At 37.8% G+C, this 210,950-nt stretch overlaps 1 protein-coding gene, 1 long non-coding RNA gene and 1 pseudogene across 12 annotated transcripts; 2 read left to right on the top strand and 1 right to left on the bottom strand.

Moving 5' to 3' along the window:
- Positions 1 to 38,821: 38,821 nt before the first annotated feature.
- Positions 38,822 to 106,390, bottom strand: SLC38A11 (solute carrier family 38 member 11). Of its 10 annotated transcripts, none has more exons than XM_073807629.1 (14): positions 106,160 to 106,384; positions 105,560 to 105,677; positions 103,730 to 103,804; positions 97,394 to 97,555; positions 96,484 to 96,549; positions 92,949 to 93,055; positions 90,871 to 90,950; positions 69,945 to 70,015; positions 68,764 to 68,925; positions 65,623 to 65,735; positions 62,083 to 62,214; positions 53,638 to 53,927; positions 41,521 to 41,598; positions 39,361 to 39,971 (listed from the first exon to the last, which is right to left on the bottom strand). In XM_073807629.1, exons 1-14 carry the CDS (start codon positions 106,196 to 106,198, stop codon positions 39,929 to 39,931), a joined length of 1,536 nt encoding a protein of 511 aa, XP_073663730.1. In that variant the 5' UTR covers positions 106,199 to 106,384; the 3' UTR covers positions 39,361 to 39,928. The 10 variants fall into 10 exon arrangements, with proteins under 10 accessions (XP_073663738.1, XP_073663737.1, XP_073663730.1 ...); XM_073807632.1 differs by having other exon boundaries at positions 97,394 to 97,420; positions 106,160 to 106,383; XM_073807630.1 differs by having other exon boundaries at positions 39,362 to 39,971; positions 97,421 to 97,555; positions 106,160 to 106,383.
- On the top strand, positions 44,403 to 46,216 carry LOC141279184 (NADH dehydrogenase [ubiquinone] 1 beta subcomplex subunit 1 pseudogene; annotated as a pseudogene).
- LOC141279185 (uncharacterized) lies at positions 106,312 to 202,159 on the top strand. 2 transcript variants are annotated; one of them, XR_012333105.1, is made up of 4 exons: positions 106,312 to 106,725; positions 109,790 to 109,876; positions 132,181 to 132,360; positions 196,489 to 196,586. It is a non-coding gene; the product is annotated as an uncharacterized lncRNA (long non-coding RNA). The 2 variants fall into 2 exon arrangements; XR_012333104.1 differs by lacking the exon at positions 196,489 to 196,586 and adding an exon at positions 200,413 to 202,159 and having other exon boundaries at positions 106,315 to 106,725.
- Positions 202,160 to 210,950: the final 8,791 nt, after the last annotated feature.

Genomic DNA, 210,950 nt, shown 5'->3' with positions numbered 1-210,950 from the left:
ATGGACAGACATCAGTATTTATTCCTTCCTGTGCGTAATATATGCCTTTCAGTGTATCTCTACATATGAAAAGAAAAAACAAGTAGCTTATTTGGATTACAATATCAGAACCATATATGAAAAAGTTGCTTTTTAATATTTTACTTAATATTAATCAAATCAGTTCATTTAAATCCATCTGGATTTTAATCTAAACACAGTTTAAACAATTTCATGAATCAGTTATGCCTCTGAATGACTAGCTTTTACAGTTGCTCACACAGACAATAATGTAAACATTGAGTAATAGTGAAACTACTTAAAGTCTGTAGCTTTCAATCACCAGATGAAGATTAAACTTTAGTTTCAGCCTTAATTTATGGCATGCTAGTAATTTTATTAACTCCATTAGTCTAATCTGACCATAAAACCCTAGCATAACATTTCATAACTGCTGAAGGCTTTTGGAGTGTTTACCCATTTTTTTCTGTCCTCTTTCTGGTTTTAGGTGTAGGGGAGGATTATACTCTCCACCCCACTGAAATTAGGTATCATGATGTAAATTTGCTTTAGTAAGTAAATGTGAGCAGACATGAAATGTTTCATTTCCTGGTAGAATCACTTAAGAGCCAGTGCTGGATTTTCTATGCTCTCTTCCCTTGCTGCTGCAATCATGGAAGTTTATATTAAGATGGAGGTGGCACAGGACTGAAGGATCCTGGCATGCTGTACAATCCTGAGCACAGCTGTCCTGGAGAGCCCAGAACCTACAACAGAATCTGCATAAAGCAAGAAATAAACTTGTGTTGGGGTAAGCTTCTAAAATATTGCAGTGATTTGTTGTCCAGCATTACTTAGCCTACCTTAGATATAATTATATTTGACAACTTTCAGAATCCCTAATAGGCTAGGCTTGATGTTCTCATACGGAAGACACTAAACTATCCCCCCTGTAGTCTGCTGGTTACATAGTTCATTAGCAAAGTTAATGTAATCAAAGTTGCTATAAATCTTTGTACGTGATAGTGGAAAACTATCCCCCCCCCCGACATCCGTCCTTCCCTCTCCTTGTGATGACCTATTGCAAAATTGTCCAAGTTTCCAAGATGCTGCTCAATTTCTCTCTATTCGGAAATCTCCCTTGCCCACTCCATCAAATCATTTTTAATTCATGTGCTTAAGTGTTATATCCTCTGGAAGACTTTCTGGACTGCACATGGAGAATTAGCCCTTCCCTTTCTTAGCCCCCTTTAGATTCTGCCAGGTGGGACCAGGCCCCATGACACTTTGTTTCAGTTACTCATTTACACAAGCAAAGAGTTGGAGTGCTTAAGGGGCCACATTTTATCCTTTGTGTCCTGCAAGGACAGCGCAGAATACAGGAAGCTCTCCGCATATATATGTGGAATGAATTACGGAGTAAGGGAATCCTTAAGGATTCCACTCCTAGGGTACTTGTAAGAGGTGAGTGGGACCTCAAGTCGCAGAAAGACTTTTCAATTCAGAGGGACCAGTAGACCATTGTAAACAGAACAGATAAAAGTTGAGTTTGTTCTAGTAGGGAGAGAAGACTTATTTTCCACAAGGTAACCTGATGGAGTTAGTTTCAAAATCACTACTGTCTATAAAGTAAAAATATAAATTACACTTTTCATGGCTCTATGTTTGGATTTATAATTGTATTATCAAGTTATACCTTTTATTTTTATAATCAAACATTCTAGAGATTAAAAGTACAGAAATAGTGCTTTCTGGTCAATTTCAATGAGCTTTAAACTCATCAGATTTTATACTTTGAAACTTGGACAATCATTGAACTTTTTTTCATAACAGACTTTTCAAGTAGATTATATATTTATGAATTAAATTTTATTTCAATAAAGGGAATATTTATTGAATGTCTGCAATACGAAGCATTGTGCTAGGGAAACAAAAGATGGCAAAGATATTGCCTCTGCCCTGGAGGGGCTCACAGACCACTGGGATCATCAGTAATATTTTTGTGGCACTCAACCAAATGAAAGTTAAAGGAAACTGGTCAATAACCTGTAGGAGTCTCTACTTCTCTCCCAAAGGATAAAGTTAAATGTATTTTCAGTCCTACTTATCAAAAGAAGAAATGCCTGAGTTTAATATGCTATGTCTCTTATAAATGGCACTATATTTCTATATCATCATATACATTTCTAGGCAAAGGCTCTCTTATTAACATGCATACTTTCCAGGATAAAGGTAAGGCCTGGAGAAACGTGCACAGGCATGCAGATGTGTAAAATATTTAGTACAATGGGCATGCAAGAGGGCCAAGTTTTCAGTGCCCATCCAAGTTCTAAGCTGCAGATTCAGATATGTCAGCACCAAGTTGCCTAAAACCCACTTTCTCCTTCCCTCTTTTTTTTTTTTTTTTTGCGGTACGCGGGCCTCTCACTGTTGTGGCCTCTCCCGTTGCAGAGCACAGGCTCCGGACGTGCAGGCTAAGCGGCCATGGCTCACGGGCCCAGCCACTCCGCGGCATGTGGGATCTTCCCAGACCGGGCCACAAACCCGTGTCCCCTGCATCGGCAGGCGGGCTCTCAACCACTGCGCCAGCAGGGAAGCCCTCCTTCCCTCTTTAAGATGTCCTTTTGTCAAAGTGAATTTCTATTACTAGATTATGTAATCTGTTACTGGTTGGCAGTAAATTTCTTACTCATTGGAAGAGGATAAGCCTTTTTATGTCATTAAAGTATCAGTGCCGTTAAAAATACCCTCGTGGGGCTTCCCTGGTGGCGCAGTGGTTGAGAATCTGCCTGCCAATGCAGACGACCTGGGTTCGAGCCCTGTTCTGGGAAGATCCCACATGCCACGGAGCAACTGGGCCCGTGAGCCACGACTACTGAGCCTGCGTGTCTGGAGCCTGTGCTCCGCAACAAGAGAGGCCACGACAGTGAGAGGCCCGCGCACCGCAATGAAGAGTAGCCCCCACTCGCCAAAACTAGAGAAAGCCCTCGCACAGAAACGAAGACCCAACACAGCCAAAAATATAAATAAATAAATAAATAAAATTGAACTATCAATTCCCAGATGGCTGTCATTGATGTTTCTCTTTATTCTCCTTTCACTTCTCCTGTGAGAAACAAGAACATTTATAAAAAAAAAAAAAAAAACCCTCGTGATTTAAAATTTAAACACCATTCAAATAATGGATATTTCCTCTCTTTGAAAAAAAAGGCTAAGGAGGAAAAATCAATTCAAATATGTATCTATTTGACATAATACAATTAACAAACTCTTGGTGTTTAGCATTTTAATATTGTCCATTAAATTATCACTGTAACTGGGAACTACGTCTCTCCTTTTATAAGTCTTGAGCTTGGTAAACTTAATTGCTTGTCAGTTTCCATGTATCAAAATGTACAATTTTGAGCCAGGCAGCCACTGACTCTGGCTTTCCAGGCATAAAATCTAACAAGTCTCAGCACATTTCCTTCTGGCAAGGCTTGCCACCCCCTCGCCTGCCTTTTCTCTTGGGAGGCTGAGCATGTGTGTGATTAGCTAAGTACCACAGTGGTTAAGAGCTCAGCCTCTGGAGCCAGGCAGATTTGAGTTCACATCCCTGGCTTGGCTACTTAGTATCTGGGTGACATGAGGAGAGTTTCTGTTCCTGGTAAAGAAAAAAACACCAGTGCAGATAAAATCAGTGTCCAGGGAGGGTAATGGAGATCCTTTTCTTAAGAATGTTACAAATGGGAGCCACCTGTGTCTTGGTTAAGGCTCCGTTTATGAAGCAGAATTCTTCCTGCTCCAAGCTGAGAGTTCTGGCTTTTTGTGCTTTTGATGATCTTGATCACGTGACTCAGCTAGGGCATCTTCAATTTCCTTATCACTATAACGAGTCTATAAATATTCCATGGTCTTTGAGCTCTTTTTGTCTTTATGCTGAGTAATCAAGTTCACTGTGTCAAAAACTATTGAATTTTTATATGTGGATGATTAATAACAAGACTTCGCATTGTAACACCTGAAAAACGCTTTCCTTTACTGACTCTACCTTGAGCCTTTCAGGAGCTTGCAGAGTCAGTCCTATCCCTACTTTACAGTTCTGAGAACTGAAGCAAGTGACTTGCCCGAAGCTGCAATACTAGTGAAGTAGCAAAACTAGGATCAAAAATTACTTCTTCTGGTTTCTATTTTTAAATTTTTTAGTGACACTAAAGCTACCTTGCTGCAAGGATAGCACTTAAAAAAAATGTTATACCACAGCAAATTAATGTTATTATGTAAACAACATGTTGAACATCTTTTCCCATCTCTGAACTCTAGGTCAGCTTTGAAGGTACTGGCTACCTAAACCTGCCTTGTCCCAAAGGACCCATTTTAGTCTGGGGAGACTTTGAGGTTGTGGATGTTTCCAGTTTCATCCAAGGAATATGAAGGTCTGGGGCGAAAACACAAAAATTCAAGGATGATCAGAAATTCAGATGCATTCTGGAGTGAGCTACGCTTGACCAAACAAAGAACAAAGTTGCTACAAAATCTAGTTATTAATAATCCATGTTCTCCTGTCGGATCACAGAACCACTCAAGACACTCTGAAAACTGTACAAAACGGGAGTAAGTTGAAATAGATCCCTCCGTGTTCTTATCAAAAGCCATCCTGTGAAAGATTTTCAGCTAAATTAATTATATTATGTATTTTCCTCCACTTACAAGAAAAAAAAATCTATCTGGGAACATGAAAGGCAGCCAGACAAGGAAAATAAATCACAAAATGTATATTTAGGATACTGATATTATGATAGAAAACACTCACTACCAAAGTCCATCTCGTGTATAGAGATTATCACACATATCAGGTATGTTTTTTTAAATTTCTTTGAACATTAATTATTGGCTATTTTAGCTATTTCACCCTGGTGACTGAAATAGAAGTGGAAAGATGATAGGAAAGCAGAAAAGGATGGAGTTATAAACTGTATGTATGTGAGTGTGTCAACTTTGAGTCTTTTTTTTAAGCTTATTTAGTAAATGGAAAAAATACCTATTTCATTAACAGACTTAGCAGAATGTCTAGCATATAGAGGGCACGCAGAAGCAGCTCTAGCCATACTAGTCTAAGTCTGCAATTTAAAAAGGTACTAGAAGGAGCTTTGCAAATCACTGTTGACTGAAATAAAAAATTTTCTCCTGGGCTTATAGTATTATCAGACATCACAAGACAAGTAGGTAGAAGATAAGACTACTTGAATAAAGTGATTTTCTTATTCGGTATGTTTTTATATGATGACATATTTACAGGGATAATAATATATATTTTCTAGATCTTTACAATTTTTTGTTGTAATAAATAAAGTGGATGACTTTGGTCAGAAAGGAACAAATATTCTCATACAGAGATCTAGGAATGTTCTAAGTAAAAAAAGAGTTATTTTTGGAATGAAAAAACGTAAAAGTGGGTTAAGATATTCTTTCTGAGGATGCTAATGTACAAATCATTTTTAACATCTTAATTCTCTGATACATAGGAACTATTTATTATAATCAGTGGCCTTTTCTTTGGAATATTACTAAAACATAGTTTTACATCTGGCAAATGTAAGTCTACTTTTCTCTCTATATATTTTGATTTAAATTAAGTGTTGCCTCAATAGCTCTGGGCATGATTCTTAAGCATGTTATAAATTTTGCAATCTGTTAATGCATAGAACAAGATGAGCTATTGCTAACACTACTATTTCAACACCTAAGAGCTTCCTTCCAATTCTTTCTGAAATATCTCACCTTTTTTTTTTTCCCTAACGTTAGAGGAGGTTAAGGAATTTACAAGTTGGTAGAACATGGTAATGGTAGTTTTGGAATACGATCCTTCCATTTAAACTTTAAAGTCAAGTCAATTCAGTGAAGCTAGTAATTTTATAATTATCATAGTTTTATTAGTGGGAGTTCATAATCCCATATCTGAAGAAAAATTTAGAAAATAATTTTGTAATTTTTAGCTTGTCCGTCAGTAAGATGGTGATAAATTAGTATGATATTCTATGTTACAAGGTTTGAATTATGAATAAATATTTTTTAAAAGTCTAACTGTAATAGATAGGGATCATACAATGTTAAATCTGAGAAAGACTTTAGAGATTGTCCACTCAAGCCACCCATTACATTTATTAGAAAACTGAGATATAAATAGGGCTGTCAGATTTTGCAGGATGCCCAGTTAAATTTGAATTTCAGATAAACAATAGATAATTTTTGGCATAAGTATGTCCTATGCAATATTTAATTATACTAAATAATTATTTGTTGTCCATTTGAAATTCCAATTTAACTGGGTATCCTGTGTTTTATCCAGCAACTGTACCCACAGAAGTGTCATAATTCTTTTCTTTTTTTTCTTTTTTTTGGCCATGCCACACAGCATTCAGGATCTTAGTTCCCTGACCAAGGATTAAACCTGTGCCCCGTGCAGTGGAGTCCTAACCACTGGACCACCAGGGAATTCTATAATTCTTTTCAAAGGGTATACAGTTAACTATACACTGATGAAGGATTAGAATCTGAACAATTAAGGGGTTTACAGAAAACTCTTACAAAGGATTAAGTTCTATAGTAGAATGTTTTAGAAAAGCAAAATAACCTTATGTCATAACCATAATTTTATAGGAAACTGAAAACAATCGAATCATTTAAAATGGAAACCTTCTAATCTATTGACTCTATCAAGTTCTAAATTGCTTTATTCTCTTAGAATTTGAAAAGTGCTTACATTTAAAAATCAGAGTTTCTTTTTTTTAATTTTCCCTAAGACAAGAGTAGCTCAACTGGTCCTCACTGTTAACCAGAACTGAATACCACTTATTCCTCTAAGCATGCTTTCTGAATTTGTCTAGTCAATGATTAAAGTAAATTTTAAGTGTCATGAAAGTTATGAAAAACTAAGAATTAGAATAATTTAGTATCTTATAGCTCTAGTCTGATCTAAACTTGACGTTTTAGATTGTTATCCCTTATTTTATAATACATTTTTATCATCACAAGCTACCTTTATTCATTTTTGCGGGTAATTTATAACAAATCCAAGACTTAAATAGCACTGACATGCTGTATATTAACCAGCGTCAGCTACAGAGAGGTAGACAGGAGTGTCGCATGGGGGCTTCCTGGAAACTGAGGCAGGACTCTTGAGTTGCCTTATGTAGTGAGGGCATGTGCCCCAAAGTTCTTACTTAGGCTTCTCCATTTCTCCTTGAGTAAATTTATCCTTTTCATATAGATCTCTAATCATCTCACATAAGTTTTCAAAATTATCAACATAAAGTTGATAATATCCTATTTGTTTAGTCTTGAAAAAAAACTGTAGTTAAGTTGCATTTTTTTCATTCCAGATGTGTTTATTTGTCTTCCCTCTTTTATTCTTGTTAATCTTGACAGAGGTATGTCAGTTTTATAAGACTTCTAAAATAATCAACTTTTGGCTTTGTTGATCCCCATTGCATATTTACTTCCAATTTTTTTTTTCCAAAATTTTTAAATGTAATGCATGGCTCTGTGAAGTGGTTCCTGGGAAAAGGTCAAATTGGGGTTAGAAGTCACTTTATCAGGCATGTTATAGAGATGATACCTGCCCTGAGTGGGAAGTTGGACCAATGTTTTAGATACCCTCCAAATGTAAGAATCTTTGTTTTTGAGAGCTGTGTTATTTAGCAAGAGTAGCAGTTGTAGCTAACTCCAAATTATAATTCTTTTAAATAAAAGTATTCCTTAGAAATATGAAATAAGAAAACATGGTAAAAAAATAAAAGATTTTATAGAGAACAAACTAGTGGTTACTGGTGGGGAGGGGGGAGGGGCAGGGGCAATATAAGAGTAGGGGAGTAAGAGGTAAAAACTATTATGTATAAAATAAGCTACAAGAATATATTGTAGAACATGGGGAATATAGCCAGTATTTTATAATAACTCTAAATGGAGTATAATCTTTAAAAATTGTGAATCACTATATTGTACACCTGTAATTACATAACATTGTACAGCAACTATACTTAAAAAAATAATAAATAAAAATAACTGGTCCTAAAATTCTACAAAAGTTTTTATTAAGAATGCACACTACAACACATGGTACCTTTTAGCAAGCCATAAAGAAAGAAAATCTCGTGCTAATATTATAATAATAATACATTTGATATTTGTTATACTTATTTATAAGGTGGTAAAGAGCTCTATATATTTTAAAGATATAATTAATTCTTGCAACATGCTTATAAGGCAAAGAGAAGGCATAATTATTCTTGTTTTAAAGATGAAAAAATGCAGCTCAAGTTTATTGTAGGATTACCTTGCGGCCACAGAAATTAGTGGAAGAGTAGTGCTTGAGTCTCCACATTTCAGTAAAGAACACAGAACATTAATGTATCTTAATACCAGGAACTATTTTTAAATTACTTGTGGAATATAACATTCTTTTCAGTTATTTTAACATTAGATTAAGGTTATTGTAATTAATAATAATAATATTAGAATCATTGTAAAAATGATAAAATAGAGTAAAAAATGCATTGGAATGTCTTTCAAATTTCTTTTATAAAAGTAATCAGTCATCGGACTCCCCTGGTGGAGCAGTGGTTAAGAATCCGCCTGCTGGGCTTCCCTGGTGGCGCAGTGGTTGAGAGTCCGCCTGCCGATGCAGGCGACACGGGTTCGTGGCCCAGTCTGGGAAGATCCCGCATGCCGCGGAGCGGCTGGGCCCGTGAGCCATGGCCGCTGAGCCTGCGCGTCCAGAGCCTATGCTCCGCAATGGGAGAGACCACAATAGTAAGAGGCCCGCGTAACGCAAAAAAAAAAAAAATTGAATCTGCCTGCCAATGCAGGGCACACAGGTCCGCTCCCTGGTCCGGGAAGATCCCACATGCCAGCCCATGAGCCACAACTACTGAGCCTGTGCTCTACAGCCTGCAAGCCACAACTACTGAGCCCTCGTACCACAACTACTGAAGCCCGTGTGCCCAAAGCCAGTGCTCTGCAACAAGAGAAGCCACTGCAATGAGAAGCATATGCACTGCAACAAAGAGTAGCCCCTGCTCGCTGCAGCTAGAGAAAGTCCGCGCACAGCAATGAAGACCCAACGCAGCCAAAAATAAATAAATACATAAATTTATTTTTTAAAAACAAGTAATCAGTCATACCAGGATGGCATTATCCAAAAGTACTATTTTATAATAAAAGTATAATATACAGATACAGTGTTTTAAACCTTAAAATAGATCTCAAAATCAACTAGATATTTTCAAATCCTTGAAGAAAGGATTCTTCTTTAGAAAAGAATTCATCAAAATGCTGTTCACTTTTGTCATATAGTCTACATAAGTAGATAGCACATTTAGATGAACAATATTTTTCTATAATTATTTTAACTCGTTTACTAAAGCTATCTTTATCGGGTAAAAGCTTCTAGGAGATGATATTAAGTATATAGTACTTCTGGGGGATTTGGTTACTAAATGTGGATAGATTGAGAAGCTGTTAAAACAACAGCTGTATAGTGAATGGGAATATTTGCAGAGTCTGGTAATTATTTTTTTGTTATTTATAATATATACTTATTTAGTATTATAAATTTTGTTTAATTTATACATTTCATGTTATTTATACCTTTAAGTATTATAGTAGTAGTATACATTTACTATTTAGCATTATACATTTACTGTTTACTTACATTTATTTATACTTATTTATTTACATTTACTATTTAGGTATTTAATAAAACTATATTAATGAAAATTAATATCCAGACCTAAACAAAATATACTATGTGGTATTTGATAAAAGCCTACTATAGTGATTTACATCAATAAATAATATCAAGATTCACATATAATCTTGACAAAAATCCTAAAGGATTTCCTTTAGTCTTATCCCCATTTTGACTCTCCAAGAGGTTAAGATTCCATGCCCAAACTCCCAGTTTAAGGGGCAGAGCCAATATTTAAATATAAATTCAAAATGTTTAATTTATCATTGGCTGCTAATTATGTTAATAAAATCCTGCTCAAAGCAGAGGTTAAAGAAGTATATAGATAAAGCAAAATTATGGAGTTCAATAATTGTGACATTTCTAGGATCTGATCTTTATTAATGGCAGAGAATTTTTTACTGGCTGAGCTGCATAATCATTTGTTTTACATGTTACAAATATTGATTCCTAGCCTTCTGATCCTCTCCCACCCTGCCCTTCCAGCCCAACTATAAAATATACCTCAAAATATGAGAACCTTTGAGGTGAGCCAGTAATAAAAAAGAAAAAAAAAAAAACACCTTTTGTTGCCCTTCATTTGTCTCTACTGAGACAAGAATCAGGGGGTATATTGAGTACTTGTGAGATTCCTGACTATACATAGAAATTCTTAAGGATGTCAGTATCCCCAGTGCTTAGCCCAGAGTTTGGTGTGCATCAGGTCCATCATACATTTACTGAATTGATAAAGTGAAAAAATAATAATAATAAAACCAGGTTCCTGCCTTCTAGCAGCTTGCTCCCTTTCCTGGGTGTGGATACACATATACACATGAAGCCACAGCAGTACACAAATATATCCCTGTATGCAAACAGGTGACTCAGAAAGCAAGTGCTTCAGAAGTTCTGAGTTGGAAGAAACCTGTGGAAGGCTTTGTTAAAGAGAGAAACTGGATAGATGTAAATTTGGATAGATAAAATATAGATGCAAAAGTATTCCTCACTGTGGAAGCAGCTTGGCCTCATGTGTGGCAACTGGAATAAACTCCCAATTTGAGGGACTTCCCTGGCGGTCCAGCAGTTAAGACTCCGTGCTTCTAATGCAGGTGGGTGCGGGTTCGATGCCTGGTCGGCGAAATAAGATCCCACATGCCGCGCGGAGTGGCAAAAAAAACACCTCTCAATTTGAGAGACAATATGGACCCCATCTAGAAGGCATTTGCTGTTAGAAAACTAAAGAACAGAGAACAGAGTGTTGTCAAAACTAAGAACTTTCAATTCAATGGTAGGTTGTGTATATCACATAAAAGGCCAACTTCCTTTGATAAGTGATAATTTTAAAAATGTGTAACTGAGCGAATATTCAGGAGACAGTCTGAAGAGTTTTATACATAACCAAGAGAGGACAAAGGGAAATTGCTGGCTTCCCAAAGAAGGCTTTTGGGGAGAGAGTAAAATGATGTTGTCCTTTTTATCTGTGTCCACTAATGTTTAGAAGTGGTGAGACAAAATTCAAAATTTTGTCATTTCTAATGAGTTTTCATTGCTATGAAAGTCTTGGTTGAAATGAAAAGAAAGTACTCTTTTTTTTTTTTTTTTTTGCGGTACGCGGGGCTCTAGCTGTTGTGGCCTCTCCCGTTGCGGAGCACAGGCTCCGGACGCACAGGCTCAGCGGCCATGGCTCACAGGCCCAGCCGCTCTGCGGCATGTGGGAACTTCGCGGACCGGGGCACGAACCCGTGTCCCCTGCATCGGTAGGCGGACTCTCAACCAATGTGCCACCAGGGAAGCCCAGAAAGTACTTTTTAAAGTGCCTTAAAATAGAAATTGATGTGCTCCATAGTGTTTTTGAACCTCACACTCTCTGGGTCTTTCCTCATCTCAATGTCTCTGCGAGTGATAACATTTGCCGTTTTATTTCTCATCTCTGGATCGCCATTGACCGCTACCTAAGCGAACTACTCCATAAGATGACCCTCAGAAGGCACAAATTCACATTTTCTTTACCACAAGATATTAAAAACTAGCCATGTAGACTCTGCAAAGATTTTCTCTCTTGAAATTGAAATGAACTTGAGGTTAAGACAGGCATCAGCCTGCCTATATTAGTTTCTGACTCAGGTTATACAATGATTCCCAGGGGGAAAAGTTTAAGGAAAGAAAGCAAACCCATTTTCACAAAAATCTTTACTTCGTGGCTAGCACTGTCTTATATTTGAAAACCTGGAAAAAATAATGGAGAATTTTCACTTAAGACATTTCTATTTAACTAATTTTGTAAGTCACAGCTGTGATTCTATTAAAGAACACAGACTTGTCCTCCTTGGCCAGCTCTGTGCTCAAGAATTGTGGCTGCCCTCAGAGAACTCTGGTTCGGCACTTGAAAGAGTTGCTTGTAGAAACACACAGCTCTGATGCAACCCTGAACAATACGAATGCATAATGAATTGTAATAGATAGTGCCAGCCAGCACTGGGGAGGACAGAACTCTAAAAAGATTATTTAAATCTTCCAAGTTGGCTTCTTTGCAGTCACTTTTTAATCAGTCTTTTGGATTTCTTCAAACAAACAATCTCAAGTAGTGTATCTTCTACAGAGACGCCAAGAAAACAATAGCAACTAATTACCATATAGTTGACTTTCCAGATTCCAGACACTGTATTAAGCACTTAGTAGACATTATTTAAGAGTCTTAAAAACACAGTGTGGTTAATATTATTACCTTCTTTTTACTGATGAGAAAATTCATAATTATCATTGCAAAAAAGCACTTCACAATATTATAGTATAATAAGGACGAGCCCCTAGTATCTTTTTCACAAATGTAATGTGGGTAGCACAGCACTATAATAGGCTCTTATGAGATGATGCTATTGATTTTCTATATAAATAGTAATATTGACTCAGAGCATTTCACATCCAAGAGAAGAAGGCCATGGCCCATGACAGACAAATAAAGGACAGGTCCTTCAGTAGTCTTTTTCATCTCTGTCTCACACTCATTCAAACGTATTTTTATCAAATATCCATGATTGCCTTTACATAAGATATTTAAATAAAGGAAGCATTTTCAAAAAAAAAGGAAATGAATGACATTTGTTCTTTTCCACCTTCTTTTTAAATTAAATATGTAATTGAACTTCTATTGTGTAATTCTGGGCTTAGAGCCCTCAGGTAAATTTCTAGCTGTCTAGTTTTTACTGGACATACCCCACACTTTTACCGTAGGGTAAGTTTAAAGATTGTCAAAGAAAAATATCTGAGAGGTCTTATTTGCATTGATTTATTACTCAAACTGTTGATCTTTATTAGAGAAAGGCCTAGTCTTTTTAAACTACCATGTAAGATAGGGGTTTATTGGACTTCTATTACCAAGATTTGTCTCTTTCATTCACTGGTCTCAATACTGGACCCGTACAATTATAGGAAATTATGTCCTTTTATTTTGTAGTTATATTCATAGATTTCTCCCTAACACAAACAAAAAGCCATGTAGATACCTTCTTTTTTAGTTTTAAGTTTTATTTTTCTTTTAATTGTTATTTTCATTAACGAAATGAGTAATATTAATCATTCTTCTCGTTAAAAAAAGTAACATTCACTCAAGAAAAAAATGCATAAACGACTATACTTGTACAATCATTTTATAAACATATGAGACAGGAGTTTTCCTTCTTTGAGAGAGATTATAATAACTTTTCTCTACGTTGTACTGCAGCACATGAGGTATTTATCTACTATCTACTTTAGAGAACAAAGTTGTATAACTATTGTTTTATATTTACTGTTGTATACTTAGTAAATGAGCAAAAGTGTCTAGCTCCCAAGATTAGTCATAAAACTAAGAATAAAATTAAGTTAGTGATAAATTCAGGTAGACGCTTCTGACTAAAGTTTAATACCCTGTACTTCTGCCAACTGAAATATTTCCCTCCACCAAAAGATTCTTGCTGGATGCAGGGTCCACGTTAAAATGGATCACAGTCATGCCACTGCTGATTTGTACCTGCCAATTTATGATTACTGGTATTTAACATAATTACGAATAATCATGATTCAGAATATGAAAAGTCACGCAAGGAAAATAGTGGCCAATTGTGATATGTAACCAAGACAACCAGTCTTGTTTGCCTTCTGGTTATAAAAATGTTTACTCCATAAATGACTCTCATACAACCAAAAGCTAACCCTTGGATAACTTTAACTGTAGTTTGGGATAATACTCTCCCCATCACAATTATCAACATTGTTTAGTTATTAACTTACTTCTTGCGGGAATAAAACTGGAGATTCCATTCGGCCAAAACCAGGCAACTAACTTATACCATATATGTTTATGATATATTTACATATAGACTACATATGGCATATAAGCATATACCTGCAACTTTTAGGTCCTTTATCCTGGTTTAAACTCAATTTTTAATTCTATCTTGTAACAACAAGAACAACAAACAGCATGAGAAGGTGACTTACAGTCGGATAACTGCTATCTCTTAGGACTGGTGACTATGTAACTGTGCTGTTACATATAAAGATGAAGTAATCAACAAACAATGAAGCAAAAACAGTCACTGGAAAATTATCTTTCAGATTAGATGGCTTAAAGCTCCTTGTGTATCTCAGGATCTTTGTAATGTTAATTATTGCACATTTATATAAAAATAGGTATAAAATATGCTGCAGCTTGCTTTTTGAGCACATGCCTCATATGCCCAGATCTTAAGCTTTCTTCCACTGAGTTGACAAACACAACACCTAGCATTAAGGCTAAGCCAACAGGATAAGAGATCCTTGAAGAAATAGGCTGTGACTAAATTGAAGTGCTTGCAGGGAGGAAGGGCAAGTAGAAAATAGTTTTTCCAGTCTAAGGGAATGGGTAAGAAAAACTGACAGAGCCAGAGGGGACAAGGTCAGATCTGTGCGTCCTCACCTCCCCTCGTCAAAGGTGGAAAGTCCAGAAAAAGGAATGTATTAGAAACACTCAGATAAGTGTAAGATAACCTGGAAACACAAAAGTGTGTGGCCTGGGGCTTCCCTGGTGGCGCAGTGGTTGGGAGTCTGCCTGCCAATGCAGGGGTCACGGGTTTGAGCCCTGGGGAAGATCCCGCATGCCGCAGAGCAACTAGCCCCGTGAGCCACAATTACTGAGCCTGCGCGTCTGGAGCGTGTGCTCCGCAACAAGAGAGGCCGCAGTAGTGAGAGGCCCGCGCACCACGATGAGGAGTGGCCCCCACTTGCCACAACTAGAGAAAGCCCTCGCACAGAAACGAAGACCCAACACAGCAAAAATAAATAAATAAATAAGGCAAAATTCCTAAAAAAAGTGTGTGGCCTGCATCCTGAGGCCTCTGGTAGGAGCCAGCTTGTTGACATACAAATATGGTGCAACGGTGAAAAGGATGGGTGAAGAGGATTGGTGAGGTAAGTAAGATCAACATGGCACTCCTGTCATGCCCTCTTCCTTGGCTAGGAGCTCTTAGAAGGTGTTGAGAGATCCAGGGGGCTGATATAGGCTGGCCTGGAGCCTGGACCGAGCGCTAGTGTGTGAGGATGCCTCAAATGCAATAAGCATCCCGTTGCATCATAGTGGTAACAAGCACAGGAATCATTCTGACCCAGTAGGATCCAGAAGACTGCACATGTATGGATCACCGGCACCACTATCCCTTTCCTTCACAAGTTCGCATAAGCCCCTACATGCCCAGAAGCCACACTGTAGAGACAGAAGTCTAAAAAGCTGAACATTTACTTGAAAGGGACTGAATCATTTAAAGTGATACATGGGGCAGCATGGTGACTTCATCACCTCTTGCCGTGCCGCTCACAGGTGGGAGCTCATGAGGATTAGAATGACTCAGCCATCCTTGTACTGAGCACACAGAAGCATCGAATAGAATATGCTTATTCTTCACAGGGCACTAAAAGGGATGATCAGCCACTGCTTGCTTCAGTCTGGAGAGAGAAAAGAAAAGAGTGGGGAAGTTGGTACCCAACCTTCTGATTCTGTGTAGTTGTTTCCACGCTCACCCTCTTTTAACTGTCCTCTTTCAACTTGACATGGTTTGGCTGACTGTAAGTTAGCAGAGGTTTGGCTGACGAAGCAAGGGTGGCTCTCTTTGATGTCTTTGGTTGTTAAAGTTTTTTTAGTTAAGAAACAGTCCAGCAGCTGCTGGCTTCTTACCAAAAAACCAAACCACAAAACCAAATGCCATTTTTCAACAACTTATGAATCATTCCTTTTACCTTTTCATTCTAACCTCTGTCTGAAGCTAGTTTTTCTTCTCTTATATTGCTTTTCCCTTTAAAAAAAAATATGGCACCTATAAAAACTTGCCTGGGCAAAAGGAGAGAGGGAGATGTATTACAATTAGTTCTAATTAACCAGGACCCTTCTTGCAGAAAAATCGGTAAAGAAATAGATGATATGTACAATACTATAATCCATTAAGACTTAATTGATATTTATAGACCAGTAGACCCAACAAATGCAGAATACACATTTCAAGTGCATGTGGTATATTCACCAGTATAAAGCATTTGCTGAGCTATGAAGCAAACCTCAGTATATTTAAAAGATTTGCAATCATACAGAGTATAGTCTCTAACTGCAATGAAGTCAAACTAGAAATTAGTGACAAGATATTGAGAGAAAATCTTAAGTACTTGGAAATGAACACACTTCCAAATAGTTCAAAGGTGAAAAATCACTAGGGAAATTAGAAAATGATTCAAACTTTATGTTAATGAAAATACGTCATATGAATATTTGTTGAATGCTGCTAACATAGTGCTTATGGGAAATTAACATTGTTACCTACTGTTGCATAACTAAGGGTGACTACCATCAGGTTTTTCAAAGGTTAGCCACTTTCTCTAATTTAGAGAAAAATGTCAGTGGAAATGTAGGCAAATCTTGAGAATGTACCTAATGTGCGTGTAAAAGGGATTTTTAAAGTAAACACTAGGATCAAATGTGTTGTAACAACATTTGGGGATACATTTTCTTCAGTGTTTATGTATCTCTGAAATGTTGCTGTAAATCAATGAAAAATGTGGTATTATACCCAGATGTTTGTTTTTGGTGAGCATTTAATGGAATTCATTAATGCATAAAGCAAAGTTAAATTTACGATATACAGATGAAAAAATTTACCTATTTATATAGCACCTAGTTTACTGATATTGTTTGGTAGAAACATCCCCATAGAGCTAGTGCTTTTTACATTCTAAATATTCACAGCACAAATTGAAACAGTGAAACTATTGTGCAGATGGAAATTCATTTGTTTAGACACTGGACTGAACTGAAGGGGAAACTAGATAGGTTTTTCTGGGTGTAATAATTAGTAAACGTCAGTAATTTTTATAAATACACAGTGGCTTTTTAGGGCTTTTAGGGTACCTAGGATGTTTTTCTTTGTGCTTTCTGATATATGAGTTCACAGATTATTAGTATCATTTGTTAAGCAGAGAGGGGATTTGGACATGTGCACAGTGCTTTTTATGCAGCTTCATTAGCTAAATTACAGCCAGAATGTCCTTTTTCAATATTTAACATTGATATTTTCCTCCTCTATAAACCCAGGTCAAACCTTACCTCTTTCAGGCAGGCTTCATTAAAATCCACTCCTGATTCCCAAACATAGGAGCTCTTACCTTCCTGTTAGCTGCCTAGTCTCTTAGTTTATTATGGGTAGTCCTGTCTTTATTTGTACTTCCCATATTCCTTTCTGATATATATGTCCTTGATGTGAGGCACTCAAAATACCTATCATGGTGATTTGTACTTAGTAAGTGCTAACAATACTTGTGAATAAATAACAAATAAAATAATATGTATGACTAACCTTTACTGACTTTTCCCTATAAGAAAAAGATCCAAGGAATGGAGGTAACAGACTTCCTATAGTTTGTTCTTATCAACCCTAAAGAGAGGTTGAGTTTTGCGGCTGCAGTGTTCCATGAGAGCATCCTCTGACCCCATGATTCCTTGATGCCAGCTTGAGAAGTACGCTTAGAGTTCAACTAATACATACGTGGTATAGTGGAGGGCTCACCAAAATGCAAGGAAGAATGGTTTTCACATTTTTAAATAATTGAAAAATATCAAAAGAAAAATAGTATTGTGTGATGTGTGAAAATTATATATAATTAAGATTTTGATGTCCTTAAAGGGTTTTTGGAACAGATCCACACTTACTTGTTTGCATATTGTTTATGGCTGCGTTCATGGGAAACGAAGTCAAATAGTTGCTATAACAGAAACTGTATGATTCACAAAGCCAAAAATATTCACTATCTGGCTCTTTTCAGAAAAGTTTGCCAAGCCCTGGTATAGTGAATTATCATGTCAATATGGCACATCAAGTTTTCTCTTTAACATTTATATTGTGTGAATCTGATAAAAAAAAAAACAACAAATATCATAGGCAGAATGGTTTGGAATATACTTTTCTGGGGAAAGACAGTGAACATATCCAATGCTGCATGTATTTTACAAGGCTATAGATTCTACCTCGCATGGATCACTTTGTTTCATGACCTCTGACTTCACAGTGAATTTTGGATAGCAGTCATAAAAATACAGGATATAAAACTGTAGGTGGATTTGTGTAATTTCATCAGTACTGTTTGAGTATTAATTTACTGTTGACTATGCTACTGAGAGTAATTAATAAACAAAGATGAAAGCAAAGATGACATATTTTGAAGCACCTCTTACTTTGTAAGCTCTCAATAAAGAGCAATTCAACCATTTTAAAAGCCCTTAAAAATAATACAACAGTATTTGTTCTACCCTAATGTAGGGCATTTTGTGCTCTGTGGATGATGTGGAGGGATAATACAATTGTGAATTAAAAATGGGAGACACAGACAAGAAGAGAACGAGGACTACAAAATAGGAGTTTGAGGGGCAACATTTTTTCCTTTTAACAACAAAGAAGCAGAAATTGTTATTACTTGGTTGGCTTTTCAAAATAAAATAATGATTTGGGGTGATTGTAATAGTAAGAACTCAAAGAAAATGGAGTGTAGCTAAACCTTTAACAGCATTTTTTCTTTTGAAGTCTTTTGTGGGGTTGCAGAAAAGAGGCTGGAGGAGGGAAGCTGTGAATTGGGAAGGAGGTTGATGTTCAAACCCAGCATCTTCCATGAGGTTAAGAAAGGTTTAAGAACAATGTGAAACATATAAAAAATCGCTCACACTAATATTTTTTAATAAGTTCGACTACTCTGAAAATATCATTTAGATAAGGATAGATAAGGAGTACTGAGTGTGAAATTATGAAATAGCAATTTATTTGTAACACTTGGAATTGTCAATGCCCACACTGTCCATAATATATTCCTTCTCTTAGGAGAAACATTGATCAAATCCATCTGAGATCGTTATAAATTACACCCCAATAAAGGATTTTACTCTTTTTTATTCAGATGTTGTTAGTTATTATAATAAATTATCTTGAAGCATTCAGTCATATTATCAACATGTGGCTTCTCCTTTCCTCTCTTCCTTCTTTGAAGGCCTTCTCTAAACTATAGGCTAGAACAAAGGAAAGTCTCAGAACCTTGTGAAAAGGATTATGTGGTCGGCAGAATCCTAAAATGCTACCTTTCCCAATCAACCCTCAAGTTTTCCCTCTTAATCCTCAGGACTATGAATGTGATGAGCTATTAGGTCTGTGATTATGTTATGTTACACGACAAACGGGACTTTACAGAGGTAATTAAGGATAGTAATCAGTTGACCTACAATAGGGAGACTATCTAGTTTGGTCTAACTGGATCACAGGTGCTCTTTAAAAGCAGAAAGTTTTCTCCAGCTGATAGAAGAAAGGAAAGCCAGGAATAGTTGAAGTGTGAGAAGGATTCAACTCACTGTTGCTGCTTTGAAGATGGAGAGGACTAGGTGAAAGGGAATACAGAGAGCCTTCAAGAGCAGAGGCTGGCTGGCTGTCAGCCAACAAGACCTCTGACCTACAGTTGCACAGAACTACATTCTGTCAACAATCTAAATGAGTTTGGAAATGGGATTCTTCTCCAATGCTTCCAGTTAAGAGCAAGTTCCAGCCAAAACCTTGATCTCAGAATTATGAGATCCTGAGCATGGAACCAAATTGAGTCCACCAGGACTCGACCTACAGAATGGTAAGATAACAAGTGGAAGGTTTAAGCTGCTATGTTTGTGCTAATTTATTATACAGCAATAGAAAATGAATACAGATTGTACATGTACTCTTAACTGTTGATATTTCAAGATATAGACTTATGGGTGTAGGATATGGACCTTAAACGGTCACCACTTAGACAACTGTCAGATGGTACTAAAAGACTCAGGATTTTCAATACTCTTTTTAGTTCTGAAGAGGACAACTGCATGAAAGCAGACTGTGACCTAATATCTAAGATTCAAATAGGAGGGAAATCTTATTGTTATTATTTTTAGTGTTCTTTCTTTCTGACTGAGTATATGAGGAAACCTTTTTTCTTTTTCTCGATCTCTCCCTAGTTCTTAATTTAGCAGACTATGCTTTTGCAAATTGAAATAAAACATTCTTTAAATGGTAAATTCTCCCTAAGGCTTTGGAATTCAGGAACACACACTTTCCTGAGTCTTTTAGCGTTTATTATGGGAATGATTGCTAATCGTACTAGTTCAATAAAAATCTGTTCTTATTTTTACCAGGACATAATTGGATAAATTGATTGTGCAACCCAGACAATACCTGGAAGTGTCATATATGAGAGTAAATCTCATTTCTCCAGGTCTGACAAGCCCACAAGGAAAGAACAAAGGTGAAACCAATACCCATAAAACAATCCCAGAAGATTGGTCTGATATGCATTCTAGAGTTTACAGGCTGTAAATAATGTCACTCCTTGGTAGGCCAAAGATCCCACTGTATTTTAGGGACCTTGAGGAGAGATGAATTTACCCAAATTTATAGCTCTTACAGGTGCACTTCGTTGAGATGAATTTCTTGGTTTTGCTTTCTTAGTCTCAAATAAAATAGTCAATATGAACAATGTAAAAACTATATCTGGAATAATATTAATAGATATATTATTCCAGATAATATAATCTGAAAATACAATCTGAGATTCTTTATGAAATTTTTACAAAAATTAATTTTCTGACCTGAGTAATTTTTCAATGCTATTTGGCTCTAGATTAGCTGACCACAGCAAGCAGACTTATCTAGTTAATTAACACCTCCTGCTATACCCACATGTCAAGATAAAATGAGACCAGCCTCCTTTTGTTTCCAGGAATAATCTTTGGGAATTACTTGTTTTGTGTTTTTTTGTTTGTATATTTGTGAGTTCAAGTGGATTGGAAAATATTTTGTGCCCACTAAAAAGAATAAGTTTTTAAGATCCTGCATGGTAAATTTTGGTATTTCTGCCCCTGGAACCAGATTTAACATTTTGTTTTCTTGATTAATGAGCTAAATAAATCTTTTCCACATGTTTATTGTGTACAGAAAAATGTTGCCTGCCATTCTAGTAAAAAATCAATATTGCCCACTGCAGCCACCCCCTGATGGTGAGCCCTGGGAGGCGAATTCAGGATGGAGGAAAACAGAATACTGTTCCTAGAGGGTTAAGATGCATACCTAAGGAATAATTTCAATGAGCGCAGACTCTTTCTTCTTCCCATACATAGAAAAGCACTAAAATCATTAACTTGAGATGTTTGTCTTTTGTGATTAGCAGTAATCTTTTGGTGTTTGACTACATGGGTTTTTGTTTGTTTGTTTTGTTTCACTTTTGTTTTTGTTTTTCCCAGCAAAAGCTCCTATATATCCTACCTCTTCCCTTACCTCTTTGGAGCAATTCCTCAGAGCTCTCTGAAAGGCTGTCTCCCAGGCTATGGTCCTCAATAATGTCCCCTAATAAAACTTAACTTGCAAATTTTAGGTGGTGCATTTTTCTTGAGTTAACTTTGTATTGCAGTCATGTTTTCAACTTCTTGAAAATGATACGTTATCAAAAATATAATTTAATCCACTTCAGTTTGCACGCTTAACTTTTTATAATCTAAGTTTGATTGATAATTTTTAACTTTGAGATTTTACTACAACATAAAGATTGTTTAACTTTTCTTTTAAAACCATTAGCTTTTAAAATTTTAAAGGAAACATGCTATAATTTGATGCTTAACTTGCTCTTGGTCTTGGAAATTTCTATAATGTTAAATGAGAGGAAAAGATTATATTTCTCTAAATCAACTGGTTAATTTAGGTTATCACTCTGTTTCAGCATAAAAATCACCAGATCTATTTCTTGCTAATTTGTCATTGTCTTACTTGTCTTAAATTTACAACAGTATTTTCCAACCAGTGAATTCATCGATAGCTTTGACATCAACATTCCCTTAGTCAATTTTACACTGAAGAAACCTGAGAGAGCATGCTTTTTGAGTATAATATGCTACTTGCTTAGGAGCAACTGAAATTGGGTGAGAGCTGGTACTAAAGAAGAGCAAATATCAATGGCTGAGTGTAGAATGTGGTCAGTAGGAGCAATAGGTAGTGATATTAGTGAAAAGAAATTTATTTTTAAATTATTTTTCATGGGAAAAAGGAGCTAATTATTTTTAGTAAATTGCACATGGAAAAAGAACATGAAATATGTATATATTTTGCTTTCCCTTTGGATTTCTTATAGAATGTCTTTAATTTTTATGTGCACAATGAAACCAGTTACAGTATTTTAAACGACTTGAACGTGGATCAAATTATATTTTGTCAAATAATATTGAAATTATTCTTGCCTGCCTTATTCTGGAGAGAGATTTTATAAGATGGATAGAATAGTTGATCTTGGTTAGTCAATAAGTCTTCATGACCATCAATTTTCCCCAGTAAGTCTTAGACACCAATCTATAATTTAAGTAATTACTATGGTATTAGCTTAATTGCTCAGCCAGGAAACTCTTTCTAACCAGTTACTGACAAACAAAAAACAACAACAGGATATAACTCATTTTCATTTCAAAAATAGCAATTAAATTCAGCAAATGACAGGTTAAATTTCTTTATTACATGATCAATGCAAAAGCTGAGATCCTGTTACCGATGGCATTGAACTAGTCTTTCCCAGATGAACATAGAATTAAAAGAAGAAACTGCCATTAAATAAAAACAAGATATTTTACATCGTTTTCCAAGAAAATATTTTAATTCATAAATATTACATGTATTAAGGGATAACCTGGGAATTCCCTGGTAGTCCAGTGGTTAGGACTTGGCGCTTTCACTGCCATGGGCCCAGGTTCGATCCCTGGTCCGGGAACTAAGATCCCACAAGCTGCGTGGAATGGCCAGAAAAAATAAAATAGAAGAGATATCCTGATTTGTACTTTTTACCTGCAGTCACAGGACTGTATATTTGGTTGGTGTTCCATTTGGAAACAATTTAGGATATCAGTTCCTAAGCTGGGTGTTGGTTGGCCACACGAAGAATATACAGGAAAGTATATGCTGAATTTCACTGAAACCATAGAAGAAGAAAGTAGACTAAACTATGTGTATAGTTTTTATACATATATATTTTTATATTTGATACACTCCAGATCATGTTGAAAGCCAACATTTACGTAATTATAAAAGCTTATTTTTCTTGTCTACATAACTTTTCTCAGAAGTGTAGACCCTAAGACCCTGGACGGAGCTGAAATTCTATCCTGTCCCTATAATGATCCGTGTGAAGTCACATGTGAAGAATTGATTAATTAGGTTGGTTTCAGATCAACCACAGTATTTTATTTTTTTTATTTTTATTTTTTGCGGTACGCAGGCCTCTCACTGTTGTGGCCTCTCCCATTGCAGAGCATAGGCTCAGCAGCCATGGCTCACGGGCCAGCCGCTCCGCGGCATGTGGGATCTTCCTAGACTGGGGCACGAACCCGTGTCCCCTGCATCGGCAGGCGGACCCTCAACTACTGCGCCACCGGGAAGCCCGACCACAGTATTTTAATTCCTGGTTAGGGATGATGTATCTGCTTTAGTTGTAGGGTAAAAAATTCATTATTATACAGATGTGCAAAAAAAAAAAGTGTGGGCTTTTATTTATCTATAACTGATAAGCATTCTTGGACGCTTTACACAAAGTATCCCAAGGGATAGATCACACAGTCAACCAGAGTGGTGGCCAACTTCCTGCATCCATTAATTGATTCTTCCACCATTCTTTTATTCCACCCAACCCCTACCTCCCACCCCACTGCCCCCTCCCGTCTCTAAATCCTATCCACTGAGATCATACTCCTAAATTAACCACTTATGCTTAATTAACCATTGGTCACAGGCTTTGCTTTAAGGAGAATTCAAGTGAAGAATTTTTTTTTTTTCCTATCTTCTACCACTTCAGCTGTCCAAAAGGAGTTGATATATCCCAAGCATCCAGAAGACTTCCTGGCATCTGACAGGTTCTCAACAAATATGTGTTGAAATGAACTGAATATAATTTGGTTCTCTAATTTCTAAGTCAGGTATGGAGTAGGAATTTGGAACTTCAATGCCAAAACACAACTATCAAAATGATACATAACCTCATAGGTCATTGAACTACGCCATACGGGAGTTCAAACAGGAATAAAATAAAGAGTAGGGTTAAAGAGTTTGCATTCAGGAGGCATACTGCTTGGGTTGTGTATCACTTTGCTGCATGTATAAACTTGGAAAGTTCTTGAACTTCTCTGTGCTGCAATTTCTTCATTGTAAAAAGGGGATAATAGTAATCTCTAATTCAAAGAGATGTGAGGAGCAAATGAGTTAACGTATATAGAACATACATGGCATATAGTAATATGTTTGAATATATAGAACATACATGTTTACCATTATTATTTTTGTTATTGTTATTATTAATTTCCACCACACATATTATGGAGACCCAGCACCAAATTAAAACAAGTGGACATTGCCAGATTTTAAAGAAATCTAGCCAAAACCAACCATTTTCTTATATCTCACTTTTTTGGTTCCAATTAATATTTACTCTAATAAACATTTAAACAATATAGAAATACATAAAGTTCCATGATATATTCCATTGCCACAGCCCAGCTGGTTTCATTTTATTCAAGCATAAGTTCATTTGTTTGCTAATAATATCAGCCCAATTTATAAATGAATTAACCAATTCATGACAGATACTAAAATTTCATCATATACTACCTTATACTTGGGCCCCAATGCCAGATGCAGACAACAGCAACGTATTTTGCTACTCTGAAGCTTATGGACACATCAAACTAATTTTCAGGATCCTGAAATTTCATCATTTGTGAAGTGGAGATTGCCATGCCTACCCCACCATGTTTGGGGGAGAATCAGATGTCACAGTGTTCATGAAGGGGCCTAGCACAGCCTCTGGCATGTAGTTGAAAATCAATAGCACTAACTGAAATCAGTGCTCATTGGAATAACACTAACTGGAATCTCATCCCTATCCCCACTTCTCTGAGTTTGGTGCTATAATTTTTCTTAAGAATTCAAACACAAATTTTAGCCCTACACATGTCTCATTAGTACCTGGCAACTGGAACACTTTCATGAAAATAAATGTTCTGGAGATGTGTATTAGAGATTGACACTTTCATGAAAATAAATGTTCTGGAGATGTATGTTAGAGATGGAAACCTTTTCATTAGCCATAACAGCACCAGTTACAGAGTTATTTCAGCTGCATTCAGTTGGTAATTTAATTTAGTAGGTCATAATGAGAATTACTAAAAGCAACCAAACCTGCGTTCTTTGAATTCTTTTAACTTGGCATTATGTGCTGAGCAAATGGGCTTATTAAGCAAGCTGCTTGTAAGGCATGATACCTTGGTTCATACACTAACCTGTGATTTACAAAGTTTAAACTTATAAGACATAAGTGCTGAGTGTTATTTTTAAGATAATAAAGATAAGGTAATGAATGGAACATTAAACTTTGTGTTAAAAAATTAATCTCTAACTGGATGACCTTGACTTAACACTTCTTTACTTTTTAAGTCTATAAAATATTTGGTTATGGCAAAGTAGAAGGAGATTATAGTAGGAGATATCTTCTCCTATTTCCTTCACTGGTATTTATGCCCAAAAACTCTACAAGGAAGGTTCTATATACATTCAAGACATTGTTCCTTTAGCAGTTGGGAACCTCAGAGTGAGATTCAAAGACTAGGAGAGTACTTCCATGAATCTGGAGGAGGAAAGAAGACTGCTTAGTTTTATTGCAGACGGCTGCCAACTTCAGGATGTGCCAAAGTCTTTTTCTATTACAAGGTGACTTATGAAAATCATATAATACCCAGTTTAGCACTTCTGCTTTTAGGTTAAGTGCCATAAGCTCATGGGATCTGTAACCTCACAAAATCAAAAAGATGAGGAAAACATGATTTTTAATCAGTCAGTCCTCTAACGTGAATGTATTTACGACCACTTTGGCTCCTGAAACTATTTCGTCCTAATCACACACTACAAGTGAGATGATTTAGGATAATAAAAATTGTGCCTTTTTACATCAGTACTAATTAAGTGCCTGAGGCAGAGCAGGTACTAAATTAAATACTGTAGTAAATTCCCATGGAGTTTTATTTAGGGAGAAATGATTATTACTAAAGTAAACCAAAATACTGGAAGAAACACATATGATGTCATTTTTCAAAGAGGTTTCTGAAGCTTAAAATGAAGTAATATTTTACTTGAAATAATACTGAATAATTAATGAAAAGGATTGAGTGTATAAAAGCTTGCACTAAAATCATTTTCAGACCAACTCTTCAAAAATAGGATTCTCGAATCTAATTATCCCTTTCTGCAAATTTAAGAATGTACTTAGATGATTTGAGGCTACATACAATGTTAAAATCTACATAACCAAAAATCCCAGAAATGGAGATGAAAGCACACTATAATTCTAAACTGTTTGGGATTATCATTTTTCAAAGGTATTTCCTGCCCAGTTTTAAATGTCTGGTGCTAAAAATGATAAGCAAACACTTCTGTCAATAGACCGCTTGTGTTCCTTACTCTGTTCTTCTCAAAGTGACAAAGTGCCTTGATTCCAGCAGTGATTCCCCAGTCTGCTTTCTCCTTGGGTTTCCATTGTGACCGTTAACTGCTGAAACCGAGCCCAGAACCGAGGATCACAGGATCTGAACGTTGCAAGTGATACCAAAGAGGTAAATTAACTCATCCCTCTGCCTTTAGGAAGGACAAACTGTGTCCAAATATTTCCAGAGGAATAATTTTACATCCTAATGAGAGTGAAAAACTAACGAGTGGGAATTCTTTAGCAACTCGTTTGCATACTTTTGGACTGTTTCTATGCTAATGCAGTTGCAACAGCAAGGAAGCATTCTAAAGACACATGGGTGTTGCTCCCCTCACCGCCAGATGAGCGCATGACTAGGATTAGGCATCTAACTGTTACAGATGCATTAATTTGCCTGAGAAAATTCTTTTTGCAGATTAAACAACTGCATAGAATATAACCATTTTTACACATCTTACTTTTACATGGGTAAACATTTCGACTCAGTATTTTTTCATCTCTCCCCTCCCTTTAACTTCCCTCGCCATTGTTTTGCTTTTTAAATTTGGTCCTCTTTCTCCCTGGCCTGCTCTTTACCCTCCAGCCTGGGTAATGACACCACTAAGCTTGAAGTTTAGCTCATTACCATGGCACCATCTTTTTCTGACCTTTTATATTCCATTGGATGCCAAATTCTGTAATTTTAATGCTTTAAAAATGACTCCTGAGTCAGTCTTTTCCATTCTGTTACTACTACCTTATTTTAGGCTTCTATTATGTTTTGCTCGGATATAAATTAACTCCCCTGTTCTTCTCCTTGCTTTGATTTCTCTCCAGCTCCCAAGTATATCTCATGCACTGCTGTCAGAGTGGTCAGCATAAAGCACAGCTTGGACTTAATCTTGCACTGAAACCAATCTTGCATTGAAACTTTCAATAGTTCCTCAAAACCTTCCCAAGCATCCAAACTCCTTGACTTGACTCTTACACCCCTCTTCCCATATTATGATCCAGTTTCCACCTTTCTAGCTTTACTGGCTACTTTTTCTCTTTCACATGAATGACAGTCTTCCTAAACTATACAAAAATTCCTAAACACACTCTAAATTTTCTACACATTTTCCCTAATTCCATGTTTTTGCAGTCTTGCTTCTTATTCTTCCAATATTTACCTGTGGAAATCCGACACCTCCTTAAATTCCCAATCAACCAAGAAACTAACGAACCAACGAACAAAGCAATTATAAAAGCAGCTCCATGTTACCCTGTGCTCCTACCACATCAGGACCATACTGAACATCCTAAATACCTAAACTCTAGTTCCCACTCAAATACCTGCTAGAGGGCTTCCCTGGTGGCGTAGTGGTTGAGAGTCCGCCTGCCGATGCAGGGGACACGGGTTCGTGCCCTGGTCCGGGAGGATCCTACATGCCGCGAAGCGGCTGGGCCCGTGAGCCATGGCCGCTGAGCCTGCGCGTCCGGAGCCTGTGCTCCGCAGTGGGAGGGGCCACAACAGTGAGAGGCCCGCTTACCGCAAAAAACAAAAAAACCTGCTAGAAAGATATTATTATAACCAGTTCACAGGTGAAGAAACTGACATTCAGAAGTGTCAGTGACTTGTACCCCAGGCTGCACAATTATAAGTGGTATGTGGCATGTCCCTGTAGTTACCAACCTAATACTTTCTTCCTTTTTTTTCTTTAGCAGAACCCTGATTTTTTTTGGAGGGGGTGGGGAAGGGGAAGGGTTGGAACAGTGTAACCAGATTTAAAAAAACAAAAAACACAAAAGAACCGTGTATCCCCAACTCCTTTATAGCAAAAAGTGCTTTGTGACGCAGTTCAAGCCAAGAAGATTTATGTGGCAATCTGCTGGGGATTTTGGTAATGTTGTGTTGTCACTTTCATGTCTCTTCCTTCCTCCTTATTCTTTAGAAGCACGGCTGAGATGCCTGGTAAAGCAGGGACCATCTTGGGACTATCAGTTTGGAGTCTAACACTAAAATGGGTAGAGCAAAACAATGAAAAGAACCTGAGGCATTGATGGTACTGGGTGGGAGCTGCTGCACTGTCACCTGTCCACAAATTCTTGTTGGGTAAAAAGACTAAAGCCTAACTTGCTTAATTCACACATTGGGTTTTCTGTTGCTTAACTGGTGCATGATGGATATAGGCTTCATACCTAGATCTGTGTCACCTGGATTCTCCTTTAGAGAATCATCACTGCATTCTTCCTGAATCCACTTAAACCTTACCTGAATCCTCATCTCTGAAATAAATGATTCTTTCTTATGTACTCTCATGAAATTCTGGGCTACTTTTAAGGGCCCTATGATTTCCTCTTTTTATTTGGAATTTTTATTGTAGATTGTAAATTTCTCAAGAATACAGTCTATTACTTCCTTTCTTCCCTATACATAGAAAACACTGAATGAATGTTTACTGTGTTTGATTAAAATCCATAAAATTTACTGTATAGTTTTCTATTACCTGAGTCTTTTATGAATTTGTTTTAATCTTCTTTAAGTTTGTTAGGAACATACATGTACCCCAAACCACACTGATTTGAGCTCCCAATGAGTCTACCAGAAATGAGCTCCCTCAGCTCTTCCTGCAAGTTTCTCAGTTTATTGCCTTAGGGGTTCTTAGAAACAAAGTCCTCTGGTTGGTTCATCTGCTACTTCTCTTCATTTTTCCCTGAGTGGCCGCTTCTGATACCGCCACTCTGCCCATTCCAGACTTGGGGGAGGAAATGCTGTTCTCACTACCCCTTTACTCCGTAGATCTTTTCCTAATTACTCATTGTACAACTGAAACCAGACTTTGCCTCAAAGAAAACAACAAAAGAATGGGGAATGAGGCAGTGGAACCGTGTAGATTACATTCTGGATCTTGTACATCATAACTGGTTTCCAATAGCTGATGAATTTTATAATAATAATACTGTAACAGTGTTATTGTCAATTTTGTCATTTGCTAGTGACACTGGGACACTGTCACTAATTTTCACAAATAACAAATGAAATTTTAAAATGTGGTAATAAAGTCTTGATTTCAAGGGGTTTAAAGAGCTAGCAAGTGAGTGTAGATACATTTTTAAGGTATTTTTGTGGAGAAAGGAAAGGAGTAAATATCAGGACTGGAGCTGGAACTTAAGGGAGTGTTAGGGACCAGGTTTTTGCTAAATAAAGAAACATGAAGAAGAAGGAAGAGGCGGATGGAAAGGAAGAGAAGTGAAATAAAAGGGAGAAAAGGAGAGATTTAATTAAAGACCTGTGAGTAATATCCTGGTATTCTCCTATGCAGTGTACAAACAGTGCTCTGTGCTCTTAATAGGAAGAGGAAGTTCAAGAGATACGTCTCTGAAGAGAAATTATTTAGGAATTAATGTGGAAAGAACTTAATGTCAAGTATTTTTTCAGGCACAAGAGCAATATAATTAAACCAGGTTCTTTTATACACAGTCAGTACTCTATACCATATATATCAGTCTTCTGTTGGTCAGTTTATAATTTTGTAATACTTTTTGATGTTTTACTATCGACTTCAAAGTGAGGTAGGCTTTGATAACACATTCTGACTTTAAACTACTAGAGTAGAAAGTTGTAAAATCTACTATTATTTTAAATCTTTTAAAAAATAGGACACTCCAAATGTGTTCCACGGGACTGAGGCTGATGCAAAGAGACATTGCAGCGCTCTTTGGCCTTGGGATTCAGTCGTTAAGAGAGAGCTGCCAACTCTGCCTTACCATCAGGGGACTGAGTTTTCACTCTTCTCTGGCTCCAGCACAGAAGACGGGCTGTCTGCAGCCTTTGTAAAACTTAAGGTAGTTCTTCCCTTGGAAGACAAGACCCTCATTTGCTCATTGACCCCTTCCTGGAATCTTGTGACAGAATAGACACTAACTAACAGGAAGGCATGTAATGAAGAGAAATTAAGGAATGCATGCTAATGATGAGTTTTATAGATTAATTAATAATGATTTTGGGTTGGCATATAGACTTTCTGGGTTGGCTATATGATAGATGTTTTAGACTCTTTACATTCTTTCAAATTCTAGAATATTTTATACTTTTTGAGGTAATTTCTTTCAGATTGAGAGATTCTTGGATAGTTAATTTATATTTTTTGAGGCCCTTGGGATATATCAATTGCCATGAAGAATATAATTGATTTGTAAGATTTAATTGAGCTGGTATTTTTTTTTTTTTTTTGCAGTACGCGGGCCTCTCACTGTTGTGGCCTCTCCCGTTGCGGAGCACAGGCTCTGGACGCACAGGCTCAGCGGCCATGGCTCACGGGCCCAGCCGCTCTGCAGCACGTGGGATCTTCCCGGACCGGGGCACGAACCCATGTCCCCTGCATCGGCAGGCGGACCCTCAACCACTGCGCCACCAGGGAAGTCCTGAGCTGGTATTCTTATATGTAATGTACAAACAGTGCTCTGTGCTTATGGATAAAAAGAGAAAGCTCAAGATATGTCTTTGAAGAGAAATTATCTAGGAATTAAGATGGAATATGAGGTTGGATATCTCAGTGTATTTCAAAGGAATATATCCGTTCTGCCCCTAGAAGGCAGGATCTCTCTCTCCCTCTGTGTTTTCTTGTTCCAGACAGGCAAAGCCTGCTAGTGCCTCCTTAGTAACTGTCATTGCCTCCTGCTGGTCTTTCATTTAGCAGGAGAGGGGGTCAGATGAGTCTTGATTAATAAATTGTCATTCCTCTCCTTCCCACCTCTCTCAAGCTCTGCTATCATAGAATCAATGTGAAATTGGTATCTACACTATCTTAAATAGCTCAGATCTAGCAAACTGAAATTTAATTGGTTAAATATAAATGCAGCTTTCCCCTGTCCCCTATCCCAAATCCTACTGTGAAGTACATAAGTGCAGTAGAGGAGAGGTATAGTCATAGTAACTAATAAAAAAAGGTTTTAGTTTTACACTTCTGTTTTTTTCTAAAATAAGCAGCTATTATCTTTCTAACAAAAGTTTAAGCGTCATTTAAAATTATTGTGAAAGCTCATGGTAGTTAAAGTATCCCCTCCCAAATTTCCTGCCTCCAAATGTTTATATAATTCTGTGCATAGTGGACTCTGATCTTTGCCAATGTATCGACTCCATGAATATATCAACTCCATGAATGTTCTATCGTTCAGTATCTAGCCAGGAAAAGAGAAACTACCCTCAGTCTTTCAAATAGAGGGAATTAATACAGGGAATTGGTTACCCAGGTGATGTAAAACAGAGAAGCTAGACAAGGGTTGGTGAAGGCAACCCAGAGAAACTCTGATCACCCTCAGACTGGAAGCAACAGATGAATGTGTGGTTACCAGACAGCAGAAGCTGGACTCAGGTTACAGCCAGCACATGATGAGAGCTGGACCAGTGATCATTGGGCAAAGGGTGAGGGTGCTAATAGCAAGAGCTGGAACCATGGAAGAGACATGACACTGTCAGAGATTTTTTAGGATGCAACCAGAGAAGGGATGAAATACCCTAACGTTTCCCTGTAATGAAGACCCTGTTAGGATAACAAAATCTTGCTTGTGTCTTTTAAAGACTCCTGTGTTTTGGTCCTGAGGGCAGGAATCAGCTGTGAGCTAGACTGAATTCTATTCAATAGAGACATTTGTAGTGCTGCAAAACCAGAGTCAGTGAGTAGGAAGGATTAGCTTGTCATAGATTAGATAATATTTACCAGTGGGGTAAAGCAAGGTTGTCTTTTTGTCCTTCTCTTTATATTACAGTTACTGAAAGACTTTGATTTATGCCCTCCCATTTGTCATTCTGTAATACAGAAAGTAGAAAGTTAATAATAATAGCTGTATTTATTTGTATTATGTACAAAATTGTTCTAAGAGCTTTATAGGTATTAATGCTTTTAATTCTCAAGATAAACTCATAGGCAACCTATTAGCCCATGTTATGTAAGAGGAAGTTGAAGAATAGACAGGTTAGCTAATAGGCACACTGTTACATAGAGGTGACAGTTGTATTTTGGGGTACTACAAGTGACCTTTGTGATAAGTTCTGCTGTGTGATTATTGCCACAAAGAGGGTCCTCAGATAAACTCTTCTAAACTGGAGCACTGTTTCCTTATAGACATCGCCCATGTGCCAGTGCCTTAAACCAAGCCACCATCTTCTCTTCCCTCTCCACTACTGTGGACTCTGGACTCATCTCCTCACTTCCATACGTGTCCGCTTCAGTTTATTCTGCAGAGCAGCCAGAATAACCTTTTAAAAACACGTCTCCTGGGGCTCCCCTGGTGGCACAGTGGTTGAGAATCCACCTGCCAACGCAGGGGACACGGGTTCAATCTCTGGTCTGGGAAGATCCCACATGCTGCAGAGCAACTAAGCCTGTGAGCCACAACTACTGAGACTGCGAGCCACAACTACTGAGCCTGCGTGCTGCAACTACTGAAGGCTGCGCGTGCCTAGAGCCCGTCCTTTGCAACAAGAGAAGCCACCGCAATGAGAAGCCCCCACACCACAACGAAGGGTAGATCCACCCCCTTGCCGCAACTAGAGAAAGCCTGCGTGCAGCAACGAAGACCCAACACAGCCAAAAATAAATAAATAAAATAAATAAATTTTAAAAAAGAAATGCCTTAAAAAAAACAAAAAAATACATCTCCTCTTCTCAAAGCCCTCCAGTGGTTTTCCATTGTTAGTAAAGTTCTACATTACTTAAAAATATTATAGGGCTTCCCTCGTGGCGCAGTGGTTGAGAGTCCGCCTGCCGATGCAGGGGACACGGGTTCGTGCCCCGGTCCGGGAAGATCCCACATGCCGCAGAGCGGCTGGGCCCGTGAGCTATGGCCGCTGAGCCTGCGCGTCCGGAGCCTGTGCTCCGCAACGGGAGAGGCCACAGCAGTGAGAGGCCCACGTACCAAAAAAAAAAAAAAAAAAAAATATTATACCATGGGTTTTTAGTGGACAGGCATAGTTTGGAGTTCTGTTGCTTTCCTGGTGTGATTGGGTAGCCATTTATTTACCAACCTGTCTCCTCTTGAAGGGACATTGTCTTTACCTCTTATACTCAGAGGCCATGGGCAAGCTCAGAAAAATCATACTGAAATCATCGTCACCTCCTGCCTATGAGAAGAGCATTGATCCATAGGGAGCAGAGAGCTCCAGAAAGTCTGGAGATTTGTATGTTAGACTGAACTCAGTCCCTGGAACCCCCCTGGGGGCTTGTGAGTCTGCTGGAGCTCCTGGCAAAGTGACGGACATTTTGTAATGTCTGTCAGTGGTGCTATTTGTTTTGGCCTTTTCTGGGTAAATTTGGTGGGCAGCCAGGGCAACAAAGGGCACTCCTCAGACTAGAGTTGGAAGAGGAAACTGGGGTGAATCTCTAAGTAGTAGAGAGGGGTTTAGGGCAAAGAAAACGGGCGAAGGACAAGTATGAGCTAAATTCACTATTTGCTTATCTACTTGCTTATACTGAACAAACAGCGAAAGCTAAACGAATGCTACAGAGGGCCTTAACATGCTGGAGAAGCGCTTGGTCCCCAGGGTACTCTACATTTCAGCCCTGTGGCAATGAACCATGCCAGGATTCCAACCTAAGTGCTGCCCTTCACTAGCAAAATATCTTAGGTGTGTCATATGTGTGATTAACAAATAAGGGACAGTGTGAAAAGCTTGGTGCTGCCTTTGGCATTCACATTTCTGAGAACTAAGGAAGAAGATTAATTGATATGTAAATATATGGAATATTTACTAGCTGATAAATAAAGGGCATGACAAAATATCTTAGATAAAAATTGATGTTCTTATACATTAGTTATAGCTGATCAAAATTACTAGAATAACTATAGAAAAGTTTTTGGTTTTGTTTCTAATTGCTTCACAAAGTTGGAGAGGGTGGGCTCTGCATGATGAATACAACTAGAATAATGTTTTACTAGTTGTTATATATATATATATATATTTTTAAATAATCCACCTTTAAATGAATCTTTTTTTTTAATAGTGTTTATTTATTTTTACTTGTTGACAGTTTGCTTTTTATTTATTTATTTTGGCTGTGTTGGGTCTTTGTTTCCGTGCGAGGGCTTTCTCTAGTTGTGGCAAGCGGGGGCCACTCTTCATCGCGGTGCGCGGGTCTCTCACTATCGTGGCCTCTCTTGTTGCGGAGCACAGGCTCCAGACGCGCAGGCTCAGTAATTGTGGCTCACGGGCCCAGTTGCTCCGCGGCATGTGGGATCTTCCCAGACCAGGGCTCGAACCCGTGTCCCCTGCATTGGCAGGCAGATTCTCAACCACTGTGCCACCAGGGAAGCCCTAGTTGTTATATTTTAATCTAAATAAGTTGCCATGATTCTTCCCAATACTTCACTGCTTACGAATTATATTGAGCCCAGTGGGTTCTGTAAAAGAACTTTGAAACCTCTTTCATTGCTTCAGACTTTATTCAGCCAAAATAATTATCGAGGACGTTTCAGCCTGCCTTTTTTTCAATTCAAACGTCGTTCACACTGACTTTTCTTGCTTTGAGTTCATGCAAGACATCATTAATACATTACATGTGCTCTTAAAATATTAACTTCAGATACTTCATTAATGTACACGTGTATATAGCTATTTATATATTTTTTATCTGAATCGATGAAAATACCTCTTAGGTGAAGAAAACACTTTTTATTGCACCTTGAATTGCAAGACATCACGATCTAGTACTTCATAAATATTTTTCCTTCTTAAATCATTGCCTGGAAAATAAGTTTGTCTCACTTTTTCCATAAAGCTAAAGCTGTAGAGATCAAATTTTGTAGATGACACAAAAGAGTTTCCTCCATGAATAACCACAAGCTCATGCTACTGGAAAGGTCTTCAGGAAATGACACAGTTCAGCCTGAATCCAGATGGGTCCACTAAACACTGACAGTTATTCTGTTGTTCAGACCCCCTGAGACAGACTATCCAGAGCCTCTTGCTATGGTAGCCTAGCTGTCTCATGTTAATCATCTTTTTCTTTTCTTTTCTTTTTTTTTTTTTTTTTGGTTGTTTGTTCTACAAAGCTTTATCTCATGTCTAATTTCTGTTACTAAGAATTATGCCCATTCTTGCTATGGTTTTGATCTTGGCAGACAGAACAGCTGGAAAAAAGAAATGCTATGACAGCGATTATTGAGTGAAAATTGGGTGGGAGATAAAGTTTGGTGATATTTTACTATTTTAGATGCTTTAATGCCTTTTGAGTGTTGATATAGAGATGTCACATTTAATTTATTTGAAACAAATTTAAGGGAAAAATCATTGTAGAAACTCTCCTATAAATGACTGAAATTCTTATATCAAACTGAGTCATTTTTTAATCTAGTGTTGATATGAGAAAACTCTTTTCTCAGTAGAAGTGCTCTATTTCTTAAATTAGCTCCATAAATCTCTACATTCTTTCCAACTGATTAAGACAAGTTCACATTTGAAATATGAGGACTCTGAAATGGAAGTTGAAGGTACTCAACAGTATATAAAGCACTTTCTAGACTAAAAGCTTTCCTTAGAACTGTGATATGAAAAGCAGTGACTAAATATATAAAATGATAGCCAGATTACCAATAAGTGTACACCTCAGACACAAATAATTACTTTGCATTTAGGGAAGACAAATATTAAATTCTTGCATCTTGCTTAATGTTCAACCTGCTTATGTAAGTAGATGTTCTTTTTTTGATTAAGCGTTTTTACAGGTGAATATGAATTCTGAATCTCTACATGTTATATAAACACCAAAAACCCTGCCTCAAATAATAGTGATACTCGTGAAATATCTTGCTTAATCAGTTAATGAACACAAAGCTAAATAAAATCTATTTTTTTACCATAAAATATCATTTATTTAGCAAATATGAATTGTGCTCTAATATTAAGCAATCTTCTAGGTGGAGGAAGCATAGCTTGTGATTTTCAATAGAAACAGCCGTGATCTAGAACTTTTTCTTCATGGGTTAACGTGTAGCAGATGTCTTTAAAAATCTATAAAAATTATGTGAGCTTACATATTTTAGGAAGTTTTGTTTTTTAAACATTTCTATTTTCTTTGATTTTATTGTCCATTTGTATTTAACATTTATCATTATGAAAATAAAATATTCCCATGATAATTATCTCAAAAATATAGACAAGCAGAAAAAAAGAAAAACATCCTAACATAAATATAATATTTTGATGTATTTCCTTCCAGATTTTTTACACACAGTTTAAAAAATGTTTATATTGTATTATATTCATAATAGAGAAAAATTGGAAAAAATAAAATTAAGGTGAATTTATCCACCATAAAAATGTGTGTTCATTGATAAGATTTTCATGCATTTAAAAATGTATTTGTAACATAAAAAAGTAAAGATATGATATTAAGTGAAAAAATTCAAATTATGAACTTTTATATGTATGGTTACATGGTTTAAGTATTACCTAATAAACTTGGAAATGTGTTAGGGTTTGACTTATAAACCAGATCAATTGTTTGAAGTGGTTTCTGGAGCTGATCACATTTCTGAACCATGTGTTATAAAGGAAAATAATCCAAAATATTTGGGAGCAAAGATATAGGGCAAGAGATTGTATTCAGGTTACTATATGGATAAACTAAATCCATCCCTTTTCTGTTTAACTTTTACTAAAAAAAACCCCACATAGGTAAACTTTGATTCTTAAGAATATGGAAATTGAACACTAGATTTTTAAAAAGCCAATACCCAAGAAACTAATACAATATAAAAAATTAGCAGGGGATAATTGTTTTTTTCTTTTCTTTTTTTTTTTTTTGGTTGTGCCACATGGCTTGCAGGATCTTAGTTCCCCCACCAGGGATTGAACCTGTGCCCTCGGCAATGAAAGTGCAGCATCCTAACCACTGGACCGCCTGGGAATTCCCTAGGAGGGGATAATTTATTCCCTAGATTTTGCGGGGGGGGACTAGAAAGGAGGTACAAACTTTTTCCTCTCAAATTTTGGTAATCCCGGGATGACCAGTTTTACAGAATTCGGGGGATTGTAATTAAATGTTGGCATGTTTATGGCGTGGACTCAGTTTGAACTCTCTAGAAGCTGACCTTGAGATGAGGATTCATGTATTAATATTTGACATTTATTAAGGAAGTGCTCCTGGGAGAAGCAGGTAAGGAAGTGGAGGAAGCAGGACTGAAAAGGGGGAACAAGACAAGCGAGAGAGAAATTGCCCGTGATTTCTGAGTCTCAGATTCCACAGGGTACTCTGGATCATAAATTACATGTTAGATTTGTCCCACTCTGAGGCAAAGAATGGTCTGTCAAACTCCCACACAAGTCAGTACTTGGCTATAGGTTTTCCCAGGGATGCAGTGCCTTTCAGGAACTTCTGCTTCTCTGTACAAAGAACAAGGGCAGAAGGGGCTCCAACAGCTCAAGGTCAGTTCTTGCAGAGAGGATCCAGGGAATCTGAATGATCCCTAGGGATGTGTGCTACATGTGGTGACAGCCATATTCTGCCATAAGTCTGCATTTAAGTTGGGAAATGTGATTCTCCATGTTTTGCTGGGCCAAAGCATTCAACTGTGAGGTAGAGTTCACAAGTGCAGGGATGCATTTAGAGCCTGGGCATTTTCATAGAAACTGCCGTTAGAATTTGGTGTGGAGGGTGGTGGTGGGGATGCCTTAGGTGTATGTGATCAGGAGTGAATAATAATTAAGTTCTTTAAAAATTGGAAGCATAGGAAGGAGAGAGGAAAAAAAAAGTAAAACAATTAAGAGGAAACTCAGAACATATTGATTATGGGAGGATGTTTAGCTCAGGGAAACTGTCATTGCCCAGACTCCAGAGGAAGGTTGGGCAGAAAATTCTCAGCTCACGTTTGGAGCTACCAGAACAGTTTTCATGTGAGTGCAGAAAGCTTGACTTGGGCCCCAGACTGGAAAGGAGCCTGGTTCTCTAAGAGTCTAGGAAATCAGTAGAAGTAAAACGCAGAGGAGGCCTGGGATGATGGTAAATTCTAGCAAGAAAGGACAGTGACCCTGGGTCAAGGCCAAAGGAGGGGCCAGCTGCATCTAAGGGGAATAAAAGTGAAGCCATCCAAGAACAGATTGTTTAAAGCTTTAAACCAGTGCCAAGTTTATTGAGGAATGTGAGACTGTATACTTGCAAATTACCTCAACACTATATCATTTGTATTCTGAAATTTTCTCACACTGTAATAGAGACTCAGAGCCTTCTCAAATGTTTTCGTTTATGATTCTGTGATCCTAAATGAGTTGTGTAAGTTATGCATCCTGAGGGTGCTGTGTTCCTGTGGACATCACCAGGGTTGAGTATTACTGGGAAGAAAAGTGAAAAAAGAAAAAGACGGTGATCTTCCGTGTGTGGTCTTGGGGGGAGTATCCTGCCTTGTGATCACCCAGAAATTTGTCCAAAGCAAGTGTCTGAGGGCACCCATTGAGGAGAGACTTTTTATTTGTGCCTTAATTTGAGTGTATCATCTGGAAACTGTATGTCTTTTAGTCACATTTGCATACTGGCAAACTATATTTATGAAAAAAAACCTCTCAGCAGATAATAATGATAAGTCTTCTACATGATTAGAGGATAAGCTGGCTTTGTCTGTATTCTAGCCAACTACATTTGTCACATTAAAAAGATAATAGAAAGCTAAGACAAAAATACTTGATAATATTTTCACTTCCGTTTTATTTTTGCAAACAGGAAAATAAAGTATCACTAATAAATATTATTTGAGTTCCAGGAGCTAACTCTATCATCTTATACTGACTATTCTTTAAGTTGGGTACAGATAAAATTTCTTTCACAAAGACCAAAAGATTACAAGCTCATACATTTTTTTCTTAATACTCAAAAACACTAGTTCCCAAAGAGGTACAAACTATTATGTATAAAGTAAGCTACAAGGGTATATTGTACAAAACAGGGAATATAGCCAATATTTTATAATAAAGGAGTTATTTTAAACCACTGCTATTATTATCCTGATTGATGCTCATATCATCCTGTCTTTGACCAGTGGAAGCAAAGCTCTGCAAGCTGACTTCCTTGTTTTTTTGATAGTTCTGCTTCTTTGTTTTTGGTCATCCATTTTTATTTTGCACATTTTCTGTTCCACTTCTGCATTGAGCCATTTCTTCAAAGAGCCTTGGTTCCTTTTATTGGGAAGGTACTTGGAGAACACAGTTTTGGTATTGCTGTGCTCAATATGTTATGCACTGGTCATTCTTTCTAGCCCTTTGCAGTGGTCAGAGCTAGAAAATAAGTTAATTCTTTTAAGATAAAATACTTTTTGAATGCACACAGATATTTTCAATTCAATTTTAGGACTGCAGGAATTTTACAGAATTTTATTGATGTTATATCTGCATCCTATGTCCAAAATCCTGATTTTTAAGGGCACCGCTATAATTTCTCATTTGCATCCAGCCACAATATCCATGTAATAGCCTTGGAATAACAATGCCTACACTACCACAAATACCAACAATAAAATATAAAGTAGTGTGGGGTTTTATTAATGTTCCTTTTGTTTTCAAAGCATATCACTGTGGGGATGTACAGTCAAATTATTGTGTTTTAAGAATGGTTGAGGGACTTCCCTGGTGGCGCAGTGGTTAAGAGTCCGCCTGCCAACGCAGGGCACACGGCCTCGAGCCCTGGTCAGGGAAGAACCGCACATGCCACGGAGCAACTAAGCACATGTGCCACAACTACTGAAGCCCGTGCGCCTAGAGCCCATGCTCCGCAGCAAGAGAAGCCACTGCAATGAGAAGCCCACGCACCGCAGCAAAGAGTAGCCCCCGCTCACCGCAACTAGAGAAAGCCGGTGTGCGGCAACAAAGACCCAACGCAGCCAAAAATTTTAAATAAATAAATATATTAAAAAAAAAAAAAGAATGGTTGATTAAATAATTGACTGTTGGTGATTAACTCTACTACAGTCCCTCTCCCCTTCCCACAGGTTGAAGGTGGCAATAAAAGTTCAACCTTTTGTCTTTCTGGTGACCAACCCCCAACCTGAAGCTATCTAGGGGCCCCTAGCCACCAGTCCTTTCATTAGCATACAAAAAGACACTCATCTTTCTAAAGATTCCAAGGGTCTTAAAAACTCTGGTGTCAGGAATCTGAGTCAAAGACCAACTATTAGGACAAAAGATGCTTCTAGCACCCTATCACTTAGGAAATTACAGTTTTAGGAGCTCTGTGTCAGAAACTGGAGGCCGAGACCAAATATATATTTCTTATTATATCACAATAGCATTGTCCCAACTTTGGAGAAAATATAACATAGAAAAATGGCTGGATGGTAGTGAACCAAAATATTAACAGTGTGATGATTTTAATTTTCCCTTTGTGCTATGTCATTCCATTTTAATTTACAATGTGCACTTTATAATTTTATAATAAAAATAAAAGACGTGAGTGAACTGTAATTAATTCAAAACTAGAATACTGGTGTAAAGTATTATCTACAGATCTTCTTCAACTTATGATGGGGTTAAACCCTTCCTTAACTTATGATGGGGTTAAACCCATCTTCTGATAAACCCATCAGAAGTTGTAAATAGTATAATTTGAAATGCATTTAATACACCACTGAACATCATAGCTGAGTCTAGCCTACCTTCAACATGCTCAGAACATTAACATTAGCCTCCAGTTGGGCAAAATCATCTAACACAAAGCCTATTTTATAATAAAGTGTTGAATATCTCATGTAATTTACGGAATACTGCACTGAAAGTGAAAAACAGAATGCTTGTATGGGTACAGAATGCTTTTAAGTGTATCATTGTTTACCCTCCTGGTCTCATGGCCGACTTGGAGCTGCTGCCACTCCCCGCATCACCAGAGAGGATCGTACCACGTATGTCTGGCCTGAGAAAAGATCACAGTTCACAATTCAAAGTACAGTTTCTACTGAATCCGTATTGCTTTTGCATAATCATAAAATCAAGAAATTGTAAGTCAGAACCAGTGTAAGTCGGGGACCATCTATATCCTTAAGTGGAAAAACAACTTTTACAAAAACTATTGAAAAATCTTAAAATATATATATTTGCCTATATAAAATAAAAAAGTTTCATCAGGTAAAATGATCAATAACAAAATTTTTTAAGTTAGTACCTTATTCATAAAGGCATGATATCATTAATTCATCAAGAAGAAAAGCAAAAACTCCAATGGGAGAAAATAAGTATGTGTAATACAGTACACAGTAATTCAAATTGTCAATAAATACAGGAAAAGCTCTCATGGAAACCTAGGATATTATGATTTCTTCATTTTACAGGTGAGGAAAGTGAGGATCAGAAAGGTTAAATCACTTGTTTATGAGAATAAGGACAAAGTTGAGATTCATCCTTCTAACTTTGGACTAAGATCTCAAGCCCTGTCACACCTGTCGCTGAGGAAACCCAGTCTCCTAGATACGACTTCTTGTGGCTCACCCTCATAGTCAAGACTTCTTTTTTAAGAAAATTTTTTATTTATTATATTTATTTATTTTTGGCTGCATTGTGTCCCCGTTGCTGCGCGCGGGCTTTCTCCAGCTGCGGCTTGTGGGCTGTAGGCACGCGGGCTTCAGTAGTTGTGGCGCACGGGCTTCGTTGCTCCGCGGCATGTGGGATCTTCCCAGACAGGGCTTGAACCCATGTCCCCTGCATTGGCAGGCGGATTCCCAACCACTGCGCCACCAGGGAAGCCCAAGAGTTCCTGACGTTAGAATGAGGAATACTCTCCCTTCTCTGGATACCAGACCCTCGCTAAATTTAAATTAAATTGTATGACTCAGTTATTGCTTAGTTCCACATAGAGCATACTCCTTTCATTAAGTTTTTAATGTTAACAAAGTAATTACATGTTCATCTTCATTAAAGTAAAATGTATTTTAGGCTGCTCTTCAGTCTAATTAAAGAGCATGTCTATGACCGTGAATATTTTGTTTAATCAACTACTTAATCTAGAAGCAACAGAAAGAGTATTGTTGGTGACTTCCATCCATTAATCTATTAGGTTGTCCTCTTTATGCATTCAAATATAAATACTATGCTTAGTCTTTAAACATTTATTGCCAAGATATTCCTACTTATTTCTACTCTCCACCCCCGCTTTGTTTATGACAGATATAATCATAAACTGAAAGCACATTTCCATGCTAAAAACTTTCTGACATTCATTAGGGCTCTTCACATACAAAGCAGAAATCAACAGGATGTCTTAAGTTTTCCTAATTTGTAACATTGTTTCTACTACAGTTACCAAAAAATTGCTATTATGAGCTAACGAAAATATATGGCTAGTGTGTTCAATATTAGACAATGTTGGAAAAAATCATTTTTTAAATGTATGATTGTTCCCCCAAAAAACACAATAAACAGAAGTGGACTTAATTGTTATTGCCATAAATGAGTGATTTACAGTTATTTTTCCTACCCCAATTCCCAGAAATATGTTATCACACATTCTCATCAGTAACAGAAGCCCTAACATAGGCATAATAGACTCTCCAGGAGGTGGTTTCCTATTTAACTAAGATTCCTAGCTGATTTTGATAAGCCTCCTTCCCGACGGACACGGCCACTTGCACACTGGTGCTTTTCAAACTTGAACAGGAACAACTTGGGGCTCTTGTTATAACGCAGATTCTGGTTCATTAGGTTTGGGGTGGAGCCTGAGATTCTGCATTTTTAAAGAGCTCCCGGAGCGATACCAATGCTGAGGGTCCACAGACCCTACTTTCCAGGGTAAGGCAGTATAACCACCTCCCAGCTCTTAATCACCAATAGATGCTGCACATTTGTGAACCCAATCATGGGTTTGATGCATTTGTCTTTATCTTGTCTGTAATTGGGTTCTATTCTGCTTTTAGAGAATTTCCTCCAATCATAGAGGGAAATTAAAGAATTTATGGATCTATTTGACACAATTATTAAACAGTTCTTTTAGTGTCTCCTGCAAATATCTTTCCCGTAAGTAGAAAATCAGGAATGATGACAAGAAGAGAATGAGAACTGGTCTCACATGCTGGTTAGCAGTGGCAGCAGTAACTCCTGTGCAGACCCGATGGTAGAACAAAGGAAGCTGTTGAAGGATCCCTCTAACTCCCTGTGAGCTCTTATTCTTCAGTGGGACCTAATCCCTAGACGTTTGGTGCTTGGTGATGCTGCTTCATGTCTGCTTTATTCTCTCAAGGTTGTTTTCCCTTCCCTTTCTTAACCTCCCTTCAAAACCAGCTTTCATGGTTCAATCCATAAATTTTTCTGATCACTAATTCTGTGCAAGGCAGTCTAAGCACTGAAAAAAATATGAAGGACCACTGGTTTTAAGCTGTTTAATATTTATTTAGAAAAAAAAAGGTGTGCAAAAATAAGTGATGAAGGAATTCCATAAGAACTCTGTATTTTATTTTATTAGAGGACACAAAGCTGTACCTAGAAGCTGAGCATTTGGGGAGACCTTAAAGATCAAGTTCAGTTTTTATCCAGCACGTGAACTGCCCCTACCACGCTGTGGGCAATTGTCTGTCCAGCTTCTAAGTTGTTCCAGGCCCAGAAGGCTCACTAAGTTCCAGGGTAGCCCATGCTGACATCCGTTGCCTCTAATTGTTAGAAAGTTCTTATTTACACTAGGTTGTTCCTTCTATTAATTGTCAGACATATACCCGTTGTCTTGCAGAAGAAAAGTCATGGTCTGGCTGGTGGCTGGGCTTACCGCTGCCCTTGGTCGTGGGGTTGTTGTTGGCACCAAGGCCCCAGCGTTCATGATGAACTTACTTCAGACTGTACGTGACTACTGGGTACATATACTTGCCCCTTTGGGATTTGTCTTTGGATGTTGTCTAGACAGAAAACATGATGAAAAGCTAACTGGCTTCTGGAACAAGAGTCTGTTATTTAAAAGGAACTGAGGCCCAATGAAGAAGTCATCTGGAAATAAAGGCTGTGGCTGAATTACAGAATGTTTACATTTTTTAAATTGTGAGAGAAATAAAAACTCATTATTTTATTTTATTTATGTATTTATTTTTTTGGCCGTGCCATGCAGCTTGTGAGATCTTAGTTCCCCGAAAAGGGATCGAACCCAGGCCCACAGCAGTGAAACTGCTGAGTCTTAACCACTGGACTGCCAGGGAATTCCCCACATTCATTATTTTAAAAAAAAGAAAAGAAAAGTTATGGTCTGCTGGAAATGGCTGGGGGGAACTTTCAGAGGAGGAGGCATTTGGGCAAAATCTTAAGTGCTACTAGAATTTAGGGAGACGGACAGAAGTGGGGAGGCAGCATTCTCATCCTCTTAGAGTTACACTTTCTAATTGTCAATCTGGATCCCCTAATTAATGCCCCCGTGTTAAGGGATGTCTCTATTTTAAATAATGCAGAGCAATCAACAATATGTCAGATACCATGGCATCATTTACACAAGATATTTGAGAAAATGAGTAGAGGGACTTTTCATATTCTCCTCACTTATAAAGCAGATGATTATCCACCTACTACAGCTGGGCCTGCAGTAATCTAATTCTGAAAGGCCAGTTTTATCTGGCATGCAAAGGAAGTAGGCAGACACACAGCGGTTGTTTGGAGAATAGTACAGATGTTGAGGTGAGAAACTAAAATGGCTGGAGATACACAAGAGGGGCTTGTGGGAGCACAGCTTTAAGCCATGAGGGTTCACTGTGTTGGGAAACCACAGCGGGAGCTGGTCAACCTTGTGTTACCCATTTGGATGGAACCGCTCCTATTTAACGCCATGAACTGAGTTTTAACTTTATGCAAGCAGAAGTCTTCTCGTTTCTCTTTTTTTTTAGCCACGCCATGCAGCATGCGGGATCTTAGTTCCCTGACCAGGGACAGAACCCGTGTCCCCTGTATTGGGAACCCTGAGTCTTAACTACTAGACTGTCAGGGAAGTCCCTTGTTTCTCTTTTTAAGGAGAGTGAAGTCCAGAAGTGCAATTCAGAATATAAATGACAGAGTACCTATATGTCAGGAAATGGAAAAATATGGATGTGCTGACAGCTTCCACCTGAATTCTTCTTAGGAAGAGAATGGCATTTGTGTCAAAAAAATACAATGACAAGGTATGGGGTAAAGTGGAATAGGGGTCTTCTAGAGGCCTGGAGGTTCTGGGACCTCGCTGAGAAAGTCACAGGGAAATATTTGCTTGTTAATCTGAAGGAGATGAAAAATGAAGAGTAGAGATGTTTAGGAGGTGAAGCCTAAAGACTGGTCGAAGGCCATGCCCCAGGGTGTGACCCTTCCTCCTAAGCACTCTAAATCTTCGAAAGGTACAACAACAACACAACAAATACACAATGCATGATGTGAATAGATTTTTATGGAAAATGATGCAGGGACTGTGTGTTTTGCATCTGGAGTATCGTGGAGTTTTTCAGGTACAGCGCAAAAGAACCCTGCTTTATGGTGGCATAGAGAAGCGTGAGAATGTAAACCAGGCTAATTTACCAGAATTATGGAGTAGGCTCCTGAGTGTGGAATGGGGTTTAAGATCAAGTTTAACCAATTCACTTGGGGGCGAGGAGTCCTCAGCTGGCATTTAGGTTACACATTTAAAATCATCTGTTTCCGAGACAAATTCCTACCTCAAGCTAGTATTTTAAAATTTCTTAATCTCTTGTTTAAAATGTCTATTTTGAAGGGTCAGATTGTCTTCTAGAATAGGGAGCATCTCCCGCTGTGTTTGTGCAATCAACTAGCCACTTCTACAAAACCCAAAGTTTTTCTAAGCCCTATTTTTCTAAATATTTAATGTTGATTTCCTTCCCTGTCTATTCTTACAGCTTTTTAAACAAATCTAAATTCATTTTGAAATGCTTTGAAACATAAAGCACATTAAAACCCAAGGTCGCATCACTCAACTTCCAGTTTGTCTATGTCTTGCACGTGGAGAAGCAACAGTTAAAAGGTATAACTTAGTGGGATTGCTGGGTCGTATGTTAGTTCTATTTGTAGTTTTTTAAGGAAACTCCATACTGTTCTCCATAGTGGCTGTACCAATTCACATTCCCACCAGCAGTGCAAGAGTGTTCCCTTTTCTCCACACCCTCTCCAGCATTTATTGTTTCTAGATTTGTGACCGCCTGGAGGGGTGGGATAGGGAGGGTGGGAGGGAGGGAGACGCAAGAGGGAAGAAATATGGGAACATATGTATATGTATAACTGATTCACTTTGTTATAAAGCAGAAACTAACACACCATTGTAAAGCAATTATACTCCAATAAAGATGTAAAAAACAAAAACAAAAAAAACCGGTATAACTTAGAAAATTCTTTTTAGGACTTTATAAGAATGCAAAGTGGTGTAGGAAAAGTCAGAAGTCACCTAAAGGCTGCCATTCTCGGGTACAATAATTTTTCCTCTGTCTTAGAAGACGCTTTACTATTTTTTTCTCCCAGAACCTAAAGATTTAAGGAACAATACTGTTCTGAGAGAGACGTGACTGTAAGAAGCCTGGACTGGATTTATTTTTCTGGAACTGGCCTTGTTGTCCTCTGGCAACACAAAATTAAAAGATAATACACTGTGCCTTGGAAATAAAAGTTTTCAGTCTTTCACATTTTAAACTGCAAACTCATTTGTTGTCTGGGGTGTTTTTCTTAAATTGTTGCCTGCATGTTCCTAAACCACCTCTTCTTTTTTGTGCTCTATCAAATTACTGAGCTGTCAGATGAGATTAAACAAGGTGGTAATTGTATCTGAACCATAAACACATTTTGCTTTAAGGTTTTGACTATTTCTTTAGGAATAATATTAAATGAAGGAATTAAGGTAAGTTTTCCTGGTAAATTATAAATTTTAGTTAAATACATCGGAATTAGGTAAATTCAAGTCATTAAATGTTTACCCAAGCAACTCAAATTACTAAGATATATGAGCATACACTGGCAAAAAATAGAACTAAATACGACATGGTCTTAGGTCTCAAAGAACTTGTAATTACAAAAGAGATGAGGGCTTCCCTGGTGGTGCAGTGGTTGAGAGTCCACCTGCCGATGCAGGGGACACGGGTTCGTACCCTGGTGCGGGAGGATCCCACATGCTGCCGAGCGGCTGAGCCCGTCAGCTATGGCCGCTGAGCCTGCGCGTCCGGAGCCTGTGCTCCGCAACGCACGGGAGAGGCCACAGCGGTGAGAGGTCTGCGAACAGCATTAAAAAAAAAAAAGAGACAAGTAAATTTTTATTTAGCAGTCAAAACAAGTGAAAAACTATGTGCTGATTGGTACGCACTTGAAGAGACCTTTTAAGAATATTCCAAATAGTCTAAACTTAAGAAAATAATTGAGAAAAATGTAAAAAATGCAGATTAAACTAAAAGTGTGGTGTGTCTATGGCCATCACATTATGAATAGCATAGAACATTAAGGAAATATTCTTCCAGTATTTGAAAACTATTATGCAATTCAACACAATAGTCACTCACTTCACTGACAGGTGATGAGGTTCTGAAATAATGTAGTGCTAAAATTGAAAGAAATTTCAATTTAATGAGTATAGTTTATATGAGGATAAAAATAGATTAATAGTAGATCACATTTCAGATTTAGTGACAATAAATTTATTGGGAAATGAGTGAATTGGAATGGAACTCCATTTGTCAAATCATGGTTGAACTACAATCATAGGTTGCTTACAGATATGAGAGTTCAGCATCAACCAACCGAAGCACCCTGTAATATTCAATTGGCTATAAAGAACTTATGATACAGTACTGAATACTCTATTATTATTTGTAAATTGTGTCTTTAATATTATTAAAATTAAGAATAAACGTATGTGCTTATATGTAAAAAAAAAAGAATATTCTAAATAAATTCTCTGAAGGGTCGATGCTTAATAAAGCAAAACGAGAAACTCAATTATCTAAACCACCTTGTTGGATGAATGACTGTATCACATTAACTTGCTACTTTACTGAATGACAATCATTATAGATAGAAAAATCCTATTAAAAGAATATGTATGGCTATATGTACAATCAGCCATTTTCCTTCTATACTACCAATCTCACTTCAAATACTTAAGTGTTTAGTACATTCAAGGTACCATGCCATGGACTATTAAGAGTAAAAAGAGGCTTTAAAACACACTGTCCTCAAGGAACTTTTAGTCCGGTTGGCAGGACATGGTTTCTTCATATAACATAAGAATTACAGAATTCCAAAGGAGGAAAATTAACCTGCAGCTAGAGTTGTCAGGGATGGCACAGGGAGAAGATTGGAGGACTGACAGAATTTGATGAGGGTGGGAAAGGAAGGTTTGGATACTTCAGATGAGAGGATGGCAAGAATTCAAGGGCAATGGCAAAAGGGGCAGAAAGCAATTTTAGTGTAAAACAGTGCTTTAGTTATGTCAGAAAAAAGGGCTCCTTCCTGCAGTCATGGGAGATGAGGCGAGATATGTTGAGGCCATTCTATAAAAAGTTTGAATACAGGCCACGGAGTTTGTACTTTATCCTATAAGCACAAGAGATTCATGAAAAGCTTCTGAGCAAGCGTTTGGTGTTATCAAAGCATCAGTTTAATAAGATGATTCTTGGAGTGATACACAAATCATCTTGAAGGGAGGAGAGCCTGAAGGCAGAATGCTCAGGTAAGAGGCTGTGGCATTAGTCTGGGTGTGAGTTGGTAAGGACCAGAATCAGGTAGGTGTTAGGAGTGAAGGACAGATTAAATCTGTATGTGCCTTTTTTTTTTTAAAATGAGACATTTAGCATATTGCTATAAGTGAACAATATAATAAAAATTCCAAAGCTAAATTTATTCATAATCTTCATTTTCAATGAGCAAATATTAGAAAATGACTATTGAAATGTCCTATAAAGATAGCCACATGAATTCTTTATCAGCATGATGTTATTATGAGTATAACCCAATTTTACTCATGTTCCAAATAAGATTTTTTTTCCAAGTAAGACATTTTACTGAGTTTAGTCCTAGGAAAACTTGCTGTACTTTTGAGGAACTGGTATATTTTCTTCCTTCTCATAAGAGCTATGAAGCTCATGCAATCTTCCCTGAATGCCTGTAGGTTCCAAACCAGGTTTGTAGCTTAACCACTGCAGCTGTGTTGACTTTAGACCATAATCTCTGTTTTCTTCTTTGTTAACTCTCCTCCCCTCCCTTGTCATTACTCTTCCCTAATCTCGCTGTCTTGGTCTCTCCTCTCCTCTCTGTAAGCTTCGCCAAAGGATTTTTCAAAGAGATGAAAGGATAAGTACAGTTACTCTCTGACAAGAGCTCTCCCTTCTGTCTCCACTCTCAGTTTCTTCCTGACCTCCAACCTGGCATTCTACGCCCTGCCCAGCCTCTAAACACACGGCCCCATCTGGCATCTCTATTATGTCCAACCTCCATCCTTATTCAAATGTGACCTATGAATCAACAGCAACCGCATCACCTGGGAATTTTGAACAAATGCAAATTCTCAGGCTTCATCCCAGAGCACCGAACCAGAAACTCCGCATGTGGGCCCCAGCAATCTGCATTTCGACAAGCCCACCAATGATTCTGACACGTGTTGAACTTTGTGAACCACTGCTCTAGAGAATGACTGTACTGTTTTCTTTGTCTTCCAGTCTATGTGTTCTCTAGGTCATGGTGCCTCTTGTCCACTCTGCGTGTCTACTCTGTAATCTGGGCAAGTCCTTTATACTCTTTTTAGAATAATTACAAATTCTTCAAGGAGGTTATCTGATTGGTGTAGCTAATTATTACCTCCATTAAAGTCAGTTAAGCATTTATGGGTACCTTACCTCATGGTCATTGGTTGGTCCATGCTTGAGAATACCTGACAACGCCTGGTCCTGTCAGCAGCCAGCTATACTAAAAAATGGACTAGTACCACTTCCCTGAGAAGACTGCCACAGATCAACCAGAAGGAGGCCTGCTGCTATCCAATACATTTATCTTTTTATCGCTCATCTAATTAAGTAGATGTGTGCAGTATGACTCCAGCAAAGGACTAGTTGGGATTTTCCTACTTCAATAACCTGGATTTCAGAGTTCTTTTAGGAAAGACAAGAGTCAACAATTATTGCTTGACACCATTGGGGCTGGTCAGAGGCAAAGCAGTCTACCTGTTCTGATATTTGGGTTGCGGTTAAAGAACCAATTATAAGTGACATGCATAACGACCCGATTTGTAAGTTATACAGATGCCATCCAATCTATATCCTTAAAGGAAATGTATTGCTAGATGTTTGCATTAGTATAATAATATAGTAGTATATTATTAGATATATATTATTATTATTATATAATATATATTAATATATATAATTATTATAATATAATAGTATAAATATACTATTCCCTCCCCTCCTCTTTAAAACTAAGAAGAACTTTATAAGGTCAAATGTAGTGACAACTTCAAAAACTGGATTAAATATTCAAGTTGTTTTGTTAAGGGCAAGAAGTAGCAGGGAAGGAATGAGTTTCAGTGGAAATCTCATTAAATTGATGGGGGTGGTTCTCAAAGTTATGCACACTGGCAAAATAAACGTAAGTATTCCTGTGAAACAGATGTGTTTGTAACATTTATTCTATCATAATTTGAAAGTGGTAATCCTTGCAGCTAATAACTGGGCCCAAGGTAGTCTTGTTCTGCAGTTGATTTGGAAAACACACACACAAAACCAGAACAAATATATATTAGGCATTAATGCAGCACTCAGTTCTTACCCGGAGCTTTTCACCTACTTGAATCAAGGTTAATGTATCTGAAGCAATAGCAAGAGTACAAGATAATAGAAGGTTAAGTACTAAATTACGTTATCCTTGACGTACTTTTCTTTGTACACCCTTGGAAATCTCTCTCATGACTTTATCTAACAACTATGTAGGTCAGTGTTTCTCAGTCCTGAGTAACGTAGAGAAGGACTGCTGCAAAAATTTCTTACATTCCCTCAGTACGGAATGAAAGTATTTTTATAAGCATTTTACCAAAACATGTATTGATCTAAAAATGGACACAAATCACCTTATGATTCTTAACCAACTATAAAAAAAACAACTCTACAAATGAAATACAGAAAAGCTATACAGCCAATAGAATTTAAATTAGTTTAGTGACCCGGATGATGTTTTGTTGAAGCGAATGCTACCACACAAAGCCCAAGCACGGCCCTGCCGGCTAAGGGGCAGCTTCCTTTGCTTTCAAGAGGCCTTTCTTACTATTAGTCACATGACAACTCAGCTTTCACCACGTCTGTATTCAAACTGCTGTGAAACTATCCCTTTACACTTCCTGCGGGAATATTTTTTTTGGCCTGTGATTTTTACAGATACGTCAGGTGTGTATTCTCTGTTTGTGATATTTTCTCATTATTTGACAACAATTAAAACAGTACTATGGATTGTCAACTTGATTGAAATACAGATGAAAAGGTGAGAAATTAAATCTACTTGATTTAAGGTAGCCATCCAGATGGGCCCAAATTTTCTTGTTACTTTTAAAAGATTTTTATAGATATGAAAACATGAAATCCCCCTTAAGAGATATTTAAAAAATCTCATTAAAAACTGAGGTCAGCTGTGGCAAACACAGCTGTGCCTCCCAGACCCCGCACAGGAAGTATTAGTGTCCCAGCCACCAGCAGATCACCTCTAGCTCTCAGTCCCTTTGGGGTTTGCTCAGCTGCAAAGAGCTGCCCACATTCAAGGACTGATGGAAGTAGCGGTATTAAAACTTGGCTATTTCATTTGAACTGAGACAACTCTGACGGGTCACGTATGCTCCAGACTCCTTATGGACTTGGCTGGGGCTTTGCCAGCCTGCACTGCAGTTCCGTGTGCCCACCTGATCCTGCTTTCCCCCTCTGTCCCACTAGTTATAATCCCTAATAAATACCCCGAAGGCCAAACTCCATCTAACTGTCTGCTTCCGGAGAATCTAGTCAACGAGAGCGCCCAAGAATCTCTCTGAGGACCCCCCAGAGTAGTGAGACTGCCTCTTTTGTGCCCTGATTCTTCTCTCAAGGCTCTAGTCTGAAAGTTCAGCTTCCAGTTGTTTATTCCTGCCAGCACTTCACATTCAACGGGTCCAAAGCTGATGCAGAGCTGATCTCTTTAAGCTTGTGCCTCAGAACAACTTGTGGTTGCCTCCCATTTTATAATTCATTTAATGGTACCACCATCATATTCCCACAGGATCAAAACTGCGAGGTAATTTTGCTCCCTCACACACCTAGCTCTGTATACCTAGTCTATTAGTCACGCTTTGTAACATGGGAAGGACTTTACTCATTTCTCCAGGGATTCACTTTCCTCTAAACAAGGGATGCTGCTGAAATCATAACGGACAGCTTCACTTTGCTCTTGGGATATCTAGTCTCCTTAATAGTCTTGAGGTTTCCTTCCCTTTGAGTCCTTCTTTTAAGACAAAAAATGTATTTTTCTCATAATGGACACATACACAACATTGCAACCCACAATCATCTACTCATTTTACAGCACAATATATTGGCTCACATACTCAATAAGAGAATACTGCTTTGGGAGGTTGGTAGCAGACGCCACAGGCTTCACTGCTCCTCCTGCATTTAAGATTAGCGCAGCCCCGTCATGAGAACAAAACATTATTTTGTCCCAGTTTAAGATAAAATACATTCAACTTTCTTTTCCTTTTTTTTTTTTTTCCCCCACACTGTGTGGCTTGCGGGATCTTTGTTCCCCAACTAGGGTCCTCGGCAGTGAAAGCGTGGAGTCCTAACCACTGGGCCGCTAGGGAATTCCCTCCTTTTTATCTTTTATACTGGACTAAAGAGTAAAGAAAAACCAAGTCTTGATAAATGCCAAAGTAATACTTTTATAATATAGAGACTAAAACATGTGTGAATGTTATTGCGCAGTTTAGAAGTCTATGAAAAATACCTATTTTTTAAAGCACGCAACTCACTGAAAGATGCTGACGTTTAAAATTGAAAGTTGTGTTGTCAGTTGAAAGTGAGAAATTGAGATGTTCGTGAGGGAGAAATTGTCGGGAAAGCAGTAGAACATTTCCTGCCCGTGGGTGCAGTCTTGAGGATTGGTGACGGCCATGACAAATCCAACAGCCATCACCACAGCACCAATGGGAAGCATGACACAGGACATAATCTTATCTGAGTGTGTCCTCGGTTCTTCAGACAGTTTCAGATAACATGCTGATGGGATGATAAAAATTAGGGGAGCTGCACAGAGCACACCCTGCGTATTCAAAACAAGAAATAAGATGATGTTACTGAATGGAGCGTTCCTTGGACAGTTTTTAAAAAACATTTACAAAATGTATTTGTCATCATGCATGTTAAAAGTTTGATAGGTTCAGTTAAATCAAACAGAGGAAAGAAAAATAATTCCAAGAAAGACTTAGGAATAGGTTTTTCCCTTACTGATGGTATATTTACAAATGAGAAAAGCAAAATAATATAATAGTATATCAGGCTTAAATAATAATCAGAAAATAATATAAAATAAAGCAGATGGTAAGACTGACTCCTGGCAAACTCTTAAAAGTTCCCATATTTTCAGTCACATCATATTTCCTTATACTCTTCATTTCAAATTGCTGGTTATCTATTATGCCATTCAAAGCTGAGAGGTCTGTTTGTCAGCTGTGTACAAAAGGGGACTATTGGGAGGTGTATATAGGGCATAACGTCTTATCTCTCCTCTCCTCTTTCCTTGACTTTGTATGAAAGTAGGTGCCTGTCTGTATGAGAAAGGAAAACTGTACCCCTAAGGGTACTTAGCATGAAGTAGCATTTCTAAATCCTCTTTCAAGTAAAACTAAACACATTATTACCCTAGAAAATTGACAGCAGAACTAAATAACTATGACTCATTCACCCTTCCCCCACATTGGTTTATGGATATAAGTCCAACCTGAGGAGGAATGTTAGATTGAAAATTGTGGGAAGTGCTGTTGTCTATTATAGAAAGACCAAGAGTTACTGACTTCAAAGGAAAGAGACTTTCCCCTTGAGGAGGCCAAATCTGCACTAGTAACTCTGTGAATGAAGTAATGTTAAAATTTAATGCACTTTAGGTAATATTTTTTCTAATTATGTTAAAAATTAATTATATATTAAACAAAACATAACACATATTATTAACAAAATATATTTATATGATGTGACAAATGACGAATGATATTTTCTTAAACCATAATACAGAAAATTTTTAAAACACACAATGACCAATATGATATGGTTTAGAATACAAAAGAAGCTTTCCATAAAAAATATATTTTCCATACCTGAAAAAGTTATTATGGAAATTTGTAACTATACAGAAAAGTAGAAAGGATAGTATAATGAAACCCTATATGCCTATCACTATGGTCTGAAAGCTTTTGACACATTATTTTGGTAGATTGTCCCTAGGGAAAAATCATAGAAAACTGATTTTGAAATTCGATGATGTAAAAGAACAGATTAGACCTTAAAAATAGTTTTAAAAGAAAGTTTTTTTCAGTATCACCATTTACTAAGTTTACTGTATTTTACACTAATTACTACTCTCATACAAGAAATATACAACTATGATTTCAAAAATGTAACTTTTTTATTTTTACAAAAACAGCAAAAGTCTGGAGAAATATCAATTGAGGGGGACAAATTATGAAGTCAGACTAGCCAGGCAGCATCTAAAAATCTGGGGAAGAATAGAAGGGACCACACTTCATGGAAAATATTTCTACAGTCAGAGATATAAGAATGAGAAAATTCTAAGAGGTACCATATTCTAATTTAAAATATATGGACAATATAATTTTGCTATTCATAGCACATGAATACAAATGATTACCTACAAAGGTACACAGCATATAAAGGATTAGTTTTCATATGGCCAGAGTTAAATGAATTATGGATTCCTTAGGCTCCATCATGTCACTTGAAACTGACAATGTTTTTCAAGTTATAAAAAATACTGTAGAACTCAATCTGTGCTTACAATAATTATCCTTTGATTTCTATGAAATAATTTTTGAAAACAATTATATATGTATGCGTGTGTGTGTGTGTGTGTGTGTGTGTGTGTGTGTGTGGAGAGAGAGAGAGAGAGTCTCTTCTCTTCATAGGAACAAACATGTGAAACTACTTCATCTGGAACTGTGGAGTGTGAAAGTGCTATCAGGATGAAAACTGCCACCAGCTGCTGCTAAGAAGCTGTCATCAGTCAGCATTTGGGACTCTTCCAAACCTAACTTGCTGGGCAGTGCAAAGTAATGGGTGTTCTGTTTATGCCATAATTTTTAAGGGTTGAGAAAGTAGTGGGAATTAGTGGGAAAATTGTATAGCTGATGTTTGTACTGGAAGAAGTCCAGTTGAGTATCTTGTCTTGATCGCGGTTACTTTCCTAATATTTGAGAGCTCCGTCTTGCTAGAGATTGTTGTTAGGACCTAAGATCATCAGTAAAATGATAGAACAGTTCCATCTGCTCTATTCCCTACAAATGAGTCCAGCTAATTTGATCTATCTAATATAGCCTTGCCTGAGGTTACACCACTGGCTTTGGGATAATTTTTGAAATTTCTTGACAGGACATAAATACCATAACAATTTATCAAAGAGACAAGAAAATATAGCCTTAATTATAAAGGGTGGGGGGAAAGCACTATCCTTTGATAATAACACCACAGATGCCAGCGCATTTTGTAGTTTGCAAGGGGGAAATAACAGAAAGTGTTGAAGATCTTTACGGGCAATACAGATTGGAAAAGTATCTGAGTTCTCCTACCTGAATATAAACCTCTCATTTATGCAAGGAAGCTGAAAACTAAATAAAAGAATGCTTATACATATTGAAAATTTCTACTCAGTAATCAATTTGGACTCGTGAAATGTGTTCCTATACCTTAGAAAGAAACTCTAGCTCACAGGTCTTTGGCAGCTTGGACTATGGCTCCCTCACTCTGTATGTGGGCTCTTGCTGGGTAACTGGTTTGCTGTCCTCCTTCCACTGTAAGCTGCACACAGTGCTTGCTGGGCTGGTTACTCTGACCACAAGCACCAGCTGCTTCATCTCTTCTCTTTGCTCTGCTGCACGTAGAAACCCATAGGACCCAATTACTGCAGATGCCTCTTCTCTCTAAGAGCAACGTCAGTGCCAAGATGCTGGATTCTTATTACCAAGAATGGAACCTACATTTATTTTATTTGTTTCTAAAATGAATCCTTTAAAATTGAGAGTGCACTTGACTTGGAAAATATGTCGTTGTCTGCCGCCATGAAAACAATAAAATAAAAGGGAAGCTAAGTTCTAAATGGGGTTTTGCTTTTTATTAAATAACTAATATAACCCTGAATAATTTATTCTGTATTATTTTAGTTATACTAAGTAACAGCATTCCCTTAACTTTGCAAGTTGAAGGTCTGATTCTATTACACATCTCATTTGTAAAGGTCCATATTCTACTTATTCTTTTTTTTAAAAATAAATTTATTTATTTGTTTTTATTTTTGGCTGTATTAGGTCTTTGTTGCTGTGCGCGGGCTTTCTCTAGTTGTGGCGAGTGGGGGCTGCTCTTTGTTTTGGTGCGTGGGCTTCTCGTCGTGGCTTCTCTTGTTGCAGAGCACGGGCTCTAGGCCCGCGGGCTTCAGTAGTTGTGGCACATGGGCTCAGTAGTTGTGGCACATGGGCTCAGTAGTTGTGGCTCGCGGGCTCTAGAGCACAGGCTCAGTAGTTGTGGCGCACGGGCTTAGTTGCTCTGCAACATGTGGGATCTTACTGGGCCAGAGATCGAACCCGTGTCTCCTGCATTGGCAGGTGGATTCTTAACCACTGCGCCACCAGGGAAGCCCTCTACTTATTCTTGATTCTACCACTTAAAACTAGTGTGACCTATTTAAGTGTTTATTAACAGATGAATGGAAAAAGGTGTGGTATCCATACACATACACACACACACAGAGAAATATTACTCAGACATAAAAAAGAATGAAATTCTGCCATTTGCAATAACATGGATGGACCTAGAGCATATTATGCTTAGTGAAATAAATCAGAGAAAGACAAATACTGTATGTTGTCACTTATATGTGCAATGTAAAAAATAAAACAAAGTAGTGACTATAACAAAAAAGAAACAGACTCACAGATATAGAGAATAAACTAGTGGTTACCAGTGGGGAGGGGTGAAGGTGGAAAGGGCAGGATAGGGGAAGGAGATGAAAAGATATAAACTATTATGTATAAGATAGATAAGCTACAAGGATATATTGTACAGCATAGGAAAATATAGCCATTATTTTATATTAACTTTAAATGGAATATAATCTATAAAAATATTGAATCACTATGTTGTACACCTGGAAGTAATCTATTATAAATCAACTATACTTTAATTAAAAACAAAAACTAGTGTGACCTATTTAATCACTCCAATCACTCTGTGCCTCAGTTTCTTCATCTATACAATTAATACAGATTAAGAGGATAATGCATGCAAAACACTTGGCACAGAGTAAATGCTCCCTACATGCTAGCTCACACTGTTGCTCAGAAGGGGAACACCACATGCTTTAGCTACTTCTAAAGTGTTGCGTGACCTGGCTTGCATTACTGACAGAAATGATGCTTGATCTGGCTTTATGAAACATGACAAATGCCCACACAAAACGGAGTTGAACAAAGACCTGACTATGATATTGTGCTAACCAAAAGACATTTGTTGACTGGAAAAATATGCACTCAAGTGGTCTGGAAGAGAATGCAGATCTTAGATTTTATGAATTCCTACAAAGTGCTTTAAAACTAGTGTAATTGAGTTATTAGATCATGACAATTTAACACTCTGTTTTTTATGAATGTTTACATAACCAGGTTTTTAAAAAATCTAAGGATCTAGAATCATGTATTAAATTTTTAAAAATAGTCCTCTAAGCCAGCTCAGATCTTGACTTTATAACAGATATTCACCAAATATTATTCTTTGACTACAACACCAGAATTCTGTCTTAACCACCAAAAATTTCAACATAAGCATAACAGGGAATATTTAATGTGATTATGTGCTTATAATTTTATTGTGTGAGTGTGATTCACAGTGAACAGAAAGTAATGGTCAAATTTACAAAAATATATCATTCCTGAAACATAAGCAATATGTGTATGCTCGCTTAACTTAAAGGGAACAAAACATTCTTAGGCTATCAAAATAGTGAGTGGCAAGGCACTTGATAAAGACATTTTCTCTCATATGACAATCCTACAATATTCTAACAAACAAACAAACATGCGAACTCAAATGAGACATTTCACAAAATAAGAAATAACAGAGCTGGGAGTCATGCCGATCATGTCCTCAGCATAATTAGAGGGTTACCATTACTGTCAACCCCAACAATTTTTTGTAACACTTAATTTCCTGGTGCTACACTAAGAATGTCTCTTATGTCCAGGGGCATTTGTAGAAATAGTTCCTCAACTGTGCTCCCAAGGGCAATCGCCCATGCAGTAATTTGGAGCACTGTGTTCTTGGCACTGTGCTATATACTGTGGAAGATGGAGGAGGCAGCTAAGTACCATTCTTGTCTCCAAAGAACTTGCACATAGGTAGGCAAGGCAAGCTTATGGACAGTCCAAACAGTACATAATACAAGATAATACATAAATCAAGTTAGCACATTTAGGTAGCAGTCATCCCTTCATGTAGACCAAGGTTGGAACATGAAATGATTTTGAGTGAACCTACTAGCCTTTGGCCTATGCAAAATTAGGATGTAGGTAAAAGTTACTTTTAATAATGATCCATCTCTCCTATGAGCCTTCTTTCCATTGCTAATGGAATAGATGTTTCCCTAGTCCCATGCGGTTTCAGGGGAGCTGCCTACTCCCTACTTTGCACATACTCTGATGCAGGAAAATTCCCAATAGTGTTCCTGACTGAATCTTCCACTACCTTTGCCTGGACCTTCAAATCCAAATGGCACTTGGAGGGAACAATGTCTCGGGCACTGACAATAATACCTTCCCCTTCCCCTTAACTCTCAGTGGAGTGAGTAAATGATAACTTGGGATTCCATCTGAAAAGCTTGCCCTCCCTGTGGGGGCATGATTGATGAATGCTAAGTGGTGTGATTCTGAGTAGAAATTTCATTAGGACTGTAGAAGGGGAAGACGAAAGACTCTAAAGTGGTAGATTCACTTCTATTCATGTTTCACCAAATGCCATCATTATCCTACTTCCACAAAGTAGAACCAAGGAGTCGTTCTTTTTTTCTTTTGGTCACTTTTAAAAACTGACATATAGTTGACATACGATATTATGTTAGTTTTAGGTGTACTACATAGTGATTTGACATTTACATACATTATAAAATGATCACCACAATGAGTCTAGTAAATCATCTGTCCCCATACGAAGTTATTACAGTACTATAGACCATATTCCTTATGCTGTATATTACATACACATGGCTTATTTATTCTATAACTAGAAGTCTGTATCTCTTAATCTCCTTGACCTATTTCACCCCCCTCACCACTCCCTTCTGGCAACCACTCATTTGTTCTCCGTATCTATGAGCCTGTTTTCATTTTTTTTTAATCTTTCTTAGATTCCACATATAAGTAAGATAACACAGTATTTGTCTTTTTCTGTGTGACTTATTTCGCTTAGCATAATACACTCTGGATCCAACTATGATTTCATTTTGTTTTGCCCAAGTAGTATTCCATTGTATATACATACCACATCTTCTTTATTCATTCATCTATTGATGGACACTTAGGTTGTTTCCATATCTTGGCTACTGTAAATAATGCTGCCATGTACTTCAGGGTGCATATATATTTTCAAATTAGTGTTTTTGTTTTTCTTTGGATAAATACCCAGAAGAGGAATTGCTGGATCCCAAGAAGTCATTCTTGATGTGTCCCTCTATCCCCCTGTCCTCCCAGTTGAATTGGTTACCAAATTCTGTCAATCTTTTCTCAAAAATGTCTTTTCGGAGTCTACTTATACCTCTTTCTTTTCTTCATTGCCTATATAGCAGCTGAACTTTTATTTGTGAGATTGTAAGCTCCACGATAGCATGGATCCTTTCTGATTTCCTCCCATCCTTGTATCTCTGTTGTGTGGAATACAGTATACTTGACCCTTGAATAATGTAAGGGTTAAGGGGTTTCTGAGCAGTCGAAAATCCGTGTATAACTTATAGTCAGCCCTCCACATACTTGGTTCCTCCATATCTGCAGATTCAACCAACTGAGGTTCATGTAGCACATATTTATTGAAAAAAATCTGTACACAAGTGGACCTGTGCAGTTCAAACCCATGTTGTTCAAGGCTCAACTGTAATTATGCAATATATACCTGATCAACAAATAAACAAGTTAGAAAATGTACTAAATTTTAAATCTTTGTAATATTTGCATAGAAAGGAAAGGAAAATAATAATTACAGGAAAGAATAAACATAAGCCAAAGGATAAAAGAAAGAATTAATATGGCTTACTCGTAGGTCAAAAATAAGATCGACTAGAGCTGAGGGCAGATTATGGGAAGTTAATGGTAAAAAACTTTCCATAGAAGGTTTGGGGTCAGATCATAAAGGCAACAGATTTTATGCTTGTTGGTAGGAAAGTGGAGATTTTTAAGCAGGATGGTGATAAATTGGAAGCAGAGCTTAAATATATGCTAGTTGAAGCAAAACGCCAGTACTAATTCAGATGTGATATGATGAGGACCTAGATTTGGGAAGCAGCAGTAGAGACTACAAAGTAAAGTCTAGAGGGAGAAAAAAACACTTCAAAGAAAAAAAGAAGAACTTGCGCCAGGGTAAGTGAATGTGGGGTGTGGATATAAGTCTCTTCATTACATATTTTAATTAATCTCTCTAGACCTATCTTCACTCTGCATAGGACTTTCCAGATCCGTTTAATTTACTGTTATTTTCAGTAATATGTATGTTCTACAGAAAACAGAATATGAAAAAAGTCCTTTAAACCAATATCGTAATTTCAGCACTATTGATATTTTGGATTGGATAATTCTTTGTAGTAGGGGTTACCCTGCTCATTGTGGGATGGTTAGCCACATTCCTGTCCTCTACCCACTAGATACCACTAGCACCAGCCTACCCAGTTGTGGCAACTAAAAATGTCTCTAGACATTGCTAAATGTCCCCTGCAGGTGGAGAGGGAAGGGCAATGTTTCCCCCACTGGAGAACCACTGCTCTAAAAATATAGTCCTATAAAGTACACAATATCATCTTTATAAATATTTACTGTAATATAACAAACACATTTTCATTCCACTTTAGAAAGTGACACCTTTGTTAAGGGAAAATACATCTCATGTTAAATGTAAACATTATTTTAAAAGGGATTCTTAGAATCTTTAAATGTACTTACATTGAGCTCTAAAACTATTCCAAGGCAATCAATCAGCAATGACACAAGTGTGGCCACAGTAATGATAACCACTGTTATGATAATGTGGAGAACTGACGAAAGAGTCCCACCAAAAAACACATTGGCAATTACCTGCCAAATATAAACAGATTATTTAGAGAGGGAGTCTCAGAGTTGTGCAGGACTTATTAAGAGAGTATTTTATATTATAGTAGTTAGGACTGTATAAAACACTACCAATTAGGCAATCAATCAAATCTTAAGCCAAAGCCATATGAATGAATGTTCTATCGTTTCTAAAGTATTTACACATAGACACACACACATATCAATAACAAGTATTCTTTGTTGAACTATCAGACAGGCAGTGGATTACATTCCAGACTCAGAACACGGCATACTAATGTGTGTATAAATATATTTCTCAAGTGTAGGAGAGACCTTGGGAAGTTACCTTATCCTTCCTCCTTGAGTCCAACAAGGTTACCACTTACACAAACTACAGATGCTATTTAGATTATTTGAATGACCTCTAAGGAAGGGGTTAGCACAATATCCTTTAATAATAATGGGTGTGTAATATCCTTTACTAACAGGAAATTAATTTCATATAATCTAAATCCTATTTGATACAAGCCAAGTCTATTTTATCTCGCCTTTCCTCAACAAAAATGGAGAAGAGTTGATTACCATTTTCCATTGATACTCAGATCAGGAAATCGATCAACAGTTACTTATTTACTGACTTGCTAAGAGAAAATGTCTAGGAGATGATTCCTAGTCTCAGAAATTAACATCCTAACTGGAGAGATCCAACCAATCTAATGGAACAAATAGTGATCAATTTTTGACAGATTAAAAAGATCAAATACAATTCAGAACTAGACAGTGCTTTAGTTATCTAGATCTGATTCCCTGAGAGTAATTGGTTTTACAGTATTCCTGAAATGTGCTTGTCCTACCTTGGCTTGAGGTAGGACTTGAAACATGGATGGGATTTAGAACAGAATTATAGACCAAGGCAACAGTGTGAAAAAGAGCAAAGAAGTAAGAACAGTAAAGATACCTATGGGGGACAAGGAGGAGACAGCCTGAATAGGGTGGTAGCTTTATGCAAAAGAACCATGAGACAAGTATTGGAAATGGTGGGAGAGGGTCAGATGCTGGGGGACCTTAATAACTGTGATACGTAGCATTCCTAGTTGAGTAACAGTCCCCCATTGACGGGATACTGCCATAACTGTTAATAATTAAATGGGGATACTAATCACTCTTACTCATTTATGGTTTTACAATTGGTAATGTCCTTCCAAATATTATCTAATTTGAAGTTCATTCTTTTTTTTTTTTTTTTTTTTTTTTGCGGTACACAGGCCTCTCACTGTTGTGGTCTCTCCCATTGCAGAGCACAGGCTCCGACACAGTCTCCGGACGCGCAGGCTCAGCGGCCACGGCTCACGGGCCCAGCCGCTCCGTGGCATGTGGGATCTTCCCAGACCGGGGCACGAACCTGCGTTCCCTGCATCAGCAGGCAGACTCTCAACCACTGCGCCACCAGGGAAGCCCCTGAAGTTCATTCTTATAGATGAAGATCACTGAGTGGGGCAGGCTAGTGAGAGTATTTATTAGGCACAGACTGGCTTTGTGGCACCCCTGTACTTGGCTGGCTACTTTACCTGTGAATAGAAACAGCTTTGATTATATTTAGGCCAACTGTATATTTGTGTGTGTGTGTGTGTGTGTGTGTGTGTGTGTGCGCGCGCAGCAAGGAGAGAAAGAAAAAGGAAGTGAACGGGTGAGGTATATGCAAAGTTCCTCTGCCTAGTATTTGCTACCATGGCAGAGATCTTGGTTCAGTTCTGTCTTCCTGTCATGGCAGCTAGAAAGGAAACACAAGTTCCAAGTACTGAAGACATAAGCTATACAGGTGGAGTGACTCTGACAGACCACAAGCAGTTCACCAGAAACCACATGAGAATGCACCATTTATTATTGCTGATCTAGAGATCAGATTTGAACCTAAAGTACTGGGCAGAAACTAAAATAAAACCATTTCTGGCATCCAACAATAGTTGGCAAAAATTTTAAAGGCTCTTCAATTTAAAAGATATTCATCAAGTTCTGTCTACTGCTCCCTATATTTGAGGAGAGCTGGCCTATGAGTTATACATTTGTAAGTGAGGACAAGTGATTAACTGCAAAGGATATACATAGTGCTGAACATTTCCTCATTTCTTTTTCTTGTGCAGTTCCCTATCTGCAGAAGTGGCATAAGGTAAGCACTGGTGTGCCTCTAGAAGCCTGTCCATTAGTGTATCTGAAGCTCTGTAGGCATTTCGCTTCACACATTAGACCCATTGACATGGTGCACTGTGTAAACAGCCTCTAGGAATAGATCCTAAGACTAAGCCTTTTCAGTGTGATTCCTGAAAGAACCACTATGAAGCAGGATCATGTTTTTCTGCTAAATGGTACAGTGGATTTTTAGCATACTGTATAAAGGATTCCTGACAAGCCACATTATCCAATTTTACACAAAAAGAATTAGTTCTCTTTTACCTAATCTTCCTCTACAAATTCAGGTGGGCTATATAACATAACTTGGAGTTGACTTTATAAGTGAAATATCTGAATATACAGATATAAGTAAATAATATACTCTATTATTTTATATGGTATATAAGTATAAATAGATAAATATATTTATCATAATAAACATATTTATAAATTTATGAATGAATAAAGAAATGTTTATTTTATATTTACATAAACATTTATAAATTTATAAATATAGAATAAAATATATCTGTAAAACTAATGGTTTAAATTGAATTTTGGGTTTTCATGAAAAATAAAATATTTTAGTTTTTTAAAACTAATAAAACTCATCAAATCTGTCCTGTGGTGCCTTTAAAACATGTTGACTTATAAAATATTTTAGCCAAAAAACAATTTTGTAAAACATGTTTTAAACCTTAGTACTTAATTTCTTTGTAAGAATGAGTAAAATAGGGCTTCCCTGGTGGCGCAGTGGTTGAGAGTCCGCCTGTCGATGCAGAGGACACGGGTTCGTGTCCCGGTCCGGGAAGATCCCACATGCTGCGGGGCAGCTGGGCCCGTGAGCCATGGCCACTGAGCCCGCGCGTCCGGAGCCTGTGCTCCGCAACGGGAGAGGCTACAACAGTGAGAGGCCCGCACACCGCAAAACAAAACAAAAAAAAAGAATGAGTAAAATAAAATCTTGGTCTGACGTTATTAAATGCTGGCATTCACTTTGGAATGCAGTTGTATTAATATTTATACTTACGTTAATATAAACTAAACTACCAAACATGATTTTCAAATCCAACTTTTGAAAAAATATCTTGTAAATATTTGAATATGAATTTATCTTTAAACTGGTTAAAAGAGAAAATTTTATACATTATATTACTTGTCATGCACTTGGGAATTTGCAAAATCAAATGATTTATAAATCGCCCCAAATTAATGCAGTAGAGAGATGACCTAGGTAAAGTGTTGGAAAGAAGTTGTGCTTACCTCTCTAGTCACAAAGCATTCAATCGGGTACGTCAAAATGACAGTGACTCCATAACAAAACCTTCCAAATGTTACCAAGTCATCATTTCTGCAATAATTTTCAAATAAGTCTCCTAGAGAATAATATAAAATAGATGTATTTAATAGATACTGGGTATTGAGATAAATATCTAATAAATGAGATATTGGATATTATATAAGTGAAGCTACATAAACGTCATTTAATTTAATAGAATAGACTGCCAAATCTAAACATAAATTTTGCATTCAAAAACTATATAATTACTGATGGGCATTAAAAGTAGCACATGTTCCACTTGAAAGCAAATTCATCACTAATAGTTTTTTTCTTACTCTCAGTGTTTGTTTTTAGAAGATTAGCCTTATATTTGTACCAAGTTCTGAAAAATACTTTTATCCATTGTCTTCTTACACCAGAATCAACTCCCTAAATTCTTGTGCACTGGTTTTATAAACTTGCTTCTGGTCTTTGTTTCTGGTAAGTAAGTGACTTCATTATTAAAAAAAAAAAAAAAGTCTGTTAAAATAAACAAATTTCCTTTTGAAATGTTATTCTTAGATCAAGGACAATCCTGAAAGGAACAGTAGACTAGTACATGTAGGGAGCTGAATTTCCTGTATATCACGCTATAGAGTTTAATCACAAACTCAGGGCCACAGCAAGGAATTCCAAACATACATTATCTTCCATGTTATCTGATGAGTCTGAGGTAAATGCACTGATTCAAAACTGTGAAAATATGGTTATTTCCCAGGCAGAGTATTATATTTAATTAGTTCCAAACTAAACGATGGACCATATATACATTGAACCAATTCTTATTTAGAGACTGTATTTTCTTAGACACCTGTGAGGAAATGCAGGGATCTAATGAGGGCACAGATCATGTCAGCAAAAAGTTTCCCAATATAGAAACAAAGAATATTTGAGACTGTTTATTTCCTAAATATAACATGCTTACATTTTAAAATGTTTGTCACATTTTTCGATGAGACTGACTAGAAAATTAGATAAAAGTCACACACTACCACACTGTTTACAAAGAAAACAAAATAATAATACTTCTGTACTTTTTTTTTTTCATTGAAAGACTAAATGACCTGCCTCTTCCCAAGACTTACTTTAAGTGACTCTTTTCCCCTCCCCCTGTCAATTGGAGTAAATGTACATTACTTTTTAGTGTTCCTTTTGGGCAGAAGGAGATTAAATCACAAAGCAGTAGTGGCAGAGGTTCATCCAAGGTTGATTGAAAGGGTTCCAACACTCTGAGAAAAAAGGCCCAAAGCTCCCTGTTCACTAACCTCCACTAAAAAACAGGCCCTGTACCTTTTCAAAAGTCACTGGGAAATTCAAGAACAATGTAGAGTTCTCACTGCCTCACAAGCTGGAGTTTATGTAATGAAAGGGAAAAGAAGCATGCAGTGTGCGCAAACAAGACTAGATTTGCCTAAGGCAAAATGGCCTGAAGAAACAACCTCAGCTTATTCTAGGTTGAGTCTAAGTGTATTTTAGGGAATTATAGCTAGAAAAGAAAGAAAGAAAAAAAAACAAAAACAGACAACCAAAACCAAAACCAACCTGTCAGCTTTGTTATATAAAGACTTAATTATATCTGCAGAATTACTAATGATAAAAACACCAGGAAGGTGTGACTAAGAAAAAGGGTTTATGTCTTACAGAAAAGGCATTTAAAACCAAGGTCCTGTGCAGACTGGAGCCTACAGGCTATTTGTCTTTGCAAACTATGTAGCAATAGTGATACATGGCAATGTTTTGAAACAATTTTAATCAAGATTTTCAAGGTCACTTCATTACTGCACTCTAATGGCACACACCGGTATTATAGTTTCGATGGCACTGGGATTTTGTTATTCAGCACTCTTTTATGAAGCCATCTTCTTTATTTCTTGAGAAATCTCTCCCTATAATCATAGTCACCTGTAACCTGCATTTGGAACAATGTACCACCCACCCAAGAGTACTTCAGTGTCATCTGAAAAGTAAGCTAAGCAGAACTAGAGGCTAAGAGACAGTTTTTAATGGGCCATATGTATCCAAAATGGGGTAGATGACAAGATGGAATGGAAAGAAAATGGGACTGAAAGTTAGGAGATGTGTTTTCTACTTTGTCAGCAGCCAGCTTGGGCAAGTTACTCCGCCTCTTTGTGTTCTAGGCAGGGGGTAAAACTAGTTATTCCACTTACCTTCTTAGGGTTGTCTGAAGGTCAAATGAGATAACAAACCTGCAAAAGCTGTGAAATGCATGAATCATAGTATTTAGCAGGCTGTCAGAATACCCTAACTCTCACACTACAGAGATGAGTGAATGTAAGGGTCAAGGATGTAGAAGAGATGACCATTCCGTTGTTGGGCCTGGATGAACAGAAGAAAAGAGAAGTGAATTCAGTGTGGGGTCCTGGGATGAGAGTTGGGGTGAGGAGGGAAAGGCCTGGTTTTGTGGGAAAGATGTATTTTGTGTTTAAGGCAAGAGTGAAACAACTAAGTAGAAATGTCCTGCAGGCAAGAGGCTGGAGATGAAAAGAAAGTTCTGGACTAGAGTTAAAACAATGAAAATCTCCAAGAATTTGTTGAGAGAAAAAAAGCCAACTTGCTTGAGCCAGTTAATGGGGTTTTGTGGGGAGAGAGGGAGAGGAGGTAGGAGAAAGTAAAGATGAATCACTCAGAAAGAAAAAAATATTAAGGGAGTGAATGATGGTATGGTAGTGCTCTTTTCTCTGCGGGAGGAAAGAAAGAATGTACAGAACTGTTAAGTGACTCAGAGAGGTCCATGAAAATCAGAACCAAGAAGACTGTTAGTTTTGAAGAGTGGGAGGATATTGGTGTCCTCGAAAGTGAAACTGCAGTGGACTAGTAGAGAGGGAAGCTGGAATTCATGTGCTTTGAAGTGATACCGTGGAAGGAGGGAGAATGGACTACAGAAGAAGCTTAGCAGTTTAAAAAGGAGAAAATCAGGAAAATTAGGAGAGGCAGGAAGGTAGGGGAGAGAATGGGTTCTACTCTGAAGTAGAACATTGGGTATAATTGTACTTAAAATGAGAAGTGATAGCACCACTCCATATGAACACCAAAATATGCTAATACTGAATTTTTCATTTTACCTTGGGTGTAGCCAGTAAATGTCAAGTATCCGCATGTAGCAAAGAGAATACTGATAAATACAGAAATCAAGGTGGACACATGGATGATGCGAGACCACTTAGCTACTGTGGGTTCTTCCAAAGAACCATAAACTAAGAAGCAGTTATGGTGGCAAATAAATGCTGCAATACAAGGGAAAAAAAAGCATTATTAAAGCAAGCACCATAGTTCTCCCTTTCCTTCAGAAAATTCAGAGATGTACGCTACTTTGAAATACTAATGAACTGAAGTTCAGATATACTAATTTACTAAATATGTCAGAAATAATCTTTCTAACAGCTGTAGGAATGAGAAATTTCATTCACATTAGGCTTATATTCTCCTCATGTCACTCTTGATATATACCAGGCCTAGCCAACTTTCTCTCCCATTTCCCAGTGGCCTTTCCAATCTTAAAGGAAATCTAAACAACACCATATTTTCAGTCCAGGGCTTCCTTTCCCATCTGGGATATAACAGAGTAACTTTAGATGGCCAATTCACAATACTTTGTGTGCAAGGTTTTGAAGAAGTCCATAACACTTGCTAGATTTTCAAGTTAAGAAATAAGAAGACTTAAATGAGTTTTCTGCATGAGGAAGAGACTTGTCCAAATTGAAGCACATTCTGGTGATGAGTGAGAAAAGTTTCAGCCTAATTTTATGTTGGCACAAACTGGATCATACGCTGCTAATGGGAAGTCTAAAACTTAGGACGTCTGCTCTCCAGACACACAGCACCTTTTTTTAAAAAAAATAAATTTACTTATTTATTCTTGGCTGTGTTGGGTCTTTGTTGCTGTGCACAAGCTTTCTTTACTTGTGGTGAGTGGGGGCTACTCTTCGTTGCGGTGTGCGGGCTTCTCATTGTCGTGGCTTCTCATTGTGGAGCATGGGCTCTAGGCACGCAGGCTTCAGTAGTTGTGGCACGTGGGCTCAGTAGTTGTGGCTTGTGGGCTCTAGAGCTCAGGCTCAGTAGTTGTAGCACGCGGGCTTAGTTGCTCTGCAGCATGTGGGATCTTCCCAGGCCAGGGCTCGAACCCGTGTCCCTTGCATTGGCAGGCGGATTCTTAACCACTGTGCCACCAGGGAAGCCCCACAGCACTTTTTCCTAGTACAGAAGACTCCATATTCAGAAAGGGCCTTGGAAACCATCTACTCACCAAACGACATTACACCAACAGCCTGAATAGCATTGGGCTTTGCAAATATCCAGGCATCTTCTGTTTTTGGTCTAGAAGAGAAATCAGTTAATTTGATGAATGATTAAACAAATGCAAGCATAAGCATAAAAGAAAACAAGAAATGATGTCACACTATAAATTGAACATCTTTAAGTCAGAAATTAATAAGGGGCTCCCATTCATCTTTTTTTTTTTTTTTTTTTTTTTTGCAGTACGCGGGCCTCTCACTGTTGTGGCCTCTCCCGTTGTGGAGCACAGGCTTCGGACGCGCAGGCTCAGCGGCCATGGCTCAGGAGCCCAGTCGCTCCGCGGCATGTGGGATCTTCCCGGACAAGGGCATGAACCCGTGTCCCCTGCATCGGCAGGCGGACTCTCAACCACTGCGCCACCAGGGAAGCCCTAATTTTTTTTTTTTTTTTTTTGGCTGTGCTGCCCGGCATGTGGGATCTTAATTCCCCGACCAGGGATTGAACCCGTGCCCCCTGCATTGGAAGCGCAGAGTCTAAACCCCTGGACAGCCGGGGAAATCCCCATCTTTTTAAATTGTAAATAAATTTCCTGGGAATACCAATGTTACTGTTAACCTCAGTCCTTGAAAATGCATGCCCATGACTTGGAGAGACTCTAGTTTTGCATATTTAGAATTGACCACTTAACTCTGTGACTTTATCTACTTATCAATTTAACAACAAACATTTGTTATGCACTCATCATTTGAGATACTTGTTGAGGGAGATTCAAACATTAATAATGCAAAATTCTTCCTCAGTTAATCAATGCTGCCTTTTTTTTTTTTTTTTTTGCGGCATGCGGACTCTCACTGTTGTGCCCTCTCCCATTGCGGAGCACAGGCTCTGGACGCGCAGGCTCAGCGGCCATTGCTCACGGGCCTAGCCGCTCCGCGGCACATGGGGTCTTCACAGACCGGGGCAAGAACCCGTGTCCCCTGCATCGGCAGGCGGACTCTCAACCACTGCGCCACCAGGGAAGCCCTCAATGCTGCCCTCTATTTCCCTTTAACTCTTCCAGGTTCATCCTACCCAAGGGAAATTCACAGTTGGCGCTACAGTTTATTGAGAAAGGTAGACTTGAACTAATATTAATTGAAAAGGTACTTAACTATGTTCTAGGAACTATCCTATGCTATCTCAATCTTCACAATAACACCTAAGTATTATTATCACCATTTAATGTACTAGGAAAGTCAAGCTCTGGGTGGTGACATATCTGGTCAAGCTTCCACAAACAGTAAGTAAAGAAGTTGAGATCTGTCTCTTTGGTCTGTCTCTTCCTTACTGAACTGCCAGTCGCCTCAAATTCCCACCTGTATATACACTTCTCAAAGAGGTTTTAGAAATATATGTACTTTAAATAGCTTGAATAAGTCTCTTTCTTAGTGGAATTAAAATATTTGCCAACCTGTCTATAGGCAGGGATTGGTCTCCCTGTTTAACAAATCCCTGAGTAGCAGTGAAGAGCACAGGCTCCAAGATCAGACAGCCTGTGTGATCTGGCCCCATCCACTTATTAGCTATGTATCTTAGGCAAAGTACTTAACCTTTCTGTGCTTCAGTTTTGATATCTATAAAATGAGGATAATAATAATAGTACCAAATTCACTGAGTTATTGTGTAAATTAAATAAGAAAAATATGTAGAACTTTGGAAGAGGGCTTCCCTGGTGGCGCAGTGGTTGAGAGTCCGCCTGCCGATGCAGGGAACACGGGTTCGTGCTACGGTCCGGGAAGAACCCACATGCCGCGGAGCGGCTGGGCCCGTGAGCCATGGCCGCTGAGCCTGCGCGTCCAGAGCCTGTGCTCCGCAATGGGAGAGGCCACAGCAGTGAGAGGCCCGCGTACCGCAAAACAAAAAAAAAAAACTTTGGAGGAGAGCCTAGCATACAGTAAGTATTCAATAAATGGTCACTAGTATTATCAGCTTATGTATTAACATTGTTATTATTATACAGTTTCATTTAATAGAAGGTAGCAAATGTCCAAAAGTATGGCCAGCTTCCCTGAAAAGGAAAGGCTTCAGTGAGATCCAAAAAAGGCATAAGATAGAAGAGGGGGACAGGGAAGAAGGGTCCTAGAAAGCATAAAGGTACTAGGTATAAATCCATCTATTTCCTAAGTTTGTTATTCATTCTCAATGTAGACACAAAAATGTCTCATCTGTTTTGTCAAAGTTAGTGGGATTTATGCATTATATTACTTCTTTCCATATTTGAAATGAGCATTACAGACACAAAAGAACTAAGGAGCAAGCAAGGGAGGCCTCCTGCTGTTACAGTGCTTGCTCAGAAACCCATAGTTTGTTGAGTGGGAGCTGCTGCCACCTGCTGCTTCCACTACTCATTGCAGTGACCATTACCGACAGCAGCATACCTGTCAAATTCCAATGTTAATGTGGAAAAATACAAATTTTGTCCACAGTCCTTAAACATTTTTTTGAGAAAAGGCAGCACTAACAATTGTAGAAGCTTGAAGATTTTTAACTTTCTAATATGTTTTAAATGATCTACTTTCCCTGGTAGGGTATTCCCAGGTGAATAATATTCATTTTTCCTTTCAGTACAGATTGTGGTGGTGCCCTACTTTTTAACTCTTATATTAGTAATGAAAAGGTAGGAGTTTTATTTTTATTTTTCTTGTTTCATTTAAGTTTAAAAGGTTTTTCCTGGTCCATATGGTTCCTTGATATTCCTAGATAAGATGGAGTGTGAAATAGTACCTATGATGATTTTGGATTTTCTGTGTTCAGCTTAATGATACTGATTTTATAAGATGGAAAATACCAAAAACATGTTACAGATAGGAAAAAAATGTGTGTCCAAATCTAGATAAAGGAAAGAGACACTGAATATGGTTTTCCAACCTTTTATAAATTAGCCTGGGATTGAGTTCCAGAAAAATGGTTCCACAGAAAAAAGAAAAGAGAAAGTTTCTTGGTATACTTTATGAAACATTGATACTCAGTGTGGATGAGAAAATGAAGTTTCAGACCGCTCTGACTTTAGAATATAGATGCTGAAATAGAAAATGAAATATTATCAAATGCAATCAAGCAATGTTTAAGAAAAAAATCATGTCTAAGAAGAGTTTTTTCCAATAAGTGCAAGAGTAGTTCAGTAATAGAAAAATCTTTTAGTATAAGTCATCACATTAACAGATTAATGGAGAAAAAAGCTTATGACTGACCATTTCAAAATAGGTAGGAAAGCATACAATCCAGTATTTATTTTGACAAGCATGCTAAGCACGCTATTATTAAAATAGAACTTCCTTAACCTAATAAGGAATATATACCAAAACCTATAGCAAGTGACATACTTAAAAGTGAAAAATTAGAAATATTACAATTAAAGGCAGAAACTAGATGAGGATGTTCACTATCACAGCTTTCAGAATATACTATTGGAACTCTTAGCTAATGCAATAAAATAAGATAGTGATAAGATATGTAATCATTGGAAAGTGATAAATTATTTGGACACAATATAATTATGTACACAGAAAATTCAGGGGAATCTACTGACAAGCTATTGGGATTAATAAGAGCATTCAGCAACTTCACTGGATACAAGCTTAATACACAAAAATTAATAGGGTTGATGTATACAAAAAAGAACCAGTTAAAATGTTTTTTAAATGGCAGTGACAACAAAAACACTATTTTTAAAGATATGCATAATATTAATGTCATGACATAATTTTATTGAAAGACAAACAAATGGAGAGATACAGCATATCCATATTTATGAATGGGAAGACTCAATATCATGTAGATGTCAATTCTCTCCAAATTAATATTAAATTTCAAAGAATAAAACATAATATCGATGGAGGAGAGATTGTTTTAAACCTATAAAGGCAGGCTTCCCTGGTGGCTCAGTGGTTGAGAGTCCGCCTGCCGATGCAGGGGACACGGGTTCGTGCCCCGGTCCGGGAAGATCCCACATGCCATGGAGCGGCTGGGCCTGTGAGCCATGGCCGCTGAGCCTGCACGTCCAGAGCCTGTGCTCCGCAACGGGAGAGGCCACAACCGTGAGAGGCCCACGAACCGCAAAAACAAAACAAAACAAAACCTATAAAGGCAAAAACCATAAAGGTAAAAATTGATAAACCTGATAAAATCAATGGAAGGTAAATATTAATATAAAATGTATAATAAATTAATCCATATTCAAAGTTAAAAAATAAAGAAAAGCTAAAAATTGGGAGATGAAATGTGTCTTGTATATAACCAAGAAAGGGTTATTATCCAGTGTATATTAAATGCTACTGCATATCATAATAAAAAGATATTCCAATGAACAATAGACAACAGGTAATTGACAGAAAAGGAAATGAGAATGGCCAACAAATATGCTGTATGTTGCTCACCCTCCTTCATAATTAGAAAAACTCAAATGAAATACATTAAAAAAAAATTTTAAACCTAATTCAATAATAGCAATGTTGAGAAGTTGCTAGGACAAGATACAATTATTATGGAGGGAACTGTAAACTATAAAACAGTTTGGAGAAGATCTTGGCAATATCTAGTAAAGTTTAAGGTACTCAAAGCTTATAAGCAAACAATTACATTTCTAAATTTCTAAACCATCAGATTGTATGCTGTACAGCAATTAAAAAGAGTCACCCAGTGCTAATTTTATCAAAATGGAAATATACTGAATACAATATTGAGGGAAAAATAGTGAGTTATATTAGAGAATGTACATTTTTTTTACCATAGTGATTATTTATGAATATTTTACAAACATACTAATCAATACTAATACGTAAATGCATAGTATAAGTATAGAAGCATGAACAGGAATGATTCAAACCAACTTAGGAATAATAGTTATGTCTGGGAAAAGAAAAATGAATCCAACTTAAGAATTATAGTTATTGCTATGGAAAGAGAAGTACATTGACTTTTAAATATGATAGTCTATTGTTGATAAAGACTGGAACCAAATATAGAAAATTATTTCAAAAAGATTTAGCCCAATTTAAAACTTTCTGAACTTTATATAATTATACAATATTTTCTACATGAAACCTTTTTGGATTTGAACTTAATTTTTAAGCTTAAATTTCCATAAATAGTCTATAACTGAAATTACATTCTTCCTACTGGAAAGTCATTCAAATCATTCAATTTTCAACAAATATTTGCTGAACACTACCAATGTGGCAATCAGTGTTATGGCCACTGGAAATGCTGCAGAGAAAAAGACAAAACAAAGAGGTCAAATATTTTTTATTCTGTATGATAATATAGAATAGCAGCATACAATAGTGTGTTGGGGAGGAAGACATTTTCCGCTATTCTAGGTTCTTCTAGCTGCTCTAAGAGTTAAATTGACATGAGACAGGTTAACAGGAGAAAATCAAACAGAAGTTTAATGACAGGTATACATGGGAGAGACTCAAGGGAACTGAGTAACTCGCCAAAATGGCCAAAGCCCTCACATTAAATACCATCTTTAGCTAAAGGCAAACAAGGATGTTGGGGGTAGTGGTTTGGGACTTCGAAGGGGAGGAAGGCAATTCACATGAAGGTGGAAAAGTAAATGTTTGGTAAAGAAATGTCTGCTGGGCCATGTGGAGACATGGGACATTTAGCAGACCCTGATCTCTAGCCCTTGCCAAGTTTCTCCACCACACCTAGCACATATTCTTTGCAGGTATCTCTGGTGATTGCTCTATTCCAGGAACGTCCCTCTATCTGAATTCTTTTAGGTAGTGAGGAAGAAGGTCAAAGGTACTTCCTGAGTCTTTTGGGTCTTGTTTTCAGCTCGAAATAATCCACCTGCCAAAGAGACACCTTTTGGCATGGCGAATTTTGCTCCTCTACAATTGCTTTCTGTGCTGATGGAAATGTTCTACATCTGTGCTGTGCAATATGGTGACCACTATGCACATGTGGCTACTGAGCATTTAATACTATGGCTAGAGTTAATTAATTTTTAATTCCATTTAATTTTATCTAATTTAAATAGTCACATGTAGGGGGAGATAAATTAGGAGTTTGGGATTAACATATATACACACTACTATATATACAATAGGCAAACAACAACGACCTACTGTATAGCACAGGGAAATATACTCAATATCTTATAATAACCTATAATGGAAAAGAATCCGAAAGAGCCTACATATATATTTATATATATACATTTACATGTATAACTGAATCACTTTGCTGTAAACAACACTGTAAATTAACATTTGCAACTAACACAACATTGTCAATTAACTATACTTCAATAAAAAATCATAAAATAAAAAAAATAGTCACATGTGGCTGGTTGCTACTGTGTTGGACAACATAGATCTAAAAGGAGTGGTATAGGTAACTTTTGTTGCAGAAAACCTAATTAGCTTCTAATGGTCTAGAAGAGTTAAAGAAATTACTTAAAGAGGATTTATTTTTCCTGCAGTGTAGCTTATGCGGTAAGTTTCAGCTACTATTTACCAACTGAACTTCCTGAGAGGCAAGAAGAAGAATGGAGGAGATGAGTGTAACAGTAGACAAGAAGAATACTTTGTTAACTTATAAAGAACCATGGCTACTAGAGAATTTGAGAAAGAAAAAAACAAGAAGAAGAAAAGAAAAAGAAGATGAAGAAAGCAAAAAAAATAACAAACTGGGAGAAACAAATCAAAATTGTCATTATGAATACAGACATAGGGGGAAAACAGAGTACATAGTAGTCATATTGAAATATTATTAAATATGAACCAAGTAAAGACTAATCTGTTATTACAAAGTGATTAAATTATAGGATGAGCACTTTCCTTTTTTTTTAATTTTAAAGAATAATTCACAATAAGTAACCTGTAACAGGAAATGGTTTTCAAATGATTTTTCAAAATCAAACATATTAACATACAACTCTTCAGGAGTATTTCTTTTGTAAAAAGAGAGGCTAATTTTCTTCTGAAGAAACCCCAAAATAAGAACTACTCTCTGGTTTCTTTTTGTTTTAGATTCTTCTGTTGGCACCGTCAAAGTTCATTTCCCTGAGAACTGAAACCAACCACATTTACTGGTGTGTGTCTAGAGTTTGCAATGGAAGCCAACAGTTTTGAAGTTAGTCCACTGCGGTCGATAGCATCTCTTCAGCAACTGTTAATGTTACCTAGTAATGCATAAACCAGCTCTTTATCCCCATCTGGCTCCTACCTGCTTCTTTCATTTAATGTGATTATTTGCTGGCTATAGATAAAACTGTGATTAATATTATCAATAAGCGACAACTAGAACAATAATGAACTTAATTTCCACTGTGAAGGAACTTTCTCTCGACTAAGGAAAAACATATGGAATACAGAGAGCTGAAATGGAAAAAGTTAATGAGCTTTGGGGTCAGGCGGATTTGGATTAAAAATTTTTTTTTTAAGAACATAAATTACCATTTTTCTTTTCCAATGGTACAAAACAATTTGTCAAAAACAATTTCCAACTTAAAATGAAGAGTAGAATAAAGTTTTCAAGTATAATTTCCAAGATTAACCCTGTACAAATGATATACGTATTTTAGAAGTTCCAATACTTGCTGGGGAATTTTTTTAAACACTAAACATCTTTGTGATTAAGCCCACTTTCATCTTATCAATTAACCTTCTAACAGCATACTGTGAGGGAACACAAGCAGATTAAAAACACCGTGCTGTTTTCTGCACAAGAGAGACCCAGGTGATGCGGTGACACGAGCGTGTCTGGCCTGATCAGTAACACGGCAGACTTCATCTTCAGACCAGCCGACCTGCACAGGGGGCCGCACAGACCCGTTCTCTCTCTCTCTCTTCTCTAACTTGGAACAGTAAACATTATTTTAGATCATCTTAGCAAACTAGGGGCAAGTTTACAAACCTCGAGTCTCACAGTCACTCTAGGTGGGACCTCACACACCTGGGGTGTCTGATTTCAAATAAGCCTCGGAAGACCCTCTCATGCTGACCTGCCCCTTTCACTGCTCTCCAGATGAGAGGGTCAAGGGCCTTCTCACCCTTCTTTAGGCTGTCACCACCCAGAGGCCAGCATATCTCTTGATGTCCACACAGGCGCTGGTGGACATTGCCACACAAGGGCAAAGAAGTGTGAGGCCTCAGGGAGCCCTGCTCCCTGGTTTGGAGCCTGCGGGAGCCCTGGCCCTGCCCCTCCTCCTCGCTTCTCCTCCCCTCCTCTCTTCTGGCCTCGCCCCACGCCTCCCGCATCAGGTCAGCATGTGCTGACCGTGGTGTCTGTGTGGGCGTCCTGGTGGCCATCAGGCCTGCCCGGGGGTTGGCCAAGGTGAGTGAGGCCATGCAGGGCCACGGGTCAAACAGGTGGGCGTTGTGCACTCATGATAAGGAAAGACCCTCAAAAGAAAGTGAAACTAAAATAACAAAGAACTTCTGCCTAAGAATATTTGGCTTTAGAAGGTAAATAAAATAATTACATTTCTCAAAACATAATTTTCTGACTGACATTCCTAAATCCTACATGTACATTACTTCCTAACTGCAGATTTTCAAAAGGCAATTAATAAAAAAATTCGGGTCATTCTTAAATAATATGAGATAAACTTTAAAGATCAGATTATGATTTCCGATATTTGTATACACATTCTATGGAGAGATGGCTATTGAAAACAAAATAAAATAAAATAAAAACCAAAGGTGCAAATGAAGTCTCACTCCTGCAGGGAAGTAAAGCTCTTTCTGAATCAGACAGGAAAGTGAGAAACCAGACCTAGCTGTGCAATGTCTCCACCAGCGACTGTCCGAGAGCAGCATCTATGGTCATGCCTAAGATACCTCCTTCTGCAAATAACCCTTCAGACACATTCAAAAATGTCTCACTGAGACCTAAATTAGGCTTTTAAGATTTGGTCCCTTCGTGGGAAAAGCTGGTTGTGATCTGCAAATGACTATTATCAATTCTCGACTCTCGTTTCGTTATTTTACTCCTTGTAACGGTAAACGCAAAACTTAACTTTCATCTCTGAGACAAATATAGAGCACACAGTCAAAATAAATAACATGGAGAAGAGAACATTCCTCTGGGCAGTTACAAACCCTTGGGGAGGGGATGCTTGGCGGTCACCATGCCAAAGCCCTCTCTCATGGCCCTGCTCTGACTGTGTCGCTCCGTGTCTCCTCTGGGGTTGGCGTGATCTGCCGGGAGGGAGGGGTTGGCAGGGTCCCCCTGCGTCCAGGGGGACAGCCACTCGCGCACAGTGACCGCGTGTACCTCCATCTGGCGCTGCAGGATTTAAATTTTAACTTTATGATATACTAGCAGGGTGACTTTGGGCAGACTACTTAATGACACTGGTCTTAGTGTTTTCTGCTGTAGAACAGAGACGATATTAATTGTATTTTGTATATCTGACACAAAGGTTATGAGAAAATGAATGAGACAGTGTGGTATATAGTGGACAATCAGTGTTAGATGGGCCTTCTTCTGCTCTTTTTCCCTTTCCTCATGTTATCACTAAAGTAACAATACATGTCTCAGTCTGGGTGTAAGGACCTGCAAGTTCGTGAAATGCAATCTTCATCATGGTATTCATATTCTTTTAGAGAATGAAGGGACCTTGAGAAAGGCAAGCTATCTTTTTTTTTTTAAATTTATTTTTTATTTTTTGCGGTACGCGGGCCTCTCACTGTTGTGGCCTCTCCCGTTGCAGACCACAGGCTCTGGACGCGCAGGCTCAGCGGCCATGGGTCACTGGCCTAGCTGCTCCGCGGCATGTGAGAAGAGCATGTGGGATCTTCCCAGGCCGGGGCACGAACCCGTGTCCCCTGCATCGGCAGGCGGACTCTCAACCACTGCGCCACCAGGGAAGCCCTAGCTATCTTATTTTAAATAAGCAAACGTTTAATCTTGATAACAGATGGTACAAATGCAACCAAACGGGCAGCCGTTTGGTTTTGATTATGGTGAAAAAGATGAAAAAATTCATTTATGCTTTAGATATTGACAGATAAATGTTCGGTATTCCATCCCACCCTCCATACCCCATACAGTTTTCTGCACAACTGGGTCTGCCAAATTAGTGCAGCTTCCAGCTGCAGAAAACCCCTTGGGTAATCTCAGGGCAGGTGGAGCTGCTCAACCCCCCTCCAGGGTACAGCTTAGCCCAGCTATCAGTTCCCCAGCTAAGCTGTAGCTTCTCTGTGCTGATATAAATTTTGCTACAGTGGTGTGGAGACTACCACCAATGGAATCTTTGTTTGAATAAATTCAAAATGAATAAATTCAATGTTTGAATAAAAGAGGGCACTCATTAAACCTTAAGATACTGGACATCTAAAATGGACAGAGAGGCAAATTGCCTGATTATTTAATCACCACTTGGATTACATCTTAGACTTGAAAGGAAAAAAAGTATAAAATTATCCTTTTACATTTTTAAGATTCTATCTATACACACATGCACATAGATTAAGGGTTATTCTTGGTGTTAAGTTACAATGACATAGAGGGAGCTAAAGATGTGAAAGAGCTAACTCACTTTGCTAAACCCCCGTGTATAAAGGACTCAGACACACCAGAAAGCTACTCAGGATGCTCCAGCAAAAGGAGAAAACAAAGAAAAAAAGAAAGATGTGAGAAACTGGAAGTAGGGTGTCTAACACAAAAAAAGAGGTGAAAGGAAGTCCTAGAAAGACAATGGGGCAGCAAACTGAGAAATCACTCTATCTAGAAAGGAGCAAGAGGACGAAGGCTCTGAGACTCCTCTCTAGGAAAAATAACAAGATTGGTAGATTATCTTATATGTTCGAGCATTTGGAAAAGGAGTAACAAAAATAATCAAAGTCAAAAGCTAAACTAGGAGAAAATATTTTTAAAAGACACATTTCACAAAGGACTCATTATCTCCAAAATATACAAAGAACACTTCAGACTCAACAATAAGAACACACACAACTCAATTTAAAAATGGCCAAAGATCCACTGACCCCCTAATAGACCCCTCACCAAAGAACAGATCCTGAGAGCAAACAGGCATATGAAAAGATGCTCCCAACCATATGTCACCAGGGAAGTTCAAATTAAAACAACACTGAGATACCACTATACATCTTGAAAGAAAGAAAAAAAAAAGTACAGCCATTAGACTGGCCAAAATCTAGAACACTGACAACTCCAAATGTTGGTGAGGATGTAGAGCAATACGAACCCTCATTCTTTGCTAGTGGAAATGCAAATTGGTACAGCTACTTTGGAAGACAGTTTGATGGTTTCTTATAAAACTAAACATACTCTTATCATAGGATCCAGCAATCACATTGCTTGGTGTTTACCCAAAGAATCTGAAAACATATGATCCACACAAAAACCTGCCACACCGATGTTTATAGCAGCTTTCTTCATAACTACCAAAACTCGGAGGCCACCAACATGGCCTTCAGAAGGTGAATGGGTAAACTCTGGTACATCCAGATGATAGAATATTACTCAGTACTAAAAAGAGATGAGCTATCAAGCCACGAAAAGACAGGAACCTTAAATGCATATTACTAAGTGCAAGAAGCCATTCTGAAAAGGCTACATACTATATGATTTCAACTGTATTTCATTCTGGAAAAGGCAAAACTGGGGAGACAGTAAAAAGATCAGTAGTTGCCAGTGGTTAGGGGTGGGGGAGAAGGGATGAATAGAGGAAACACATAGGATGTTTAGGGCAGTGAAAATGCACTGTATGATAATATAGTTATGGATACATGTCATTACACATTTGTCCAAACCCACAGAATGTACAATACCAAGAGTGAACTCTAATGTAAACTATGGACTTTGGGTGATTATGATGGACTAACCTAGATTCATCAACTGTCACCAATGTACCACTCTAGTAGGGGATGTTGATAATGGCAGGGCATTTGTGGGAAAACTCTGTACCACTCTCTCAACTTTGCTGTGAACCTAAAACGGCTTTGAAAAATCAAATTTTTTATTTTTTTTAAAGCTAAACTGAACATCCAACTAAACATGATTAAAAACAAAACCAAAAGCAAGTCTCGATTCTAGAAAAAACGTAACAGAAGGGAAATATAACTAACTTTGAAACTTGTGTTACGTCTTCACATATTATGATATAGAAGAAGAAGAAAAATAATTTGAAAGAGCTAAATCCTCATCTACTATATGACAACAGTAAGAATCCAGAAATAGCAGTTACAAGCACATTACCTAGAAGTAAAAATGTAAACGCCAAAAGATACAGCTGAAATAGGAAAGGATTTGGTAGGAGGCAGCTCTATTTCATTAAAAGCAATTTGTAATATTTGATGTTGTAAAAATATGTGAATATTCTTTTGAGAAAAATAAATCCAAATGAAAGCAATACTGGGAAGAGGCAGGATCTTTTAAAATGTCTTACAAAACTTCAAATAAATCATGGCAACATAATGAAGGTTTATCATAAGGTTCAGATCATTTAAAAAGCAATGCTTCCAGTGTTTTAACATATTTTAATACTGACAGGAATACAGATTGGCTTGTAGCAGTTTGCAAATACTTTTACAAGAATGATTGCTTCTCTTACTCTGAAAAATCCAGACATGCTTAATTATAAAATTTTTAGAAGCCTTTTCCTTATGTGTGCGAGGTGGGGAGGTTTTCGGGGCTTAAATTCATTTTGCAAAATTATCTCAGTTTGGGTTCTTGGATTCAGGTTTTGCATCCTATTTTGAAAGACATACTTTTCCTTATCTTTATAACAGTAGATTTGTAGTAATAAGCAAGTAGGAAGCAAGTCCCACCAAATACATCTCCAGTCTTCACAGACTGGAGAAAACAAGCTGCATAGGGATTGCTTCTGATCACCAGAACATCTGACCTCCGATCAGGAGGTCAGACACCACATGTGTCTGTTGTACCTGACCAAACTCTTTTCAGCTAAACACAGGCACCTTCCAAATCAGACAATCTCGGCAGAGCCTGCGTTTTTCTTAAGAGAGCCTTACATATTAACCTCTTCAACCAGATACATCTGGGAGTTAAGTGCTCTGGTTGGCACACAAAGGCTCCACGTTTCCTGTCACACCACAAGCTATTAGTGACATAAGCAGATCTGCCCACTTCCCTAGCTCCACATCAGCTGACAGCTCTCTGCCATTTCCTCGCTCCCACCTCACTTTTCTTCTGAGTCTGTTCTATAGACAGCTGTGGTCCACATGAACACATACAGCTGTTCAGGAACATTCTTCCTGGTATCACCCTAAACATCAAAACGGATCTTTTTTTTTTTTTTTTTTTTTTTGCGGTACGTGGGCCTCTTACTGTTGTGGCCTCTCCCGTTGCGGAGCACAGGCTCCAGACGCGCAGGCTCAGCGTTCATGGCTCACGGGCCCAGCCGCTCCGCGGCATGTGGGATCTTCCCGGACCGGGTCACGAGCCGTGTCCCCTGCATCGGCAGGCGGACTCTCAACCACTGCGCCACCAGGGAGGCCCGGATCCTTTTGTTTTTAAACGGAAGTGCTCAAGGTTTATATTAAAATAAATGTAATTTCAGATGTGAACTCCAGATGATGGAAGTTGACCCTTGAACAATGCAGGGCTTAGGGGCACTGACCGTCAGAGCAGTCGAAAATCCAAGTGTAACCTATAGTTGACCCTCCCTATCTGAGTTTCGCATTTGTGGATTCAAACAATTGTGATTGTGTAGTACTGCAGTATTTACTATTGAAAAAAAAATTCCCGAATAAATGGACCCGAGCAGTTCAAACGCATGCTGTTCAAGGGTCAATTGTATTTACCATTGGGGTTCTACTAATAATAATCTCTTCACATTATTATTATTATTGGCTGTGCCATGCAGCTTGTGGGATCCCAGTTCCCCGACCAGGGATCGAACCCGTGCCCCCCTCCCTCCCCACCAACAGTGGAAGCGAGGAGTCCCAACCAAGGGGCCGGCAGGGAATTCCCCACCCCACCTTATTATTATTTGCTGTCCCTGTACAATCCTGTTCATATCAGACTCTCCCTAAACTCTAAACTTGCATTTCCAAAACTTCCTTTTCCTCTCTCTCCACCCCAAGGGTTACTCAAAATTGATATTAAAATTAAAAATTTATGTTTTTTCCAGACCTGCTTCCTTTTTTATCCTGGTTAACAACTTAAAATAAGCTGGGGTTTTTCATCGATGTTCCCAAGCATTTAGTAAATGCTTTACTGGATGGACAGACTTTTTCATTTTCTCCTTTTGGTGGTGAGTTCTGGACCATCTACAATTCTGGTTGTCCAAGCTGGAAACCTTGGCAACACCCTCCTCTGTTTCCTTTTCTTTTCTGCCAATCTTGCCTTTATACTGTTCCAGTTGTCTTTTGCCTGGATGCTTGCTTCCAGAGAGCCTCCTCCCAGGCCTTTAACCCCTATCTATCCTCACCTCTGCGGTGCGAGAAGTCCAAAATGAAGATTCGCTGTGGTTACTGTCCTGCTGAAGAACTTTCAATGTCCCATCAACTAAAGAACAAATCCAACTTTCTTGGCACTACATGTAAAGCTTTCCTTCCATGTTGGTCTCTACCAACCTCTCTACGATCATTTCTTCGTTCTCTCTAGCTGAACTTTCAACTCAGGATCACCAACATTCTAGTTACTTCCCTAACACAGACGCTGTACAGGTGGTGGCGATGAGAGAGCAGAGGTCAGTAGATTAGGAAAGCACCAATATTCGGCAGTTTTTCAAAAGAGATAATATGGAGACATGACCATTGTTAAAACTATGATAAAATATATATTCGAGGAGAAACATAAAAGCAAGATAGAGTTTTTGAGAAAATTCTCAAGGGATGCACTTTTATTTTCTTTGATAGTTCCCCCAACCAGTGGCAGTGTCCTTCTTCTCCAGGTACCTCCTGTTAACGTTAAATCTTTAGGTCCTTATACACCTCACACCTCTGGGCCTCACTCATTTCTGCCAACAGTAGCTTCCCACTCCTCCCTTCTCTCCTTTTTTGACCCAGCTAATCCCAGTACATTGTTTTAAAAACAGCAGATCACATACTGTCTTATCTTGAAATATTACTTGCCTGCCCAGGTTGGGCTAAGGGCCCTTCCTGTTTCCATTGCGTTTTGCCATAATTCTATTAAATATTATATTGAGATTAACTGTCTATTCTCCCCATTCACAAACTATAAATATCTGAGGTCATGGACTGTGCTTTCCTCATCTTGGCAGCCTCAATACCTAGAAGAGTGACTGGCATAAGCCAGACATTTAATAAATGCTTATTAGCTGAAAGAACAGGTGACTCGATTTTTGCTCTTTGGTTGTTAATCTGTACCACAGACCAGTCTGGCTTCTTATCGGAAATAACACACAGGTGGCACATTTCACTAAGGCAGCCATTTATAAAAAAATAATTGATGGGCTTCCCTGGTGGCACAGTGGTTGAGAGTCCACCTGCTGATGCAGGAGACACAGGTTCGTGCCCTGGTCCGGGAGGATCCCACATGCCGTGGAGCGGCTGGGTCCGTGAGCCATGGCCGCTGAGCCTGCGCATCCGGAGCCTGTACTCCGAAACGGGAGAGGCCACAACAGTGAGAGGCCCGCGTACCGCAAAAAAAAAAAAAAAAATTGATGATGAGTGGGATGAGTCCTTAACACTGAGCAACCCAGGCTGCTCCTTCAGCTCCACTAACACAGGGACTGGACTGATCTTCTCAGAGAACATATTGTCTTACAGCTGTTTTTTTCTATTTTCATGCAGACTCAAGTCACATGATGGTTCTATTTGTTGCTTCATGTCAGCAGTTGGTCTGGGAAAACTTAACACTAGCTCTAGCAGTGCTACAGAACAGAGTCAAATGGTATTTTAGCAAATGAGCGAGCAAATTTTGTTAGCATGGAAGCAGCCTTAGGAACATATTCTTTGCCAGAGAATGTTTTTGTATGAAATTTTTAATGTCCTAAGATCATTTTCATTATCTCATGACTTCAATCCTCTCCAAGGAGCACTCTATATCATGAATTCCAACTTTTCAAGATCTCCTGGGGGACTTTCACTCCATCTTCTGCCTTGGTCTATAACATGTTCCATATCTCCCATGGTAAAAACGGTAGTTTTTAGACTTCTTACTGCCTTAAGCCACTGTTTTGTCCTGAGATTTTCATTCATTGAGGCTCTTAAAAAACAAAAGGGTTTTTTTTTTTTTTTGGCCAAATTCACTTAGATCTTAATTCTCTCTAAGCTACTTTCCAACTTTATCATTTGATTGAAACGCCTGAAGGTCACCAGTAACCTCCTGTCACCTCAAGTGGATATCTGTAGTTTACACCATGCAGTCTACTCCCGCTTCCTGTGGCATCATCATTGCCTTGATTTCCTTTGGGATACCTTTTCCTCTGCTCAGAGTCTGTGTGCTTTAGCTGAGCTGATCCCATCCTTAGCTTCAAAGGTAGTCACGTAACATAAACATAAGCAACTCAGTACAAGGCATGATCGTCATGGGTCCTCACTAGAGCCAATCAGAACTAATACTGGAATTGAGGTTTGAGGTAAAATAAAAGAGAAAGCTCTTTCTATTTTTATGGACTTGGACTTGAATAGATGTAGGCTAAGATTGCCATTGCCGTCTTGTCACAATAAGGGGAAAGTCTTTCAGACACTAGAGCCAAAATAGGATATGAAGCCAAAGGATAAAAAAAGAAAAACTATGATTTTGTTGACTGAGCTCCTAAATCCAACCAAACCTAATAACAGAAATAGCCTTGAACTTTATAGTTGTGTGTGTCAATAAATTCTCTCTTGCCTCAACCAGTTATGGTTCTACGGTTGTTGTCGTCTGCAACAAAAACGGCAATAATTTATGCACCATCAAAACAAATCAGTGGCTGGTATCTGCCAGAACTAATCATTCCCTTTTCAAATATGCACTATTCCTTTGTCTTTACCCATTTTTTTCTGATCCTTCTTTAATCCCCTCTAGTTCCTCTTTATATATAGCTATAATTGTGGAATTTCAGGATTAGAATGAATAAGGGGTAACAAAACTAGTATGTATTGAGATCCTTGGAAAAGGCACATTTTATATGCATAAATACCTGTTAAAAGTGTAGACACATTTTTTGAAATTATGTTTGGAACACAGTACACTATTGATTAAAATGCTGTAAAAGAGATGTTATATGAAGGGAGACTAGTTATAAATTTGGACTGCATGCTATCATTTCCATCCTGAATGTAAAGAACTGAATATTAATGAGGCACAGAATGAAGGTTTTCACAGTGATAATGCCTCTGATTGTAGTTTGAAAAAAAATGGGAGAAATGTGTTATTGCATTTTGATACTAGCACACTTTCTGGAAAGCAATTAGATTGCGTTGTCACCTCAGGTTTTAGAAAGCGAAAGGTTAGAAAACACAATAAAACTGCACATTATTTCCAAAAAGAAATGAAAGTCATTGGACTGTGAGATATTTGAAATCATATCAAAAAGCAGAGTTTATGGCCCTATGAGTTATGGAAAAGGAAATTGAATTGTATGTTTTATTTTTAAAACACAACCACTACAAAGGTGTTTCCATAGTAACAAGGTCAATACCAGTCGCCATTGCAGACTTTCCTCTTTTCTGATACTGGGTTTAAAGATCTTTTTCAAATACCACTTTAAAAGTCCTATGAAAAAGTACAGGGTTTCTGATCATTCATCTGAACAAAACAATGAGGAAAAACACACATGGGGTATTGAATTTCTCATGTTTTATGGATTATAAGCATTCGTGGCTGTCATATTTTCAGAGAAAAGCCTGCCTGACTAGCTACTATGCCAGCCCCTAAACACGGGATTTGATTAGCCTGATTGTAAATCTGGACAAACAGAAGTTGTTTGCAGTAGTATTCAAACAGAAATAAAAGGCAGCACAGTATTAAAAAACACACTTCCTTAACATTTAAATATTGAAAGAGTTAACTAAATAATCCCTGTTATTAGAAAAATTTCAAAGACTCAGATAAAATATGATTATCAGCACTAGAGGAAGGTTAAAAAGATACAGGTCACATTTTGTTTATAACAGAAATAAATAGCTCTTGGCCATAAAAATCAATTCATTTAGCACCACCAGGAAGTGGCTTCTCCTTCCTCTTTCCTTTGTATCAAGATACACTGCCTATATGACAGTCATTTGTATCATCTTATCTTCCCCACTAAACTGTGCACCCCTCAGAGCAGAGATACTTTCTCTTTGTGTTCACAATAGTATTTCACACACATTTTGTATATAGAAGACACTGAAAAAAATAACTGAAGGATGAATCATGAAAAATAACGACACAACAGTAACTAAAATAACAAAATCTCTGGCCTATTTTTAGAAATGTGTCAGTTAAAATGTGTACTCATGATTTTAATCTCTTCAAACCAAGAGGCTCGAGATCTTTGTTCACAAACTCAAAACCATTAAGTAATAAATCCAGTTGCCTGACCCCTACATCAATTCCTTCAGAATCTCTGCAAGTAGGGCCCTGGCATCAGCATTTTTTAAAGCTACTCAGGTAATTCTAATGTGAAGCCAGAGTTGAAAATCATTGCTTTAAACTGTTCTGCTTGGGCTCAACTAATGGCTTATTTATTTACTTCCAACTTTTAGCTGCTTGCTTTTTTTCCCCTCAATATTCCCTCATAGTACTCTATTTCCCAAATCTATTAACACCTTTTATTATAACTTTATTCTCTACATGATAAAGGCTTCAATTAAAATAGTTCTGGCTTATAAAAGTAAAAATTTTAAGCAAAAATTATTAGTGAATTTTGTTCAATACACTTATTAGCCTTTCGTTGCTGTGAATTCAGCTTCTGAAAACCAGAGCAGAATACAGTACCAATATTATAGATGTTAAATACATCCAGTAGAATTTAATATGTGTTTTTGTGCTTTTAAGCTTACCTTTCCCAGGCCTGTAATGCCTTTCACACCCTTATCTATCTGGAAAAATTCAGATTCCTCTTTCAAAACGTCCAGATCATATTTCTCTTCCTCTAGGAAGCCTTCCTTAATTCAGACTATCAAGAACTCTCTTCTTCGGTGCTGACACTGCCCCTCATTTATGCTTCTATTTTGCACTCCTAATACTGTATTGTCATTTCTTTTTCTTTTTTGTTTTTAAAATAAATCCCTCATCCATAGTTGATCGTGAACAATGTGCAGTAAGTGCTGCACAGCAAAATAGTTAGAAGCCACAGGTACTCAATAAGTGTTTACTAGATGAAGGAATGAATGGCCATATTGAAGTGAACCAGGTACATTTCAAAAACACTATCGCTATGGACTGAATTGTGCTCCCCACAAAATTCATGTTGAAGCCCTAACCCAAATTCGTGATGGTATGTAAGGATGAGGACTTTGGGAGATAATTAGGTTTAGAAGAGGTCATGAGGGTAGGACACTCTTACTGGGATTAGTGCCTTTATAAGAGGAGACACCAGAGAGCTTGCTGTCTCTCCCTCTGTCTGCCACATGAGGACACAGCAGGAAAGGCAGGCATCTGCAAGTCAGGAAGAAATCCCTCACCAGAACCCAACCAAGCTGCCAGCCTGCAGAACTATGAGAAAATAAATATCTGTTGTTCATGTCACCCCGTCTGTAGTACTTTGTTCCAGCAGGCCAAACTGACTAATACAACTATGAACTGGGATTAAGTTATTTGAAGATAACATTAATATAAACATTACAGATATTTATGCTATCTCCTTTTATTGAAAACCTTAAAAAAGTTTTTTTTTTTAAAGAAAAGACCATATGAAATGTAGTTAGTCTAGATATTTCATACTTCCTTTCAAATAAATTTAAGGCATAATTTTTGGTATTTTCCTGGTAAATTAAGAAGCCTGACATAAGTCATATATAGTGGAAGATGAAGTGGTTTTGCAGAACAATGTTCAGTAGGAAAAAAATAAGTTAACCTGGGGGATGGCATTATCAATTATAGCTATTCACCAAGTTTCTTTTTTTCCTCACAGATAACAACTGAAGACCCAGCATGTTCCTTGCACTATGTTAGAGATTGTCTTAAATTAATTTTATTTGTCTTATGTAAGATAAAGAAAATATTTAAGGTGTCATGGAAACTCCATAATGTATTATTTATTAATTTATTCAACAAATAGTTATTGTGCATTGTGGGAACCCAATTTTGTGTTTAAAGCTATTTTAAGCTAGGTTCATTACTGCATTCTCTTGGGACTGTGGATACAAACTACCCAGTCCTTATCTGATAAATCTATTCTATAATCAAAGCATAAGAACTGTGTGGTTTAGATCAGTAGAATCTCTACTTTGAATTTCACGGCTAAGTAACATTTTTAAAATTTGTGGAACCAATGCCAAGTTCCCAACATTTTATTTGGCCAAATAATAATGTAAAAAACAAACAAATATCATTACCAACTATCACTATTAGTTCACAAATGACAAAGCATTTTAACACAATTAAAGAATATAATCTTAGTAGAGAATAAAGGGTGGTTTTCAAGGTGACCACATTTCATTAAATAGAGAAAAACATCCACTATATTCTTTACTCTTCTCATTTCAACCTAGACTGGTGAAAACTTTGTTAAGAACAAATCCATCTGTGAGATAGATACAGAAATTTCTACCATCTACCATTTCTCCTCTTTCTGCCATCTACCACTTCTCTACCTTGTTCCTATTTCTCACTATTCAAAATCCCTTCCTTATTTTAATTCTTTAGGCAGGCCATTAAAATAATAAGCAAACTCAGTTTAATCCCATCAGCTACTACTTAAATGTAATCATTTTCTCTCATTTTGTCAAATACTGAAGATAAATGATGCTTCTGGTACCATTATAACTTTATGTTTCTGCATTTATAATATATCATATGAACATCTGAATGATGGGTATAAATCAAATATCAACCAATGAAGCAACAAAACTTACATGTGTGGACCCAATGAAACTACCCTTGCCATTACAATTCCAAGAATCAGAGTTGTTAAAACTGTAGAAATAAGAGAGATCTGAAAAAGAAAATGTAAAGATATATGGTCAGTTTAGAATAGAGACAATTTTATTGAAAATATTAGGTGATTCACTTTTTACTTGAGTAAACTTATGTACAGTTTTTAAAATACAATTCTTTAGTAGTTTATTCTTACAGATTGGTATTGATAATCTAAGGCAGGTAAATTTTTTATTAGATCTTAGTCTTAGTTCTTTTCCCCCCAAATAGAACAAGTACCAAATATGACTATTTCATAAAGGGAAATTATGTTTCCATTTTTCTTCAGGTTTTATTTTAGTGTTGACTTGTGCTTTTTTCTATCTATAATTGCTTCTTGCTTCTGTCGTTATCCTACCCTGCCCCTTCCTATACAACGTCCCCCCACCCACTCACACACATTTTGGGATGCCTCTGCTTTTTCCTTGCTGCTTTCTAGCTCTATTAAGTCTAATTTTCCTCTGTGGTTTTGTCCTTTGGTCTGTGTTTCTAGAGTCTTCTCTGCTACTTCCTCTCTCTTCTGTCACTATTTTAACTGGTTACAATATAAACTGGTCTGTGTGTATATGTGTTCTTTGCACTCTTAACATTAAATCTGTGTTCTACTCTTAATTTTTTAAATGGATAAGCACAATTTAGAAATTTTTGTCTGATAAGAAAAATATAAAATTGCTTTTATTTCATTTGTCATTAATCTTGTTTCCTGGGTTGTTAGTTTTTAACTAGAGAGAAGGTTCTATTATAAGTCCTCTGATCCACTCAGATATTGGGAAAGAATCCGGTCACATAGCTAGAAAGTGGCCCGTGGGGAACTCAGAGGCTCAGCCTGACTCCAGATCAGTGTTTTCTAACTACTCTGCTTTGCTCATGGGAGATTTATTTAAATACATCAATATGACATTTTTAAGGGACACTTAGGGTCAAAATGTTCAAGTATTAGTAATATGATGGAACATTAGCTTTCTTTTCATAAATGCCTTGCCTTTTGCTCTCAGAAGGAAGCATTTACGTCTACATTGAGCATGTGGAATGGAAAACAGTTCAGACATTTCAGAAAATTCACCAAAAAAGTTCCTTTTAATACACTTCAGTTTATTTCTAGATGCCTCTTATGGAAGGAAGGAGCATGGTCAGAAAACTCTGGAATATCATCCCCATTCTCAGCTCTACCTGGAAGAGGGGGCTTCATCACTGTGGATACACACGAAACATCACAGTGAAAAGTAAAACTAATTAACTATTGGATTTTTCAAAATAGAATGTAAAAACACATGAATAACTTAAAAAAAATTTTTTTTATCAGAATGTTTGGCATAATGAGGATGCAACACCAATAATATTCTGAGTAAAATACAAACACTTCATGAGAGTAAGGAAATAAAATACAGCCAGATAAAGGCTAATGCATGCAGATAAGCATATGTGGTGAGTTGAATACGTACTTGGTTGGTTTCATTAGAAATAAATAACCATTTCTCTTTAGCAATAAGAATCATAAATATTGGCCAAATTCTCAACAATTAATCAATCAAATATTGACATTTAAATTCACTGGATAAAAAATGGGCACAATAGACATTGTAATTTACAAAAAAATTTTAAGCCAATGAAGTGATTCATTCTTACTTCATTAAAGTTAATGTAATTTTAAATTGTTTAAATGACTATCTACAAAGAATGATAGAAAATAGACTAGATTTTTCAGTAAATAGACTTGGTTTAAATAGAGTTCTTTATATTTTCTAAAATTAAAGTATGCTGTCTGTGTCAGAGTATCTACCTTAAAAAAAGAAAAGAGAGGACCTATTTATTTCATAGTCATCAAGTATTTAACCATCAGTTCCCCCAAATAAGATAAAATATCAAACATAGTTTACTCCAATACAATTATAAGTAAACTAAAAGAAACTAAAGATGAATACTGTAATTAAGAACTTGGCCATAGAGATAGCAGTTTGACAAAATTAATGCAGGTAACAAAGTGCATTTCTTTGCCTATTTAAAATGTAAAAATTACCTTTCCAAGTTTCGCTATATCTCGATACAAGGACAAAGGCAGAGTAAAGGCAACAGTGGAAAGCACAATAATGAAATGGTGACCAATAAGCAAGTTTTCAGGATCAACTAAAACACAATAAATATTATAAAGTGTTTATGAGTAACACCAGTGACACAAGTAGTCAAATATTTAATTAAAAAAATGACTTAATTAATACAAAGCGCTACATAAATGACAATTTTGAATAAATTCCATACAACCATGTAAAAACAGAAATAATTCACGAAAAATGTAAATACAAAGTAACTTAAGGATGAACCTATAATTCAAATAATGTTATAATATTTTGCATTCAAATTATTTTAGTAGCCTCTGCATCAGTTGTCCTGCTTCTTCCTTCCTTTGTCCCCTTAGTGTATGTGTATATATATATGTATATATATATACATATATATATATATTTTTTTTGCGTTACGCGGGCCTCTCACTGTTGTGGCCTCTCCCGTTGCAGAGCAGAGGCTCCGGACGTGAGGCTCCGCGGCACGTGGGATCTTCCCGGACCGGGGCACGAACTCGTGTCCCCTGCACTGGCAGGCAGACTCTCAACCACTGCACCACCAAGGAAGCCCCCTTAGTGTATACTTTTAACCTAGAAACTACAGAGATCCTTTCCAAAGGCTAAAGACATTATGTCACTCCTTGTCCTGAACCCTCTAATGGCAAAACCCTTCATTCATAAAGTAAGCAACATGGGGAAATGGTAGGTTCTGTGGCTTTTTTTTTTCTAACTTCTGTATTCCAGAGAGACTTGACCAGTACAACTTAAAATTTCAAACCTCAAGGTTTTGATAAAAATATTCACTATATTTCTACCCTTCTATTGAGAAAGAAGTGATTTCCCTGAAGGAAAGCAGACAAAGCAACTTTTTGGATAGGGAAGATGTCATAGGGAAGCTGCTGAAACCTGGTATTTATTCACTGCAGACTCTTGGCTATCAAAACAAGGAAATAATATATATATATATATATATATATATATATATATATATAGTGTGTGTGTGTGTGTGTGCGCGCGCGCGCGCGCGAGAGAGAGAGAGAGAGAGAGAGAGATCAAATACAAACAAAATTTGTAAACATAAAATAAAACATACTTACAAGGATTTATATATATATATATATATATTTAAAGCTGTGCTAATCACAGTATTCACTTTAGGAGCTATGTATCTATTCCAATGAAGACACTATTGTTTAAATTTTTAGCTCATATTGAATTCCTTCAGAGATCATGTGATTATACTTTCGAAATGTCCTCAGTGGTACCAAGTCTTTGTGCATTAATTTCTGCAAAATCTAAAATCTGTAGAAGCCAAGTCTGTCAAATAAGTAAGTGAATGTGGTAAAAAACAAAAACAAAAAAAGAGAGCTATTACTCTGAAGAGTAAGACTAGTTTTCTTATATGGCTAATAAACTAATGTATAAGGAAGTTCCAAGGTGGGAATTTCAAAATGGCATAAGTTATACACACACACACAAACACACACACGTATATACCAGAATGGAAATATTAATCGTGAGTTTTTGTTTAACTCAGTCATAACTAAACAATCGTCATAACGTTGTGAGTCAAAACAATAAAACAGGAAAGTCAAGTTCCAAAACCCTTGAACTCAACTACTTACATATTTCTGGTAAACATAATATGAATTAAATTATTTGTGTATCTGGTCTGTTTACCCTTTCAAACTGTTTGCTCTACTAATATAGTGTTATCTTATTTATACGGATGTCTGAAGTTACATGTATCCTTAAAATTCTGAAAGTATAGATTAAAAAGGAAGGAGAAAAGGAAAGAAGGAAGGAAGTGTTGGTAGGATTACGCCTACTTGGTTGTCCCAAGAGAAAGAGACTATGCTATGTTGTCTAACATTTTCCTCATACATATGTATTACTTCTTAAATAAGAAAAAAGAAAGAATTTTTTCTAAATTAATAATGCTCCTTTGAAAAACTGAAAAAAGCAAAGGAAACAAAAAATTCCCATGAATCGCACAATTAAAAGATAACCACAGTTTATATGTGGATATATGTTTTTTATTTTTTCCTTATTTATGGAAATAGAAAATTTACATAATTTAGATCATATTGTATATATGGTATTATATTCTTCTCATTTTCCTTAACATTCTATCCACTCACCTAATCTCAGTTTATGAAAACAGGATTTGGAGGCTGGGGGCTATGACAGCACCTACAGATAACAGCTAACAGTGCTGGGTACACCTCCTATATGCTAGGCACTGTCTGCGTTGTCTCTCGTTTCACACCATAATTCTATGAAGCAGGTGATACTCTAATTCATAATTTAGAGATGAGGGGCTAGAACTCAGCGAGGGCATTAACCTTCTCAAGGTCACACAGCTAGCAAGTAGTGGGTCAGTGATTTGACGCTCAAATCTCCTTGGTTTCAGTTTCCACTAAACCCTGTGAGAGGAATAGGCACAATTTCCAGTTTTACGTTTTGTTTCATTTTGTTGGCATGTTTCTAGGATGGGTGATTCACACACTAAGAGAAAAGGTGTTTTTGTATCAATTTGAAGGATAATAACAACTATAAAGTTAGGCGACTATGAAATGGGGATTATGTGGCTTGGACGAGGAACTCTTCAAAGCAAAAAGACTCACAATCTCTGAATTATTCAAATAGCCATGATATGGTGAAAGGATGAACAGGGAGTGGCGTTGTGGCACATGCTGAAAAGGTTTACTTAAAATGTTCACAGTGGCTTTTTCAGAATCAAGCCAAACAGGAAACAACCCAAATGTCCCTCAACTGGATGATAGATAAAATGTTTATATCCATATAATGAAATAATCCTCAGCAATTGAAAAAAAGAACACGTTACTAATAAACTCCAAAACATGGAGAATCTCAAATGTACTATACTAAGTGAAAGAGGCCAGACCCAAAAGGCTAGCTCCTATAAGATGCCATTTATTTGACATTCTGGGAAAAGCAAAAGTAGGAAGAGAAATCAGATCAGTGGTTCCCTAAGGCTGGAGATGAGAGAAAGTTTGACTACAAAGGGGAATGAGGAAAATCTGGGGGGATAACGGAATGGTTCTGTATTTTGATTGTGGCTGTGGTTATATGACTATATGCATGTGTCAAAACTCATAGGACTATACATTAAAAACGGTTAATTTTACTATATTAAATTGTAGCTTAATACAAATAATGGGGACAAAGATTAGCTTGCTTATTTAAGAAATGATGTAGTATAAACACTACATGAAAAAATGATACTACAGATAGTGATACATAAGATATTTAAAATATAAAGTATTTTAATTATATAAATAATAATTTTTAAACAGCTAAATTAGAAATAAACTATATATAAGAGATTAATACTTTAGGATCAGATTGGATCATGGATATTACTGGATATTTGAAGTCATCCAATTCCTCCACTTGCAAATATTTTATTTTTAAATTATTATGAATCACATTAACTATGGAAAACTATATAAAATAAATATACTGACTTACCTCCAGGGATTCTTTGGAAAACTTTGCTCAAAGTATCTCCAGTTATTATGTTGTAACTTATCATAGCTAAACACATAATTAAAACAATACAGTCACCAACAAGCCATCACATATTTCATCTTGAATATTTTGAAAGTAATCAGTTATCACTTCCCAAATAGTCTACTTTCAAATATATATTGTGATTACAAATATGTACAACTTTAAAAATAACTAGACAGCAGATTTGTGGGAGAATATCAGTTTGTATTACAAAAGATTTTCGCTTCACAAATTGATTCTTTCCAGAACATCTTTAAATAATAGTGAGTTTTGGTAGTCATTTAAAATGCAATTTGTTTTGTTATTAAAGTTCAGTTTCCAAATACTCTTTAGGAACACATATTTTGCTCAAAGTGAGGAACAATAATAGAAAACTGTCAAGGCTCCAAAATATCACCTCATTTGAAAAAGTAAAATTTTGGAGAAATATATTCTTAGCTTTCTGAAGAGACATAAGAAACTAGTTTGAACAATAGCTTCTGTATTACTTATTTTGAAAATGAAGTCAATTTGGCCACTGATGAACGTTAACATTTTGCTTATTTAAGAAGTGCTGGGTGCAAACTTTAAACAGCACGTTGGCCTTGGACATGACTTCCACAAATCCTTAGGTTTTCAAAAAAATTTTAGCCTTAGAAGAAATCTATCATTCTATTTTTCATCAAGCTAGGGAATCACAAGCATTAACTCAGAATCACGCTCACTTTATTTCAATGAAATACTCAGAAAACTGACCAAAAGGAACAGAAAACAAGGGAAAAATGGCTAAAGATAAACACTTAATGTGGAAAATATTTCAACTACTAGTATTCTTTAATGACTATTAAAACTATTTTATTCAGAAATGGCCGTTTATGAAAATACTTACAATATTCAATTTCATATTCATCCTTACCTATGAAAGGATACAAAAATTGTAGAACAGACAGTAGGAGATATCCTGGAAAGCCAAAAGTTTTATTGACCAAAGACTGGTAAGTGTCTGTCCCAGAGAGGGCCCCTCCTTTTATCAATAAAACAAGGGAAAAGTCTGTGGCAAAAATAACCATTAAACAAATGTCAGATTACATTTAGTACAATTTTTTTTTTTTAGTGTTTTGACTTAAAGAAAAAAAGAACTTTAAAGAAGAGTTTAATGCTACAGTAAATTAGCATGGCAAGTCTTACTTTCTTTTCATAAAACTTTATCTTTCATAAAACTGTACTGTTTCCAGTTATCTATTTTTCAATCGAGATACAAATAGACTTCATATATCCATGCAATGAACTGGACAGATGAGGGTATGCAGACTAGAGTTAAAGCTTCAATTTTCCATTTTACTTTCTTAACCTAACCAGTGCGATGACTATTAACAGGATGTGGCTCAATTGTCCAAGCAACAGAATGTAGGTAATCCAATATCTCATAGGCGTTCAACATGTGAAGACCGAGAATAAAACGTGCTGGAAGCATTCAGAAGAAAAAATAGATTTAGGAGAATCAGATCATTTGTTTTATAACAAAGTACAACTAGTAACTTTATAGTTATTATGGTTTACTTTACTATATTATTATTATAGTTAAGAGAGCACTCTAAGAATTTTGTTTTTGAAATTTACATTTTAGAGATTTAAGTTCCACTTTTTTTTTTAAAAAACAGAGATGGCCAATTTTCTTTTTGTTTATTTATTTATTTGGCCGCATCGTGTGGCTTGTGGGATCTTAGTACCCTGACCAGGGATTGAACCGTGCCCTTGGCAGTAAGAGCTCGGAGTCCTAACCACTGGAACGCCAGAGAATTCCCAAGTTCCACTTTTAGTGTTGAAATTGAAGACACAAATATACAGAAAATATATAACTAAAAGTCTCTTTCATTTAACCTAATGTTTTTTGAACACCTAGTGAATGACACTGCAGTTGTATTGGGTACACAGCTACACAGAGGGTGTGATTCTTGCTTTTTCTTTTTTCTTGCTCATGCGTCCATCACAGGTGAATTTTTAATCAAGTTATTTGGAAATGTACTAGAATACAAAGAAGAAAATACAAATCATTGCAATGTTGTTTCCACCTTGATTCCCCACCCCCAGTTCACTGAAACTTCTTTTAACAAGTTCATCAATGAGCTCCAAGTTGATAAATCCAATTGATACCTCCTAAATATTAATCATATTTGCTTTTTCAGTAGCATTTTCTCCCTGTTTACCATTCCCTTGTTTCTCAACCATCCTCCCTTGGCCTTTCTGACATCACTTTCTCTTGGATTTCCTCCTATCTTTTGGGCCATTTAGTTTTTCACGTTTCTTTAACTCTCTTCAAACCCTGGATTCTTGGACTTTTTCCTCACTCTTCAAGATGTCCTAATGTGATCCTATTCATGGTCATGCTTTCAATTTTCATAAAGATGTTAGTAACTCCCAAATTTGTACCTCCAGCCCAGATTTCTTCCAAAACTCCAGATTTCTACATCTAGCTGCCTAATAAACATTTTACCTTGAAGACCTCATAGGCATCTTGATTTCAGATATCCAAATTAAAATTTATATATTTGTTTTGGAACCTGCTTCTGCATTCATATTTCTCCAAACTGTGAATAATATCAAGATAAACTTGAGAATCACACTAGACTTCTCATTATCCATCACCTTCTATTTTCCTTTGGTCACTAAGTCCATTAACTACTGCATCATAAATTATTCAACTATATCTCCTCACTTCTAGTCTCTAACCTGTTTTACTTTAGGGCTTAGGCCTTTATCACGTCTTGCTTGGATTACTGCAAAAACTCCTATTAGTTCTCTCATCCACTATCCCCTCCCTACTAAGACTTTCTTGACCTCCCCCCTGTACCAGATGAATCTGACCACAGAATAAATCTGACCATGTTTTCTGCTTAAAATTCTCCAGGGGAATACTTTGATGCCTTTGGATAAAAACCAACACTTTTTCATAATTTTTTTTCAGAAAAAAACTGTTTATTAGCTGTGGGATCTTGGATGAAGGACTCTGAGTTTCATCTGTAAAGTACGGCAATACCCCAACCTTGAAGAGTCTATGAGGATGATGATGTTTAAATGCCTACCACAATGCTTGGCACACTATGGAGGCTAAATGAATGAGAACTCATGCTATTTTTAGTTATCTTCTATAGGCTGTGTGTTGAGGTGGAAAAACATTGTATTTGGAGTCTGATGATAATGACGGTAACGATGATAAAAACCACAAAAACACTAGCAAATACTTCACAACACTTTCTGTCTGCCAGACCTTCTTCTAAATGCTTTATGTATATTAACGTGTTTCATCATCACAACAGCCCTAAGTAGGTGCCATTATGATCCTCCATTTGATAGATGAGAAAAGTGAGGCACAGAAGCTTAAGTAAATTGCTAAATTTCACAGAATAAAGGAGAGACAGGACTCAGACCCTGGTAGTCTAGCTCCAGAATCCATGCATTTAACCAAAATCTCAACTCTGTTGCCAGTAACTGCAGACCTTGGGCAAATCATGTTAACCTACTGGTCTCAATTTCCTCCTCCATAAAAAGTAGAACATGAATACCTACTTTATGGAGTCAGAAGGATTAAGTATAGTGGCTGCATTATGCTTGGCATCTAGCCAGTCTTCAGGAAATGGTAATGATTATCATTACATGGGAGCCTTCAAAAATGCCTCTGCAAACCTCTCTAACTTCATCTCTTTCCACTTACCAACATCAACCCTATACTTTAGCCAGGCTGAATCACTTACATAGTTCTCTCTTGCATTTCCACATTACCGTCTGCTTGGAGTACCCTTCCATTTTCTTTGCTCTCTCACATTTTTTCATAAACAGTCAGTGAAGCTGTCTTTTCCTCCCCAAAACATGTCTGCTCCTTTAAGGCTGGATTAAATGCCAGTATCCCTATTGTCATGCACATATTTGTATTATGGTATTTTTCATGAAGTATTATAATTATGTGTGTTTTTTTCTGCCGAATGTACTACATTGTGAGTTTCATGTGGGCAGGAATAATGCTATCATTGCTATAGCTATCATTGCTATCATTGTTATAATGGCAGCAGTGTCAGTAAATATCTGTTGAATGAATCAGTGATCAATAAAGCAGGATTGCTAGGTGTCTATATATCTGATTCAAATGTAATATGATAAATGACTTAATAAATATATTTTAAAATATTCTGCAAGCACAAATGACATAGTAATTCATCCTATATCCTTTGTTTAAAACTAGGAAAAGCTTCACAGAAGAGCTGAGTAGTGCCTTGAAGGATAAACAGGATTTCACCAGGTAGAGAAGAAAAAAAAAATGTCAAGCAGGGGGACTATCTATGGGAAGTCAGTGTGAAGGTATATTCTACATGTGGGTAATGGAATAGTCCAGAATGGCTAAAACATAAGTCCCACAAAGGGCAGTGTCGGTGACAGGGTGAAAGAGAGGTCATATTAGTGGGAGATAAGACCAGAAATGCAGACTGTGGCCGAACCATGAAAGAATTTAAATGCAATAAATTTTTTTCTGTTGTCATTATAGAGTCTTGGAACGTTTTGACTGGGGGAATATCAGATCAGGCTGAGGTTTCGTAAAAATAACTTTTGCAGTAATATGGAGGACGGATCAGAAAGCAAAAGACAGATGCTAAAGGCAGGAAAACTGAAAAGCAACTTATTGGCCAAGGAAGAGAATCAGTGAGGACTGGAGTAACAGGAGGTAACCAGTTTCACAGATGTTGTAAAGTTTTGGTGAAGAACTGTATGCTTGGGATGAGACTGCTGAATTGTACAACAGTTCAAAATGTACTGCTTAAAAGTAACAATTTGCTAAGAATTTAGTCAATAACAAATGCTATACGGGCTATAGATAAAGCTCTCAAAAGTTTTAGGAATCTCAAATATCACTATAACATTTTGATCTCCCTTTAAATGTACTGTATGCAAATTTTAGATAATCCATGAATGAGTGTACGTTACTTAACAGGAAAATTTTCTTTTACATCATTATGTATACTTGGACAATAAAAATTATTTTACTCTAATCAACAAATATGAGAACCTTAAAGTAAATTAAAATAAAATCATTTGTTGTAAATATTTACAATTCTTTCTTGTTCTCCAACATTTCACAAACATGAAAACAGAACTTAGAAACACTACTTGTTGAACTGGACATAACTCATTGAAAAGACAAAGGCCTTAAAAAGACAAAAGAATAATTGTAGAGACAAACAACTGTATAATTAGTGTCAATTTAAAGAACAATTCAATATTATAACCCTACTTGTAGATTTTGCTCTTAAAATCCTAATTAAGGAACAAAATGAATCACAGTCTATAATTATTTTTTGTGTCTGTGTGGTCATCCTTAATTTATCAAAATTATTTAAGGATTTTCATCATGCAGCCAAATTACTGAGTAACTAATTTCTGCTGATTAGTTGCAACATATAACTTTGCAAAGGACTGCTCACAGACATTGCTGTAGGTTTACGTATAGCATCAGTTGAGAGAGTTATTCACATTATGATCTATGTATGTATAACGTGACTTGGCTTTAAGAAACTATTCATTCTCCTTAATTATTGATTGAATCCTTAGGTGATATATATTTTTAAATGCTTTCTGTCTACTGGTTTACAATGTGTGTACATGTTCATAATGCACTTAAACAAGCCTTGGTTATTATGCCTGGGAGGAAATTAATTATTTGTCAGTACTGATTGACTGGAAAACAGGAAATTAAAAACGACAAGGGTAAATCCTTGAATAGGGTTTTTGAGTGTGATAAATGTGCTCATAAATAAAATACACTTGTTAAACATCAGCAACTCTGAATAAGCACAAAGTCACAGATTCCACATTACTAAATTATGGATCTTAAGCTACAAATTAAGAGCTGTAGAAGCTAAAAGCATCTTAGGTTTAGGGAGTGGTGGGTGGTGAGAAGCAGGGAGGAAGGGAGTTGAGGGCCTCTGCCGCTCTGACTTTGGTACCTGCTGCATGCTTTACTTTCTTCCTCAGCCTGAGGAAAAACAGCTGAGTTACAGGCTGGTTTTGGAAGCCTGAGATTTTATGAGGGATGGCATCTTAGTCAGAGTCTCTAGAAGTAGAGCTGAGACAGAGATTCTTGGGCAAGAGATTTGAGGGAGTGCTCTTAGGAGAAGGGGAGTGAAAAGATAGGGCAGGGGAACAGCTCACCAGGACTCGATCTTGGGGGAGAGCAGCTGCAGCCCAAGCCCTGCAGTGGTGGCGCTCTGGAGCTCCAACGGCCCCGCACATTGGTCCCTCCCAGAGGCAAGGAGGACAGCTTTGGGGTTTCTGTTACTCAGTCTTCGGGGAAATGGTGGCTGGGGTTCATAACCTCACAGGAAGGTGATACTGTTAAGGCCCAGGTCGCCACTCTGGAGCAGGGGACAGCTGAGGTGTTTTGTATTACCTGGTAAAGGGCATCTAGGTGATCACACATAGCAGCCCCCTAGCAGCAACCACTGCAGTGGGTGTCTGTTTGTGATTGCTGCCTCTTTCGCAGTGATACTAAGGTAGAGGAAAGACCTTGTGTTTGCCTTGAGGTGAACTGGGGGGACGACAGGGCAGGGGTGAGAACAACAGGAAGAGAAGATGATTAGGAGTTGTAAAGCCTGCACTCAGACAGGGGAATGGGTGTGAATGAACATGTTACACGGAAAGCGGGAAGCAGAACAGAAGAAGCGATACAGAAGCACCTTATTGCTGCCCTTGCAGACAGTGGCAGGCAGGAGGCTGGGCAGGCGGGGTAAGGTGGGGAGGGAGTGGGGATCCCTGCTGGTTGAGCACCGGGGCTCTTGGTGCCACCTGCACAAACAGAGCTCAAAAAGGTTGTTCATCTGTGTGCACCTGCCCGAGGTTTTTGTGGGAAAGGAATCCCTGATGTCTGCATTTTCAGAGTACGGTCTTGGCCTTAATCAGTCTTTAAAGTGACTCCTCTATCTACCACGTTTGGCATAAAGTGAAAAGGCACATGAAAAGGATTTAGGCTTGGTAATATATAATGCTTTTCTAATCTGTTCAGAGGATTAGCAAGGAAAGTAAATCTCCTCAGATACAAATGTTTAAATTCTTTAGGATTCTTTGATGCACTTTTTAATTAGGAAATTCAATTACAGGGCGTGTGTGTGTGTGTGTGTTTGTGTAAAACAGTCATTGCACAATTTAAATTGCAGGAATAATCAATTACATAGCATTTTACCTGTAACATATGAAACCCAGAATAAAAGCAATATTCCCAGAGGAAAGCCAGCTTGCTTCATTGAATAAGGCAATCCTGGAAAAAACATAAAATGTCCCACTCATCACATTAATAAAACATATGGAAACACGGAAGTTTCCCCCCAATTTCTGTATATAATAGGCTAAGTAAATTGACATATTTATATGACATAGTTTTAAACAGTGTATATGAATATTAAAATTAAATGTTAGAATATTAACGCCTATTTCAGAATAAAATGTTGTAAGTTAAGGGCATGTCAAGTGAGCAAGTTTATGAGGTGGAAAAATAAGAGTAAGAAAGCATCAAATGAAAAACAGATGACAGTTCACACAAATAATGTTCCCTTCAGGGTGAGGGGGACATATGACCTAGAATATGTGGAGAGTAATGACCCAGAGCTCTCCTTTATGTGCTGGCCGGGAAAACAGAGATGATAACAAGAGTATAGAAGGGTTATGAGATTTGAGGAAAGACCAACCCTGGGGTCAAAATGGGCAACTCTGTAGGAAAAGGAGAGGAAAATGAGAAGGCAAAAGTATTTTTTATAAAGCTGAAAGGAGTATGTAATGTTATTTCTTATGAATCTTTTTTGGAAATGGGCAATTTTAGATTATGGACAATGAAACATTTAAAATAAAATGTACTTAAAATAATTCCACCCAGAATATTTATTCTCTGAAAACTTTCCCCTTTCAAAAATCTGCTGAGCCTAATTAAGAAGTACTTTTTAAGTTGACATGAATCAGCTTAAAGTGTTCATATCAGGAATTAACTCTGGAATTCGGCCTACACCTCTATGGTACATGGAGGCTGAATTTCAAAAAAGTCTTTATGCCTACTTGCTACTACTTTGCCTCAGTTTCCTACAGTTTATTTACCATTTGAAAAAAAAAATTGTCTGTATATGGAAAGTAAAATCAAGAAATACATCAACTTGTGAAAGTTAAGAAAAGTAACTCAATCCAGATGACTGAGACTAAAATGTCATAACTTTACAGGAAAAAGTAATATTCTCAATGAGTATTTGCAGGATTTTGTTTTGTCCTTGCTTTTTCTTACATTGGATGTTTCAAATAACAAAAGCGCTGAAAAAATAACTGCCTTTATTATTATAACGCAACGCACTTAATTTTTTCTGAACTTTTCCTTTGCTTCAAATTGGGAAAATATGAGAGGCTCATTTCTTTCAATTCTGATTATTTGGCTCCTTTGTTTTAAAAAATCATTTAAAAAACCATTTCTATTTATTGATTAAATTATATTTACAACTGATATATCATAATAAGTTTGTACTTTAAAATTTAATACTCTATAAATGGGTAAGGAAATATTACGTGGATTTGATTCTTCACGATTGTTATGTTTTCACATTAAACTTTTGTATCTCCAATATTTGCAAGTATCTGGAGGTTCTACACCTCTAGAAGGTTATGGAAAGGTGATTCAAGTAATGGTTGGCCACTCCAGGAACAGGGAAAAAAGTAAATTAGGTAACATTATCACTTGACGATGCAGCCTATGAAAAAAAAATTCAGCAATCTCCCATCTGCAGCTCCACCTTAATCTATCACACACGGAGGATGCTCTCAAATGTGGAAAGAGTGTGAATCACCACCCCATTTTTAGTATAAGAGAGACTGATGTGTGCACATTGTTACATTGGAAAAAAGGGAAGGCTTTTATGAAAAAACAATTACCAATTTTATCATTTAAGATTTTTTCCTTTAAAATTAACCTATGAATACTAGCAACATAATAAGTGTCTTAAATTTGGCCTTTTCACTGAAAATTAAAAAAAAAACTTACCTATTATACCAGATCCTATAATCGAGTTGACAACATTAAAAACAGCAGCAGACTGACGACAAGTTTTCCCTTTGTCCTTATGTTCAGAAACGAGGGTTTCTCTGTCATCTAGATGGCTCTATTTTAGTATATAAAAGTGCAATTAAAAAATATTTAACTAGCTCAAAAATTCAGAAAACTGTAAGACAAATATGCAATTTAGGAGACTAACATGATATTAGTAATAAGTAATGCCAATAACGTTAAGAAAATGAGGATAATAATAGAGTAACAACAATATCAAGTAATTCAAACAGAGCCTGTGAACAAACTCCATCCTAAAATGTCCTGATTACAGCTGCACCAAGTTCGTGGACTACTGCATGAAATCCTAGTACTTTAGAATCTCTTAGGGAGCAAAGGATGTGATTTTTGTGAAATTAAAGGGGTTATATTGAAAAGTGCCCGCTATGAAAAAAAAAAGATCAAGGCAAAATTTCTTTTTTCTCCTGGAGAACCTTCTGTGGTGCTACATCAAGACGCTGGGTGAAGGTAGCTAAACGCTGTTGCAGGGTGAACGAACGAATGACCTGCCTTCAGAACCAGCCCCAGTCTCGTTACCTGTGGCGGGACGACGGGCCGCTGACCCTGGTAGCCCATGGCTGCACCCGGGTCCTCTGCAGGTGGAAGGTTCGCGGGCGCGGGTACTCGACTCGCCAGAACAGCCTCCTCCGCGACCTCCAAGCCCGGGGTCAGCGCGCGGCAGGCGAGTTGGGGGCGGGCTGCGCGGGCTGCGCGGGCTGCGCGGGCTGCGCGGGCTGCGCGGGCTGCGCGGGCTGCGCGGGCTGCGCGGGCTGCGCGGGCTGCGGCCGCAGCTCACTTGGACGCCGCGGCCGAGGCGATTTCCCTCGGAGGTTGCGAAATACGCCTTCCTCCTGAGGCGGAGACGCTACAGGGTGTTTCTGATTCGGGCAGCCCTCTCTCCCAGCACCTCGCCTTTTTTTCCTTGTCTTTTTTTTTTTTTAAACCTCCAGCTGCGGCCTCTCTCCCCTCGCCTCCCACCCAATCAACTGCTGCAAAGTACAATATGTTGCGTCCACGCTGACTTGCTCGGATTGTACAGAGTTAAGCTGGCCTTATAGTCCATTCCCAAATTATCTGCTCCTTGGCTGGAGTCTGACGTCCAGGTAAGAACGCACTAGCACACCTGTTCCCAGGGAGCGTCTTTTCTATTGCTTCCTCCTGCTGCTCCCTACACCGATTTCCGTCAGAGCTGACAGATGAAAATGTGGAACTGTTAAAAAGCTTTTCTCGAGTTTTAGCAAATTTGATTACTGAGCATGCTTTGGTCAAGTGTTTCCGGGTGACTTTTCAGAAAAGGAGACTTGGAGAATGGAAAGAAAGATGGAGTCAGGTAACGAACCTTAAAAAGGTGGCGGGGGCTTCCCTGGTGGCGCAGTGGTTGGGAGTCCGCCTGCCGATGCAGGGGACACGGGTTCGTGACCCGGTCCGGGAGGATCCCACATGCCGCGGAGCGGCTGGGCCCGTGAGCCATGGCTGCTGGGCCTGCGCGTCCGGAGCCTGTGCTCCGCGGCGGGAGGGGCCACAACAGTGAGAGGCCCGCGTACAGCAAAAAAAAAAAAAAAAAAAAAAAAAAAAATGGTGGCGGGACAGGGTGTCAGCGGATGGGGAAGGAAAGGCACTTAGAGTATCTGAGCTACAAAGAATCTGAAATGACCATCTGTTCACCCCTCTTACATTACAGGTGAGGAAGCAGGCCCAGAGAATACTCAATCACAAAGAGACAAAATACGTAGAGAACAATTTCAAGGATAGTTAGAGCGGTAATATAACGCAACATCTACTTCTCCAATAATTCAAGTGGTTCTTTTTTCATAAACATTTATTTAAAATTATGAAGCATTTAAAAAACATAGAAAAACCTAAAGAGAACTATAAACTTCATATACTCTCCACTATCAAAGAAACAAATACTAATATTTTGTCATATTTTCTTCAAATTGCGAAAATAAACATTTAATGTCACAACAGAAACCCCTTTACCCTTCCGAATTCCTTTCCCTACGTCGCTAGACTCATCCAATTCATGAAGTTTGTGTATATCTTTTGTATTCATGCTTTATATTTTAATTCATTCATTTGTAGCCATAAATGATATATAACAATGATTTGAGTATTTTCAAGATTTACAAAGATGGTCCCATACTGCACTATTTTCCTCCTAGCATTATTGTTTACCCAGTGTACTGCTTTCAAGATGTATTATATAGATTCATGCAGATACATAGTATATTCATTTTATCTGTGTCACTGTTCAGTTAGCCATCCTCCTACAGAAAGACATTAAGATTTTTTCTAATTTTGTACTCTTCTGGAGCATATTAAATGACAGTTTCTCTAGAAGTAGAATTATGAGGAAGTAGTTCATGCATATTTTCAACTTCACTAAATATTTCCAAACTGGTCTACAAATTGATAGCCCCAATTATTTTTCCACCAGCAGGGATGGAATTCCTGCTCTGCACTGTTAACATCAGGACTTAGTTTCTTTTTAAGTTTTGACGTTGTGATGAGTTTTAAAATGGTATATAAATATTGTATAGATTTGTATTCTTAATCTATAGTGATGTTGAGGATCTTTTTATAATGTTTAATGAATATAATTAAATATTTTGGTTATCCTCTTTGTTAATTTCATTTTTTTTTTATCCTTTGCCCATTTGATTTGATTGTTAGTCTTTTTCTTATTGATCTGTAAGAGTTATTTATATATGTGGGGGGCCAACTGTATGTCAGTTACATATTTTGTACATATCTTCTTCCAGCTTCTTTCTTCTAAAATTGTGCTACTTTTTTCATGCAAAGTTTACAGTTTTGAAATATTTAAAATTAGTAATCGTAATCCTGATACAAGTACATTAAAAGAAAGAAAATTATAGCCCTTTCACTAAAAAATATAGATTCAAAATCCTGAATAAAATGTTAGTAGATTGAAGCTAACAGTGTATGAAAAAGCTAACAATATCATGACCAAGTTGAGTATACCCCAAGTATGAAAGGATGGATTAACCCCCCCAAAACTATAATTTCCCACATTAACAGATTACAAGAGAAAACGATGTAATTGTTTTACTAGATATAGAATAAAACATTTGATAATGTTGAATTCATGATTGGAGAAAACCTCTTTGTAAATTAGAAACAGAAGACAACTTCCTTAAACTGATAAACTATAGCAGATATCTTCATTAATGGGGAAATTTTGGAAGCATTTCCATTTAACTAAGAAATGAAACAAAAATGCACATGATAATGACCCTTATTTTACATGATGTTGGAGTCCGTAGCCTAAAGCAATAAGAAGAGGAAAAGAATTTATAGGTATGAGGATTGGAAACGTAGAAATAAAGCTGTCATTTTGGGATGATGAAATTGTTTAAAAAGAAAAATTCAACAGACTTTAAAGGAAAATATTAGAAGCAATAAGAGACTTTAGGGAGCTTAATAGATATAAGATTTGCCTGAAAATATATTAATTTTTACAGCAGCAACAAACAACTAGATATAATAATGAAAAAAGAAGCTAATTTATAATAGTGTCAAAGAATACCAAATACTTAGGAATAAATTCAACTAAAGACACACGCAAACTCTTCAGAGAAAACTGTAACAATCAAAAGACATTAAATAAGGCTTGAATAAATGGAGAGAAATACCAAATTCATGGATAAGTAGACTAAATATTCCAAAGATATCAATTCTGTCCAAGTTGATTTATTGATTAAAAACTATTAGTTTCACCATATTGACCACAAACACCTACAGTGTAAATTTATAGAGTTTGTAAAAGTTTCCTTTTTTTAATCTACCAAAGAACTATATTTGATTTTTAAAAGTAGAAAGTAAAGTAAAACGGAGAATTTTTAATAAATTTTGTATTTCTACTTTCAGTGATAACTTTATAAATTTTTTCAATATATTGAATATTTGTCTGTGTATGTGACAGTGGTGACTTCCTTTTTGTGAATAGGGCTCTCTGGGTGGTTTAAAACATGTTTACAAATTCTTGATACTCCTCCCATCAAGAAGTGGAGTTTCATTTCCCTTCCCTGGGTGTGGGCTGGACTCAGTGACTTGTTTCTAATAAACTGCATATGATGGAAGTGACATGTGTCATCTCTGATACTAAGTCATAAAAGCCATTGTGGTTTCTGCTTTGTTCTCTTTCAGATCACTCCCTCTGGGAAAAGCCAGCTGCAATGTCATGAGGACATTCAAGGGTCTCATAGAAGAAACTGAACCCTCTGCCAATGCTATGTGAGTAAGTCATGTTGAAAAATGATCCCTTAGCCCCACTCAACCCTTTAGATGACTGCAGCCCCAGCCAACATCCTAGATGCAACCTGAGCCAGGGCCACTCAACCAACCTGCTTGCTCCTTCCTCATCCACAAAAATGTTTACTGTTGTTTTAGACCACCAGTTGGGGTCTATTTGTTGCATGATGATAGAAAACTAAGATAGGATTTCTATACTATTTTTTTTTTTTGGTGGTTAGTTTTTGTTAATTAATTTGCATTTTTGAATTTATTTTATTTTGAACAGTTTTAGGTTCACTGCAACACTGAGCAGAAGGTACAGAGATTTACCATATATGCTTTGTCTCCAAACATCCATAGCCTCCCCTATGAAGAACATTCCCCACCAGAGTTGTATATTTGTTACAACTGATGAACCTACATTGACATATCATCACCCACAGTTCGTAGTTTACATTAAAGTTTACTCTTGGTGTTGTACATTCTATGGGTTTGGACAAATGTATAATGATATGTATCCACCATTATAGTATCATACAGAATAGTTTCACTGCCTTAAAAATCCTCTGTGCTCAGCTGATTTATCCCTGTCCTCCCTCCCCTAAATCCCTGGCAACCACTAATATTTTTACTATCTCCAGAGTTTACCCTTTTCTAGAATGTCGTATAGTTGGGATCATACAACATGTAGCCTTTTCAGATTGGCTTATTTCACTTAGTAATATGCATGTAAATTTCCTCCCTTTTTTTTTCATGGCTTGGTAACTCATTTCTTTTTTTAAAATAAATTTATTTATTTTATTTTATTTATTTTTGGCTGCATTGGGTCTTTTTTGCTGCACACCGGCTTTCTCTAGATGCAGCAAGTGGGGGCTGCTCTTTGTAGTGATGTGCGGGCTTCATTGCAGTGGCTTCTCTTGTTGCAAAGCACAGGCTCTAGGTTCCTGGGCTTCAGTAGTTGTGGCTCATGGGCTCTAGAGCACAGGCTCAGTAGTTGTGGTGCACAGGCTTAGTTGCTTCACGGCATGTGGGATCTTCCTGGACCAGGGCTTGAACCCGTGTCCACTGCGTTGGCAGGTGGATTCTTAACCACTGCACCACCAGGGAAGCCCCTCTCATTTCTTTTTAGCACTAAATAATGTTCCGTTGTCTATGTACCACAGTTTATTTATCCGCTCACCCACTGAAGGACATCTTGGTTCCTTCCAAGTTTTGGCAATTTTGAATATTGATGCTATAAACATCGGTGTGTGGGTTTTTGTGTAGACATAGGTTTTCATCTCCTTTGGGTAAATACCAAGGAGTACAGTTGCTGGATCCTATGGTAAGCTTATGTTTACCTTTGTAAGAAACCACCAAACTGTCTTTCAAAGTGGCTTTTATATTGAATGGTACAATGAATGAATGAGAGTTCCTGCCAGCATTTGGTGTTGTCAGTGTTCTACATTTTCACCATTCTAATAGTATACACATAAGCACATATGATTGAATACATCGTTGCTATTATTATTTTGAACAAACTGTTATCTGTTAGATCAATTAAGAATAAAAGAAAGGGACTTCCCTGGTGGTGCAGTGGTTAAGAATCCGCCTGCCAATGCAGGGGACATGGGTTCAATCCCTGGTCCAGGAAGATCCCACATGCTGCGGAGCGACTAAGCCCACGCACCACAACTACTGAAGCCTGCATGCTCTAGGGCCTGTGTGCTACAACTACTGAGCCCGCCTGCTGCAACTACTGAAGCCCACATGCCTAGAGCCTGTGCTCCACAACAAGAGAAGCCACTGCAATGAGAAGCCTGCACACTGCAACAAAGAGTAGCCCCTGCTCAACTAGAGAAAGCCCGTGCACAGCAACGAAGACCCAGTGCAGCCAAAAATAAATAATAAAAAGAAAATTAAAATTAAAAAAGAAAAGAATAAAAGTTTTTATTTTACCTTCACTCACTCCTGCAATGCTCCTCTCTTGTTTATGTAGATCCAAGTTTCTGGCATATCATTTTCCTTCTCTCTAAATAACTTATTTTAAAATTTTGCAAGGCAGGTTTACTAGTAACAAATTCTGTCAGCTTTTGTTTGTCTGAGAACGTCTTTATTTCTCCTTCACTTTTGAAGGATACTTTTGCAGGGTACAGAATTCTAGGTTGATAGGTTTTTTTCTCTCAGCACGTTAAAGATTTCACTTCACTTTCGTCTTGACTATGTTGTCTCTGAGGAGAAGTTGGATATAATTCTTACCTTTGTTCCTCTATAAGTCAGGTGGTTGTTTTTTCCCCTGTTTTTTTTCAGAATTTTTTCTTTATCTTTGGTTTTCTGTAGTTTGAAAATGATATTTAAGTGTAGTATTTTTTTGTATTTATCCTCTTTGGTGTTTTCTGAACTTCCTGGATCTGTGGTTTGGTGTCTGATATTAATTTGGGAAATTTTCAGTCATTGTTTTCTCAGGTATTTCTTCTGTTCCTCTCTCTTCTTCTTCTGGTATTTCTATTGTCCAACTGTTACACCTTTTTTTTTTTTTTTTTTTTTGCGGTACGCGGGCCTCTCACTTTTGTGGTCTCTCCTGATGCGGAGCACAGGCTCTGGACGCGCAGGCTCAGCAGCCATGGCTCACGGGCCCAGCCGCTCCGTGGCATGTGGGATCTTCCCGGACCGGGACACGAACCCGTGTCCCCTGCATTGGCAGGCGGACTCTCAACCACTGTGCCACCAGGGAAGCCCTGTTACACCTTTTGTAGTTGTCCCACAGTTTTTGGATATTCTGTTCTGGGATGGTATTTTTTGTTTCAGTCTTTTTTTTTTTTCTTTTCATTTTTAGAGGTTTCTGTTTAGATATCCTCAAGCTCAGTGATTCTTTCTTCAGCCACATCTGGTCTACAAATAAGCCCATCAAGGCAGTCTTCATTTCTGTGACAGTGTTTTTTACTTGTATTATTTTATTTTGGTTCTTTCTTAAGATTTCCGTCTGTCTGCTTACACTGCCCATCTGTTCTTGCATGCTGTCTACTTTATCTATTAGAATAATTAGCATCTTAATCGTAGTTTAAAAATTCCTGGTCTGATAATTCCAGCATCCCTCCCAAATCAGAGTCTGGTTCTAATGCTTGCTCTGTCTCTTCAGACTGTTTTTTTAGCTTTTAGTATGTCATAATTTTTTTTTTTGATAGCCGGACATGACGTACTGGGTAAAAGGAACTGCTATAAATAGACCTTTAGTAACATGATGGTGAAGATGAGGGAGAGGAAGCATTCTATGGTCCTATGACTAGGTCTCAGTCTTTTAGTAAGCCTGTACCTCTGGACTGTGAATTCCATGCGTGCTTCTCAATACTCTTCTCCCCCGTAGTTGGAACAGGATGATTATAGTAGGCTGGAGATGTGTATTTTCTTCCCCCAGGTCAGTTAAACTCTGATAAAACCCCAGCAGGTTAGGCTCTAGTTAAATAGTTTATCTTGAGGGCAGACTTTGTTAAGAAGTACAGAATGTTCTGGAGTGTTTAAAAATGGCTCCTTTCCCCTTCTCCTGCAGGAAGCAAGAGGAGATTTTTCTCCAGTATTTACTGTGAGAACTTGGTTGAGCTCCTGGAAGTAAAATTCACAAAAGTGTGGGGGCCCCTTATGACTAGGTACCCCTGGACTTTTTATCTCTCAGAGTTGTAATGTTAAGCCTCCAGAAATTCATCAGTTACAGCTCAGGTTTCCCTGTCTGGTGCTGGTTCCCCTGGAGGTTTGTGATTCCTTGTATTTGTCTGTTGGTCTGTCTAATTTTGGGGGCAGTGGTTTGCCCTGTGGCCTTACTTCTCTGAAGGGTCTCAGAAGAGTTGTTGATTTTTCAGTTTGGTTAGATTTTTACTTGTTTTTTTAAGACAGAGTGACATATTCTAGCTTCTTATATGCTGGATCAGAAACCAAAATTTCTTTATACTTATTTTAATGATCTTTCTTAGAGATCTTTTTTTTCTAGCTTGAAAAGTATTATTTGTTTAATTTCAAAAGTACTCTATTCTCAATGAAAAAACATGAGGAAGAAAGAATAGAACACATAGTCACTGGAAATCCTTCCATGCAGAGGTAAACACAGTGAGCATTTGGAGCCTTGCATTTTACTCAGATTATACAGTGTTTGAAGTAGAGGATAAGTGAATGTTCACATGCAGGTAAACAGTTTTTGAGCCTGTCTTAGCCCCAGATAAAGGCCATGGAAGCCAGACTTTCAGGAATGTTAGAGAGCCTAAATTTGAGCTTTTTATCAGATTGTATAATTATGTAAGTAGTATACTATGCTTAGGTAGAATTATTACTTTTCTTCATTATTTGGTTACAGTCCAGACTAGGTGACCTCTAAGAGCACCTGGCTGTTTTAGAAATAATCAGGGAAGGCTGTATCTTGGCAGAAGTGTGAATTTACTAAAGCTCTCCCTGATAGCTAACCTGACTTCTTTCTGACATTAAGGTTCAAGTTTGGATGAGACTAAAGACAACAATTTTCAACCCACATCCCCAGGGAAGTTACTTTTTCCTCAACTTTGGAAAGGAGTCTAGAAGAGGAGTAATTTTGTTTTTTGTAAAAATGAATGCTTGTTATGCTCCACAGTATTAGATTATTAATTCTGCTAGCATTAGTAGAGCCTTAATATGCAGAGTCTGAAACAAGATAAACCTTTCTTTTTTGCTTTTTTTAACTTTCAAAGGTGGGGTCCTCAGTCTTTAGAGGTCTGGAAGGACTGCTCAGATACTTTTGGCTAAATAATCAAAGTATGTTCTTTTTAAAATGGATTTATCATCTTAAAAAATCATTCTTGTAACTATATTCTGTGATCTCTATATTACTCATTATCCAGGAATAGCTTATTCTTGTGGTACTATGTTATTATTATTGCATAGTTAAGGTATTTCGATGTTTTCTAACCTAATTATTAGAATTCTGTAAGCCACTATAATGATATTTTTGGTTAGGAGTCAGAGTGGACGGGGCACTCAGGAATGAGTTAAAATTAGTGTAACTGTAAAACCTGGTTTGCCCAAGATAGTCCTGGTTTAGGCTTCTTGTTCCACTGTAATTATGAATCGCATAATCGCATTCTCCAAAGTGTCCCAGTTTTTTTTTTTTTTGCGGTACGCAGGCCTCTCACTGTTGTGGCCTCTCCCGTTGCGGAGCACAGGCTCTGGATGCGCAGGATCAGCGGCCATGGCTTACGGGCCCAGCCGCTCCGCGGCACGTGGGATCTTCCCAGACCGGGACACGAACCAGCGTACCCTGCATCGGCAGGCGGACTCTCAACCACTGCGCCACCAGGGAAGCCCCAAAGTGTCCCAGTTTTGAGGATCAGTTACAACATCATGCTACAGAGACACTTGGAGGATAATAATATCAAAATATTTGCATAGCAATTCATAGTTTTTCTTCCAGTGGTGTCCAAGCTGAGAAGGGATGGAAGATTTAAAAAACAAGGATTTTTGTTAATTCTTTAGTTAGTATAGCAGATTAGGAGTTGAGGGACTGGAATCAGAAAAACCTAGGGGTCATTCAAAGCTCAAGGGATCTTTGCTAGTTGCTTCACTTTTTGAGCCTTAATTTCCTTATTTGTAAAAAAGGAAAAATAACTACTTCTTTCATAGGAGTAGTTGTGGGATTAAATGAATTAACCTATTAGTGTTAGTTTCCTACAGCTGCTGTAACAAAGTACCATAAACTGGGTGACTTAAAATAACAGAAATTTATTTTCACAGTTCTGGAGGCTAGAAGTCCAAAATCAAGGTATCATCAATGCCATGCTCCCTCTGAAACATGTAGGGGAATCCTTTCTTACCTCCTCCTAGCTTCTGGTGGTAGGTGCATCACTTCATTACTCCATCTTCACATGGTATTCTCTCTGTGACTCTTCACTTTTCCCTCTGTGTAGGTCTGTGTCCAAGTTCACCTTTTTATAAGGACACTAACCATATTGGATTAGGGTCCGCCTTAATGACCTCATCTTAACTTGACTACACCTGGAAAGACCCAAATAAAGACCCAATAAGGGTCTTTATTTCCAAATAAGGTCACGTTCTAAGGTATTTGAGTTAGGATCCAACATATCTTAATTGGAGGACAGAATTCAGCCTATAACAGTATTTTTAAAGGTTTTAGTTAATTGCTTGGCACAGAATATGCTCTCAATAAATGTTTGCTGCTGCTATATCCAAACAGAAAAATAATTTGTTAGGCTAAAATTATATATGGTAGAGGGAATTTTGGCTACTGCAGCAGAAACCGTCTCTATTCTTCCACCATGACAGATTTTTGTCTGGACCATGGCCACTTAGAAAGAGGAATAAAATTCACCTTTTCACTTGCAGCTGGTTGTGGCTAAGTTAGGATCAAGAATGTAGGCAGAATATAAGTTCTTAAAGAGAAGGGTAATACCTTTACCTCTCTTTTGCTCCTTTCTGCCGGCTGGAGTACAGAGACGCAATGGATGAAACTGGAGCTTTATCCTGAGCCAGCCACCTGTTGGAAACAAGGCTGAGTAACAAGATAGAAAGGATCTGGGTCCCTGCTGGTTATGCCAGATCTGGATTGTTCAGGTGATGTGAGATGCAAATAAAACTTTGATCGTGTTTAAAGTACTTTTATTTGGGATTTGTCACTTATAGACAAATCTAATCCTCATTAATACACAACCTCTGGGTACCAAGACTATCATTCTGATAGTCAGATAAGATTCATTCAATCTGGATATTTCTCTGTTACAACACCTAATGTGGTCCTTTAACCGAATTCCTTGTGGAAGTGATAGGAGGATTTATTGTGCTTAATTAAACTCTGTATTAATATATATATACAGTTTACAATTACAAGCATATAAAATAAACTATAAATTGTTAGATTTTGATATTTTTAGTTTTGCCTTGCTAATGAACTGGTAAGAAACCTTGGCTAATATGGCTGGGAATATGCTCTCTTCAATACGATGTGGGTCCTCTTCTGTGTGTCCTGTGTTGGTCCTTTCCTTAGATCCTTAGGGGCCTGGGAAGTACTGGTTGTCAATGTCTTGTTTCAGGGTCTGCTTCACTCATCACACAGATTCTTAGTCTTTAATCATTATCCCGAGAACTGACCCAGCAAAACAGCAGCTCTGACTTTGACTTGAGTGTATGCTCAGCTTATTCTGCTCTACTGCCTGTCCTCTCTGCATCTGTGATTCTGAGAATGCAATTTTAAGTCTCTATGGAAACAAATATTCCTCTTTTTTTAATTGATAAGTCTTCCTTGCATCTTTAAAAAAATTTTATTGGAGTATAGTTGATTTACAATGTTGCATGGAAATAAATCTTTTTATTGGGAATTCAAACTCAAATTTGATCCTTCATGTTTGCAGCTCACAATATTTACTTTGTAAAATCAGAACCATTTCCCAAGCTCCAGAAGCTGGATGTGAATGGCTGTTACAGCTCAGTCCCTTCATGCCCACCGCAATGAGAATAACATAATTCATGACAAAGGTGGGCAAGCTGAGATTTATAATCAAAGGGTACCAGTTTTTATCACTTATTAATAAATATGCTCACAGTTTTGGATGAGGAAGCACACTCACATTGACAGGGTTGAAGAAATGAAATTGGGTGTGTGTGCCCTTTAGTGCTTTTCCAGTCAAGGTCATCTATGAAGGTTACACTAAAATAAGTAAGGGCTCATTCACCTATGGTGATATTTCTTCTCCTTTTGTTTTCATGAAGTTTCATTTGCAATATTTTAGCCCCATGTCAGTTGAATTAAACTGAGAGAAAGGATATTGTGTACCCCTCAAGTAGGTGGATAGGAAGATCAGAGACCCTGCAAGATAGTACTCTCAACTATATCAGCTCAAGAACTTGCAGTCCTGGAGCAAAGAGTAGGGTGGAATTTCGGCAGCAGAATTGTTAGCGACAACTGTGACTCTGTATCCTCTCCCAGCTGGGGTATTGCCTCCTCCTGCATGATGTGCACCAGAAATATTCTTTCTCGCCAAGAATGGCAAGTGGGGTTAAAATCAGGAAGTGGGAGCAAAGGCACAAAAAAGAACTTTATGACTAGAGCCAGGATTGCCCATAGTGTAGAAATATGGAGCCGGCCAACTTTTCCCAAATCTCCTAATCTGATTTATGTCTCCTTCTCTCTGGTCTCAGGAAATTTTATTTATTCCTAAAATACAATACCCAGTCCTTTACTTTGTGCTGTTGGTAATTGGAACTTATCAGTGGGCATGATAAGCTCCTTGAGGGAAAGGAAAGGGTCACATTTATTTTGATCTGTTGATGATGATGTTTTTTTTTCTTCACTGAACCTAGCACAGTGATTCATACAATTGCTGCTGCTCATTAAAAATGTACCAAATGGAAGAAACAATCTTGAGAGGAATCAGCTTGTAAAAAGCCTTGTTGTTAGGTGAGAATAAGTTTAATGTGGCCAGAAATAAGGACCATCAGGAGAATACTTCAGTAATGAGATTATGATGCTCATTTGCCTCGAGGGCCTCTGTGAAACTGAGAAAGTGCTGGCTCATCTCCATTTATTAGTGCAACCAGAATATTGGAAAAAATAAAGATATTATGGAACAGGGCAATACAAAGTTGTGATGTAATCTTAAATATTTCCATTTAACAAACTAATGCTTTGTCTTTAACTGCAAAATACAGTGCATTGTCATTGTGATTCATACAATAATTATAGGATATATTAATATTTAATATATTTATTCCTAATGCATGAAAATGAAGTGGCGTTTTAATGGGACATGATTTTAAAATTTATTGTGAGTGACATAATTTAAGCTCTATAGTGTATCTCTGTAGCTGTATGTACAACTTCATTTAGAGTTAATCTCTAATTCTGAGAGTTTTCAAACCTTGAAGACTCAAGCCAAATGACCCTTTCAACTACCTATGACAGGTGCTGTTTTACAAATGTTTGCTAGAAATATTTTAAATAGATGCAAAGGACATCCAAAATACTAACAGTTGAAGGCAAAAATCCATTCATGTTTCAAGAGGATTATCCACTTATCCTCCATAATGAGAAAGAATGTACAAGGCTCCATTGCATAAGGCCACTCCTGTCACATATCTGTAAGCTCACAGGCATTGACCAGAAAAACAGTGTAGGACCCACTGGATATGCTTACAATATTCATTTTTCGATCATTACTAGTTACAAATAAAGTTTATGAGTATAGCACTCTCTAGGTTCCAAAAATATGATACATCAGCTCTGCACTTTGAAGTCAACCTTCACTAAAGGATAAATAACTTGATTAAGTTGTATAAATGATGCACCAAATGAATGCAATAGATGCATTTGCTACAGCAATATAGAGGATCAAGTGATCATGAAAGGCTGGGGTGGATGGTCAGGGACATTTGATGGAAGACTGGAAACTGATAAAATTTAGCCCAGCAAAGATAAAATTTAACTCATAAACTTAATATCCTGATCTTGGATCTAAAACCCAACTACACAGGTCCATGGCGGGGGGACATGTAGGTTATCTGAAACTCATTTCAAAATGAGCTGTTAGTGCTTTTGGTTAACAGTAAGTTTAAAATGTTTCAACAACGTCATTGAAAACAGTTTTAACCAACAGTACTTGAAACATATTACACAGAACAACAAAAGTGGTAGTCCAGGCCATCTGTGTTGGTCATACCACACATGGACAAATGTTTTCAGCTATGGAAGCCATGGTTTGGGAAATTTACAAATATGCTGTGACATTTTCAGAAGAGAGTAATCAGAATGATGAATGGTCTCATGAAGCTTTAAATAGCTGGAGAATATAAGATTCAGGGAAGTAAAGATTTACTCAACATAGGAAATGGCTTTATAATCTAATTACCTAGAGATATACTCGGATAACTTGAGTGGTAAATTTCTGCTGGAGATGTTTAAACATGGGTATGACCATGGGCAGGGATGTTGCATGTTAGAGTGTGTGAGGAATGATGAAGGATAGGAAGGATGCTGGGTGTTCTTCTTTGCTTGCAAGTAACAGAAACATACTTGAGCTTTCTTAGGAATGAGGAGAGGTGGTTATTAGAAGAATTTACATAGTGGATTTAGGACGAGAAACTTGGCAGTGTTCCAGATAGCCATGACTGTTTGCTTTCTGTGTTTATCATGGCCATAGTGATCTTCATTTCATGGAAATTTGGCTTCTTTCTGTGGATCTATCCATTCCTCTCTTGCAACTGACCAGCTAGTCACTCAATTTTCCTGGGCAAATTCTGGAGGAAGTGAATTTGACAGGTTCAGCTAAATACCTTCACCCCCATTGAGCACAGCCTTTTGAGCTGTACCTCCTCCTGGGAAGTTGCCAGCCTAGAGATGAGTTTTCTTTGGGTTAGGTTCCAATCTCTTATCCAGTCAGTGGCCAGACCATTGGACTAAGTACTATGGCTTCCCTGCCAAACACTGGGTAATATGGCTGAGGAAAACAGTTTGAGCTAAAGGTGGGCCTGGGCCATGGCCTGAACCATGACCAGTATAAATGGAAACACTACATATTTTTCAGTTTCCTCTGGAACTTGTAATTTCCCAATTCTGTGATGCAGGGTAGGATTGGAGTTGGACCTTGATCATTAAAAGTAAGATAAGGGGAGGTTATGGCAATTCCTGATATGAAAAATAAGGTGGAAACGTATTATTGGGGTAAATAATATAAAAATAAAAAGTGTGTTTGGAACTAGAGAAAAGCAGATTTTAGTTAGTTTTATTATTATTTCTCATTATTTTTCAGTTTGTAATATTGACCGTTACTATATACTTTCCTCCTGTTAACTGTGGAGGTACCATGTATATACTACTAAACAAAAAGTAGAGAAGGAACTCAATTTGTTGAGATGTAAAATATTTTTTAAAAATATGAAACACTATATTTCATAAAATTAAACTCATATGTTGTAGTAAGTGGCTTCATTCTTATTAGTGGCTGATTTCTCTACATTAAAAGTCATGTGGGAAAATGGAGTGAAAGCAAGAATGAAACAAAGCATTTTTTACTTGATTCTTTCTTTTTTTTAAAGAAGGCATTTGTTTTAAATTTTAGTTCATTTTGCTTTGATTTTCCCTTCCTCAGCTGTGTTTTTTTTCCCACAGCTATTACAACCTATCTCTTTCTCAATATGAGACTCTATGATGTTTTCTAGAAAAATGTCAGTGTAAACAAAGTGTCCTCTTACCACATAGCCAGTCAGGAACTCAGCCCAATTATAAAAAGAAGTTTTAAAATAGTACAGGCAAGAATGATAAGAATCCATGCATATTTGTTCTAAATACTACTACCTTCTTCAGCTTAATGTCCAAAAGGACCTGCATTTCCCTAAGGGCCAGAAAAAGAGCAACGCAGAAGGCGGTCACATTCTCACGACCTTGCTTCGCAGGGACCTGACCCAGATGTGGTGGGAAACACAGGACAGCAAAGCCCTTACTGAGTCTTTGTATGCATAATGCTGTCCTGGCCTTAAGTGTCCCTACTACAAAGGCAGAAAATATGGTAATTTAATAATGTAAAACATACTGCAATTAAAAAGTAAATTATCTAAAGGAAAGAACCCATGGACTTAATGATTGGAAATGTGGAATAGTAGCAACAACCAGAGTAAGTAGACATAAGACTGTGTGTGTGTATGTGTGTGTGTGTGTGTGTGTGTGTGTGTGTTTTAAAATTTAATGTAAAAATCAGAGAATTTTTTTGGTATGGAATATGTCCTATCAAAAAGTCTATAAATTTTCCCCACGGGTGACTTCTAGGGAAAAATACGAGCAATCTGATAAGTTTAATGCATTCCTTTCCCCAAACACACACACACACACACACACACATCCCAAATTAAATGAAGAAAATGAAAATAAATCATGTACACTTTTGCTCTTTTCTGTCTTATTTCCCATATGGGGAATTGCCATAACCACACCCTTATCTTACTTTTAATGATCAAGGTCCACCTCCAAACCTACCTTGTGTCAGGATTTGGGGAATTATAGGTTCCAGAGGAAACTGAAAACTATGTAGTGTTTCCCTGTATACTGGTTATGGTTCAGGCCATGGCTCAGGGCCACCTTTAGCTCAAACTGTTTTCCTCAGCCATATTCCCCAGTGCTTGGCAGGGAAGCCATAGTAGCTAGTCCAATGGTCTGGCCGTTGACTGGAGGAGGGATTGGAACTTAACCCAGTGGTTATCAGGCACCATAACTCTTCACTGATTCAGCTAGAGGGAAAAACAACAACATTTTTTTGTTATTTGTCCATTTTTCTGTACCCTAGTTGAAGATATATTTCCCTTTTAGAAATTCCTTTTGAAATAATTTTCTATTTTAAGCATTATGTGACTATATATACTTGTTTTATGTAAGTTTCATTTATCAACTTCCCAATTATTTATGGGTAAAGGTAGGATTAAAAATGATGTTAAAAAATGAAATGTAAAACGCAACAAACTCTGAAATTATTATTATGCCATAATCCATTTGTGATAGGTTTCTGTTTTGATTCAAATGACCTCTAGTCACTTTTCTGATAAGCCACTGACATCTTTTCTTTTAAAATTTATTAATTAATTTTTATATTTATTTTTGGCTGTGTTGGGTCTTCGTTTCTGTGCGAGGGCTTTATCTAGTTGAGGCAAGTGGGGGCCACTCTTCATCGCGGTGTGCAGGTCTCTCACTATCGCGGCCTCTCTTGTTGCGGAGCACAGGCTCCAGATGCGCAGGCTCAATAGTTGTAGCTCACGGGCCTAGTTGCTCCGCGGCATGTGGGATCTTCCCAGACCAGGGCTTGAACCCGTGTCCCCTGCATTGGCAGTCAGATTCTCAACCACTGAGCCACCAGGGAAGCCCCACTGACATCTTTTTATGTATGATGTGTCTGCTGCTAAGATTCAAGGGAGGCAACCCCTTCACTGATTCCAGTGATAAAAATATTAACAGTCAGAGAAACATGGTCTTTGGTGGTTAAATGATTCATAATTCATTTTGCAAGATCCAGTGATCTAGTCCTTAAAGAAGTAGGAAGCCCGGGTCCTGGGATCAATACTGTGGGGACATCTGATCATCTAGACTTCTATGTAGTCAGTTTGGCTACCCAGCATCTCTAGAGAGTTACATTTGGGGTCCAGAGGATGGTACAAATATTTAAAAACTTTTATCATCATGTCACCAGCCAGCCCTAATAGAGTCTACCTCAGGAATCTTGGAATTCTCCTTTTTTTCCTCTTTTTTTTTATTTTTAAAAATTTCTTCCCTCTACCAATTGCCTCAATCCATTCTTCCTTCCTCTTTCTTCCCAGAGGCTAGGTTCCAGTCTGGGTGTAGTGATGTGGACTCTTTACTGTCTCCACGCAGAAGAACTTAGGTGCTTCTTATTGTGCACAGTAGAACAAGAAAAGGCTAACTCTTCTTAACACTGTCAGCTGCTACTTACAGTCTAAATCATGTGCACAGTTTCCATATGCTCTTTTAAAGATCCTCTCTCTACCATTTTAGTTTTTAATAGCTACACACATTTTAAAGAAAGGAACAGCAGCATCTACATTTTAGCAAAACAACTCTGGTCTCAGTCGTAACTGATGGAAGCTTCATTTTCTAGGCAATCTGATTGGAACCAGTGAGGAGGTGACTGGAGGCCAGGGGATGGTTCATGGTGTTACCTTGCTTGTTTCAAAGTTGCATTGGCGTAGCAAACACTGTAATTAAAGCACAACTTCATTTTTGTTTCTTGCTTCTCCGCTTCAAATTTATTCAGTAGGAAAATGTTCCCTCATTACCAAATGGTATTTCCAATAGCCCCTATGACAATTAGGTAATAGACTCTTATGGTCTCAGAACTTTTCCACCAAGGTTGTTTACTCCCTCAGAAGCTCCTGGCAATTTGGCAGTCCTCATTTTAAGTGTATGCTCTGAGTTTTGAAAAAGCCATACATCTGTGTAACGATCTTGCCAATCAGGATATAGAATATCTCCATCACCCCAGTGAGTTTCCTGGTACATTTTTATAGTCAATCCTCCTCCAGCCCTGAGCTCAGGCAACCTCTAATCTGCTTTCTGTCATTATAGATGAGATTTTCCACTGTAAAATTTCATGCAAATGAAATCATATAGTATGTATTCATTTGTGTCTGGCTTCGCTAACTTAGGATAATGATTTTGAGATTCATTCATGTCAATGAGTGTATCATTAGTTCATTCCTTTTTATTGTTCAGTAGTATTCCACTAATTGATACAGCATAATTTGTTTATCAATTTACTTGTGTATTTGAGTTGTTTCGCGTTTTCAGCTATTATGAATAAAGCTATTGTGACCATTCGTGTACAAGTCTTTGTATGGACAGTTGTTTTCACTTGGTGAACACTTAGTGGTATTTTTGAGTAACATGGTAAATGTATGTTTAGCTTCATAAGTGATGTACAATTTTGCTCTCCCATCAGCAGTGTATGAGTGTTCCGGTTGCTCTACATCCTTCCCAATATTTGATATTGGCAGCTTTAAAATATTAGACAACCTAGTAGATATTAGTGAAACCTCATTTGATTTTAATTTGCATTTTACTGATGACTTTTATGAAGTATCTTTTAAAATAGTTTGTTCAGACACAGTACCCACAATTCAAAAGGCCCTCAATAAATTTTTGTTGAGCTTGTATTAACTGGATATAGAAAATGTCACTCATCTAAGGAATTGAGTAAAGTTTAAAGCATTCTCTGGTATTTATGAGTCATTGAGCAAGTTATGAAAGGAGAGAGCTAAAACTAATTCTCAAGAATTTAAAAGAAATTGTATGTTCTCTTCTGTCTGTCAAGTATGATCTCCAGGCAATTGCTCAAGGCCACATAGGTAGTGCCAGAACGAAGGTTAAAAGCCGCATTTTCTCATTCTCAATTTAATTCTCTTTATATTTAAATCAAGATAAATTTAAAACATTGATTTTTTTGTAAAGCAACTATACTCCAATGAAAATTAATTTAAAAACATTGATGTTTATACCATTTTATTGAATTTATGTTTTGTTCAATTACTATTTTGCCACAGTTATTTCTTTAGCTCTGTGATAAAAACTTAACCATCACTCAGAATTTATTGCCCTTCATGAAAATGTATTTCAGGTTTCAGATAACTTATTAAAAAATGAACCTTTAAATGTGTGTTTATTTGGGGAGACCTACATATTAGGTAGTATCTTTGTTTCCTACCTTATTACTATTTTTCAAGCAATTATTTCATAAGTATTTCAGAGGTGAATTGCCTAAAAAGACAGTGCTCTGTGTATTACCCCTCAGTTCTGTAATTGCATTTAGCCTTGCCTCAGATGAGCTGTATTTGTGCTATGTGCAGCTAACTGATAGGCTGGGACACTCCATTGCACACCCCAGGGCATCAGTCCATTTCAGTGCTTTGTTAACATTAAGTGGCCAGTGAGAAACTATTTGATAAAAGTCCCTGGTTTTTACACACAGATGTTCAGACAAAAAGTTGCCTGAAGTAAGATTCTATTTAGGCAAGGAAATACAGGAAATAGAGCATTCTAATAAGGCTCAGATGTCAAGAACAGGAAACTCCTGTTAAGCATGTTGATTTGGCCATTTTGATGGAATTGTTTACCCCAAACCTCCTCCTTTGTAGTATTCTTTAACAGAAAAAATCACTTAGCCTTTGAGGCATATTTTAATTATTTTTCCTCTCTAACATGGCACATTACATGGACAGCTCATTTTAAGTCTGATTTTTTCTTATTCTGAAGTACTTGCTTTGTGTATGCTTTTTTTCTTCATTGAATTTTAGTGTACATTGAGAAGTGGCCTCTCAAATCACCAGCCCCACCCTGGTCCGTGGAAAAATTGTCTTCCATGAAACCGGTCCCTGGTACCAAAAAGGTTGGGGACCACTGCTTTAAAACATTTAAGAGGTATAGCTTTGGCAGTCTCTTTTGTTTAATTGCGCAGGACTTCATATTAATTTGAAAATATTTAAAACTACCTTAAATCAGCCAATGGGCTATGTTTTCTCTTTTAATTTGTGTTAGTTTTATAAATATTTTGTTGAGTGTTTTCTGTGCATCAGCTGCTGAATCAGATACTAGGGATGAATAGGAAATGGGCCCAGCTCCCAAGCACTTCACCATGTGGCTTCAATTAAACAGAAAACGTTTCATGGTAAATAGTAGATCCTAATAAAAGCACGCTGTGTGCTGGGACTTAAAAGCTTGCCTTTGGGTAAATGATTTAATCTCCCTGGACCTCATTTGCTCTCTGTGAAACGAAAGGGTTGAATTATATGGTATTTTACGTTATCTAACATTATAAAATCATTTTACCAGAGGTGTTCTGGTCCTGGGCCCAACTGCCCTACGTTCAATCCTCCTCTCCTATATACTCCGATGGTGCAGATGATCCCCTCCAGGTGACTTTTCCAGGCTCCAGTGTTAGCTGACATCTGGCAGGATTAAGTGAGGGAGAGGCTGGCTTAAGTCAATGGTGGAAGATTGGAGGGCCGGGTAAAGACTGAGTTTGGAGGAGAAAGAAATCAAGATCACCCCCTCCTCTTCTCAGCCTCAGATGGCTTCTCTCATGGTTTTTATCTCCTTCACTGCTCCAGCCTCCACTGCATCCAGACCCACCACAGTTTCTAGTTTCCATAGGGTCATCCTGGCCTCTTGGTTCCAGGAATTGCCTATTTTCCCATTATCCGTCTAGCTTAAGAAAGATAAAACTTTCTGCTGTTGCCCGTCGCCAGGGTTATTTTATAGTGCCCTGTTAAACTCTCAGCCTCACCATTCTCCATGAACCTGTGTATTTTCCATTCCTTCTTCTGTGAACACTGGAAGTTGTTTCTGTTTTTCTGGTTAAACTGTGACTAATCCGCAGTGTTTACTTCCTATTTACTTTAGAGCAGTGAAAGTGCTTTCAACAATTCAGGAAGAAAAATATAAGCATGGATACATTCACTGAGCTGACCCAAACTAGTTCTTACCGTGGATACTGGCATCAAAAAAATGTTCGTTTTATGTCCCTTTTGGTTGAGTATTGAAGGAAATACAGGATCCACTTTTTTATTGAAGCCGCCAACTTGAATCTTTTGAAAGTTAAGTCCCAAGTAAATCAAGGTGCAGGAAATCTGTAAAGAAGTACTACATTAGAGGACTTCTCTGGTGGCACAGTGGTTAAGAATCTGCCTGCCAATGCAGGGGACACGAGTTTGAGCCCTGGTCCAGGAAGATTCCACATGCCACGAAGCAACTAAGCCCATGCACCACAACTACTGAGCCTGTGCTCTAGAGCCCTTGAGCCGCAACTACTGAAGCCCGCGCACCTAGAGCTCGAGCTCCTCAACAAGAGGAGCCAACGCAATGAGAAGCCTGTGCACCGCAATGAAGAGTAGCCCCCGCTCGCCACAACTACAGAAAGCCTGCATGCAACAACGAAGACCCAACACAGCCAAAAATAAATAAGTAAATAAAATTTAAAAAAAAGGACTACATTAATTAGATTGTGTGCTTCTTGGTTCTTAGGGCAAATGGCTTTATTATAGCTTCTACATCTCTTAAACATGTCACTTTTCCACCAAAAGTATTAATGAAAAATAAAATTATAGTGATAAGTGTATTAGCAACCTAATGTTTTGGTAAAAGAAAGAGATGTAAGAAACTGTTTTAAAGACTTGGCTAAGCACTGTACTTTTCTTGCATCTATTTTATCTCCACTGTCTTTAGGTTGCTAAGATACTTTCTTCATTTCTGGCAGTTTCACCAGGAGAGGACAAGAATACAAACTGAGGTGATTTCACTTTTAAATGATATGTAGTTGTCTCTTGTGGAGATTTTTAAAAATTTAATTTATTCACCAAAAAAGAAGGGGATGGGATAAAAATTCACTCTATTTCTCCCCCCCACCCCAACTTTGGTTATAGAGATAAGAAGAAGAGACATTCATGGTGATTGGATGACAAGGAAAATAATGGTATCATTGCTGATACATTGAGAATCTCATAGAGAGGAACTAGGTAGATACCCAGTGAGAAGGTCAGTGTATTTGTTTCCTGTGGCAGGTGACTTAAAACACACACTTGATGGCTTAAAACGGCACAGATTTATTTTTTATATTTTTTGAAAATTAAATAATTCTATTTTTTAGTGAAGTATAGTTGATTTACAATATTATACTAGTTTCAGGTGTATAACATAGTGATTCAATATTTTTATATTATTATAAAAAGAGATTATATTCTGTTTAAAATTATTATAAAATATTGGCTATATTTCCTGTGCTATAGCCCCATTTTAAATATCTAAATATATATTCTAAAACTTGATGGGATCTTTGGCACCAAGAAATTTAGTGAATAATTCAAACCAACTATTATGTCATGATATCAGTGACATGGAGAGATGATCTTTCACTTCTATTTTTAAAAAGGAACCTGAGGGTATATATTGGTCCCCTTTGCTATATCAGTCAATCAGAGAACTGGTATCTTTCCATATGCAGAAATAATACATTGCTGTTGTTGTAGCTGAAAATATTAAAATTTAAATTACATTCCACCCTGCTGTCAAGATTGTATTAACCAAACTTAATAAACAAAAAATGACAGTACAATAAAATACGGAGTATGATAAATCACTAAGCTCCTCTTATTTCATATATGCGGAGAGAGGGTTGAATTTAATGCTTGAATCTCCCTGCTCAAACTTGTCTGAATGTCCTAACATTTGTAGAAAAGCAGCACAGATTTATTAATTCACAATTCTGAAGGCCAGAAGTCTGAAATCAGTATCACTGGACTTAAACCAAGTTGTCAGCAGGGCCACATTCTCTTTGGAGGCCAAAGGCGAGAATTTATTCCTTAACTTTTCTAGCTCTAGTGGCTGCTGGCATTCCTTGGCTTGTGGCCTTACCACTTCAGTCTCTGCCCTAGGGTCCCATTGCTTTCTCCTCTTGTGCGGTAAAATTTCCTTCTGCCTTCCTCTTATAAAAAAGATTTGTGATCATATTTAGGGTTCACCTGAATAATCCAGGATAATCTTTACATCTCAAGATCCTTTATCACATCTGCAGAGAACTTTTTGCCATGTATGGTAACACTCACAGTTTCGGGGTATTAGGATTGGGACATATTTGGAGGCTTTTATTCAGTCTAGTATAGTCAGGTAAAGTGTGTAAAGAGGCTGGTGTGACTTTTATTTACATGCGGCCTCTAAGAGTCTTATGAGACAGCAACCAAATCGGGGATAACTCCCATCTTTAGGGCTAAGATCTTTTAAGGATTGGAGAATACTGATTACTTCTAAACATCCTGAGTTTCATGATGGATATGAAAAGAATATACCCTTTGGGGTGGATGAATAAAAATGCTACTTTATTAAAACTGATAGAGGCATTTTAATATTTGTTCTGTGCATGTTGTGGAAAAGTGTGCATTCTTTATAATGTAATTCTTCTTGTAATTCTTATAATTCTTCTTGAAATTGTTTCATCTCCTTGATCTACTTGTTAAAAGTTATGTTAAATTTTAAGTAAATTTTAATTTCTTTCTTAATAGTTTATATTTTATGTATTTCTATGCTATATGTATTGCTCACAATTACTATATTTTTATTGTACACTATAACTTTTATAGATATATAATAATAATTTTTTCTCATTTCATATTTTTGGCCATGATACATGACACTTTGATTCTAATGTTTTTACTTCTCTGCTTCTCTGACTTTTAAATATTTATTTTGACTGAAGAAACTTTCTGAACCTCTTTGAACCCCAGGGAAATTTACAACATTTCTTTCTCAATTTGTTTATATGTATGCTTCCTGTAATTAACAATGACTTCAATTTTACCTTTTGATCCAATCTGACGGTATTTTCCTCTTAAGCCATTTACATTTACTATGGCAAATGATTTATGGTTTTATTTTGCCATTTTATTTATTTATTTATTTATTGGCCATGCCACATGGCGTGCAGGATCTTAGTTCCCCGACCACGGATTAAACCCAGGCCATGGCAGTGACAGCGCTGAGTCCTAACCATTGGACCACTAGGGAATTCCCGCTGCCATTTTATTTTATAATTTATGGTTTTTACTTATTGTTTCTTCTCACCTGTGTATTATGTGTCACTGAAAATTATCTTTTTCCTATTACTTATTTTTTCCTACAAGTATTTGTAGAATGTGCGTTTGTCCCATTTCTGTTCTACGGTGTTAGCTTTATAATTTACATATATTTTCTACATATTACATAAATGTATAATTTTTATATATAAACAGCTTAATATACATATATATGTAATTTTAAACCAATGACAAGAATATAAGGTCACTCTTAATTCTCCTGTATAACACAAGACTCATAAAGTTCTTACTTTCCCCTTTTTTCCTCCCTCAAAACACGTATTACACTACCAAATGTAAAATAGATAGCTAGTGGGAAGCAGCCGCATAGCACAGGGAGATCAGCTCCTGCTTTGTGACCACCTAGAGGGTTGGGATAGGGAAGGTGGGAGGGAGACGCAAGAGGGAGGGCACATGGGGATATATGTATACATATAGCTGATTCACTGTTATACAGCAGCAACTAACACAACAATATAAATACTCCAATAAAGATGTTAAAAAATAAATAAAATAAATTAAAAAATAAAATAAAAACACCAAAAAAAGCCACAAAACATGTATTAATGATTTTATTTAGATCAAATTCTTTGACATTAAGAATTTCTTTTTTTAATATCATGTATTCTCTTTCCCAAGAAATATTTTTATAATTATGTAACACAGTTGTGTTAAAAACTACTGATTACATATTAATGCTAATTTTAATGGGTGAATTACATGTTACCAATTTTTAAATATCATATAACCTCTTGAGATTTTATAATTTTTATTTGTTCTTTTAGTCAGCTGTAGTAGTTTTTTAAGTATCAAGTACTTTTTTTTTTCAACAAGTGTCAAAGGATCCTTGCTTTCCTGGTTTCTAATAAAAGTTTAGCTTCAGGTTTTTTTTTTTTTTTTTAAATATAAATCATTTCTTTGCAAAACTCAGTAGAACAGTATTATTCAAATAATGATTCTTGGGCCATCTGCCTCAGAATCTACAAAAATACGGTCCAGGAATCTGTATTTTAAATAAGGTTTCAAAGTAATTTCAAATTTTAAAAGCTATTTGCGTAGAATTTGCTCTAGTCACTACTGAAATTTAGTGTTATAAAAAGAAAGTGTAATGTCAACTTGAATTATTTTTCCCTTTGTGTATTGTTTGTAGTTTCTGCCTATAGGAATTTTCATTATCCTTGAAATCTGTAAATATCAAATATATTTGTAGCTGTGGGTTACATTACATTGATTTTGCCTGATTGGCCCTTTTAAAATAGAAACAGGTATTTCTTTGGCTTAGCATAATTTTCCTCTATTTCTTCTTGATTGTTACTTTCTTCAACTTCTTCCTTCATGTATGTGTATCGGATCTCTTCAATTTAGTGAGCACATCTATCATTTTTTAAAACTTTTTATTTTGAGGTAATTACAGATTCACAGTATATTGCAAAAATAATAGAGAGAAATCTTCTGTATGCTTCATCCATATTCCCTCAATGGTTACACCTTACATAACTATATTACAGTATCAAACCAGGAATCTAATACCGTGTTAAATGCCATTTTATCGCATACATAGATTTGTGTAAGCACAATCACAATCAAGATATAGAACTAGTCCACCTACACAAAGATCTCCTTCCCTTTATAGTCACACTCCTTACCCCTTACTATCCCTAGTCCCTGGAAACTGTTAGCCTGATCTCAATAGCTATAATTTTGTAATTTGAGAATAAGTGAAATCAAATAGTATGTGACTTTTTGAGATTGGCTTCACTCATCATAAAGCCCTTGGGATCCATCTAAGTTGTTGTATGTATCAACAGTTCATTCCTTTTCATTACCGAGTAGTATTCCTGGGTGTGGATGTTCCACAATTTGTTTAGCAAGTCTCTTAATTTCTTTATTATCTTCAACTATTAATACATTTTCTTTTCCTTTTAGTTCTGGAAAAATTTCCAAAGTTGATTTTATAAATTATCCCTTTCTCCCTATTTTAAAGGAGTTAATTTACTGTTTTTTGTTTCTATGGGCTTTCTAAATTTGACATGCACATTTTTGCCCTTATGAAACTACTCTTAATGATCTCAGATTTTTCTCTTTAAATAGATTTAATGACTCAAATCTTTGTAATGATTATAATTAATATGACTACATTGCTGATAATATAAATTATAATTTTTAAAGTGTTTTTATGTTTCATCCAGGCAATATAGTGGAGTGGCTTAAAAGCATGGCTCTGGACTCAGACTTCTCTGTACAAATCCAACGTCCCTCGTTAAAGTTGGAACACCTTTTGATCAGAGCCAGCTGTGCTCGTATTTGCTGCTAAGTGGGTTAATGAGACTGAAGTTCACTAGACAAAAGAGAGATGGCTACTCAGTGAGGTGAGTAAATATAAACACCAGGTGGGCAAGTGATCACCACCTAGGTTATTTAAAACTCTGTTGCTTGTCTTTTGTTATCTGAGGGTTTGGTAAGTCATTCTTCAACCTGTACCACTCAGAATTAACTATATATAATCCATGACTGGAATGATTATATTTGAAATCAGAACCTGGATGTATGCAGTGTGAATAGGGGTGTCTGAGAGGATGAGTACTTTATATTATGAGAAAACATTGCATTGGGAAGAAAAAGTACACACTTGTCCTAGGATAGTGATATGGCACCAGAGTCATTTCCCCCCCCAATTTTTTCATTGTGTTAAAATATACATAACATAAAATTTACCATCTTTACCATTTTAAAGTGTACAGTTCAGTGGTATTAAGCACATTCATATTGTTCTGCAAACATCACCACCATTCATCTTCAGAACATTTTTCATTTTACAAAACTGAAACTCTTACCCTTTAAACAATAACTCCCCATTCTCCTCTCCCCCAGTCCCTGGCAACCACCACTCTTAATGTCTCTATAAATTTGACTACTCCAGGTAAGTCATATAAGTATTGTAAAATCATACAGTAACTTCTTTTCGTGATTGGCTTATTTCACTGTACACATGTCCTAAAGTTTCATCCATGTTGCAGTATGTGTCAGAATTCTCTTACTTGTTAAGGCTGAGTAATATTCTATTGTATGTATAGACCACATTTTTTAATTCATTCATCCATTGATGAACATTTGGGTTGCTTCCACCTTTTATCCATTGTGAATAATGCTGCAATGATAGAGTCATTTTAAAATGTGGATTTAGAGCATTTTTTTTCTGATGGAAATATGCTAAAGATAAATTAACCATCACAAGAGCATAAATCGTGAATCTCTACAAATGAGCTGGAACCAGAAGTTCTAGTCTGAAAGCATGAGTTGTAGGAGCTCATGGAATTAAATAATAACTTATATCGGTCAAAGTGTCACCTACCAAGAAGATGATCTTATGGTGTAGGAACACCAATTGTTTAGCTATAAAATGTTTGGTCATCATGACTTTTAGGACTAAACTTTGGTAAGGTCTCCCACAAACTTTCGGGATTCCTGGAACCCATCCTTTGTCCAGCAGTCACCTTCACGTTGTACATATCCTGAGCATGAAGTTACTCAAGTCCCAAGGGAACACTTGAAGGTTTGAAGAAAAAAAAACCAAAAAACTACTGGGAGTGAGGAAAGAGATTCATAGCCCAGTCAAGGACTTCCCAAATGAAACACACAATGGGTGAATGCAATGACTTTAGGGGGAAATGACAATGACAATAAAAGCCTATTTAAGAGGGGGACCATTGTTGCTAATTTTGGATGAATTCAAGATTGCATTAAGACTGGACTACACTGAAGTTTTCAGGTAGGGTCAGGCATGTAACCTTTGCTTCTGGGTTTCAGGACTGTTGATGGCATAGAACTGAAACTAAGAATAGATCTGTCGTTGACTATGATTTACTTTTTTCTCTCTCATCTTGTTAAATGACTGGGTTTCCCTTCAAGTTATACCACCAAAGCTTTGCTGGGATCTTAATTATTAGGTGTATGCTTTTGTATATTCCTGCTTTATCACAGTGTTAGTTCAGTATTATGTGGGTGAATTTAGGGAAGAAGTGGGCAGAGTCTGCATCAGTCCTGGCCAATGAATAAAAGATCATCTTGCTAAAATGTTTAAGCATCTACCCTGACCCCAAATGAAAGTTGCTGTCAATATCCGAAAGGAGCACAGAGATGCATTGATATTTCTGTTATTAAATATCCCTTAGATCTCAGCTGACTATATGGGCTGATTTTCTTAAGCAATTCTGGGAGGGGAACTGTGATTTTGGAGAATTGTGTTTAGCTTCCATTAATAATACAAAGGGAGAGAATTTATTTGAGAACAGTGTTGAATTTTTAGAGGTCCAAAGATATCTTTGTGGAGAAAGCATTTGCTCTATTAAATCTCCATTAGGTAAACTCATATTTTAGGGGAGCGGTAAGAGAAAATTTCTCCAAGTGTTTAAGCCTAGGAAAATGAGAGAGCGGAGATACAAAATGGGGCTGTATGAACTAGGGGTTGTATATGAGAGGAGAAGTGAGAACCAGAGAAAAGCTCTCAGTGAGTGGGAGAGGTAGGGAATGAAAGGGAACTACCATAAAGAAATGCAGGGGATCAGCCAGATTAAAACTGCTGAAAAATAAGTTTCAAGGAAAAGGAAGACATTAGTGGGGTCAAATATTGATTAAAATTGACTGAGATGAAGATGGAGAAAATGTTATTGGACTCAAGAGTTAGATTATTAGTAACAGTCTTCATGAGCAAGTTTCAAAAGAGTTGTAGGAATGGAAACCAGGGAGTAAGGGAACTATGGAAATTGAGGAAAGATGTTTAGAGTCAGTATCTTTGCAAATATTTGCATGTGATGAGACTGATGAAGATGAAACTATAATTTAAGATAGCATCAAGCAACCATCTCACGTTGGCTCATGGAGACTTGGGCATGTTTGTAGGAATAGGTGTATTAAAAATAGAAAAAAATTAGAAGAGTGAAGAAAATATATTAGAACTGATAGCTGAATGATAAATAATAAACTCTTATTTTACTAAATATATTTGGTTTATATTAATTGTAGAATTTTCCTGGTGAATGTTGTTACACATTATGTAATATTGTGCTATTTTCTTTTTTCAAGTTTTCCTCTTACAAGGTAAATTCACCAAAGCTTCTTTCTGATTTATTTGTGATGGAAATTGAGTTATTAATTTGTTCAGGTTAGAATAAGGACAAAAAAACTCTGTGATAGAAATTTATAGAGGTAGGCCACCATTTGCTGGAGGAATCCAGCCACATAGCCTTCTCTATAATCTTGATAAATCTCTTGGAAAAATAGCTGTTGTCCCAAAGTAAAAGTTGAACTTCAGTTCACATTCCTGCATATTAAACATATTTGTTCAATACACTATTATATTTCATTTGTAAATAGAATTAACAGTTTATATTTAGAAATCCTGTCTACAGGAATATTTGTACAGAGCATTTAAAAATGGATAATTTAAAAATAACTTACCTTTAGTTTTGAAACGTATACATACTGATTTGTTATATATAAAAGGAAATTCTCCTTCATAATTATATCTTGCTCATACTTAAAAGTTTTTGTGTTTTTTGATGATGTAGCCCTGGATGGCTATGGAATTTCAGGCCAGGTGTCTTAGGAAATGCCAAAATTTGGGATGCTTTTTCTCCTCTGGGCCAGACCTTCTTATTACAACAAAAGAGAAAGTACAGTGCACTGAGGAAGAGACTGTACAAAGGGTTTCAGTTTCCCCTTCTTTCCTACAAAATGCAACGCCCTGCCATACTCAGGTATTTCATGCACTGCTCCTGCGTTTTCTGTGAAGTTAGGAATCTCCAGTTATCTGAATAATCTAGATCCCTAAAATTGGTTGAGTAGCCTAGGCCACTCCAGATTTTTAAGCAGAGAGGGTCCACTTCCTACAGCCAGGTTTCTGAAATAAGAATGGGTGGCTCTTCTAAAGTTTCAATCCTTATTACTTTTCTCAGGACAGAAATTGTGGTCCAATGATGATATCCAATCACGATTATCTTACCTCATTTAGGGTAGGTCAAGGTAATACTCATTGTGACTCTAAGAAGCTCATTTTTCTGTTTGATGCAAACTTCAGAAAGCAAGAAGGAGGGAGTCGCTTTGGTCATCCTGCGTTGCAGCGTGTCCTTGGTGAGCCCCGCGTTAAGGGAGTGCTCTGGGATGTACGGAGCGCATTAAAGGACAGGTTTGGCTCGGGCTTTCAGAGGGGTCTCCTTGGTCAGGCCTGGCCCCTCCTCTCACGTTCGCCCGGACCTGAGCCCCCGCCTTCAGCGAGGTCGTAGGTGCGGCAAGAGGCGTCTACGGGTTCTGTCAGGCACGTGCTTCCCTGTTCGGAAGCCTGTGCCTTTAGCCCATGAGGACATGAATATCCGCTGTTCCAGCCAGGTTGCTCAGGCCCCTGCGCCTTCTGGTTATCATGAAGGTACTGATTGTGCCGTGTTCGTAAAAAAATGAACAAACCTGACTCTGAAGACTTCTGAACAGAGGTAGAGAACGGGTGGAAAGACCTGGTGGACGCTGTCTGGATGCATCTCCCAACTCGGTTCAGCCGATCACAGGAGCGATCTCTAGGTCACAGCTGGACCTGGAGGACCCGCGGTCCCAGCACACGTGAGCAGAGCGGGCCAGGCCGCCCCAAGGAGGCCCCTGAAGCCTCCTGGGACAAACTTGTTCTTGGACGCCCTCATCCAGCTCAGGACCCTCTCGTTTGCGCGGGCCTCACCAAGCCGGGTGGGACTGACCCCCACGAAAGTGGAATCGCTTTGGGAGACAGAGACTCGGTGCCAGACAGACTGAACCGCTTGCGTCACTTCCGTTCCCTGCCTCAGAGAGTAGGGGCGGGGCTTCGGGCATCAGCCAGGTTAGACCACTTCACACAAGTTGTACGTAGTTCCCTCTGGAGTGGATGTGGATGGGCCTTTGGCTCGGCTAAGCGCGGCAACTGGGGACAGGTTCGGGCCAAAGGGACGAGGTAGAGGCTAGAAACAGTGTTGTATACGGGGCTACCGGCCGAAGACCCTGCCCACACCCAGGGTCGGGGCTGCGGGACCAGGCCCAGGGCGGGGTTTAGAGGCTGGAAGGGCAAGACTGGGGTTGAGGGTCTACCCCATAGGATGCTTTCCCACCACCTATCCAGTTTCCTAGACCCTTTATAGGGATTCTCCAATATTGAAAAGCCTGCTCATCCTTGAGGTGGTGGTCCATTCAGTCAGTTCTGTTTTTAGGCCTTTGTTTCCCCTGATTGCTTTTTATTTATATGGACACCATGCTAAAGTCTAATAGTGGATTCCTTTGCGATTTCAATGTACAGATATATTTTGTAAATTTGAAAAATTGTTTTCTCTTCAGATACATACTTCTGAGTTTGTTTTTCATATCTAACAATATAGACTAGGACTTTCCCTACTATGTTAAAATAGTGCTGATATCAGGCATTTTTCACCTGCTCAGGAATGGTACTAAAGTTGCTCTGATAATCTTGTTTATTGTGTCAGTGAGTGGCCTTTGAGAGTTAATAAAAATTTAAAAAACCCTCATTTACTAACACATTTTGTGAGGCATGTTCCCATACATTGTTAAAAGTGTTTACATCTAAAAAAAAAGAAAGCAAGAAATCATAATCTCTCATCTTAGAAGGGTTTTTCACAGGGAAGTTGCCAACATCACATGATCTCCTTCCTTGTGGTAATATGCATAGTGTGTCTTCAGTGAAGACACTCGTGGCTGCAATAACTTGCTTAAGATTGACTCTGGTACATCTTTGAGGAGGACAGATTGTACATGGTGCTGCTGGATGACCTTACACTATAATGAGATTTCCTGAGAGATTATTTTAATACTGGGATTGACAATTGCCTATAAAAATCCACAGAATGAATAATTTATGGAGGGATAAACAAAAGTTAAGTGTAATTTTAAAATTGTATTTTTCAGCTTATTACCATGACATGTGTGTAGTTAAGGAATAGGACTTGGATCTATGGCATGAAGGAGATAGCTTCCTACTTTGTTAAGAGATACCTAAACTGTTCGGACAACCTTAACAGTTCCCTCTCTACCCATAACCTATGCCCCAGTGTCCTTATAAAAGTTGAGAGTTCTGTCTTTTATTTTGTGGGCTTTCTTGTTCTGGAACGGTATAACAACTTCCTTCCATCACATTATAAATAGCTTTATCTACCAATTTCCTTCAGATAGATTTCTCTGCTTCAAGCTCCTTCAATTGTATTTCTCTATCGCAGCATCCTATTTTCTCATCAAATAGGACAGGTAAGTAGCCATATACGGAACCCTTGGCTTTTGCTGAGTTGAGATTTAAGACAGGAGAAATAGGAAAGCTAGTTTGCTCCTCAGAAGGAGGGTGATGTGTTCAGTTTGCAGATAGAAAGGTTTAGATGTCCTGCAGGCAACTGTGGAGGTATTGGAATCCAGGCTTAGGTGAGAGGTTAGGTTTGGGAAATCAATTGTGTAGTCATTAGTAGGAAATGATCATTGGCATTAGAAGGCAGGAGCAGTAGGCCAACAGAATGTAAGTGAATTGATATTGGGACTGAGGACTGAATCTTGCAGCAAAAAAGAGGAATAAGAGTTACTGAAGGAGAGGCAGAAGCCAGATAGAAAAGCAGGACACGCTTGTCACTGTCCTTGCATGGTGGGCCTTCACAGTCATCATGACTTCAGGTTTAGATTTATGATGTGATCTCCAAGTGAGATCACACCACGGTATTTTGTGAGTATGTATTAAAACTTTGAATTTAATAACAGCACACATTTAAAACATACCAAATTGTTTGGACTATTAAAAAATGGAAGTGGTTTGGACTCCTGCTAACCAATGATTATCTTGGGAGGAAAATCATGAGACTGTTCTGGGAATGGGTGATCAAAGATATCAGAAGTGTCCAATGTTGAAGAGACACCGAAGAGAATAAGAACTGAGAAAAGATCACGGTATTCACCAAGAAGATCACTGGAGTTCCTTAAGAGAGAGGTCTGTGTATTGTGGTAAAAGGAAGTCAAGGAATTAGTAGACGGTAAGAAAATGGTGCTGGTCTCAAACATCCTTTAGAAGAGAGTTTGGCAGTTAGAATTGCACGTGTGTGTGTGTGTGTGTGTGTGTGTGTGTGTGTGTGTGTTGATTGTGCTGTATATGTTCTGTGTGAGGGGGGGCATGTTCCCTTAGTTTGTTCATTTTTGCCTCTTATGCCCTGTCTCTTCCAATACCTCCTGATCTCTAGGGAACTGGAATCCTGGCTGAAAGGCAAGCCTGTTGTCTAGTTGTCACACTGCCCAAGCAGAGCACAACACTGAGTTTTTTATTCACACCGTGGTGCTGAGAGGCAGAGGTAGATACAAAAAACTACGCTGGAGTCTGTTGTACTATGACCAAGTCAAGTTATCTATAGCTTTCCAGAAAATGGGAGTTGAGCTTAGAGGAATGGGGCCGAAGAGCAGGAAGCTTCAAACAACCCGCAGTGGAGGGAACAAGTGGGATCTTGTGTGGAGAAGCCTGGAGCCAAGTCTAAATGCCTGCTGAAGACTCCACACTTTCCCAGCTGGCTCCTTCAAGGGCAAGCAGGGGTCATGTAAACAGTCTGAAGCAGGCAGGCTTCTAATATTGTTACATGTTATTGCATCACAACCACCAACATCACTGATCATTCACAGAGCACCTGGACCAGAAACAGTGCCTGAGCTAACGGTAGTAGGGTGAGGGACCTGTTTCAACCTTCTCAGGTTTTCTACTCCTCTGCTTTTGTGCTCAAGCACCTGCATAATCCTTGTAGGGCCTACAGAAGTAGCAGGCAGAGCCAGTGTCCATTTCTGCTGTCAACGGAGTGCAGTAGTGATCCTAGGCTTGATTTGGAGTTGTTCTTGCCTTTCTGATTTTTTAAAAAAAGCTGTGCACTGTGGCCTCTGAGCCAGTATTTGTATTTGTGCAATGAATAGTATTTTTTTCTCTCCTTAAATAAGGGTGATTGTTCTACCCTCGATCACATATCCATCTGTCCATTCCTCATTCATTCAAACATTTATTAAGTACTCCCCAAGCGCCATGCCCATCCTAGAGGGCACAAAAAGACTAAAAATATTCCTTGCCAACAGGACACAAGACCTGTACAAATGTTGAATCAAGTCTGACTGGAATTCGGATCAGGGAAAGAACACATCTGGCTGGGAACAACAAGAGATAGGTTCTGATACATTTTCTATGGAACAGTTAGTCTAAATAGTTCTCTGTATGGTAAGGATTGGATCATAAATTAAGATAATTGGATTTTAAGTCAAATTTTGAACTCCTTGCAGGAAAAATCTGTTTATACTCTATCATGGTAATTAGAGTGTTGGGCCCCATTTTGAAACACTTTAATCCGGTCTGATTCAGAATTTCATTTCTTGAAGGGTTTACTTGTATCACATCAAAGTGCTCTAGTCCTTTAAATTGCAAACCCTTTTAAAACCTGAATACTGCTCTGTGCCTAGGCCTCAGCCGCTATTGAATAATGAGTAAGGGTCAATGAAAGTTTTCATCAGTTTTGTACATTGACCACTAGAGGGTAGCATTTTACTTCTTTTAAGATTTGCTCTACAAAATGCAGAGCTGTATCTGGAGGGCTTTGTGGTGTGGAAGATCTTCAGATGAAACCCACCACTCCCTGATTGATATTCAAAGAGCAGAAGAAATAATTCTATGTGACTTTTACCAATACTTAGGCAGAAAACCAAATAATTAGACCAAGTTGTTAGTCTTCATGTGTGAGAAGTTATCATGACATTTAAAATTGAAATTCATAATTACAGAGCCCCATCAAGATGATTTGCTTTTAAAGTACATTTTTGATGTACTTTTTCTGGTCTATATCATCACCCTCTGGGGTGGGGGACCTTCTAAATGCCCCCCTTCAAATATGCTACATACAAAAATGTGTACATATCACAAAATCTCTTGGCAGTGACACCAGTGCAGATTCCATTTCCCTTTCACCATGCCTTGCTGGTGGACCCCACATGCGAGCTGCTTCTTCTGTCATCCTTACTATACTTGTCTACTTTCTGTTACTACTTATTATTATTTTTTTATTTTTGTTTGTTTGTTTGTTTTTGTTTTTGTGGTATGCGGGCCTCTCACCGCCGTGGCCTCTCCCGTCGCGGAGCACAGGCTCCGGACGCGCAGGCTCAGCGGCCGCGGCACGCGGGACCCTCCCGGACTGGGGCACGAACCCGCGTCCCCTGCATTGGCAGGCAGACTCTCAACCACTGCGCCACCAGGGAAGCCCTCTGTTACCACTTATTTTTGTAACTCCTCATTTAGTATATTTTCATGTGTGTTTGCCTTGTATGTGTTATCTCCTCAATTAGATTGTAAGCTCCTTGAGGATGGGAACTATGTTTTATATTTCTCTTTGATACCCTACAGTGTTCAGGGTAAGGCACAGAAGACATGCTCAATGAAAATCTCCTGAATGAAGTGAAAAGAAGGGTGATATCAGCAAGACAAGCAAAAAGTTAGACGGGGAATTACCTGAAGGACATCTTTGGGACCCTATAATTATATAGTAGACCTTCAATTTCATTCCTAGAGCCTGTTCTTGCATCTCTATATCACTTTCCAATTTTCCTGGTTTTTGTCTCATTTCATCAGGACACAAATCAGAGCATTAATGTGGAGACTAGTCCCTGAAACATAACTGCATGATTTCTTGTAAATTACTAAAGCAATGTCCTATACTCCATTTCCTTTGTCCTTACACATAGCCAGTATTTTTTCTTTTTTTAAATTAATTTATTTTTGGCTGTGTTGGATCTTCGTTGCTGCCCGTGGACTTTCTCTAGTTGTGGCAAGAAGGGGCTACTCTTCGTACCCCCTTCCTCATTACTCTATTTCATGGCACCCTGTTCATATTTGGAATTGTATACTCACCTCTTTGTTTACTTGATCAATGACTCTCTTGCTCATAGACCGTGAACCCCATGAAGGCAAGAATCAAATCTGTTCTGCAGCATGACCGGTACCTAGGGGAGGACCTGGGAAATGGGATACATTCAGTAAATATTTGTGGAGTGAATGTTTATATTTCTTGTTCTATACATGAAAACCTTGTGGTGCACAGGCTTCTCACTGTGGTGGCTTCTCTTGTTGTGGAACATAGACTCTAGGTGCACGGGCTCAGTAGTTGTGGCGCACGGGCTTAGTTGCTCCACGGCATGTGGGATGTTCCTGGACCAGGGATCAAACCCATGTCCCCTGCATTGGTTGGCGGATTCTTAACCACTGTGCCACTAGGGAAGTCTCCATAGCCAATCTTAATGATGGAAATTTCTTTCTTTCTTTTTTTTTTTTTTGCGGTATGCGGGCCTCTCACTGTTGTGGCCTCTCGCATTGCGGAGCGCAGGCTCAGCGGCCATGGCTCACGGGCCCAGCCGCTCCGCGGCATGTGGGATCTTCCCGGACCGGGGCACGAACCCGTGTCCCCTGCATCGGCAGGCGGACTCAACCACTGCGCCACCAGGGAAGCCCAATGATGGAAATTTCTTGGTCAGAGTTCCTGTAGAGTTCACAAGCGAGGTATTTCAGGTGACATTGTTTCTTAGAAACCTAATCCTGTTGGAGGGAGTCCATGATGAGGAAAGTGGATGTAGTTTTCTCTTTCCTGAATTTTCTAACCCTTAATATTGCCACTAAACACTAAGTTTAACTTGATACTGTACTTTCATATTCTAATACAGTCCCTTTGGTGGTCTTATGGAAGATACATTGGATGACTTGTAGTTGGAGAAGGTAATTAGGAAGGCAGAGACTAGTTTAAAATTACTGTTGAATTTCTCCAAGGAAATTCAGTTTAAGAGCCTAACCAAGGAAAAGAAGAAAAGCATAAAGGAATTTTAAGAGGGCAAAACTCTCAGGATCAAGTGATCAATTGAATATGGAAGGCGAGAAGGAGGGAAGAGACTAGGATAACTTCCAGATTCTTGAATGGTCTAAGGAGCCATTATAAGTATAGGGGTTAGAGGAGGAAGCATAGATCCAGGGCAAAGTAAAAGAGTCTGCGTTTATCATGAACTATCTGTGAGACATCTAAGTGGAGATGTCAGGAGGGCACAGGAGGTCAGAATGTAGAATATGGAGAGAGATCTGGGCCACAGATGCAGAGTTGGGACCCACCAGTGTGTGTGTGATGGTAGAAGCTCCAAGTGGGTAAGAGATTGCTGACATTAATGGACTAATTGTGAAACTTCAGGGAAAACCAGCATTCCATGGGGCAAGGAAAGGAAGATGAGCCAGGAAAGCAAAGGGTCCCTGACTGTTGTCATGGATGCCAAGGGAGAATATAGATTCAAGAGGAGGGTGTGGTCAAAAGAGCTCAGTTAATAGTAGGTCTGAGAAGATAGGTAAGACTTGCATTATGCAGCTAGAAGGCCCTGTTCAAAAGAGCCATAGGGGTTGAACATGGCCTGTAGTGAGCTGAGGCATGAACGTGCTTTGGGGTTCTCCACAGAGCCAAGCACAGTGCTAAGCATGTGATAGGTAAGCAATCAATGCTCTGAACTGAGATAGTCATAATACACCACAGTTATTCTTAAATGGGAAGGAGCAGAAGGATACACTCCCTAGAAGACAGCATAACACAGTATCCAAGGAATTCTTTTCAAACTGCACAGGATCCTCACTCATTGTGATGCAGACCTCTGTGACCCCTCTCAACTCCTTTTCCCAGATGGGAATCATTCCATGTAATTAGATGATACCGAAGGGGAGGTATTGAACTGTGAATATTATGGACATGGGGGAAAAAGGATGAGAACCACAAAGACAGAACTATATAAAGGGTTAATTGTATATATGTTTGATTATGTTATTATTTGTATATATGCTTTAGGTCTTTTACTGTCAGTGTGTAAGTGGCAAATAAACATGTGAAACTTATAGTACTTTCAAAATATTTTATTTCTTCTTAAAGTGCCCCATCGTACCATAGTTCAACACATAAACAGCCCTTTGCTAAGAGGATGGAATAGTGCACAGGATCCAATGGTTAGATTCAATAAGTAAATGTATATTGAGCACCAGTGAAGTACCAATTAGGCATTGTGATTCATTTAAAAAAAATAAGCCAGTCTCATAAGTAAAAAGCAGACCACTTGCCTTGGCTGGAGAACTTGTTCCCTACTTTCGTAAGGTTGACTTCTTGACTCTAATGGATGAAATGTCATTTTCCCAGACAGGCCATTCCTGACCACCTAATCTACATAATGAACCCCCTTCCTCATTACTCTATTTCATGGCACCCTGTTCATATTTGGAATTGTATACTCACCTCTTTGTTTACTTGATCAATGACTGTCTTGCTCATAGTTCGTGAACCCCATGAAGGCAAGAATCAAATCTGTTCTTCAGCATGCCCAGTACCTAGGGGAGGACCTGGGAAATGGGATACATTCAGTAAATATTTGTGGAGTGAATATTTATATTTCTTGTTCTATACATGAAAACCTTGTTAGGTAAATCAGTCAACTTCTACTATTAGTATTATTTATGTCAAATAGTATTACGAAGCCATATCCATTAGCAGCTTGGCTCTTAGTGACAACCAAAATGTTTGTCAGAATGGTTCTTTAGGGACTTCCCTGGTGGCGCAGTGCTTAAGAATCCACCTGCCAATGCCCGGGACATGGGTTCGAGCCCTGGTCCGGGAAGATCCCACATGCCGCGGAGCAGCTAAGCCCGTGCGCCACAACTACTGAAGTCCGCGCGCCTAGAGCCCTGCTCTGCAACAAGAGAAGCCACCACATTGAGAAGCCTGCGTACCGCAATGAAGACGCAATGCAGCCAAAATAAATAAATAAATAAAATTAATTAATTAAAAGAAATGGTTCTTTAAAAAAAATGGTGCTTTAGTAGGAAAATTGATTTAGTATGGTATGAGATTTTCAAGTAAGATATCCTAATCCTTTTAAAGATATAATGTGTCAGCATATTTAAGCATTAAGCAGGTCTGATATTGCTGTTTCTAACATGTTTACACCTGGACCTTTGGTACCTGTTTTGACTGGGCTGGTGTCTGAGGGCTGATTGTTCAAGGCTGTGTTATACCTACTGATAAATATTTTGAATATCACCTTTGTCTTTTATCTTCTGACAACAGAGATAACTTCATTTATCTAAGGGAGTATTGATTTTAAATTAACTTATTGGAATTTTAACACATTATACGCTAGGGAAAGAATGTGTGTGTGTCATGTGTAAATCACATAGGCAGATCAGAAGACAAGCAATTAGTAGTATCATGTAATGGGCTCATAAAAGAGTTTGCTATAGAGTTAGCTGAAACTTATTTTCAGAATTTGATTTTATATTTTGAGTTAGAGTGCTGATCTGAGAGTCAAAACTCTCCTTTTGAGCCATGGCTGCATAACCTGGGGAACCTGAACATTGAGCTTTACTTACCCATTTGTAAAATAAGGTGAATGGACAAGATAACTTTAAACTCTATTCTGGCCAAAAATTTTCATGATTTATTATCACGTTCTTTTTTTTTTTTAATATCACCTTTAAAAATATATTTTTTTTAAGTTTAATTTTATTTTTGCCTGCGTTGCATCTTTGTGCTGCACACGGGCTTTCTCTAGTTGTGGTGAGTGGTGGCTTCTCTTGTGGAGCATGGGCTCTAGGGCGCGTGGGCTTCAGTAGTTGTGGTACACGGGCTCAGTAGTTGTGGCTCGTGGGCTCTAGAGTGCAGGCTCAGTAGTTGTGGCACACAGGCTTAGTTGCTCCAGGGCATGTGGAATTTTCCCGGACCAGGGGTTGAACCCGTGTCCCGTGCACTGGCAGGCGGATTCTTAACCACTGTGCCACCAGGGAAGTCCTATCATGTTCTTTTAACAAATGGAAGATTTCCAGGATAAATAAAGGAAAAACAGTAGCATCCCCCTACTCCAGTGTCTCCAGTCTTACCTCCCCACCTCCTGAGGTAATCAACTTAATATATGCTGTATATCCTTCCAGCATTGTTCTTGGTACACATAAACATATATAAACATATATAAATATATGTTTCTTTGCCTGAAAAAAAATAGTAGAAAAACACATCACTAAGATGTATTTCCTAGCTTATAGACATATAAATATCTTCAGTTTTAATTTTTATCACCATAAATAATACTTCAGTAAAATCATTATAGAAATACCACTACATAATAATGCCTTTTTTTTTTTCTTTCTGTCAGATACATTTAAAAAAATAGAATTTGGGGGTCAAAAGTATGTGAAGTTTTAAAATTTTTTTTAAACTTAAAAAAAATTTATTTAATTTTATTTTTGGCTGAGTCGGGTCTTAGTTGCTCCTTGAGGGATCTTCGTTGCTGCATGCAAGATCTTTTGTTGCAGCACGCAGGCTTCTCTCTAGTTGAGGTGCACGTGCTTAGTTACCCCGCCGCGTGTGGGATATTAGTTCCCCAACCAGGGATCAAACCCGTGTCCCCTGCATTGGAAGGTGGTTTCTTAACCATTGGACCACCAGGGAAGTCCCATGAAGTTTTAATTTTAATAGATAATTCTTGATTTCTTTCTAAAATGTTTGCGATAACTTAGACTCCCAGCATTGATGTAAAAGAGTGTTGGTTTCCCTGCATCCTTGCCAGCACTGGGGTTACCTTTTTCTTTTTTTTTTTTTAAATTGAGAATGTGAAGACTGAAAAATGATGCTGTTTTTGTTTAGTTTGAATTTTTTAAAATTTTACTGACATGGAATGACAAAAATGAATTCTACTGAGGAGAAATGGAGAGTTTCTGTTCAGTAGCTTCATAGTAAATTTTAATGTTTGTGGAATTATGCTACATGTATTTATTAATTTGGAATGGTTATAATATGGATATAATATGTAATATATTATTGTTTTCTTTATATAGCCCTTGTACCTTCCTAGGAACTTCACGCTTCTGTTGTTATGAGAATGTTTTGATTTAATTTTCATTTCTATCTGTATTAATGATAAAATAGTAAAACTATTGATTGTAGCATATTTATTTTGTATGCCCCTTATCAAATTTTCTTATTAATTCTAATGCTTTTCAATAGACTTTCTTGGGTTTTCTAGCTACATAATAATCTCATCTGCACGTATAGATGATTTTGTTTCTTCCAACATTCATAGCAAATATTTTACTTTTTTATACTATTGCAATTGTTAGAAATTCCAAACAAATTTTAAATAATCATAGTCCTAGTAAGTATTCCAACATTATTCTGGACTTTAATAAAAATGGTTTCAGGATTTTACTTTTTTTCTCTCTGTTTCTTTTAGTCTTTAGCATATTTAATTTCTTCTTAATCATATTTTACTTAGAGTTCTTTACACAGGAATAACTGTAGGAATTTCCAGTTGACTTTTTATAGGTCATATACCTTTTGCTTGTATTTGTATATGTGATGTTACGTATTCCAATTATGAACAATAGTTTTATTGCTAATAGAAATTCTACTTTATCATCATATCAGGCTTTTAACATACTGTTGAATTGACTTGTTATTACTTCATTTATAATTTTGCATCCAAATTTGTAAGAGACATCGATCAACCCATATGTTATCAGGATTTAGATGGCGGCGGGGGAAGAACACAGAGTTTGTGTCTCCTCACAACTAGGGCTCTTGCCAGATGCTGGGGGGGGGACCTCGGCACCCAAGGAGATGGGAGGAACCCCTGAGCGACTGGGTAGGACGTGGTGGGGAGTGAGGGGGGAGGAGAAGTGGAGGCTGGACAGGACTGGCATCCACCCCTGAGGGGTGGCTGGGAGTGGGGAGGAGTTCCCATGCCTAGAGGGACCCTCAGGGACTTGGGGGATCGGGGGGGAGCGTGCCTAGCGTTTCCCCTGCCCAGTTGGGCCCTGGGAAGCCTGCTGGGCTCCTGGGCCTGGTCCTCTGTTCTCCGGGGCCCTCTCCAGCCTCGTGAGCCTTAGGGGCATGGGAGGGAGAGAGGAAGGGGGGAGAGGAGGAGAGGCAAACGGTGGGGGGGGGACCCTCCAGGACTGGAGGATCAGGGGAGGTGCGGCGGGTGTTTCCCCCATCCACTTGGGCCCTGGGAAGCCTGCTGAGCTCCTGGGCTTGGTCCTCGGCCCTCTGAGGCCCCCCTCCCCGCCACCTGGCTGCAGGGGTCCTAGGGGCATAGGAGGGAGGGAGGAGGGGGGGAAGAGGAGGAGAGGCTGACGGTGGGGGGGGGACCTCCAGGACCAAGGGATCAGGGGAAGCCCCCACCCACTCAGCCCCAGGAAGCCTGTTGGGCTTCCAGGTCTGGTCCCCTGCCTTCCAGGGCCCCCTCCGGCTGCGTGGGTCCTAGGGACATAGGAGGGCATGGGTGGGGGGAGGGAAGGAGAGAGGCCAGCGGTGTGGGGCCCTCCAGGGTGGAGGATCAAGGGAGAACACGCTTAGCTTTTCCCCTGCCCACTTGGGCCCAGTGAGCCTGCTGTGGTCCTGGACCTGGTCCTCAGCCCTCCAAGGCCAGAGGTACTCCTGGGCCCAACTCAACTCCTGCTGCGTTGAGCCTAAGTCCCACTCCCCAACCCTCCAGGGCCTTTTCCGACTCTGTGGGTCCTAAGCATAGGCCCCAACCACCACCTAAACCCAGTCCCTGCCTAAGCCCCGCCCTCCATAGCCAAGGCCTTTTCTGGCTTTTTTCTCTTTTTTCTCCTTTTTTTTTACTATTGTGGTTCTGTTTTACCTTCTGGTTGTTGTTTCATCTGTATTTTTATTTTTTTATTCTTTCTAACATATCTGTTAGTTTTCTAATCTTATTTTATTTTTTACTCTTTGTTATTGTTCTGCTCCTTTTTTTCTTTTTCTTTTTTTTTGTTTTTTGCTGGCCCATGCAGCTTGTGGGATCTTGGTTCCTGAGCCAGGGGTCAGGCCTGAGCTCCTGCAGTAGGAGCTCTGAGTCCGAACCATTGGACTAACAGAGAACCTCAGACCCCAGGGAATATTCATTGGAATAAGGTCCCCCAGAGGTCCTCATCTCGTCAGCAAGAACCAGCTCTACCCAACAGCCTACAAACTCCAGTCTTAGAAGCCTCAGGTCAAACCACCAGTAAGACAGGAACACAATCCCACCCATCAAAAAAAAAAAAAAAAATGAGATGACAAAAAGAATATGTCACAGATGAAGGAGTAAGGTAAAAACCTACAAGACCAAATAAAGGCAGAGGAAATAGGCAACCTACCTGAGAAAGAATTCAGAGTAATGATAGTAAAGATGATCGAGAATCTCAGAAATAGAATGGAGGCACGGATTGAGAAAATACAAGAAATGTTTAACAAAGATCTAGAAGAACTAAAGAACAAACAAACAGAGATGAACAACACTATAACTGAAAAGAAAAATACACTAGAAGGAATCAATAACAGAATAACTGAGGCAGAAGAATGAATAAATGAGCTGGAAGACAGAATGGTGGAAATAACTGCTGAGGAGCAGAATAAAGAAAAAAGAATGAAAAGAAATAAAGTCAATCTCAGAGACCTCTGGGACAACACTAAATGTACCAACATTCGAATTATAGGGGTCCCAGAAGAAGTTAAAGAAAGGATCTGAGAAAATATTCAAAGAGATTATAGTGGAAAATTTCCCTAATATGAGAAAGGAAATAGTCACTCAAGTCCAGGAAGCGCAGAGTATCCCATTCAGAAGAAACCCTAGGAGACACACCTTTGATTAAGATACATATTAATCAAACTAACAAAAATTCAAGAAAAAATATTAAAAGTAAGGGAAAAGCAAAAAATAACATACAAAGGAATCCTGATAAGGTTATCAGCTGATTTTTCAGCAGAAACTCTGCAGGCCAGAAGGGAGTGGCAGGATATACTTAAAGTGATGAAAGAGAAAAACCTACAACCAAGATTACTCTACCCAATAAAGAGCTCATTCAGATTTGACAAAGAAATCAAAAGCTTTACAGACAAGCAAAAGCTAAGAGAATTCAGCACCACCAAACCAGCTTTACAACAAATGCTAAAGGAACTTCTCTAGGCAGGAAACACAAGAGAAGAAAAAGACCCACAAAAACAAACCCCCCAAAATTAAGAAAATAGTAATAGTAACATACATATAGATAATAACCTTGAATGTAAATGGATTAAATGCTCCAACAAAAGACACAGACTGGCTGAATGGATACAAAAACAAGACCCATATATATGCTGTCTACAAGAGACCTACTTCAGACCTAGGGACACATACAGACTGAAAGTGAAGGGATGGAAAAAGATATTCCATGCAAATGGAAATCAAAAGAAAGCTGGAGTACTAGCAATACTCATATAAGATAAAATAGACTTTAAAATAAAAACTATTACAAGAGATAAGGAAGAACACTACATAATTATCAAGGAGTCAATCCAAGAAGAAGATATAACAATTATAAATATTTATGCATCCAGCATAGGAGCACCTCAATACATAAGGCAAATGCTAACAACCATAAAAGGGGAAATTGACAGTAACACAATAATAGTAGGGGACTTTAACTCCCCACTTACACCAATGGACAGATCATCCAAACAGAAATTAAATAAGGAAACACAAGCTTTAAATGACACAATAGACCAGATAGATTTAATTGATATTTATAGGACATTCCACCTGCAGTGGCAGAATACATTATCTTCTCATGTGCACATGGACCATGCTCCAGGATAGATCACATCTTGGGTCACAAATCAAGCCTCGGAAAATTTAAGAAAATCGAAATCTTATTAAACATCTTTTCTGACCACACCACTATGAGTTTGGAAATCAATTACAGGAAAAAAACTGTAAAAACCACAAATACATGAAGGCTAAACAGTGTGCTACTAAATAACCAAGAGATCACTGAAGAAATCGGAGAAGAAAAAAAAAATACATAGAAACAAATAACAATGAAAACACAATGACCCAAAATCTATGGGACACAGCAAAAGCAGTTCTAAGAGGGAAGTTTATAGCAATTCAATCTCACCTCAAGAAACAAGAAAAATCTCAAATAAGCAATCTAACCTTACACTTAAAGCAACTAGAAAAAGAAGAACAAAGAAAACCCAAAATCAGTAGAAGGAAAGAAATCATACAGGTCAGAGCAGAAATAAATGAAATAGAAATGAAGAAAACAATAGTAAAGATCAATAAAACTAAAAGTTGGTTCTTTGAGAAGATAAACAAAATTGATAAACCTTTAGCCAGACTCATCAAGAAAAAAAAGGGAGAAGACACAAATCAATAAAATTAGAAATGAAAAAGGAGAAATCACAACGGACACTGCAGAAATAAAAAGGATTATAAGAGACTACTACAAACAACTATATGCCAATAAAATGGACAACCAAAAAGAAATGGACAAATTCTTGGAAATGTACGATTTTCAAGACTGAACCAGGAAGAATTAGAAAATATAAACAGACCTATCACACATAATGATATTGAAACTGTAATTAAAAATCTTCCAACAAACAAAAGTCTAGGACCAGACAGCTTCACAGGCGAATTCTATCAAACATTTAGAAAAGAGCTAACACTGATCCTTCTCAAACTCTTCCAAAAAATTGCAGAGGGAGGAACACTCCCAAATTCGTTCTATGAGGTAACCATCACCCTGATATCAAAACCAGAAAAATATATCACAAAAAAGAAAATTACAGACCAATATCACTGATGAACAGAGATGCAAAAATCCTGAACAAAATACTAGTAGAATTCAGCAACACATTAAAAAGATCATACACCATGATCAAGTGGGATTTATCCCAGGAATGCAAGGATTCTTCAATATGCACAAATCAATCAATGTGACACACCATATTAACAAATTAAGGAATAAAAACCATATGATCATCTCAATAGATGCAGAAAAAGCTTTTGACAAGATTCAACACCCTATTATGTTAAAAACTCTCCAGAAAATGGGAAACATAATAAGAGCAAACCCACAGCAAACATCATTCTCAATGGTGAAAAACTGAAATAATTTCCACTAAGATCAGGAATGAGACAAGGATGTCCATTCTTGCCACTCTTGTTCAACATAGTTTTGGAAGTCCTAGCCACGGCAATCAGAGAAGAAAAAGAAATAAAAGGAATCCGGGCTTCCCTGGTGGTGCAGTGGTTAAGAATCCTCCTGCAAATGCAGGGGACACAGGTTCAAGCCCTAGTCTGGGAAGATCACACATGCTGCAGAGTAACTAAGTCCATGCCCCACAACTACTGAGCCTGCGCTTTAGAGCCCATGAGCCACAACTACTGAAGCCCGCAAGCCTAGAGCCCGTGCTCTGCAACAAGATGAGCCACTGCAATGAGAAGCCCTCACATCACAATGAAGAGTAGGCCCCGGTCACCGCAACGAGAGAAAGCCCGTGCTCAGCAGCGAAGACCCAGTGCAGCCAAAAATTAAAAAAAAAAAAAAAAAAAAAGAAAGAAGTAAAAGGAATCCAAATTAGAAAAGAAGAAATAAAACTGTCGCTGTTTGCAGATAATGATACTATACATAGAGAATCCTAAAGATGCCATTAGAAAACTATTAGAATTAATCAATGAATTTGGTAAGGTTGCAGGATACAAAATTAATGCACAGAAATCTCTTGCATTCCTATACACTAACAACGAAAAATCAGAAAGAGAAATTAAGGAAACAATCCTATTTACCATCACAACAAAAAGAATAAAATACCTAGAAATAAACCTACCTAAGGAGGCAAAATATTTGTACTCAGAAAACTATGAAACACTGATGAAAGAAATCAAAGATGACATAAACAGGTGGAGAAATAGACCACAGTCTTGGATTGGAAGAATCAATATTGTGAAAATGACTATACTACCCAAAGCAATCTACAGATTCAATACAATCCCTATCAAACTACCAATGACATTCTTCACAGAATTAGAACAAAAAATCTTGCAATTCGTATGGAAACACAAAAGACCCCAAATAACCAAAGCAATCTTGAGAAAGAAAAACGGAGTTGGAGGAATCAGGCTGCCTGACTTCAAACTATACCACAAAGCTACAGTAATCAAGACAGTATGGTACTGGCACAAAAACAGAAATATAGATCCATGGTACAGGATAGAAAGCCCAGAGACAAACCCATGCACATATGGTCACCTAATTTATGACAAACGAGGCAAGAACAGACAATGGAGAAAAGGCAGCCTCTTCAATAAGTGGTGCTGGGAAAACTGGACAGCTACATGTAAAAGAATGAAATTAGAACACTACCTAACACCATATACAAAAATAAACTCCAAATGGATTAAAGACCTAAACGTAAGACCAGACACTATAAAACTCTCAGAGAAAAACATAGCAAAAACAGTCTTTGACATAAACCACAGCAGGATATTTTTTGACCCACCTCCTAGAGTAATGAAAATAAAAACAAAATAAACAAATGGGACCCATTAAACTTAAAAGCTTTTGCACAGCAAAGAAAAACTTAAGATGAAAAGACAACTCTCAGAATTGGAGAAAATAATTGCAAATGAAGCAACTGACAATCTCCAATCTCCAAAATATACAAGCAGCTCATGAAGCTCAATATCAAAAAACAAACAACCCAATTAAAAAATGAGGGGGGCTTCCCTGGTGGCGCAGTGGTTGAGAGTCTGCCTGCTGATGCAGGGGACATGGGTTCGTGCCGCAGTCCGGGAAGATCCCACATGCCGCGGAGCAGCTGGGCCTGTGAGTCATGGCCACTGGGCCTGCGCGTCTGGAGCCTGTGCTCTGCAACGGGAGAGGCCACAACAGTGAGAGGCCTGCATACCGCAAAAAAAAAAAAAGGGGGGGGAAGACCTAAATAGACATTTCACCAAAGACATACAGATGGCCAAGAGGCACATGAAAAGATGCTCAACATCACTGATTATTAAAGAAATGCAAATCAAAACTACCATGAGGTATCACCTCACACCAGTCAGAATGACCATCATCAAAAAATCTACAAACAATAAATGCTGGAGAGGGTGTGGAGAAAAGGGAACCCTTTTGCACTGTTGGTGGGAATGTAAATTGATACAGCCACTATGGAGAACAGTATGGAAATTTCTTAAAAAACTAAAAATAGAACTACCATATGACCCAGCAATCCCACTACTTGACATATACCCTGAGAAAACCATAATTCAAAAAGACACATGTACCCCAGTGTTCATTGCAGCACTATTTGCAATAGCCAGGACATGGAAACTACCCAAATGTCTAATGATAGATGAATGGGTAAAGAAGGTGTGGTACGTAAATACAATGGAATATTACTCAGCCATAAAAAGGAACGAAATGGCGTCATTTGTAGGGATGTCGATGTACCTGGAGTCTGTCATACAGAGTGAAGTGAGCCAGAAAGGGAAAAACAAATATCGTATATTAATACTTATGTGTGGAATGTAGAAAAATGGTACAGATGAACCTATTTGTAGGGCAGGAATAGAGACATAGATGTAGAGAACAGACATGTGGACATGGCAGGGATGGGGAGGGTGGGACGAATTGGGAGATTAGGTTTGATATAGATACACTACCATGTGTAAAATAGATATTTAGTGGGAACCTGCTGTATTAGTACAGGGAGCTCAGCTTGGTGCTCTGTGACGACCTAGACGGGTGGGATAGTGGAGTGGGAGGGAGGTCCAAGAGGGAGGGGCTATAGGTATACATATAGCTGATTCGCTTCATTGTACAGCAGAAACTAACACAACATTGTAAAGCAATTTTACTCCAATAAAATAAAATAAAAACTATGTTATCAGGATTTAAAAATTTTGCTCATCATATCTTCATAAAATTAATTGGGGGAATTTATTTTTTCTGTTGTATGGAATAGTTTAAATAGAAGACTGATTATCTGATCTTTAAGATTTTAATATGTGGCTTATTTAAATCAAATTGTTTTAGCATGCTAAAAAGAATGTGGAGGGATATTACATTTGCTAGAATAAAATTTTTTCAAATTTTACTTCCGTCTTAAAAAGCATATAGGGCAGAATAAAAAGGAGCATGCTTATTTATTCTAAGAAAGCTCTAAGCACCAGAGAATTCTCACAAAGCAATTTTGTGGGAAAAATGAATAATAACAAGCCAAATGAAGACAATTCATACCACCATAATTCTCTTTACTGAAAAAAGTCTTTAAAATGGGGAGCTAAGGAAATTAAACCTACAGGGAAAGTTTTAGATTGTTCAAATATGGGGCTAAACCCATGCAAATTTTATTATAAGCACAGAGTTGTAGACATTAATGCTTCATTTGGGATATGATGAGAGAGTGAAAATGACTTCTAGCTAGGTCCATTCCACTGAGACTGATAAAAAGTTATTTATTTATGAAATATCTACATCACTGACTATACAAAACGACCCACTCATAATTCGCCCATTTTCCAAGACCATATATATGTCAGCATAAATGTATATTTTAGATCCCTTTCCCTATTCACCCAGTTTGATTTCAATAGCATTTCTTTTGCCTTTTGTTTAATTAAAAGTTAATTATCCTGCAAGCAAGTCCCAGGACTCTTATCTAGGAAATGTTGCCTCATTTATTTTTCTCCTTTGCCTTGACCAATTAAAACTTCTGGGTTCCACTGAGATTTTTATATGATGAATAATTATTTTGCATAATCTAGGGTCAAGGTGTATTCTGGTAACAATTGTTTTTTCAAAGCTATTCCCTGAATAGTCTCTGCCATTCTGTAAGAATAATGCTGTTCTAATAACAAATGTTTGAATTGATAGTGTCCATGTCTTTAATATCAGGAAGCCAAAAATTTTGTGAAGCAAAGATATTAACACAGTCCAACAAGCAATTTAACTTCTGAACAATCAGCATAAAGGAAAGTGAGACATTCCATACACAGTCTTCATAATTTCTCTGAAGCAGTATATCCTAAAGGAATGTGCACATAACACTTTTGAGAAAAATTTGTGAGCAAGGGATGAATAACGAGTCTGTGCATGTCAAGTGCTCAGGGAGAAAAGATCGTGTATCCTATATTGTTTAGATATGTAATAAAACTAATTACATAGAAGAATTACAGAGACCAGCAGAATCCCTGAACACTCCCCATGCACCAATTTTTGAGTTTTTGATACTGAAATATAGGCCATAAAGTTTATTTTTTTAGTGTGAACTTTTAAATTTTAATTAATTATTTTTTGGCTGCGTTGGGTCTTCGTTGCCGTGCGAGGGATTTTCTCTAGTTGTGGTGACTGAGGGCTACTTTTCATTATGGTGCGAGGGTGGTGGCTTCTCTTGTTGCAGAGCATGGGCTCTAGGCACGTGGGCTTCAGTAGTTGTGGCACGCGGGCTCAGTAGTTGTGGCGCATGGGCTTAGTTGCTCCGCGGCATGTGGGGTCTTCCCGGACCAGGGTTCGAACCCGTGTCCCCTGCATTGGCAGGCAGATTCTTAACCACTGCACAACTAGGGAAGTCCTGGTAATAAAGTTTTAATTAGAGAGATTATATGAAAGTGTGTTTGTTGTAGATCATGACCATAGAATGAGGAAAAACAGATTCAGACAAGGGAGGCATAAGATGAGTGTGGAAGTGAAAGGTGAGTCTCAGAGAAAAAGAGTAGAAATTTTAAAAGATTAAGAGATCAAAGGAAGAGGATATGTAATTATGGAAAATTAATTTAAAAATTATTAGGTTGTAAGACATCTTTTTCTTTCTTCTAAGGGGCATTTTTTTAAAATGCAGAGATACTTCTAAAAATTGTCTTTTTCTATTACTATTCAGTTTTAAGTGTAAGCATAGATTTAATTGCTCAACATGTCTTTAGATAAGTTTTCTGTTGTTTTTGAGAGGGAACCAGTATGTTACTGAGATCAGCTAAATTTTCTTAATTTTGACTTTAGCTTGAAGGTAAAACATTTTTAGAGTGGTGTTGATACATTTGTGTTACACAGAGGGGCTCACCTTTCTATTTCTGTATTATTATTTCTATATTGTTTATATCATATTAACCAAATTGACAACACTCTATATTGATTGGCTTTTTCAACACTTGACTGTTTAAGATACTTCCACATTTCTATAATTCTATCATGATATTTATAATACTTCAAGTCAGTCTGGTAAGAAATTATATAAACCATATAAATCAGCATCCTTAATTGCACACTAATGAGCTTAGCTTCTTTTGAAGGCTTTTTATTCTGGACAGGACTGTGGAGTTGCTTGTGTTTAAAAAAAAAAAAAAAAGCCTCTGCAAATTGGGAAAGATTGAGGCTTGCTAATATGGAACCCAGATCTAGTTGCTTAAAAAAGAAAAGTATGTAGGAAGAGCCTATAATTTTCATTACTATCTTTGGGCTTGGAGAAATGCCCAGGTTAGTGACAAAGGGAATTTGGAGGAAGACTAAATCTACCACATTGTAAGACAGAAAATGGAAAATCTGATGGATAGCTTCATTTAAAACATAAGCCATGTAAAATCTTCGAGAGTTAAGGTAGTAATAGCAGGGTTTCCATTGATTTTTTTTCCAAATTGAAATATTACTATGATTTAACAATTTAAATTATTTTGAAATTTAGCAGCAATGCAGCTGTAAGCCATTAACTACAGTCAAACCCATTATGAATTTTCTTCTTGGGCCAGTTTTCACATACTCCTGCAACCTAATCTTGAAACCTTATTGACTTCTCTGACCTTTATTATTTCTTTGAAGCACAGTTTCTTTTGCATCTATCCCTTCTTTTTTTCAGGGGCTATTTTATGTCTAGGGCATTGCTTCTCACATATTAATGTACACATACATTCTCTGAGGATTTTATTAAAATCCAGATCTGACTCCATAGGTCTGGGGTCGGGCCTGGGAGTTTGCATTTTAACAAGTTCCCAGGTGATGCCTATGCTGTTGGCCTGTGGGTCATACTTTGAGTAGCAGGGCTCTCCAGGATACTACAATAGCCTCCTATGTGATGATCACTAGATTGATCTTTCTATAGCACTATTGAAATCTTCCTTCACTGGAAAACATTCATAGGTCTACCAAATCTAGTTTAAAGCCAAAATTAAGTCATTTGCCAACCTTCATAATTCTGACACAACTTTTTAACTTTATCCTCCACCACTCCCTTTCAAGAATGTTGACTTTTAGTCAAACCAGTCAAATTTTCTTTCTCTGCTGAGGTTCCAGTTTCACCTAAGGGGTGGATCTAGCAGGAATACTGACTCTTTGACCCCCACCTCCCAAATCCACCCCAGAAGAATAGGGAGAGAAAAACAGAGGGAACTGTGGGAGACCCCTGACTTGAGGGATGGGGAAAAGGGAGATGTTTTGAACTCATGTAGGATGATAGCTTTGCCCAGGGGAAGGAGGCAGCCTAGCCTGTCTGCAAGAGGCTCAATTAAAAGCTTCTCCTTCCATTTCTTTGGGATGATGCAATACCCCGGCTCTGTACCTGCAGACTCAATCCTGGGCTTAGGTATCCCCAGCAGGGCAAGTAGGGCAGTGTAGACGCCTAGTGCTTGTGCGAAGCTGATCTCAGGGCTTTCCATACTTATTCCTCCCTAAGCCTTGTGGTTGGGGGAGTACAATTTCTTACATTTGTGAGGTGAGGAGTAACTAACTGGTTTTCTGGTATCATCTTCATTAGATTTAATTAGCAATGTTCTACCTGCTTTATAAAAAAAAGTTTGGAGGTATTCTTTCTTTTTCTATATTCTGGAATAATTTAAGCATAATTAGAATTATCTGGTCTTTGAACGTTGGTAGAATTCTCTTGTGAAGCCATCTGGGTCTATTGCCTGTTCAATAGGGTAGTTTTTTGATAATTTTTCTATTTTTTTCAATGGAAATTAGTCTTTTTTTCAATGGAAATGAGTACCTATATTTAATGGGATCAATTTTGATCAATTAAACTTACTAGGAAATTTGTATTTCATCTCTGTATTATTAGCACTGAGTTGTACAAAATAGGCTCTTAAATATTTTAATTCCCTCTCTATCAGTGGTTATATCTTATTTTATACATTTATGCCTCCTATCCTATTCCTAAATAAGTTAGCAAGTGGTTTCCCCCACAAAGCCCAGCATTATCATTTATTAATTCTAATAATTTCTGCTTTTATTACTTTCTTGTGATTTCTTATAGTTTACAATGTTTGTTTGTTTGCATGTTTTTCCTAGAATTTCAGGTTGGGATTTAAATTCATAAATTTTTATTATTTTATTTTTATTGATATAACTGTTAAAGGCTATGAATTTCCCTCTGATCATAGCTTAAATTATATTTCATTTATTTTATATATATATTTTTTTTTTTTTTGCGGTAAACAGGCCTCTCAGTGTTGTGGCCTCTCCCGTTGCGGAGCACAGGCTCCGGATGCGCAGGCTCAGTAGCCATGGCTCACGGGCCCAGCCGCTCCGCAGCATGTGGGATCTTCCTGGACCGGGGCACGAACCCGTGTCCCCTGCATCGGCAGGCGGACTCTCAACCACTGTGCCACCAGGGAAGCCCTCATTTATTATATTTTTATTATCACCTTTTAAAAAAGAAATTCTTCAGTTTAACCTAGTATTTCCCTTTTTACCAAAGAGATGTTTAGGAGAGAGTTTTTACATTTTCAGCTGGAAAAGACATTAAAAATTTTTGTCATTAATTTCTATTTATATTGTACTCTGATTAAAGAATATTGTTTGAATTATTTATACTTTTATGGAAATTACTGAGGGTTTCTATGTGAAATATGGTCAATTTCTGTGAATGTTCTATATGCACTTGAGAAGAAAATATGTAAATTATTATTGGTAGTAAAATTAAATCTAGATTCACAGGATCTACCTTATTCATACATAACATGAATAATGGTATCATTCCTTGTTCTTTGTCCACTTGGTTTTCTTGGCCTGGGAATGATACAGTAAACTCTCATTATTATTACTGAGATTTTGACCATTTCTTTTGGCATTTCTTGGAGTTTCTGTTTTATGAAGGTTGTCGTGGTGTTCATGAGTATTTAAAAATATTATCATCATGGGTTTCCCTGGTGGCGCAGTGGTTGAGGGTCCGCCTGCCGATGCAGGGGACGCGGGTTCGTGCCCCGGTCTGGGAGGATCCCACATGGTGCGAAGCAGCTGGGCCCGTGCGTGAGTCATGGCCGCTGGGTCTGTGCGTCCGGAGCCTGTGCTCCACAACAGAAGAGGCCACAGCGGTGAGAGGCCCGCGTACAGCTAAAAAAAACCATATATATTATCATCATTATAAATTTGACCTTTATCATTTTAGCATGCCCTTCCTTGATTGTCAACCTTGCTTTTCTTTTAGCCTGAAAAAATTTTTGTCCATCCCTTTATTTTTAGCATTCCTGAATCTCTGTTTCACGTGTATCTACCGCATGTAGCACAGAATTGGGTTCTACTTTGTGAGTCAATTTGAAAATCTCTTTAATAGTTAAATTAATCTCATTTTCATATATTGGTATGACTAAGATGTTTGGTTTCAACCCATTGTTTTTTATATTTACTGTATATACTTATTGTTATAATTTCCATGTTTCTCCATGTGGTCTGTTTCTTTGCTTTCTTTGAGGGAGCTGGAGTGGGCAGAGTATTCAATTTGGTGTTTAGGAAAGTTTGTATTTTTTCTAGTGGTTACACTTCTACTATTTTGTTTGTCACCTGAAAATGATACCCTTTTATTACTATATGATATTCAGTGAATGTGTTTCTTTTTTTTTCTCCTTTTTCCTCCCATTTCTTTAGTTATATTTTAAAATTTTACCCAAATATGTAACAGTTACATACTATTCTTTCACCTTTTTTCCACCTTTATTGTAGTCTTTGATCTACCATTAAATATATATATTATATATATTTAGTGCTCACCATAAGTCCTTCTTCTAGTTTCCCAATTCATATCTGGCGGGCTGAAACTTCCCCGCTAGTAGATCCTAAGGATGGACTCACGAGTACTGTGTTCTCTGGGTTGTTCCATGTTTAAAATTATTTTCTATCACCTTGATTCTCTGTGTGCAGAGGTGAGAGATTTGAGTGGTTTGCTGGGATTCTTAGTTCGAGAATGCCTTATCCTGTTGTAGCACTTTTTGGCGAGACCAGTTGGTATACATTCTGGTTCTGATCCTCTTTGGTTTCTTAGTTTTCCTTAATTTCTAACCCTTGCTCCTCCTTTACCACCAAGCCTCCAAGGGATGCCTCCGCCACCCCACCACCAGGTTCCCTGCCTCCACCCCAGAGCCCATACTTTCCCAAACTGCTGTCTCTGCTCCTGTGTACTTTTCTGTCCCTTCCTGTCAATTCTTCAGGAGCCAATGCTCTGATCCCCCAGGTCTCATCCCTGTTCTAAGTATTTCTCCAGTCCAGGCGGAACTTTCTCCTTCTGGGAGTGATTTATATCTTTTAGGGTTCTGTTGCTAGTGGGCCCCACTGCCCTCTCCTCGCTTGCCCTCTCCTCGCTTTTGCCCTGGCCTGAGCCCCGGCGTGGTTCTACAGCTTTGGAGGTTTATTCCTTGTTTACATTGTAAATGGAAGTTTGTCATATTCTCTGTCTCCTGATTGTGCTGTAGGCATGGGTTACCAACGGTCCAGTGGTTTTATTTGCTCCCTTTTTGAATCTGTGTAGTCTTTGGAGAATGTGAGTAGAGATTTGAATTTAGGTGGTCACCGTCACCCTATGGGAACTCAAAGGGCAATGGCTAACACTTTTTTATTTCAGTAATTTTAGCCCAACAGTATTGTAAGAAATTTTAGGGCACATCTAATACAGTTTCAGGCATATAGTAAGTGATAATTAAGCATCTGATGGATAAATGCATTAGTAGATTTTATAATTCACTTTAGCAAAAGAGATTATGGAGGAACTAGTCTAATCTTTAGAATAAAATAATCATGTTTTTCTTGTCTAAATTTTATTAGTTGCTGACTCAGTGGCTTAATTGTTGCCAGTTTACCAGTGAAAAAATGTGGAAAGCCCACAGCAATTGTTTCATTTATTTGGACACAATTCTGAGAGACAAAGTGAGTTGAGGCCACGTCAGGATAGAAAGCAATGTGGTAAAGATGATTTTTCCCTAATAATGCATACATTTAAATGAAACTTTTGGGTAAAGAAAAGAAGAAGCTCTGTAATTGTATTTGCTTTGATTTTAAAAATTCACATATACTAAGTTCTCTATTCTAGCTACTTGGAAGGATGTCATGTAAGAAAAAAAAAATACTTGAAAAATCCATGGAATCTTGCCAATGATCTTGATCAAGAAATGTTGGCAGACTGAAGGAAGTGTCTGATAAAGTAAATGTTGCCAAATAATTTCAATATTTATAGTAGATGGTTTTCTTAAACTTAATTGTGTAGCTCTGTGATGACAAAAATAGAGTAACTCAGACAAGATGAATGAATTAGTACCACTTTCAGGGGACAGAAAGGGCAGTGGCTCCCATCTTTCTCTAGAGCAGAACTTTCTGTGGTGATGAACCTGCTCCATATCTGTGCTATCCAGTGATAGCTACTAGCCACATGTGTCAAATGGACCAAGGAAATAAAATTTTAACTTGCCTATTTTAATGAATTTATGTAGCCACTTGTGTTCATGGCTACTGTACTGGACGCTGCAGGTATCCAGAGAGACGTGTGTGAGCTCAGACTTGAAAGTATATCTAATTTGTGGGAGAGAAAAAGAAAAAAGAGGAATTTGGGTCACATGAGGAAGTGGGGGTTATCTCTATCTATATAGTGTCAACAGAAAAAAATGCACAACTTGCAAGTTGAGAATTGTGTTTTATTCGGCGGACAGAACTGAGGACTTAAGCCTGGGATACTGCTGCCTCTCAGATCGTTCTGAGGGACTTCTCTGAAGAGGCAGGGGAGAGCCAGGCTATATAGGGGTTTTTGCAACAAAGACCAGGTAGTCAGAACACCAAAGGATTACTGTTTTTTTTTTTTTTTTAATTTATTTATTTTATTTGCTTATTTTTGGCTGTGTTTGGTCTTCGTTGCTGCGTGTGGGTTTTCTCTAGTTGTGGCGAGCGGGGGCTACTCGTCGTTGTGGTGCACAGGCTTCTCATTGCGGAGCATGGGCTCTAGGCGTGTGGGCTTCAGTAGTTGTGGCACACGGGCTCAGTAGTTGTGGCTCACGGGCTCTAGAGCGCAGGCTCGGTAGTTGTGGTGCGTGGGCTTAGCTGCTCCACGGCACGTGGGATCTTCCTGGACCAGGGCTCGAACCCGTGTACCCTGCATTGGCAGGCGGATTCTTAACCACCGTGCCACCAGGGAAGTCCAGAATTACTGTTAGTTAAAGAAAAATTGATATCTCAAGTTAAGGAATTTATCGCTTTTCTATGTACGAGAAGATGCAAGAGTCTGGGCTCCCTGAAATCATTCCTTTGATGCGCACCTCAGTTATCTGGTGCCAGTATGCTGAGTGTCCTCAGGGTGCACCGTCGGGGGTGGGTGGTTGAGGGGTGTAATCTCTGCAACATCCTTTGTTTACTGATTTGGCAGGCAATATGTTTTTCATTGATACTATCTATCCACCTCTCTGTCTGTCATCTATCTGAGATAGAAAGAGAATGACTACTTTTCATGGGGAAAAAAAGCAAATGCTGTTTTCCGCTCTCAGGTGAGCCCAGAACTACCTATTGCAAAGTGTCAAGTATCTTAAGCTATTGCACCACTATTTTATATCAGGCTATGTTATACGTCTTTATGCTCAACTCTATTGTCCCCTGATTATTATTTCATGTTAGTGAAGTCCATACATAGGCTATCACTTGGTAAGTTGAATATTTTGAATACTAAGCTAAGAAACACATATACACATCCAACCCATCCCCACATTTGTCCTGCTGTTAAGGCAAGAGCTGTATGGAAATTTGTCAACCAAATCCATGATTTACTGGTTTGTTGGATTGCTTGAGGCTTAGGCTCTTGGATTCAGGACCCAGGCTGCCTGGGTGTCAATCCTGGACTCATTTATTATGGTGTGACTCTTGGAGGCATACTTAAACTTTTCCATAGGTTTCACCAGGGGGTTGTTATGAAGACTAAATAAACTCATATTTGTAAAGTGTATAGAGTAGTGCCTTGCACTGTTTATTTTAACAAATTAAATTAAAATTTAAATAAAAAGTTAGATGCTACCAGTATTAATGACATTTTCTCACTCATCAGAGCTCGTTCAAATATCTGCCACATGGTGGACATCGGAAAATCCCATCAGATAGCTGGCCAGGTTGGTGCTGGTTTTGCAGGCTTCAAATCTGATGCTTGGCCTCCATGTTCAAGGTCTCAAGATGGTAGCACAAACTCTGTTGCTCTCAACCCCCAGGCAGAGAGAACAGAAGAAATGTAGAGGCTTTTAGTGAGATGAATTTGAAATAACTGCACATAAGAAAAATATGTTGTCTGACTTTGCCATGAGATACCTTCCAATTTAGCAATCCCAAGACAAATCTGTTTGCAAAATGCGAATAGGTACCCAGGTTAGGCTGATAGAGTACTCAATATTCTGTTGCTGAGGATCTAAGCCTATTCATGGGTTCCTATTTTTAGAGTGTGCAAGAATGAATCAGAGACCTATGATTAATTATTAATGATTGTGAAATAACACTGTTGGATGACAGAAAATAGAAAGTTTTAATAACACCTGCTTTGAGGATTACTTTTAACAAACACATAAAAGGATTTTTGAAGTTATATTTTACCTCTTGGAACATTGCTTGTTTTGAAGTATTTTTCCCTAAATGTCTATGGTTTAGTCCTGTCTTGAAAGGAAAGGACCTTGGCAATGAGAAGTTCTGAATAGATTAATTATAGCTTTTTATTTATCAGCATGCAAACGAAATTCTTAAAATTTGTGAATGTCTGACAGCCTGTCAGATTAAAAGAAAAGTTTTTTTATTTTCAGTTTGGCTTTCAGTGTCTATAGTAACAAGTGATATTGATCATTTAGTATGCCAAGGCTCTGTTCTCTCTGGGTTAGATTGGTGAGAAAACTCAGGGGTAGAAAAGTTAAATACTTGGTCAGAGTCATACAGGTAGTAAGGGATGGATTTGATTGTGAGCAGTTTGACGCGAAAGCCCTCACTCTAACATAGATTTATTTTCTGGTTCACATTAAAGACCCCTCATATATCACTAAGCAACGACATGGACAAATTACATCCTGTATGGATTTCATTTTTCCATGTCTTACTATAGCCATTCATTTGTTTAACAAATACTGAGCACACACTAGGCTAATAATAGGTACACTTGAGCATTTATTCCTAATGGTTTAAATGTATCATCTTATTTAATTCTTGCAGCAACCCCAGGCCATAGCTTAGAGGCCTACTGGGTACCAGACATTGCTGATATAGGCATTGAAGATAAGCGATGTTCCAGGAGACAAAATATTCTCTGTTTTCTTGGAGCTTATGGTCTAGTGGGGAGAGACTGACAATAAAAAAATAAGCAAGTGAAGTGTGAAGCTCATCTAAAGTGATCGTTCTACCATCAAACTCCAAGCAGGAAAGGGAGGTGGAGAGTCAGGGGCATGTGTTGTTACTTCAATAAGGTGATGAGAGAAAGTCTCACCAAAGAGATAACATTTGAGCAAGGACTTGAAGGAGCTGGAAGAGCAAATGTAAAGACCATGTCTTAGTACATTGAACTTTAAGAACTTCATACCTGAGGGCATGTGCCAGATAGCTTTCTTTTACTCACTACCCCAGGATCCACTCTCCACCCTTCTATACCCTTCTTTTTGTCATGGGGAAGACAGGCTGTATGGACCGCATCAAGAGGCAATTTTGCACTTTGGCTTACAGTTACGTTCAGCTGACAGGGAGTTCTAGCATGAGATCAGGGAAAAAAGAGAGTGAGGTCAGGGTATTTATTCCCTCTATCTGTCTCCAAATGGAGCCTTGGATAATATGGGGCATCAGGGAATCATCATTAGCCCTATTTTAGGAAGTAAAAATGTGATATTGATACATTAAAAGATAAAATTATTTGATCTAGGTACAACCGGAAAGGTGTAATTAGGTTAAGAATGAAACTCGCTTCAAGTACATAACCTTTTGCTTACTGAAATTAGCCTATGGAAGGGTATAGTTCTCTTTACAGACCCCTTTAAGCGCTGATTGTGTTTATTGACCCTATAGCCAAAAGCGTGCGCGCGCACACACACACACACACACAGAGTTGCTTGCAGTTTCAAGGGGTTATCAAATTCATTGAAGCCCTTCTGCTACTGAGTTGTGGATTCCGGAATAGGACCGTTGGCTCCGTGTAAATGAGAGAGCCGTCCTATCTTCAGGTGATTTGTTACATGGAATCTCTCAGCAGTTAACATTTAACAGTGCTTAGTTTTGTGGTTTCGGTGAAAAAGGTAAAATAAATATTCTCCACTGTATTTGGAGACTAAACGAAGCTTTAATATGCATTCCATGTCTAGTCATACAAGTAAGCCATGCACCGTCAGGAAGCATTTTCAAAATTAATGCTTTCTACAGATTGTATATCTTTATTAGGGGCTATAATATTTTTTTCAAAGGCACAATGTGTCTAGAAATAAGATTTAAAATAACTTAAAATATTACTCTGATATACTATCCTCATAAAAAATTATGAAACAATTGAAATCATCCTCTCCTCTAGGATGACCTGAGTTCTTTGAGAGTATGGGTCCCATCTTCTTTGCCTCTGAATTCCTACAACATAGGATCCCATCAAATGTTGATAGCTGTAAAGTATTGCTATTCAGAAAAAAATCACATTTATATCTATTGGTGATAAATTGATATGAACAGCTCATGTTCCTATATTTAGTAACATCTAGAGGAGGTCTTTAATTAGAATAAGGATAGTGAAAGAATTTGTTGAGATGGATTGAACACACACTTATAAGAACTTTGGGTGTTTTCTATACAAGTTAACTTAGGTACATACACACCCACTCACGCACATACACACTGAAAAAAACTATGACTCGTTGCATGAAAATCTTTAATAGTGTTTGTAATTCACTAAGGTGGTGGTAATTTGTTATAGCAGCAATAGGAAACAGTACATTTACCTAAAAATAAACCATGAAAAGACTTAGTAGAGCCATTTAAAGAGTAAGACAAATATATTCACATAATTCTGCGTTTGCTTTCTCACTTTTTTAAAGCTGTGTATAGAACTCACACAGAAGAAGGAGAATAAAACAGCTTGTGGTGAATAATGTACTTGTCTCATGAGCCCACAACACTCCGACCTCTGGTTCCTTCATTGCATCGCTTTCTTTGAGTCTGATCCTCTTGCCTCACTTTTATAAGGGCCCCTGTAGTTATGTTGGATCCACCAGGATAATCCAGGATAATCTCTCCACCTCAAAATATTTAGTTTAATCACATCTGCAAAGTCTCTTTTATCATGTAAGGTAACATAGTCACAAATTCCAGGAATTAGGGTGTAGGCATCTTTGGGAGGCTGTTGCTATACCTACACACTAATGCCCTTCTTCTGTTAGGTGCTACTGATCTTTGAGCTGGGATGTAGCTATCTTGGTCCAGAGATTTAATTTCTAACCACAGAATTACAAATCCTAGTCTTTGCTTAAATATTTATTAATGAATAGGGTTTAGCTCTTTTTATTTATTCATGAGTTCATGCCTTCATTTAATCAATAAACTGAGTCTATTTATTTTGTTGAAAGTGTGCTTCTTTCCAAGAAATTCTGTAAAATGTTAGCTGATTATTTTACACAGATACAAATTGCTACAAGTTGCAGAGGCGAAATAATTGTTATTGTTACTAGAGTTATTTGCTGTTTAATGATGGGGTATTGATTTTTTCTTTTTTCATGGGAAGAGTTTAATGCTTAGAGTCTCATCTAAAAGCAGATTTCCCTATTAGGTAGTACCATGAGACTGTCCATGAAATCATCATCAAACATCGCTTCTCAGCAAGCAATTCAGGAGTATTATCATTTCACTGTTCCATGTCCAATATTCTAAAGGTGGCAGTAGGCTTTCCCCAGGAAGGATGACGTGGCTCAGGGAAAAAAATGAAAGCATCATTCAGCACTTTTTTCCTTCCAAATGCAGAGAAAGGACTATGCCTTTTAAGAATTATCACACTGTAGTAGCCATCTTTAAATCATAAAATGCCTATTCACCCACAATCAGCCTCGTTCTCAAAAAGAGGTTCATAGAATTTTATGACTAGAAGAAAAATAAGAGATTACTTGTTCTATTTTTTTTTTTTTTTTTTTTTGGTACAAATGAGGACTCTGAGACCCAGAGAGGAAGTGACTTGCCCAAGGTTAAACAATTAATTAGAGCTACACTAGGACTAGACTCAATTTAATTCTTCCGACTTTCTGAAGAGAATTCTTTTGAGCATATTTCCATTAAGAAATATGTGTTGAACATTCCTATAAAAATATGGCTGTGAGTGTTAGCACAATGCTGCAAAAGAAGTGACTTTTTGAAGACCCCTTGTCTTGTTCTTGTTTTTCTTTCTCTGTGACTATTGCAAAAATATTGTACTCTGCTAGTCTCTTAGTTATAATGACCAATAGAAATATGGTACCTGCCTTTGGAGGCTTTGGGTAAAGTCCTGAGAAGTTCAAATGAAAGGTAAGTTAGTACACAGAAGAACCAAATGAGAGTTGCTGGGCTTCCCTAAGAGAGTCACCAGTGAAAGTTATGGAGAAAATAAGAAGTAAACCTTGACGATCAATGATATGTCATGACATAAGTGGCAACAGCTCGGGGAGGCTGGAATGCATAAAGAAAAGAGTTTGGCTAGACAAGGACAGAGGAGTGAAGAGATTTAGGTGAGTATACAGCTGAGTTAAGGCCAATTCCCCCATTTGACCTGATTCTAACTTTGAGTATCCAGTATCTCTCTTTTATTTTAAATTGATTTTATTGAAGTATAGTTGATTTACAATGTTGTGTTAATTTCTGCTGTATAGCAAAGTGATTCAGTTCATATACATATATCTATAACTATATCTATACACACACACATTCTTTTTTCATATTCTTTTCCATTATGGTTTATCACAGGATACTGAATAGAGCTCCCTGTGCTATGCAGTAGGACCTTGTAGTTTATCCATTCTCTATATAATAGAGCATCCAGCATCTCTTCTTCAGTAGCCTTCTCTGTAGTCACTGAAGATGTTTAAGTGGAGAAGTGACATTATTGAAGCAGTTCTTTATGATATGTAATTTGCCAAACTGTGCTGAGTGTTGTGGAGTAGAGAGTGTCCAGATGCAGGGTGACCAGTTCGGAGGTTAACGAAAGTGTCTAGCTCCAACTTATTGAAGACAGTGGGAACTTCAACCACAGAATCTATGAGACTCCTGTGGTCTGCACCCCTCCTCTCCTAAAGCAATAGCGGGACTCTTCCTCCTCTAATCAAAGGCCGATCTCCTGTGTTCTCGACGCCATTCTTTCCCAGTTCCTCAAGAACCTTTCTTGTCATCTCTCTTCTCTATCCTCTATCCTTCCTTTCCCCCTCATTATTGGTCCCTTTCTTTCAACATTCTCAAATCTCTCTTATCTGAAAAGCAAAAATTCCTCTCATCTATAGCTCTGCCTTTTTTTCTTTACTGCTCAGGTTTTTCAAAGTTTCGAAGAAGTATTGAGGATCACTGCTTAAGTCTGCTCAGTTATATAAAATCAAACAGGTTACACTTTGCTGTACACTTGAAACTGACACAACATTGTAAATGAACTATACTTCAATTAATAACAAAAACAAAAATCAAACAGGTTACTTTGCATTTCCTAACTTTTTAATAAATTAACAAATAACTCCAGTCTGGGTTTTACTCCCACTTCTTGCATACAACTCTCCTTGCTAAGGTCACCAGTGCCCTCCAGAAGTCACAGCCACACTGTTTTCTGTCCTGACTTGCCTCACCTCTGAACAGGCTTCAGCATGGTTTATGGCTCATCCTATCTGGAAGCATTTTCTTCTTTTGGTTTCTGTAATACCTCATTCTCCTCATTTTCCTCATTCTTGAGTCTCAGTCCTTCTTTTCTTGTTAATCAACCCCGTTTCCCCAAGCAATCACATTCTTGCTAACCACTTTTATTACCATCTGTTCAGTGACAGGTCCCTAATTTACACCTCCGGCCACGATCCTTTGTTTGAGCTCTAAGACATGCATATCCATTTGCTTAAGCAACAAATCCACTTCAATGTCTCAGAGGATCTCAAACACCTGTTCAAAACTGAACTCGTGATATTTACCTGCATATCTCTTTTCCCAAGTATTTCAGTAAACTGGCCACCATAACCAACTTTTTCATTTTAGAAACCTGGGTAATCACAGATAGTTCTTGGCACTTTTCCTCCTCTACTTGCTGGCATCCAGTCACTGAGTCAAGCTGATTCTGATTTCTAAATCTCTTAACTCTGCCCCCTTACTCCATTTCTCATGCTGCCACTTTAGTTTCGTAAACCTTCACCTCTCACTTGAGCCATTGCAATTGCCTCCTAATGATTTGCTCACTAAACAAGCTCTCTTCCACCTACAATCCACTTTCCACATAACAGCTGCAGTATTACTGTAAAAGCCCATGACACCCACCAGTAATTAAGCGAATTTGGAGAGGATGTGATTGGTTACTACTTCCCATCCTTCCGCCATTTTCAAACAGAGGTGGGGTAAAGTTTTTATCTTTCATTGGAGAGGCCCGTACAAGACGGCAAGGCCCACTGAACTTCAAGGCCCACTGAATTTTAGGAACTCCTATTTTGGGAAGTGGAAAAGAGACTTCCACTCCCCCAGTTTTCTCCAGTCCTATTTCCCTAGATGGTATCAGCAAAACAAAAGATTTCTGACATTGCTGCTACTGTCTTAGAAATCCCTTCCAAAGCACTCAATCATCCCTACCAGTATTTAACCTAGAATGGGCAGCTGCCACTAGATGGTGCCAAACAGAGGCTAGGATGCAGACCCCACCCAATTTGGAGGAATTTGGGCAGCTCTTCTGCACTCCAATGACTGACAGCCTACTGTCCTTGTGGCTGATCCAGGTCACTTCATTAACCTAACCATAACAAAACTCCACATATAATAGCAGTGGAAAATTCTGGACCACACTTACTCTGTTATGGAAAGGCGTTAGTGTATTTTATAAACTCAAATCAGAATGTGTCACTTCCCTTGTTAAAAATTTTCCACAGATTTTTCCCCCCCTCTGAGGATAAATCTCTAATCACATGGGTTCTAAGGCTCGATTTTCATCTCAACTATAATACTTAGTCTTTATGATATGTAATTTGCCAAACTGTGCTGAGTGTTGTGGAGTAGAGAGTGTCCAGATGCAGGGTGACCAGTTCGGAGGTTAACGAAAGTGTCTAGCCCCAAATTAGGTAGGCGTGAGTGTGTGATCCACCTGCCTATAAGACTATAGGGAATGGTGGGGGCCTGGGGCTTCTGAAGCTGTATTTCCTATCTAAAGGTATTCAGAGTTGATTAAAAATAAAACAGAGTAAACTGTAAATATGCCAAAGGAGAGGAAAAACCTGCCCTCCTCTCTCCTCTGTCCATGCTGCAGTTTCATGAATATGTCAAGCTCCTTCCTACCTCAGAGTTTAAGAACTGACCATTCTCTCTGCCTGGAATGCTTTCCTCCTTCTTTTTACCAGATCAACAATCTCTTGTCTTATAAACATTAGCTTAAAAATCACTTCATCATGGAAGCCTATTCCTTTTGTACTCCTGACTCGAATTCGATTCCACCTCCCTGTTACAGCCTACTTCTCCTCTTAGAATGTTTTCAAAATAATGATTATCTAATATCTATCTTTTCCTCCCCATCCATCCACCCATCCATCTGCTGAATCATCCATTCAATAAATCTTTCCTAAGCATCTATTTTCACCAGGAATCTTCAATCTATTGTAAGCAAGCCCATGGCAGGGTTCGTAGCATTGACTGGTTGGAAAATGAATACAGAGGAAAGAGGAAAGGGGATTCAAAAAAAGCTTTTGAATGTTAAGCCTGGAAAAATGACAAGAATACTCCCCAAGAATATAGGACAATCAGGATGGAAGCAGGTTTTAAGGCAAGAGGAATCATCCTTTTATATCAAGATTGTGTTGAGACATTCAAAGATTAGTGTCTAGTATACAGAGAAGTTGGAGGACCATTTGAGAATCATCTGCAGAAGTGTGATCTATGGAGCTATGACAATACTTACAATCTGTAAGGCGCAGAATAGAAATAAAGAAGAAGGAACTGGCATATTTGAAGGAAATTCCAGGAAAGTTAGCTCAGGAAGAATTTTTTTCACATTTTCTACGCAATACAAGTTAACAAAGATAGCTTTCTTTCTTTTTTTTTTTTTTTTAGAGGAAATAGCTCAAGTAAAATAAGAAGGTTAAAGTCCCTGATGTATACCATTCCACTAGCAAAGAATGGTGTAACACTTCTAAGGTGGAAAAAAACCCCAGTAAGGTTTAGTTCTTGGCGGAGCAATAATTGTTCTGTAATTGTACAAGTTGAAACCTTAATTAGCCAATTAAATCTTGCTTTCCTCATCCTTACTATTATCTAAATATATATTTTGAGATGTTGGAAAAACTCTCGTCTCTTTGAAACAAGCCCTGAAAATATTATTCGACAGAAACCCATCTGCACAGTGATTGAGTCACAACAAATCCAGATTCCTGGAATCTGTGAGAAAGGCTTTTGCTTGTCATGTCATCCCTGCCCGAGGACCTGGCAGGTTTCTCGGAGGCCAGATTTTCTGTGCTGCTATGCTCCATCAACTCGCATGAGGGCAGCAGAGGGGCAGAGTAGATGCTCACCCTGAAGAGCAAATCAGAGAAACCTGAAGCTCTAAATTTGGGCGTAGCGTTTTCAGAAACACCCCTTCAAAAATTAAATCGCATGTTTTATCTTTTTAAACAATCGTAGTCGATCGATTTGCCTGCTTTTCTCCTTTAAAAGAAAAATCGGACCTGTGTCCAGGAATAGCTAAGTACCTGTGAACACAGGCATTTGCAAGCAGTGTTTGCTCAGAATACATTTCCTAATTTTTCTTGGGTAGTTACAATTTGACAGAAGATTTACTTAATAAATATTCAACGGTACCATCCTATATCCTTAAGAATAATTATTTTGAGCACAGTCCAAGCCCTGTCTCCTGTTTGGAGACACATGGAAGCACATTTCGATGAAACACAGTTTGAATAAAAGATTGGTGAAGTGCAACAGCTTTTGTATTAGATTTGTGAACCATCTCTGGCTGTATCCTAGGTTGTAACAGAAAGTTATTGGATCAGTTTGACTCATAACTGAAAACTAGTGAATATTGAACTATAAAGATAGAGGTAACCTAGTCTCCCTGCCACAGGATCCCTATCTCTTGAGAACGTCTTTGTTCTCTCAGCCAGATGCCTTTTCCCCACCTCCATCCCACCTCACTTTCCAGCCATTCCATTCTTTTGCCTGACTAAATCCTCCAGACTCGTCAGGTCACAGTAGAGGTACTCTCTCCAGGCAGCCTGCCCCACTGCTTCTCACTGTTCTTGGCGATTGCGTGCCTCTCCTATCTCCTCCCATGGAGCCCTGTAAGCTCCAATGGGAGCTATGTCTTTTTCCTAATTTTATCTCCAGCACCTAGCACTGAGTACTTAGTAGGGACCCAATTTAAGAAAAGAATACTTAGAATCTTTATCAAGGAGGTGGGAATAAAGGGTAAGAGGAGCAGAGGACTCTTCACACTGTGAAGGAGAGATTAAAAGAGGATTTGCTACCCTGCATGTTGTATGGCGGGGGTGGGGAACGTAACATTTGAAGCCAAAGCAAAGCTGATGGAGAGCAGTTCTTTTCAGCAAACATTTGGAAGTCAGGTAAGATCAGATAGACCCAAGGCCCATAACTAGTCATACGACTCAATACTGATGAGAGTCAGGGGCTAAAAAGAAATAAAAGCGTGTTTGTGAAAATGCTTTGTGCAGTGCTAAGCACCGAGGAGTGAGCACTGTGTCATCTGTTTAAAAACAAAAGAAGAAGCTTAGACCTTGTAGCGATCTTAGCAAAACTCTTCCCCCGTAGCTTTCTGGTTGTTAAGGTGGTTCTCTCAAGGGCATCAGTTTGTGCTAGAGGTCATTGCAATGCAATGGGGAGAGAAAGAGAGAGCTCTTTCTGGAGAGGACTCAGCTTGCCTTCTTAGCATCTTGTTGCTAGGCAATGGCTCTGCCGGTGAAAGCTCATCTCCCTCTTCAAAGGTGGAGTGAGGTCTTGTTGAGGGAAATGCAGTTTGTATAAATTGGACCATATGCAAACAGTATTTTGCTCTAATCCTCAAAATTGCCTTATCCTATAAGGAAGACAAATAATTCTTACTTAAAATCCTGTTACTTAGCAACCAGATACTATAACTCCTCTCTTTTTGTTGTGAAGTAATATACTTCCTTTTTAATCTTATTGATTTATTTTTACCTTTCCACCCATATGCCTTTCCAAATTGATTTAATGAGATTCAGCAGGGCATTGTTTTGTGATAGTATTTCCCTAGACTGCTGAATTAATTTCCATTTGAAAAATTACTTTGGATCTGCGGTTTCTAGCCAGCGCCTAGCATATTGCTTTTAGCGCGTATTACACTATGATTAAATACAATGGGTTGTCAATGCGAGGGCCAGTATTTAAAGAATTGGTTGTTTTAAGGGGAAGTGTAAACAGGTCAGTGCTATTTGTGTATACCTGAAAAACCTACACATGGCTTACTAGACTCTAAAATTTCAAAAATCAATTTAGAATATATTCAATCAATATAGAAATCTTTTTCAGAACTGCAAAATATCCATCAGACTCAAAGAGCCTTTTGTATTAACCTTTCAATATTTCAAATTGTTGGTCATTTTAGAGCAAAATTTGCAATTTGCTTTTATTCTCATCTCAAAATAATGTTACAAACTTTTGGAAGCTGGTGGCCAAATTAACATAGCCACATATTTATATTTTTTTAATTCTGGAAGACTTCTGAGTTGTAAATAGAGAACTTTTAACTTAAAAGCAAGGAGTTTTAAAATTCTTTTCTAATAGTTATTGTGTGAATTGCCTAGTAGATTCTTGTGTTCATACAAACCTTTATTAAAAAAATTCCATCCTGAAGATTTCGTTATTGAACCATGTATTTTTGCCCAACGTGCAGCAAGTCAACCTGAGACGTCAAGGTTTGCAGCAGAGGGAGGGTTTATTCCCAAGACAGCCAAGCAAGGAGATGGGATAACAAGTCGCAAATCAGCCTCCTGAAAGGCAAGGGCCTTGGGGTATTTATGGGAAAAAGAAGCAGGGTGGCCTAAGGCATGAGGAAAAATGATTGGAGATATGAAAAAAGTGAGGTAATTGTCGTTCTGTGCAGGTGCAACTAAGGTACATGCTTCTTCATGGGAAGCATGTTCAGAAAATAGCTGTGTTAGTATGTTCTGAGGGTGGAGTTTTTGGCCCTCTGACGTCAAAAAGTCACCGATTAGACACTTGTGCATGCCCAGCTGGAGGGGCGGTGGTCCCAACCAGTCTTAACAGGTTTGAGCTCAAACTAGACTACAGCTGACTCCAAGTTCCTGAAAAACAACTTGAGCAAACATCTTAAGACTCTTGTGTCAGAGATACTCTCTATAGGGACAGTAAAGGGGTCTTCTTACTTATTGTTTAGGCTATGTGACACTTAGAGGATATGCAAATTTTTGTATAAACAATTAAAGTGAGCTGGATCAGTGAAGGCAGGTTACAGTTTATTGCTTATTAAGCAAGTGGAAGGGAGGTGGGCCCTTCCACACCATGGTCTCTAGTTTTCCCCAGGAAGATCAGTGGCTCCACTGTGACATCTGCTTCTTCTGTCACATGCCTGCGACTGCGGGGAACAGACTGTCCCTCCAGGTGGGACAGCCTCCTGGAACAGCCTGGAAGGCCACAGCGCCCCTTGTTACAGCATCGACAGATATCCACAGGGCGTTCTACCGGGGACCATCTATTGGAGGATTTGCTGAAGGAGCAGGCTTTGTTTATTTGGTCTGGGACTCAGTCAACCGGAGTGACCTTCAGGTGGCAGGTGATATAGTTTAATGGATGTAACTGATGACTACCCGCAGTTTCAGTTTGACACCTGATTGCCATCCAACACTAATAATTCTGATTAGAAGTTGGAAAACTTGAATCCTTGAGTGAGTTTAGTGAGGTTGAAAGGATTTCCTGTGCCATTTGACTTTTTAATTTCCTGAACCAGCTTAAGCAGAAAAGGGTTTGTGCATGGTGGAGCTGAACAACCCGACACCAGGGTCTGCAATGCCACCAGAATGCTTTTTCTCCCTCTTTCAATTCTGCTTCTCTCATCATGTTTCATCCTCTTTCACGTTATCCCTGTGTCTGTTTCCGTGATTTCTGGTAGCTTCCTGGACCATATGTTCCTAGTTTAAAAAGAAATTTATCAATGTTTTTATACTAGAAAAGGACTGAAGAAGGTAACCTTGAGTCACATACTTACTCAAAAACCAAATCCTGTGGCCATAAAGTTAGAGAAATGCAAGAAAATAATAACTCCTAATTTCCAAAAAGGAGGGGTGGGGTAGGGGAAGAATGATGGTGTTGTTGATAGCAAGGAGAGGAGTACTAAGCAAAGAAAACTAAAAGTAATCATGACCCCATCACTTGCCATGTACTTCAGGAAAAAGATCACTTAGATGTACTTTGGTTTATGAAAGGCTCACCATCCCATGGGACAGCAGGTTTATAAGCTGATACCTTTAAGGCAGTGTCACTCATGCAGCAATAAAAGCTTTCACAGGGCTCTCTAGGATCTTTGAGAAGGTGAACCAGCTTGCCTAGGGACATGGAGCTATGAAGTAAGAGGAACTAGGCTTGGTGAGCTATGGAGATGGTTGTTACCAAGAAAGCCTTTGCAGTGATACTTATGTTTGCATTGAATCTTGAATAATGTGTAAGAATATGCCAGGTGAACAAAGGAAGCAGACATTTAGGCAAATGAAACAACAAAGACAAAAAGAACATGGTATGTTTATGAAGTGTTAGCCATTCAATATGGATCAAGCCATGAGTAGATGGTGGGACTTGCTGGGAGACATCAGCAAAGAGAAGCAGGAAGAGTATCACAGAGAGCCTTTGGGGCCATGATAAGGTGTTCAGTTTATCTTGTATGTGAAAAGAAATCCTGAGAGATTTTAAGTTGAATATAAAACATCTGGTTAGGCATTTATATAGGTAAGTGAACATTATTGTGGATCAATATTTAAAATGAAAATGGAAGGGCTTCCCTGGTGGCGCAGTGGTTGAGAGTCCGCCTGCCGATGCAGGGGACACGGGTTCGTGCCCCAGTCTGGGAAGATCCCACATGCCGCGGAGCGGCTGGGCCCGTGAGCCATGGCCGCTGAGCCTGGGCGTCCGGAGCCTGTGCTCCGCAAAGGGAGAGGCCACAACAATGAGAGGCCCGCGTACTGCAAAAAAAAAAAAAAAAAAAAAAATGAAAATGGAAAATACACTGGAGCCCTCATTTTAAACCTGCCTGGGGATATATGGAAGTGGACCCCACAGTCCAAACACCTTAATAACTATTAGTTTAAAGTAGTGCCTCCAATCTTTTCAAGATGCTGCATAGAAAACATTAATATTTATACAGCAAATAGATAGCCTGAGGAGGATGTTTCTAGCCAGGGTTACAGCCCAGGAGTCCGGGCTGCTCTAGGCCCCCATCTATCAGCTGTGAGGGGTGAAGAGATAGATCCATCTCCTAAGATGGTAACCCATTTGCTGCACACTAGTTGAGGAACTCTAGTGGAGAGATCTGCATAGAGTGGGGACATGATTTTTCTAGAGTAGTGATCGCTCGTTTTGACAGGAAGTACAAATAATGATAGAGTCGTTGATGGCAGTGAATTAAGATGGGAAGTGTCTTGGGGGGAGGGGCAAATTGGGAGATTGGGATTGACATATACACATCACTATATATAAAATAGATAACTAATAAGGACCTACTGTATAGCACAGGGAACTCTACTCAATACTCTATAATGACCTATATGGGAAAAGAATCTAAAAAACAGTGGGTATATGTATATGTATAACTGATTCACTTTGCTGTACACCTGAAACTAACACAACATTGTAAATCAACTATACTCCAATAAAAATTAAAAAAAAAAGATGGGAAATATTTAACCCCTTAAAACCTTTCAAGATGTCACATTCGGTGTTCTTGTTTATTTTTTTTATTTAAAAATTTATTTTCTTTTATTCTACTTTAATAAACAGGAATTTTTATAAAGAAAAAGTTCTTTAGAGAAAAACGGATTGTTCTGTCTTCCTGCCCAGAGCTCATGGGTGCTCGCTGGAGTTTTCTTCTCAAGCAGAAGGGCAGCACCCTCCTCGGTCACCATAGCAGGACCTAGACAAGGGAGAGGTGGGGCCTTAGGGATAGCGGTGGGCCAGGCTCTAACCCTGAAGTTACGTGGTGGCACAGGCTGCTCTCCTCCCACCTGCAGCAGGATTCCACTCCCGCCCCCTTTGCCCAGCCCCACTGACATGGCTGCTCCTGCTGAGGGAGGCTAGCTTGGCGCTCCGTGGTCTCTGTTAATACATGGTGTACTACCCTGCTACTGGTAGACGTGGAACTGGGGATCCAGTGTTGGGGTGTTAGGAGAAGCCAGTGACCTATAGGTACTTTCAGTTGGAAAAAAAATATGTGAAGTAAAATATGTGAATTATACAAATGTATTATTTTAATGGGAACTTTTTATATAATTTTATCTGTTATTTCTAGTTTAAGTATGTACCATAATTACCTCCCCGCAGTGGTTTTATTTTTCATTTTGCCATTATTTTTCAGATTTTCTAAATAGTACACCCATCTTACATATCAAACAGAGATATAGTCAGAGAAATGTTCCAAACAAACAGGTCTGTGAACTAAACTCAGATATTTGCATTGAATATGCTGCTTAAAATTCATTTATTCAGTCTCTAAGGCTGTTTAGTGTGGTGCTATGGATATGAAATTTGTCAGTTTTCTAAAGTGCAGCTAGAAAAGTTCTGATGTTTATAATATTTTTACTGGCAATAGATATGCATCAGTAAGCATATTACAAGAACCGTTTGAATTTTTATTACATTTATTTATTAGAAAGATTATAGCTCTACTGACCACAATTAACCTATGAGTCTTTCTCTGCTCTTTTTCTTTATTTAAAAAATTTACTTATATACCAATCCATTTAATTACAAGGAAAGAGAATTAAAGCCTTTATCATAGACTTATTATCATGATTTATGTCGTATTTGTGGTTGAGGTACTGGGAACTCAGTTAATGGAAACTTCATGTTAGTGAAATGAAAAAGTTGGAGAGAATGGTTCCACCCTTGCCAGCGGCATACCACCTAGGAATGGTATTAGGAAGTAGGGATCTTTATATAACACACCTTGATACTCAAAGTTAGATGTCAGCACATGATTCCCAAGGAGAGGACATTTCATCAGAAGATCATTAGAGTGGCAGTGCAGGTGAATTAGAAAAAAGTACAGTTATTTTAGAAGTAGCCTATAGACTGAATTGTAGGGAATGTAAAGGAAATGGCAGTAGTTAATAGCACTGTGCCTCTGATTATGATGAACCTTTAACTTGAATTTGTTTTGGAATCTGCATGCATAATGTTGCTAAGGCAAGTGTTTTACTTGTCATGGCAGAGATGCAAATGTCCTGTTAGATCATCTCCTGCCAATGCAAAATAGACTCCTGAAGTCTGCTTATGAGGGCTTTGTCCATACTGCTATAATACTATTGGGTCAAACTTAATAGTGTTGGAAAAATATATTTTAATGTAGCACGTAGTTATTCTGATTTGACTGTCCCATTAAAAAGTAGCAGTAGAGTCAAATATCACCATTATGATTTTCAGATAACCCAATTGCATAGGAGGTGACTCAGCAGAAGTGTCAAAACCAAAAGCAGCCTGCTGTGTCTGTTAAACTCTATGCTCAGAGTGCTTCACGAATCTTTGATGTTATTAGGTTGATATGTAAATTATCTAGCCCAGCATGTTTAAAGAGTCACTATGCAGCAACAGTAAAGATCAAAAGCAGTATGAGTTGTTATTCTATTGAACTTCAAAGACTAATCAAAAATCATGAAGAAAGTTAAATGAAAAGTATTTTATATTTAATACCAGGAGCTCTTGAAAAATATAAAGCATACTGTCTTGGCTGAACTAGGGACACTCTATTGGATTCTTGCTTAAAATTTCTCCCACTAGTTCTCACGCAGCCTCTCATGACTTCTCAAAACCTATGGAGATGCAGATAAAGAGGGATTCTCTCACTACCTACAAAGAGGAATTCTAACTATGCAATCACAATATGAAGCTGAAACTTAACCTATTTGCCAAAATCTGAGAGTTTTCAATAACCGCAAGAATCATCAAAGAGATTTTAAAGTGCAGATAATATACTTTTAATCTTATGCTGTTTTATTATGATTTTATCTAGTCGAAAGGAGTAGAAAAATGATATTTTTTTCTCCTTCAGGTTACCTTGTCACCTTTAACCTCCACACACACACTTCAGAAGGTGTGAACCAACAAAAACCTAGGGCACAACTGAACTATTATTTTGCTCTCCCCTCCACCCACAAACACACATCTACACATGGTAAAGGCAGTCGAAGGGATATTAGGCAGAAGGAGGCTGGTAGTGTATCAAACTGGCAGTAGCATGTGGCATTCTGGCAGCCATGCCCCGTGCAGGTCAAGTACTGCAGAGAGGATGCCCAGAGCCATGGTATCGGCCCTTTCTGTGGCCTGTTGTGTTCCTGGGTTCACTGCAAAGAGGATCTGAGAGCTAGTGAGTGAGAGTAGTAGAAGGTCCCACTTCAGGGCAGAGGAACCTCACTGGATTAAAAGCTGCTAGTATTTTGAGAGTGGGGCTAAGAATGTGTTTATTTTCTTGCCGTAACATTGTAGACGATAGAGAGAGATTGTATCAGGACAAGGTGGACAAAGTTTAATTCACTAAACGCTTTCTATCAATAAATGTTGAGAGTCTAGACAGGCATGACTTAATGTTGAGTAATTGAAAAGAAAAATATCCACCTTGGAGATAATGAAAAATTACCTGGGAAACAAACACCCAGGGGGTTACAAATGTTGTCCTAAGAATTAGATTTTAGAAAAATGATTGGCATCCTTGATACAGTGCCATATATATCTATATACACACACACACATATATATAGTTTGTATAATAGAAGCTGAGATGATAGTTCAATATCTGGATTAAAATTCGTGTCGGAGACTGCAAAAGACAGATTGGACACTGCAGAAAATTGAATCAGTAACATGAACAACAATGAGTAGCTCTCTCAGAATATAGAGGAAAGAGGCAAAGTGATGAAAAAGACAAGGAGAACAATCATAGTTATGAAGAGCCAAAAATGTAAAATCAATCTCAAAATTATACATGTTCTGAGGAGGAGACTAGAATAATAGGATCAGAAGCACCAAAGATAATTGATGAAAAATGTCCTCGGTTGATAATGCTGGTTGAAAAAGTTCTCTGTGTTCCAGGCAAAAATCAGTACAAAGAAATGTATAGGTAGGCATATCTTGGTAATTAAAAAAAATTCAAATAGAGTTATAAAATATTTCAAAAGCATTGAGGTCTTAAAAAGTAACTTCTTTGTAACAGGATAAAAATCATGATGACATCAGATGACTCCTCTGCTATATAGGAAGACTCCTCTGCTCTGTAGGAAGGTAATAAAACCAGCAGCTTGGGCTTCCCTGGTGGTGCAGTGGTTGAGAATCCATCTGCCAATGCAGGGGACACGGGTTCGAGCCCTGGTACAGGAAGATCCCACATGCCGCGGAGCAACTAAGCCTGTGAGCCACAACTACTGAGCCTGCACTCTAGAGCCATCGAGGCACAACTACTGAGGCCCGCGTGCCTAGAGCCCGTGCTCTGCAACAAGAGGAGCCACCACAATGAGAAGCCCACACACTGCAACGAAGAGTAGCCCCTGCTCGCCACAACTAGAGAAGCCCACATGCAGTAGCGAAGACCCAACGTCTTCGTTACTGCATTTAGAACGTCTTCTAAATATCTCCATAAGAGATATTTGTTTTGTGATCCTAATGGGTATCAGAAACTTGTCAAGCTTTTCTCAGTCACTGCTAAATTTTAGACATTCTGCCTTAGACTTTTGGACCCTATATAGATTATATAGTCAATAATATTATAATTAAACAGTGAAATGAAGCCAATTAGATTTTAGCTTCCTCTTCTATGGAGTCCCAGTTAGAAAATGAAAATAAGATAGGAATAGCCTTTAAAAAAATTTCTTAACATCCTATAGCCTCTAATTATACCCACCGAATTAAACTAGGAGAAGTAGCTCAAACTAGACACAGCCTTTTCTAAATATTTCGGAACTTGTTCAGTGAAAACCAATCCAAAATCTGTTCTCTGGTTATTTTAGAAAAAAGCTAGGAGGTAGATGTTGAGACCATCTGGCCTGGGGTGGCAAGTTCCAGCTCAGATGCCAACCCTAATTGATTATTAGTGGCTGTATGTAAGGCTGTGCTAAGAACTGTGAGGTCTGGTACAGCTCTCTGTAAAAGATGACTAAAGTGGGAGGACATATGGGCATTCTTACCTCTCATTAACAGCAATCCTCACAGAAAGGGAGCTCCTTGCCCAGTAGGGGAAAGGTGAGAGAGGTGCAATCATTATCTCAGCAGACTGTCTGGAGCTGCAGGCAGTATTGCGTGAAAAACTGGGTCAGCCGGATACTAAGCCTAAAGGAGAATTTTGCTGTTCGAATTCTGCAAAAAGAGGTAGAATCCTGGTGCAAACGCTCACAGGGACCATTCTTAGGGAAGCAGCTTGCCTGAGCAGCCTGTAAGTGCCAGCATGTTTGTTTAGTGGTCACCAGTGGGCATTAGCAGGGTATGGAAGGATGATGCCAAAGAAGATCAATTAAAAAAAGTGGAAATCTCTTAAAATACATATGGAAAAGACAAAGTAAATGTTCTAAAATCAATTTTACCAGCCTTTTACTGGAGAGTAGTTTATATCTGGATCTTCTTATGAAGAAATATTTTTTTGATGTGCAATAATAGAATGTAAGGACTAGAAGTAATTTTGCTAAATCCAACCTCATCATTTAACAAATACATAAATGGTCCAAGGAAGACAGGTGAACTCCAAGGTCCAAGAGTTTATGTGTATCAGAACTGCATCCAGAATAAGGTCTCCTGGTTCAAATGGGGTATTTCATTTCAGTAAGGGATCAGGATCTGAGCATCAGAGGCCTGCTGGGACCCCTTAAATATTATTCATTTCATTTTACTTCCCATGGATAGAAGTTTCCTAAAATTGTTTTTGACAGGTAGCTTTTTATTGTCTTTAAAGAGCCCTAGGATATTTCATTATTTCTAGCACCTCGATATAAAAGGGAAGTAATTTTTAAAATCTCTTACCCATCTTCCACTTCACTCCTTTCCTTGAACCACTTTTTTTTAGCAAAGATAACCTAGTAATATCTTTCATCTATTACCTCATCTTTGGCCCAGCCGCTCCGTGGCATGTGGGTTCTTCCCGGACCGGGGCATGAACCCGCGTCCCCTGCATCGGCAGGCGGACTCTCAACCACTGCGCCACCAGGGAAGCCCTATTACCTCATTTTTTTAAACATATAAATGGTTTCAATAGAGTCATATTTTAGGTAAGGAAAATCCATAACTAGTAAAAATTGTCTGTTTGTAACATATAATTTAGACCTCTCTTTATTCTATTGCACTTAACATCTAGTAACTGGATGACTCAGTGGGGGAGAAAATAAACATTAATTATAATTATATGTAAAATTCAGTTTGGGGAGTGCTATAAAATATCTTGCTTTTAGCCAAAAGATAATATGTTTATTTATTCGCTAAACATTTTGTATTAGGTACTGGGTACAGTGGAACGTTGAACACAAAATGTCCATAATATACTCATATTTTGAGGGTGGGAATGCACAAATAAAACTTAAAAATGGTATAGTTTATATAAATAATGTAGGTAAAATGCTACTGGAGTACAGAAAATATAGTCCAGGAAAACCTCGTGGATGAGATGACATTTGAAGCTTCTGAGAACTTCCAAGGCAGACAAGACACTGCAGTGAAAGGGCATAAGCAAAAGCAAGGAGATGTAATGCTATGTGCCACTTTTAAGGAACAGTGAATAGCCCACAATGACTAAAGTACAGGGGGTATAGGATGAGGTGACAGAAGATGATTCTAGAGAAGTGTATTGTATACTAGAAATATATCCTTAAGACATGGACAGTCATCAGAATTTTTTAAATAGGGAAGTGATGTAATAAGATCTGTATTTACAAAGATAGTACTTGTGGCAGCATGGAGCGTAGATCACAAAGGAGAGACAGACTGCAGGCTGCAGGGACATGAAGCGGGGAGATTTAAGGAGTAAGGCATTACTCAGGGGAGGGGCCCCGTGGTATCTCATATAAGCTTCACTCTTTCTTGTTCTCTTTCTACTGATTCACTTTACTTATACATCATCCCGATTCCTTAAGGCAGCTTACGAGGTTTGTCATGATCTGGCCCCTGCCTGCCTTTCATGGCTTGACCCACCCTGCTCTTCCAATTCCTCACGGAACTCCAGCATGCCGTGCATCCTTCCACTGTACTCATGTCACAAACTCCTGATCTCAGAGCTTTTACACATCTAGTGTCTCCTGCCTAAACCGTTCACTCTCTCCCTTTGCTCGGCCAACTATTTTTTATGTTGCAGCTTCGAGTTATTTCCTTGAAAGATGCCTCTCCTATAGTTCTTTCCCTCAAAACACACAGGCATGTGTGCACAAACATACACACCTACAGTCCTTTTACGTTCCTCCTGTCCTCTGCTTAGCGATGAGGTCATATGAAAGGAAAGCCTAGCCTAGACTTTGAAAATAATTATTTGTGCACTTGTTTGCTTATTGTCAGTCTCCTTCACCAGAAAACATTTTAGACTGTGCTTATGTTTTTTCACTGCTTTATGTGCTCAGTAAATGTTTTTGAATAATTGAACATGGTTATTCGTCTACGGGCTACATAACATTATTGCCCAGCGCCAACTAGCTGTAGTCTTTGTATCTGTTAGACAGAGAAAGAGGGAGAGAGAAGAGAAAGGTTCTGATTGATTTAGTTATCCTTGCATCAGGTTTTCTTACCTGACGATGGAGTGGCAAGGTTATTGGGTGTGTGATGCTCACTCAGCAGGAGCTGTGGGCATTGGCAGATTTTGTGATACTGGGCATGACATGGCAGATACCCCAAAGTATTGTTAACATGTTAGTAACCAGAAAAAAGGAGGTGAGAAATTTATATATAGATACACAGAGCACATTTAAGAACAAAAAGCAAACTAAACAGATGGAGAATGACTGTCCAGGCAAAAATATAGCCTCAAAATTATTTGGATTCTACTTAATAACTAGCTGTAAATCGATAGGATAATGCTGTCATTTGAAATATGTTAATAGGAGGATTTTATGTACCGACCTTCCATACTGGTCATTTACCATAATGCATCTATTCTAGGCGTCTCTCCTTTACCTACAAATGGTAGAAGAGAGAAAGACTAGTAGAGGCAAATAATAGAAATTAATACTGTGAAAACTGGACTTATTAGAATAACTCAGAGAGAAGAATACTGAGGAAAGATATAATCCCCTTTTGATTTAAAAAAGTTATTATGCACATAATATCAATCCAACTGTTTTAATTATTACTAACGAACAAGAGCAAATAACTTGAAATCATTACAATTATTAACAAGATCATAAGCATGTGGATAAGGACCCTATTATGTGTTCATCATTATTGCCTCGATGCCTAACATAGTTTTTGGCAAATAGGGAATGCTGAATTAATGTAAGTTGAGTGAATGAATGAAGGTGTTAGTTATATAGTGCTCATATGCATATAGTTCTATGGAAATAATACCAAACAGAATAGCTAATATTTGAATATTTATAATATAAGGAACTGTCCTAGGATGTTTATACATATAAACAAATGAATATTTATAAAACTTACTTAAAATGTAGGTTTTAGAATTTTTCAGGTATGGTGAGGCCAACAGATCAGGAGAAAAGATAGCTTGTTACCCACAGTTCCCAAGAGGAGGGGCTCACCACACCACTCAGGGCCATGTGGGACAGCACCAGGGTCAGTCAAGGGGCAAAACAGGCAATGGGAGCACATGGACAACAGCCTTTATTGTGGTTTTCACCGGAAGGAATGGAGAAGGCGGGTAAACAAACTGAGTAGGTTTAGGATCAGATAGTTTGAATAATTTCAGCAAGCTCTGGGCTATAGGGGTGGTTCCTAGTTGTTCAGTGCCTGATCCTTCGGTGATTTCGGGCAGACAGAGTCCCTGACTCTGGGAACCTGATAAGAAGCTGGGTGGAGGTATGGACTCTGGGTGGATGGGTTTGCATATCAGAGTTGTGCTCACGGGCAAGTTGCTTGCTATCTTTAGGAATTACCTAACCCTGGGAGACTTGGTCCCTCTCTGGGTCAACAAGGTCCCAAGATGTCGAAGCATCATAAAATAACAGGAAAAAAACCCCCACGATTAAATCACAACCTCCTAAGGTAAAAATTATTATGCAAAATTTCAGATGAGCATGGAGGCATGGAGAGGTTAAGTAACTTTCCCAAGGGAACATAACTAGTAAATGATCAAGCTGGATTCAAACCAGATAGTATGGTTTCAGAGACTCAGTTCTTTAGTATCATACTGTACTTCCCATGTACATAGTGAGCAATTATCAAATAAGACAAAAAATAAACTATAATAAAAGTACACCCAGAACAAAACCACCAAGAGCTGAGCTAATGAAACCATGAGTATAAATGTGTTTAATTCAGTGATTAAAAATTTGATGAGAGGTGGATGTGACATTACATCAGGGAGAACGTTAACTTTCTTTTTTCTCTTTTAAGAAAGACTTCATAGATGATGGGTTTCTGCTTCGGTTTTTTTTTTTTTTTTTTTTTTTTTGCGGTACGCGGGCCTCTCATTGTTGTGGCCTCTCCCGTTGCGGAGCACGGGCTCCGGACGCGCAGACTCAGAGGCCATGGCTCACGGGCCCAGCCGCTGCTCAGCATGTGGGATCTTCCCGGACCGGGGCATGAACCCGTGTCGCCTGCATGGGCAGGCGGACTCTTAACCACTGCGCCACCAGGGAAGCCCCTTTGCTTGTTTTTAAAATGAGAAGAAAGAGGGACACAATAAAGGCTATATTTCTATCTTCTGTATTACTTCCTCCATTGAATTGTGATTTTTTTTTTAACATGAGTTTCTATGTTAGCTATTGTATTGGCCATGTATAGCAGAGACTTATTTACCTTAGCATTGGGTTGACCAAAAAGTTCGTTTGAGATTTTCTATAAGATGCTACGGAAAAACCTGAACAAACTTTTGGCCAACCCAATATCTTCCCAACACCTGCCATATAATAGCATTGTACCAGAATGTGTTAAATATGGAAACTCTGGTGGTAGAGTAGTTACATGGATAGGTAGATGATGACATAGTGATAGATACACACAAGACAGACAGATACAAAGTGCAGGATTTTTGACGACAATGGCCTTAACCTGGGTTGCTCTGAACTCCATGTTCTAAACTCAAATTTCTTCCTTATATAATAGCTCAGAAAGTACTATCTGCATGAAATAGACACGTTAGAGAGGCTGAGAGTAGCTCCTGACTGCACTTCGGTTATTCAGTAACCCAACATACTCCCCAGATCATTGTTCCTGTGATCTTTATTCATTAGTTATACAGCTGGGAGCTAAAGGTTAGAGTGGCCCAGCTGTGCTGAGGCCAAGCTCAAAGAACTCAGAGAGATCATGATGGGAGACAGTTAAATATTTAAAGGTAATAAGAGAAACAAGGATTAGGATTGCAATAAAATGCCATTAAACTTTAAAAAAAATCAAATCAGCAAATTTCTCTGTAGGGTTGGTGGTTCATTTTACATCCCTTGATTTGTAGGATGAGATTTGTTGCTCATGGGAGAACACTTCATCAAGCAAACTAGAGTTAATTGCATCTAGCCATTTTAGATTGTGAAATGAATGCACATTGAATATTAGACTGTTCATATCACAGTCTTTTGCAGAAAGTGGAAAGCAAAAGAGCATATTCCCACATGTTTGTTTAAATTTTAATTGTATTTTGAAAAAACCCAGAAGCTTGTAGCCAAGATTTGCAGATATGAGAATGTAGGTTGTCATAGTAGTACACAAAAACTATCTCTGGGACTGTATGACAGTGTTTATAAAAAAATGATTTGTATAACTTTTTCCCTATTGCTTAGCAAGTCAATAAAATATTTCAGAGAATTATTATGCTAGATTAAATGGATTAATCCTGTTCATCATATTCTATGGATTATTTCTTTTTGGTGCTTGCTTTGGTCCAGGTGGTTTTAAAAGCAGATTTCATGAATAATTGCTAGAGCTATTAATTTACAATGTAGGCTTTGGACTCATTTCCCTTACATTACTCTGTGGAAGCCTACAGCTTCCAGCTTCCTGCTTTATATTAAGCCAACCCAATTTGATTGATCATCATTTTTCTTTTATAAATATCTATGGGGAAAGAAGAGAACAAAATCAAAGAAGTTTGTTTCTTTTTGTGATCTATGTTAGACCAGACTAGACATCGCCTATTGTTTTTATTATTTATTAGCTTTTAATACTTCTTTGCTTGCTTCTATTTATTAGCAATGGCTGGAAGGTGTGAATTTGCCTGAGTCCCTGTTTACTGGAAAAATCTTTTTTAGCAGGTAGTTAGACAAAGTTGCACTGTTATTTATTATTTCTGTAAATTATTTGAACTTTCATTCTTCTCTTCAAAGAGAATTTCATTAAGAAGCAGGGCATAATAAATTGACTAGCTAAAAGTATTTTAGAGGGATATTTCAAAAACTTTTCTAATTTATACTAGTATTTCAATTCAAAAACAATTTATTGAGCACCTACTATGTGACAACCATGTGCCAAGCTAAGATTACTAGTAAGCATAAAATATAAGCCTTGCTTCCAAGGAAAGATCGACTAAGTCATTAATTTTATTTTTAGTTATTGAATTTTATAAATGTGAAATATGAGCTCAGTAAAAACTAATGACTATAAAAGTCTGAAAATTTCACTTGAGCCACATTCCTAGATCTTGCATTTGAATGTTTATATTTACCTAATCCTCCTGTTTCTGGAAAATAATAGAACTATCACATAAGGAAAAGTTTTATAAAATTAAACTTCATCATTTCTAGAGTCTTTATTCTGATCACACCATCTGACCTGATAAGCTTTTCATTGTCCTTGAATGTGGACTTACTTTAAGGTAAAGAGAAAGTATTACTGAGCTGTATGCTAGGGCCAGATTTTAAAGAAGATCAACCTTTTGTTGATCAAAGTCATCAAAAGCTGGCTTTGAGCAATAAAAATACAATCTTGATGTAAAGTTTTATAGCCTCTCACTTTTAAGAACAATTACAGCAAACTTTCAAAAAGTCCTTCCTAACTCTGCACTAAGTCCATTATAACCATTAACATATTTACTATTCACAACAGCCCTGGGAGGTGTGGCACAGTTTAGGGGTTATGAGCACACCCTCTAGAGCTAGTTGGTCTGAAAGTGAATCTACCAGGATATCCCAATAATATCCCATATACAACATTTCCTAAATGGATCTTACTGCTTTCTCCCACCAACATGCCCCCTTGCCTGTATTTGCTATCTTAAACATCAGTACTGCCATCTTTATCCAGCCACCAACTCTGAAATCTGAAACTCTTGTTCAACCCTCCATTTCTTTATCTCCCAATTTCTAATACTATTTATTCACAATTAATCCTTCTCTCTCTTTCAACACCCCCCCCCCCACTCCCCACCCTTCCATCGCATTCATTGCAGTTCACAGCATTTTTATACTGGACTTTCCACTAACCTCTTCCCTTGTCTCCAGTCCTGTCCTGCTCCAATCTGTGACCACAGAACCATCCCAGAAATCTTGTTATGTCAGGTACAGCTCAAAATGCTTTGATTTCCCCTTTGCTTTTGATTCATTTATAAAAAGCTTTAGTGAATACCTCTGTATACCAGAAATTGTCAGGCGCTGGGCCATTCACACATCCATAGTTACTATGATACACATGTGACAAAATTGTAACAACATAATGTAATAAGTGCAATCAAAGGTATGATGATACACAGAGGTAGCAGACTGCTTGTCTTTGAAGACCTTACACTGTGGGAGAATTTTGAGCTGGGTCTTTAAAGGTCAGATGGGGTTTGCCAAGAAGATGTGGTCAGAGGACTCTTTCAAGTATATCCCAGGCAAGTACACTAGGATATGCAGATAAAATTTAGACTCCCTTCATAGCATTCCAAATCCTTGCCTTTAATTATCTCCCATTGTATTTAACAAGTAGTCTCCCATATAGAGAGAATGAACCAAGTTTTCCCAGATATGCTATATTTTCCAGTTTTCAATGCTCTTTTCCTGTACCATGAACCACCAAACTAACTACTACTCAACCAGTAGTATTTCTAAACTCAGTAATTTTTCTAACTACTTCCTCTCCCACTAGGCCCTGCTCCCAGGATAAATTGTTTTTGTCTCCTCTCTGTGTGTTGATTTTTGTTCTTATTATCTTAAATATGCTACTCACATCCAGGTGTGGGACCCAGATACAACCAGGTCTTCCAGATGAGCCTTCAACAGCTGTGCTTGTACAACCTGTTTCTGTCCATTCAGAAGTGGGGTATTTTGAACTATGAGAGGAAGAGGCAGCCAACTCAAAGGGAGATCTATAAATTTCTCCTGAGGAGGTTACTAGGATGGCCCAGTTTCTCTACTTTCTGAAACTTGCTTGTTCAGCACTTTTGAATTTTATAAGCTACTTCATCATGTTTCCAATCAATTTCCCTTTTTTGCTTAAAGTCTCTGCATTTGATTGCCATTATTGACAACCAAAAAACAAACAAAAAAACCCCAAAAACAAAACAAAACAAACAAAAAAACCCAAAAGAAAACAAAAGTAAAAACAAACAAAAACCACTTAATTTTGAAACTTGAAATATACTACCTAAAATCATTGATTTTCTTGTGTGGATCACTTATTCACCTATGAATTCACTGAAGCCAGTGATATGACGTATAATGGGCCCTCAATAAATGCTGAGTGAACTGGAATGGACTATTTTGGGCTCAACTCCATTAATCTAGAGACACATTTTTAAAAATTAAAAACCAAAATCATCAGCGAATTAAAATGTATCTATTACTTGAAACTACAGAGTGGTCAATGGATGCTGTATTAGTACCTCAGAAGCTCCTGCTCTTTGCCAATATTCTTTCTGAGACGGCTTCGGACTGACTGCGTGGTGAAAGCAAAGGAGAGCTTGTGTTACTGTGGATACAAACACTGCCAAGTCAGGGTGGAGGGATTAGGCTCTGGAGAAAGGATTAGAGAAAGATAATTTACCTGGGACTAAAGTGGAAAACAAAAAACCAAAAAAACCAACAGCCTGAAAGTGAAAAATGGTGACAGAATATTTTTGGTAGATAGTAAACTTTTGGCCATTTTTTGAAGTAGTTTATGTGATATTGACTGTTCTTAAACTACCATGTTATTTTTACTGTTTGGTGTGATGTTTATTGAGCTGTAAAAGCATTCTGAAATGTTGTATGTCATTTTAGCCATATATATTTGCATTAAATCTATCTTTATTTTAGCTCCAATCAAGTCTTATATATACCTTCTTACTCCACCCCTCTCACAGACGTTATCCCAGTGAATCAAGAGCTATGTTACTTCTCTAATTTTTGATAAAGTTTAATTTAAAATTTTGCCAATTTAATTTACATTAAAATTAATATGTTTAATGAGGAAAGTTACTCTTTTGGGTTTTATTATTTCAGGTGTTACTTCCTTAGATAATCTGAGCCATGTCACTGTTAGAGTTATTTAACATTCCTGGGGAACCAAATTTAATTTCCAGTGTCTGTGTATAGATGGGAAGGAGTAGATGTGAGGGGAGGAGGGGCTCATACTTACAGTGAGCTCAGAGAAACATTAAGGTTATATATAATAACATTTCTGTAATTAATATACAGTTTTTTTGCACACAAATCTGGTCAGTACTTCAACTGCATTCTCCTATTTATGAAAAAAATGGAAAACACTTTTTAAATTAGTATAGCTCTTAGCCTAAAGCTTTAGGTTCTTTAAGTAAGTACACATTTGAAACAGAATTGATGATGTAGTCATAGGAATTTTTAAGAAGCATAAATTATTTAAAGGTATGTCATTCTCCATATCAGTGAAACTGCCATTAGTGAGAAATATCCTTTATTTGCCAAAAGGAGTTAGGAAAACATATATTTAAAATACTGTTATTTTGTCTTTTTTGGAAACCAGTTGACACTCTTCATGTGACCAGAAAAAAAAAAAAAAAAAAGATTTGACAGCATTTCCTGTAAGCCTCTCAGAGAAGGAGGACATCACTCCAGTAACATTTGAATTAGCATGCATGTATGCATTTATACTAATATAGCTGAGTATACACTTGAAGTGTTAATTCTATTCCCCCTGATTCACACAGAACTAGAGACTGTATCTGTTTGCCATGGCAACTCTATCTTGATGAAATGCTTTGGGTTCCTTATTGAAATGAGTCATGCTCTGGTAGTGACAACATGACTCTGTTTCCAGAGCACTGCAACAACTGATTCTTGTGTGAGGAAAAGAGGGAATGTTTCATGTTTCATGAGTGTGTGGGCTGTAAACAGAACAAAGGGTTTATCTGTAATTCAGACTTAAAATAAATTGCAGAGTTAGCAACACCATTCTCACCAAAGGCCTTGTTCCAGAAAAGCTTCAAATGAAAAATTTGTGTTTGAAATTTTCCTAAAGAAGAATCCAAGCATAACACAGAATTGCACATTTTCTAATCTCTTTCCCTAATGACTTAGTCTTTTTTTCATACTGGTAGACTTAATCCTGCCACTCATACAATAATAAGACTGTAAAAATGTCCTAAGGATGTTACAGAGTGTTAAGTGCCTGAACCCAGGGAATAGTAAAACAACTCTCCATCCAGGATACTAACAGTGACACTTCTTTTAGAAGACATGCTGTCAACCCCAGAATGTTATTGCTATAAGTGGGATTCAGGGGTTTATTATCCAGCTTTCTTGCTTAGTGATAATAAAACCCAACAAAAGATAAAATTTCTATGTTAACATCTGATAACAGCTCTATGACATAATACTGTGTTTCTGTGTATAAATATAAATTGTGAAGTCCTTGTGTATAATTAGTATAAAGAGCTTGTCATCCTTAAATAGCATTGTCAAATGCAATAATGAAAAGCACTATTACAGATGTGTCTATAATATATGACCATCAGACCATTCTACATTGAATACACTTGTAATTGCTCTTATGATGCCATCTGTGGATGATTTTTGATAGACTCGTTTCTGATTCTGGGCCTACTTCTTTGCTGCATGAACCATATGATCTCTTACCTCATAATAAATGTGTAATCAGATCAATGCTTGTGTGTGTGGTATGTGAAGTAATGTTTTATTTTAGAGCAGTGACAAATTTTTGATCTCAGGACTCCTTTATATTAAAAATTATTGAGAACTCCAATGAGCTTTTTTTAATGTGAGTTATATGTATTGCTATTTACTGTATTAGAAATTAAAATTAAGCAATTAAAAATATGTATTAATTTATTTTAAAATTACAATAAAATTATTACTGGTAACATAACATTTGTGTGTGTGAAAAACAACTCTATTTTTCAAAACAAAAGACATTTAATGAGAAGACTGACACTTTTAAACTTATGCAAATCTCTTTAATGCCTGATTTAATAGAAGATAGCTAGATTCCTATACCTGCTTCTGCATTCAATCTATGGAAAAACATTGTTCTGGATGAAGTGTATGTACAGAATGTGGCCTCACATAGATATGTAATTGGAAAAGAAAGAAGAATGTTAATAGCTTTTCAAATATATTCAGATATGCTGTGGATATTGTTGTTTGATACTACACTAAAACTCAAGAAGTGGATCTTTCTTAAAAATTAGTTGCAATATGCAATCTAAAATTAAATCAATAACATTGGATACTCTGTGACATTCAAAATCTGTTGCTCTATCTTGCACTTTGAATGGATATCAACTCCTATGTGTTTTTTTTTTTACCATCATAGATTGGTCAATTGGAAAATAATGCTTCACTGAGTTATGCTGATCTTCCCAATGTAAACACATTTCATTATATAGTACAAAAAAAAATCATTTGTTAATTTCATCACTGAACTCATCAGAAGAGTTTTTAAGTATTGGGAAGCTGTCAGATTCCCTGCAGCAGATACAAGTTTTCCAAATTTTTATTTTTGCTTGAAAGTTCAAATTTTATCACTGGCAAAATAGTGTCAGCCTTGACACTATATAAGTGACAGGCTTATTTCGATCGTTTCCAAGAAAGTGCCTGTCAGATACCCAAGTCTGAATAACCATAGCTTTGTCTGTCAGTTGTTCTTTCAAGTAAAAATGCTGTTCCATGAAAAATGCAGCTAGTTTATCTCCAAACTCAACCACCTATTGCTTTTCCTTAAAATGGCAGATATAAAGCAGAATGATTTTTGGTGTGTGTAGTCCCATTTTGTAACACAAAACTCAAAATACATGTACACAGTGGTCATAGTTTTATAAAGTCAATACATTTTACTGCTTCATCTAGCACACTTTTTAAGTAAAATTGGATTTTAAAAACATCTAATGCCTACTCATACTGTTTCTTGTCATTTCCTTGACTCAGACTAAGACATCTCCAGTTTTATCTAGCAATGTTTTTGCACCATCAATGCAAATGTCAACATAGTGAAAAAGGCACATATCATCTTGTTAATACATTGATATTAACAATTGGTATTATTATGAAAATAGTAGACCCCCTGCAGAGGTCGTGCATGCTACTGTCTAAACCCTGGCTCCACCACTCGATAACCATGTTCTCTTTACCTATTGCCATGTAAGAAACCACCTAAAAAATTAGTGGCTTAAAACAACAATTTATTATTCCCTTTCATAATTCTGTGAATTAGTTAACTTCAGAAGGTGGCTTTTACTTAAGGTTTCTAATGCAGTTGAGGTCAGTGGCTAGGGCAGAGCCATCTAACGACTTCCTCCCTGTATTAGTCAGGGTTCTCCAGAGAAATCATTAAGACACGTATAGTTAATATATAAGAGAGATTTATTATAGGAATTGGCTCCCATGGTTATGGAGGCTGAGGAGTCCCATGATCTGACATCTGCAAATAGGAGAACCAGAAAAATCAGTGTTGTAATTCAGTCAAAGTCTGTGAAAATCGGAGAGGGCAGGGGTGTGTGGGGTGTGTGTGGGATGATGGTGTAAGTCCCGGTCTTAGCCCAAAAGACCGAGAACCAGAAGCACCAAAGTCTGAGAAGATGCATGTCTCAGCTCAAGCAGAGAGAGCGAATTCACCTTTCCTTTAGCTTTTTGCTCTGTTCGAGCCCTGAATGGATTGGATGATGCCCACCCGAATGAGTGAGGGGATCTTCATTACTCTGTCTACTGATTCAAATGCTAATCTCTTCCAGATACACTCTCCCAGACAGATTGAGAAATAATGTTTTACCAGCTATTTGGTCACCCTCAGCCCAATCAAGTTGACATATAAAATTAACCATCGTACTCCCTCACATGTCTGCCTGTGGTAATAGGGCTGGAACAGCTGAGGGATGATTGACATCCCGCTCTCAATGTGGCCTTTCCACTTGGCTAGCTCGGGCTTCTTCACAGCATGATGGTCTGGGGTTAGTTGGTGTTCTCACATGTAACTGGTTTCTCCCAGAGACTTTTCTCAGAGACAGAAATGAGAGCCCTGGTTCAGAAATTGGCAGTGTCATTCCTACTGAAATCTACTGGTCAAAGCAGTCACAGAACCCATCCAGACTCAAGGGTGGGGAACATAGACCCACTTCTGTATGGGAAAAGTGAAAGTAACTTGTCACCGTCTTTAATTTGCTACAAACAGTGTGATCTTAGAGAAGTCACTTTCTTAGACTTCTCCAAATCTCCTTTTCCTTGTCTGTAAAATGGAAATCACAATAGATCCTATCTTACATCTTCTCCATGAGAATTAAACGACCCAATTATACAACCCTTAACATGGTGCCTCCGAAACAGTAGAGCTCACTCAATGTTAGATAGTATAATCATTTTTACTGTTATTATTATTTTATACTGTTACTTCACAGTAGGCAAAAATTAGCCAATATTTGCTATGGTTTCAATTCAGCTTATTCTTTTAGAATTTCACCAGTTTGAGCTTCTTGGAAATAACCTTTTTCTTTGCTTGTTTATCATATTCACATCAGCTTTCTATAGGAGTTTTTCCAGTGGAGATAGAGAGTGCTGCACTGTGTCAGAGAATAGGCTTCGTTCCAGCTGCATTTCACTGTTGATGAGCTTGCAGGTGGGTTGCCATCCAAAAACTGCTCAAAGAGCTGGACGTGATGCTTAGGTCAGGTTTCAAATCATAAACTCTGTTATATATTGGTAGACCTTGTGTATGATGCCTCTTGCTCTCCTGGGACAACACTTCCAAGGATGCCCTTATTATTATATTTTTTAATCCTTAATTTTACCTTACTCATTAGTATGCCATTTCACCATGTGATGCTAACAGCCACAGCTCAGCAGCCACTTTCTGCTTTTTAACTTTTACTACAGAACTCCAAAATGAAATGTGAAAAAAATCCTTGCACCACATGCGAATGACAAGTCAGAAGTGATGAAATGGTTTTCCCAAACTGACAAAACATAGGAAATAACCCATTTAAACTTTCTCTGCTAGATAAGTCACTTTTATTACTTTAGTTGTAAATTTGAGTACTTCATCTCTAAATACAGTAAGTTTGTAACTTTTCTTTCTTTAAGAGACAAAGGAGGGGTATAAATTTACAAAATTTATAATTCATAAGCAATTAAGAACCTGTGTTGAAGAAAAGTGTATTGCCACCTTTATAAAAATGTGCTTCAATGTATCTTCACCAACCTCGGTCTAACTGGTAGAGATGAGTGAGGTTTAACAAGCACCATCCTCTCCAGGTCTCATTCAATACTTACTTCTGAGGCTAAAATGTTTGACTTTTTGCCAGCTGGCAAGGAAGCACCCAACCTCTACTGCAAGATTTTCTCTCCCGGAGTAGAATTTTAATGAGAATGTCATTTGTATGTATTAATATTAATAGTAGTTCTAATTTTCAAATGTGCCCCTATTTAAGTAGCGAAAGACAACCGAAATTGTTTAAAAAAAAAACCCCAAAAACCCTTCCCATCAGTTAAAGTGCCTTTAAAAATATTTTTCCAGAATATATAATCTTAGTTTCCTTTTTAACAGCCTCACCAGTTATAATACTGTCTTCTACTATTTGAAAAGTAGCTAATAAATCTTTTCCTATTTAGATGCCAACCTTCTGACATTCACAATTAGCCAGAAACCATCTGTAGGTGTGTATCCCATTTCTGTTGCCATCTCACACTCTTGGGCATTTAAGTATTACCAAGAGATCCCTCATACTTGGGAAATTGTTAATTAGGATAATAGGGGTAATGAACTTGAGCAAATGCAAGTGTTCTTTTAGAAGATGGCTTCTATTTCTTAGTAGACTATCTTATCAACTATCTTCTAAGAATATGTTTTGGTCTCCATTTAATATATAACAGACCTAGATGACTTCAGTTTTCTAAGACTAGGTACTTGAAAATAACCAAGGAAAAAAATCTTGTTTTGTTGGCATAGTAACCTTACATATGTACTCTACATACAGGGACAATTTGATTGAATCAAATTGATGTAATCAGAATTTTAGTCTTTGTTTAAAAATACTAAATTTTATCTTATATTTCCCTTTAAAATTTCATATTTAATTAGCATTATTTTAATGTACATTCATTAAGATCTAGAAATAAAAGCAGAGGTTATCTTAGAAGGCATAAATTATGCATTTCCAAGCATAGTTTGTTTTACCCTATATATTGTCAAATAAATTTTACAGCATTATGAGAAAGTTGAAAGGTACAGTTTAGCCTGGTACTTAAAACCATGGGCTCAGGAGTCACCTTGGTTTAAATACCTGCCCTCTAGTGGCTGTGTGACGTTGGTTCCATTTCTAAACCTAAGCCTCAGTCTGCACATCTGTGAAGGGGGGCTAAAAATAGTGGCCTCTTTAATAGGGTTGTTGGGAAAATTACCTGACATAATTCTTGCAAAGCACAAAGTATATGAATTTAAGGCCTATAAATGTTAGATATTTATCTTACAAAAATTAAAACACTCAGATATTTTGAAGTTAAAGGTGGAATACCTCCAATTCTACACAGTTGTAAGGGATAATTTTTTCTTTCTTGTATACCAATTACAGTAATCATTGTCAGAACAAGAGGCATGTATATTACTTAATTTAACTAAACCATAAAAGTGCGCTGAGTATGTTTCTTCCTTAGCAAATTGTGCATAATGATTTATCAAATTAAGCATGTATATTTGAATATATATTCTGTGTGTGTGTGTGTGTGTGTGTTTGTTTCTTGAGGAGCCTTATTATAGGAATTTAAAAAAATCAGAAACATGAAATAAACATGAAAAAATAAAGAAATAAACACTGTTAACCTTTTGGTGCTAATATTACCAATATCTTTTAAACTCCTACCCATAAATATCCTCACATGCAAGTGTGTTTATTCTTGTGCATATGTTTCTATGATGCAAAGGCATAAATTATTTGTGCATTTGTTTGCCAGACACTGATCATACAGTAATATTAATTTATACCCTGCCATTTCTTATTTGACAGTATCTGCTACCAGGAATATATAGATATTCTGCAAAAGAACATCACATATGTACAAGATTAATCATTGTGTCATTGTAATAGAAGAAAGGGGTAGCTAATTATTTTGAATTTAAAATATCAAAAGTAGAGTTAGGAGCCTCTCCTTAAACATAAGCTCTTAACACTGGTTTATCATTCCTTCCTTGGTTGGATTCAAGATTATCTCCCTCTTCATTCATTCATTCGGTCAGTTTAGTGAGTCACAAAACGTTTGTCTACTCTTTGCTGGGAATCTGCCAGGCCCTGTGGTATTATATGGTCAGTTCCTTCAAGTGGCTTATAGCCTGCCACCTGGTTAATTCCTTTTTGTCCCTCAGGTTCACTTAGATATCCCTTTGTACAGGAAACCAGTGAAGACTGTGTTAAGTGCCCACTTTTCTGTTCCCTAGCAGCCCGTACGACCCCCTTTTCTTAGACTTATCACACAGCATGACATTGCTCGTTTGCTTCTCTGTGCCTCATACTAGCTGGTTGACTCCACCAGTAGAGAGTGTATATTCTTGGCTGAGGTTGTTTCCTCAGCAGTTAGCACAGTGCCAGGCACAGTGCCAGGCATAGTGGGTTATCAACAAATATATTAAATGAATCAATGATTATTTTGCCTGAATTTTGCTTTCACTTCTCCATTGTCCCTATTTATATTTTTTGCTTCATTTTTTAGTGCTTGTGTTTAATTATTTCTTCTCTGTGTGTCAGTGCTGCCTGACCCTAATTGGGTAAGACACTGTCTATTTAATCAATCTTTTTCCATGTCCAGAACAGAACAGTTCATGTGATCAAGGCTGTAGACTTGAAATAACTTGTTCTGAAATTAAATTATTTTAAGCTCAAGGGCAGGAACTACAGAGTTTTCCATTCTCTCACACCTTCTGATTCTCTACATAAAAAGCTATTCAATAAATATTAAGTAATATGAAATGTGATTTCAGAGAAAATATTGACTAAAGATAGCAGTGGAATAGCTAACATGTCTGATAGTTTTAGAGAGGCAGTATACTAAATAGGGCTTGCATTTGGACAGGTTTGGCACCAGCCAGATCTGGATTTGAACACTGGCTCTGCCACTGACTTTGTGGTCCTGAGACTCTTTCTCCATTTTTATAAAGTATTAATAAAACTTATCTAATTAGAGTCTTACAAGGGCTAAATAAGATAAAATTTGATAAACACCAGACACATAGTACAGTGGTCTATAGTTGTTTTACTATTTTCTTTCTGACCTTTAAGAGGCTTCTTAAGATAAATAGGAGATTCTTTACATTTGTATATTATGCCTGCATATTTATTGGTTCTTTTCTTCTACAAAAAAAGACATACTTTTAAGTGCAAGTAAAAGCTTCTGGGTCTTTATAATTGTGGGTGCATAGGAGTGCCTGCAGTAAACAAACGAATTCTATGTTGCAGCTTCCAGAGATGGAGAAATCTGGAGACTGGACCAGAGTGTGAAGAGGATACGATTCTGCATAGAGCCTGCTTTTAATCAGTTGGCCACTAAAAACTGCCAATTCCAAAATGAGTTGTAGAAAGTACTTATTTAAGTTAAGGAGAGTTGGCCACTTTAAACTGGAATGCAGGATATGTCACTTTATTTTAAAGGAAATGATTGCTCCTGTGATATGCGTTTCAAAGCACAATATTAAAGTTGAAAAGAAATCTTTTAAAATGTGTATTTTTATTTTTGTAAAAACAGTATTAAAATCATATTATTCAGAGTAGAGACTGAAATTGGGAATGACTTGTTTTAAAATCTGTTTCTTGAACTGTCATTACATCTACATGCAAATGAGGTAATTATAACTCAAAATAATCTTGCACATAGTACATGCAAAAAATGTAGGCTAATTCTAGAGTTAAGATTTCTATGACATCCTTTGTTTCAGAATTCATTAAAAAATAGTGTCTGGGAGAGTTGATTAAGTTCTTCTGTTTTATTCTCTGTATGATAACTACAAATCGAGAAATCATTGTATATTTGAATCTGGGTTAACTTCTTGAAGTAAAATTTGAAAAGTAAGAAAGGAAAAATTATACACACAGGGACACACACATTATATGTATATATTTAAGATTTGGAGGAAGCCAAATTTACTCTGCTCAAACACAGACACAGCTGCATAATCTCAGGTCTTTACTGGAGCAAAGCCAGCCCACAAGGGTTACGGCCACTCACAGCAAATCTGAATGTCTCTCTGGCAAGAAGACCCAGAAATAGACCCCAGCAGGTGGAAGCCAAGTTTTCATTGTTTTTTCTACTAAAACCCCTATCAGAGACATTATTTCTCCTCCCCTGGGAGGAGTAAGGAGGTGAACAGAGCCTGGAAATATTCTTTCCACACTTTGCCCTTGGGGAGAATGGGTTGGAAATTTCCTCTATGAAAACATGAGGAGCGTGTGTTTGTGTGTGTGTGTTATATTGCCTGACACTATTAATACATTTTTAATTTAATCTTTCTCCATATGTATACATACACACATTTTTTTATCTTTAAAGTTTACATAAGTATGTATGTATACATACATACACACACATACTCCTTATGAGAGAGAGAGAAAGGGGGAAGGAGAGAATAAGGAGAAAATAGAATGAAATTTTTCTTTTTAAAAAAATTTTTATATTTAGTTTTTATTTAATATTGGAGTATAGTTGATTTACAATGTTGTTTTAGTTTCAGGCATACTGCACAGAAGGAAATTTTTCTATTGTTTCAAGTTTCAAAGTGAAAAGCCAGAGTAGTCATAAAAGTCCAGGAACATCAGCTAATTTACTGAAGATAAATTCCCATAATTATTTCTATTTATCTTTGATCTTTTCTTGTTATGATTAACATTATTGTCAGAGTATGTAATGTCCCCAAAGTCATGAAGAGCTTAAATATGATCATGACATCATTTTTCAGAAAGTAAGGCAAGTATGGGTATCCCCCGAGAAGTGCATTTTGCCTTTTCATATAGCTTAAGATCCATTTGCATATAACATTTATCCATTTTTGGTTTGTTTTTCCATGTTTTTTTTCCAGAAAGGATTGGGGTGGAATTATGTTATAAATTCCTGTGTTTACATGCTTGATTGTGCTCTCAGAATCTAGAGAGATAAAGTCTTTTTAATAAATATCTGTTTCCTTATTTAAAGGTCAAAAACTCTATCCATATTATCCACCATCTAAGTTTTAAAAAAAATACATTGGTAACTTTAGTATTTTATATATAGTTCATGAACCATATATGAAACAAGACATTCACAGCATTTTTATATAAGGACTTAAAATCCAAGAATGTGATTGAGTTCATTTTCTTTTAGAATTTTATTCAAGGGAAGTAGCTTGCAGTAATTAAATAATAAAATAGTTTACATGTAAATTTATTGTTCATTTTATTATTTACCTTTTTCATTTACATACTCCTTTTTCAGGTTTGCATTCTCTGCTAACGGATACAGGATGTCAACATAAACTGAAGATGTGACTGTAGATTTTCTAGACAAAGTAGCTGTGCTTAGAATTTAATGACTACAGAATAAAGGAAGAAATGTTATTTATGTTTGTTCAGACAGCTGATGTATAAAGAATACTATTAAATATCACTGACTCACATTTTCACTTTTACTTTTTAATTCTAGTTGAATTAATTTGCTCTGTTTTATAATATAAATAGGACATTTTTATGAAAGAAGAGGTTCTTTATAAGTACCAGATTTCATATTTCTATTTATGCCTGTCTTAGTCATTTTAAATTTAAAAATATTTATTTGTGCTTATCTTTCTGTACACATTAGTGGTATTTAATGAAAGATTCCAGTTACTAAACTGGTATATAACTTTCTTAGAGAATTTGTGTATTTCTGTTATATTATTTGTTTATCTTATTAGTAATAACTATTACTACAATGAGATTGAATTTCATTAGAGTAGTAATAGCTTTGCCTTTATTAAACCTTAGAAGAAATAAATGGCTTTTCTAAAATCAGCTCTTTGATCTATTTAAATTTTAGCTAAGTAAACAGGTGATCAAAGAGTATCCTATTGTCCCTAATATCATTGTGTTGGGTCTGTGTGGGTCAGGGGTAAAGGAGGGGGTGGATTTGTTTGTATTCCTTTTTTTTCCCTCTCTCTTTCAATGTACTAGGTCATTGCTTGATGTTCACAGCAAGCAGCAAAAGGGTTCACCACTGTGTTCCCAAGCTAGTACCAACCAGCCCTGCTGTTTCTACTCCGAGGACAGAGGATGAGGCCTCTCCTGTCTCCATGACAACGATGTGTCCTTTGGGAAGCTGCTTGTAGCTAAAGACCTTCTGAGAGCTGGGGGAGGGGCCGTTTCTGAGGAAAATCTCACCTCATTTCCCCTCTTACCAGCGCATTATGTCTCTGCATAACGCTGTACCCAAAAGCCACACACCCAAAACCTTATTCCATAAACAAAGGGCCATATCACAGGGATTTTTCTAGCATCTGGCATATAGTTTCACATCCTTTTCTCCCGTTTTGTGTTAACTTTATCTCTAGTTCTCCAATTCCCTGAAATGATTTAAATATTAATGATCATTGGAAAGCCAAACGCTGCCTTAGCCTGGGAATATTGTTGCTATACATTATGAATATTTGAAAGGAAAAAAATGTTTGTTTCTTTACTTTTTGTTTAAACAGACTTACTAGTATAATTTAAAAATGTAGCTCGCACAAAAAAACCATTTCATCCTTAGACAACAGAGATGTGTGCCATATACATTGTGCAAACCTAAATTTACCAGATTAATTAATTAGGGGGTGAGCATTTGATTTACATTTGCCACAAATCTTCAGCAATATTTAACATATATATTTATTCCCTTAAATAAGCTCTGTTCCAAGGAAATGAGTTTAAAAAAATTATTCTTTTTGCCCCGTGGCTCTATCTGGTAATGGTACTGGGCTGGTACAATAACCTTCCCTCTCTTCTCTACGTTTTCTCTCAAGCCGTCTCTTCCAGTTTGTGGCTTCAACTAGCATACTGAATCAAATGAATTACTGTGTCAAGAGTGTCTTGGGGTCTGGATCCTTCCTTACCCTGGGGTGGGGGCTGCACGTGGACCGAATTCAGATAAGCGGGAACTACGTTTCCCAGAATTCCCTTTGCGGTCCGACTTCGGCGTAGTGACGTGCACACGCAGAACCGGAGCAGCTGCCATATTTGCGCTCTGAGGTGGCGCGTGGTCGCAAGCGGAGTGCGAGATTGGGCTTGTGGTTGCCTGTCCTGTGGGCAGCACTGGGGCCTGCGACTCGTCTAGCTCCCGCCAGATCTTTTTCTCCTTCTCTGGGTCCGGGACCAGGCCGGCGTGCGGCTTCGCGTTGCGGGGGGCCAGCCTCTCTGGCAGGCTACCCGCTCTCGGAATCTTCGCTTTTGGTTTCTTTGAATCCTGGACCAGGTGCGTGAAGCACGACCAAATTTAAGCGTGACAAGTCCACAGTTATATGGGAGGTCTTAGCTTACTTTTCTTAGTAACTAATAGAATAAGCAGACAAAACGTCAATACAGAGATGAGTAAACACTAAATATGTGGATCCCTGTACCTCACAATTGCGGAATAGACATTGTTTTCAAAGACATGCAGAATATTTACTGAAAAAGACTATATGCCATCTCTGAAGTAAATCTCAGCAAGATTTCATTTAATTTATTTAAAAAATTTTATTTTATTACATGAATACTTAAGGAGATCTATCCTCATAACACTTTTTTTTTTTTTTGCTGTACGCGGGCCTCTCACTGCCGTGGCCTCTTCCGTTGCGGAGCACAGGCTCCGGACGCGCAGGCTCAGCGGCCGTGGCTCACGGGTCCAGCTGCTCCGCGGCATGCGGGATCTTCCCGGACCGGGGCACGAACCCGTGTCCCCTGCATCGGCAGGCAGACTCTCAACCACTGCACCACCAGGGAAGCCCCTCATAACACATTTTTAAGTGTACAAAACATTATTGTTAATTGTAGGTACAATGTTGTGCAGAAGATCTCTAGAGCTTATTCATCTTGATTAATTGAAACTTTATGCCTGTTTTAACTCCCCATTTCCCCCTCCTTCAACCCCTGGCAATCACCATTCCAATCTTTGAATCTATGAATTTGACTACTTTAGATACCTCATATCAATGGAATTATGCAGTATTTGTTTTTCTGTGAATGGTTTATTTCACGTCCCATAATGTTCTCAAGGTTCATCCATGTTATCTCATATTGCATAACTTCTTTCTTGAACAGTATTCCATTGTATGTGCATACCACATTTTCTTTATCCATTCATGTGTCATTGCACATTTAGGTTGTTCCCATAACTTGAATATTTTGACTAGTGTTGCAATGAAAATGGGAGTGCTGATATATCTTTGAGATTGTGATTTCAATTCTTTTAGATAAATAATCAGAAGTGGGATTGATGGATCGTATGGCAGTTCTATTTTTAATTTTTTGAGGAACTTTCATACTGTTTTCCATAGTAGCTACACCATTTTACATTCCCGCCAGCATTGTGCAAGAGTACCAATTTCTCCACATGCTTGCCAATACTTATTATCTTCTTGGATGTGTAGATTAATGCTTTTCATAAAATTTGGGAAGTTTTCAGCCATTATTTCTTCAAATGTTTTCTTTTTCTCTTTTTTTCTCTCCTTTTGGTACAACCGTTACACGTATGTTGGTGTGCTTAATGGTATCTCACATTTCCCTGAGGCTGTTTATTTTACTTCATTTTTTCCTCCCTCTGTTTTTCAGTTTTGTGTAATCTCTATTGATCTATCCTCAGCTTTGTTGACTTTTTTGTTCTGTCAGATGAAGTTCACTGTGGAACCCCTGTAATGAAATTTCCACTGTAGTTATTGTGTTTTTAAACTCTAGGTTGTTGTTATTTACTTGCTTGGTTTTTTTTAACTTTTAATTTTTATTTATTTAGTGATTTGGGTGAACTAATTTTGGAAAGTCTATTTCCTTAGTGCAGCCTCTAATTTCCCTGCTCAGATTATTTTCCTTTATTTTTCTTTCTTAGCCTGGATACCTTGGTATTACCCTGGGATCAGCATTAGCTACTTAATTTGTCAATGTTCTGCTTGAGCCCTCTAGGCCCGTTAATTTTTTTACACTTTGCCATTGGATGTGTGTGTGGCTTGGAGGCTGTTATCCCAGGCCAGGGATTTTTGTTTTTGGTTTTCAGCCAGGAACTAGTAGCTTGGAGTTTTCCTCTCTGATTGCTCCTGAGGGAGTACAGTCTTGGACATGAACACAGTCTTTCAGACTGCCAGGGATGAGTATGAATTTCTTTTTAATCCTGGCCTCCTAGGAGTCACCTCTGGGTCAGAAAAGTTTATTGTTCAGTCAGTGTTTAGTTGGAGGTTGGGTTTAAGCCTTTCATGCAAGTGAGCCTTCTGTCCTATTTTGATGGGTTTGCCTGCAGTTCAGAGAGTGCTTTAATGTCTGCACCATGTCTTCTTCAGATTTCTCCTGAGTGGGTGAAGCCTAGTGCGTGTATACAGTCCTCTTGACCCATAGAATTGGCTATGACCTCAACAGGGCTGTTTTGCCTTTCTCATTCCTTAGTTTACTCTATTAAACTAATGACTGCTCTGCTGTTCTGCTTGTATTGTGGAACTACTAGCCTCCTCTCGACTAAAGTCCACCTAGATCACTCTTGTTTTCAAAAACATCCTTAGACATGGAGTTCTGCAATTCCTGTTCCAAATAAAGTCAGTCTTCTCACGAACTGCTTTAGAGTTTTTTCTCCTTTTGGCCTGCCTTCTCTGGATAGGAGCCCCACACCACTGCAACCGAATCAGAGTCCTGCCTCTCCCTCAGTGACATCCTTCTTTAGGAGTGGGTACTCGATGGTGGGTGGTAGCCCCTGGTCTAGACATGGCATTCCTGTAGTGGAAACTCTGACCTCTGAGTGAGCTGAGGTGGGTGTAGTTCGGGCCCCAAGTACTCTTCATCTGTCATGCCGCGGGTAGAATTTGTGCTATGCAAATGGAGACTGGGTGGGGCAAGAGACACCTGGTCCTCTCAGGAAAGCCGGTCTGGAATAGAGTTCCTGCAGTATGCGGCTACGGGTGGGGATGGGGATGAGAATGAGAAGTGAAGGCAGCCTGTTTCTCCTGGGACTGAGCACTAGGGGCAGAGGGAGTCCTGCGTTCTCAGAGTGCCCAGGATAAAGCTCCTGTAACATGGAACTGGCAGCAGGGGAAGACAGTGAGTTGTGGCTCAAATGCCACATACCCTTATTGTTTTTCCTGATATTTAGTAGATTTTCTTGAAGAAGTGTTTCTCCATTTGTTGTATGCCCCTAGGACAATTTCCAGAGACCTTAAATAATTGGTCTTAATAATTTTGACCAATTAAATAGTCGTTTTACTGATGAGAGAGTTCTCTGAGTTTCTTACTCAGCCATGCTAGAAGATTCATTTTTTTTTTTTTTTTTTTTTTTTTTTGCGGTACGCGGGCCTCTCACTGTTGTGGCCTCTCCCGCTGCGGAGCACAGGCTCCGGACGCGCAGGCTCAGCGGCCATGGCTCACGGGCCCAGCCGCTCCGCGGCACGTGGGATCCTCCCGGACCGGGGCACGAACCCGTGTCCCCTGCAGCAGCAGGCGGACTCTCAACCACTGCGCCACCAGGGAAGCCCTGCCTTTCCTTTTGAGTGTTGTGAAAGGTACCTTGCAGATTCTCTGGCTTCTCTTTTGTTCCTCTGAAAAATATCAGATGAGTTCAACTCCAGACTATCTTCCCTGCAGTGGGCAACGGCTGAAAACCCTGGATGTTTAAGACTTAGCATGGCAGCTCTAAATCTGTTGCACATGGGCAAATTTAAGGGCTCAACCAGATTTGTATGGTTCTGTCACTTTCCAGCTGCTGTGGTTGTTTCAAACTCTATGCTCTGATTTCTCAAATTGTAAGACTGTAAATTTCTATCAAGATTTCAGCTCAGTGCTGACTGGATCCTGAACTCAGATGAAAACAGTAATAAACAGGAAACTCATCCAGTGCCATTTCCTTTTTCCAGTTTTCTGGCTTTTTGGAGTCACTCCCTATACCAAAAGGTAATTGTATTTTGTTCAAGATCTACAGTTTTTATTTATCAGAACATTGGTCTGATATTATCTACCTCATCATTTCCAGGAGAGGAAACTAGAAGTTCATTTTTAAGCCTTCAAATATATTCCTAAAAGTTAAATTTGTAATTTAATTGTATCCAAATCAGAAAATGTGGTGTGCTCTGTATGACACCAGTACTTTGAAGTTTTTTGACACTTGCTTTTTGATCTGTCATTTAATGCAGTTTTAGTAAATGCAACATGTGCACTTGAAAAAAAAACTGAGACTTTTTCAAATGTTGTTGCAGAGTTCTTTATGTGTCTAATAGGTAAAGCTAATTGTAATCAAAGATTACATATCCTTATAGGTCTTCCTGTCCACTTGAGCTATCAGTTATTCAGCCAAAATGTTAAAATCTTTCATTGTATGATAAATTTGTCTGTTTCCCCTTGGGATTGAATAGATTTTTGCTTTATATATTTTAAAGATAATTTCAATAAGTGCATCCAGCTTAAAATTGTTATGTCTTAGAGTTTTTTTTTAATTGGAGTATAATTGCTTTACAGTGTTGTGTTATTTTCTACTGTACAATGATGTGAATCAGCTATACGTATACCTATATCGCCTCCCTCTTGGACCTCCCTCCCACCTCCCACTCCCATCCCACCCATCTAGGTCATCACAGAGCACTGAGCTGAGCTTCCTGTGCTTTATAGCATGTTCCCACTAGCTATCTATTTTACACATGGTAGTGTATATGTTTTAGAGTTTTAAACCTATTTTGTCTCTAATACAAATATGTGAGTATTCATTATGTTAGTATTTGCCTGATAATTTTCAAATCCTGTTACTTTTAAGTTTTCTGTATTTTTGTGTTTTAGGTTTATTTATTTTAAATAACTAGACTGTAAAAATAAACATGATTTTCTTTGCCTTTTAACTGGGCAGTTCAATGTATTCATTGGTAATTACTAACATATTACTGACATATTTTTATAGATATCACCAATGCCGTGGTGTTATATTGTATTCTATGCTGGAGTTTTTCTCTAGAGTATACCATTTTTATAGAATACAGTGTGATTTTTCCCCTGGAGTTGTGTAACACAGTTATCCTGGATAATAAAGCAGTATGTTGCAGTGATTAAGAGATTGGCTCTACAGCCAGTTTTCCTGGATAAATATCTTTATTGTGGTTCTTCCTAGCAATGCATCATTGGGCAAGTTAAGAATATTACATGTATCTCAATCTCTTCATAGTTCTTATCTTCATCGGGTTAATGTGGATTAATGTGGATTAATGAGGATTACCATGTAAAGTATTTGAAAATGACTAGATTAGAACATAATAAGCAGTCATTACATGTTGAGTATTGTTAATTTCCACCAAGTTGTTTTGTAGGTTTTATTTGTCTTATTTTTCCCTACTTTTATCTTCCTTCTTGTGCCTTTGAATTTCTTAAATATCAAGTTTTCCATTTTCTTCCTATAGTAGTTATAACGTTTTTATTCCATTTTTTGTCTTTACATGTATATCCTTAAGATTTTAGTAAGCATTTTAAGCAAAATTTAAAGTTAATATCTTTACCAAACTCCTGAACAATACGAAGACCTTAGAATTCTTTTTTTTAATTTAAGTATAGTTGATTTACAATATTGTATTACTTTCAGATATATAATGTAGTGATTCAATATTTTTATAGATTATGCTCCATTTAAAGTTATTACAAAGTAATGGCTGTATTTCCTTATGCTGTACAATATATCCTTGTTGCTTATTTACTTTATACATAGTAGTTTGTATCTCTTAATCCCATACCTCTTTCTTGCCCCCTCATCCCTCTCCCCACCAGTAGCCACTAGTTCTCTATATCTGAGTCTGTTTCTGTTTTGTTATATATATACATTTGTTTTGGTTTTTAGATTCCACATATAGGTGATAACATAGAGGACTTACCGTGGTGGTAGTGTGGAGCTGTGCTGCAGAGCAGGTGGGGTAGGTGTGGGTTGGGGCATGGGCTGTGGCCATGTGGCTGCAGTCAGGGACACAGACTGCTTCTGATGTGCTGCCTGTGTAAGTGCCTGTAATGTCTGCCCCTGCCCTACTAAGACACTGCTCTGGGTCTGAGCCATCTTTGTGCCTTACAGCCGACACACCCCTCGGCCACAGCAGCCCTCGCCCTGTGTGGAGTTGTGTCCTGAAGCAAGTGGGTCTAAGTGGTGCTCAGGTCAGGCCAGGGCATGTGCTGGGATGGTAGGAGAAGAGCAGTTTCAGTGTGCCTTTTCTGCCCTGTTTCAGGAAGGTGGATTTTAAGTCTCCCATTTTGTTTTGATTTCAATCATTACATTCTTTATTTCTGTAAATAGCATGATATCCTTCAAGTATGCCTCATAATTTTGTATCTCTCACTCATCGTCTTTGTTTTTTCTTTTTCAGGCAGTGTAAATTCTCCAGCTATGTTCTTTTATGTCAAGATTATCTTGGCCTTACTCAGTCTTTTGCTTTTCAATATAAATTTCAGAATCAGGTCATCAGTTTCTATAAAGGAAAAGTCTGCTTGGATTTGAGATTTTTGTTGTGATTGCACTGAAAATAATTACATCATACATGTGTATGATGTAATTTTTTTACATTATATGTATATGTGAGATAATATATATCTCAGTTTGTATATATGACTTTCTAATAATGAATTTTACCACGCATGATCTCTCTGTTTTATTTAGACTCTGAATTCTGGGTCTATGACTATGAATCTTGGGAGACTTTTTTCTGTAAACTAGAGCTAAGACCAGACAGTGTTCCCTTGCTAAGGTTTTCTTTCTATCTGCTTTTGCAAGGTTGATTTTTAAAAATGCTTTCATTAAGTGTGTAGCTTTTTGTGGATCTTGAATTTATTCA

This window comes from Tursiops truncatus, chromosome 7 (assembly GCF_011762595.2).
Source record: "Tursiops truncatus isolate mTurTru1 chromosome 7, mTurTru1.mat.Y, whole genome shotgun sequence".
In the NCBI taxonomy this organism is placed as follows: Eukaryota; Metazoa; Chordata; class Mammalia; order Artiodactyla; family Delphinidae; genus Tursiops; species Tursiops truncatus.
This window is presented reverse-complemented; position numbering and strand designations above follow the sequence as displayed.

Bases quoted from the DNA above. Each gene is read 5' to 3' on its own strand.
- SLC38A11 (XM_073807629.1), bottom strand. From the start codon at position 106,198: ATGGGCTACCAGGGTCAGCGGCCCGTCGTCCCGCCACAG. The intron at 93,056-96,483 runs GTAAGTCAGTAT...ATTGTGTTTTAG, and splicing joins TTTCCAAAGAATCCCTGGAG to TTGATCCTGAAAACTTGCTT. The intron at 65,736-68,763 runs GTAAAATGAAAA...ATTATTCTCTAG, and splicing joins ATTTACTGGCTACACCCAAG to GAGACTTATTTGAAAATTAT.